We start from the raw sequence: 239,118 nt of genomic DNA, 5'->3' as shown, positions 1-239,118 counted from the left end.
CAATTACAGCAGCCATGAAGGTTGTAAATTATACCACTGAAGCCCTTGACAAAAAACAGCACTGTGTCTGTCTCACTTTTTATTGATCTCTCTAAGGCTTTTGATACAGTTGATCATGCTATACTAAGGCAGAGATTGTCGAGTGTAGGTCTTTCAGAGCATGCAGTTGCATGGTTTGCTAACTATCTGTCTGATAGAACTCAGTGCTCTCAATTTGATGGGCTTATGTCTGTTAAATTGTCCGTCTTTAATGGTGTGCCCCAAGGCTCTTTTCCTGGTCCTCTCTTATTCACTATTTATATAAATGATTTAGACAAAAATGTCCAAAATGCACAACTTCATTTTTATGCTGATGATACTGTTATTTACTGTTGTGCCTCATCTCTTACAAAAGCTTCCCAGAACTTGCAAACTGCTTTTTATACTGTTCAACATACCTTGTGTCAATTGAAGCTTATCCTCAATACTGACTAAACTAATGGTGTTTTCTAAAGCAAGAAATAGACCTCTGAACCTTTCAACTATTACTACCTGTCAGGGCAAGGAGATTGAGGTTGTAACCTCATACAAATAACTTGGAATTTTAATTGATGATGGCCTCTCTTTTAAAATAAGAATATTCAACAACTTACAAAAAAATTGAAGCTGAAATTGGAATTTTATTTTAGGAATAAGGCCTGTTTTTCTGTTGAAGCCAGGAGGAGGCTAGTAATCAGCTACATTTATGCCTTTACTAGACTATGGGGATATTTTATATATGAATGCTTCCGCTCAGTGTTTGAGATCAATTGACACCCTTTACCATGGCACTGTGAGACTTATTTTAAACTGCAAAACCCTTACCCACCACTGCACTTTGTATAACAGGATTGGCTGGCCTTCTCTAGTCACTCGTAGGCTCAGTCACTGGTATACTTTTATTTACATGGCCATTTTGGATTTACTACCTTTTTATTTGGGCATTTTTATTGTTCAGAAATGTGGTGGGTACTCTCTTCGTTCGCTGGACTTTATCCTGCTAACTGTTCCAAATGTCCAAACGGAATTTGGTAAAAGGGCTTTTATGTCCTCTGTGTCATCGTCTTGGAACGCCTTACAAAATACTTTTAAACTGGAAGAACCTGTTCCGATTGGTATTTTTAAATCACTGATGAATGATCTTGAGACTGATTCCCCGACCTGTCAATGTTTTTAATTTGCTGTTTTTGATTTTGTTATAATCTTGTGAATTATATGGTTTTTACTAGATTACTTGTAGTTTTTCATGTTGTTTGTCTGTAATTTTTGTAATGACTTGGTTGCTGCCTATCTTGGCCAGGACGCTCTTGAAAAAGAGATTTTAAATCTCAATGAGCCCTTCCTGGTTAAATAAAGGTTAAATAAAATAAATACTGCACAGACACACTAAAGCTGTACAGTGTAGTTTGATAAGTCAGTTTCAATTATTTGCAGATGTATTCCCTATTATTTACAAATTGAAAGATGTAACATTTTAAATGAATGTGGCAGAACAGTTTAGCATAGAGTTCAGTCTTTTTTCCTCCTTGGCCTCGTTTTTTATTACATGGGATTTCCCCAGTGCCAACTTCACATGAGATGGCTGCTGTCTACTGTCATGTGGTGCTGGATGACAGATATCGCTTTGCCAATATCGCTGCTGTCCATAGTCCTGAAATACACAATCTCGGCTTTTTGCATATGTACGACCTTCCAAACTTGACCCCACACACAAACACACACATTAATGCTAATCTCTCACACACTTTTGAACATTGCACAACCTGCAACAAGACACTGAAAGAGCATTTTATTCCAAGTGTGTTTGTGTTTGAATAAAGACCCGAAGAAGGAAATCAATGTGTGGATGTTGATTGGACAATGTATATGTGCTTTGCAGATGCCAGTTTTTTTTTGCATTCCCTGTAGCGTGTATTTTACTGGAGTATGATCAGATTGCTTTGTTTAAACCAGAATGAAGATTTGGTCTGAGAAACTATGCCGATTATAGCATGATTGCTATTTTTTATACTTTTTAAATAAGGCAATGTTTATATGACCCCCTTTCAAAGAGTCGCTCATTAATCACTTTCTTGCAGATATACAGTGCCTTCAGAAAGTATACCCCTTCACTTATTCCTCATTTTGTTATTTTACAGCCTGAATTCCAAATGGATTAAATTATAGTTTTTTTATCATCTCACCCAGCTGCAGACAATACCCCATAATGACAAAGTGAAAATATGTTTTAAATTTTTTCTCAATTGTATTAAATTAAATACAGAAATATCTCATTTACAATATTCACACAGTATTCACATTTAAGTATTCACAATACATGTTAAAATCACCTTTGGCAGCGATTAAAGCTCTGAGTCTTTCTGGGTAAGTCTCCAAAAGCTTTGCACCCTTGGATTGTACCATATTTGCAATATCACAATATATACAGTACCAGTCAAAAGTCTGGACACACCTACTCATTTAAGGGTTTTTCTTTCTTTTTACAATTTTTTACATTTTAGAATAATAGTGAAGACATCAAAACTATGAAATAGCACAATTGTAATCATGTAGTAAGAAAAAAGTGTTAAACTAATCAAAATATAGATTCTTCGAAGTAGCCATCCTTTTCCTTGACCACTTTGCACACTCTTGGCATTCTCTCAACCCTTTTCATGAGGTAGTCACCTGGAATGTTTTTCAATTAACAGGTGTACCTTCTTAAAAGTTAATTTGTGGAATTTCATTCCTTCTTAAAGCGTTTGAGCCAATAGGTTGTGTTGAGACAACCCTATTTGGTAAAAGACCAAGTCCATATTATGCCAAGAATAGCTCAAATAAGCAAAGAGAAACAACAGTCCAATGTTACTTAAGACATGAAGGTCAGTCATTATGGAAAATTTCAAGAACTTTGAAAGTTTCTTCTAGTGCAGTCGCAAAAACCATGAAGCGCTATGATGAAACTGGCTCTCATGAGGAAGACCCAGAGTAACCTCTGCTGCAGAGGATAAGTTCAGTAGAGTTAACTGCACCTCAGTTTGGAGTTCAAGAAACACACATCTCAACATGCACTGTTCAGAGGAGACTGCGTGAATCAGGCCTTCATGGTCGAATTGCTCCATTGAAACCACTACTAAAGGACGCACACCAATAATAAGAAGAGACTTGCTTGGGCGAAGAAACACGAGCAATGGACCTTAGACTGGTGGAAATCTGTACTTTGGTCTTATGAGTCCAAATTTTTGCCTTTCAATGTGTGTGTAAAGAATCCAGGGTGTTTAGTTGTGTCACGACTTGTGCTGCTCACCAAGGAACGATGGGAGAGAGGAGGTTTTCCCACACCTCCATCAACTTCACCCGAACCAACACCACGACCCACACCGCTGTCCACTCCTCCGTCACCTGGACTTCAGGACCCTGGCTGCCAGCGTGGGATGGAATGAGAGGGCCCTGCAGGGACACCACCCTTACCCTCGACCAGCTGGATAACCTGTTGGCCACCCGCGGACGTCCAGATCAGGGTCCGTCCATTCCATTCCCCAGCACCTCCAATCCTACACTGTACTTTTGGTAATACTTTGTGAGTAGGCAACAAATACAATCATCTTAAATTGACATGTTGAATTTCTTTGCCATAGTAAATTGTATATTGCGCAAATTTCCCTAATACGGACAGTGTGTGTTACTAACTTATACAAGCTTGCATTTTCAACCTATAAATCTTAGTGGAATTACACAAAATGTTAACCTCAAACAAAAGCATGGGATTTGTTCTCTACAGTGGCTACAGCAGAGAACTGGAAGGAAAGGCGGCCAAAGGAGGTGTTGGCTTTGGGGATGACCAGTGAGATATACCTGCTGGAGCGCGTACTACGGGAGATAAGGGGGAGCTTTACCTAGCATAGACTAAAAAGATGACCTGGAGCCAGTGGGTCTGGCGACGAATATGTAGCGAGAGCCAGCCGACTAGAGCATACAGGTCGTAGTGGCCATATCAATACAATTGACCCTTTCTTTACACTGTTCTAATGAAAGTAAATTTCCATAATATCATCTAGCTTCCATAAACGTCGAACAAGGATTGAACCCATGTGCTTCAGTTTACAAAAACAGATGACTTAGCACATCTATTTCCTTCTTAATATGTCAACATTCTGGAAAGTAGAGTTGTGCAAAAGCTAATTTCACAACTAAATATACTCATCAGAGAATTTGGGGATTAACTTCAGAGCGCATGCATTTCTAGTAGAAGCTCTACCGTAGAGGCACATCCCCTTACTATATAATAGCAGGATTGCCATTTTGAGAAAACTTTTTTTTCTTCAAAGTCCTCCAGTGAAAGAACCTTCCCATGGTACCAGCTATCTTTCAGTAAGGCACGGATGGGATTAGAACCCATGATCTTCTGTTTACAAGACCGACACCTTACCGCTTGGCCACCATGCCACTCTATGCTGCAAGATATTTATCAACATTCTGGAAAGTAGTAGTTGTGTAATGTGAATTTGGCACACAAATAACATCTCTGTTTCCTTTGAGAATTTTAACATTCTGAAAAGTAGGAGTTGTGTAATGTGAATTTGGCACACAAATACTCAGGGATTGAACCAAGGACCTCATACTAAAATAGCATGCACTCCCCCTCTGAGCTTCGATCCCATTTTATTTGCAGATAAAATGCAATATTAATACAATGTACTTTTTATATACACCACTCCATTGAAAATACAATGAAATGATAGCAGCAATTCTAAATACAAGCAAGTATGGACAGTCATCTAACCCATGAACTTCAGTTTTTGAAAATGATGCAATTGAAGTTGGCAACCATGCCACTTCTGTTCCATAAATGTACGAACAGGGATTGAACACATGTTCTTCAGATTACAAGAGCAAATCATTTAGCACATCTCTGTTTCCTGCTGAGAATTTCAACATTCTGGAAAGTAGGAGATGGGCCATTGCAAAAATGTTAATGGAGAAGCTGGGGATTGAACCCAGGACCTCATACATGCGAAGCATGCGCTCTACCACTGAGCTACATCCCCTTTCTGGGAAAGAAAAAATGTTTCTTTTTTTTAAATTTCACCTATAATTAACCAGGTAAGCTAGTTGAGAACAAGTTTTCATATTCAACTGCGACCTAGCCAAGATAAAGCAAAGCAGCGCAACACAAACAACAACACAGAGTTACAGATGGAATAAACAAGCGTACAGTCAATAACACAATAGAAGAAAAAAAAGAAAGTCTATATACAGTGCGTGCAAATGGAGGTAAGGCAATAAATAGGCCATAGTAGCGAAGTATTTACAATTTAGCAAATTAACACTGGAGTGATAGATGAGCAGATGATGATGTGCAAGTAGAAATACTGGTGTGCAAAGAGCAGAAAGTATATTAAAACAATATGGGGATGAGGTAGGTAGATTGGGTGGGCTATTTACAGATGGGCTTTGTACAGCTGCAGCGATCAGTTAGCTGCTCAGATAGCCGATGTTTAAAGTTAGCAGTGTTGCCAACACCTCAGTAAGGAAAGTAGCTATTGGCTGTCCTAAAAGTCGCTAGAAGTTGCTAAATGATGTCATTGCCTAATTTGCATAATTGTCAATGTGCATGTAATTGTGATGGACACTGTAGGAGTGAGGAATAACATTGTGGAAGAGACAAAAGGTGAGTAAAATGAAAATGTCTGCAAGTATTCAGAGGGGTCTGAATACTTGCTAAATACAGCGACTAAGTCTCTAAGTTGGCAACACTGAAAGTTAGTGAGGGAAATATGTCTCCAGCTTCAGCGATTTTTGCAATTCGTTCCAGTCATTGTCAGCAGAGAACTGGAAGGAAAGGCGGCCAAAGGAGGTGTTGGCTTTGGGGATGACCAGTGAGATATACCTGCTGGAGCGCGTGCTACAGGTGGGTGTTGTTATCGTGACCAGTGAGCTGAGATAAGGCGGAGCTTTACCTAGCATAGACTAAAAAGACGACCTGGAACCAGTGGGTCTGTCGACGAATATGTAGTGTTGATGATTAACTTACAGGAGAGTGAGACCAAATCATGGACGCTGGACAGAGTGGAATCAAGTATAGCAAAAAGGCAGTTTATTAAGGTCAAAGATATCTTGTCCTAGCAGTTTAACGTGCATGGACCTGATTCATATAGCTCAAAAGGAGTTAGCTGAAAAAGGGGCTTAGACAAAGGTTACAGCAGTTTTTATACATAGAATAATGTAGGTAGAGTCTTGTCGTGTCGCCTTCTGAATGGTCCCGAAGGGTTGGAGGCGGACCTGCTCTAGCCAGAGCAGGAGCCCCATTGGTGCACAGCAGAGTCTTCTGCTCTGGGCACCCGACCAGTAGAGGGGGGATGAAGTGTGTGTGTTTATGCAAGAAGGTATTTGTGTGTCAGGGGATCATGAGGTAGGGGGAACTGAGAGGGGCAGTTTTATGGCGGGGTGTGTGTGTTCGTGCGATGGAATGTCTGTGTGTGTCCTGGGGTCGTGAGATAAGAGAACTGAGAGGGGCAGTTTGTGGTTGGGTATATGTGTTCATTCCTGTTTGGGCAGGGATACGTGCAATGACTTGAGTCAAGCGGATAAATTTGGCGCTGTATAATATATGAGCTATGTGTATGAATATATGTGTATATGACAAATTCCCCTCTTCACATCTTTTAAGACGTGAAAACTATAGCAGAAACGAGAAGGAGGATATAACAAAAACAAGAAGCCCCTGTTATATAAATATTCATACACATAGCTCATATAAACAAAGACATTCCGTCGTAAGAACACATACACCCAGCCATAAGACTGACCCCCTCTTCCTTATATAAACACACATCTCATCTCCCTCTAACTGGCCGGTCCCAAGAGCAAAGAACTTTTGCTGTGCACCAATGGGGCCCGCTCTGGCTAGAGCAAGGCCCGCCTCCAACCCTCCGACCAGTCAAGAAGACCGAAACGACAAGACTCCACCTACTTTATTCTATGTATAAAAATGTATGTAACCATTGTATAGGCCTCTTTTTCACCTGGCTCCTTGCCGAGTTATGTGAACTAGGTCCGTGCACGTAAAACTGCGGGACAAGATATCTCTGACTCATTAAAACTGTCTTTTGTTACAACTGAAATCCACTCTGTCCAGCGTCCGTGATTTGGTCTCAACTCTCCAGTATTTGAACACTAACAAATTGGTAGCAGAGTTTGGTTGTTCTTGAATTCGATCTATTATAAGTTAGTGTGAGAGGACGAGACTGATCACGGCTAAAAAATCAGACGGAAGAGTGACTTCCCCAGCCATTCATCTTGCCTCAGGAAATCTGATCGGAGCGCTCTATATAAAGGTGAGCAGAGCCCGTTATATTGAAATCTGCATATTGTATTATAGCCTAAACCAAATTTTGATCAGAAAGTACTGGGCGTGAGTATGAATTGGTGCCCAAATTTTTACATAAGAACCTAAGACATTGATCGGGGAGATCTTGTTTTGCTCGTTTTTATTTTTTATTTGTATTTTTATTTTGTATCAATTGGCCTATTATTAGAAGTGTAGTATGCATGTAAAAGATCCTATTAAATGAGTGCTTACTGTTTAATTGGTTGTGGCTTAGAAGTGTAGTATGCACGTAAAAGTTCCTATTGAATAAGTTCTAAACTGTTTAATTGGTTGTGTTTAGAGATTTAGTTAATTAATAGATCGACTGAATCTGCATGTAAAAGATCCTATTGAATAAGTTGTAAACTGTTTAATTGGTTATGTTAGAGGTGTAGTCGAATAGATATAGGATATGTAAGTTTGGCCTTCCACAAGACAGAGATCGGGAATGATGTGGCTATTGCACATCAAACAATAAACATAATATGAACCAGAGTTGACATTCCATGATTTGGAGATGGGGGAAATTAAATTGAAAGAAACGTTTGTCGCGGAGTAGGTTGGGATACGTAACTGGGCTATTAGGCACACAAAGCCACCTTAGTATCGAATGGCCGTGCAATTTTGATTGACAGCAGCCGGGCTGGAATACTGATTTTCGTTTTTTTCATTCCTGTTGATATTGCCTAAAGTTTAAAATTATTCTGACAATTGCTATAGAATCGCTGGAATTTACTGATATAAGTTCATAAAGGAACTTACTGAATTGTTTCTAGAAAGTATTTAAATAAGCCGCCGAGCTTAGTACAGACTTTGTTTGACAGACGCTAAAAGCTACACACTGATTTTTGGGTTTTTCTATTCTATCCATATTTCCTAAAGATATAGAATTATTCTGACAATTGCTATAGAATCGCTCGAATTTACTGATATAAGTTCATAAAGGAATTTACTGAATTGTTTACAGAAAGTATTTAAATAATTCACTGAACAACTCTTAGTTGTCTAGAAATTCTATCTATATTTCCTAAAGAGCTAGAATTACTCTGAAAATTGTTATAGAACCGCATATATTCACTGATATATTGTTCCAAAAGGAAATCGCCAAATCATTTTTAGAAAATACCTAAACGAATCGCTGAACAAATTCAAATAAAATACGGGAGAAACAGACACGTGGCGGGCGTCGCATACTGATAACCCCCTTGGTATGCGAGGATGGGGGTAGAAGAGATAAGCCATTGCCAGTACAGCAGTATATCTAAGCATACAACGATAGAAATAAACACCACATAGTAAGGATTGAATATACCTAAATAACGCATTATACACATTATCAGACGAACTAGATAAAATGTCTGCAGCTACCACGCCCAAACTAAAATTCAATGAATATTTAGATCAGAGTATGATTGATAGAGCGGGAGGTAAAGAACAGTATGGGAAAGTGGAGAAAGTGTGGAAAGGATTACGGATAAGATGGACACAAGCAGGTTATTTTAGCGGAGGACCACCTACAGGGGGGAAACTCCAAGATATGCAGACAGAATTAGAGGACGCAGTAGAGCATGCAAAAGCGAGTGAGGCGGAGAGAAACAAGATACACAGGTTCAAAAAAGTAGGTACAAGAGAGAGAGAGAGAGCGGAGGGGGAGCTCAAGATAGGTACATGGGCCATACAGGAGAGTAGGAGGGTGCTACCCAAAAACACACCAGACATGATGTGCGTGGCTATTGTGGCGTCGGGGGATGTTAAAGCTCCGCCTGAGAACTTGCCCACGGCTCCCCCTGTGGCCGTTTCTCCCTCACTATATCCACAATTGACAATGGAGGCAGTTCAGCCCCAGCCATACTCAAAGGGACAAAATCACCGGAGCCCGTCACACAACCCATTCCTGCCCAGGGCACCTCCCACAATACAGGCTCCAGTTCTGAGAATAGACCAAGGGGAGTTAAAAGGGGAAATTACCCTGGGGATAACGGCTGGCCATATGGTATGTGAACAGTTCGAAACTGGGATTCCAGGAGCAGGAGACCTCCCCCAGGAACGGAGGCCGCAATGCTACTCTGTGAACTCTCTCACCTCTGAAACCAGAGGACACCTACAAACAAGATTAGATTCAAACCACTTCTATCAGACGGATAGGGAGGACTGTCATCAGAACATGGATATCGAAAACAAAGAAGAAATTGACATGGTGCTCACCCCAGCTCCGATGGGAGCTCCAAACGTGACTAAGATGCAGGAGCTGCTGAATTCATCAATAGCTCGAGCTAAGGAACTCAGGGAGCTAATAGCTAACCAAGATAACAACAGAGAGGGAGCCTACCGTGTGGAAGGCATAATGAGAGGAACAGTAACCAAAGTTACCGAATCAATGGGGTCCGAAACACTCCGTCGGTCCTCCAGAATTGCTGATAGAAGAGAGCGAGAGCAGGAGATGGCAGGACAGTACCCCCTGCGACCGACACCAGGTGATGCACACACTGTGGAGTACCAGCCCTGGAAAATGACTGATTTAACAACACTGATGGGACAGATGCCTAGCCTACATGGAGGAGCTTCAGCGTGGCTACTTCAACTGCAGACACTTACGTCAGGCCTGCAACTCTGCCTAGGAGACATGAAAGCACTTCTAGCAAGAGCCACCGACCACGGAACCATGGAGGCCCTCATGACAGCAGCTGACCTTGGATGGCGGGCCCCAACACTGCCCATAGACCACTTCCGTACCAGATTATGGGAAGTTCTACGGAGAGCATACCCTACAGAAAGAAACCATGCCACCTTATCCTCCTTTACAATCAACCCAGGTGAGCAACCTGCAGCATACCTGGACAGGGCTAAGACCACATGGAGATCGGTCCACGAAGAACCATTCGATCACACTGATACCACATTCAGCATGTGGAAGGAAATGGTGGTCAACGGGTGTCCCGGAGATGTTAAAACCAAACTCAGAGGAACGGCACTCATGTGCACCACCATGTGACCCAGCACAACAAGGAAAGAGGGGGTGCTGAGAGCCAGGTGCAGTCCCTCCAGGTACAACTCCTGAAACTCCAATTGAAGGAAGCACAACAAGGAGAAAAACCTAAGAAACAGATGGTGGCGGAAGAAACGAAGGAGACAGGCACCAAAACAGACATCTCTCAAATAGTGGCCCAGACTATCTCCCAGATGATTCAACAGCAGGCCGGTCCTCAACCAGCCAACCCGGGGCCTTGGTATCCCCCGCAACCACAATTTGCATACCAGCCGCAATGGATACCAGGCCATCCAAAAAGAGGGGTTTGTTTCAACTGTAGAACTCCAGGGCACTACTCACGAGAGTGTCCATACCCACTCACACCACAACAACGCCAGTGGAACTCTACGAGAGGTCCATATGGGAAGGAAAGGGGTGGAAATAGACCTCAACAGTACGAACATCAGCAACCAGGACCCACACCCATGCATCAGCAACCCGCATACAACCAACCGCAGTTCCAGGGAATGACTGGGAAAACCATCCCCTGGCCATAAAAATGCCCACCACCCACGGCAGAAGAAGGAAACAGCAACTCCCAGACGGTTCACATGTCACCCTTCAATCAGCCATCAACCCTCAACCAGCATCGGCCAAATTAGCTGAAATCATCGGATTGACGCAGGTCCTCATCAGAGGAAAAGGAAAGACTGAATATCTATACAGACTCAGCCCATGCCCATGAAGCAGGCCACACTGATGGACCCAGAACTTTTATGAGAAACACATGGCCCCACACACGAAGGCAAACTAAAGACCCTCCAAAAAGGCCTCGCACATCTGGTGGCACCCTCACATAAAAAATATGACTGACTTATTTTATGACGATGATTTATTTTGTGACGAATGCAATGGTTGTGACAGACACAACCCAAAGACACCATATCAAACACCAATGGGCTCATACGTAATACCTAATGCATGTTTTCAGGATATTAGTATAGACTACACCGACATGGGCCCCGAAAATTTATCTAAAGGCAAACTCTATCTCCTAGTCATAGTAGATAGGTTCTCCAAATGGGTAGAGGCAATAATAACAAAAGGGGAGGATGCTAGGTCAGTCTTTAAGTGGCTACAAACCGAACTAATACCCAGGTATGGCATCCCAAGACAAATCAAATTTGACAAATGGCTCACATTTAACAAACACCTGAGACAGTTGGAAGAAAGATTTGGCATAACCCACAGATTTGGATCTAAGTACAGGCCCCAATCCCAAAATCTGGTGGAACGTCAAACCAAAAGCAAAAGCTAAGATAGCTAAAGTATGTGCCTCATGGGATAATGACTGGTAGAGTCATGCATGGTCCACCAAGGGAGGGAGGTCATATGCCCGCCCTTGATGTACAACAAATTGTAATGTCTAATTATGTGAAAAAACTGACGGTTCTCTCTGCAGCACTCTCTACCCAGGTTCACAAGGTCCAGGAGGGGGAGCTGCCGGGGGACACGCCACTACTGAAGGTAAAGGTTGGTGACGGGGTGTGGGTTACAGTCCACAAGAGAAAGTGGCTGGAACCCAGGTGGACTGGACCGTACGAAGTGAAGGAGGTTACTTCACACTCAGTCCAGGTCAAAGGTAAATCAGGCACACCTTGGCACCGCCTTACACATTGCACCCCAGCCCCAATTCCTTCTAGAACACTGACTGAAGTCAGAGCTGATTTGAGCGGCCTAAATTCGATTCCAAATGAAGACACTCCTTCCTCAGGTGATGCGGCATCAATCTCCGCCTCCCCTGAGAAGGGAACCTCGCCCAGTTAGAGGGAAATTTCTCCCTCTCTGGGTGAGGCTGGGGATATCTGGTCCCTTATTTGTGATATTCCTACTGATATTTGGAGTAACCCTAGGACTTTCACATGGTTAATTGAACAACTATTTCACCCTGCCACATCACATACACCAACCCCTACACATGTCCCTAACTCCTTTCCTGATATCACTCCCTCCAATCACTCCCGTCCCAAACGTAGCACTACACCTACAGACCCACCATGCAAACCAGACAAGGTTAGGAGCACCACCTTATGTATACCCACGATTGCAACCGCCACCTTTCTGCTATAGTTTTCACGTCTAATAGATGTGAAGAGGGGGATTTGTTATATAAATATTCATACACATAGCTCATATAAACAAAGACATTCCGTCGTAAGAACACATACACCCAGCCATAAGACTGACCCCCTCTTCCTTATATAAACACACATCTCATCTCCCTCTAACTGGCCGGTCCCAAGAGCAAAGAACTTTTGCTGTGCACCAATGGGGCCCGCTCTGGCTAGAGCAAGGCCCGCCTCCAACCCTCCGACCAGTCAAGAAGACCGAAACGACAAGACTCCACCTACTTTATTCTATGTATAAAAATGTATGTAACCATTGTATAGGCCTCTTTTTCACCTGGCTCCTTGCCGAGTTATGTGAACTAGGTCCGTGCACGTAAAACTGCGGGACAAGATATCTCTGACTCATTAAAACTGTCTTTTGTTACAACTGAAATCCACTCTGTCCAGCGTCCGTGATTTGGTCTCAACTCTCCAGTATTTGAACACTAACACCCCCTCAAGTATGCAGCGAAGCGAGGTAAATAAGGTGGTGTTTCTAACCTTGTATGGAGTGCATTGTTGGTCTGTAGGTGTAATTCTGCGTTTGGGACGGGAGTGATTGGAGTGAGTGATGTTAGGGACGGTGTCAGGGATAGGGGACTGGGTAAGTGTACGTGATGTGGTAGGGTGTGATAGTTGTTCTATTAACCATGTGGAAGTGCCCAGGGACACCTCAAATATCAGTAGGAATATCACAAAGAAAGGCCCAGATATTCCTAGCCTTGCCCAGGGAGAGAGAAATATCCCTCTAACTGGTCGAGGTTCCTTTGTCAGGGGAGATGGAGTTTGATACTCCATCACCTGAGTCAGGAGTGTCTTAATTTGGTATCGAATTAGGCTGCTCAAATCAGCTCAGACTTCAGTCAGTGTTCTGGAAGGAGTTGGGGCTGGGGTGCAATGTGTAAGGTGGTGCCAAGGTGTGCCTGATTTACCTTTGACCTGGACTGAGTGTGAAGTAACCTCCTTCACTTCGTACGGTCCAGTCCACCTGGGTTCCAGCCACTTTCTCTTGTGGACTTTAACCCTCACCCAGTCTCCAACTTTTACCTTCAGTGGTGGCGTGTCTCCCGGCAGCTCCCCCTCTTGGACCTTGCGAACCTGGGTAGAGAGTGCTGCAGAGAGTAGCGTAAACTTTTCACATAATCAGACATTACAATTTGTTGTACATCAAGAGCGGGCATATGACCTCCCTCCCTTGGTGGACCAGGCATGACTCTTCCAGTCATTTTCTCATGAGGAGAGAGATGGGTGCCTGCTCCTGGTGAGGCTCTCACAGCCATCAGTGCCAGAGGCAGGACTTCAACCCATGTCAACTTCGAACCTGCACACACTTTAGCTATCTTAGCTTTCAACTTTTGGTTTGACGTTCCACCAGACCTTGAGATTGGGGCCTGTACACAGATCCAAATCTGTGTGTTATGCCAAATCTTTCTTCCACCTGTCTTAGGTGTTTGTTACTGAAATGTGAGCCACTGTCAATATACCTGGGTATTAGTTTGGTTTGTAGCCACTTAATGACTGGCTTGGCATCCTCCTTTGCTGTTGGTATTGCCTCTAACCATTTGGACACCTATCTACCATAACTAAGAGATAGCGTTCTATGCTACTGTCCTGAAAATATGCATTAGGTATGTTTGATATGGTTTCTTTGAGTTGTGTCTGCAACAGATGCTGCATTTGTCACAAAATAAGTCAGTCATTACGTCGCAAAATAAGTCAGTCATTACTTTAATTTGAGGGTGCCACCAGATGTGTGAGACCTTTTGAAGGGTCTTTAGTTTCACCAGTCCTTTGTTCTTTGTTCTTTGTTCTGCTTCGTTTCTGCTTCCTCCCCCTCTTGTTTCTGGAAAAGGACGGATGAGGTGAATTCGTCATTTACAGAAACATCCAACCGCAGATAGATCTGTTGTCAGTTGTGCAAAACCTGTTGATGATCCGGGTGCGAGGAGGTTCATTGTTATGGGGTAAAAAAAAAAAAAAAAAATTCTTTTTTTTCTTTTTTTTTCCAGTTTGTTGGCTCCCTACTCCTGCAGCGGTTGGGGGGCATCGTCATGGCCAGGGCATAGCGTTCCCTGCCATATCTTGGAACTGAGGTTGATTGTAGTCTTGCTGTTGCTGCTGCATGTGAGTAGGTCCTGGTTGATGGTGTTGCAGAGGTAGGTGTCCCCCACTTCCACTACCACGTCCCCTACCTCTCCATAGGCGTTGCTGAGTGGAAAGTGGCTGTCGACAATTCCGTGAATAATGGCCAGGAGTTCCAGTTGTAGCACACCCCTCTGGGTAGACCGGTGTAGGTGCCCCGTTGTTGCCAATATGGCTGCTGTTGTGGCGGGCCATACTGCTGTGGGGGAGGGTATTGTGCCACCATTGGTTGGGTCCCTGTTGGAACAGGGAGTGGCGCGGCCTGCTGTTGGATCATCTGAGCGACAGTCTGTGCCACTATTTGGGAGATGTCTGTTTTATGTTCAGGATCCTGGGTTTCCTCAGCTAGCATCTGCGTCTTAGGTTTCTCCCCTTTTTGTGCCTCTTTCAGCTGGAGCTTCAACAGCTGCACCTGTAGTGACTGGACCTGGCTGTCAGCTCCCGCTTTGTCCTTATTGTATTGAGACACGTGATGGTGTACATGTGTGTTGAATTGAGTCAGTGGGAGTGAGATTAACCCAACCGTTCCTCTCAGTTTTGTCTTCACATCTCCAGGACACCCGTTCACCACCATTTCCTTCCACATGCTGAGTGTTGTGTCTGTGTGATCGTAAGGTTCGTCGTGGACCGACCTCCATGTGGTCTTAGCTCTGTCCAGGTATGCTGCTGGTTGCTCACCTGGGTTGATTGTAAAGGAGGATAAGGTGGCGTGGTTCCTTTCTGTAGGGTACGTTCTCCGTAGAACTTCCCATAGTCTGGTACCGAAGTGGTCTATGGGCAGTGTTGGGGCCCGCCATCCAAGGTCAGCTGCTGTCATGAGGGCTTCCATAGTTCCGTGGTCGGTGGCTCTTGCTAGAAGTGCTTTCATGTCTCCTAGGCAGAGTTGCAGGCCTGACGTAAGTGTCTGCAGTTGAAGTAGCCACGCTGAGGCTCCTCCATGTAGGCTAGGCATCTGTTCCATCAGGGTTGTGGTTAGCCATAAGCTCCCTGAGTTCCTTAGCTCGAGCTATTGATGATTGCAGCAGCTCCTGCATCTTAGTCACGTTTGGACCTCCCCTTGGAGCTGGGGTGAGCACCATGTCCATTTCTTCTTCGTTTTCGGTATCCATGCTCTTATGACTGTCCTCCCTTTCCGTCTGATGGAAGTGGTTAGAATCCAATCCTGTGAGTAGGTGTTCAGTGGTTTCAGAGGTGAGAGAGTTCACAGAGGAGCATTGCGGTCTCTGTTCCTGGGGGAGGCCTCCTGCGCCTGGAGTCCCGGTTTCGAGCTGTTCACATACAATATGGCCACCCGTTATCCCCAGTGTCATTTCCCCTTTTAGCTCCCCTTGTCGTACTCTCAGAACTGGAGCCTGTCGTAAGACAAGGCGGCATGAAGAGTGAACTGGAGCTGTCTTGGATCCACAAAAACATAGTGTTTTTGGAGAATGCAGGTATCGATCCCACTACCTCTCGCATGCTAAGCAAGCACTCTACCATTTGAGTTAATTCCCCAGCCGGTAGGAATGGCTACAATTAGCAACCAAGAGTGTACAGTCTTGTCAGGCTATGCTGTTGGTGGACGTGTTAGTTTCCGCGCCAGCAATTGCAGAGGCTCGGTGCATCTCAATAATTGTGCTCCATAGACAGTGGCTGGTTAGCTCAGTTGGTTAGAGAGTGGTGCTAATAACTCCAAGATGATGTGTTTGATCCCCGTACTGGCCATGAGGTACAATTTAAGTGTCAAATTGTGACTCACATGCGTGTGTTTCGTCAAGAGTGCCACAGAAATAAGTTCAGCTTCTTGCAGAAATATCTCAGTTGGGACAGAGTAAGACGGAATGACTTAAGGTTCCTGGTTTGATCCCGGATGTCGGCATTAGTTGTTGTTCTTTCTTTTTGCTCTGCTTCGGCTTCAAAGAAACTGCCACAGCTTTGTTTGTGGGCCTCAATGGTGTGTGCTACGCTGCTCCTCTGAAAGTAAGTAATGTCTCCCTTTTTCATCTGACGTTGTGACATTAGTGTTACATGAAAGTTGCTTGTCATTGTTACATGACAGTAGGTTGTCGTAAGACAAGGCTGCATGAAGTGTGAACTGGAGCTTTCTTGGATCCACAAAAAAAATTGTTTTTGGGGAATGCGGGCATCAATCCCACTACCTATAGCATGCTAAGCAAACACAATACCAATTAATCAAATTCCCCAGCTGTTTGGAATTGCCACAAGGAGCAACCAAGAGTGTCCAGTCTTGTCAGGCTATGCTGTTGGTGGACTTGTTAGTTTGTGCTCCAGCACTTGCAGAGGCTCAGTGCATCTCAACAACTGTGCTCTGTAGCCAGCTGCCGGTTAGCTCAGTTGGTTAGAGTGTGTTATACGCTGCTCTCTGAAAGTAAGTAATGTCTTTCTTTTTCATCTGACATTGTGACATCAGTGTTACATGAGAGTTTCTTGTCATTGTTACATGACAGTTTCTTGTCATTGTTTACATGACAGTAGGTTGTCGTAAGACAAGGCTGCATGAAGTGTGAACTGGAGTTTTCTAGGATCCATGAAAGAATTTGCTTTTGGAGAATGCAGGCATCAATCCCACTACCTCACGCATGCAAAGCATTTGAGCAAATTCCCCAGCCGTTTGGAATTTCCGCAAGAAGCAACCTAGAGGGTCCTGTCTTGTCAGGCTATACGGTTGGTGGACTTGTTTGTTTACGTGCCAGCACTTGCAGAGGCTCGGTGCATTTCAACAATTGAGCAAAATAGCAAATGGCCGGTTAGCTCAGTTGGTTAGAGTGTGGTGCAAATAATGTCAAGGTCATGGGTTCGATCCCCGTACTGGCTATGATGTACATTTTGAGTGTCAAAATTGTGAGTCACATGCATGTGAATTGTCAAGGGTGCTACAGAATTAAATTTAGTGAATTGCCGAAATAGCTCAGTTGGGAGAGTGTTAGACTGAAGATGTAAAGGTCCCTGGTTCGATCCTGGGTTTTGGCATTTGTATTTGTTCTTTCTTCATGCTCTGGCTTCAAGGAAACTATCCACAGCTTTGTTTGTGGGCCTCAATGGTGTGTGCTACGCTGCTCCTCTGAAAGTAAGTAATGTCTTTCTTTTTCATCTGACATTGTGACATCAGTGTTACATGAGAGTTTCTTGTCATTGTTACATGACAGTTTCTTGTCATTGTTTACATGACAGTAGGTTGTCGTAAGACAAAGCTGCATGAAGTGTGAACTGGAGTTTTCTTGGATCCATGAAAGAATTTGCTTTTGGAGAATGCAGGCATCGATCCCACTACCTCTGGCATGCAAAGCATTTGAGCTAATTCCCCAGCCGTTTGGAATTTCCGCAAGAAGCCACCTAGAGGGTCCAGTCTTGTCAGGCTATGCTGTTGGTGGACTTGTTTGTTTACGTGCCAGCACTTGCAGAGGCTCGGTGCATTTCAACAATTGAGCAAAATAGCAAATGGCCGGTTAGTTCAGTTGGTTAGAGTGTGGTGCTAATAATGCCAAGGTCATGGGTTCGATCCCTGTACTGGCTATGATGTACATTCTGAGTTTCAAAATTGTGATTCACATGCATTGAATTGTTAAGGGTGCCACAGAATTAAAATGAGTGAATCGCTGAAATAGATCAGTTGGGAGAGCGTTAGACTGAAGATCTAAAGGTCCCTGGTTTGATCCCGGGTTTCGGCATTTGTTCTGGCTTCAAGAAAACTATCCACAGCTTTGTTTGTGGGCCTCAATGGTGTGTGCTACGCTGCTCCTCTGAAAGTAAGTAATTTCTTGCTTTTTCAACTGAATATTTTGACATCAGTGTTACAGGAAAGTTGCTTGTCATTGTTACATGACAGTAGGTTGTTGTAAGACAAGGCTGCATGAAGTGTGAACTGGAGCTTTCTTGGATCCACAAAAAAAATAGTTTTTGGGGAATGCGGGCATCGATCCCACTACCTATAGCATGCTAAGCAAACACAATACCAATTGATCAAATTCCCCAGCTGTTTGGAATTGCCACAAGGAGCAACCAAGAGTGTCCAGTCTTGTCAGGCTATGCTGTTGGTGGACTTGTTAGTTTGTGCTCCAGCACTTGCAGAGGCTCGGTGCATCTCAACAACTGTGCTCTGTAGCCAGCGGCCGGTTAGCTCAGTTGGTTAGAGTGTGTGATACGCTGCTCTCTGAAAGTAAGTAATGTCTTTCTTTTTCATCTGACATTGTGACATCAGTGTTACATGAGAGTTTCTTGTCATTGTTACATGACAGTTTATTGTCATTGTTTACATGACAGTAGGTTGTCGTAAGACAAGGCTGCATGAAGTGTGAACTGGAGTTTTCTTGGATCCATGAAAGAATTTGCTTTTGGAGAATACAGGCATCGATCCCACTACCTCACGCATGCAAAGCATTTTAGCTAATTCCCCAGCCGTTTGGAATTTCCGCAAGAAGCAACCTAGAGGGTCCTGTCTTGTCAGGCTATACGGTTGGTGGACTTGTTTGTTTACGTGCCAGCACTTGCAGAGGCTCGGTGCATTTCAACAATTGAGCAAAATAGCAAATGGCCGGTTAGCTCAGTTGGTTAGAGTGTGGTGCAAATAATGTCAAGGTCATGGGTTCGATCCCCATACTGGCTATGATGTACATTTTGAGTGTCAAAATTTTGAGTCACATGCATGTGAATTGTCAAGGGTGCCACAGAAATACAATTAGTGAATTGCAGAAATAGCTCAGTTGGGAGAGCGTTAGACTGAAGCTCTAAAGGTCCCTGGTTTGATCCCGGGTTTCGGCATTTGTTCTTTCTTCTGGCTTCAAGGAAACTATCCACAGCTTTGTTTGTGGGCCTCAATGGTGTGTGCTACGCTGCTCCTCTGAAAGTAAGTAATTTCTTGCTTTTTCAACTGAATATTTTGACATCAGTGTTACAGGAAAGTTGCTTGTCATTGTTACATGACAGTAGGTTGTTGTAAGACAAGGCTGCATGAAGTGTGAACTGGAGCTTTCTTGGATCCACAAAAAAAATAGTTTTTGGGGAATGCGGGCATCGATCCCACTACCTATAGCATGCTAAGCAAACACAATACCAATTGATCAAATTCCCCAGCTGTTTGGAATTGCCACAAGGAGCAACCAAGAGTGTCCAGTCTTGTCAGGCTATGCTGTTGGTGGACTTGTTAGTTTGTGCTCCAGCACTTGCAGAGGCTCGGTGCATCTCAACAACTGTGCTCTGTAGCCAGCGGCCGGTTAGCTCAGTTGGTTAGAGTGTGTGATACGCTGCTCTCTGAAAGTAAGTAATGTCTTTCTTTTTCATCTGACATTGTGACATCAGTGTTACATGAGAGTTTCTTGTCATTGTTACATGACAGTTTATTGTCATTGTTTACATGACAGTAGGTTGTCGTAAGACAAGGCTGTATGAAGTGTGAACTGGAGTTTTCTTGGATCCATGAAAGAATTTGCTTTTGGAGAATACAGGCATCGATCCCACTACCTCACGCATGCAAAGCATTTGAGCTAATTCCCCAGCCGTTTGGAATTTCCGCAAGAAGCAACCTAGAGGGTCCTGTCTTGTCAGGCTATACGGTTGGTGGACTTGTTTGTTTACGTGCCAGCACTTGCAGAGGCTCGGTGCATTTCAACAATTGAGCAAAATAGCAAATGGCCGGTTAGCTCAGTTGGTTAGAGTGTGGTGCAAATAATGTCAAGGTCATGGGTTCGATCCCCATACTGGCTATGATGTACATTTTGAGTGTCAAAATTTTGAGTCACATGCATGTGAATTGTCAAGGGTGCCACAGAAATACAATTAGTGAATTGCAGAAATAGCTCAGTTGGGAGAGCGTTAGACTGAAGCTCTAAAGGTCCCTGGTTTGATCCCGGGTTTCGGCATTTGTTCTTTCTTCTGGCTTCAAGGAAACTATCCACAGCTTTGTTTGTGGGCCTCAATGGTGTGTGCTACGCTGCTCCTCTGAAAGTAAGTAATTTCTTGCTTTTTCATCTGACATTTTGACATCAGTGTTACAGGAAAGTTGCTTGTCATTGTTACATGACAGTAGGTTGTCTTAAGACAAGGCTGCATGATGTGTGAACTGGAGCTTTCTTGGATCCACAAAAAAAATTGTTTTTGGGCAATGCGGGCATCGATCCCACTACCTATAGCATGCTAAGCAATTACAATACCAATTGATCAAATTCCCCAGCTGTTTGGAATTGCCACAAGGAGCAACCAAGAGTGTCCAGTCTTGTCAGGCTATGCTGTTGGTGGACTTGTTAGTTTGTGCTCCAGCACTTGCAGAGGCTCGGTGCATCTCAACAACTGTGCTCTGTAGCCAGCTGACGGTTAGCTCAGTTGGTTAGAGTGTGTGATACGCTGCTCTCTGAAAGTAGGTAATGTCTTTCTTTTTCATCTGACATTGTGACATCAGTGTTACATGAGAGTTTCTTGTCATTGTTACATGACAGTTTCTTGTCATTGTTTACATGACAGTAGGTTGTCGTAAGACAAGGCTGCATGAAGTGTGAACTGGAGTTTTCTTGGATCCATGAAAGAATTTGCTTTTGGAGAATGCAGGCATCGATCCCACTAACTCACGCATGCAAAGCATTTGAGCTAATTCAAATCAAATCAAATTTATATATATAGCCCTTCGTACATCAGCTGATATCTCAAAGTGCTGTACAGAAACCCAGCCCAAAACCCCAAACAGCAAGCAATGCAGGTGTAGAAGCACGGTGGCTAGGAAAAACTCCCTAGAAAGGCCAAAACCTAGGAAGAAACCTAGAGAGGAACCAGGCTATGTGGGGTGGCCAGTCCTCTTCTGGCTGTGCCGGGTGGAGATTATAACAAAACATGGTCAAGATGTTCAAATGTTCATAAATGACCAGCATGGTCGAATAATAATAAGGCAGAATAGTTGAAACTGGAGCAGCAGCACAGTCAGGTGGACTGGGGACAGCAAGGAGTCATCATGTCAGGTATTCCTGGGGCATGGTCCTATGGCTCAGGTCCTCTGAGAGAGAGAAAGAAAGAGAGAATTAGAGAGAGCATATGTGGGATGGCCAGTCCTCTTCTGGCTGTGCCGGGTGGAGATTATAACAGAACATGGCCAAGATGTTCAAATGTTCATAAATGACCAGCATGGTCGAATAATAATAAGGCAGAACAGTTGAAACTGGAGCAGCAGCACAGCCAGGTGGACTGGGGACAGCAAGGAGTCATCATGTCAGGTAGTCCTGGGGCATGGTCCTAGGGCTCAGGTCCTCCGAGAGAGAGAAAGAGAGAAGGAGAGAATTAGAGAACGCACACTTAGATTCACACAGGACACCGAATAGGACAGGAGAAGTACTCCAGATATAACAAACTGACCCTAGCCCCCCGACACATAAACTACTGCAGCATAAATACTGGAGGCTGAGACTGGGGCTAATTCCCCAGCCGTTTGGAATTTCCGCAAGAAGCAACCTAGAGGGTCCAGTCTTGTCAGGCTATGCTGTTGGTGGACTTGTTTGTTTATGTGCCAGCACTTGCAGAGGCTCGGTGCATTTCAACAATTGAGCAAAATAGCAAATGGCCGGTTAGCTCAGTTGTTTAGAGTGTGGTGCTAACAACGCCAAGGTCATGGGTTCGATCCCTGTACTGGCTATGATGTACATTTTGAGTGTCAAAATTGTGAGTCACATGCATGTGAATTGTCAAGGGGGCCACAGAAATAAAATCAGTGAATTGTCGAAATAGCTCAGTTGGGAGAGCGTTATACTGAAGATCTAAAGGTCCCTGGTTTGATCCCAGGTTTCGGCATTTGTGTTTGTTCTTTATTCATGCTCTGGCTTCAAGGAAACTATCCACAGCTTTGTTTGTGGGCCTCAATGGTGTGTGCTACGCTGCTCCTCTGAAAGTAAGTAATTTCTTGCTTTTTCAACTGACATTTTGACATCAGTGTTACAGGAAAGTTGCTTGTCATTGTTACATGACAGTAGGTTGTCGTAAGACAAGGCTGCATGAAGTGTGAACTGGAGCTTTCTTGGATCCACAAAAAAAATTGTTTTTGGGGAATACGGGAATCGATCCCACTACCTATAGCATGCTAAGCAAACACAATACCAATTGATCAAATTCCCCAGCTGTTTGGAATTGCCACAAGGAGCAACCAAGAGTGTCCAGTCTTGTCAGGCTATGCTGTTGGTGGACTTGTTAGTTTGTGCTCCAGCACTTGCAGAGGCTCGGTGCATCTCAACAATTGTGCTCTTTAGCCAGCGGCCGGTTAGCTCAGTTGGTTAGAGTGTGTGATACGCTGCTCTCTGAAAGTAGGTAATGTCTTTCTTTTCATCTGACATTGTGACATCAGTGTTACATGAGAGTTTCTTGTCATTGTTACATGACAGTTTCTTGTCATTGTTTACATGACAGTAGGTTGTCGTAAGACAAGGCTGCATGAAGTGTGAACTAGAGTTTTCTTGGATCCATGAAAGAATTTGCTTTTGGAGAATGCAGGCATCGATCCCACTACCTCACGCATGCAAAGCATTTGAGCTAATTCCCCAGCCGTTTGGAATTTCCGCAAGAAGCAACCTAGAGGGTCCAGTCTTGTCAGGCTATGCTGTTGGTGGACTTTTTTGTTTACGTGCCAGCACTTGCAGAGGCTCGGTGGATTTCAACAATTGAGCAAGATAGCAAATGGCCGGTTAGCTCAGTTGGTTAGAGTGTGGTGCTAATAACGCCAAGGTCATGGGTTCGATCCCCGTACTGGCTATGATGTACATTCTGAGTGTCAAAATTGTGAGTCACATGCATGTGAATTGTCAAGGGTACCACAGAAATAAAATAAGTATATTGCTGAAATAGCTCAGTTGGGAGAGCGTTAGACTGGAGATCTAAAGGTCCCTGGTTCGATCCCGGGTTTCGGTGTTTGTGTTTGTTCTTTCTTCATGCTCTGGCTTCAAGGAAACTATCCACAGCTTTGTTTGTGAGCCTCAATGGTGTGTGCTACGCTGCTCCTCTGAAAGTAAGTAATTTCTTGCTTTTTCAACTGACATTTTGACATCAGTGTTACAGGAAAGTTGCTTGTCATTGTTACATGACAGTAGGTTGTCGTAAGACAAGGCTGCATGAAGTGTGACCTGGAGCTTTCTTGGATCCACAAAAAAAATAGTTTTTGGGGAATGCGGGCATCGATCCCACTACCTATAGCATGCTAAGCATTTGAGCTAATTCCCCAGCCGTTTGGAATTTCCGCAAGAAGCAACCTAGAGGGTCCAGTCTTGTCAGGCTATGCTGTTGGTGGACTTGTTTGTTTACGTGCCAGCACTTGCAGAGGCTCGGTGCATTTCAACAATTGAGCAAAATAGCAAATGGCCGGTTAGCTCAGTTGTTTAGAGTGTGGTGCTAATAACGCCAAGGTCATGGGTTCGATTCCCGTACTGGCTATGATGTACATTTTGAGTGTCAAAATTGTGAGTCACATGCATGTGAATTGTTAAGGGTGCCACAGATTTAAAATGAGTGAATTGCTGAAATAGCTTAGTTGGGAGAGCGTTAGACGCAAGATCTAAAGGTCCCTGGTTTGATCCCGGGTTTCGGCGTTTGTATTTGTTCTTTCTTCATGCTCTGGCTTCAAGGAAACTATCCACAGCTTTGTTTGTGGGCCTCAATGGTGTGTGCTACGCTGCTCCTCTGAAAGTAAGTCATTTCTTGCTTTTTCATCTGACATTTTGACATCAGTGTTACAGGAAAGATGCTTGTCATTGTTACATGACAGTAGGTTGTCGTAAGACAAGGCTGAATGAAGTGTGAACTGGAGCTTTCTTGGATCCACAAAAAAAATAGTTTTTTGGGAATGCAGGCATCGATCCCACTACCTATAGCATGCTAAGCAAACACAATACCAATTGATCAAATTCCCCAGCTGTTTGGAATTGCCACAAGGAGCAACCAAGAGTGTCCAGTCTTGTCAGGCTATGCTGTTGGTGGACTTGTTAGTTTGTGCTCCAGCACTTGCAGAGGCTCGGTGCATCTCAACAACTGTGCTCTGTAGCCAGCGGCCGGTTAGCTCAGTTGTTTAGAGTGTGTGATACGCTGCTCTCTGAAAGTAAGTAATGTCTTTCTTTTTCATCTGACATTGTGACATCAGTGTTACATGAGAGTTTCTTGTCATTGTTACATTACAGTTTCTTGTCATTGTTTACATGACAGTATATTGTCGTAAGACAAGGCTGCATGAAGTGTGAACTGGAGCTTTCTTGGATCCACAAAAAAAAATAGTTTTTGGGGAATGCGGGCATCGATCCCACTACCTAAAGCATGCTAAGCATTTGAGCTAATTCCCCAGCCGTTTGGAATTTCCGCAAGAAGCAACCTAGAGGGTCCAGTCTTGTCAGGCTATGCTGTTGGTGGACTTGTTTGTTTACGTGCCAGCACTTGCAGAGGCTAGGTGTATTTCAACAATTGAGCAAAATAGCAAATGGCCGGTTAGCTCAGTTGGTTAGAGTGTGGTGCTAATAACGCCAAGGTCATGGGTTCGATCCCCGTACTGGCTTTGATGTACATTTTGAGTGTCAAAATTGTGAGTCACATGCATGTGAATTGACAAGGGTACCACAGAAATACAGTTAATGAATTGCCGAAATAGCTCAGTTGGGAGAGCGTTAGACTGAAGCTCTAAAGGTCCCTGGTTCGATCCTGGGTTTTGGCATTTGTATTTGTTCTTTCTTCATGCTCTGGCTTAAAGGAAACTCTCCACAGCTTTGTTTGTGGGCCTCAATGGTGTGTGCTAAGCTGCTCCTCTGAAAGTAAGTAATTTCTTGCTTTTTCATCTGACATTTTGACATCAGTGTTACAGGAAAGTTGCTTGTCATTGTTACATGACAGTAGGTTGTCTTAAGACAAGGCTGCATGAAGTGTGAACTGGAGCTTTCTTGGATCCACAAAAAAAAATGTTTTTGGGGAATGCGGGCATCGATCCCACTACCTATAGCATGCTAAGCAAACACAATACCAATTGATCAAATTCCCCAGCTGTTTGGAATTGCCACAAGGAGCAACCAAGAGTTTCCAGTCTTGTCAGGCTATGCTGTTGGTGGACTTGTTAGTTTGTGCTCCAGCACTTGCAGAGGCTCGGTGCATCTCAACAACTGTGCTCTGTAGCCAGCGGCCGGTTAGCTCAGTTGGTTAGAGTGTGTGATACGCTGCTCTCTGAAAGTAAGTAATGTCTTTCTTTTTCATCTGACATTGTGACATCAGTGTTCCATGAGAGTTTCTTGTCATTGTTACATGACAGTTTCTTGTCATTGTTTACATGACAGTAGGTTGTCGTAAGACAAGGCTGCATGAAGTGTGAACTGGAGTTTTCTAGGATCCATGAAAGAATTTGCTTTTGGAGAATGCAGGCATCGATCCCACTACCTCACGCATGCAAAGCATTTGAGCTAATTCCCCAGCCGTTTGGAATTTCCGCAAGAAGCAACCTAGAGGGTCCAGTCTTGTCAGGCTATGCTGTTGGTGGACTTGTTTGTTTACGTGCCAGCACTTGCAGAGGCTCGGTGCATTCCAACAATTGAGCAAAATAGCTCAGTTGGTTAGAGTGTGGTGCAAATAATGCCAAGGTCATGGGTTTGATCCCCGTACTGGCTGTGATGTACATTTTGAGTGTCAAAATTGTGAGTCACATGCATGTGAATTGTCAAGGGTGCCACAGAAATACAATTAGTGAATTGCCGAAATAGCTCAGTTGGGAGAGCGTTAGACTGAAGCTCTAAAGGTCCCTGGTTTGATCCTAGGTTTCGGCATTTGTATTTGTTCTTTCTTCATGCTCTGGCTTCAAGGAAACTATCCACAGCTTTGTTTGTGGGCCTCAATGGTGTGTGCTACGCTGCTCCTCTGAAAGTAAGTAATTTATTGTTTTTCATCTGACATTTTGACATCAGTGTTACAGGAAAGTTGCTTGTCATTGTTACATGACAGTAGGTTGTCGTAAGACAAGGCTGCATGAAGTGTGAACTGGAGCTTTCTTGGATCCACAAAAAAAAATGTTTTTTGTGAATGCGGGCATCGATCCCACTACCTATAGCATGCTAAGCATTTGAGCTAATTCCCCAGCCGTTTGGAATTTCCGCAAGAAGCAACCTAGAGGGTCCAGTCTTGTCAGGCTATGCTGTTGGTGGACGTGTTCGTTTACGTGCCAGCACTTGCAGAGGCTCGGTGCATTTCAACAATTGAGCAAAATCGGAAATGGCCGGTTAGCTCAGTTGGTTAGAGTGTGGTGCAAATAATGCCAAGGTCATGGGTTTGATCCCCGTACTGGCTATGATGTACATTTTGAGTGTCAAAATTGTGAGTCACATGCATGTGAATTGTCAACGGTGCCACAGAAATAAAATTAGTGAATTGCTGAAATAGCTCAGTTGGGAGAGCGTTTGACTGAAGATATTAAGGTACCTGGTTCGATCCCGGGTTTCGGCATTTGTATTTGTTCTTTCTTCATGCTCTGGCTTCAAGGAAACTATCCACAGCTTTGTTTGTGGGCCTCAATGGTGTGTGCTACGCTGCTCCTCTGAAAGTAAGTAATTTCTTGCTTTTTCATCTGACATTTTGACATCAGTGTTACAGGAAAGTTGCTTGTCATTGTTACATGACAGTAGGTTGTCGTAAGACAAGGCTGCATGAAGTGTGAACTGGAGCTTTCTTGGATCCACAAAAAAAATTGTTTTTGGGGAATGCGGGCATCGATCCCACTACCTATAGCGTGCTAAGCAAACACAATACCAATTGATCAAATTCCCCAGCTGTTTGGAATTGCCACAAGGAGCAACCAAGAGTGTCCAGTCTTGTCAGGCTATGCTGTTGGTGGACTTGTTAGTTTGTGCTCCAGCACTTGCAGAGGCTCGGTGCATCTCAACAACTGTGCTCTGTAGCCAGCGGCCGGTTAGCTCAGTTGGTTAGAGTGTGTGATACGCTGCTCTCTGAAAGTAAGTAATGTCTTTCTTTTTCATCTGACATTGTGACATCAGTGTTACATGAGAGTTTCTTGTCATTGTTACATGACAGTTTCTTGTCATTGTTTACATGACAGTAGGTTGTCGTAAGACAAGGCTGCATGAAGTGTGAACTGGAGCTTTCTTGGATCCACAAAAAAAAATGTTTTTGAGGAATGCGGGCATCGATCCCACTACCTATAGCATGCTAAGCAAACACAATACCAATTGATCAAATTCCCCAGCTGTTTGGAGTTGCCACAAGGAGAAACCACAGCTTTGTTTGTGGGCCTCAATGGTGTGTGCTACGCTGCTCCTCTGAAAGTAAGCAATTTATTGTTTTTCATCTGACATTTTGACATCAGTCTTACAGGAAAGTTGCTTGTCATTGTTACATGACAGTAGGTTGTCGTAAGACAAGGCTGCATGAAGTGTGAACTGGAGTTTTCTTGGATCCTTGAAAGAATTTGCTTTTGGAGAATGCAGGCATCGATCCCACTACCTCACGCATGCAAAGCATTTGAGCTAATTCCCCAGCCGTTTGGAATTTCCGCAAGAAGCAACCTAGAGGGTCCAGTCTTGTCAGGCTATGCTGTTGGTGGACGTGTTAGTTTACGTGCCAGCACTTGCAGAGGCTCGGTGCATTTCAACAATTGAGCAAAATCGGAAATGGCCGGTTAGCTCAGTTGGTTAGAGTGTGGTGCTAATAACGCCAAGGTCATGGATTCGATCCCCGTACTGGTTATGATGGTCATTTTGAGTGTCAAAATTGTGAGTCACATGCATGTGAATTGTCAAGGGTGCCACAGAAATACAATCAGTGAATTGCCGAAATAGCTCAGTTGGGAGAGCGTTAGACTGAAGCTCTAAAGGTCCCTGGTTTGATCCCGGGTTTCGGCATTTGTATTTGTTCTGGCTTCAAGGAAACTATCCACAGCTTTGTTTGTGGGCCTCAATGGTGTGTGCTACGCTGCTCCTCTGAAAGTAAGTAATTTCTTGCTTTTTCATCTGACATTTTGACATCAGTGTTACAGGAAAGTTGCTTGTCATTGTTACATGACAGTAGGTTGTCGTAAGACAAGGCTGCATGAAGTGTGAACTGGAGCTTTCTTGGATCCACAAAAAAAATAGTTTTTGGGGAATGCGTGCATCAATCCCACTACCTATAGCATGCTAAGCAAACACAATACCAATTGATCAAATTCCCCAGCTGTTTGGAATTGCCACAAGGAGCAACCAAGAGTGTCCAGTCTTGTCAGGCTATGCTGTTGGTGGACGTGTTCGTTTACATGCCAGCACTTGCAGAGGCTCGGTGCATTTCAACAATTGCGCAAAATTGGAAATGGCCGGTTAGCTCAGTTGGTTAGAGTGTGGTGCAAATAATGCCAAGGTCATGGGTTCGATCCCCTTACTGGCAATGATGTACATTTCGAGTGTCAAAATTGTGAGTCAGATGCATGTGAATTGTCAAGGGTGCCACAGAAATACAATTAGTGTATTGCGGAAATAGCTCAGTTGGGAGAGCGTTAGACTGAAGCTCTAAAGGTCCCTGGTTCGATCCCGGGTATTTGTATTTGTTCTTTCTTCATGCTCTTGTCAAGGAAACTATCCACAGCTTTGTTTGTGGGCCTCAATGGTGTGTGCTACGCTGCTCCTCTGAAAGTAAGTAATTTCTTGCTTTTTCATCTGACATTTTGACATCAGTGTTACAGGAAAGTTGCTTGTCATTGTTACATGACAGTAGGTTGTCGTAAGACAAGGCTGCATGAAGTGTGAACTGGAGCTTTCTTGGATCCACAAAAAAAATTGTTTTTGGTGAATGCGGGCATCGATCCCACTACCTATAGCATGCTAAGCATTTGAGCTAATTCCCCAGCCGTTTGGAATTTCCGCAAGAAGCAACTTAGAGGGTCCAGTCTTGTCAGGCTATGCTGTTGGTGGACGTGTTCGTTTACGTGCCAGCACTTGCAGAGGCTCGGTGCATTTCAACAATTGAGCAAAATAGCAAATGGCTGGTTAGCTCAGTTGGTTAGAGTGTGGTGCTAATAACGCAAAGGTCATGGGTTCGATCCCCGCACTGGTTATGATGGTCATTTTGAGTGTCAAAATTGTGAGTTACATGCATGTGAATTGTCAAGGGTGCTACAGAATTAAATTGAGTGAATTGCTGAAATAGCTCAGTTGGGAGAGAGTTAGACTGAAGATCTAAAGGTCCCTGGTTCGATCCCGGGTTTCGGCATTTGTATTTGTTCTGGCTTCAAGGAAACTATCCACAGCTTTGTTTGTGGGCCTCAATGGTGTGTGCTACGCTGCTCCTCTGAAAGTAAATAATTTCTTGCTTTTTCAACTGACATTTTGACATCAGTGTTACAGGAAAGTTGCTTGTCATTGTTACATGACAGTAGGTTGTCGTAAGACAAGGCTGCATGAAGTGTGAACTGGAGCTTTCTTGGATCCACAAAAAAAATTGTTTTTGGGGAATGCGGGCATCGATCCCACTACCTATAGCATGCTAAGCAAACACAATACCAATTGATCAAATTCCCCAGCTGTTTGGAGTTGCCACAAGGAGCAACCAAGAGTGTCCAGTCTTGTCAGGCTATGCTGTTGGTGGACTTGTTAGTTTGTGCTCCAGCACTTGCAGAGGCTCGGTGCATCTCAACAACTGTGCTCTGTAGCCAGCGGCCGGTTAGCTCAGTTGGTTAGAGTGTGTGATACGCTGCTCTCTGAAAGTAAGTAATGTCTTTCTTTTTCATCTGACATTGTGACATCAGTGTTACATGAGAGTTTCTTGTCATTGTTACATGACAGTTTCTTGTCATTGTTTACATGACAGTAGGTTGTCGTAAGACAAGGCTGCATGAAGTGTGAACTGGAGTTTTCTTGGATCCATGAAAGAATTTGCTTTTGGAGAATGCAGGCATCGATCCCACTAACTCACGCATGCAAAGCATTTGAGCTAATTCCCCAGCCGTTTGGAATTTCCACAAGAAGCAACCTAGAGGGTCCAGTCTTGTCAGGCTATGCTGTTGGTGGACGTGTTCGTTTACGTGCCAGCACTTGCAGAGGCTCGGTGCATTTCAACAATTGAGCAAAATCAGAAATGGCCGGTTAGCTCAGTTGGTTAGAGTGTGGTGCTAATAACGGCAAGGTCATGGGTTCGATCCCCGTACTGGTTATGATGTACATTTTCAGTGTCAAAATTGTGAGTCACATGCATGTGAATTGTCAAGGGTGCCACAGAATTAAAATGAGTGAATTGCCGAAATAGCTCAGTTGGGAGAGCGTTAGACTGAAGATCTAAAGGTCCCTGGTTTGATCCCGGGTTTCGGTGTTTGTATTTGTTCTTTCTTCATGCTCTGGCTTCAAGGAAACTATCCACAGCTTTGTTTGTGGGCCTCAATGGTGTGTGCTACGCTGCTCCTCTGAAAGTAAGTAATTTCTTGCTTTTTCAACTGACATTTTGACATCAGTGTTACAGGAAAGTTATTGTCATTGTTACATGACAGTAGGTTGTCGTAAGACAAGGCTGCATGAAGTGTGAACTGGAGTTTTCTTGGATCCATGAAAGAATTTGCTTTTGAAAAATGCAGGCATCGATCCCACTAACTCACGCATGCAAAGCATTTGAGCTAATTCCCCAGCCGTTTGGAATTTCCGCAAGAAGCAACCTAGAGGGTCCAGTCTTGTCAGGCTATGCTGTTGGTGGACTTGTTTGTTTACGTGCCAGCACTTGCAGAGGCTCGGTGCATTTCAACAATTGAGCAAAATAGCAAATGGCCGGTTGGCTCAGTTGGTTAGAGTGTGGTGCTAATAACGCCAAGGTCATGGGTTCGATCCCCGTACTGGCTATGATGTACATTTTGAGTGTCAAAATTGTGAGTCACATGCATGTGAATTGTCAAGGGTGCCACAGAATTAAAATAACTGAATTGCCGAAATAGCTCAGTTGGGAGAGCGTTAGACTGAAGATCTAAAGGTCCCTGGTTTGATCCTGGGTTTCGGCGTTTGTATTTGTTCTTTCTTCATGCTCTGGCTTCAAGGAAACTATCCACAGCTTTGTTTGTGGGCCTCAATGGTGTGTGCTACGCTGCTCCTCTGAAAGTAAGTAATTTCTTGCTTTTTCAACTGACATTTTGACATCAGTGTTACAGGAAAGTTGCTTGTCATTGTTACATGACAGTAGGTTGTCGTAAGACAAGGCTGCATGAAGTGTGAACTGGAGCTTTCTTGGATCCACAAAAAAAATAGTTTTTGGGGAATGCGTGCATCAATCCCACTACCTATAGCATGCTAAGCAAACACAATACCAATTGATCAAATTCCCCAGCTGTTTGGAATTGCCACAAGGAGCAACCAAGAGTGTCCAGTCTTGTCAGGCTATGCTGTTAGTGGACTTGTTAGTTTGTGCTCCAGCACTTGCAGAGGCTCGGTGCATCTCAACAACTGTGCTCTGTAGCCAGCGGCCGGTTAGCTCAGTTGGTTAGAGTGTGTGATACGCTGCTCTCTGAAAGTAAGTAATGTCTTTCTTTTTCATCTGACATTGTGACATCAGTGTTACATGAGAGTTTCTTGTCATTGTTTACATGACAGTAAGTTGTCGTAAGACAAGGCTGCATGAAGTGTGAACTGGAGTTTTCTAGGATCCATGAAAGAATTTGCTTTTGGAGAATGCAGGCATCGATCCCACTACCTCACGCATGCAAAGCATTTGAGCTAATTCCCCAGCCGTTTGGAATTTCCGCCAGAAGCAACCTAGAGGGTCCAGTCTTGTCAGGCTATGCTGTTGGTGGACTTGTTTGTTTACGTGCCAGCACTTGCAGAGGCTCGGTGCATTTCAAGAATTGAGCAAAATAGCAAATGGCCGGTTAGCTCAGTTGGTTAGAGTGTGGTGCTAATAATGCCAAGGTCATGGGTTCGATCCCCGTACTGGCTATGATGTACATTTTCAGTGTCAAAATTGTGAGTCACATGCATGTGAATTGTCAAGGGTACCACAGAAAAACAATTAATGAATTGCCGAGATAGCTCAGTTGGGAGCGCGTTAGACTAAAGCTCTAAAGGTCCCTAGTTCGATCCCGGGTTCGGCATTTGTATTTGTTCTTTCTTCATGCTCTGGCTTCAAGGAAACTATCCACAGCTTTGTTTGTGGGCCTCAATGGTGTGTGCTACGCTGCTCCTCTGAAAGTAAGTGATTTCTTGTTTTTCATCTGACATTTTGACATCAGTGTTACAGGAAAGTTGCTTGTCATTGTTACATGACAGTAGGTTGTCGTAAGACAAGGCTGCATGAAGTGTGAACTGGAGATTTCTTGGAACCACAAAAAAAATTGTTTTTGGGGAATGCGGTCATCGATCCCACTACCTATAGCATGCTAAGCATTTGAGCTAATTCCCCAGTCGTTTGGAATTTCCGCAAGAAGCAACCTAGAGGGTCGAGTCTTGTCAGGCTATGCTGTTGGTGGACTTGTTTGTTTACGTGCCAGCACTTGCAGAGGCTCGGTGCATTTCAACAATTGAGCAAAATACCAAATGGCCGGTTTGCTGTACATTTTGAGTGTCAAAATTGTGAGTCACATGCATGTGAATTGTCAAGGGTGCCACAGAATTAAAATGAGTGAATTGCCGAAATAGCTCAGTTGGGAGAGCGTTAGACTGAAGATCTAAAGGTCCCTGGTTTGATCCCGGGTTTCGGCGTTTGTATTTGTTCTTTCTTCATGCTCTGGCTTCAAGGAAACTATCCACAGCTTTGTTTGTGGGCCTCAATGGTGTGTGCTACGCTGCTCCTCTGAAAGTAAGTAATTTCTTGTTTTTTCAACTGACATTTTGACATCAGTGTTACAGGAAAGTTGCTTGTCATTGTTACATGACAGTAGGTTGTCATAAGACAAGGCTGCATGAAGTGTGAACTGGAGCTTTCTTGGATCCACAAAACAATAGTTTTTGGGGAATGCGGGCATCGATCCCACTACCTATAGCATGCTAAGCAAACACAATACCAATTGATCAAATTCCCCAGCTGTTTGGAATTGCCACAAGGAGCAACCAAGAGTGTCCAGTCTTGTCAGGCTATGCTGTTGGTGGACTTGTTAGTTTGTGCTCCAGCACTTGCAGAGGCTCGGTGCATTTCAACAATTGAGCAAAATACCAAATGGCCGGTTTGCTGTACATTTTGAGTGTCAAAATTGTGAGTCACATGCATGTGAATTGTCAAGGGTGCCACAGAATTAAAATGAGTGAATTGCCGAAATAGCTCAGTTGGGAGAGCGTTAGACTGAAGATCTAAAGGTCCCTGGTTTGATCCCGGGTTTCGGCGTTTGTATTTGTTCTTTCTTCATGCTCTGGCTTCAAGGAAACTATCCACAGCTTTGTTTGTGGGCCTCAATGGTGTGTGCTACGCTGCTCCTCTGAAAGTAAGTAATTTCTTGTTTTTTCAACTGACATTTTGACATCAGTGTTACAGGAAAGTTGCTTGTCATTGTTACATGACAGTAGGTTGTCATAAGACAAGGCTGCATGAAGTGTGAACTGGAGCTTTCTTGGATCCACAAAACAATAGTTTTTGGGGAATGCGGGCATCGATCCCACTACCTATAGCATGCTAAGCAAACACAATACCAATTGATCAAATTCCCCAGCTGTTTGGAATTGCCACAAGGAGCAACCAAGAGTGTCCAGTCTTGTCAGGCTATGCTGTTGGTGGACTTGTTAGTTTGTGCTCCAGCACTTGCAGAGGCTCGGTGCATCTCAACAACTGTGCTCTGTAGCCAGCGGCCGGTTAGCTCAGTTGGTTAGAGTGTGTGATACGCTGCTCTCTGAAAGTAAGTAATGTCTTTCTTTTTCATCTGACATTGTGACATCAGTGTTACATGAGAGTTTCTTGTCATTGTTACATGACAGTTTCTTGTCATTGTTTACATGACAGTAGGTTGTCGTAAGACAAGGCTGCATGAAGTGTGAACTGGAGTTTTCTTGGATCCATGAAAGAATTTGCTTTTGGAGAATGCAGGCATCGATCCCACTAACTCACGCATGCAAAGCATTTGAGCTAATTCCCCAGCCGTTTGGAATTTCCGCAAGAAGCAACCTAGAGGGTCCAGTCTTGTCAGGCTATGCTGTTGGTGGACGTGTTCGTTTACGTGCCAGCACTTGCAGAGGCTCGGTGCATTTCAACAATTGAGCAAAATCGGAAATGGCCGGTTAGCTTAGTTTGTTAGAGTGTGGTGCTAATAACGTCAAGGTCATGGGTTCGATCCCCGTACTGGTTATGATGGTCATTTTGAGTGTCAAAATTGTGAGTCACATGCATGTGAATTGTCAAGGGTGCCACAGAAATACAATTAGTGAATTGCTGAAATAGCTCAGTTGGGAGAGCGTTAGACTGAAGCTCTAAAGGTCCCTGGTTCGATCCCGGGTTTCGGCATTTGTATTTGTTCTTTCTTCATGCTCTGGCTTCAAGGACACTATCTACAGCTTTGTTTGTGGGCCTCAATGGTGTGTGCTACGCTGCTCCTCTGAAAGTTAGTAATTTCTTGCTTTTTCATCTGACATTTTGACATCAGTGTTACAGGAAAGTTGCTTGTCATTGTTACATGACAGTAGGTTGTCGTAAGACAAGGCTGCATGAAGTGTGAACTGGAGCTTTCTTGGATCCTTGAAAGAATTTGCTTTTGGAGAACGCAGGCATCGATCCCACTACCTCACGCATGCAAAGCATTTGAGCAAATTCCCCAGCCGTTTGGAATTTCCCACTAACTCACGCATGCTAAGCATTTGAGCTAATTCCCCAGCCGTTTGGAAATTCCGCAAGAAGCAACCTAGAGGGTCCAGTCTTGTCAGGCTATGCTGTTGGTGGACTTGTTAGTTTGTGCTCCAGCACTTGCAGAGGCTCGGTGCATCTCAACAATTGTGCTCTGTAGCCAGCGGCCGGTTAGCTCAGTTGGTTAGAGTGTGTGATACACTGCTCTCTGAAAATAGGTAATGTCTTTCTTTTTCAGCTGACATTGTGACATCAGTGTTACATGAGAGTTTCTTGTCATTGTTTACATGACAGTAGGTTGTCGTAAGACAAGGCTGCATGAAGTGTGAACTGGAGTTTTCTAGGATCCATGAAAGAATTTTCTTTTGGAGAATGCAGGCATCGATCCCACTACCTCACGCATGCAAAGCATTTGAGCTAATTCCCCAGCCGTTTGGAATTTCCGCAAGAAGCAACCTAGAGGGTCCAGTCTTGTCAGGCTATGCTGTTGGTGGACTTGTTTGTTTACGTGCCAGCACTTGCAGAGGCTCGGTGCATTTCAACAATTGAGCAAAATAGCAAATGGCCGTTTAGCTCAGTTGGTTAGAGTGTGGTGCTAATAAAGCCAAGGTCATGGGTTCGATCCCCGTACTGGCTATGATGTACTTTTTGAGTGTCAAAATTGTGAGTCACATGCATGTGAATTGTCAAGGGTGCCACAGAAATAAAATTTGTGAATTGCCGAAATAGCTCAGTTGGGAGAGCGTTAGACAGAAGTTATTAAGGTACCTGGTTCGATCCCCGGTTTCGTCATTTGTATTTGTTCTTTCTTCATGCTCTGGCTTCAAGGAAACTATCCACAGCTTTGTTTGTGGGCCTCAATGGTGTGTGCTACGCTGCTCCTCTGAAAGTAAGTAATTTCTTGCTTTTTCGTCTGACATTTTGACATCAGTGTTACATGAGAGTTTCTTGTCATTGTTACATGACAGTTTCTTGTCATTGTTTACATGACAGTAGGTTGTCGTAAGACAAGGCTGCATGAAGTGTGAACTGGAGCTTTCTTGGGTCCACAAAAAAAAATGTTTTTGGGGAATACGGGAATCGATCCCACTACCTATAGCATGCTAAGCAAACACAATACCAATTGATCAAATTCCCCAGCTGTTTGGAATTGCCACAAGGAGCAACCAAGAGTGTCCAGTCTTGTCAGGCTATGCTGTTGGTGGACTTGATAGTTTGTGCTCCAGCACTTGCAGAGGCTCGGTGCATTTCAACAATTGAGCAAAACCGGAAATGGCCGGTTAGCTCAGTTGGTTAGAGTGTGGTGCTAATAACGCCAAGGTCATGGGTTCGATCCCCGTACTGGTTATGATGTACATTTTGAGTGATTACATTTTGAACCTAGAGGGTCCAGTCTTGTCAGGCTATGCTGTTGGTGGACGTGTTCGTTTACGTGCCAGCACTTACAGAGGCTCGGTGCATTTCAACAATTGAGCAAAATCGGAAATGGCCGGTTAGCTCAGTTAGTTAGAGTGTGGTGCTAATAACGCCAAGGTCATGGGTTCGATCCCCGTACTGGTTATAATGTACATTTTGAGTGTCAAAATTGTGAGTCACATACATGTGAATTGTCAAGGGTGCTACATAATTAACTTTAGTGAATTGCCGAAATAGCTCAGTTGGGAGAGCGTTAGACTGAAGATCTAAAGGTCCCTGGTTCGATCCTGGGTTTCGGCATTTGTATTTGTTCTTTCTTCATGCTCTGGCTTGAAGGAAACTATCCACAGCTTTGTTTGTGGCCCTTTGTGTGCTACGCTGCTCCTCAGAAAGTAAGTAATTTCTTGCTTTTTCATCTGACATTTTGACATCAGTGTTACAGGAAAGTTGCTTGTCATTGTTACATGACAGTAGGTTGTCGTAAGACAAGGCTGCATGAAGTGTGAACTGGAGCTTTCTTGGATCCACAAAAAAAAATGTTTTTGGTGAATGCGGGCATCGATCCCACTACCTATAGCATGCTAAGCAAACACAATACCAATTGATCAAATTCCCCAGCTGTTTGGAATTGCCACAAGGAGCAACCAAGAGTGTCCAGTCTTGTCAGGCTATGCTGTTGGTGGACTTGTTAGTTTGTGCTCCAGCACTTGCAGAGGCTCGGTGCATCTCAACAATTGTGCTCTGTAGCCAGCGGCCGGTTAGCTCAGTTGGTTAGAGTGTGTGATACGCTGCTCTCTGAAAATAGGTAATGTCTTTCTTTTTCATCTGACATTGTGACATCAGTGTTACATGAGAGTTTCTTGTCATTGTTACATGACAGTTTCTTGTCATTGTTTACATGACAGTAGGTTGTCGTAAGACAAGGCTGCATGAAGTGTGAACTGGAGTTTTCTTGGATCCATGAAAGAATTTGCTTTTGGAGAATGCAGGCATCGATCCCACTAACTCACGCATGCAAAGCATTTGAGCTAATTCCCCAGCCGTTTGGAATTTCCGCAAGAAGCAACCTAGAGGGTCCAGTCTTGTCAGGCTATGCTGTTGGTGGACTTGTTTGTTTACGTGCCAGCACTTGCAGAGGCTCGGTGCATTTCAACAATTGAGCAAAATAGCAAATGGCCGTTTAGCTCAGTTGGTTAGAGTGTGGTGCTAATAAAGCCAAGGTCATGGGTTCGATCCCCGTACTGGCTATGATGTACTTTTTGAGTGTCAAAATTGTGAGTCACATGCATGTGAATTGTCAAGGGTGCCACAGAAATAAAATTTGTGAATTGCCGAAATAGCTCAGTTGGGAGAGCGTTAGACAGAAGTTATTAAGGTACCTGGTTCGATCCCCGGTTTCGTCATTTGTATTTGTTCTTTCTTCATGCTCTGGCTTCAAGGAAACTATCCACAGCTTTGTTTGTGGGCCTCAATGGTGTGTGCTACGCTGCTCCTCTGAAAGTAAGTAATTTCTTGCTTTTTCGTCTGACATTTTGACATCAGTGTTACATGAGAGTTTCTTGTCATTGTTACATGACAGTTTCTTGTCATTGTTTACATGACAGTAGGTTGTCGTAAGACAAGGCTGCATGAAGTGTGAACTGGAGCTTTCTTGGGTCCACAAAAAAAAATGTTTTTGGGGAATACGGGAATCGATCCCACTACCTATAGCATGCTAAGCAAACACAATACCAATTGATCAAATTCCCCAGCTGTTTGGAATTGCCACAAGGAGCAACCAAGAGTGTCCAGTCTTGTCAGGCTATGCTGTTGGTGGACTTGATAGTTTGTGCTCCAGCACTTGCAGAGGCTCGGTGCATTTCAACAATTGAGCAAAACCGGAAATGGCCGGTTAGCTCAGTTGGTTAGAGTGTGGTGCTAATAACGCCAAGGTCATGGGTTCGATCCCCGTACTGGTTATGATGTACATTTTGAGTGATTACATTTTGAACCTAGAGGGTCCAGTCTTGTCAGGCTATGCTGTTGGTGGACGTGTTCGTTTACGTGCCAGCACTTACAGAGGCTCGGTGCATTTCAACAATTGAGCAAAATCGGAAATGGCCGGTTAGCTCAGTTAGTTAGAGTGTGGTGCTAATAACGCCAAGGTCATGGGTTCGATCCCCGTACTGGTTATAATGTACATTTTGAGTGTCAAAATTGTGAGTCACATACATGTGAATTGTCAAGGGTGCTACATAATTAACTTTAGTGAATTGCCGAAATAGCTCAGTTGGGAGAGCGTTAGACTGAAGATCTAAAGGTCCCTGGTTCGATCCTGGGTTTCGGCATTTGTATTTGTTCTTTCTTCATGCTCTGGCTTGAAGGAAACTATCCACAGCTTTGTTTGTGGCCCTTTGTGTGCTACGCTGCTCCTCAGAAAGTAAGTAATTTCTTGCTTTTTCATCTGACATTTTGACATCAGTGTTACAGGAAAGTTGCTTGTCATTGTTACATGACAGTAGGTTGTCGTAAGACAAGGCTGCATGAAGTGTGAACTGGAGCTTTCTTGGATCCACAAAAAAAAATGTTTTTGGTGAATGCGGGCATCGATCCCACTACCTATAGCATGCTAAGCAAACACAATACCAATTGATCAAATTCCCCAGCTGTTTGGAATTGCCACAAGGAGCAACCAAGAGTGTCCAGTCTTGTCAGGCTATGCTGTTGGTGGACTTGTTAGTTTGTGCTCCAGCACTTGCAGAGGCTCGGTGCATCTCAACAATTGTGCTCTGTAGCCAGCGGCCGGTTAGCTCAGTTGGTTAGAGTGTGTGATACGCTGCTCTCTGAAAATAGGTAATGTCTTTCTTTTTCATCTGACATTGTGACATCAGTGTTACATGAGAGTTTCTTGTCATTGTTACATGACAGTTTCTTGTCATTGTTTACATGACAGTAGGTTGTCGTAAGACAAGGCTGCATGAAGTGTGAACTGGAGTTTTCTTGGATCCATGAAAGAATTTGCTTTTGGAGAATGCAGGCATCGATCCCACTAACTCACGCATGCAAAGCATTTGAGCTAATTCCCCAGCCGTTTGGAATTTCCGCAAGAAGCAACCTAGAGGGTCCAGTCTTGTCAGGCTATGCTGTTGGTGGACGTGTTCGTTTACGTGCCAGCACTTGCAGAGGCTCGGTGCATTTCAACAATTGAGCAAAATCGTAAATGGCCGGTTAGCTCAGTTGGTTAGAGTGTGGTGCTAATAACGCCAAGGTCATGGATTCGATCCCCGTACTGGTTATGATGTACATTTTGAGTGTCAAAATTGTGAGTCACATGCATGTGAATTGTCAAGGGTGCCACAGAAATACAATTAGTGAATTGCCGAAATAGCTCAGTTGGGAGAGCGTTAGACTGAAGCTCTAAAGGTCCCTGGTTTGATCTCAGGTTTCGGCATTTGTGTTTGTTCTTTATTCAAGGAAACTATCCACAGCTTTGTTTGTAGGCCTCAATGGTGTGTGTTACGCTGCTCCTCTGAAAGTAAGTAATTTCTTGATTTTTCATCTGACATTGTGACATCAGTGTTACAGGAAAGTTTCTTGTCATTGTTACATGACAGTTTCTTGTCATTGTTTACATGACAGTAGGTTGTCGTAAGACAAGGTTGCATGAAGTGTGAACTGGAGCTTTCTTGGGTCCACAAAAAAAAATGTTTTTGGGGAATACGGGAATCGATCCCACTACCTATAGCATGCTAAGCAAACACAATACCAATTGATCAAATTCCCCAGCTGTTTGGAATTGCCACAAGGAGCAACCAAGAGTGTCCAGTCTTGTCAGGCTATGCTGTTGGTGGACTTGTTAGTTTGTGCTCCAGCACTTGCAGAGGCTCGGTGCATCTCAACAATTGTGCTCTGTAGCCAGCGGCCGGTTAGCTCAGTTGGTTAGAGTGTGTGATACGCTGCTCTCTGAAAATAGGTAATGTCTTTCTTTTTCATCTGACATTGTGACATCAGTGTTACATGAGAGTTTCTTGTCATTGTTACATGACAGTTTCTTGTCATTGTTTACATGACAGTAGGTTGTCGTAAGACAAGGCTGCATGAAGTGTGAACTGGAGTTTTCTAGGATCCATGAAAGAATTTGCTTTTGGAGAATGCAGGCATCGATCCCACTACCTCACGCATGCAAAGCATTTGAGCTAATTCCCCAGCCGTTTGGAATTTCCTCAAGAAGCAACCTAGAGGGTCCAGTCTTGTCAGGCTATGCTGTTGGTGGACGTGTTTGTTTACGTGCCAGCACTTGCAGAGGCTCGGTGCATTTCAACAATTGAGCAAAATCGTAAATGGCCGGTTAGCTCAGTTGGTTAGAGTGTGGTGCTAATAACGCCAAGGTCATGGATTCGATCCCCGTACTGGTTATGATGTACATTTTGAGTGTCAAAATTGTGAGTCACATGCATGTGAATTGTCAAGGGTGCCACAGAAATACAATTAGTGAATTGCCGAAATAGCTCAGTTGGGAGAGCGTTAGACTGAAGCTCTAAAGGTGCCTGGTTTGATCTCAGGTTTTGGCATTTGTGTTTGTTCTTTATTCAAGGAAACTATCCACAGCTTTGTTTGTAGGCCTCAATGGTGTGTGCTACGCTGCTCCTCTGAAAGTAAGTAATTTCTTGATTTTTCATCTGACATTTTGACATCAGTGTTACAGGACAGTTTCTTGTCATTGTTTACATGACAGTAGGTTGTCGTAAGACAAGGCTGCATGAAGTGTGAACTGGAGTTTTCTTGGATCCATGAAAGAATTTGCTTTTGGAGAATGCAGGCATCGATCCCACTAACTCACGCATGCAAAGCATTTGAGCTAATTCCCCAGCCGTTTGGAATTTCCGCAAGAAGCAACCTAGAGGGTCCAGTCTTGTCAGGCTAGGCTGTTGGCGGACTTGTTTGTTTACGTGCCAGCACTTGCAGAGGCTCGGTGCATTTCAACAATTGAGCAAAATAGCAAATGGCCGGTTAGCTCAGTTGGTTAGAGTGTGGTGCTAATAACGCCAAGGTCATGGGTTCGATCCCCGTACTGGTTATGATGTACATTTTGAGTGTCAAAATTGTGAGTCATATGCATGTGAATTGTCAAGGGTGCTACAGAATTAAATTTAGTGAATTGCCGAAATAGCTCAGTTGGGAGAGTGTTAGACTGAAGATCTAAAGGTCCCTGGTTCGATCCAGGGTTTAGGCATTTGTATTTGTTCTTTCTTCATGCTCTGGCTTCAAGGAAACTATCCACAGCTTTGTTTGTGGGCCTCAATGGTGTGTGCTACGCTGCTCCTCTGAAAGTAAGTAATTTCATGTTTTTCATCTGACATTTTGACATCAGTGTTACAGGAAAGTTGCTTGTCATTGTTACATGACAGTAGGTTGTCGTAAGACAAGGCTGCATGAAGTGTGAACTGGAGCTTTCTTGGATCCACAAAAAAAAGTGTTTTTGGGGAATGCGGGCATCGATCCCACTACCTCACGCATGCAAAGCATTTGAGCTAATTCCCCAGCCGTTTGGAATTTCCGCAAGAAGCAACCTAGAGGGTCTAGTCTTGTCAGGCTATGCTGTTGGTGGACTTGTTAGTTTGTGCTCCAGCACTTGCAGAGGCTCGGTGCATCTCAACAATTGTGCTCTGTAGCCAGCGGCCGGTTAGCTCAGTTGGTTAGAGTGTGTGATACGCTGCTCTCTGAAAGTAAGTAATGTCTTTCTTTTTCATCTGACATTGTGACATCAGTGTTACATGAGAGTTTCTTGTCATTGTTTACATGACAGTTTCTTGTCATTGTTTACATGACAGTAGGTTGTCGTAAGACAAGGCTGCAAGTGTGAACTGGAGTTTTCTAGGATCCATGAAAGAATTTGCTTTTGGAGAATGCAGGCATCGATCCCACTACCTCACGCATGCAAAGCATTTGAGCTAATTCCCCAGCCGTTTGGAATTTCCGCAAGAAGCAACTTAGAGGGTCCAGTCTTGTCAGGCTATGCTGTTGGTGGACGTGTTCGTTTACGTGCCAGCACTTGCAGAGGCTCGGTGCATTTCAATAATTGAGCAATATCGGAAATGGCCGGTTAGCTCAGTTGGTTAGAGTGTGGTGCTAATAACGCCAAGGTCATGGGTTCGATCCCCGTACTGGTTATGATGTACATTTTGAGTGTCAAAATTGTGAGTCATATGCATGTGAATTGTCAAGGGTGCTACAGAATTAAATTTAGTGAATTGCCGAAATAGCTCAGTTGGGAGAGTGTTAGACTGAAGATCTAAAGGTCCCTGGTTCGATCCCGGGTTTAGGCATTTGTATTTGTTCTTTCTTCATGCTCTGGCTTCAAGGAAACTATCCACAGCTTTGTTTGTGGGCCTCAATGGTGTGTGCTACGCTGCTCCTCTGAAAGTAAGTAATTTCATGTTTTTCATCTGACATTTTGACATCAGTGTTACAGGAAAGTTGCTTGTCATTGTTACATGACAGTAGGTTGTCGTAAGACAAGGCTGCATGAAGTGTGAACTGGAGCTTTCTTGGATCCACAAAAAAAAGTGTTTTTGGGGAATGCGGGCATCGATCCCACTACCTCACGCATGCAAAGCATTTGAGCTAATTCCCCAGCCGTTTGGAATTTCCGCAAGAAGCAACCTAGAGGGTCCAGTCTTGTCAGGCTATGCTGTTGGTGGACTTGTTAGTTTGTGCTCCAGCACTTGCAGAGGCTCGGTGCATCTCAACAATTGTGCTCTGTAGCCAGCGGCCGGTTAGCTCAGTTGGTTAGAGTGTGTGATACGCTGCTCTCTGAAAGTAAGAAATGTCTTTCTTTTTCATCTGACATTGTGACATCAGTGTTACATGAGAGTTTCTTGTCATTGTTTACATGACAGTTTCTTGTCATTGTTTACATGACAGTAGGTTGTCGTAAGACAAGGCTGCAAGTGTGAACTGGAGTTTTCTAGGATCCATGAAAGAATTTGCTTTTGGAGAATGCAGGCATCGATCCCACTACCTCACGCATGCAAAGCATTTGAGCTAATTCCCCAGCCGTTTGGAATTTCCGCAAGAAGCAACTTAGAGGGTCCAGTCTTGTCAGGCTATGCTGTTGGTGGACGTGTTCGTTTACGTGCCAGCACTTGCAGAGGCTCGGTGCATTTCAATAATTGAGCAATATCGGAAATGGCCGGTTAGCTCAGTTGGTTAGAGTGTGGTGCTAATAACGCCAAGGTCATGGGTTCGATCCCCGTACTGGTTATGATGTACATTTTGAGTGTCAAAATTGTGAGTCATATGCATGTGAATTGTCAAGGGTGCTACAGAATTAAATTTAGTGAATTGCCGAAATAGCTCAGTTGGGAGAGTGTTAGACTGAAGATCTAAAGGTCCCTGGTTCGATCCCGGGTTTAGGCATTTGTATTTGTTCTTTCTTCATGCTCTGGCTTCAAGGAAACTATCCACAGCTTTGTTTGTGGGCCTCAATGGTGTGTGCCTCAATGGTGTGTGCTACGCTGCTCCTCTGAAAGTAAGTAATTTCATGTTTTTCATCTGACATTTTGACATCAGTGTTACAGGAAAGTTGCTTGTCATTGTTACATGACAGTAGGTTGTCGTAAGACAAGGCTACATGAAGTGTGAACTGGAGCTTTCTTGGATCCACAAAAAAAAGTGTTTTTGGGGAATGCGGGCATCGATCCCACTACCTCACGCATGCAAAGCATTTGAGCTAATTCCCCAGCCGTTTGGAATTTCCGCAAGAAGCAACCTAGAGGGTCCAGTCTTGTCAGGCTATGCTGTTGGTGGACTTGTTAGTTTGTGCTCCAGCACTTGCAGAGGCTCGGTGCATCTCAACAATTGTGCTCTGTAGCCAGCGGCCGGTTAGCTCAGTTGGTTAGAGTGTGTGATACGCTGCTCTCTGAAAATAGGTAATGTCTTTCTTTTTCATCTGACATTGTGACATCAGTGTTACATGAGAGTTTCTTTTCATTGTTACATGACAGTTTCTTGTCATTGTTTACATGACAGTAGGTTGTCGTAAGACAAGGCTGCATGAAGTGTGAACTGGAGTTTTCTAGGATCCATGAAAGAATTTGCTTTTGGAGAATGCAGGCATCGATCCCACTACCTCACGCATGCAAAGCATTTGAGCTAATTCCCCAGCCGTTTGGAATTTCCGCAAGAAGCAACCTAGAGGGTCCAGTCTTGTCAGGCTATGCTGTTGGTTTACATGACAGTAGGTTGTCGTAAGACAAGGCTGCAAGTGTGAACTGGAGTTTTCTAGGATCCATGAAAGAATTTGCTTTTGGAGAATGCAGGCATCGATCCCACTACCTCACGCATGCAAAGCATTTGAGCTAATTCCCCAGCCGTTTGGAATTTCCGCAAGAAGCAACTTAGAGGGTCCAGTCTTGTCAGGCTATGCTGTTGGTGGACGTGTTCGTTTACGTGCCAGCACTTGCAGAGGCTCGGTGCATTTCAACAATTGAGCAAAATAGCAAATGGCCGGTTAGCTCAGTTGGTTAGAGTGTGGTGCTAATAACGCCAAGGTCATGGGTTCGATCCCCGTACTGGTTATGATGTACATTTTGAGTGTCAAAATTGTGAGTCATATGCATGTGAATTGTCAAGGGTGCTACAGAATTAAATTTAGTGAATTGCCGAAATAGCTCAGTTGGGAGAGTGTTAGACTGAAGATCTAAAGGTCCCTGGTTCGATCCCGGGTTTAGGCATTTGTATTTGTTCTTTCTTCATGCTCTGGCTTCAAGGAAACTATCCACAGCTTTGTTTGTGGGCCTCAATGGTGTGTGCTACGCTGCTCCTCTGAAAGTAAGTAATTTCATGTTTTTCATCTGACATTTTGACATCAGTGTTACAGGAAAGTTGCTTGTCATTGTTACATGACAGTAGGTTGTCGTAAGACAAGGCTGCATGAAGTGTGAACTGGAGCTTTCTTGGATCCACAAAAAAAAGTGTTTTTGGGGAATGCGGGCATCGATCCCACTACCTCACGCATGCAAAGCATTTGAGCTAATTCCCCAGCCGTTTGGAATTTCCGCAAGAAGCAACCTAGAGGGTCCAGTCTTGTCAGGCTATGCTGTTGGTGGACTTGTTAGTTTGTGCTCCAGCACTTGCAGAGGCTCGGTGCATCTCAACAATTGTGCTCTGTAGCCAGCGGCCGGTTAGCTCAGTTGGTTAGAGTGTGTGATACGCTGCTCTCTGAAAATAGGTAATGTCTTTCTTTTTCATCTGACATTGTGACATCAGTGTTACATGAGAGTTTCTTGTCATTGTTACATGACAGTTTCTTGTCATTGTTTACATGACAGTAGGTTGTCGTAAGACAAGGCTGCATGAAGTGTGAACTGGAGTTTTCTAGGATCCATGAAAGAATTTGCTTTTGGAGAATGCAGGCATCGATCCCACTACCTCACGCATGCAAAGCATTTGAGCTAATTCCCCAGCCGTTTGGAATTTCCGCAAGAAGCAACCTAGAGGGTCCAGTCTTGTCAGGCTATGCTGTTGGTGGACTTGTTAGTTTGTGCTCCAGCACTTGCAGAGGCTCGGTGCATTTCAACAATTGAGCAAAATAGCAAATGGCCGGTTAGCTCAGTTGGTTAGAGTGTGGTGCTAATAACGCCAAGGTCATGGGTTCGATCACCGTACTGGCTATGATGTACATTTTGAGTGTCAAAATTGTGAGTCACATGCATGTGAATTGTCAAGGGTGCCACATAATTAAAATGAGTGAATTGCTGAAATAGCTCAGTTGGGAGAGCGTTAGACTGAAAATCTAAAGGTCCCTGGTTTGATCCCGGGTTTCGGCATTTGTATTTGTTCTTTCTTCATGCTCTGGCTTCAAGGAAACTATCCACAGCTTTGTTTGTGGGCCTCAATGGTGTGTGCTACGCTGCTCCTCTGAAACTAAGTCATTTCTTGCTTTTTCAACTGACATTTTGACATCAGTGTTACAGGAAAGTTGCTTGTCATTGTTACATGACAGTAGGTTGTCGTAAGACAAGGCTGCATGAAGTGTGAACTGGAGCTTTCCTGGATCCACAAAAAAAATAGTTTTTGGGGAATGCGTGCATCGATCCCACTACCTATAGCATGCTAAGCAAACACAATACCAATTGATCAAATTCCCCAACTGTTTGGAATTGCCACAAGGAGCAACCAAGAGTTTCCAGTCTTGTCAGGCTATGCTGTTGGTGGACTTGTTAGTTTGTGCTCCAGCACTTGCAGAGGCTCGGTGCATCTCAACAACTGTGCTCTGTAGCCAGCGGCCGGTTAGCTCAGTTGGTTAGAGTGTGTGATACGCTGCTCTCTGAAAGTAAGTAATGTCTTTCTTTTTCATCTGACATTGTGACATCAGTGTTACATGAGAGTTTCTTGTCATTGTTACATGACAGTTTCTTGTCATTGTTTACATGACAGTAGGTTGTCGTAAGACAAGGCTGCATGAAGTGTGAACTAGAGTTTTCTTGGATCCATGAAAGAATTTGCTTTTGGAGAATGCAGAAATCGATCCCACTAACTCACGCATGCAAAGCATTTGAGCTAATTCCCCAGCCGTTTGGAATTTCCGCAAGAAGCAACCTAGAGGGTCCAGTCTTGTCAGGCTATGCTGTTGGTGGACTTGTTTGTTTACGTGCCAGCACGTTCAGAGGCTCGGTGCATTTCAACAATTGAGCAAAATAGCAAATGGCCGATTAGCTCAGTTGGTTAGAGTGTGGTGCAATAATGCCAAGGTCATGGGTTCGATCCCCGTACTGGCTATGATGTACATTTTGAGTGTCAAAATTGTGAGTCACATGCATGTGAATTGTCAAGGGTGCCGCAGAAATAAAATTTGTTAATTGCCGAAATAGCCCAGTTGGGAGAGCGTTAGACTGAAGATATTAAGGTACCTGGTTCGATCCCGGGTTTCGGCATTTGTATTTGTTCTTTCTTCATGCTCTGGCTTCAAGGAAACTATCCAAAGCTTTGTTTGTGGGCCTCAATGGTGTGTGCTACGCTGCTCCTCTGAAAGTAAGTAATTTCTTGCTTTTTCATCTGACATTTTGACATCAGTGTTACAGGAAAGTTGCTTGTCATTGTTACATGACAGTAGGTTGTCGTAAGACAAGGCTGCATGAAGTGTGAACTGGAGCTTTCTTGGATCCACAAAAAAAAATGTTTTTGAGGAATGCGGGCATCGATCCCACTACCTATAGCATGCTAAGCAAACACAATACCAATTGATAAAATTCCCCAGCTGTTTGGAGTTGCCACAAGGAGCAACCAAGAGTGTCCAGTCTTGTCAGGCTATGCTGTTGGTGGACTTGTTAGTTTGTGCTCCAGCACTTGCAGAGGCTCGGTGCATCTCAACAATTGTGCTCTGTAGCCAGCGGCCGGTTAGCTCAGTTGGTTAGAGTGTGTGATACGCTGCTCTCTGAAAGTAGGTAATGTCTTTCTTTTTCATCTGACATTGTGACATCAGTGTTACATGAGAGTTTCTTGTCATTGTTTACATGACAGTAGGTTGTCGTAAGACAAGGCTGCATGAAGTGTGAACTGGAGTTTTTTTGGATCCAATAAAGAATTTGCTTTTGGAGAATGCAGGCATCGATCCCACTTCCTCACGCATGCAAAGCATCTGAGCTAATTCCCCAGCCGTTTGGAATTTCCGCAAGAAGCAACCTAGAGGGTCCAGTCTTGTCAGGCTATGCTGTTGGTGGACTTGTTTGTTTACGTGCCAGCACTTGCAGAGGCTCAGTGCATTTCAACAATTGAGCAAAATAGCAAATGGCCGGTTAGCTCAGTTGGTTAGAGTGTGGTGCTAATAACGCCAAGGTCATGGGTTCGATCCCCGTACTGGCTATGATGTACATTTTGAGTGTCAAAATTGTGAGTCACATGCATGTGAATTGTGAAGGGTGCCACAAAAATAAAAATAGTGAATTGCTGAAATAGCTCAGTTGGGAGAGCGTTATTCTGAAGATTTAAAGGTCCCTGGTTCGATCCCAGGTTTCGGCATTTGTATTTGTTCTTTCTTCATGCTCTGGCTTCAAGGAAACTATCCACAACTTTGTTTGTGGGCCTCAATGGTGCGTGCTACGCTGCTCCTCTGAAAGTAAGTAATTTCTTGCTTTTTCAACTGACATTTTGACATCAGTGTTACAGGAAAGTTGCTTGTCATTGTTACATGACAGTAGGTTGTCGTAAGACAAGGCTGCATGAAGTGTGAACTGGAGCTTTCTTGGATCCACAAAAAAAATAGTTTTTGGGGAATGTGGGCATCGATCCCACTACCTATAGCATGCTAAGCAAACACAATACCAATTGATCAAATTCCCCAACTGTTTGGAATTGCCACAAGGAGCAACCAAGAGTGTCCAGTCTTGTCAGGCTATGCTGTTGGTGGACTTGTTAGTTTGTGCTCCAGCACTTGCAGAGGCTCGGTGCATCTCAACAACTGTGCTCTGTAGCCAGCGGCCGGTTAGCTCAGTTGGTTAGAGTGTGTGATACGCTGCTCTCTGAAAGTAAGTAATGTCTTTCCTTTTCATCTGACATTGTGACATCAGTGTTACATGATAGTTTCTTGTCATTGTTACATGACAGTTTCTTGTCATTGTTTACATGACAGTAGGTTGTCGTAAGACAAGGCTGCATGAAGTGTGAACTGGAGTTTTCTAGGATCCATGAAAGAATTTGCTTTTGGAGAATGCAGGCATCGATCCCACTACCTCACGCATGCAAAGCATTTGAGCTAATTCCCCAGCCGTTTGGAATTTCCGCAAGAAGCAACCTAGAGGGTCCAGTCTTGTCAGGCTATGCTGTTGGTGGACTTGTTTGTTTACGTGCCAGAACTTGCAGAGGCTCGGTGCATTTCAACAATTGAGCAAAAGAGCAAATGGCCGGTTAGCTCAGTTGGTTAGAGTGTTGTGCAAATAATGCCAAGGTCATGGGTTTGATCCCCGTACTGGCTATGATGTACATTTTAAATGTCAAAATTGTGAGTCACATGCATGTGAATTGTCAAGGGTGCCACAGAAATACAATTAGTGAATTGCCGAAATAGCTCAGTTGGCAGAGCGTTAGACTGAAGCTCCCTGGTTCGTTCCCGGGTTTCGGCATTTGTATTTGTTCTTTCTTCATGCTCTGGCTTCAAGGAAACTATCCACAGCTTTGTTTGTGGGCCTCAATGGTGTGTGCTACGCTGCTCCTCTGAAAGTAAGTAATTTCTTGCTTTTTCAACTGACATTTTGACATCAGTGTTACAGGAAAGTTGCTTGTCATTGTTACATGACAGTAGGTTGTCGTAAGACAAGGCTGCATGAAGTGTGAACTGGAGCTTTCTTGGATCCACAAAAAAAATTGTTTTTGGGGAATGCGGGCATCAATCCCACTACCTATAGCATGCTAAGCAAACACAATACCAATTGATCAAATTCCCCAGCTGTTTGGAATTGCCACAAGGAGCAACCAAGAGTGTCCAGTCTTGTCAGGCTATACTGTTGGTGGACTTGTTTGTTTACGTGCCATCACTTGCAGAGGCTCGGTGCATTTCAACATTTGAGCAAAATAGCAAATGGCAGGTTAGCTCAGTTGGTTAGAGTGTGGTGCAAATAATGCCAAGGTCATGGGTTCGATCCCCGTACTGGCTATGATGTACATTTTGAGTGTCTAAATTGTGAGTCACATCAATGTGAATTGTCAAGGGTGCCACATAAATACAATTAGTGAATTGTCGAAATAGCTCAGTTGGGAGAGCGTTAGACTGAACCTCTAAAGGTCCCTGGTTTGATCCCAGGTTTCGGCATTTGTGCTTGTTCTTTATTCAAGGAAACTATCCACAGCTTTGTTTGTGGGCCTCAACGGTGTGTGCTACGCTGCTCCTCTGAAAGTAAATAATTTCTTGCTTTTTCATCTGACATTTTGACATCAGTGTTACAGGAAAGTTGCTTGTCATTGTTACATGACAGTAGGTTGTCGTAAGACAAGGCTGCATGAAGTGTGAACTGGAGTTTTCTTGGATCCATGAAAGAATTTGCTTTTGGAGAATGCAGGCATCGATCCCACTACCTATAGCATGCTAAGCATTTGAGCTAATTCCCCAGCCGTTTGGAATTTCCGCAAGAAGCAACATAGAGGGTCCAGTCTTGTCAGGCTATGCTGTTGGTGGACGTGTTCGTTTACATGCCAGCACTTGCAGAGGCTCGGTGCATTTCAACAATTGAGCAAAATTGGAAATGGCCGGTTAGCTCAGTTGGTTAGAGTGTGGTGCTAATAACGCAAAGGTCATGGGTTCGATCCCCGTACTGGTTATGATGGTCATTTTGAGTGTGAAAATTGTGAGTTACATGCATGTGAATTGTCAAGGGTGCTACAGTATTACAATTAGTGAATTGCCGAAATAGCTCAGTTGGGAGAGCGTTAGACTGAAGATCTAAAGGTCCCTGGTTTGATCCCGGGTTTCGGCATTTGAATTTGTTCTTTCTTCATGCTCTGGCTTCAAGGAAACTATCCACAGCTATGTTTGTGGGCCTCAATGGTGTGTGCTACGCTGCTCCTCTGAAAGTAAGTAATTTCTTGCTTTTTCAACTGACATTTTGACATCAGTGTTACAGGAAAGTTGCTTGTCATTGTTACATGACAGTAGGTTGTCTTAAGACAAGGCTGCATGAAGTGTGAACTGGAGCTTTCTTGGATCCACAAAAAAAATAGTTTTTCGGGAATGCGGGCATCGATCCCACTACCTATGCTAAGCTAAGCTAACTTATGCATGCTAAGCAAACACAATACCAATTGATCAAATTCCCCAGCTGTTTGGAATTGCCACAAGGAGCAACCAAGAGTGTCCAGTCTTGTCAGGCTATGCTGTTGGTGGACTTGTTTGTTTGTGCTCCAGCACTTGCAGAGGCTCGGTGCATCTCAACAACTGTGCTCTGTAGCCAGCGGCCGGTTAGCTCAGTTGGTTAGAGTGTGTGATACGCTGCTCTCTGAAAGTAAGTAATGTCTTTCTTTTTCATCTGACATTGTGACATCAGTGTTACATGAGAGTTTCTTGTCATTGTTACATGACAGTTTATTGTCATTGTTTACATGACAGTAGGTTGTCGTAAGACAAGGCTGCATGAAGTGTGAACTGGAGTTTTCTTGGATCCATGAAAGAATTTGCTTTTGGAGAATGCAGGCATCGATCCCACTAACTCACGCATGCAAAGCATTTGAGCTAATTCCCCAGCCGTTTGGAATTTCCGCAAGAAGCAACCCAGAGGGTCCAGTCTTGTCAGGCTATGCTGTTGGTGGACTTGTTTGTTTACGTGCCAGCACTTGCAGAGGCTCGGTGCATTTCAACAATTGAGCAAATTAGCAAATGGCCGGTTAGCTCAGTTGGTTAGAGTGTGGTGCTAATAACGCCAAGGTCATGGGTTCGATCCCCGTTCTGGCTGTGATGTACATTTTGAGTGTCAAAATTGTGAGTCACATGCATGTGAATTGTCAAGGGTACCACAGAAATCAAATTAGTGAATTGCCGAAATAGCTCAGTTGGGAGAGCGTTAGACTGAAGATATTAAGGTAACTGGTTCGATCCCGGGTTTCGACATTTGTATTTGTTCTTTCTTCATGCTCTGGCTTCAAGGAAACTATCCACAGCTTTTTTTGTGGGCCTCAATGTTGTGTGCTACGCTGCTCCTCTGAAACTAAGTAATTTCTTGCTTTTTCAACTGACATTTTGACATCAGTGTTACAGGAAAGTTGCTTGTCGTTGTTACATGACAGTAGGTTGTCGTAAGACAAGGCTGCATGAAGTGTGAACTGGAGTTTTCTTGGATCCACAAAAAAAATAGTTTTTGGGGAATGCGGGCATCGATCCCACTACCTATAGCATGCTAAGCAAACACAATACCAATTGATCAAATTCCCCAGCTGTTTGGAATTGCCACAAGGAGCAACCAAGAGTGTCCAGTCTTGTCAGGCTATGCTGTTGGTGGACTTGTTAGTTTGTGCTCCAGCACTTGCAGAGGCTCGGTGCATCTCAACAACTGTGCTCTGTAGCCGGCGGCCGGTTAGCTCAGTTGGCTAGAGTGTGTGATACGCTGCTCTCTGAAAGTAAGTAATGTCTTTCTTTTTCATCTGACATTGTGACATCAGTGTTACATGAGAGTTTCTTGTCATTGTTACATGACAGTTTCTTGTCATTGTTTACATGACAGTAGGTTGTCGTAAGACAAGGCTGCATGAAGTGTGAACTGGAGTTTTCTTGGATCCATGAAAGAATTTGCTTTTGGAGAATGCAGGCATCGATCCCACTAACTCACGCATGCAAAGCATTTGAGCTAATTCCCCAGCCGTTTGGAATTTCCGCAAGAAGCAACCTAGAGGGTCCAGTCTTGTCAGGCTATGCTGTTGGTGGACGTGTTCGTTTACGTGCCAGCACTTGCAGAGGCTCGGTGCATTTCAACAATTGAGCAAAATCGGAAATGGCATGTTAGCTCAGTTGGTTAGAGTGTGGTGCTAATAACGCCAAGGTCATGGGTTCGATCCCCGTAGTGGTTATGATGGTCATTTTGAGTGTCAAAATTGTGAGTCACCTGCATGTGAATTGTCAAGGGTGCCACAGAAATACGATTAGTGAATTGCCGAAAAAGCTCAGTTGGGAGAGCGTTAGACTGAAGCTCTAAAGGTCCCTGGTTCGATCCCGGGTTGCGGTATTTGTATTTGTTCTTTCTTCATGCTCTGGCTTCAAGGAAACTATCCACAGCTTAGTTTGTGGGCCTCAATGGTGTGTGCTACGCTGCTCCTCTGAAAGTAAGTAATTTCTTGCTTTTTCATCTGACATTTTGACATCAGTGTTACAGGAAAGTTGCTTGTCATTGTTACATGACAGTAGGTTGTCGTAAGACAAGGCTGCATGAAGTGTGAACTGGAGCTTTCTTGGATCCACAAAAAAAATAGTTTTTGGGGAATGCGGGAATCGATCCCACTACCTATAGCATGCTAAGCAAACACAATACCAATTGATCAAATTCCCCAGCTGTTTGGAATTGCCACAAGGAGCAACCAAGAGTGTCCAGTCTTGTCAGGCTATGCTGTTGGTGGACTTGTTAGTTTGTGCTCCAGCACTTGCAGAGGCTCGGTGCATCTCAACAACTGTGCTCTGTAGCCAGCGGCCGGTTAGCTCAGTTGGTTAGAATGTGTGATACGCTGCTCTCTGAAAGTAAGTAATGTCTTTCTTTTTCATCTGACATTGTGACATCAGTGTTACATGAGAGTTTCTTGTCATTGTTACATGACAGTTTCTTGTCATTGTTTACATGACAGTAGGTTGTCGTAAGACAAGGCTGCAAGTGTGAACTGGAGTTTTCTAGGATCCATGAAAGAATTTGCTTTTGGAGAATGCAGGCATCGATCCCACTACCTCACGCATGCAAAGCGTTTGAGCTAATTCCCCAGCCGTTTGGAATTTCCGCAAGAAGCAACTTAGAGGGTCCAGTCTTGTCAGGCTATGCTGTTGGTGGACGTGTTCGTTTACGTGCCGGCACTTGCAGAGGCTCGGTGCATTTCAATAATTGAGCAATATCGGAAATGGCCGGTTAGCTCAGTTGGTTAGAGTGTGGTGCTAATAACGCCAAGGTCATGGGTTCGATCCCCGTACTGGTTATGATGTACATTTTCAGTGTCAAAATTGTGAGTCACATGTATGTGAATTGTCAAGGGTGCTACAGAATTAAATTTAGTGAATTGCCGAAATAGCTCAGTAGGGAGAGTGTTAGACTGAAGATCTAAAGGTCCCTGGTTCGATCCCGGGTTTCGCCATTTGTATTTGTTCTTTCTTCATGCTCTGGCTTCAAGGAAACTATCCACAGCTAATTTGGAGCTATCCCCAGCCGTTTGGAATTTCCGCAAGATGCCACCTAGAGGGTCCAGTCTTGTCAGGCTATGCTGTTGGTGGACTTGTTTGTTTACGTGCCAGCACTTGCAGAGGCTCGGTGCATTTCAACAATTGAGCAAAATAGCAAATGGCCGGTTAGTTCAGTTGGTTAGAGTGTGGTGCTAATAATGCCAAGGTCATGGGTTCGATCACTGTACTGGCTATGATGTACATTTTGAGTGTCAAAATTGTGAGTCACATGTATGTGAATTGTCAAGGGTGCTACAGAATTAAATTTAGTTAATTGCCGAAATAGCTCAGTTGGGAGAGTGTTAGACTGAAGATCTAAAGGTTCCTGGTTCGATCCCGGGTTTCGGCATTTGTATTTGTTCTTTCTTCATGCTCTGGCTTCAAGGAAACTATCCACAGCTTTGTTTGTGGGCCTCAATGGTGTGTGCTACGCTGCTCCTCTGAAAGTAAGTAATGTCTTTCTTTTTCATCTGACATTGTGACATCAGTGTTACATGAGAGTTTCTTGTCATTGTTACATGACAGTTTCTTGTCATTGTTTACATAACAGTAGGTTGTCGTAAGACAAGGGTGCATGAAGTGTGAACTGGAGCTTTCTTGGATCCACAAAAAAAAATGTTTTTGGTGAATGCGGGCATCGATCCCACTACCTATAGCATGCTAAGCATTTGAGCTAATTCCCCAGCAGAAATACAATTAGTGAATTGCCGAAATAGCTCAGTTGGGAGAGCGTTAGACTGAAGCTCTAAAGGTCGCTGGTTCGATCCCGGGTTTCGGCATTTGTATTTGTTCTTTCTTCATGCTCTGGCTTCAAGGAAACTATCCACAGCTTTGTTTGTGGGCCTCAATGGTGTGTGCTACGCTGCTCCTCTGAAAGTAAGTAATTTCTTGCTTTTTCATCTGACATTTTGACATCAGTGTTACAGGAAAGTTGCTTGTCATTGTTACATGACAGTAGGTTGTCGTAAGACAAGGCTGCATGAAGTGTGAACTGGAGCTTTCTTGGATCCACAAAAAAAATAGTTTTTGGGGAATGCGGGCATCGATCCCACTACCTATAGCATGCTAAACAAACACAATACCAATTGATCAAATTCCCCAGCTGTTTGGAATTGCCACAAGGAGCAACCAAGAGTGTCCAGTCTTGTCAGGCTATGCTGTTGGTGGACTTGTTAGTTTGTGCTCCAGCACTTGCAGAGGCTCGGTGCTTCTCAACAACTGTGCTCTGTAGCCAGCGGCCGGTTAGCTCAGTTGGTTAGAGTGTGTGATACGCTGCTCTCTGAAAGTAAGTAATGTCTTTCTTTTTCATCTGACATTGTGACATCAGTGTTACATGAGAGTTTCTTGTCATTGTTACATGACAGTTTCTTGTCATTGTTTACATGACAGTAGGTTGCCGTAAGACAAGGCTGCATGAAGTGTGAACTGGAGTTTTCTTGGATCCATGAAATAATTTGCTTTTGGAGAATGCAGGCATCGATCCCACTAACTCACGCATGCAAAGCATTTGAGCTAATTCCCCAGCCGTTTGGAATTTCCGCAAGAAGCAACCTAGAGGGTCCAGTCTTGTCAGGCTATGCTGTTGGTGGACTTGTTTGTTTACGTGCCAGCACTTGCAGAGGCTCGGTGCTTTCGAACAATTAAGGAAAATAGCTCAGTTGGTTAGAGTGTGGTGCAAATAATGCCAAGGTCATGGGTTCGATCCCCGTACTGGCTATGATCTACATTTTGAGTGTCAAAATTGTGAGTTACATGCATGTGAATTGTCAAGGGTGCCACAGAAATACAGTTAGTGAATTGCCGAGATAGCTCAGTTGGGAGAGCGTTAGACTGAAGCTCTAAAGGTCCCTGGTTCGATCCCGGGTTTCGGCATTTGTATTTGTTCTTTATTCATGCTCTGGCTTCAAGGAAACTATCCACAGCTTTGTTTGTGGGCCTCAATGGTGTGTGCTACGCTGCTCCTCTGAAAGTAAGTATTTTCTTGTTTTTCATCTGACATTTTGACATCAGTGTTACATGACAGTTTCTTGTCATTGTTTACATGACAGTAGGTTGTCGTAAGACAAGGCTGCATGAAGTGTGAACTGGAGCTTTCTTGGGTCCACAAAAAAAATTGTTTTTGGGGAATACGGGAATCGATCCCACTACCTATAGCATGCTAAGCAAACACAATACCAATTGATCAAATTCCCCAGCTGTTTGGAATTGCCACAAGGAGCAACCAAGAGTGTCCAGTCTTGTCAGGCTATGCTGTTGGTGGACTTGTTAGTTTGTGCTCCAGCACTTGCAGAGGCTCGGTGCATCTCAACAATTGTGCTCTGTAGCCAGCGGCCGGTTAGCTCAGTTGGTTAGAGTGTGTGATACGCTGCTCTCTGAAAGTAAGTAATGTCTTTCTTTTTCATCTGACATTGTGACATCAGTGTTACATGAGAGTTTCTTGTCATTGTTACATGACAGTTTCTTGTCATTGTTTACATGACAGTAGGTTGTCGTAAGACAAGGCTGCATGAAGTGTGAACTGGAGTTTTCTTGGATCCATGAAATAACTTGCTTTTGGAGAATGCAGGCATCGATCCCACTAACTCACGCATGCAAAGCATTTGAGCTAATTCCCCAGCCGTTTGGAATTTCCGCAAGAAGCAACCTAGAGGGTCCAGTCTTGTCAGGCTATGCTGTTGGTGGACTTGTTTGTTTACGTGACAGCTCTTGCAGAGGCTCGGTGCATTTCAACAATTAAGGAAAATAGCTCAGTTGGTTAGAGTGTGGTGCAAATAATGTCAAGGTCATGGGTTCGATCCCCGTACTGGCTATGATGTACATTTTGAGTGTCAAAATTGTGAGTCACATGCATGTGAATTGTCAAGGGTGCTACAGTATTAAATTTAGTGAATTGCTGAAATAGCTCAGTTGGGAGAGCGTTAGACTGAAGATCTAAAGGTCCCTGGTTCGATCCCGGGTTTCGGCATTTGTATTTGTTCTTTCTTCATGCTCAGGCTTCAAGGAAACTATCCACAGCTTTGTTTGTGGGCCTCAATGGTGTGTGCTACGCTGCTCCTCTGAAAGTAAGTAATTTCTTGCTTTTTCAACTGACATTTTGACATCAGTGTTACAGGAAAGTTGCTTGTCATTGTTACATGACAGTAGGTTGTCGTAAGACAAGGCTGCATGAAGTGTGAACTGGAGCTTTCTTGGATCCACAAAAAAAATTGTTTTTGGGGAATGCAGGCATCGATCCCACTACCTATAGCATGCTAAGCAAACACAATACCAATTGATCAAATTCCCCAGCTGTTTGGAATTGCCACAAGGAGCAACCAAGAGTGTCCAGTCTTGTCAGGCTATGCTGTTGGTGGACTTGTTAGTTTGTGCTCCAGCACTTGCAGAGGCTCGGTGCATCTCAACAACTGTGCTCTGTAGCCAGCGGCCGGTTAGCTCAGTTGGTTAGAGTGTGTGATACGCTGCTCTCTGAAAGTAAGTAATGTCTTTCTTTTTCATCTGACATTGTGACATCAGTGTTACATGAGAGTTTCTTGTCATTGTTACATGACAGTTTCTTGTCATTGTTTACATGACAGTAGGTTGTCGTAAGACAAGGCTGCATGAAGTGTGAACTGGAGTTTTCTTGGATCCATGAAATAATTTGCTTTTGGAGAATGCAGGCATCGATCCCACTAACTCACGCATGCAAAGCATTTGAGCTAATTCCCCAGCCGTTTGGAATTTCCGCAAGAAGCAACCTAGAGGGTCCAGTCTTGTCAGGCTATGCTGTTGGTGGACTTGTTTGTTTACGTGACAGCTCTTGCAGAGGCTCGGTGCATTTCAACAATTAAGGAAAATAGCTCAGTTGGTTAGAGTGTGGTGCAAATAATGTCAAGGTCATGGGTTCGATCCCCGTACTGGCTATGATGTACATTTTGAGTGTCAAAATTGTGAGTCACATGCATGTGAATTGTCAAGGGTGCTACAGTATTAAATTTAGTGAATTGCTGAAATAGCTCAGTTGGGAGAGCGTTAGACTGAAGATCTAAAGGTCCCTGGTTCGATCCCGGGTTTCGGCATTTGTATTTGTTCTTTCTTCATGCTCAGGCTTCAAGGAAACTATCCACAGCTTTGTTTGTGGGCCTCAATGGTGTGTGCTACGCTGCTCCTCTGAAAGTAAGTAATTTCTTGCTTTTTCAACTGACATTTTGACATCAGTGTTACAGGAAAGTTGCTTGTCATTGTTACATGACAGTAGGTTGTCGTAAGACAAGGCTGCATGAAGTGTGAACTGGAGCTTTCTTGGATCCACAAAAAAAATTGTTTTTGGGGAATGCAGGCATCGATCCCACTACCTATAGCATGCTAAGCAAACACAATACCAATTGATCAAATTCCCCAGCTGTTTGGAATTGCCACAAGGAGCAACCAAGAGTGTCCAGTCTTGTCAGGCTATGCTGTTGGTGGACTTGTTAGTTTGTGCTCCAGCACTTGCAGAGGCTCGGTGCATCTCAACAACTGTGCTCTGTAGCCAGCGGCCGGTTAGCTCAGTTGGTTAGAGTGTGTGATACGCTGCTCTCTGAAAGTAAGTAATGTCTTTCTTTTTCATCTGACATTGTGACATCAGTGTTACATGAGAGTTTCTTGTCATTGTTACATGACAGTTTCTTGTCATTGTTTACATGACAGTAGGTTGTCGTAAGACAAGGCTGCATGAAGTGTGAACTGGAGTTTTCTTGGATCCGTGAAAGAATTTGCTTTTGGAGAATGCAGGCATCGATCCCACTACCTCACGCATGCAAAGCATTTGAGCTAATTCCCCAACCGTTTGGAATTTCCGCAAGAAGCAACCTAGAGGGTCCAGTCTTGTCAGGCTATGCTGTTGGTGGACTTGTTTGTTTACGTGCCAGCACTTGCAGAGGCTCGGTGCATTTCAACAATTGAGCAAAATAGAAAATGGCCGGTTAGCTCAGTTGGTTAGAGTGTGGTGCTAATAACGCCAAGGTCATGGGTTCGATCCCCGTACTGGCTATGATGTACATTTTGAATGTCAAAATTGTGAGTCACATGCATGTGAATTGTCAAGGGTAACACAGAAATATAATTAATGAATTGCCGAAATAGCTCAGTTGGGAGAGCGTTAGACTAAAGGTCCCTGGTTCGATCCCGGGTTTCGTCATTTGTATTTGTTCTTTCTTCATGCTCTGGCTTAAAGGAAACTATCCACAGCTTTGTTTGTGGGCCTCAATGGTGTGTGCTACGCTGCTCCTCTGAAAGTAAGTAATTTCTTGTTTTTCATCTGACATTTTGACATCAGTGTTACAGGAAAGTTGCTTGTCATTGTTACATGACAGTAGGTTGTCGTAAGACAAGGCTGCATGAAGTGTGAACTGGAGCTTTCTTGGATCCACAAAAAAAATAGTTTTTGGGGAATGCGGGCATCGATCCCACTACCTATAGCATGCTAAGCATTTGTGCTAATTCCCCAGCCGTTTGGAATTTCCGCAAGAAGCAACCTAGAGGGTCCAGTCTTGTCAGGCTATGCTGTTGGTGGACGTGTTCGTTTACGTGCCAGCACTTGCAGAGGCTCGGTGCATTTCAACAATTGAGCTAAAACGGAAATGGACGGTTAGCTCAGTTGGTTAGAGTGTGGTGCTAATAACGCCAAGGTCATGGATTCGATCCCCGTACTGGTTATGATGTACCTTTTGAGTGTCAAAATTGTGAGTCACATGCATGTGAATTGTCAAGGGTGCTACAGAATTCAATTTAGTGAATCGCCGAAATAGCTCAGTTGGGAGAGCGTTAGACTGAAGATCTAAAGGTCCCTGGTTCGATCCCGGGTTTCGGCATTTGTATTTGTTCTTTCTTCATGCTCTGGCTTCAAGGAAACTATCCACAGCTTTGTTTGTGGGCCTCAATGGTGTGTGCTACGCTGCTCCTCTGAAAGTAAGTAATTTTTTGCTTTTTCAACTGACATTTTGACATCAGTGTTACAGGAAAGTTGCTTGTCATTGTTACATGACAGTAGGTTGTCGTAAGACAAGGCTGCATGAAGTGTGAACTGGAGCTTTCTTGGATCCACAAAAAAAAATGTTTTTGGGGAATGCGGGCATCAATCCCACTACCTATAGCATGCTAAGCAAACACAATACCAATTGATCAAATTCCCCAGCTGTTTGGAATTGCCACAAGGAGCAACCAAGAGTGTCCAGTCTTGTCAGGCTATGCTGTTGGTGGACTTGTTAGTTTGTGCTCCAGCACTTGCAGAGGCTCGGTGCTTCTCAACAACTGTGCTCTGTAGCCAGCGGCCGGTTAGCTCAGTTGGTTAGAGTGTGTGATACGCTGCTCTCTGAAAGTAAGTAATGTCTTTCTTTTTCATCTGACATTGTGACATCAGTGTTACATGAGAGTTTCTTGTCATTGTTACATGACAGTTTCTTGTCATTGTTTACATGACAGTAGGTTGTCGTAAGACAAGGCTGCATGAAGTGTGAACTGGAGTTTTCTTGGATCCATGAAAGAATTTGCTTTTGGAGAATGCAGGCATCGATCCCAATACCTCACGCAAGCAAAGCATTTGAGCTAACTCCCCAGCCGTTTGGAATTTCCACAAGAAGCAACCTAGAGGGTCCAGTCTTGTCAGGCTATGCTGTTGGTGGACTTGTTTGTTTACGTGCCAGCACTTGCAGAGGCTCGGTGCATTTCAACAATTGAGCAAAATAGCAAATGGCCGGTTAGCTCAGTTGGTTAGAGTGTGGTGCTAATAACGCCAAGGTCATGGGTTCGATCCCCGTACTGGCTATGATGTACATTTTGAGTGTCAAAATTGTGAGTCACATGCATGTGAATTGTCAAGGGTGCAACAGAAATACAATTAGTGAATTGCCGAAATAGCTCAGTTGGGAGAGCGTTAGACTGAAGCTCTAAAGGTCCCCGGTTCGATCCTGGGTTTCGGCATTTGTATTTGTTCTTTCTTCATGCTCTGGCTTCAAGGAAACTATCCACAGCTTTGTTTGTGGGCCTCAATGGTGTGTGCTACGCTGCTCCTCTGAAAGTAAGTAATTTATTGTTTTTCATCTGACATTTTGACATCAGTGTTACAGGAAAGTTGCTTGTCATTGTTACATGACAGTAGGTTGTCGTAAGACAAGGCTGCATGAAGTGTGAACTGGAGCATTCTTGGATCCACAAAAAAAATTGTTTTTGGGGAATGCGGGCATCGATCCCACTACCTATAGCATGCTAAGCATTTGAGCTAATTCCCCAGCCGTTTGGAATTTCCGCAAGAAGCAACCTAGAGGGTCCAGTCTTGTCAGGCTATGCTGTTGGTGGACGTGTTCGTTTACGTGCCAGCACTTGCAGAGGCTCGGTGCATTTCAACAATTGAGCAAAATCGGAAATGGCCGGTTAGCTCAGTTGGTTAGAGTGTGGTGCTAATAACGCCAAGGTCATGGGTTTGATCCCCGTACTGGAGCTTTCTTGGATCCACAAAAAAAAATGTTTTTGGGGAATGCGGGCATCGATCCCACTACCTATAGCATGCTAAGCAAACACAATACCAATTGATCAAATTCCCCAGCTGTTTGGAATTGCCACAAGGAGCAACCAAGAGTGTCCAGTCTTGTCAGGCTATGCTGTTGGTGGACTTGTTAGTTTGTGCTCCAGCACTTGCAGAGGCTCGGTTGAAGAGCATGCATTTAGTTTTACTTGTATTTAAGAGCAATTGGAGGCCACGGAAGGAGAGTTGTATGGCATTGAAGCTTGCCTGGAGGGTTGTTAACACAGTGTCCAAAGAAGGGCCGGAAGTATACAGAATGGTGTCGTCTGCGTAGAGGTGGATCAGAGACTCAACAGCAGCAAGAGCGACCTCATTGATGTATACAGAGAAGAGAGTCTGTCCAAGAATTGAACCCTGTGGCACCCCCATAGAGACTGCCAGAGGTCCGGACAACAGACCCTCCGATTTGACACACTGAACTCTATCAGAGAAGTAGTTGGTGAACCAGGCGAGGCAATCATTTGAGATACCAAGGCTGTTGAGTCTGCCGATGAGGATGTGGTGATTGACAGAGTCGAAAGCCTTGGCCAGATCAATGAATACGGCTGCACAGTAATGTTTCTTATCGATGGCGGTTAAGATATCGTTTAGGACCTTGAGCGTGGCTGAGGTGCACCCATGACCAGCTCTGAAACCAGATTGCACAGCAGAGAAGGTATGGTGAGATTCAAAATGGTCGGTAATCTGTTTGTTGACTTGGCTTTCGAAGACCTTAGAAAGGCATGGTAGGATAGATATAGGTCTGTAGCAGTTTGGGTCAAGAGTGTCCCCCCCTTTGAAGAGGGGGATGACCGCAGCTGCTTTCCAATCTTTGGGAATCTCAGACGACACGAAAGAGAGGTTGAACAGGCTAGTAATAGGGGTGGCAACAATTTCGGCAGATAATTTTAGAAAGAAAGGGTCCAGATTGTCTAGCCCGGCTGATTTGTAGGGGTCCAGATTTTGCAGCTCTTTCAGAACATCAGCTGAATGGATTTGGGAGAAGGAGAAATGGGGAAGGCTTGGGCGAGTTGCTGTTGGGGGTGCAGTGCTGTTGACAGGGGTAGGAGTAGCCAGGTGGAAAGCATGGCCAGCAGTAGAAAAATGCTTATTGAAATTTTCAATTATGGTGGATTTATCAGTGGTGACAGTGTTTCCTATCTTCAGTGCAGTGGGCAGCTGGGAGGAGGTTTTCTTATTCTCCATGGACTTTACAGTGTCCCAGAACTTTTTTGAGTTAGTGTTGCAAGAAGCAAATTTCTGCTTGAAAAAGCTAGCCTTGGCTTTTCTAACTGCCTGTGTATAATGGTTTCTAGCTTCCCTGAACAGCTGCATATCACGGGGGCTGTTCGATGCTAATGCAGAACGGATGTTTTTGTGTTGGTTAAGGGCAGTCAGGTCTGGGGAGAACCAAGGGCTATATCTGTTCCTGGTTCTAAATTTCTTGAATGGGGCATGTTTATTTAAGATGGTTAGGAAGGCATTTAAAAAAAATATCCAGGCATCCTCTACTGACGGGATGAGGTCAATATCCTTCCAGGATACCCCGGCCAGGTCGATTAGAAAGGCCTGCTCGCTGAAGTGTTTCAGGGAGCGTTTTACAGTGATGAGAGGAGGTCGTTTGACCGCTGACCCATTACGGATGCAGGCAATGAGGCAGTGATCGCTGAGATCTTGGTTGAAGACAGCAGAGGTGTATTTAGAGGGGAAGTTGGTTAGGATGATATCTATGAGGGTGCCCGTGTTTAAGGCTTTGGGGAGGTACCTGGTAGGTTCATTGATAATTTGTGTGAGATTGAGGGCATCAAGTTTAGATTGTAGGATGGCTGGGGTGTTAAGCATGTTCCAGTTTAGGTCGCCTAGCAGCACGAGCTCTGAAGATAGATGGGGGGCAATCAGTTCACATATGGTGTCCAGAGCACAGCTGGGGGCAGAGGGTGGTCTATAGCAGGCGGCAACGGTGAGAGACTTGTTTTTAGAGAGGTGGATTTTTAAAAGTAGAAGTTCAAATTGTTTGGGTACAGACCTGGATAGTAGGACAGAACTCTGCAGGCTATCTTTGCAGTAGATTGCAACACCGCCCCCTTTGGCAGTTCTATCTTGTCTGAAAATGTTGTAGTTTGGAATTAAGATGTCTGAATTTTTGGTGGTCTTCCTAAGCCAGGATTCAGACACAGCTAGAACATCCGGGTTGGCAGAGTGTGCTAAAGCAGTGAATAGAACAAACTTAGGGAGGAGGCTTCTAATGTTAACATGCATGAAACCAAGGCTATTACGGTTACAGAAGTCGTCAAAAGAGAGCGCCTGGGGAATAGGAGTGGAGCTAGGCACTGCAGGGCCTGGATTCACCTCTACATCGCCAGAGGAACATAGGAGGAGTAGAATAAGGGTGCGGCTAAAAGCAATAAGAATTGGTCGTCTAGAACGTCTGGAACAGAGAGTAAAAGGAGGTTTCTGGGGGCGATAAAATAGCATCAAGGTATAATGTACAGACAAAGGTAAGGTAGGATGTGAATACAGTGGAGGTAAACCTAGGTATTGAGTGATGAAGAGAGAGATATTGTCTCTAGAAACATCATTGAAACCAGGAGATGTCATTGCATGTGTGGGTGGTGGAACTAATAGGTTGGATAAGGTATAGTGAGCAGGACTAGAGGCTCTACAGTGAAATAAGCCAATAAACACTAACCAGAACAGCAATGGACAAGACATATTGACATTAAGGAGAGGCATGCTTAGTCGAGTGATCAAAAGGGTCCAGTGAGTGGAGAGGTTGGTTGAGGGTCACGGCGATTTAGACAGCTAGCCAGGCCATCGGTAGCAAGCTAGCATAGGATGGAGTCTGTTGTTAGCCACCTCTTGCGTTCGGTCAGTAGATTAGTGGGGTTCCGTGTGGTAGAGGGGATTAATCCAAATCACACAACAACAACAAAAATAAGAACAATAGATATAGTTATAGAGGCCCGAGAAGAAAACATAATAATAATAAAAATAAATAAATTGTCCGATTGTCTATTCAGATAGCAGCCGGTAAGACAGCTAACGGTTAGCGGGCCGCAGATGGGCGTTCAGGTAACGTCGCGACGGAGGAGCCAGCCGGATCTCCTTCAGGTAGATAACGTCGGCAGTCCAGTTGTGAAGGCCCGGTGGGGCTCCGCGTAGGCAGTGAAACGGGTCCCGATAGGTGACTGCAGCCCAGGAGTGAATGATGGAACTCAGGAGTGATTGACGGAGCTGGCTAGCACCGGAACAATCGATGCTTGCTCCGGAATCGACGAAAGCCGACTGTCACACGGATAGCAGCTAGCTAGCTGTGAGATCCGGGTATGAATGTCCAGAGAGCAGTTGAAATCCAGGGACATGGAGAGAAAAATTGGTCCTGTATGTTCCGTTCCGAGCCGCGCTGCGCCGTACAAAACTGGCGATAGATTTTCGAGCTAAAGGATAGCTGATGACCACAAACCGTGGTTAGCTGAATACTAACGATTTGCCAGTAAAGAAGCTAACTAGCTTCTGATTAGCTTCTGGATTAGCTTCTGGGCTAGCTCCTGGCTAGCTTCTGGCTAGTTTCTGGCTAGCTTCTTGGAGTTTCTGGCTAGCTTATTGGAGGATTACAGATCTGAGGTAAATAATACTTTTTTATAAATATAAATTGGTGAGGCTGGTTGCAGGAGAGTGTTTAGAAGATGAGTTGATGGAAAATAAAAATAAAATGTATGTGAAAAAAGTTGTAAATATATATATATACAGGACACGACAAGACGAGGACAAAAGACGTCTGAACTGCTATGCGATCTTGGAGTAATCAGTGTTCCTAGAGGGTCCAGTCTTGTCAGGCTATGCTGTTGGTGGACTTGTTTGTTTACGTGCCAGCACTTGCAGAGGCTCGGTGCATTTCAACAATTGAGCAAAATAGCAAATGGGCGGTTAGCTCAGTTGGTTAGAGTGTGGTGCTAATAAAGCCAAGGTCATGGGTTCGATCCCCGTACTGGCTATGATGTACATTTTGAGTGTCAAAATTGTGAGTCACATGCATGTGAAATGTCAAGGGTGCCACAGAAATAAAATTAGTGAATTGCCGAAATAGCTCAGTTGGGAGAGCGTTAGACTGAAGATCTAAAGGTCCCTGGTTTGGTTTCGGCGTTTGTATTTGTTCTTTCTTCATGCTCTGGCTTCAAGGAAACTATCCACAGCTTTGTTTGTGGGCCTCAATGGTGTGTGCTACGCTGCTCCTCTGAAAGTAAGTAATTTCTTGCTTTTTCAACTGACATTTTGACATCAGTGTTACAGGAAAGTTGCTTGTCATTGTTACATGACAGTAGGTTGTCGTAAGACAAGGCTGCATGAAGTGTGAACTGGAGCTTTCTTGGATCCACAAAAAAAAATAGTTTTTCGGGAATGCGGGCATCGATCCCACTACCTATAGCATGCTAAGCAAACACAATACCAATTGATCAAATACCCCAGCTGTTTGGAATTGCAACAAGGAGCAACCAAGAGTGTCCAGTCTTGTCAGGCTATGCTGTTGGTGGACTTGTTAGTTTGTGCTCCAGCACTTGCAGAGGCTCGGTGCATCTCAACAACTGTGCTCTGTAGCCAGCGGCCGGATAGCTCAGTTGGTTAGAGTGTGTGATACGCTGCTCTCTGAAAGTAAGTAATGTCTTTCTTTTTCATCTGACATTGTGACATCAGTGTTACATGAGAGTTTCTTGTCATTGTTACATGACAGTTTATTGTCATTGTTTACATGACAGTAGGTTGTTGTAAGACAAGGCTGCATGAAGTGTGAACTGGAGTTTTCTAGGATCCATGAAAGAATTTGCTTTTGGAGAATGCAGGCATCGATCCCACTACCTCACGCATGCAAAGCATTTGAGCTAATTCCCCAGCCGTTTGGAATTTCCGCAAGAAGCAACCTAGAGGGTCCAGTCTTGTCAGGCTATGCTGTTGGTGGACTTGTTTGTTTACTTGCCAGCACTTGCAGAGGCTCGGTGCATTTCAACAATTGAGCAAGATAGCAAATGGCCGGTTAGCTCAGTTGGTTAGAGTGTGGTGCTAATATCGCCAAGGTCATGGGTTCGATCCCCGTACTGGATATGATGGACATTTTGAGTGTCAAAATTGTGAGTCACATGCATGTGAATTGACAAGGGTACCACAGAAATACAGTTAATGAATTGCCGAAATAGCTCAGTTGGGAGAGCGTTAGACTGAAGCTCTAAAGGTCCCTGGTTCGATCTTGGGTTTCGGCATTTGTATTTGTTCTTTCTTCATGCTCTGGCTTAAAGGAAACTATCCACAGCTTTGTTTGTGGCCCTCAATGGTGTGTGCTACGCTGCTCCTCTGAAAGTAAGTAATTTCTTGCTTTTTCATCTGACATTTTGACATCAGTGTTACAGGAAAGTTGCTTGTCATTGTTACATGACAGTAGGTTGTCGTAAGACAAGGCTGCATGAAGTGTGAACTGGAGCTTTCTTGGATCCACAAAAAAAAATGTTTTTGAGGAATGCGGGCATCGATCCCACTACCTATAGCATGCTAAGCAAACACAATACCAATTGATCAAATTCCCCAGCTGTTTGGAATTGCCACAAGGAGCAACCAAGAGTTTCCAGTCTTGTCAGGCTATGCTGTTGGTGGACTTGTTAGTTTGTGCTCCAGCACTTGCAGAGGCTCGGTGCATCTCAACAACTGTGCTCTGTAGCCAGCGGCCGGTTAGCTCAGTTGGTTAGAGTGTGTGATACGCTGCTCTCTGAAAGTAAGTAATGTCTTTCTTTTTCATCTGACATTGTGACATCGGTGTTCCATGAGAGTTTCTTGTCATTGTTACATGACAGTTTCTTGTCATTGTTTACATGACAGTAGGTTGTCGTAAGACAAGGCTGCATGAAGTTTGAACTGGAGTTTTCTTGGATCCATGAAAGAATTTGCTTTTGGAGAATGCAGGCATTGATCCCACTAACTCACGCATGCAAAGCATTTGAGCTAATTCCCCAGCCGTTTGGAATTTCCGCAAGAAGCAACCTAGAGGGTCCAGTCTTGTCAGGCTATGCTGTTGGTGGACTTGTTTGTTTACGTGCCAGCACTTGCAGAGGCTCGGTGCATTTCAACAATTGAGCAAAATAGCAAATGGCCGGTTAGCTCAGTTGATTAGAGTGTGGTGCTAATAAAGCCAAGGTCATGGGTTCGATCCCCGTACTGGCTATGATGTACATTTTGAGTGTCAAAATTGTGAGTCACATGCATGTGAATTGTCAAGGGTGCCACAGAAATAAAATTAGTGAATTGCCGAAATAGCTCAGTTGGGAGAGCGTTAGACTGAAGATATTAAGGTACCTGGTTCCATCCCGGGTTTCGGTATTTGTTCTTTCTTCATGCTCTGGCTTCAAGGAAACTATCCACAGCTTTGTTTGTGGCCCTCAATGGTGTGTGCTACGCTGCTCCTCTGAAAGTAAGTAATTTCTTGCTTTTTCATCTGACATTTTGACATCAGTGTTACAGGAAAGTTGCTTGTCATTGTTACATGAAAGTAGGTTGTCGTAAGACAAGGCTGCATGAAGTGTGAACTGGAGCTTTCTTGGATCCACAAAAAAAAATGTTTTTGGGGAATCGATCCCACTACCTATAGCATGCTAAGCAAACACAATACCAATTGATCAAATTCCCCAGCTGTTTGGTTTTACCACAAGGAGCAACCAAGAGCGTCCAGTCTTGTCAGGCTATGCTGTTGGTGGACTTGTTAGTTTGTGCTCCAGCACTTGCAGAGGCTCGGTGCATCTCAACAACTGTGCTCTGTAGCCAGCGGCCGGTTAGCTCAGTTGGTTAGAGTGTGTGATACGCTGCTCTCTGAAAGTAAGTAATGTCTTTCTTTTTCATCTGACATTGTGACATCAGTGTTACATGAGAGTTTCTTGTCATTGTTACATGACAGTTTCTTGTCATTGTTTACATGACAGTAGGTTGTCGTAAGACAAGGCTGCATGAAGTGTGAATTGGAGTTTTCTTGGATCCATGAAAGAATTTGCTTTTGGAGAATGCAGGCATCTATCCCACTAACTCACGCATGCAAAGCATTTGAGCTAATTCCCCAGCCGTTTGGAATTTCCGCAAGAAGCAACCTAGAGGGTCCAGTCTTGTCAGGCTATGCTGTTGGTGGACTTGTTTGTTTACGTGCCAGCACTTGCAGAGGCTCGGTGCAATTCAACAATTGAGCAAAATAGCAAATGGCCGGTTAGCTCAGTTGGTTAGAGTGTGGTGCTAATAACGCCAAGGTCATGGGTTCGATCCCCGTACTGGCTATGATGTACATTTTGAGTGTCAAAATTGTGAGTCACATGCATGTGAATTGTCAAGGGTGCTACAGAATTAACTTTAGTGGATTGATGAAATAGCTCAGTTGGGAGAGCGTTAGACTGAAGATCTAAAGGTTCCTAGTTCGATCCCGGGTTTCGGCATTTGTATTTGTTCATTCTTCCTGCTCTGGCTTCAAGGAAACTATCCACAGCTTTGTTTGTGGGCCTCAATGGTGTGTGCTACGCTGCTCCTCTGAAAGTAAGTAATTTCTTGCTTTTTCAACTGACATTTTGACATCAGTGTTACAGGAAAGTTGCTTGTCATTGTTACATGACAGTAGGTAAGTAAGACAAGGTTGCATGAAGTGTGAACTGGAGTTTTCTTGGATCCATGAAAGAATTTGCTTTTGGAGAATGCAGGCATCGATCCCACTAACTCACGCATGCAAAGCATTTGAGCTAATTCCCCAGCCGTTTGGAATTTCCGCAAGAAGCAACCTAGAGGGTCCAGTCTTGTCAGGCTATGCTGTTGGTGGACTTGTTTGTTTACGTGCCAGCACTTGCAGAGGCTCGGTGCATTTCAACAATTGAGCAAAATAGCAAATGGCCGGTTAGCTCAGTTGGTTAGAGTGTGGTGCTAATAACGCCAAGGTCATGGGTTCGATCCCCGTACTGGCTATGATGTACATTTTGAGTGTCAAAATTGTGAGTCAAATGCATGTGAATTGTCAAGGGTGCCACAGAAATTAAATTAGTGAATTGTTGAAATAGCTCAGTTGGGAGAGCGTTAGACTGAAGATATTAAGGTCCCTGGTTTGATCCCAGGTTACGGCATTTGTGTCTGTTCTTTATTCATGCTCTGGCTTCAAGGAAACTATCCACAGCTTTGTTTGTGGTCCTCAATGGTGTGTGCTACGCTGCTCCTCTGAAAGTAAGTAATTTCTTGCTTTTTCAACTGACATTTTGACATCAGTGTTACAGGAAAGTTGCTTGTCATTGTTACATGACAGTAGGTTGTCATAAGACAAGGCTGCATGAAGTGTGAACTGGAGCTTTCTTGGATCCACAAAAAAAATAGTTTTTGGGGAATGCGGGCATCCATCCCACTACCTATAGCATGCTAAGCAAACACAATACCAATTGATCAAATTCCCCAGCTGTTTGGAATTGCCACAAGGAGCAACCAAGAGTGTCCAGTCTTGTCAGGCTATGCTGTTGGTGGACTTGTTAGTTTGTGCTCCAGCACTTGCAGAGGCTCGGTGCATCTCAACAACTGTGCTCTGTAGCCAGCGGCCGGTTAGCTCAGTTGGTTAGAGTGTGTGATACGCTGCTCTCTGAAAGTAAGTAATGTCTTTCTTTTTCATCTGACATTGTGACATCAGTGTTACATGAGAGTTTCTTGTCATTGTTTACATGATAGTAAGTTGTCGTAAGACAAGGCTGCATGAAGTGTGAACTGGAGTTTTCTAGGATCCATGAAATAATTTGCTTTTGGAGAATGCAGGCATCGATCCCACTACCTCACGCATGCAAAGCATTTGAGCTAATTCCCCAGCCGTTTGGAATTTCCGCAAGAAGCAACCTAGAGGGTCCAGTCTTGTCAGGCTATGCTGTTGGTGGACTTGTTTGTTTACGTGCCAGCACTTGCAGAGGCTCGGTGCATTTCAACAATTGAGCAAAATAGCAAATGGCCGGTTAGCTCAGTTGGTTAGAGTGTGGTGCTAATAACGCCAAGGTCATGGGTTCGATCCCCGTACTGGCTATGATGTACATTTTCAGTGTCAAAATTGTGAGTCACATGCATGTGAATTGTCAAGGGTACCACAGAAATACAATTAATGAATTCCCGAAATAGCTCAGTTGGGAGCGCGTTAGACTAAAGCTCTAAAGATCCCGGGTTTCGGCATTAGTATTTGTTCTTTCTTCATGCTCTGGCTTAAAGGAAGCTATCCACAGCTTTGTTTGTGGGCCTCAATGGTGTGTGCTACGCTGCTCCTCTGAAAGTAAGTAAATTCTTGTTTTTCATCTGACATTTTGACATCAGTGTTACAGGAAAGTTGCTTGTCATTGTTACATGACAGTAGGTAAGTAAGACAAGGTTGCATGAAGTGTGAACTGGAGTTTTCTTGGATCCATGAAAGAATTAGCTTTTGGAGAATGCAGGCATCGATCCCACTAACTCACGCATGCAAAGCATTTGAGCTAATTCCCCAGCCGTTTGGAATTTCCGCAAGAAGCAACCTAGAGGGTCCAGTCTTGTCAGGCTATGCTGTTGGTGGACTTGTTTGTTTACGTGCCAGCACTTGCAGAGGCTCGGTGCATTTCAACAATTGAGCAAAATAGCAAATGGCCGGTTAGCTCAGTTGGTTAGAGTGTGGTGCTAATAACGCCAAGGTCATGGGTTCGATCCCCGTACTGGCTATGATGTACATTTTGAGTGTCAAAATTGTGAGTCAAATGCATGTGAATTGTCAAGGGTGCCACAGAAATTAAATTAGTGAATTGTTGAAATAGCTCAGTTGGGAGAGCGTTAGACTGAAGATATTAAGGTCCCTGGTTTGATCCCAGGTTACGGCATTTGTGTCTGTTCTTTATTTATGCTCTGGCTTCAAGGAAACTATCCACAGCTTTGTTTGTGGTCCTCAATGGTGTGTGCTACGCTGCTCCTCTGAAAGTAAGTAATTTCTTGCTTTTTCAACTGACATTTTGACATCAGTGTTACAGGAAAGTTGCTTGTCATTGTTACATGACAGTAGGTTGTCATAAGACAAGGCTGCATGAAGTGTGAACTGGAGCTTTCTTGGATCCACAAAAAAAATAGTTTTTGGGGAATGCGGGCATCCATCCCACTACCTATAGCATGCTAAGCAAACACAATACCAATTGATCAAATTCCCCAGCTGTTTGGAATTGCCACAAGGAGCAACCAAGAGTGTCCAGTCTTGTCAGGCTATGCTGTTGGTGGACTTGTTAGTTTGTGCTCCAGCACTTGCAGAGGCTCGGTGCATCTCAACAACTGTGCTCTGTAGCCAGCGGCGGTTAGCTCAGTTGGTTAGAGTGTGTGATACGCTGCTCTCTGAAAGTAAGTAATGTCTTTCTTTTTCATCTGACATTGTGACATCAGTGTTACATGAGAGTTTCTTGTCATTGTTTACATGATAGTAAGTTGTCGTAAGACAAGGCTGCATGAAGTGTGAACTGGAGTTTTCTAGGATCCATGAAATAATTTGCTTTTGGAGAATGCAGGCATCGATCCCACTACCTCACGCATGCAAAGCATTTGAGCTAATTCCCCAGCCGTTTGGAATTTCCGCAAGAAGCAACCTAGAGGGTCCAGTCTTGTCAGGCTATGCTGTTGGTGGACTTGTTTGTTTACGTGCCAGCACTTGCAGAGGCTCGGTGCATTTCAACAATTGAGCAAAATAGCAAATGGCCGGTTAGCTCAGTTGGTTAGAGTGTGGTGCTAATAACGCCAAGGTCATGGGTTCGATCCCCGTACTGGCTATGATGTACATTTTCAGTGTCAAAATTGTGAGTCACATGCATGTGAATTGTCAAGGGTACCACAGAAATACAATTAATGAATTGCCGAAATAGCTCAGTTGGGAGCGCGTTAGACTAAAGCTCTAAAGATCCCGGGTTTCGGCATTAGTATTTGTTCTTTCTTCATGCTCTGGCTTAAAGGAAGCTATCCACAGCTTTGTTTGTGGGCCTCAATGGTGTGTGCTACGCTGCTCCTCTGAAAGTAAGTAAATTCTTGTTTTTCATCTGACATTTTGACATCAGTGTTACAGGAAAGTTGCTTGTCATTGTTACATGACGGTAGGTTGTCGTAAGACAAGGCTGCATGAAGTGTGAACTGGAGATTTCTTGGATCCACAAAAAAAATAGTTTTTGGGGAATGCGGGCATCGATCCCACTACCTATAGCATGCTAAGCATTTGAGCTAATTCCCCAGCCGCTTGGAATTTCCGCAAGAAGCAACCTAGAGGGTCGAGTCTTGTCAGGCTATGCTGTTGGTGGACGTGTTCGTTTACGTGCCAGCACTTGCAGAGGCTCGGTGCATTTCAACAATTGAGCAAAATCAGAAATGGCCGGTTAGCTCAGTTGGTTAGAGTGTGGTGCTAATAACGGCAAGGTCATGGGTTCGATCCCCGTACTGGTTATGATGTACATTTTGAGTGTCAAAATTGTGAGTCACATGCATGTGAATTGTCAAGGTTGCTACAGAATTAACTTTAGTGAATTGCAGAAATAGCTCAGTTGGGAGAGCGTTAGACTGAAGATCTAAAGGTCCCTGGTTCGTTCCCGGGTTTCGGCATTTGTATTTGTTCTTTCTTCATGCTCTGGATTAAAGGAAACTATCCACAGCTTTGTTTGTGGCCCTCAATGGTGTGTGCTACGCTGCTCCTCTGAAAGTAAGTCATTTCTTGTTTTTCATCTGACATTTTGACATCAGTGTTACAGGAAAGTTGCTTGTCATTGTTACATGACAGTAGGTTGTCGTAAGACAAGGCTGCATGAAGTGTGAACTGGAGATTTCTTGGATCCACAAAAAAAATAGTTTTTGGGGAATGCGGGCATCGATCCCACTACCTATAGCATGCTAAGCATTTGAGCTAATTCCCCAGCCGCTTGGAATTTCCGCAAGAAGCAACCTAGAGGGTCGAGTCTTGTCAAGCTATGCTGTTGGTGGACTTGTTTGTTTACGTGCCAGCACTTGCAGAGGCTCGGTGCATTTCAACAATTGAGCAAAATACCAAATGGCCGGTTTGCTGTACATTTTGAGTGTCAAAATTGTGAGTCACATGCATGTGAATTGTCAAGGGTGCCACAGAATTAAAATGAGTGAATTGCCGAAATAGCTCAGTTGGGAGAGCGTTAGACTGAAAATCTAAAGGTCCCTGGTTTGATCCCGGGTTTCAGCGTTTGTATTTGTTCTTTCTTCATGCTCTGGCTTCAAGGAAACTATCCACAGCTTTGTTTGTGGGCCTCAATGGTGTGTGCTACGCTGCTCCTCTGAAAGTAAGTAATTTTTTGCTTTTTCAACTGACATTTTGACATCAGTGTTACAGGAAAGTTGCTTGTCATTGTTACATGACAGTAGGTTGTCGTAAGACAAGGCTGCATGAAGTGTGAACTGGAGCTTTCTTGGATCCACAAAAAAAAATGTTTTTGGGGAATGCGGGCATCAATCCCACTACCTATAGCATGCTAAGCAAACACAATACCAATTGATCAAATTCCCCAGCTGTTTGGAATTGCCACAAGGAGCAACCAAGAGTGTCCAGTCTTGTCAGGCTATGCTGTTAGTGGACTTGTTAGTTTGTGCTCCAGCACTTGCAGAGGCTCGGTGCATCTCAACAACTGTGCTCTGTAGCCAGCGGCCGGTTAGCTCAGTTGGTTAGAGTGTGTGATACGCTGCTCTCTGTAAGTAAGTAATGTCTTTCTTTTTCATCTGACATTGTGACATCAGTGTTACATGAGAGTTTCTTGTCATTGTTACATGACAGTTTCTTGTCATTGTTTACATGACAGTAGGTTGTCGTAAGACAAGGCTGCATGAAGTGTGAACTGGAGTTTTCTTGGATCCATGAAAGAATTTGCTTTTGGAGAATGCAGGCATCGATCCCACTAACTCACGCATGCAAAGCATTTGAGCTAATTCCCCAGCCGTTTGGAATTTCCGCAAGAAGCAACCTAGAGGGTCCAGTCTTGTCAGGCTATGCTGTTGGTGGACGTGTTCGTTTACGTGCCAGCACTTGCAGAGGCTCGGTGCATTTCAACAATTGAGCAAAATCAGAAATGGCCGGTTAGCTCAGTTGGTTAGAGTGTGGTGCTAATAACGGCAAGGTCATGGGTTCGATCCCCGTACTGGTTATGATGTACATTTTGAGTGTCAAAATTGTGAGTCACATGCATGTGAATTGTCAAGGTTGCTACAGAATTAACTTTAGTGAATTGCAGAAATAGCTCAGTTGGGAGAGCGTTAGACTGAAGATCTAAAGGTCCCTGGTTCGTTCCCGGGTTTCGGCATTTGTATTTGTTCTTTCTTCATGCTCTGGCTTAAAGGAAACTATCCACAGCTTTGTTTGTTGCCCTCAATGGTGTGTGCTACGCTGCTCCTCTGAAAGTAAGTAATTTCTTGCTTTTTCATCTGACATTTTGACATCAGTGTTACAGGAAAGTTGCTTGTCATTGTTACATGACAGTAGGTTGTCGTAAGACAAGGCTGCATGAAGTGTGAACTGGAGCTTTCTTGGATCCATGAAAGAATTTGCTTTGGGAGAATGCAGGCATCGATCCCACTAACTCACGCATGCAAAGCATTTGAGCTAATTCCCCAGCCGTTTGGAATTTCCTCAAGAAGCAACCTAGAGGGTCCAGTCTTGTCAGGCTATGCTGTTGGTGGACTTGTTTGTTTACGTGCCAGCACTTGCAGAGGCTCGGTGCATTTCAACAATTGAGGAAAATAGCAAATGGCCGGTTAGCTCAGTTGGTTAGAGTGTGGTGCTAATAACGGCAAGGTCATGGGTTCGATCCCCGTACTGGCTATGATGTACATTTTGAGTGTCAAAATTGTGAGTCACATGCATGTGAATTGTCAAGGGTGCCACAGAAATAAAATTAGTGAATTGTTGAAATAGCTCAGTTGGGAGAGCGTTAGACTGCAGATCTAAAGGTCACTGATTTGATCCCAGGTTTCGGCATTTGTATTTGTTCTTTCTTCATGCTCTGGCTTCAAGGAAACTATCCACAGCTTTGTTTGTGGCCCTCAACGGTGTGTGCTACGCTGCTCCTCTGAAAGTAAATAATTTCTTGCTTTTTCATCTGACATTTTGACATCAGTGTTACAGGAAAGTTGCTTGTCATTGTTACATGACAGTAGGTTGTCGTAAGACAAGGCTGCATGAAGTGTGAACTGGAGCTTTCTTGGATCCACAAAAAAAAATTGTTTTTGGGGAATGCGGGCATCGATCCCACTACCTATAGCATGCTAAGCATTTGAGCTAACTCCCCAGCCGTTTGGAATTTCCGCAAGAAGCAACCTAGAGGGTCCAGTCTTGTCAGGCTATGCTGTTGGTGGACTTGTTTGTTTACGTGCCAGCACTTGCAGAGGCTCGGTGCATTTCAACAATTGAGCAAAATAGCAAATGGCCGGTTAGCTCAGTTGGTTAGAGTGTGGTGCTAATAAAGCCAAGGTCATGGGTTCGATCCCCGTACTGGCTATGATGTACATTTTGAGTGTCAAAATTGTGAGTCACATGCATGTGAAATGTCAAGGGTGCCACAGAAATAAAATTAGTGAATTGCCGAAATAGCTCAGTCGGGAGAGCGTTGGACTGAAGATATTAAGGTACCTGGTTCGATCCCGGGTTTCTACATTTGTATTTGTTCTTTCTTCATGCTCTGGCTTCAAGGAAACTATCCACAGCTTTGTTTGTGGGCCTCAATGGTGTGTGCTACGCTGCTCCTCTGAAAGTAAGTAATTTCTTGCTTTTTCATCTGACATTTTGACATCAGTGTTACAGGAAAGTTGCTTGTCATTGTTACATGACAAATAGGTTGTCGTAAGACAAGGCTGCATGAAGTGTGAACTAGAGTTTTCTTGGATCCATGAAAGAATTTGATTTTGGAGAATGCAGGCATCGATCCCACTACCTCACGCATGCAAAGCATTTGAGCTAATTCCCCAGCCGTTTGGAATTTCCACAAGAAGCAACCTAGAGGGTCCAGTCTTGTCAGGCTATGCTGTTGGTGGACTTGTTTGTTTACGTGCCAGCACTTTCAGAGGCTCGGTGCATTTCAACAATTGAGCAAAATAGCAAATGGCCGGTTAGCTCAGTTGGTTAGAGTGTGGTGCTAATAACGCCACGGTCATGGGTTCGATTCCCGTACTGGCTATGATGTACATTTTGAGTGTCAAAATTGTGAGTCACATGCATGTGAATTGTCAAGGGTGCCACAGAATTAAAATGAGTGAATTGCCGAAATAGCTAAGTTGGGAGAGCGTTAGACTGTAGATCTAAAGGTCCCTGGTTTGGTTTCGGCGTTTGTATTTGTTCTTTCTTCATGCTCTGGCTTCAAGGAAACTATCCACAGCTTTGTTTGTGGGCCTCAATGGTGTGTGCTACGCTGCTCCTCTGAAAGTAAGTCATTTCTTGCTTTTTCAACTGACATTTTGACATCAGTGTTACAGGAAAGTTGCTTGTCATTGTTACATGACAGTAGGTTGTCGTAAGACAAGGCTGCATGAAGTGTGAACTGGAGCTTTCTTGGATCCACAAAAAAAATAGTTTTTGGGGAATGCGGGCATCGATCCCACTACCTATAGCATGCTAAGCATTTGAGCTAATTCCCCAGCCGTTTGGAATTTCCGCAAGAAGCAACCTAGAGGGTCCAGTCTTGTCAGGCTATGCTGTTGGTGGACTTGTTTGTTTACGTGCCAGCACTTGCAGAGGCTCGGTGCATTTCAACAATTGAGCAAAATAGCAAATAGCCGGTTAGCTCGGTTGGTTAGAGTGTGGTGCAAATAATGCCAAGGTCATGGGTTCGATCCCCGTACTGGCTATGATGTACATTTTGAGTGTCAAAATTGTGAGTCACATGCATGTGAATTGTCAAGGGTGCCACAGAAATAAAATTAGTGAATTGCAGAAATAGCTCAGTTGGGAGAGCGTTAGACTGAAGCTCTAAAGGTCCCTGGTTTGATCCCGGGTTTCGGCATTTGTATTTGCTCTGGCTTCAAGGAAACTATCCACAGCTTTGTTTGTGGGCCTCAATGGTGTGTGCTACGCTGCTCCTCTGAAAGTAAGTAATTTCTTGCTTTTTCATCTGACATTTTGACATCAGTGTTACAGGAAAGTTGCTTGTCATTGTTACATGACAGTAGGTTGTCGTAAGACAAGGCTGCATGAAGTGTGAACTGGAGCTTTCTTGGATCCACAAAAAAAAATTGTTTTTGGGGAATGCGGGCATCGATCCCACTACCTATAGCATGCTAAGCATTTGAGCTAATTCCCCAGCCGTTTGGAATTTCCGCAAGAAGCAACCTAGATGGTCCAGTCTTGTCAGGCTATGCTGTTGGTGGACTTGTTTGTTTACTTGCCAGCACTTGCAGAGGCTCGGTGCATTTCAACAATTGAGCAAAATAGCAAATGGCCGGTTAGCTCAGTTGGTTAGAGTGTGGTGCTAATATCGCCAAGGTCATGGGTTCGATCCCCGTACTGGCTATGATGTACATTTTGAGTGTCAAAATTGTGAGTCACATGCATGTGAATTGTCAAGGGTGCCACAGAATTAAAATGAGTGAATTGCCGAAATAGCTAAGTTGGGAGAGCGTTAGACTGAAGATCTAAAGGTCCCTGGTTTGGTTTCGGCGTTTGTATTTGTTCTTTCTTCATGCTCTGGCTTCAAGGAAACTATCCACAGCTTTGTTTGTGGGCCTCAATGGTGTGTGCTACGCTGCTCCTCTGAAAATAAGTAATTTCTTGCTTTTTCAACTGACATTTTGACATCAGTGTTACAGGAAAGTTGCTTGTCATTGTTACATGACAGTAGGTTGTCGTAAGACAAGGCTGCATGAAGTGTGAACTGGAGCTTTCTTGGATCCACAAAAATAATTGTTTTTGGGGAATGCGGGCATCGATCCCACTACCTATAGCATGCTAAGCAAACACAATACCAATTGATCAAATACCCCAGCTGTTTGGAATTGCCACAAGGAGCAACCAAGAGTGTCCAGTCTTGTCAGGCTATGCTGTTGGTGGACTTGTTAGTTTGTGCTCCAGCACTTGCAGAGGCTCGGTGCATCTCAACAACTGTGCTCTGCAACCAGCGGCCGGTTAGCTCAGTTGGTTAGAGTGTGTGATACGCTGCTCTCTGAAAGTAAGTAATGTCTTTCTTTTTCATCTGACATTGTGACATCAGTGTTACATGAGAGTTTCTTGTCATTGTTACATGACAGTTTATTGTCATTGTTTACATGACAGTAGGTTGTCGTAAGACAAGGCTGCATGAAGTGTGAACTGGAGTTTTCTAGGATCCATGAAAGAATTTGCTTTTGGAGAATGCAGGCATTGATCCCACTACCTCACGCATGCAAAGCATTTGAGCTAATTCCCCAGCCGTTTGGAATTTCCGCAAGAAGCAACCTAGAGGGTCCAGTCTTGTCAGGCTATGCTGTTGGTGGACTTGTTTGTTTACGTGCCAGCACTTGCAGAGGCTCGGTGCATTTCAACAATTGAGCAAAATAGCAAATGGCCGGTTAGCTCAGTTGGTTAGAGTGTGGTGCTAATAACGCCAAGGTCATGGGTTTGATCCCCGTACTGGCTATGATGTACATTTTGAGTGTCAAAATTGTGAGTCACATGCATGTGAATTGACAAGGGTACCACAGAAATACAGTTAATGAATTGCCGAAATAGCTCAGTTGGGAGAGCGTTAGACTGAAGCTCTAAAATTCCCTGGTTCGATCCTGGGTTTCGGCATTTGTATTTGTTCTTTCTTCATGCTCTGGCTTAAAGGAAACTATCCACAGCTTTGTTTGTGGGCCTCAATGGTGTGGGCCTCAATGGTGTGTGCTACGCTGCTCCTCTGAAAGTAATAATTTCTTGTTTTTCATCTGACATTTTGACATCAGTGTTACAGGAAAGTTGCTTGTCATTGTTACATGACAGTAGGTTGTCGTAAGACAAGGCTGCATGAAGTGTGAACTGGAGCTTTCTTGGATCCACAAAAAAAATAGTTTTTGGGGAATGCGGGCATCGATCCCACTACCTATAGCATGCTAAGCATTTGAGCTAATTCCCCAGCCGTTTGGAATTTCCGCAAGAAGCAACCTAGAGGGTCCAGTCTTGTCAGGCTATGCTGTTGGTGGACTTGTTTGTTTACGTGCCAGCACTTGCAGAGGCTCGGTGCATTTCAACAATTGAGCAAAATAGCAAATGGTTGGTTAGAGTGTGGTGCTAATTACGCCAAGGTCATGGGTTCGATCCCCGTACTGGCTATGATGTACATTTTGAGTGTCAAAATTGTGAGTCACATGCATGTGAATTGTCAAGGGTGCCACAGAATTAAAAATAGTGAATTGCCAAAATAGCTAAGTTGGGAGAGCGTTAGACTGTTAGACTGAAGATCTAAAGGTCCCTGGTTTGGTTTCGGCGTTTGTATTTGTTCTTTCTTCATGCTCTGGCTTCAAGGAAACTATCCACAGCTTTGTTTGTGGGCCTCAATGGTGTGTGCTACGCTGCTCCTCTGAAAGTAAGTAATTTCTTGCTTTTTCAACTGACATTTTGACATCAGTGTTACAGGAAAGTTGCTTGTCATTGTTACATGACAGTAGGTTGTCGTAAGACAAGGCTGCATGAAGTGTGAACTGGAGCTTTCTTGGATCCACAAAAAAAATTGTTTTTGGGGAATGCGGGCATCGATCCCACTACCTATAGCATGCTAAGCAAACACAATACCAATTGATCAAATACCCCAGCTGTTTGGAATTGCCACAAGGAGCAACCAAGAGTGTCCTGTCTTGTCAGGCTATGCTGTTGGTGGACTTGTTAGTTTGTGCTCCAGCACTTGCAGAGGCTCGGTGCATCTCAACAACTGTGCTCTGTAGCCAGCGGCCGGTTAGCTCAGTTGGTTAGAGTGTGTGATACGCTGCTCTCTGAAAGTAAGTAATGTCTTTCTTTTTCATCTGACATTGTGACATCAGTGTTACATGAGAGTTTCTTGTCATTGTTACATGACAGTTTATTGTCATTGTTTACATGACAGTAGGTTGTCGTAAGACAAGGCTGCATGAAGTGTGAACTGGAGTTTTCTAGGATGCCCGCATTCCCCAAAAACATTTTAGGCTATGCTGTTGGTGGACTTGTTTGTTTACGTGCCAGCACTTGCAGAGGCTCGGTGCATTTCAACAATTGAGCAAAATACCAAATGGCCGGTTAGCTCAGTTGGTTAGAGTGTGGTGCTAATAACGCCAAGGTCATGGGTTCGATCCCCATACTGGCTATGCTGTACATTTTGAGTGTCAAAATTGTGAGTCACATGCATGTGAATTGTCAAGGTTGCTACAGAATTAACTTTAGTGAATTGCCGAAATAGCTCAGTTGGGAGAGCGTTAGACTGAAGATCTAAAGGTCCCTGGTTCGATCCCGGGTTTCGGCATTTGTATTTGTTCTTTCTTCATGCTCTGGCTTAAAGGAAGCTATCCACAGCTTTGTTTGTGGGCCTCAATGGTGTGTGCTACGCTGCTCCTCTGAAAGTAAGTAATTTCTTGTTTTTCATCTGACATTTTGACTTCAGTGTTACAGGAAAGTTGCTTGTCATTCTTACATGACAGTAGGTTGTCGTAAGACAAGGCTGCATGAAGTGTGAACTGGAGATTTCTTGGATCCACAAAAAAAATTGTTTTTGGGGAATGCGGGCATCGATCCCACTACCTATAGCATGCAAAGCATTTGAGCTAATTCCCCAGCCGTTTGGAATTTCCGCAAGAAGCAACCTAGAGGGTCGAGTCTTGTCAGGCTATGCTGTTGGTGGACTTGTTTGTTTACGTGCCAGCACTTGCAGAGGCTCGGTGCATTTCAACAATTGAGCAAAATACCAAATGGCCGGTTAGCTCAGTTGGTTAGAGTGTGGTGCTAATAACGCCAAGGTCATGGGTTCGATCCCCATACTGGCTATGCTGTACATTTTGAGTGTCAAAATTGTGAGTCACATGCATGTGAATTGTCAAGGTTGCTACAGAATTAACTTTAGTGAATTGCCGAAATAGCTCAGTTGGGAGAGCGTTAGACTGAAGATCTAAAGGTCCCTGGTTCGATCCCGGGTTTCGGCATTTGTATTTGTTCTTTCTTCATGCTCTGGCTTAAAGGAAGCTATCCACAGCTTTGTTTGTGGGCCTCAATGGTGTGTGCTACGCTGCTCCTCTGAAAGTAAGTAATTTCTTGTTTTTTCAACTGACATTTTGACATCAGTGTTACAGGAAAGTTGCTTGTCATTGTTACATGACAGTAGGTTGTCATAAGACAAGGCTGCATGAAGTGTGAACTGGAGCTTTCTTGGATCCACAAAACAATAGTTTTTGGGGAATGCGGGCATCAATCCCACTACCTATAGCATGCTAAGCAAACACAATACCAATTGATCAAATTCCCCAGCTGTTTGGAATTGCCACAAGGAGCAACCAAGAGTGTCCAGTCTTGTCAGGCTATGCTGTTGGTGGACTTGTTAGTTTGTGCTCCAGCACTTGCAGAGGCTCGGTGCATCTCAACAACTGTGCTCTGTAGCCAGCGGCCGGTTAGCTCAGTTGGTTAGAGTGTGTGATACGCTGCTCTCTGAAAGTAAGTAATGTCTTTCTTTTTCATCTGACATTGTGACATCAGTGTTACATGAGAGTTTCTTGTCATTGTTACATGACAGTTTCTTGTCATTGTTTACATGACAGTAGGTTGTCGTAAGACAAGGCTGCATGAAGTGTGAACTGGAGTTTTCTTGGATCCATGAAAGAATTTGCTTTTGGAGAATGCAGGCATCGATCCCACTAACTCACGCATGCAAAGCATTTGAGCTAATTCCCCAGCCGTTTGGAATTTCCGCAAGAAGCAACCTAGAGGGTCCAGTCTTGTCAGGCTATGCTGTTGGTGGACGTGTTCGTTTACGTGCCAGCACTTGCAGAGGCTCGGTGCATTTCAACAATTGAGCAAAATCGGAAATGGCCGGTTAGCTTAGTTGGTTAGAGTGTGGTGCTAATAACGTCAAGGTCATGGGTTCGATCCCCGTACTGGTTATGATGGTCATTTTGAGTGTCAAAATTGTGAGTCACATGCATGTGAATTGTCAAGGGTGCCACAGAAATACAATTAGTGAATTGCTGAAATAGCTCAGTTGGGAGAGCGTTAGACTGAAGCTCTAAAGGTCCCTGGTTCGATCCCGGGTTTCGGCATTTGTATTTGTTCTTTCTTCATGCTCTGGCTTCAAGGACACTATCTACAGCTTTGTTTGTGGGCCTCAATGGTGTGTGCTACGCTGCTCCTCTGAAAGTTAGTAATTTCTTGCTTTTTCATCTGACATTTTGACATCAGTGTTACAGGAAAGTTGCTTGTCATTGTTACATGACAGTAGGTTGTCGTAAGACAAGGCTGCATGAAGTGTGAACTGGAGCTTTCTTGGATCCTTGAAAGAATTTGCTTTTGGAGAACGTAGGCATCGATCCCACTACCTCACGCATGCAAAGCATTTGAGCAAATTCCCCAGCCGTTTGGAATTTCCCACTAACTCACGCATGCTAAGCATTTGAGCTAATTCCCCAGCCACAGAAGGGTGCCACAGAAATAAAATTTGTGAATTGCCGAAATAGCTCAGTTGGGAGAGCGTTAGACAGAAGTTATTAAGGTACCTGGTTCGATCCCCGGTTTCGTCATTTGTATTTGTTCTTTCTTCATGCTCTGGCTTCAAGGAAACTATCCACAGCTTTGTTTGTGGGCCTCAATGGTGTGTGCTACGCTGCTCCTCTGAAAGTAAGTAATTTCTTGCTTTTTCGTCTGACATTTTGACATCAGTGTTACATGAGAGTTTCTTGTCATTGTTACATGACAGTTTCTTGTCATTGTTTACATGACAGTAGGTTGTCGTAAGACAAGGCTGCATGAAGTGTGAACTGGAGTTTTCTAGGATCCATGAAAGAATTTGCTTTTGGAGAATGCAGGCATCTATCCCACTACCTCACGCATGCAAAGCATTTAAACTAATTCCCCATCCGTTTGTAATTTCCGCAAGAAGCAACCTAGAGGGTCCAGTCTTGTCAGGCTAGGCTGTTGGCGGACTTGTTTGTTTACGTGCCAGCACTTGCAGAGGCTCGGTGCATTTCAACAATTGAGCAAAATAGCAAATGGCCGGTTAGCTCAGTTGGTTAGAGTGTGGTGCTAATAACGCCAAGGTCATGGGTTCGATCCCCGTACTGGTTATGATGTACATTTTGAGTGTCAAAATTGTGAGTCATATGCATGTGAATTGTCAAGGGTGCTACAGAATTAAATTTAGTGAATTGCCGAAATAGCTCAGTTGGGAGAGTGTTAGACTGAAGATCTAAAGGTCCCTGGTTCGATCCCGGGTTTAGGCATTTGTATTTGTTCTTTCTTCATGCTCTGGCTTCAAGGAAACTATCCACAGCTTTGTTTGTGGGCCTCAATGGTGTGTGCTACGCTGCTCCTCTGAAAGTTAGTAATTTCATGTTTTTCATCTGACATTTTGACATCAGTGTTACAGGGAAGTTGCTTGTCATTGTTACATGACAGTAGGTTGTCGTAAGACAAGGCTGCATGAAGTGTGAACTGGAGCTTTCTTGGATCCACAAAAAAAAGTGTTTTTGGGGAATGCGGGCATCGATCCCACTACCTCACGCATGCAAAGCATTTGAGCTAATTCCCCAGCCGTTTGGAATTTCCGCAAGAAGCAACCTAGAGGGTCTAGTCTTGTCAGGCTATGCTGTTGGTGGACTTGTTAGTTTGTGCTCCAGCACTTGCAGAGGCTCGGTGCATCTCAACAATTGTGCTCTGTAGCCAGCGGCCGGTTAGCTCAGTTGGTTAGAGTGTGTGATACGCTGCTCTCTGAAAGTAAGTAATGTCTTTCTTTTTCATCTGACATTGTGACATCAGTGTTACATGAGAGTTTCTTGTCATTGTTTACATGACAGTTTCTTGTCATTGTTTACATGACAGTAGGTTGTCGTAAGACAAGGCTGCAAGTGTGAACTGGAGTTTTCTAGGATCCATGAAAGAATTTGCTTTTGGAGAATGCAGGCATCGATCCCACTACCTCACGCATGCAAAGCATTTGAGCTAATTCCCCAGCCGTTTGGAATTTCCGCAAGAAGCAACTTAGAGGGTCCAGTCTTGTCAGGCTATGCTGTTGGTGGACGTGTTCGTTTACGTGCCAGCACTTGCAGAGGCTCGGTGCATTTCAATAATTGAGCAATATCGGAAATGGCCGGTTAGCTCAGTTGGTTAGAGTGTGGTGCTAATAACGCCAAGGTCATGGGTTCGATCCCCGTACTGGTTATGATGTACGTTTTGAGTGTCAAAATTGTGAGTCATATGCATGTGAATTGTCAAGGGTGCTACAGAATTAAATTTAGTGAATTGCCGAAATAGCTCAGTTGGGAGAGTGTTAGACTGAAGATCTAAAGGTCCCTGGTTCGATCCCGGGTTTAGGCATTTGTATTTGTTCTTTCTTCATGCTCTGGCTTCAAGGAAACTATCCACAGCTTTGTTTGTGGGCCTCAATGGTGTGTGCCTCAATGGTGTGTGCTACGCTGCTCCTCTGAAAGTAAGTAATTTCATGTTTTTCATCTGACATTTTGACATCAGTGTTACAGGAAAGTTGCTTGTCATTGTTACATGACAGTAGGTTGTCGTAAGACAAGGCTGCATGAAGTGTGAACTGGAGCTTTCTTGGATCCACAAAAAAAAGTGTTTTTGGGGAATGCGGGCATCGATCCCACTACCTCACGCATGCAAAGCATTTGAGCTAATTCCCCAGCCGTTTGGAATTTCCGCAAGAAGCAACCTAGAGGGTCCAGTCTTGTCAGGCTATGCTGTTGGTGGACTTGTTAGTTTGTGCTCCAGCACTTGCAGAGGCTCGGTGCATCTCAACAATTGTGCTCTGTAGCCAGCGGCCGGTTAGCTCAGTTGGTTAGAGTGTGTGATACGCTGCTCTCTGAAAATAGGTAATGTCTTTCTTTTTCATCTGACATTGTGACATCAGTGTTACATGAGAGTTTCTTTTCATTGTTACATGACAGTTTCTTGTCATTGTTTACATGACAGTAGGTTGTCGTAAGACAAGGCTGCATGAAGTGTGAACTGGAGTTTTCTAGGATCCATGAAAGAATTTGCTTTTGGAGAATGCAGGCATCGATCCCACTACCTCACGCATGCAAAGCATTTGAGCTAATTCCCCAGCCGTTTGGAATTTCCGCAAGAAGCAACCTAGAGGGTCCAGTCTTGTCAGGCTATGCTGTTGGTGGACTTGTTTGTTTACGTGCCAGCACTTGCAGAGGCTCGGTGCATTTCAACAATTGAGCAAAATAGCAACTGGCCGGTTAGCTCAGTTGGTTAGAGTGTGGTGCTAATAACGCCAAGGTCGTGGGTTCGATCCCCGTACTGGCTATGATGTACATTTTGAGTGTCAAAATTGTGAGTCACATGCATGTGAATTGTCAAGGGTGCCACATCATTAAAATGAGTGAATTGCTGAAATAGCTCAGTTGGGAGAGCGTTAGACTGAAAATCTAAAGGTCCCTGGTTTGATCCCGGGTTTCGGCATTTGTATTTGTTCTTTCTTCATGCTCTGGCTTCAAGGAAACTATCCACAGCTTTGTTTGTGGGCCTCAATGGTGTGTGCTACGCTGCTCCTCTGAAACTAAGTAATTTCTTGCTTTTTCAACTGACATTTTGACATCAGTGTTACAGGAAAGTTGCTTGTCATTGTTACATGACAGTAGGTTGTCGTAAGACAAGGCTGCATGAAGTGTGAACTGGAGCTTTCCTGGATCCACAAAAAAAATAGTTTTTGGGGAATGCGGGCATCGATCCCACTACCTATAGCATGCTAAGCAAACACAATACCAATTGATCAAATTCCCCAACTGTTTGGAATTGCCACAAGGAGCAACCAAGAGTTTCCAGTCTTGTCAGGCTATGCTGTTGGTGGACTTGTTAGTTTGTGCTCCAGCACTTGCAGAGGCTCGGTGCATCTCAACAACTGTGCTCTGTAGCCAGCGGCCGGTTAGCTCAGTTGGTTAGAGTGTGTGATACGCTGCTCTCTGAAAGTAAGTAATGTCTTTCTTTTTCATCTGACATTGTGACATCAGTGTTACATGAGAGTTTCTTGTCATTGTTACATGACAGTTTCTTGTCATTGTTTACATGACAGTAGGTTGTCGTAAGACAAGGCTGCATGAAGTGTGAACTAGAGTTTTCTTGGATCCATGAAAGAATTTGCTTTTGGAGAATGCAGGCATCGATCCCACTAACTCACGCATGCAAAGCATTTGAGCTAATTCCCCAGCCGTTTGGAATTTCCGCAAGAAGCAACCTAGAGGGTCCAGTCTTGTCAGGCTATGCTGTTGGTGGACTTGTTTGTTTACGTGCCAGCACGTTCAGAGGCTCGGTGCATTTCAACAATTGAGCAAAATAGCAAATGGCCGGTTAGCTCAGTTGGTTAGAGTGTGGTGCTAATAACGCCAAGGTCATGGGTTCGATCCCCGTACTGTTTATGATGTACATTTTGAGTGTCAAAATTGTGAGTCATATGCATGTGAATTGTCAAGGGTGCTACAGAATTAAATTTAGTGAATTGCCGAAATAGCTCAGTTGGGAGAGTGTTAGACTGAAGATCTAAAGGTCCGTGGTTCGATCCCGGGTTTAGGTATTTGTATTTGTTCTTTCTTCTGGCTTCAAGGAAACTATCCACAGCTTTGTTTGTGGGCCTCAATGGTGTGTGCTACGCTGCTCCTCTGAAAGTAAGTAATTTCATGTTTTTCATCTGACATTTTGACATCAGTGTTACAGGAAAGTTGCTTGTCATTGTTACATGACAGTAGGTTGTCGTAAGACAAGGCTGCATGAAGTGTGAACTGGAGCTTTCTTGGATCCACAAAAAAAAGTGTTTTTGGGGAATGCAGGCATCGATCCCACTACCTCACGCATGCAAAGCATTTGAGCTAATTCCCCAGCCGTTTGGAATTTCCGCAAGAAGCAACCTAGAGGGTCCAGTCTTGTCAGGCTATGCTGCTGGTGGACTTGTTAGTTTGTGCTCCAGCACTTGCAGAGGCTCGGTGCATCTCAACAATTGTGCTCTGTAGCCAGCGGCCGGTTAGCTCAGTTGGTTAGAGTGTGTGATACGCTGCTCTCTGAAAGTAAGTAATGTCTTTCTTTTTCATCTGACATTGTGACATCAGTGTTACATGAGAGTTTCTTGTCATTGTTTACATGACAGTTTCTTGTCATTGTTTACATGACAGTAGGTTGTCGTAAGACAAGGCTGCAAGTGTGAACTGGAGTTTTCTAGGATCCATGAAAGAATTTGCTTTTGGAGAATGCAGGCATCGATCCCACTACCTCACGCATGCAAAGCATTTGAGCTAATTCCCCAGCCGTTTGGAATTTCCGCAAGAAGCAACTTAGAGGGTCCAGTCTTGTCAGGCTATGCTGTTGGTGGACGTGTTCGTTTACGTGCCAGCACTTGCAGAGGCTCGGTGCATTTCAACAATTGAGCAAAATAGCAAATGGCCGGTTAGCTCAGTTGGTTAGAGTGTGGTGCTAATAACGCCGAGGTCATGGGTTCGATCCCCGTACTGGTTATGATGTACATTTTGAGTGTCAAAATTGTGAGTCATATGCATGTGAATTGTCAAGGGTGCTACAGAATTAAATTTAGTGAATTGCCGAAATAGCTCAGTTGGGAGAGTGTTAGACTGAAGATCTAAAGGTCCCTGGTTCGATCCCGGGTTTAGGCATTTGTATTTGTTCTTTCTTCATGCTCTGGCTTCAAGGAAACTATCCACAGCTTTGTTTGTGGGCCTCAATGGTGTGTGCTACGCTGCTCCTCTGAAAGTAAGTAATTTCATGTTTTTCATCTGACATTTTGACATCAGTGTTACAGGAAAGTTGCTTGTCATTGTTACATGACAGTAGGTTGTCGTAAGACAAGGCTGCATGAAGTGTGAACTGGAGCTTTCTTGGATCCACAAAAAAAAGTGTTTTTGGGGAATGCGGGCATCGATCCCACTACCTCACGCATGCAAAGCATTTGAGCTAATTCCCCAGCCGTTTGGAATTTCCGCAAGAAGCAACCTAGAGGGTCCAGTCTTGTCAGGCTATGCTGTTGGTGGACTTGTTAGTTTGTGCTCCAGCACTTGCAGAGGCTCGGTGCATCTCAACAATTGTGCTCTGTAGCCAGCGGCCGGTTAGCTCAGTTGGTTAGAGTGTGTGATACGCTGCTCTCTGAAAATAGGTAATGTCTTTCTTTTTCATCTGACATTGTGACATCAGTGTTACATGAGAGTTTCTTGTCATTGTTACATGACAGTTTCTTGTCATTGTTTACATGACAGTAGGTTGTCGTAAGACAAGGCTGCATGAAGTGTGAACTGGAGTTTTCTAGGATCCATGAAAGAATTTGCTTTTGGAGAATGCAGGCATCGATCCCACTACCTCACGCATGCAAAGCATTTGAGCTAATTCCCCAGCCGTTTGGAATTTCCGCAAGAAGCAACCTAGAGGGTTCAGTCTTGTCAGGCTATGCTGTTGGTGGACTTGTTTGTTTACGTGCCAGCACTTGCAGAGGCTCGGTGCATTTCAACAATTGAGCAAAATAGCAAATGGCCGGTTAGCTCAGTTGGTTAGAGTGTGGTGCTAATAACGCCAAGGTCATGGGTTCGATCCCCGTACTAGCTATGATGTACATTTTGAGTGTCAAAATTGTGAGTCACATGCATGTGAATTGTCAAGGGTGCCGCAGAAATAAATTTTGTGAATTGCCGAAATAGCCCAGTTGGGAGAGCGTTAGACTGAAGATATTAAGGTACCTGGTTCGATCCCGGGTTTCGGCATTTGTATTTGTTCTTTCTTCATGCTCTGGCTTCAAGGAAACTATCCAAAGCTTTGTTTGTGGGCCTCAATGGTGTGTGCTACGCTGCTCCTCTGAAAGTAAGTAATTTCTTGCTTTTTCATCTGACATTTTGACATCAGTGTTACAGGAAAGTTGCTTGTCATTGTTACATGACAGTAGGTTGTCGTAAGACAAGGCTGCATGAAGTGTGAACTGGAGCTTTCTTGGATCCACAAAAAAAAATGTTTTTGAGGAATGCGGGCATCGATCCCACTACCTATAGCATGCTAAGCAAACACAATACCAATTGATAAAATTCCCCAGCTGTTTGGAGTTGCCACAAGGAGCAACCAAGAGTGTCCAGTCTTGTCAGGCTATGCTGTTGGTGGACTTGTTAGTTTGTGCTCCAGCACTTGCAGAGGCTCGGTGCATCTCAACAATTGTGCTCTGTAGCCAGCGGCCGGTTAGCTCAGTTGGTTAGAGTGTGTGATACGCTGCTCTCTGAAAGTAGGTAATGTCTTTCTTTTTCATCTGACATTGTGACATCAGTGTTACATGAGAGTTTCTTGTCATTGTTACATGACAGTTTCTTGTCATTGTTTACATGACAGTAGGTTGTCGTAAGACAAGGCTGCATGAAGTGTGAACTGGAGTTTTTTTGGATCCAATAAAGAATTTGCTTTTGGAGAATGCAGGCATCGATCCCACTTCCTCACGCATGCAAAGCATCTGAGCTAATTCCCCAGCCGTTTGGAATTTCCGCAAGAAGCAACCTAGAGGGTCCAGTCTTGTCAGGCTATGCTGTTGGTGGACTTGTTTGTTTACGTGCCAGCACTTGCAGAGGCTCAGTGCATTTCAACAATTGAGCAAAATAGCAAATGGCCGGTTAGCTCAGTTGGTTAGAGTGTGGTGCTAATAACGCCAAGGTCATGGGTTCGATCCCCGTACTGGCTATGATGTACAATTTGAGTGTCAAAATTGTGAGTCACATGCATGTGAATTGTCAAGGGTGCCACAAAAATAAAAATAGTGAATTGCCGAAATAGCTCAGTTGGGAGAGCGTTATTCTGAAGATCTAAAGGTCCCTGGTTCGATCCCAGGTTTCGGCATTTGTATTTGTTCTTTCTTCATGCTCTGGCTTCAAGGAAACTATCCACAACTTTGTTTGTGGGCCTCAATGGTGCGTGCTACGCTGCTCCTCTGAAAGTAAGTAATTTCTTGCTTTTTCAACTAACATTTTGACATCAGTGTTACAGGAAAGTTGCTTGTCATTGTTACATGACAGTAGGTTGTCGTAAGACAAGGCTGCATGAAGTGTGAACTGGAGCTTTCTTGGATCCACAAAAAAAATAGTTTTTGGGGAATGTGGGCATCGATCCCACTACCTATAGCATGCTAAGCAAACACAATACCAATTGATCAAATTCCCCAACTGTTTGGAATTGCCACAAGGAGCAACCAAGAGTGTCCAGTCTTGTCAGGCTATGCTGTTGGTGGACTTGTTAGTTTGTGCTCCAGCACTTGCAGAGGCTCGGTGCATCTCAACAACTGTGCTCTGTAGCCAGCGGCCGGTTAGCTCAGTTGGTTAGAGTGTGTGATACGCTGCTCTCTGAAAGTAAGTAATGTCTTTCCTTTTCATCTGACATTGTGACATCAGTGTTACATGATAGTTTCTTGTCATTGTTACATGACAGTTTCTTGTCATTGTTTACATGACAGTAGGTTGTCGTAAGACAAGGCTGCATGAAGTGTGAACTGGAGTTTTCTAGGATCCATGAAAGAATTTGCTTTTGGAGAATGCAGGCATCGATCCCACTACCTCACGCATGCAAAGCATTTGAGCTAATTCCCCAGCCGTTTGGAATTTCCGCAAGAAGCAACCTAGAGGGTCCAGTCTTGTCAGGCTATGCTGTTGGTGGACTTGTTTGTTTACGTGCCAGAACTTGCAGAGGCTCGGTGCATTTCAACAATTGAGCAAAAGAGCAAATGGCCGGTTAGCTCAGTTGGTTAGAGTGTGGTGCAAATAATGCCAAGGTCATGGGTTTGATCCCCGTACTGGCTATGATGTACATTTTAAATGTCAAAATTGTGAGTCACATGCATGTGAATTGTCAAGGGTGCCACAGAAATACAATTAGTGAATTGCCGAAATAGCTCAGTTGGCAGAGCGTTAGACTGAAGCTCCCTGGTTCGTTCCCGGGTTTCGGCATTTGTATTTGTTCTTTCTTCATGCTCTGGCTTCAAGGAAACTATCCACAGCTTTGTTTGTGGGCCTCAATGGTGTGTGCTACGCTGCTCCTCTGTATGTAAGGGAATACCCCCCTGATTTGTACAAAAATGAATGTCAAAATATTGGCATTGGACAAACCATGTACACGATGTCCAATACCACCCAAAGCGGCGTTGATTCGTGCAAAGTATATGGCAAATGCCATATGGCAATTGCCAATTGTAACACCTCAAAAATCCAACAGGGGGCGAGTGCGCTCCACCTGGGTTTTTCATATTGGAAATGCAACCCAAGTCAACATCCAAAAGAAAAATTTTGAAAAAATGATATTTTTTTCAAAAACTTTTTACCCCTTAAAAAAGTGCTTTCTGGGCCTTTTTTCGAATTTCTTTCGCTTTTTTTGTCAATTACACATGTGTAAGAACTGTATGAATATACTTTTGTCCAATTTTGATATCAAATTTTTTTTTTTTTAATTACATGCGCATAAGGCATATGTTTTGTCCATTTGCAATATGATTTCATAGGAAGTCAAAAGTCAAAAGTCAAAAATGTCAAAATTTGGTAAAAAACTTCACACATCCTTAAAAAAGTGCTTTCTGGACCGTTTTTCAAAATTCTTTCAATTTTTATGTCAATTACACATGTATAAGAACTTTATCAACATACTTTAGTCATGCTTTATTATCTTTTTTTTTTTTTTTTTACTAGTGCATAAGGCATATGTTTTCTCCATTTGGAATATGATTTCATAGGAAGTCAAAAGTCAAAGTCAAAAGTAACGATTTTCCTCCGTGCAACTGGTGATCTGAAATGTGCAACTGGTGATCTGAAATGTGCAACTGGTGATCTGAAATGTGCAACTGGTAACCCAAAAAAAAATAATTTGATTCTATGTTTCCTTACTTTTTCAAAGTCACTGTGCATTTGCAATATGTTTTAATGGGCAGGTACCATCACGAATTTGTCATGCTATAAAAATCCTGCAGGAATGTGAAATTGACTGGCCCGATGAACTCGGGATGGCTTTGCAGTGATTCTGGGTCATCTCAATCGCTCGTTTGGGTTGATTTCAGAATGTCGCTTTTGGTGATGTTTTTTCACTATAGAATCATATTGCAAATGCACGTGCAACTGCTCACCCAAAAAAAAAATGTTTAGATTTTTTTTGTTTATGTTTCCTTACTTTTTCAAAGTCACTGTGCATTTGCAATATGTTTTTTCACTATAGAATCATATTGCAAATGCACATGCAACTGGTCATCCCCCCAAAAAAATTTTAGATTTTTTTTGTTTATGTTTCCTTACTTTTTCAAAGTCACTGTGCATTTGCAATATGTTTTTTCACTATAGAATCATATTGCAAATGCACGTGCAACTGGTCATCCCCCCCAAAAAAAATTAGATTTTTTTTGTTTATTTTTCCTTACTTTTTCAAAGTCACTGTGCATTTGCAATATGTTTTTTCACTATAGAATCATATTGCAAATGCACATGCAACTGGTCATCCCCCCCCAAAAAATTTAGATTTTTTTTATGTTTCCTTACTTTTTCAAAGTCACTGTGCATTTGCAATATGTTTTTTCACTATAGAATCATATTGCAAATGCACATGCAACTGGTCATCCCCCCCAAAAAATTTTAGATTTTTTTTGTTTATGTTTCCTTACTTTTTCAAAGTCACTGTGCATTTGCAATATGTTTTTTCACTATAGAATCATATTGCAAATGCACGTGCAACTGGTCACCCAAAAATAAAAATTTTGGATTTTTTTTGTTTATGTTTCCTTACTTTTTCAAAGTCACTGTGCATTTGCAATATGTTTTTTCACTATAGAATCATATTGCAAATGCACATGCAACTGGTCATCCCCCCCAAAAAATTTTTAGATTTTTTTTTTTTATTTTTCCTTACTTTTTCAAAGTCACTGTGCATTTGCAATATGTTTTTTCACTATAGAATCATATTGCAAATGCACATGCAACTGGTCATCCCCACAAAAAAAAATTAGATTTTTTTTGTTTATGTTTCCTTACTTTTTCAAAGTCACTGTGCATTTGCAATATGTTTTTTCACTATAGAATCATATTGCAAATGCACGTGCAACTGGTCATCCCCCCAAAAAAAATTTAGATTTTTTTTGTTTATTTTTCCTTACTTTTTCAAAGTCACTGTGCATTTGCAATATGTTTTTTCACTATAGAATCATATTGCAAATGCACATGCAACTGGTCATCCCCCCCAAAAAAATTTAGATTTTTTTTATGTTTCCTTACTTTTTCAAAGTCACTGTGCATTTGCAATATGTTTTTTCACTATAGAATCATATTGCAAATGCACATGCAACTGGTCATCCCCCCAAAAAAAATTTAGATTTTTTTTGTTTATGTTTCCTTACTTTTTCAAAGTCACTGTGCATTTGCAATATGTTTTTTCACTATAGAATCATATTGCAAATGCACGTGCAACTGGTCATCCCCCAAAAAAAATTTTCGATTTTTTTGGTTTATTTTTCCTTACTTTTTCAAAGTCACTGTGCATTTGCAATATGTTTTTTCACTATAGAATCATATTGCAAATGCACATGCAACTGGTCATCCCCCCCAAAAAAATTTAGATTTTTTTTATGTTTCCTTACTTTTTCAAAGTCACTGTGCATTTGCAATATGTTTTTTCACTATAGAATCATATTGCAAATGCACATGCAACTGGTCATCCCCTCCAAAAATTTTTAGATTTTTTTTGTTTATGTTTCCTTACTTTTTCAAAGTCACTGTGCATTTGCAATATGTTTTTTCACTATAGAATCATATTGCAAATGCACGTGCAACTGGTCACCCAAAAATAAAAATTTTGGATTTTTTTTGTTTATGTTTCCTTACTTTTTCAAAGTCACTGTGCATTTGCAATATGTTTTTTCACTATAGAATCATATTGCAAATGCACATGCAACTGGTCATCCCCCCAAAAATTTTTTAGATTTTTTTTGTTTATGTTTCCTTACTTTTTCAAAGTCACTGTGCATTTGCAATATGTTTTTTCACTATAGAATCATATTGCAAATGCACGTGCAACTGGTCATCCCCCCAAAAAAAATTTAGATTTTTTTTGTTTATTTTTCCTTACTTTTTCAAAGTCACTGTGCATTTGCAATATGTTTTTTCACTATAGAATCATATTGCAAATGCACATGCAACTGGTCATCCCCCCCAAAAAAATTTAGATTTTTTTTATGTTTCCTTACTTTTTCAAAGTCACTGTGCATTTGCAATATGTTTTTTCACTATAGAATCATATTGCAAATGCACATGCAACTGGTCATCCCCACAAAAAAAATTTAGATTTTTTTTGTTTATGTTTCCTTACTTTTTCAAAGTCACTGTGCATTTGCAATATGTTTTTTCACTATAGAATCATATTGCAAATGCACGTGCAACTGGTCATCCCCCCAAAAAAAATTTAGATTTTTTTTGTTTATTTTTCCTTACTTTTTCAAAGTCACTGTGCATTTGCAATATGTTTTTTCACTATAGAATCATATTGCAAATGCACATGCAACTGGTCATCCCCCCCAAAAAAATTTAGATTTTTTTTATGTTTCCTTACTTTTTCAAAGTCACTGTGCATTTGCAATATGTTTTTTCACTATAGAATCATATTGCAAATGCACATGCAACTGGTCATCCCCCCAAAAAAATTTTAGATTTTTTTTGTTTATGTTTCCTTACTTTTTCAAAGTCACTGTGCATTTGCAATATGTTTTTTCACTATAGAATCATATTGCAAATGCACGTGCAACTGGTCATCCCCCAAAAAAAATTTTAGATTTTTTTGGTTTATTTTTCCTTACTTTTTCAAAGTCACTGTGCATTTGCAATATGTTTTTTCACTATAGAATCATATTGCAAATGCACATGCAACTGGTCATCCCCCCAAAAAAAATTTAGATTTTTTTTATGTTTCCTTACTTTTTCAAAGTCACTGTGCATTTGCAATATGTTTTTTCACTATAGAATCATATTGCAAATGCACATGCAACTGGTCATCCCCCCCCAAAAAATTTAGATTTTTTTTGTTTATGTTTCCTTACTTTTTCAAAGTCACTGTGCATTTGCAATATGTTTTTTCACTATAGAATCATATTGCAAATGCACGTGCAACTGGTCATCCCCCCAAAAAAAATTTAGATTTTTTTTGTTTATTTTTCCTTACTTTTTCAAAGTCACTGTGCATTTGCAATATGTTTTTTCACTATAGAATCATATTGCAAATGCACATGCAACTGGTCACCCAAAAATAAAAATTTTGGATTTTTTTTGTTTATGTTTCCTTACTTTTTCAAAGTCACTGTGCATTTGCAATATGTTTTTTCACTATAGAATCATATTGCAAATGCACATGCAACTGGTCATCCCCCCAAAAAATTTTTAGATTTTTTTTGTTTATTTTTCCTTACTTTTTCAAAGTCACTGTGCATTTGCAATATGTTTTTTCACTATAGAATCATATTGCAAATGCACATGCAACTGGTCATCCCCCCCAAAAAAAATTAGATTTTTTTTATGTTTCCTTACTTTTTCAAAGTCACTGTGCATTTGCAATATGTTTTTTCACTATAGAATCATATTGCAAATGCACATGCAACTGGTCATCCCCCCAAAAAAAATTTAGATTTTTTTTGTTTATGTTTCCTTACTTTTTCAAAGTCACTGTGCATTTGCAATATGTTTTTTCACTATAGAATCATATTGCAAATGCACGTGCAACTGGTCATCCCCCCCCAAAAAAATTAGATTTTTTTTGTTTATTTTTCCTTACTTTTTCAAAGTCACTGTGCATTTGCAATATGTTTTTTCACTATAGAATCATATTGCAAATGCACATGCAACTGGTCATCCCCCCCAAAAAAATTTAGATTTTTTTTATGTTTCCTTACTTTTTCAAAGTCACTGTGCATTTGCAATATGTTTTTTCACTATAGAATCATATTGCAAATGCACATGCAACTGGTCATCCCCCCCAAAAATTTTTAGATTTTTTTTGTTTATGTTTCCTTACTTTTTCAAAGTCACTGTGCATTTGCAATATGTTTTTTCACTATAGAATCATATTGCAAATGCACGTGCAACTGGTCACCCAAAAATAAAAATTTGGGATTTTTTTTGTTTATGTTTCCTTACTTTTTCAAAGTCACTGTGCATTTGCAATATGTTTTTTCACTATAGAATCATATTGCAAATGCACATGCAACTGGTCACCCAAAAATAAAAATTTTGGATTTTTTTTGTTTATGTTTCCTTACTTTTTCAAAGTCACTGTGCATTTGCAATATGTTTTTTCACTATAGAATCATATTGCAAATGCACATGCAACTGGTCATCCCCCCAAAAAATTTTTAGATTTTTTTTGTTTATTTTTCCTTACTTTTTCAAAGTCACTGTGCATTTGCAATATGTTTTTTCACTATAGAATCATATTGCAAATGCACATGCAACTGGTCATCCCCCCCAAAAAAATTTAGATTTTTTTTATGTTTCCTTACTTTTTCAAAGTCACTGTGCATTTGCAATATGTTTTTTCACTATAGAATCATATTGCAAATGCACATGCAACTGGTCATCCCCCCAAAAAATTTTTAGATTTTTTTTGTTTATGTTTCCTTACTTTTTCAAAGTCACTGTGCATTTGCAATATGTTTTTTCACTATAGAATCATATTGCAAATGCACGTGCAACTGGTCATCCCCCCCCAAAAAAATTAGATTTTTTTTGTTTATTTTTCCTTACTTTTTCAAAGTCACTGTGCATTTGCAATATGTTTTTTCACTATAGAATCATATTGCAAATGCACATGCAACTGGTCATCCCCCCCAAAAAAATTTAGATTTTTTTTATGTTTCCTTACTTTTTCAAAGTCACTGTGCATTTGCAATATGTTTTTTCACTATAGAATCATATTGCAAATGCACATGCAACTGGTCATCCCCCCCAAAAATTTTTAGATTTTTTTTGTTTATGTTTCCTTACTTTTTCAAAGTCACTGTGCATTTGCAATATGTTTTTTCACTATAGAATCATATTGCAAATGCACGTGCAACTGGTCACCCAAAAATAAAAATTTGGGATTTTTTTTGTTTATGTTTCCTTACTTTTTCAAAGTCACTGTGCATTTGCAATATGTTTTTTCACTATAGAATCATATTGCAAATGCACATGCAACTGGTCATCCCCCCAAAAAATTTTTAGATTTTTTTTGTTTATGTTTCCTTACTTTTTCAAAGTCACTGTGCATTTGCAATATGTTTTTTCACTATAGAATCATATTGCAAATGCACGTGCAACTGGTCATCCCCCCCAAAAAAATTTAGATTTTTTTTGTTTATTTTTCCTTACTTTTTCAAAGTCACTGTGCATTTGCAATATGTTTTTTCACTATAGAATCATATTGCAAATGCACATGCAACTGGTCATCCCCCCCAAAAAAATTTAGATTTTTTTTATGTTTCCTTACTTTTTCAAAGTCACTGTGCATTTGCAATATGTTTTTTCACTATAGAATCATATTGCAAATGCACATGCAACTGGTCATCCCCACAAAAAAAAATTAGATTTTTTTTGTTTATGTTTCCTTACTTTTTCAAAGTCACTGTGCATTTGCAATATGTTTTTTCACTATAGAATCATATTGCAAATGCACGTGCAACTGGTCATCCCCCCAAAAAAAATTTAGATTTTTTTTGTTTATTTTTCCTTACTTTTTCAAAGTCACTGTGCATTTGCAATATGTTTTTTCACTATAGAATCATATTGCAAATGCACATGCAACTGGTCATCCCCCCCAAAAAAATTTAGATTTTTTTTATGTTTCCTTACTTTTTCAAAGTCACTGTGCATTTGCAATATGTTTTTTCACTATAGAATCATATTGCAAATGCACATGCAACTGGTCATCCCCCCAAAAAAATTTTAGATTTTTTTTGTTTATGTTTCCTTACTTTTTCAAAGTCACTGTGCATTTGCAATAAGTTTTTTCACTATAGAATCATATTGCAAATGCACGTGCAACTGGTCATCCCCCAAAAAAATTTTTAGATTTTTTTGGTTTATTTTTCCTTACTTTTTCAAAGTCACTGTGCATTTGCAATATGTTTTTCACTATAGAATCATATTGCAAATGCACATGCAACTGGTCATCCCCCCCAAAAAAATTTAGATTTTTTTTATGTTTCCTTACTTTTTCAAAGTCACTGTGCATTTGCAATATGTTTTTTCACTATAGAATCATATTGCAAATGCACATGCAACTGGTCATCCCCCCCAAAAATTTTTAGATTTTTTTTGTTTATGTTTCCTTACTTTTTCAAAGTCACTGTGCATTTGCAATATGTTTTTTCACTATAGAATCATATTACAAATGCACGTGCAACTGGTCACCCAAAAATAAAAATTTTGGATTTTTTTTGTTTATGTTTCCTTACTTTTTCAAAGTCACTGTGCATTTGCAATATGTTTTTTCACTATAGAATCATATTGCAAATGCACATGCAACTGGTCATCCCCCCAAAAAATTTTTAGATTTTTTTTGTTTATGTTTCCTTACTTTTTCAAAGTCACTGTGCATTTGCAATATGTTTTTTCACTATAGAATCATATTGCAAATGCACGTGCAACTGGTCATCCCCCCAAAAAAAATCTTTTTTTTGTTTATTTTTCCTTACTTTTTCAAAGTCACTGTGCATTTGCAATATGTTTTTTCACTATAGAATCATATTGCAAATGCACATGCAACTGGTCATCCCCCCCAAAAAAATTTAGATTTTTTTTATGTTTCCTTACTTTTTCAAAGTCACTGTGCATTTGCAATATGTTTTTTCACTATAGAATCATATTGCAAATGCACATGCAACTGGTCATCCCCACAAAAAAAATTTAGATTTTTTTGTTTATGTTTCCTTACTTTTTCAAAGTCACTGTGCATTTGCAATATGTTTTTTCACTATAGAATCATATTGCAAATGCACGTGCAACTGGTCATCCCCCCAAAAAAAATTTAGATTTTTTTTGTTTATTTTTCCTTACTTTTTCAAAGTCACTGTGCATTTGCAATATGTTTTTTCACTATAGAATCATATTGCAAATGCACATGCAACTGGTCATCCCCCCCAAAAAAATTTAGATTTTTTTTATGTTTCCTTACTTTTTCAAAGTCACTGTGCATTTGCAATATGTTTTTTCACTATAGAATCATATTGCAAATGCACATGCAACTGGTCATCCCCCCAAAAAAATTTTAGATTTTTTTTGTTTATGTTTCCTTACTTTTTCAAAGTCACTGTGCATTTGCAATATGTTTTTTCACTATAGAATCATATTGCAAATGCACGTGCAACTGGTCATCCCCCAAAAAAAATTTTAGATTTTTTTGGTTTATTTTTCCTTACTTTTTCAAAGTCACTGTGCATTTGCAATATGTTTTTTCACTATAGAATCATATTGCAAATGCACATGCAACTGGTCATCCCCCCAAAAAAAATTTAGATTTTTTTTATGTTTCCTTACTTTTTCAAAGTCACTGTGCATTTGCAATATGTTTTTTCACTATAGAATCATATTGCAAATGCACATGCAACTGGTCATCCCCCCCAAAAAAATTTAGATTTTTTTTGTTTATGTTTCCTTACTTTTTCAAAGTCACTGTGCATTTGCAATATGTTTTTTCACTATAGAATCATATTGCAAATGCACGTGCAACTGGTCATCCCCCCAAAAAAATTTTAGATTTTTTTTGTTTATTTTTCCTTACTTTTTCAAAGTCACTGTGCATTTGCAATATGTTTTTTCACTATAGAATCATATTGCAAATGCACATGCAACTGGTCATCCCCCCCCAAAAAATTTAGATTTTTTTTGTTTATGTTTCCTTACTTTTTCAAAGTCACTGTGCATTTGCAATATGTTTTTTCACTATAGAATCATATTGCAAATGCACGTGCAACTGGTCACCCAAAAATAAAAATTTTGGATTTTTTTTGTTTATGTTTCCTTACTTTTTCAAAGTCACTGTGCATTTGCAATATGTTTCAATGGGCAGGTACCATCACGAATTTGTCATGCTCAAAATTTTTTAGATGTATTTTTTTTTGTTTCTTACTTTTTCAAAGTCACTGTGCATTTGCAATATGTTTTAAAGGGCAGGTACCATCACGAATTTGTCATGCTATAAAAATCTTGCAGGAATGTGAAATTGACTGGCCCGATGAACTCGGGATGGCTTTGCAGTGATTCTGGGTCATCTCAATCGCTCGTTTGGGTTGATTTCAGAATGTCGCTTTTGGTGATGTTTTTTCACTATAGGATCATATTGCAAATGTACAAGAGTCAAGTGGACAAGAGTCCATCAGTCAATTAGATATCATTCTGACCACCAAACTGATACAAACTGACACCAAACCCACTTTTTCCAACTCGTTTAGTAGCCAACTATTACATACTTCAGAGCTGGCCCAAAATTCACAACCCCTTCGGTTCAAACCATAAAAAAACCATAAAACACGTAGTTACGTTCTAGCTGCGGGTCCATTTCTTATGTTATGTGTTGGCCTAGCTGAGGCGACCCCGAATCCCAAGTTTCGGCTCGATAGGTCATTTGGTGTCCGAGAAAAACCCTAATTGGTGCTGAAAATCCACTATTTTCCATGACTTGCTACGGGGTCCTTGAATGAGCTATTGGACAGAAACGTTGGGGTCTGTCTATATGGGCCGAGACGTTTGCAATGCACCTAGTCTTGCGACTCTGGGACATTTCTAAATGTCGTCATTTTCGTGATGCAAAAATGAATTGAAGTTATTTCAAATGTACGAGGCTGTTTCTCGGTCCGAGAACCTTCTAGAGCCACGTAACTCACCACGCACCATCTACGGGAGGTCTAGAACAGGTTTCTAAAGTTTCGTAACTCTAGGTCCGACGGTTCTTTTTTAGCTCCAACAAAGCTAACTATTGGAGCCACTGTCTGTCTCTACGCACCCCAATACGTCCCTCCTTCCAAGTTGTGTTTTAGTGTGATTTTTTTTTCCTTTGAATTTTTTTGGGAAAAATGACTGATTTACAGTTCATGGGGGTTGCCTAATCACACATATGAAGTTTTGGAAAGATCAGACTTTTTTAACCCTTCGAAACAGCCCCTAAGACACCAATTATGGCACTTCCGGTTGGCACAGGAAGTTATAAATCAACACATATCCTCATTGGGGTATGCTGTTACAGAATCCTGAGTTTTAAGTCCTTACGTTAAGAATTGACTGATCTACACAGGGTTGAATGCACTATGTCTATCAAACTGCATGCAGTGTATGGGTAAACACTTTTAGGGGCATTTTAACCACTTCCGGTTGGTCCAGGAAGCTTAGAATCAACACAGGTAGACCTCATAGTGGCCTGATGGACTGGTACCGAAGACAGGTTCATACGGCATTCATAACCCACATAGGCCTCAGGTTGAAATTAGGGGTGCAGGCAATGTATTCCTATGGGGAGAGATGACACTGTAATCTGTGAGATCAAAAAACCCTGTTTTACTGTGAAGGGTTAATGCCACACGGTCAAGGTTAGGCTTGTTCAGATCGGGAGGACCTTAGGAACATTCATGTGGTGCAATTTTTCTTCTCACTCTAACGGTTCTCTCACTGTCACCCAAAAGCAAATGACATTGTGGTGCAGGCTTCATTTTGGGCCTACTATTCTAATGCTCGCTGCGCCTAGACCGAGCGAGCTACGGTCAAGCGGGATATCTCGCTGAACTCGGTACGGCCTAGGGATTATGGTAATGCCATTTCCTGCTCTCTGTGTCTTTAAGCACCGCACTTTATCACTCCATCCTTCCTGTGTGTGTGTGAGGGAGCTTTTCTTTGACATCTGTTGGGATTAATGACTGATTTACAGTTCAGAAGGGTTACCTAGTCACACATATGAAGTTTTGGAGAGATGTGACTTTTTTAACCCTTCGAAACAGAGAGTGTGACCCAATTAAAGGCACTTCCGGTTGGCACAGGAAGCTATAAGTAAACACATGTCTTGATTTACATAGCCACTTACAGAATCCCGAGTTTTAAGTCTTTACGTTAAGAATTGACTGATCTACACAGGGTTGAATGCACTATGTCTATCAAACTGCAGGCAGTGTATGGGTAAACACTTTTAGGGGCATTTTAACCACTTCCGGTTGCTCCAGGAAGCTTAGATTCGACACAGGTAGATCTCATAGTGGCCTGATGGACTGGTACCGAAGACAGGTTCATACGGCATTCATAACCCATATAGGCTTCAGGTTGAATTTTGTGGTGCAGGCTATGTATTCCTATGGGGAGAGATGTCACTGTAATCTGTGAGATCAAAAAACCCTGTTTTACTGTGAAGGGTTAATGCCACACGGTCAAGGTTAGGCTTGTTCAGATCGGGAGGACCTTAGGAACATTCATGTGGTGGAATTGTGCTTCTCACCCTAACGGTTCTCTCACTGCCACCCAAAATCAAATGACATTGTGGTGCAGGCTTCATTTTGGGCCTTCTTTTTTTCAAGTTTGCTGCACTCAGAACGAGCTACGGTCAAGCGGGGCGTCTCCTTGAACTCGGCACAGTCTGGAGACTATGGTGATGCCATTTTTTGTGTTGATTTCAGAATGCCATTTTGGTGATGGTCCCTCTCCGTTTAAACATATTGCAAATGTACAAAAGTCAACTAGCAAGTCAGTGTCCATCAGTCAATTAGATGTCATTATGACACCAAATGGATATCAATTGACACCAAACCCACTTTTTCCTACTCATTTAGTAGCCAACTATCACATATGTCAGAGCAGTCCCATAATTCACAGCGCCTTCGGTTTAAAACATAATAAAAAGGTAAAACACATAGTTACGTTCTAGCTGCGGGTCCAGTTCGGACATTATGTGAAGGCCTATGTGAGGCGACCCCGAATCCCGAGTTTCGGCTCGATAGGTCATTTGGTGTCCGAGAAAAACCCTAATTGGTGCTGAAAATCCACTTTTTTCCATGCCTTGTTACGGGGTCCTTGAACGAGCTATCGGACAGGCACGTCGGGGTCCGTCTCTATGGGCCGAGCCGGTTTCAATGCACCTAGCCTTGCGTCTCTGAGACTTTTCTAAACGTCGTCATTTTCGTAATGGTCAAAATGAATTGAAGGTATTGCAAATGTACGAGGCTGTTTCTCGGTCCGAGAACCGTCTAGAGCCACGTAACTCACCACGCACCATCAACCGGAGGTCTAGAACAGGTTTCTAAAGTTTCGGAACTCTAGGTCTGACGGTTCTTTTTTAGCTCCAACAAAGCTAACTATTGCAGCCACTGTCTGTCTCTACGCACCCCAATACGTCCCTCCATCCAAGGTGTGTTTTAGTGTGATTTTTTTTTCCTTTGATTTTTTTGGGGAAAAATGACTGATTTACAGTTCATGGGGGTTGCCTAATCACATATATGAAGTTTTGGAAAGATCAGACTTTCTTAACCCCTCGAAACAGCCCCTGAGACACCAGTTATGGCACTTCCGGTTGGCACAGGAAGCTATAAATCAACACATATCCCCATTGGGGTATGCTGTTACAGAATCCTGAGTTTTAAGTCCTTACGTTAAGAACTGACTGATTTACACAGGGTTGAATGCACTATGTCTGTCAAACTGCAGGCAGGGTATGGGTAAACACTTTTAGGGGCATTTTAACCACTTCCGGTTGGTCCAGGAAGCTCAGAATCAACACAGGTAGACCTCATAGTGGCCTGATGGACCGGTACCGAAGACAGGTTCATACGGCATTCATAACCCATATAGACTTCAGGTTGAAATTAGGGGTGCAGGCAATGTATTCCTATGGGGAGAGATGACACTGTAATCTGTGAGATCAAAAAACACTGTTTTACTCTTAAGGGTTAATGCCACACGGTCAAGGTTAGGCTTGTACAGATCGGGAGGACCTTAGGAACATTCATGTGGTGGAATTTTTCTTCTCACCCTAACGGTTCTCTCACTGTCACTCAAAAGCAAATGACATTGTGGGGCAGGCTTCATTTTGGGCCTACTTTTCTAATGGTCGTTGCGCTTAGACCGAGCGAGCTACGGTCAAGCGGGATAGCTCGTTGAACTCAGCACAGTCTGGAGACTATGGTGATGCCATTTTTTATGTTGATTTCAGAATGCCATTTTGGTGATGGTCCCTCTCCGTTTAAACATATTGCAAATGCACAAAAGTCAACTAGCAAGTCAGTGTCCATCAGTCAATTAGATGTCATTATGACACCAAACCCACTTTTTACTACTCATTTAGAAGCCAACTATCACATATGTCAGAGCAGTCCCATAATTCACAGCGCCTTTAGTTTAAAACATAATAAAAAGGTAAAACACATAGTTACGTTCTAGCTGCGGGTCCAGTTCGGACATTATGTGAAGTCCTATGTGAGGCGACCCCGAATCCCGAGTTTCGGCTCGATAGGTCATTTGGTGTCCGAGAAAAACCCTAATTGGTGCTGAAAATCCACTTTTTTCCATGCCTTGCTACGGGGTCCTTGAACGAGCTATCGGACAGAAACGTTGGGGTCTGTCTCTATGGGCCGAGCCGGTTTCAATGCACCTAGCCTTGCGTCTCTGAGACTTTTCTAAACGTGGTCATTTTCGTAATGGTCAAAATGAATTGAAGGTATTGCAAATGTACGAGGCTGTTTCTCGGTCCGAGAACCGTCTAGAGCCACGTAACTCACCACGCACCATCGACCGGAGGTCTAGAACAGGTTTCTAAAGTTTCGGAACTCTAGGTCTGACGGTTCTTTTTTAGCTCCAACAAAGCTAACTATTGCAGCCACTGTCTGTCTCTACGCACCCCAATACGTCCCTCCATTCAAGTTGTGTTTTAGTGTGATTTTTTTTTCCTTTGAATTTTTTGGGGAAAAATGACTGATTTACAGTTCATGGGGGTTGCCTAATCACATATATGAAGTTTTGGACAGATCAGACTTTTTTAACCCTTTGAAACAGCCCCTGAGACACCAATTATGGCACTTCCGGTTGGCACAGGAAGCTATAAATCACCACATATCCTCATTGGGGTATGCTGTTACAGAATCCTGAGTTTTAAGTCTTTACGTTAACAACTGAGTTATTTACGGAGGGTTTAGTATGTGTGTGCTATTTCAGAAAATCATAGAAAATCACAGAAATCTCGCAGAGCTCCGCAGCACACTTTAAAAAGATTCGTATGAACACCCTGCAACTGGATCTGTAACCGTTGAAAAAAAAAAACGCCTATTTGTGACCATTGCCAAGTTGTCATTGTTCCGTTTCTCTTAAATGACGATAGATAAATGGCTGGTTCTTTTTTTATTGACACCGGAGGCTCCTTGACTTTGACCTGAAGTGGAAAAATAATTTCTCTATTTCCATTTAGGACCTTTAATCCCAGAAAAACGGCCATAACTCAAAAACCGTCGAGGCCTAGACGCCATCTTGTTCGGGGCCAACTGCCCATTATGCCAAACCTACGCTCACCAAGTTTCGGCTTCGAAATATTTTCCGTTTTCGAGATAAGGCCCCGTCGTGATTCGTGATGTTTTGCCAAATTGCCATATGATTCCGTATGCCCTCTTGTGGGAAATTCCGGGATAGCGGAAAAACGCTCAAAAACTTGTTTATTTTATAAAACGGAAACCGAATGTCCGACAAAGTTCATTTGATGACTTCCCGGTAGGTCTGGCCCTACCGCACGGCCCGACGCCGACCGCGAATTTTACAAACGATTTCGGACGTCTAGTAAGGGACCGTACATTTGCAATATGGACTTTCTCACTGATCATACACGAAATGCCGAAATGTTCCCTTATGAAAGTAAGTAATTTCTTGCTTTTTCAACTGACATTTTGACATCAGTGTTACAGGAAAGTTGCTTGTCATTGTTACATGACAGTAGGTTGTCGTAAGACAAGGCTGCATGAAGTGTGAACTGGAGCTTTCTTGGATCCACAAAAAAAATTGTTTTTGGGGAATGCGGGCATCAATCCCACTACCTATAGCATGCTAAGCAAACACAATACCAATTGATCAAATTCCCCAGCTGTTTGGAATTGCCACAAGGAGCAACCAAGAGTGTCCAGTCTTGTCAGGCTATACTGTTGGTGGACTTGTTTGTTTACGTGCCATCACTTGCAGAGGCTCGGTGCATTTCAACATTTGAGCAAAATAGCAAATGGCAGGTTAGCTCAGTTGGTTAGAGTGTGGTGCAAATAATGCCAAGGTCATGGGTTCGATCCCTGTACTGGCTATGATGTACATTTTGAATGTCTAAATTGTGAGTCACATCAATGTGAATTGTCAAGGGTGCCACATAAATACAATTAGTGAATTGTCGAAATAGCTCAGTTGGGAGAGCGTTAGACTGAACCTCTAAAGGTCCCTGGTTTGATCCCAGGTTTCGGCATTTGTGCTTGTTCTTTATTCAAGGAAACTATCCACAGCTTTGTTTGTGGGCCTCAACGGTGTGTGCTACGCTGCTCCTCTGAAAGTAAATAATTTCTTGCTTTTTCATCTGACATTTTGACATCAGTGTTACAGGAAAGTTGCTTGTCATTGTTACATGACAGTAGGTTGTCGTAAGACAAGGCTGCATGAAGTGTGAACTGGAGTTTTCTTGGATCCATGAAAGAATTTGCTTTTGGAGAATGCAGGCATCGATCCCACTACCTATAGCATGCTAAGCATTTGAGCTAATTCCCCAGCCGTTTGGAATTTCCGCAAGAAGCAACATAGAGGGTCCAGTCTTGTCAGGCTATGCTGTTGGTGGACGTGTTCGTTTACATGCCAGCACTTGCAGAGGCTCGGTGCATTTCAACAATTGAGCAAAATCGGAAATGGCCGGTTAGCTCAGTTGGTTAGAGTGTGGTGCTAATAACGCAAAGGTCATGGGTTCGATCCCCGTACTGGTTATGATGGTCATTTTGAGTGTGAAAATTGTGAGTTACATGCATGTGAATTGTCAAGGGTGCTACAGTATTAAAATTAGTGAATTGCCGAAATAGCTCAGTTGGGAGAGCGTTAGACTGAAGATCTAAAGGTCCCTGGTTTGATCCCGGGTTTCGGCATTTGAATTTGTTCTTTCTTCATGCTCTGGCTTCAAGGAAACTATCCACAGCTATGTTTGTGGGCCTCAATGGTGTGTGCTACGCTGCTCCTCTGAAAGTAAGTAATTTCTTGCTTTTTCAACTGACATTTTGACATCAGTGTTACAGGAAAGTTGCTTGTCATTGTTACATGACAGTAGGTTGTCTTAAGACAAGGCTGCATGAAGTGTGAACTGGAGCTTTCTTGGATCCACAAAAAAAATAGTTTTTCGGGAATGCGGGCATCGATCCCACTACCTATGCTAAGCTATGCTAACTTATGCATGCTAAGCAAACACAATACCAATTGATCAAATTCCCCAGCTGTTTGGAATTGCCACAAGGAGCAACCAAGAGTGTCCAGTCTTGTCAGGCTATGCTGTTGGTGGACTTGTTTGTTTGTGCTCCAGCACTTGCAGAGGCTCGGTGCATCTCAACAACTGTGCTCTGTAGCCAGCGGCCGGTTAGCTCAGTTGGTTAGAGTGTGTGATACGCTGCTCTCTGAAAGTAAGTAATGTCTTTCTTTTTCATCTGACATTGTGACATCAGTGTTACATGAGAGTTTCTTGTCATTGTTACATGACAGTTTATTGTCATTGTTTACATGACAGTAGGTTGTCGTAAGACAAGGCTGCATGAAGTGTGAACTGGAGTTTTCTTGGATCCATGAAAGAATTTGCTTTTGGAGAATGCAGGCATCGATCCCACTAACTCACGCATGCAAAGCATTTGAGCTAATTCCCCAGCCGTTTGGAATTTCCGCAAGAAGCAACCCAGAGGGTCCAGTCTTGTCAGGCTATGCTGTTGGTGGACTTGTTTGTTTACGTGCCAGCACTTGCAGAGGCTCGGTGCATTTCAACAATTGAGCAAAATAGCAAATGGCCGGTTAGCTCAGTTGGTTAGAGTGTGGTGCTAATAACGCCAAGGTCATGGGTTCGATCCCCGTACTGGCTGTGATGTACATTTTGAGTGTCAAAATTGTGAGTCACATGCATGTGAATTGTCAAGGGTACCACAGAAATCAAATTAGTGAATTGCCGAAATAGCTCAGTTGGGAGAGCGTTAGACTGAAGATATTAAGGTACCTGGTTCGATCCCGGGTTTCGACATTTGTATTTGTTCTTTCTTCATGCTCTGGCTTCAAGGAAACTATCCACAGCTTTGTTTGTGGGCCTCAATGGTGTGTGCTACGCTGCTCCTCTGAAAGTAAGTAATTTATTGCTTTTTCATCTGACATTTTGACATCAGTGTTACAGGAAAGTTGCTTGTCATTGTTACATGACAAATAGGTTGTCGTAAGACAAGGCTGCATGAAGTGTGAACTGGAGCTTTCTTGGGTCCACAAAAAAAATTGTTTTTGGGGAATGCGGGCATCAATCCCACTACCTATAGCATGCTAAGCATTTGAGCTAATTCCCCAGCCGTTTGGAATTTCCGCAAGAAGCAACCTAGAGGGTCCAGTCTTGTCTGGCTATGCTGTTGGTGGACTTGTTTGTTTACGTGCCAGCACTTGCAGAGGCTCGGTGCATTTCAACAATTGAGCAAAATCGGAAATGGCCGGTTAGCTCAGTTGGTTAGAGTGTGGTGCTAATAACGCCAAGGTCATGGGTTCGATCCCCGTACTGGCTATGATGTACATTTTGAGTGTCAAAATTGTGAGTCACATACATGTGAATTGTCAAGGGTGCTACAGAATTAATTTTATTGAATTGCTGAAATATCTCGGTTGGGAGAGCGTTAGACTGAAGATCTAAAGGTCCCTGGTTCAATCCCGGGTTTCGGCATTTGTATTTGTTCTTTCTTCATGCTCTGGCTTAAAGGAAACTATCCACAGCTTTGTTTGTGGCCCTCAATGGTGTGTGCTACGCTGCTCCTCTGAAAGTAAGTAATTTCTTGCTTTTTCATCTGACATTTTGACATCAGTGTTACAGGAAAGTTGCTTGTCATTGTTACATGACAAATAGGTTGTCGTAAGACAAGGCTGCATGAAGTGTGAACTGGAGCTTTCTTGGATCCACAAAAAAAATAGTTTTTCGGGAATGCGGGCATCGATCCCACTACCTATGCTAAGCTAAGCTAACACAATACCAATTGATCAAATTCCCCAGCTGTTTGGAATTGCCACAAGGAGCAACCAAGAGTGTCCAGTCTTGTCAGGCTATGCTGTTGGTGGACTTGTTAGTTTGTGCTCCAGCACTTGCAGAGGCTCGGTGCATCTCAACAACTGTGCTCTGTAGCCAGCTGCCGGTTAGCTCAGTTGGTTAGAGTGTGTGATACGCTGCTCTCTGAAAGTAGGTGATGTCTTTCTTTTTCATCTGACATTGTGACATCAGTGTTACATGAGAGTTTCTTGTCATTGTTACATGACAGTTTCTTGTCATTGTTTACATGACAGTAGGTTGTCGTAAGACAAGGCTGCATGAAGTGTGAACTGGAGTTTTCTTGGATCCATGAAAGAATTTGCTTTTGGAGAATGCAGGCATCGATCCCACTAACTCACGCATGCAAAGCATTTGAGCTAATTCCCCAGCCGTTTGGAATTTCCGCAAGAAGCAACCTAGAGGGTCCAGTCTTTTCAGGCTATGCTGTTGGTGGACTTGTTTGTTTACGTGCCAGCACTTGCAGAGGCTCGGTGCATTTCAACAATTGAGCAAAATCAGAAATGGCCAGTTAGCTCAGTTGGTTAGAGTGTGGTGCAAATAATGCCAAGATCCCCGTACTGGCTATGATGTACATTTTGAGTGTCAAAATTGTGAGTCACATGCATGTGAATTGTCAAGGGTGCAACAGAAATACAATTAGTGAATTGCCGAAATAGCTCAGTTGGGAGAGCGTTAGACTGAAGCTCTAAAGGTCCCCGGTTCGATCCTGGGTTTCGGCATTTGTATTTGTTCTTTCTTCATGCTCTGGCTTCAAGGAAACTATCCACAGCTTTGTTTGTGGGCCTCAATGGTGTGTGCTACGCTGCTCCTCTGAAAGTAAGTAATTTATTGTTTTTCATCTGACATTTTGACATCAGTGTTACAGGAAAGTTGCTTGTCATTGTTACATGACAGTAGGTTGTCGTAAGACAAGGCTGCATGAAGTGTGAACTGGAGCTTTCTTGGATCCACAAAAAAAATTGTTTTTGGGGAATGCGGGCATCGATCCCACTACCTATAGCATGCTAAGCATTTGAGCTAATTCCCCAGCCGTTTGGAATTTCCGCAAGAAGCAACCTAGAGGGTCCAGTCTTGTCAGGCTATGCTGTTGGTGGACGTGTTCGTTTACGTGCCAGCACTTGCAGAGGCTCGGTGCATTTCAACAATTGAGCAAAATCAGAAATGGCCGGTTAGCTCAGTTGGTTAGAGTGTGGTGCTAATAACGCCAAGGTCATGGGTTTGATCCCCGTACTGGAGCTTTCTTGGATCCACAAAAAAAAATGTTTTTGGGGAATGCGGGCATCGATCCCACTACCTATAGCATGCTAAGCAAACACAATACCAATTGATCAAATTCCCCAGCTGTTTGGAATTGCCACAAGGAGCAACCAAGAGTGTCCAGTCTTGTCAGGCTATGCTGTTGGTGGACTTGTTAGTTTGTGCTCCAGCACTTGCAGAGGCTCGGTTGAAGAGCATGCATTTAGTTTTACTTGTATTTAAGAGCAATTGGAGGCCACGGAAGGAGAGTTGTATGGCATTGAAGCTTGCCTGGAGGGTTGTTAACACAGTGTCCAAAGAAGGGCCGGAAGTATACAGAATGGTGTCGTCTGCGTAGAGGTGGATCAGAGACTCAACAGCAGCAAGAGCGACCTCATTGATGTATACAGAGAAGAGAGTCTGTCCAAGAATTGAACCCTGTGGCACCCCCATAGAGACTGCCAGAGGTCCGGACAACAGACCCTCCGATTTGACACACTGAACTCTATCAGAGAAGTAGTTGGTGAACCAGGCGAGGCAATCATTTGAGATACCAAGGCTGTTGAGTCTGCCGATGAGGATGTGGTGATTGACAGAGTCGAAAGCCTTGGCCAGATCAATGAATACGGCTGCACAGTAATGTTTCTTATCGATGGCGGTTAAGATATCGTTTAGGACCTTGAGCGTGGCTGAGGTGCACCCATGACCAGCTCTGAAACCAGATTGCACAGCAGAGAAGGTATGGTGAGATTCAAAATGGTCGGTAATCTGTTTGTTGACTTGGCTTTCGAAGACCTTAGAAAGGCATGGTAGGATAGATATAGGTCTGTAGCAGTTTGGGTCAAGAGTGTCCCCCCCTTTGAAGAGGGGGATGACCGCAGCTGCTTTCCAATCTTTGGGAATCTCAGACGACACGAAAGAGAGGTTGAACAGGCTAGTAATAGGGGTGGCAACAATTTCGGCAGATAATTTTAGAAAGAAAGGGTCCAGATTGTCTAGCCCGGCTGATTTGTAGGGGTCCAGATTTTGCAGCTCTTTCAGAACATCAGCTGAATGGATTTGGGAGAAGGAGAAATGGGGAAGGCTTGGGCGAGTTGCTGTTGGGGGTGCAGTGCTGTTGACAGGGGTAGGAGTAGCCAGGTGGAAAGCATGGCCAGCAGTAGAAAAATGCTTATTGAAATTTTCAATTATGGTGGATTTATCAGTGGTGACAGTGTTTCCTATCTTCAGTGCAGTGGGCAGCTGGGAGGAGGTTTTCTTATTCTCCATGGACTTTACAGTGTCCCAGAACTTTTTTGAGTTAGTGTTGCAAGAAGCAAATTTCTGCTTGAAAAAGCTAGCCTTGGCTTTTCTAACTGCCTGTGTATAATGGTTTCTAGCTTCCCTGAACAGCTGCATATCACGGGGGCTGTTCGATGCTAATGCAGAACGGATGTTTTTGTGTTGGTTAAGGGCAGTCAGGTCTGGGGAGAACCAAGGGCTATATCTGTTCCTGGTTCTAAATTTCTTGAATGGGGCATGTTTATTTAAGATGGTTAGGAAGGCATTTAAAAAAAATATCCAGGCATCCTCTACTGACGGGATGAGGTCAATATCCTTCCAGGATACCCCGGCCAGGTCGATTAGAAAGGCCTGCTCGCTGAAGTGTTTCAGGGAGCGTTTTACAGTGATGAGAGGAGGTCGTTTGACCGCTGACCCATTACGGATGCAGGCAATGAGGCAGTGATCGCTGAGATCTTGGTTGAAGACAGCAGAGGTGTATTTAGAGGGGAAGTTGGTTAGGATGATATCTATGAGGGTGCCCGTGTTTAAGGCTTTGGGGAGGTACCTGGTAGGTTCATTGATAATTTGTGTGAGATTGAGGGCATCAAGTTTAGATTGTAGGATGGCTGGGGTGTTAAGCATGTTCCAGTTTAGGTCGCCTAGCAGCACGAGCTCTGAAGATAGATGGGGGGCAATCAGTTCACATATGGTGTCCAGAGCACAGCTGGGGGCAGAGGGTGGTCTATAGCAGGCGGCAACGGTGAGAGACTTGTTTTTAGAGAGGTGGATTTTTAAAAGTAGAAGTTCAAATTGTTTGGGTACAGACCTGGATAGTAGGACAGAACTCTGCAGGCTATCTTTGCAGTAGATTGCAACACCGCCCCCTTTGGCAGTTCTATCTTGTCTGAAAATGTTGTAGTTTGGAATTAAGATGTCTGAATTTTTGGTGGTCTTCCTAAGCCAGGATTCAGACACAGCTAGAACATCCGGGTTGGCAGAGTGTGCTAAAGCAGTGAATAGAACAAACTTAGGGAGGAGGCTTCTAATGTTAACATGCATGAAACCAAGGCTATTACGGTTACAGAAGTCGTCAAAAGAGAGCGCCTGGGGAATAGGAGTGGAGCTAGGCACTGCAGGGCCTGGATTCACCTCTACATCGCCAGAGGAACATAGGAGGAGTAGAATAAGGGTGCGGCTAAAAGCAATAAGAATTGGTCGTCTAGAACGTCTGGAACAGAGAGTAAAAGGAGGTTTCTGGGGGCGATAAAATAGCATCAAGGTATAATGTACAGACAAAGGTAAGGTAGGATGTGAATACAGTGGAGGTAAACCTAGGTATTGAGTGATGAAGAGAGAGATATTGTCTCTAGAAACATCATTGAAACCAGGAGATGTCATTGCATGTGTGGGTGGTGGAACTAATAGTTTGGATAAGGTATAGTGAGCAGGACTAGAGGCTCTACAGTGAAATAAGCCAATAAACACTAACCAGAACAGCAATGGACAAGACATATTGACATTAAGGAGAGGCATGCTTAGTCGAGTGATCAAAAGGGTCCAGTGAGTGGAGAGGTTGGTTGAGGGTCACGGCGATTTAGACAGCTAGCCAGGCCATCGGTAGCAAGCTAGCATAGGATGGAGTCTGTTGTTAGCCACCTCTTGCGTTCGGTCAGTAGATTAGTGGGGTTCCGTGTGGTAGAGGGGATTAATCCAAATCACACAACAACAACAAAAATAAGAACAATAGATATAGTTATAGAGGCCCGAGAAGAAAACATAATAATAATAAAAATAAATAAATTGTCCGATTGTCTATTCAGATAGCAGCCGGTAAGACAGCTAACGGTTAGCGGGCCGCAGATGGGCGTTCAGGTAACGTCGCGACGGAGGAGCCAGCCGGATCTCCTTCAGGTAGATAACGTCGGCAGTCCAGTTGTGAAGGCCCGGTGGGGCTCCGCGTAGGCAGTGAAACGGGTCCCGATAGGTGACTGCAGCCCAGGAGTGAATGATGGAACTCAGGAGTGATTGACGGAGCTGGCTAGCACCGGAACAATCGATGCTTGCTCCGGAATCGACGAAAGCCGACTGTCACACGGATAGCAGCTAGCTAGCTGTGAGATCCGGGTATGAATGTCCAGAGAGCAGTTGAAATCCAGGGACATGGAGAGAAAAATTGGTCCTGTATGTTCCGTTCCGAGCCGCGCTGCGCCGTACAAAACTGGCGATAGATTTTCGAGCTAAAGGATAGCTGATGACCACAAACCGTGGTTAGCTGAATACTAACGATTTGCCAGTAAAGAAGCTAACTAGCTTCTGATTAGCTTCTGGATTAGCTTCTGGGCTAGCTCCTGGCTAGCTTCTGGCTAGTTTCTGGCTAGCTTCTTGGAGTTTCTGGCTAGCTTATTGGAGGATTACAGATCTGAGGTAAATAATACTTTTTTATAAATATAAATTGGTGAGGCTGGTTGCAGGAGAGTGTTTAGAAGATGAGTTGATGGAAAATAAAAATAAAATGTATGTGAAAAAAGTTGTAAATATATATATATACAGGACACGACAAGACGAGGACAAAAGACGTCTGAACTGCTATGCGATCTTGGAGTAATCAGTGTTCCTAGAGGGTCCAGTCTTGTCAGGCTATGCTGTTGGTGGACTTGTTTGTTTACGTGCCAGCACTTGCAGAGGCTCGGTGCATTTCAACAATTGAGCAAAATAGCAAATGGGCGGTTAGCTCAGTTGGTTAGAGTGTGGTGCTAATAAAGCCAAGGTCATGGGTTCGATCCCCGTACTGGCTATGATGTACATTTTGAGTGTCAAAATTGTGAGTCACATGCATGTGAAATGTCAAGGGTGCCACAGAAATAAAATTAGTGAATTGCCGAAATAGCTCAGTTGGGAGAGCGTTAGACTGAAGATCTAAAGGTCCCTGGTTTGGTTTCGGCGTTTGTATTTGTTCTTTCTTCATGCTCTGGCTTCAAGGAAACTATCCACAGCTTTGTTTGTGGGCCTCAATGGTGTGTGCTACGCTGCTCCTCTGAAAGTAAGTAATTTCTTGCTTTTTCAACTGACATTTTGACATCAGTGTTACAGGAAAGTTGCTTGTCATTGTTACATGACAGTAGGTTGTCGTAAGACAAGGCTGCATGAAGTGTGAACTGGAGCTTTCTTGGATCCACAAAAAAAATTGTTTTTGGGGAATGCGGGCATCGATCCCACTACCTATAGCATGCTAAGCAAACACAATACCAATTGATCAAATACCCCAGCTGTTTGGAATTGCAACAAGGAGCAACCAAGAGTGTCCAGTCTTGTCAGGCTATGCTGTTGGTGGACTTGTTAGTTTGTGCTCCAGCACTTGCAGAGGCTCGGTGCATCTCAACAACTGTGCTCTGTAGCCAGCGGCCGGTTAGCTCAGTTGGTTAGAGTGTGTGATACGCTGCTCTCTGAAAGTAAGTAATGTCTTTCTTTTTCATCTGACATTGTGACATCAGTGTTACATGAGAGTTTCTTGTCATTGTTACATGACAGTTTATTGTCATTGTTTACATGACAGTAGGTTGTCGTAAGACAAGGCTGCACGAAGTGTGAACTGGAGTTTTCTAGGATCCATGAAAGAATTTGCTTTTGGAGAATGCAGGCATCGATCCCACTACCTCACGCATGCAAAGCATTTGAGCTAATTCCCCAGCCGTTTGGAATTTCCGCAAGAAGCAACCTAGAGGGTCCAGTCTTGTCAGGCTATGCTGTTGGTGGACTTGTTTGTTTACTTGCCAGCACTTGCAGAGGCTCGGTGCATTTCAACAATTGAGCAAGATAGCAAATGGCCGGTTAGCTCAGTTGGTTAGAGTGTGGTGCTAATATCGCCAAGGTCATGGGTTCGATCCCCGTACTGGATATGATGTACATTTTGAGTGTCAAAATTGTGAGTCACATGCATGTGAATTGACAAGGGTACCACAGAAATACAGTTAATGAATTGCCGAAATAGCTCAGTTGGGAGAGCGTTAGACTGAAGCTCTAAAGGTCCCTGGTTCGATCTTGGGTTTCGGCATTTGTATTTGTTCTTTCTTCATGCTCTGGCTTAAAGGAAACTATCCACAGCTTTGTTTGTGGCCCTCAATGGTGTGTGCTACGCTGCTCCTCTGAAAGTAAGTAATTTCTTGCTTTTTCATCTGACATTTTGACATCAGTGTTACAGGAAAGTTGATTGTCATTGTTACATGACAGTAGGTTGTCGTAAGACAAGGCTGCATGAAGTGTGAACTGGAGCTTTCTTGGATCCACAAAAAAAAATGTTTTTGAGGAATGCGGGCATCGATCCCACTACCTATAGCATGCTAAGCAAACACAATACCAATTGATCAAATTCCCCAGCTGTTTGGAATTGCCACAAGGAGCAACCAAGAGTTTCCAGTCTTGTCAGGCTATGCTGTTGGTGGACTTGTTAGTTTGTGCTCCAGCACTTGCAGAGGCTCGGTGCATCTCAACAACTGTGCTCTGTAGCCAGCGGCCGGTTAGCTCAGTTGGTTAGAGTGTGTGATACGCTGCTCTCTGAAAGTAAGTAATGTCTTTCTTTTTCATCTGACATTGTGACATCGGTGTTCCATGAGAGTTTCTTGTCATTGTTACATGACAGTTTCTTGTCATTGTTTACATGACAGTAGGTTGTCGTAAGACAAGGCTGCATGAAGTTTGAACTGGAGTTTTCTTGGATCCATGAAAGAATTTGCTTTTGGAGAATGCAGGCATTGATCCCACTAACTCACGCATGCAAAGCATTTGAGCTAATTCCCCAGCCGTTTGGAATTTCCGCAAGAAGCAACCTAGAGGGTCCAGTCTTGTGCTGTTGTGCTATGCTGTTGGTGGACTTGTTTGTTTACGTGCCAGCACTTGCAGAGGCTCGGTGCATTTCAACAATTGAGCAAAATAGCAAATGGCCGGTTAGCTCAGTTGGTTAGAGTGTGGTGCTAATAAAGCCAAGGTCATGGGTTCGATCCCCGTACTGGCTATGATGTACATTTTGAGTGTCAAAATTGTGAGTCACATGCATGTGAATTGTCAAGGGTGCCACAGAAATAAAATTAGTGAATTGCCGAAATAGCTCAGTTGGGAGAGCGTTAGACTGAAGATCTAAAGGTTCCTAGTTCGATCCCGGGTTTCGGCATTTGTATTTGTTCATTCTTCCTGCTCTGGCTTCAAGGAAACTATCCACAGCTTTGTTTGTGGGCCTCAATGGTGTGTGCTACGCTGCTCCTCTGAAAGTAAGTAATTTCTTGCTTTTTCAACTGACATTTTGACATCAGTGTTACAGGAATGTTGCTTGTCATTGTTACATGACAGTAGGTAAGTAAGACAAGGTTTCATGAAGTGTGAACTGGAGTTTTCTTGGATCCATGAAAGAATTTGCTTTTGGAGAATGCAGGCATCGATCCCACTACCTCACGCATGCAAAGCATTTGAGCTAATTCCCCAGCCGTTTGGAATTTCCGCAAGAAGCAACCTAGAGGGTCCAGTCTTGTCAGGCTATGCTGTTGGTGGACTTGTTTGTTTACTTGCCAGCACTTGCAGAGGCTCGGTGCATTTCAACAATTGAGCAAGATAGCAAATGGCCGGTTAGCTCAGTTGGTTAGAGTGTGGTGCTAATATCGCCAAGGTCATGGGTTCGATCCCCGTACTGGATATGATGTACATTTTGAGTGTCAAAATTGTGAGTCACATGCATGTGAATTGACAAGGGTACCACAGAAATACAGTTAATGAATTGCCGAAATAGCTCAGTTGGGAGAGCGTTAGACTGAAGCTCTAAAGGTCCCTGGTTCGATCTTGGGTTTCGGCATTTGTATTTGTTCTTTCTTCATGCTCTGGCTTAAAGGAAACTATCCACAGCTTTGTTTGTGGCCCTCAATGGTGTGTGCTACGCTGCTCCTCTGAAAGTAAGTAATTTCTTGCTTTTTCATCTGACATTTTGACATCAGTGTTACAGGAAAGTTGATTGTCATTGTTACATGACAGTAGGTTGTCGTAAGACAAGGCTGCATGAAGTGTGAACTGGAGCTTTCTTGGATCCACAAAAAAAAATGTTTTTGAGGAATGCGGGCATCGATCCCACTACCTATAGCATGCTAAGCAAACACAATACCAATTGATCAAATTCCCCAGCTGTTTGGAATTGCCACAAGGAGCAACCAAGAGTTTCCAGTCTTGTCAGGCTATGCTGTTGGTGGACTTGTTAGTTTGTGCTCCAGCACTTGCAGAGGCTCGGTGCATCTCAACAACTGTGCTCTGTAGCCAGCGGCCGGTTAGCTCAGTTGGTTAGAGTGTGTGATACGCTGCTCTCTGAAAGTAAGTAATGTCTTTCTTTTTCATCTGACATTGTGACATCGGTGTTCCATGAGAGTTTCTTGTCATTGTTACATGACAGTTTCTTGTCATTGTTTACATGACAGTAGGTTGTCGTAAGACAAGGCTGCATGAAGTTTGAACTGGAGTTTTCTTGGATCCATGAAAGAATTTGCTTTTGGAGAATGCAGGCATTGATCCCACTAACTCACGCATGCAAAGCATTTGAGCTAATTCCCCAGCCGTTTGGAATTTCCGCAAGAAGCAACCTAGAGGGTCCAGTCTTGTGCTGTTGTGCTATGCTGTTGGTGGACTTGTTTGTTTACGTGCCAGCACTTGCAGAGGCTCGGTGCATTTCAACAATTGAGCAAAATAGCAAATGGCCGGTTAGCTCAGTTGGTTAGAGTGTGGTGCTAATAAAGCCAAGGTCATGGGTTCGATCCCCGTACTGGCTATGATGTACATTTTGAGTGTCAAAATTGTGAGTCACATGCATGTGAATTGTCAAGGGTGCCACAGAAATAAAATTAGTGAATTGCCGAAATAGCTCAGTTGGGAGAGCGTTAGACTGAAGATCTAAAGGTTCCTAGTTCGATCCCGGGTTTCGGCATTTGTATTTGTTCATTCTTCCTGCTCTGGCTTCAAGGAAACTATCCACAGCTTTGTTTGTGGGCCTCAATGGTGTGTGCTACGCTGCTCCTCTGAAAGTAAGTAATTTCTTGCTTTTTCAACTGACATTTTGACATCAGTGTTACAGGAATGTTGCTTGTCATTGTTACATGACAGTAGGTAAGTAAGACAAGGTTGCATGAAGTGTGAACTGGAGTTTTCTTGGATCCATGAAAGAATTTGCTTTTGGAGAATGCAGGCATCGATCCCACTAACTCACGCATGCAAAGCATTTGAGCTAATTCCCCAGCCGTTTGGAATTTCCGCAAGAAGCAACCTAGAGGGTCCAGTCTTGTCAGGCTATGCTGTTGGTGGACTTGTTTGTTTACGTGCCAGCACTTGCAGAGGCTCGGTGCATTTCAACAATTGAGCAAAATAGCAAATGGCCGGTTAGCTCAGTTGGTTAGAGTGTGGTGCTAATAACGCGAAGGTCATGGGTTCGATCCCCGTACTGGCTATGATGTACATTTTGAGTGTCAAAATTGTGAGTCAAATGCATGTGAATTGTCAAGGGTGCCACAGAAATTAAATTAGTGAATTGTTGAAATAGCTCAGTTGGGAGAGCGTTAGACTGAAGATATTAAGGTCCCTGGTTTGATCCCAGGTTACGGCATTTGTGTCTGTTCTTTATTCATGCTCTTGCTTCAAGGAAACTATCCACAGCTTTGTTTGTGGTCCTCAATGGTGTGTGCTACGCTGCTCCTCTGAAAGTAAGTAATTTCTTGCTTTTTCAACTGACATTTTGACATCAGTGTTACAGGAAAGTTGCTTGTCATTGTTACATGACAGTAGGTTGTCATAAGACAAGGCTGCATGAAGTGTGAACTGGAGCTTTCTTGGATCCACAAAAAAAATAGTTTTTGGGGAATGCGGGCATCCATCCCACTACCTATAGCATGCTAAGCAAACACAATACCAATTGATCAAATTCCCCAGCTGTTTGGAATTGCCACAAGGAGCAACCAAGAGTGTCCAGTCTTGTCAGGCTATGCTGTTGGTGGACTTGTTTGTTTGTGCTCCAGCACTTGCAGAGGCTCGGTGCATCTCAACAACTGTGCTCTGTAGCCAGCGGCCGGTTAGCTCAGTTGGTTAGAGTGTGTGATACGCTGCTCTCTGAAAGTAAGTAATGTCTTTCTTTTTCATCTGACATTGTGACATCAGTGTTACATGAGAGTTTCTTGTCATTGTTACATGACAGTTTCTTGTCATTGTTTACATGACAGTAGGTTGTCGTAAGACAAGGCTGCATGAAGTGTGAACTGGAGTTTTCTTGGATCCATGAAAGAATTTGCTTTTGGAGAATGCAGGCATCGATCCCACTAACTCACGCATGCAAAGCATTTGAGCTAATTCCCCAGCCGTTTGGAGTTTCCGCAAGAAGCAACCTAGAGGGTCCAGTCTTGTCAGGCTATGCTGTTGGTGGACGTGTTCGTTTACGTGCCAGCACTTGCAGAGGCTCGGTGCATTTCAACAATTGAGCAAAATCAGAAATGGCCGGTTAGCTCTGTTGGTTAGAGTGTGGTGCTAATAACGGCAAGGTCATGGGTTCGATCCCCGTACTGGTTATGATGTACATTTTGAGTGTCAAAATTGTGAGTCACATGCATGTGAATTGTCAAGGTTGCTACAGAATTAACTTTAGTGAATTGCAGAAATAGCTCAGTTGGGAGAGCGTTAGACTGAAGATCTAAAGGTCCCTGGTTCGTTCCCGGGTTTCGGCATTTGTATTTGTTCTTTCTTCATGCTCTGGCTTAAAGGAAACTATCCACAGCTTTGTTTGTTGCCCTCAATGGTGTGTGCTACGCTGCTCCTCTGAAAGTAAGTAATTTCTTGCTTTTTCATCTGACATTTTGACATCAGTGTTACAGGAAAGTTGCTTGTCATTGTTACATGACAGTAGGTTGTCGTAAGACAAGGCTGCATGAAGTGTGAACTGGAGCTTTCTTGGATCCATGAAAGAATTTGCTTTGGGAGAATGCAGGCATCGATCCCACTAACTCACGCATGCAAAGCATTTGAGCTAATTCCCCAGCCGTTTGGAATTTCCTCAAGAAGCAACCTAGAGGGTCCAGTCTTGTCAGGCTATGCTGTTGGTGGACTTGTTTGTTTACGTGCCAGCACTTGCAGAGGCTCGGTGCATTTCAACAATTGAGGAAAATAGCAAATGGCCGGTTAGCTCAGTTGGTTAGAGTGTGGTGCTAATAACGGCAACGTCATGGGTTCGATCCCCGTACTGGCTATGTTGTACATTTTGAGTGTCAAAATTGTGAGTCACATGCATGTGAATTGTCAAGGGTGCCACAGAAATAAAATTAGTGAATTGTTGAAATAGCTCAGTTGGGAGAGCGTTAGACTGCAGATCTAAAGGTCACTGATTTGATCCCAGGTTTCGGCATTTGTATTTGTTCTTTCTTCATGCTCTGGCTTCAAGGAAACTATCCACAGCTTTGTTTGTGGCCCTCAACGGTGTGTGCTACGCTGCTCCTCTGAAAGTAACTAATTTCTTGCTTTTTCATCTGACATTTTGACATCAGTGTTACAGGAAAGTTGCTTGTCATTGTTACATGACAGTAGGTTGTCGTAAGACAAGGCTGCATGAAGTGTGAACTGGAGCTTTCTTGGATCCACAAAAAAAATAGTTTTTGGGGAATGCGGGCATCAATCCCACTACCTATAGCATGCTAAGCAAACACAATACCAATTGATCAAATTCCCCAGCTGTTTGGAATTGCCACAAGGAGCAACCAAGAGTGTCCAGTCTTGTCAGGCTATGCTGTTGGTGGACTTGTTAGTTTGTGCTCCAGCACTTGCAGAGGCTCGGTGCATCTCAACAACTGTGCTCTGTAGCCAGCGGCCGGTTAGCTCAGTTGGTTAGAGTGTGTGATACGCTGCTCTCTGAAAGTAAGTAATGTCTTTCTTTTTCATCTGACATTGTGACATCAGTGTTACATGAGAGTTTCTTGTCATTGTTACATGACAGTTTCTTGTCATTGTTTACATGACAGTAGGTTGTCGTAAGACAAGGCTGCATGAAGTGTGAACTGGAGTTTTCTTGGATCCATGAAAGAATTTGCTTTTGGAGAATGCAGGCATCGATCCCACTAACTCACGCATGCAAAGCATTTGAGCTAATTCCCCAGCCGTTTGGAATTTCCGCAAGAAGCAACCTAGAGGGTCCAGTCTTGTCAGGCTATGCTGTTGGTGGACTTGTTTGTTTACGTGCCAGCACTTGCAGAGGCTCGGTGCATTTCAACAATTGAGCAAAATAGCAAATGGCCGGTTAGCTCAGTTGGTTAGAGTGTGGTGCTAATAAAGCCAAGGTCATGGGTTCGATCCCCGTACTGGCTATGATGTAAATTTTGAGTGTCAAAATTGTGAGTCACATGCATGTGAATTGTCAAGGGTGCCACAGAAAAAAAAAATGTGAATTGCCGAAATAGCTCAGTTGGGAGAGCGTTAGACTGAAGATATTAAGGTACCTGGTTCGATCCCCGGTTTCGTCATTTGTATTTGTTCTTTCGTCATGCTCTGGCTTCAAGGAAACTATCCACAGCTTTGTTTGTGGGCCTCAATGGTGTGTGCTACGCTGCTCCTCTGAAAGTAAGTAATTTCTTGCTTTTTCATCTGACATTTTGACATCAGTGTTACAGGAAAGTTGCTTGTCATTGTTACATGACAGTAGGTTGTCGTAAGACAAGGCTGCATGAAGTGTGAACTGGAGTTTTCTAGGATCCATGAAAGAATTTGCTTTTGAAGAATGCAGGCATCGATCCCACTAACTCACGCATGCAAAGCATTTGAGCTAATTCCCCAGCCGTTTGGAATTTCCGCAAGAAGCAACTTAGAGGGTCCAGTCTTGTCAGGCTATGCTGTTGGTGGACTTGTTTGTTTACGTGCCAGCACTTGCAGAGGCTCGGTGCATTTCAACAATTGAGCAAAATAGCAAATGGCCGGTTAGCTTAGTTGGTTAGAGTGTGGTGCTAATAACGCCAAGGTCGTGTGTTCGATCCCCGTACTGGCTATGATGTACTTTTTGAGTGTCAAAATTGTGAGTCACATGCATGTGAATTGTCAAGGGTGCTACAGAATTAACTTTACTGGATTGCCGAAATAGCTCAGTTTGGAGAGCATTAGACTGAAGATCTAAAGGTCCCTAGTTCGATCCCGGGTTTCGGCATTTGTATTTGTTCTTTCTTCCTGCTCTGGCTTCAAGGAAACTATCCACAGCTTTGTTTGTGGGCCTCAATGGTGTGTGCTACGCTGCTCCTCTGAAAGTAAGTATTTTCTTGCTTTTTCATCTGACATTTTGACATCAGTGTTACAGGAAAGTTGCTTGTCATTGTTACATGACAGTAGGTTGTCGTAAGACAAGGCTGCATGAAGTGTGAACTGGAGCTTTCTTGGATCCAGAAAAAAAATTTTTTTTGGGGAATGCGGGCATCGATCCCACTACCTATAGCATGCTAAGCAAACACAATACCAATTGATCAAATTCCCCAGCTGTTTGGAATTGCCACAAGGAGCAACCAAGAGCGTCCAGTCTTGTCAGGCTATGCTGTTGGTGGACTTGTTAGTTTGTGCTCCAGCACTTGCAGAGGCTCGGTGCATCTCAACAATTGTGCTCTGTAGCCAGCGGCCGGTTAGCTCAGTTGGTTAGAGTGTGTGATACGCTGCTCTCTGAAAGTAAGTAATGTCTTTCTTTTTCATCTGACATTGTGACATCAGTGTTACATGAGAGTTTCTTGTCATTGTTACATGACAGTTTCTTGTCATTGTTTACATGACAGTAGGTTGTCGTAAGACAAGGCTGCATGAAGTGTGAACTGGAGTTTTCTAGGATCCATGAAAGAATTTGCTTTTGGATAATGCAGGCATCGATCCCACTACCTCACGCATGCAAAGCATTTGAGCTAAATCCCCAGCCGTTTGGAATTTCCGCAAGAAGCGACCTAGAGGGTCCAGTCTTGTCAGGCTATGCTGTTGGTGGACTTGTTTGTTTACGTGCCAGCACTTGCAGCGGCTCGGTGCATTTCAACAATTGAGCAAAATAGCAAATGGCCGGTTAGCTCAGTTGGTTAGAGTGTGGTGCTAATAACGCCAAGGTCATGGGTTCGATCCCCGTATTGGCTATGATGTACATTTTGAGTGTCAAAATTGTGAGTCACATGCATGTGAATTGTCAAGGGTGCTACAGAATTAACTTTAGTGGATTGCCGAAATAGCTCAGTTTGGAGAGCATTAGACTGAAGATCTAACGGTCCCTAGTTTGATCCCGGGTTTCGGCATTTGTATTTGTTCTTTCTTCCTGCTCTGGCTTCAAGGAAACTATCCACAGCTTTGTTTGTGGGCCTCAATGGTGTGTGCTACGCTGCTCCTCTGAAAGTAAGTAATTTCTTGCTTTTTCATCTGACATTTTGACATCAGTGTTACAGGAAAGTTTCTTGTCATTGTTACATGACAGTAGGTTGTCGTAAGACAAGGCTGCATGAAGTGTGAACTGGAGTTTTCTTGGATCCACAAAAAAAAATAGTTTTTGGGGAATGCGGGCATCGATCCCACTACCTATAGCATGCTAAGCAAACACAATACCAATTGATCAAATTCCCCAGCTGTTTGGAATTGCCACAAGGAGCAACCAAGAGCGTCCAGTCTTGTCAGGCTATGCTGTTGGTGGACTTGTTAGTTTGTGCTCCAGCACTAGCAGAGGCTCGGTGCATCTCAACAATTGTGCTCTGTAGCCAGCGGCCGGTTAGCTCAGTTGGTTAGAGTGTGTGATACGCTGCTCTCTGAAAGTAAGTAATGTCTTTCTTTTTCATCTGACATTGTGACATCAGTGTTACATGAGAGTTTCTTGTCATTGTTACATGACAGTTTCTTGTCATTGTTTACATGACAGTAGGTTGTCGTAAGACAAGGCTGCATGAAGTGTGAACTGGAGCTTTCTTGGATCCATGAAAGAATTTGCTTTTGGAGAATGCAGGCATCGATCCCACTAACTCACGCATGCAAAGCATTTGAGCAAATTTCCCAGCCGTTTGGAATTTCCGCAAGAAGCAACCTAGAGGGTCCAGTCTTGTCAGGCTATGCTGTTGGTGGACTTGTTTGTTTACGTGCCAGCACTTGCAGAGGCTCGGTGCATTTCAACAATTGAGCAAAATAGCAAATGGCCGGTTAGCTCAGTTGTTTAGAGTGTGGTGCTAATAACGCCAAGGTCATGGGTTCGATCCCCGTACTGGCTATGATGTACATTTTTAGTGTCAAAATTGTCAGTCACATGCATGTGAACTGTCAAGGGTGCCACAGAAATAAATTTAGTGAATTGCTGAAATTGCTCAGTTGGGAGAGTGTTAGACTGAAGTTCTAAAGGTCCCTGGTTTGATCCCGGATTTCGGCATTTGTATTTGTTCTTTCTTCATGCTCTGGCTTCAAGGAAACTAGCCACAGCTTTGTTTGTGGGCCTCAATGATGTGTGCTACGCTGCTCCTCTGAAAGTAAGTAATTTCTTGCTTTTTCATCTGACATTTTGACATCAGTGTTACAGGAAAGTTGCTTGTCATTGTTACATGTTTTTGGGGATTGCGGGCATCGATCCCACTACCTATAGCATGCTAAGCAAACACAATACCAATTGATCAAATTCCCCAGCTGTTTGGAATTGCCACAAGGAGCAACCAAGAGTGTCCAGTCTTGTCAGGCTATGCTGTTGGTGGACTTGTTAGTTTGTGCTCCAGCACTTGCAGAGGCTCGGTGCTTCTCAACAACTGTGCTCTGTAGCCAGCGGCCGGTTAGCTCAGTTGGTTAGAGTGTGTGATACGCTGCTCTCTGAAAGTAAGTAATGTCTTTCTTTTTCATCTGACATTGTGAAATCAGTGTTTCTTGTCATTGTTACATGACAGTTTCTTGTCATTGTTTACATGACAGTAGGTTGTCGTAAGACAAGGCTGCATGAAGTGTGAACTGGAGTTTTCTAGGATCCATGAAAGAATTTGCTTTTGGAGAATGCAGGCATCGATCCCACTACCTCACGCATGCAAAGCATTTGAGCTAATTCCCCAGCCGTTTGGAATTTCCGCAAGAAGCAACCTAGAGGGTCCAGTCTTGTCAGGTTATGCTGTTGGTGGACTTGTTTGTTTACGTGCCAGCACTTGCAGAGGCTCGGTGCATTTCAACAATTGAGCAAAATAGCAAATGGCTGGTTAGCTCAGTTGGTTAGAGTGTGGTGCTAATAACGCCAAGGTCATGGGTTCGATCCCCGTACTGGCTATGATGTACATTTTGAGTGTCAAAATTGTGAGTCACATGCATGTGAATTGTCAAGGGTGCCACAGAAATAAAATTAGTGAATTGCCGAAATAGCTCAGTTGGGAGAGCGTTAAACTGAAGCTCTAAAGGTCCCTGGTTCGATCCCGGGTTTCGGCATTTGTATTTGTTCTTTCTTCATGCTCTGGCTTCAAGGAAACTCTCCACAGCTTTGTTTATGGGCCTCAATGGTGTGTGCTACGCTGCTCCTCTGAAAGTAAGTAATTTCTTGTTTTTCATCTGACATTTTGACATCAGTGTTACAGGAAAGTTGCTTGTCATTGTTACATGACAGTAGGTTGTCGTAAGACAAGGCTGCATGAAGTGTGAACTGGAGTTTTCTAGGATCCATGAAAGAATTTGCTTTTGGAGAATGCAGGGATCGATCCCACTACCTCACGCATGCAAAGCATTTGAGCTAATTCCCCAGCCGTTTGGAATTTCCACAAGAAGCAACCTAGAGGGTCCAGTCTTGTCAGGCTATGCTGTTGGTGGACTTGTTTGTTTACGTGCCAGCACTTGCAGAGACTCGGTGCATTTCAACAATTGAGCAAAATAGCAAATGGCCGGTTAGCTCAGTTGGTTAGAGTGTGGTGCTAATAACGCCAAGGTCATGGATTCGATCCCCGTACTGGTTATGATGTACATTTTGAGTGTCAAAATTGTGAGTCACATGCATGTGAATTGTCAAGGGTGCTACAGAATTAAATTTAGTGAATTGCCGAAATAGCTCAGTTGGGAGAGCGTTAGACTGAAGATCTAAAGGTCCCTAGTTCGATCCCGGGTTTCGGCATTTGTATTTGTTCTTTTTTCCTGCTCTGGCTTCAAGGAAACTATCCACAGCTTTGTTTGTGGGCCTCAATGGTGTGTGCTACGCTGCTCCTCTGAAAGTAAGTAATTTCTTGCTTTTTCATCTGACATTTTGACATCAGTGTTACAGGAAAGTTGCTTGTCATTGTTACATGACAGTAGGTTGTCGTAAGACAAGGCTGCATGAAGTGTGAACTGGAGCTTTCTTGGATCCACAAAAAAAATTGTTTTTGGGGAATGCGGGCATCGATCCCACTACCTATAGCATGCTAAGCAAACACAATACCAATTGATCAAATTCCCCAGCTGTTTGGAATTGCCACAAGGAGCAACCAAGAGTGTCCAGTCTTGTCAGGCTATGCTGTTGGTGGACTTGTTAGTTTGTGCTCCAGCACTTGCAGAGGCTCGGTGCATCTCAACAATTGTGCTCTGTAGCCAGCGGCCGGTTAGCTCAGTTGGTTAGAGTGTGTGATACGCTGCTCTCTGAAAGTAAGTAATGTCTTCTTTTTCATCTGACATTGTGAAATCAGTGTTACATGAGAGTTTCTTGTCATTGTTAAATGACAGTTTCTTGTCATTGTTTACATGACAGTAGGTTGTCGTAAGACAAGGCTGCATGAAGTGTGAACTGGAGTTTTCTTGTATCCATGAAAGAATTTGCTTTTGGAGAACGCAGGCATCGATCCCACTACCTAACGCATGCAAAGCATTTGAGCTAATTCCCCAGCCGTTTGGAATTTCCCACTACCTCACGCATGCAAAGCATTTGAGATAATTCCCCAGCCGTTTGGAATTTCCGCAAGAAGCAACCTAAAGGGTCCAGTCTTGTCAGGCTATGCTGTTGGTGGACTTGTTTGTTTACGTGCCAGCACTTGCAGAGGCTCGGTGCATTTCAACAATTGAGCAAAATACCGAATGGCCGGTTAGCTCAGTTGGTTAGAGTGTGGTGCTAATAATACCAAGGACATGGGTTTGATCCCCGTACTGGCTATGATTCACATTTTGAGTGTCAAAATTGTGAGTCACACGCATGTGAATTGTCAAGGGTGCCACAGAAATAAAATTAGTGAATTGCTGAAATAGCTCAGTTGGGAGAGCGTTAGACTTAAGGTCCCAGGTTCGATCCTGGGTTTCGGCATTTGTATTTGTTCTTTCTTCATGCTCTGGCTTCAAGGAAACTATCCACAGCTTTGTTTGTGGGCCTCAATGGTGTGTGCTACGCTGCTCCTCTGAAAGTAAGTAATTTCTTGCTTTTTCATCTGACATTTTGACATCAGTGTTAAAGGAAAGTTGCTTGTCATTGTTACATGACAGTAGGTTGTCGTAAGACAAGGCTGCATGAAGTGTGAACTGGAGCTTTCTTGGATCCATGAAAGAATTTGCTTTTGGAGAATGCAGGCATCGATCCCACTACCTCACGCATGCAAAGCATTTGAGCTAATTCCCCAGCCGTTTGGAATTTCCGCAATAAGCAACCTAGAGGGTCCAGTCTTGTCTGGCTATGCTGTTGGTGGACTTGTTGGTTTGTGCTCCAGCACTTGCAGAGGCTCGGTGCATCTCAACAGCTGTGCTCTGTAGCCAGCAGCCGGTTAGCTCAGTTGGTTAGAGTGTGTGATACGCTGCTCTCTGAAAGTAAGTAATGTCTTTCTTTTTCATCTGACATTGTGACATCAGTGTTACAAGAGAGTTTCTTCTCATTGTTACATGACAGTTTCTTGTCATTGTTTACATGACAGTAGGTTGTCGTAAGACAAGGCTGCATGAAGTGTGAACTGGAGTTTTCTAGGATCCATGAAAGAATTTGCTTTTGGAGAATGCAGGCATCTATCCCACTACCTCACGCATGCAAAGCATTTGAGCTAATTCCCCAGCCGTTTGGAATTTCCGCAAGAAGCAACCTAGAGGGTCCAGTCTTGTCAGGCTATGCTGTTGGTGGACTTGTTTGTTTACGTGCCAGCACTTGCAGAGGCTCGGTGCATTTCAACAATTGAGCAAAATAGCAAATGGCCGATTAGCTCAGTTGGTTAGAGTGTGGTGCTAATAATGCCAAGGTCATGGGTTCGATCCCCGTACTGGCTATGATGTACATTTTGAGTGTCAAAATTGTGACTCACATGCATGTGAATTGTCAAGGGTGCTACAGAAATAAGATTAGTGAATTGCCGAAATAGCTCAGTTGGGAGAGCGTTAGACTGAAGATCTAACGGTCCCTGGTTTGATCCCAGGTTTTGGCATTTGTGTTTGTTCTTTATTCATGCTCTGGCTTCAAGGAAACTATCCACAGCTTTGTTTGTGGGCCTCAATGGTGTGTGCTACGCTGCTACGCTGCTCCTCTGAGATTAAGTAATTTCTTGCTTTTTCAACTGACATTTTGACATCAGTGTTACAGGAAAGTTGCTTGTCATTGTTACATGACAGTAGGTTGTCGTAAGACAAGGCTGCATGAAGTGTGAACTGGAGCTTTCTTGGATCCACAAAAAAAATAGTTTTTGGGGAATGCGGGCATCGATCCCACAACCTATAGCATGCTAAGCATTTGCGCTAATTCCCCAGCCGTTTGGAATTTCCGCAAGAAGCAACCTAGAGGGTCCAGTCTTGTCAGGCTATGCTGTTGGTGGACTTGTTTGTTTACGTGCCAGCACTTGCAGAGGCTCGGTGCATTTCAACAATTGAGCAAAATAGCAAATGGCCGGTTAGCTCAGTTGGTTAGAGTGTGGTGCTAATAACGCCAAGGTCATGGGTTCGATCCCCGTACTGGCTATGATGTACATTTTGAGTGTCAAAATTGTGAGTCACATGCATGTGAATTGTCAAGGGTGCCACAGAATTAAAATGAGTGAATTGCCGAAATAGCTCAGTTGGGAGAGCGTTAGACTGAAGATCTGAAGGTCCCGGGTTTCGGCGTTTGTATTTGTTCTTTCTTCGTGCTCTGGCTTCAAGGAAACTATCCACAGCTTTGTTTGTGGGCCTCAATGGTGTGTGCTACGCTGCTCCTTTGAAAGTAAGTCATTTCTTGCTTTTTCAACTGACATTTTGACATCAGTGTTACAGGAAAGTTGCTTGTCATTGTTACATGACAGTAGGTTGTCGTAAGACAAGGCTGCATGAAGTGTGAACTGGAGCTTTCTTGGATCCACAAAAAAAAATGTTTTTGGGGAATGCGGGCATCGATCCCACTACCTATAGCATGCTAAGCAAACACAATACCAATTGATCAAATACCCCAGCTGTTTGGAATTGCCACAAGGAGCAACCAAGAGTGTCCAGTCTTGTCAGGCTACGCTGTTGGTGGACTTGTTAGTTTGTGCTCCAGCACTTGCAGGGGCTCGGTGCATCTCAACAACTGTGCTCTGTAGCCAGCGGCCGGTTAGCTCAGTTGGTTAGAGTGTGTGATACGCTGCTCTCTGAAAGTAAGTAATGTCTTTCTTTTTCATCTGACATTGTGACATCAGTGTTACATGAGAGTTTCTTGTCATTGTTACATGACAGTTTATTGTCATTGTTTACATGACAGTAGGTTGTCGTAAGACAAGGCTGCATGAAGTGTGAACTGGAGTTTTCTAGGATCCAAGAAAGAATTTGCTTTTGGAGAATGCAGGCATCGATCCCACTACCTCACGCATGCAAAGCATTTGAGCTAATTCCCCAGCCGTTTGGAATTTCCGCAAGAAGCAACCTAGAGGGTCCAGTCTTGTCAGGCTATGCTGTTGGTGGACTTGTTTGTTTACGTGCCAGCACTTGCAGAGGCTCGGTGCATTTCAACAATTGAGCAAAATAGCAAATGGCCGGTTAGCTCAGTTGGTTAGAGTGTGGTGCTAATAACGCCAAGGTCATGGGTTCGATCCCCGTACTGGCTATGATGTACATTTTGAGTGTCAAAATTGTGAGTCACATGCATGTGAATTGTCAGGGGTGCCACAGAAATAAATTTAGCGAATTGCCGAAATAGCTCAGTTGGGAGAGCGTTAGACTGAAGCTCTAAAGGTCCCTGGTTCGATCCAGGGTTTCGGCATTTGTATTTGTTCTTTCTTCATGCTCTGGCTTCAAGGAAACTATCCACAGCTTTGTTTGTGGGCCTCAATGGTGTGTGCTACGCTGCTCCTCTGAAAGTAAGTAATTTCATGTTTTTCATCTGACATTTTGACATCAGTGTTACAGGAAAGTTGCTTGTCATTGTTACATGACAGTAGGTTGTCGTAAGACAAGGCTGCATGAAGTGTGAACTGGAGTTTTTTAGGATCCATGAAAGAATTTGCTTTTGGAGAATGCAGGCATCGATCCCACTACCTCACGCATGCAAAGCATTTGAGCAAATTCCCCAGCCGTTTGTAATTTCCGCAAGAAGCAACCTAGAGGGTCCAGTCTTGTCAGGCTATGCTGTTGGTGGACTTGTTAGTTTGTGCTCCAGCACTTGCAGAGGCTCGGTGCATTTCAACAATTGAGCAAAGTAGCAAATGGCCGGTTAGCTCAGTTGGTTAGAGTGTGGTGCTAATAAAGCCAAGGTCATGGGTTCGATCCCCGTACTGGCTATGATGTACATTTTGAGTGTCAAAATTGTAAGTGCCACAGAAATAAAAGCAGTGAATTGCCGGGTTTTGGGGAATGCGGGCATCGATCCCACTACCTATAGCATGCTAAGCAAACACAATACCAATTGATAAAATTCCCCAGCTGTTTGGAGTTGCCACAAGGAGCAACCAAGAGTGTCCAGTCTTGTCAGGCTATGCTGTTGTTGGACTTGTTAGTTTGTGCTCCAGCACTTGCAGAGGCTCGTTGCATCTCAACAATTGTGCTCTGTAGCCAGCGGCCGGTTAGCTCAGTTGGTTAGAGTGTGTGATACGCTGCTCTCTGAAAGTAGGTAATGTCTTTCTTTTTCATCTGACATTGTGACATCAGTGTTACATGAGAGTTTCTTGTCATTGTTACATGACAGTTTCTTGTCATTGTTTACATGACAGTAGGTTGTCGTAAGACAAGGCTGCATGAAGTGTGAACTGGAGTTTTTTTGGATCCAATAAAGAATTTGCTTTTGGAGAATGCAGGCATCGATCCCACTTCCTCACGCATGCAAAGCATCTGAGCTAATTCCCCAGCCGTTTGGAATTTCCGCAAGGAGCAACCTAGAGGGTCCAGTCTTGTCAGGCTATGCTGTTGGTGGACTTGTTTGTTTACGTGCCAGCACTTGCAGAGGCTCGGTGCATTTCAACAATTGAGCAAAATAGCAAATGGCCGGTTAGCTCAGTTGGTTAGAGTGTGGTGCTAATAACGCCAAGGTCATGGGTTCGATCCCCGTACTGGCTATGATGTACATTTTGAGTGTCAAAATTGTGAGTCACATGCATGTGAATTGTCAAGGGTGCCATAAAAATAGTGAATTGCCGAAATAGCTCAGTTGGGAGAGCGTTATTCTGAAGATTTAAAGGTCCCTGGTTCGATCCCAGGTTTCGGCATTTGTATTTGTTCTTTCTTCATGCTCTGGCTTCAAGGAAACTATCCACAGCTTTGTTTGTGGGCCTCAATGGTGTGTGCTACGCTGCTCCTCTGAAAGTAAGTAATTTCTTGCTTTTTCATCTGACATTTTGACATCAGTGTTACAGGAAAGTTGCTTGTCATTGTTACATGACAGTAGGTTGTCGTAAGACAAGGCTGCATGAAGTGTGAACTGGAGCTTTCTTGGATCCACAAAAAAAAATGTTTTTGGGGAATGCGGGCATCGATCCCACTACCTATAGCATGCTAAGCAAACACAATACCAATTGATCAAATTCCCCAGCTGTTTGGAATTGCCACAAGGAGCAACCAAGAGTGTCCAGTCTTGTCAGGCTATGCTGTTGGTGGACTTGTTAGTTTGTGCTCCAGCACTTGCAGAGGCTCGGTGCATCTCAACAACTGTGCTCTGTAGCCAGCGGCCGGTTAGCTCAGTTGGTTAGAGTGTGTGATACGCTGCTCTCTGAAAGTAAGTAATGTCTTTCTTTTTCATCTGACATTGTGACATCAGTGTTACATGAGAGTTTCTTGTCATTGTTACATGACAGTTTCTTGTCATTGTTTACATGACAGTAGGTTGTCGTAAGACAAGGCTGCATGAAGTGTGAACTGGAGTTTTCTTGGATCCATGAAAGAATTTGCTTTTGGAGAATGCAGGCATCGATCCCACTACCTCACGCATGCAAAGCATTTGAGCTAATTCCCCAGCCGTTTGGAATTTCCGCAAGAAGCAACCTAGAGGGTCCAGTCTTGTCAGGCTATGCTGTTGGTGGACTTGTTTGTTTACGTGCCAGAACTTGCAGAGGCTCGGTGCATTTCAACAATTGAGCAAAATAGCAAATGGCCGGTTAGCTCAGTTGGTTAGAGTGTGGTGCAAATAATGCCAAGGTCATGGGTTTGATCCCCGTACTGGCTATGATGTACATTTTAAATGTCAAAATTGTGAGTCACATGCATGTGAATTGTCAAGGGTGCCACAGAAATACAATTAGTGAATTGCCGAAATAGCTCAGTTGGCAGAGCGTTAGACTGAAGCTCCCTGGTTCGTTCCCGGGTTTCGGCATTTGTATTTGTTCTTTCTTCATGCTCTGGCTTCAAGGAAACTATGCACAGCTTTGTTTGTGGGCCTCAATGGTGTGTGCTACGCTGCTCCTCTGAAAGTAAGTAATTTCTTGCTTTTTCAACTGACATTTTGACATCAGTGTTACAGGAAAGTTGCTTGTCATTGTTACATGACAGTAGGTTGTCGTAAGACAAGGCTGCATGAAGTGTGAACTGGAGCTTTCTTGGATCCACAAAAAAAAAAGTTTTTGGGGAATGCGGGCATCGATCCCACTACCTATAGCATGCTAAGCAAACACAATACCAATTGATCAAATTCCCCAGCTGTTTGGAATTGCCACAAGGAGCAACCAAGAGTGTCCAGTCTTGTCAGGCTATGCTGTTGGTGGACTTGTTAGTTTGTGCTCCAGCACTTGCAGAGGCTCGGTGCATCTCAACAACTGTGCTCTGTAGCCAGCGGCCGGTTAGCTCAGTTGGTTAGAGTGTGTGATACGCTGCTCTCTGAAAGTAAGTAATGTCTTTCTTTTTCATCTGACATTGTGACATCAGTGTTACATGAGAGTTTCTTGTCATTGTTACATGACAGTTTCTTGTCATTGTTTACATGACAGTAGGTTGTCGTAAGACAAGGCTGCATGAAGTGTGAACTGGAGTTTTCTTGGATCCATGAAAGAATTTGCTTTTGGAGAATGCAGGCATCGATCCCACTAACTCACGCATGCAAAGCATTTGAGCTAATTCCCCAGCCGTTTGGAATTTCCACAAGAAGCAACCTAGAGGGTCCAGTCTTGTCAGGCTATGCTGTTGGTGGACGTGTTCGTTTACGTGCCAGCACTTGCAGAGGCTCGGTGAATTTCAACAATTGAGCAAAATTGGAAATGGCCGGTTAGCTCAGTTGGTTAGAGTGTGGTGCTAATAACGTCAAGGTCATGGGTTTGATCCCCGTACTGGTTATGATGGTCATTTTGAGTGTCAAAATTGTGAGTCACATGCATGTGAATTGTCAAGGGTGCTACAGTATTAAATTGAGTGAATTGCCGAAATAGCTCAGTTGGGAGAGCGTTAAACTGAAGATCTAAAGGTCCCTGGTTCGATCCCGGGTTTCGGCATTTGTATTTGATCTTTCTTCATGCTCTGGCTTCAAGGAAACTATCCACAGCTTTGTTTGTGGGCCTCAATGGTGTGTGCTACGCTGCTCCTCTGAAAGTAAGTAATTTCTTTCTTTTTCATCTGACATTTTGACATCAGTGTTACAGGAAAGTTGCTTGTCATTGTTACATGACAGTAGGTTGTCGTAAGACAAGGCAGCATGAAGTGTGAACTGGAGCTTTCTTGGATCCACAAAAAAAATGTTTTTGGGGAATGCGGGCATCGATCCCACTACCTATAGCATGCTTAGCATTTGAGCTAATTCCCCAGCCGTTTGGAATTTCCGCAAGAAGCAACCTAGAGGGTCCAGTCTTGTCAGGCTATGCTGTTGGTGGACTTGTTTGTTTACGTGCCAGCACTTGCAGAGGCTCGGTGCATTTCAACAATTGAGCAAAATCGGAAATGGCCGGTTAGCTCAGTTGGTTAGAGTGTGGTGCTAATAACGCCAAGGTCATGGGCTCGATCCCCGTACTGCCTATGATGTACATTTTGAGTGTCAAAATTGTGAGTCACATACATGTGAATTGTCAAGGGTGCTACAGAATTAACTTTATTGAATTGCCGAAATAGCTCAGTTGGGAGAGCGTTAGACTGAAGATCTAAAGGTCCCTGGTTCAATCCCGGGTTGCGGCATTTGTATTTGTTCTTTCTTCATGCTCTGGCTTAAAGGAAACTATCCACAGCTTTGTTTGTGGCCCTCAATGGTGTGTGCTATGCTGCTCCTCTGAAAGTAAGTAATTTCTTGCTTTTTCATCTGACATTTTGACATCAGTGTTACAGGAAAGTTGCTTGTCATTGTTACATGACAAATAGGTTGTCGTAAGACAAGGCTGCATGAAGTGTGAACTGGAGCTTTCTTGGGTCCACAAAAAAATGTGTTTTTGGTGAATGCGGGCATCGATCCCACTACCTATAGCATGCTAAGCATTTGAGCTAATTCCCCAGCCGTTTGGAATTTCCGCAAGAAGCAACCTAGAGGGTCCAGTCTTGTCAGGCTATGCTGTTGGTGGACTTGTTTGTTTACGTGCCAGCACTTGCAGAGGCTCGGTGCATTTCAACAATTGAGCAAAATAGCAAATGGCCGGTTAGCTCAGTTGGTTAGAGTGTGGTGCTAATACTGCCAAGGTCATGGGTTTGATCACCGTACTGGTTATGATGGTCATTTTGAGTGTCAAAATTGTGAGTCACATGAATGTGAATTGTCAAGGGTGCTACAGTATTAAATTTAGTGAATTGCCGAAATAGATCAGTTGGGAGAGCGTTAGACTAAAGGTCCCTGGTTCGATCCCGGGTTTCGGCATTTGTATTTGTTCTTTCTTCATGCTCTGGCTTAAAGGAAACTATCCACAGCTTTGTTTGTGGGTCTCAATGGTGTGTGCTATGCTGCTCCTCTGAAAGTAAGTAATTTCTTGCTTTTTCATCTGACATTTTGACATCAGTGTTACAGGAAAGTTGCTTGTCATTGTTACATGACAAATAGGTTGTCGTAAGACAAGGCTGCATGAAGTGTGAACTGGAGCTTTCTTGGATCCACAAAAAAAATAGTTTTTCGGGAATGCGGGCATCGATCCCACTACCTATAGCATGCTAAGCAAACACAATACCAATTGATCAAATTCCCCAGCTGTTTGGAATTGCCACAAGGAGCAACCAAGAGTGTCCAGTCTTGTCAGGCTATGCTGTTGGTGGACTTGTTTGTTTGTGCTCCAGCACTTGCAGAGGCTCGGTGCATCTCAACAACTGTGCTCTGTAGCCAGCGGCCGGTTAGCTCAGTTGGTTAGAGTGTGTGATACGCTGCTCTCTGAAAGTAAGTAATGTCTTTCTTTTTCATCTGACATTGTGACATCAGTGTTACATGAGAGTTTCTTGTCATTGTTACATGACAGTTTATTGTCATTGTTTACATGACAGTAGGTTGTCGTAAGACAAGGCTGCATGAAGTGTGAACTGGAGTTTTCTTGGATCCATGAAAGAATTTGCTTTTGGAGAATGCAGGCATCGATCCCACTAACTCACGCATGCAAAGCATTTGAGCTAATTCCCCAGCCGTTTGGAATTTCCGCAAGAAGCAACCTAGAGGGTCCAGTCTTGTCAGGCTATGCTGTTGGTGGACGTGTTCGTTTACGTGCCAGCACTTGCAGAGGCTCGGTGCATTTCAACAATTGAGCAAAATCAGAAATGGCCGGTTAGCTCAGTTGGTTAGAGTGTGGTGCTAATAACGCCAAGGTCATGGGTTCGATCCCCCTAGTGTTTATGATGGTCATTTTGAGTGTCAAAATTGTGAGTCACATGCATGTGAATTGTCAAGGGTGCCACAGAAATACGATTAGTGAATTGCCGAAAAAGCTCAGTTGGGAGAGCGTTAGACTGAAGCTCTAAAGGTCCCTGGTTCGATCCCGGGTTTCGGCACTTGTATTTATTCTTTCTTCCTGCTCTGGCTTCAAGGAAACTATCCACAGCTTTGTTTGTGGGCCTCAATGGTGTGTGCTACGCTGCTCCTCTGAAAGTAAGCAATTTCTTGCTTTTTCATCTGACATTTTGACATCAGTGTTACAGGAAAGTTGCTTGTCATTGTTACATGACAGTAGGTTGTCGTAAGACAAGGCTGCATGAAGTGTGAAATGGAGCTTTCTTGGATCCACAAAAAAAATTGTTTTTGGGGAATGCGGGCATCAATCCCACGACCTATAGCATGCTAAGCATTTGAGCTAATTCCCCAGCCGTTTGGAATGTCCGCAAGAAGCAACCTAGAGGGTCCAGTCTTGTCTGGCTATGCTGTTGGTGGACTTGTTTGTTTACGTGCCAGCACTTGCAGAGGCTCGGTGCATTTCAACAATTGAGCAAAATAGCAAATGGCTGGTTAGCTCAGTTGGTTAGAGTGTGGTGCTAATATCGCCAAGGTCATAGGTTCGATCCCTGTACTGGCTATGATGTACATTTTGAGTGTCAAAATTGTGAGTCACATGCATGTGAATTGTCAAGGGTACCACAGAATTACAATTAATGAATTGCCGAAATAGCTCAGTTGGGAGAGTGTTAGACTGAAGCTCTAAAGGTCCCTGTTTCGATCCTGGGTTTCGGCATTTGTATTTGTTCTTTCTTCATGCTCTGGCTTAAAGGAAACTATCCACAGCTTTGTTTGTGGGCCTTAATGGTGTGTGCTACGCTGCTCCTCTGAAAGTAAGTAATTTCTTGTTTTTCATCTGACATTTTGACATCAGTGTTACAGGAAAGTTGCTTGTCATTGTTACATGACAGTAGGTTGTCGTAAGACAAGGCTGCAAGTGTGAACTGGAGTTTTCTAGGATCCATGAAAGAATTTGCTTTTGGAGAATGCAGGCATCGATCCCACTACCTCACGCATGCAAAGCATTTGAGCTAATTCCCCAGCCGTTTGGAATTTCCGCAAGAAGCAACTTAGAGGGTCCAGTCTTGTCAGGCTATGCTGTTGGTGGACGTGTTCGTTTAATTGCCAGCACTTGCAGAGGCTCGGTGCATTTCAATAATTGAGCAATATCGGAAATGGCCGGTTAGCTCAGTTGGTTAGAGTGTGGTGCTAATAATGCCAAGGTCATGGGTTCGATCCCCGTACTGGTTATGATGTACATTTTGAGTGTCAAAATTGTGAGTCACATGCATGTGAATTGTCAAGGGTACCACAGAAATACAATTAAAGAATTGCCGAAATAGCTCAGTTGGGAGAGTGTTAGACTGAAGATCTAAAGGTCCCTGGTTCGATCCCGGGTTTCGGCATTTGTATTTGTTCTTTCTTCATGCTCTGGCTTCAAGGAAACTATCCACAGCTTTGTTTGTGGGCCTCAATGGTGTGTGCTACGCTGCTCCTCTGAAAGTAAGTAATGTCTTTCTTTTTCATCTGACATTGTGACATCAGTGTTACATGAGAGTTTCTTGTCATTGTTACATGACAGTTTCTTGTCATTGTTTACATGACAGTAGGTTGTCGTAAGACAAGGCTGCATGAAGTGTGAACTGGAGCTTTCTTGGATCCATGAAAAAAATTGTTTTTGGTGAATGCGGGCATCGATCCCACTACCTATAGCATGCTAAGCATTTGAGCTAATTCCCCAGCCGTTTGGAATTTCCGCAAGAAGCAACCTAGAGGGTCCAGTCTTGTCAGGCTATGCTGTTGGTGGACGTGTTCGTTTACGTGCCAGCACTTGCAGAGGCTCGGTGCATTTCAACAATTGAGCAAAATCGGAAATGGCCGGTTAGCTCAGTTGGTTAGAGTGTGGTGCTAATAACGCCAAGGTCATGGGTTCAATCCCCGTACTGGTTATGATGTACATTTTGAGTGTCAAAATTGTGAGTCACATACATGTGAATTGTCAAGGGTGCTACAGAATTAACTTTAGTGAATTGCCGAAATAGCTCAGTTGGGAGAGCGTTAGACTGAAGATCTAAAGGTCCCTGGTTCGATCCCGGGATTTGGCATTTGTATTTGTTCTTTCTTCATGCTCTGGCTTAATAAAGGAAACTATCCACAGCTTTGTTTGTGGCCCTCAATGGTGTGTGCTACGCTGCTCCTCTGACAGTAAGTCATTTCTTGCTTTTTCATCTGACATTTTGACATCAGTGTTACAGGAAAGTTGCTTGTCATTGTTACATGACAGTAGGTTGTTGTAAGACAAGGCTGCATGAAGTGTGAACTGGAGCTCAGTTGGTTAGAGTGTGGTGCTAATAACGCCAAGGTCATGGGTCCGATCCCCGTACTGGCTATGATGTCCATTTTAAATGTCAAAATTGTGAGTCAAGGGTGCCACAGAAGCAACCTAGAGGGTCCAGTCTTGTCAGGCTATGCTGTTGGTGGACTTGTTTGTTTACGTGCCAGCACTTGCAGAGGCTCGGTGCATTTCAACAATTGAGCAAAATAGCAAATGGCCGGTTAGCTCAGTTGGTTAGAGTGTGGTGCTAATAACGCCAAGGTCATGGGTTCGATCCCCGTACTGGCTATGATGTACATTTTGAGTGTCAAAATTGTGAGTCACATGCATGTGAATTGTCAAGGGTGCCACAGAAATAAAATTAGTGAATTGCCGAAATAGCTCAGTTGGGAGAGCGTTATACTGAAGATCTAAAGGTCCCTGGTTCGATCCCAGGTTTCGGCATTTGTATTTGTTCTTTCTTCATGCTCTGGCTTCAAGGAAACTATCCACAGCTTTGTTTGTGGGCCTCAATGGTGTGTGCTACGCTGCTCCTCTGAAAGTAAGTAATTTCTTGCTTTTTCATCTGACATTTTGACATCAGTGTTACAGGAAAGTTGCTTGTCATTGTTACATGACAGTAGGTTGTCGTAAGACAAGGCTGCATGAAGTGTGAACTGGAGCTTTCTTGGATCCACAAAAAAAAATGTTTTTGGGGAATGCGGGCATCGATCCCACTACCTATAGCATGCTAAGCAAACACAATACCAATTGATCAAATTCCCCAGCTGTTTGGAATTGCCACAAGGAGCAACCAAGAGCTTCCAGTCTTGTCGGGCTATGCTGTTGGTGGACTTGTTAGTTTGTGCTCCAGCACTTGCAGAGGCTCGGTGCATCTCAACAATTGTGCTCTGTAGCCAGCGGCCGGTTAGCTCAGTTGGTTAGAGTGTGTGATACGCTGCTCTCTGAAAGTAAGTAATGTCTTTCTTTTTCATCTGACATTGTGACATCAGTGTTACATGAGAGTTTCTTGTCATTGTTACATGACAGTTTCTTGTCATTGTTTACATGACAGTAGGTTGTCGTAAGACAAGGCTGCATGAAGTGTGAACTGGAGCTTTCTTGGATCCACAAAAAAAATTTGCTTTTGGAGAATGCAGGCATCGATCCCACTACCTATAGCATGCTAAGCAAACACAATACCAATTGATCAAATTCCCCAACTGTTTGGAATTGCCACAAGGAGCAACCAAGAGTGTCCAGTCTTGTCAGGCTATGCTGTTGGTGGACTTGTTAGTTTGTGCTCCAGCACTTGCAGAGGCTCGGTGCATCTCAACAACTGTGCTCTGTAGCCAGCGGCCGGTTAGCTCAGTTGGTTAGAGTGTGTGATACGCTGCTCTCTGAAAGTAAGTAATGTCTTTCTTTTTCATCTGACATTGTGACATCAGTGTTACATGAGAGTTTCTTGTCATTGTTACATGACAGTTTCTTGTCATTGTTTACATGACAGTAGGTTGTCGTAAGACAAGGCTGCATGAAGTGTGAACTGGAGCTTTCTTGGATCCACAAAAAAAAATTGCTTTTGGAGAATGCAGGCATCGATCCCACTACCTATAGCATGCTAAGCATTTGAGCTAATTCCCCAGCCGTTTGGAATTTCCGCAAGAAGCAACCTAGAGGGTCCAGTCTTGTCAGGCTATGCTGTTGGCGGATTTGTTTGTTTACGTGCCAGCACTTGCAGAGGCTCGGTGCATTTCAACAATTGAGCAAAATAGCAAATGGCCGGTTAGCTCAGTTGATTAGAGTGTGGTGCTAATAACGCCAAGGTCATGGGTTCGATCCCCGTACTGGCTATGATGTATATTTTGAGTGTCAAAATTGTGAGTCACATGCATGTGAATTGTCAAGTGTAACACAGAAATACAATTAATGAATTGCCGAAATAGCTCAGTTGGGAGAGCGTTAGACTGAAGCTCTAAAGGTCCCTGGTTCGATCCCGGGTTTCGTCATTTGTATTTGTTCTGGCTTAAAGGAAACTATCCACAGCTTTGTTTGTGGGCCTCAATGGTGTGTGCTACGCTGCTCCTCTGAAAGTAACTTCTTGTTTTTCATCTGACATTTTGACATCAGTGTTACAGGAAAGTTGCTTGTCGTTGTTACATGACAGTAGGTTGTCGTAAGACAAGGCTGCATGAAGTGTGAACTGGAGCTTTCTTGGATCCACAAAAAAAATAGTTTTTGGGGAATGCGGGCATTGATCCCACTACCTATAGCATGCTAAGCATTTGTGCTAATTCCCCAGCCGTTTGGAATTGCAGGAAGAAGCAACCTAGAGGGTCCAGTCTTGTCAGGCTATGCTGTTGGTGGACGTGTTTGTTTACGTGCCAGCACTTGCAGAGGCTCGGTGCATTTCAACAATTGAGCAAAATAGGAAATGGCCGGTTAGCTCAGTTGGTTAGAGTGTGGTGCTAATAATGCCAAGGTCATGGGTTCGATCCCCGTACTGGCTATGATGTACATTTTGAGTGTCAAAATTGTGAGTCATATGCATGTGAATTGTCAAGGGTGCCACAGAATTAAAATGAGTGAATTGCCGAAATAGCTCAGTTGGGAGCGCGTTACCCTGAAGCTCTGAAGGTCCCTGGTTCGATTCCGGGTTTCGTCATTTGTATTTGTTCTTTCTTCATGCTCTGGCTTAAAGGAAACTATCCACAGCTTTGTTTGTGGGCCTCAATGGTGTGTGCTACGCTGCTCCTCTGAAAGTAAGTAATTTCTTGTTTTTCATCTGACATTTTGACATCAGTGTTACAGGAAAGTTGCTTGTCATTGTTACATGACAGTAGGTTGTCGTAAGACAAGGCTGCATGAAGTGTGAACTGGAGTTTTCTTGGATCCATGAAAGAATTTGCTTTTGGAGAATGCAGGCATCGATCCCACTACCTCACGCATGCAAAGCATTTGAGCTAATTCCCCAGCCGTTTGGAATTTCCGCAACAAGCAACCTAGAGGGTCCAGTCTTGTCAGGCTATGCTGTTGGTGGACTTGTTTGTTTACGTGCCAGCACTTGCAGAGGCTCGGTGCATTCCAACAATTTAGCAAAATAGCTCAGTTGGTTAGAGTGTGGTGCAAATAATGCAAAGGTCATGGGTTCGATCCCCGTACTGGCTATGATGTACATTTTGAGTGTCAAAATTGTGAGTCACATACATGTGAATTGTCAAGGGTGCTACAGAATTAACTTTAGTGAATTGCCGAAATAGCTCAGTTGGGAGAGCGTTAGACAGAAGATCTAAAGGTCCCTGGTTCGATCCCGGGTTTCGGCATTTGTATTTGTTCTTTCGGCATGCTCTGGCTTAAAGGAAACTATCCACAGCTTTGTTTGTGGCCCTCAATGGTGTGTGCTACGCTGCTCCTCTGAAAGTAAGTAATTTCTTGCTTTTTCATCTGACATTTTGACATCAGTGTTACAGGAAAGTTGCTTGTCATTGTTACATGACAAATAGGTTGTCGTAAGACAAGGCTGCATGAAGTGTGAACTGGAGCTTTCTTGGATCCACAAAAAAAAATGTTTTTGGGGAATGCGGGCATCGATCCCACTACCTATAGCATGCTAAGCAAACACAATACCAATTGATCAAATTCCCCAGCTGTTTGGAATTGCCACAAGGAGCAACCAAGAGCGTCCAGTCTTGTCAGGCTATGCTGTTGGTGGACTTGTTAGTTTGTGCTCCAGCACTTGCAGAGGCTCGGTGCATCTCAACAACTGTGCTCTGTAGCCAGCGGCCGGTTAGCTCAGTTGGTTAGAGTGTGTGATACGCTGCTCTCTGAAAGTAAGTAATGTCTTTCTTTTTCATCTGACATTGTGACATCAGTGTTACATGAGAGTTTCTTGTCATTGTTACATGACAGTTTCTTGTCATTGTTTACATGACAAATAGGTTGTCGTAAGACAAGGCTGCATGAAGTGTGAACTGGAGCTTTCTTGGATCCACCAAAAAAAATTGCTTTTGGAGAATGCAGGCATCGATCCCACTACCTATAGCATGCTAAGCATTTGAGCTAATTCCCCAGCCGTTTGGAATTTCCGCAAGAAGCAACCTAGAGGGTCCAGTCTTGTCAGGCTATGCTGTTGGCGGATTTGTTTGTTTACGTGCCAGCACTTGCAGAGGCTCGGTGCATTTCAACAATTGAGCAAAATAGCAAATGGCCGGTTAGCTCAGTTGATTAGAGTGTGGTGCTAATAACGCCAAGGTCATGGGTTCGATCCCCGTACTGGCTATGATGTACATTTTGAGTGTCAAAATTGTGAGTCACATGCATGTGAATTGTCAAGTGTAACACAGAAATACAATTAATGAATTGCCGAAATAGCTCAGTTGGGAGAGCGTTAGACTGAAGCTCTAAAGGTCCCTGGTTCGATCCCGGGTTTCGTCATTTGTATTTGTTCTGGCTTAAAGGAAACTATCCACAGCTTTGTTTGTGGGCCTCAATGGTGTGTGCTACGCTGCTCATCTGAAAGTAAGTAATTTATTGTTTTTCAACTGACATTTTGACATCAGTGTTACAGGAAAGTTGCTTGTCATTGTTACATGACAGTAGGTTGTCGTAAGACAAGGCTGCATGAAGTGTGAACTGGAGCTTTCTTGGATCCAGAAAAAAAAATGTTTTTGGTGAATGCGGGCATCGATCCCACTACCTATAGCATGCTAAGCATTTGAGCTAATTCCCCAGCCGTTTGGAATTTCCGCAAGAAGCAACCTAGAGGGTCCAGTCTTGTCAGGCTATGCTGTTGGTGGACGTGTTCGTTTACGTGCCAGCACTTGCAGAGGCTCGGTGCATTTCAACAATTGAGCAAAATAGGAAATTGCCGGTTAGCTCAGTTGGTTAGAGTGTGGTGCTAATAACGCCAAGGTCATGGGTTCGATCCCCGTACTGGTTATGATGGTCATTTTGAGTGTCAAAATTGTGAGTCACATGCATGTGAATTGTCAAGGGTGCTACAGTATTAAATTGAGTGAATTGCCGAAATAGCTCAGTTGGGAGAGCGTTAGACTGAAGATCTAAAGGTCCCTGGTTCGATCCCGGGTTTCGGCATTTGTATTTGTTCTTTCTTCATGCTCTGGCTTCAAGGAAACTATCCACAGCTTTGTTTGTGGGCCTCAATGGTGTGTGCTACGCTGCTCCTCTGAAAGTAAGTAATTTCTTGTTTTTCATCTGACATTTTGACATCAGTGTTACAGGAAAGTTGCTTGTCATTGTTACATGACAGTAGGTTGTCGTAAGACAAGGCTGCATGAAGTGTGAACTGGAGTTTTCTTGGATCCATGAAAGAATTTGCTATTGGAGAATGCAGGCATCGATCCCACTAACTCACGCATGCAAAGCATTTGAGCTAATTCCCCAGCCGTTTGGAATTTCCGCAAGAAGCAACCTAGAGGGTCCAGTCTTGTCAGGCTATGCTGTTGGTGGACGTGTTCGTTTACCTGCCAGCACTTGCAGAGGATCGGTAAATTTCAACAATTGAGCAAAATTGGAAATGGCCGGTTAGCTCAGTTGGTTAGAGTGTGGTGCTAATAAAGCAAAGGTCATGAGTTCGATCCCCGTACTGGTTATGATGTACATTTTGAGTGTCAAAATTGTGAGTCACATACATGTGAATTGTCTTGGGTGCTACAGTATTAAATTTAGTGAATTGCCGAAATAGCTCAGTTGGGAGAGCGTTAGACTGAAGATATTAAGGTACCTGGTTCGATCCCCGGTTTCGGCATTTGCATTTGTTCTTTCTTCATGCTCTGGCTTCAAGGAAACTATCCACAGCTTTGTTTGTGGGCCTCAATGGTGTGTGCTACGCTGCTCCTCTGAAAGTAAGTAATTTCTTGCTTTTTCATCTGACATTTTGACATCAGTGTTACAGGAAAGTTGCTTATCATTGTTACATGACAAATAGGTTGTCGTAAGACAAGGCTGCATGAAGTGTGAACTGGAGCTTTCTTGGGTCCACAAAAAAAATAGTTTTTGGGGAATACGGGAATCGATCCCACTACCTATAGCATGCTAAGCAAACACAATACCAATTGATCAAATTCCCCAGCTGTTTGGAATTGCCACAAGGAGCAACCAAGAGTGTCCAGTTTTGTCAGGCTATACTGTTGGTGGACTTGTTAGTTTGTGCTCCAGCACTTGCAGAGGCTCGGTGCATCTCAACAATTGTGCTCTGTAGCCAGCGGCCGGTTAGCTCAGTTGGTTAGAGTGTGTGATACGCTGCTCTCTGAAAGTAGGTAATGTCTTTCTTTTTCATCTGACATTGTGACATCAGTGTTACATGAGAGTTTCTTGTCATTGTTACATGACAGTTTCTTGTCATTGTTTACATGACAGTAGGTTGTCGTAAGACAAGGCTGCATGAAGTGTGAACTAGATTTTTCTTGGATCCATGAAAGAATTTGCTTTTGGAGAATGCAGGCATCGATCCCACTACCTCACGCATGCAAAGCATTTGAGCTAATTCCCCAGCCGTTTGGAATTTCCGCAAGAAGCAACCTTTTTTTAAATTTATTTTACCTTTATTTAACCAGGTAGGCAAGTTGAGAACAAGTTCTCATTTACAATTGCGACCTGGCCAAGATAAAGCAAAGCAGTTCGACAGATACAACAACACAGAGTTACTCATGGAGTAAAACAAACATACAGTCAGTAATAAAGTATAAACAAGTCTATATACAATGTGAGCAAATGAGGTGAGAAGGGAGGTAAAGGCAAAAAGGCCATGGTGGCAAGGTAAATACAATATAGCAAGTAAAACACTGGAATGGTAGTTTTGCAATGGAAGAATGTGCAAAGTAGAAATAAAAATAATGGGGTGCAAAGGAGCAAAATAAATAAATAAATAAAATACAGTTGGGAAAGAGGTAGTTGATAGGGCTAAATTATAGGTGGGCTATGTACAGGTGCAGTAATCTGTGAGCTGCTCTGACAGTTGGTGCTTAAAGCTAGTGAGGGAGATAAGTGTTTCCAGTTTCAGAGATTTTTGTAGTTTGTTCCAGTCATTGGCAGCAGAGAACTGGAAAGAGAGGCGGCCAAAGAAAGAATTGGTTTTGGGGGTGACTAGAGAGATATACCTGCTGGAGCGTGTGCTACAGGTGGGAGATGCTATGGTGACCAGCGAGCTGAGATAAGGGGGGACTTTACCTAGCAGGGTCTTGTAGATGACATGGAGCCAGTGGGTTTGGCGACGAGTATGAAGCGAGGGCCAGCCAACGAGAGCGTACAGGTCGCAATGGTGGGTAGTATATGGGGCTTTGGTGACAAAACGGATTGCACTGTGATAGACTGCATCCAATTTGTTGAGTAGGGTATTGGAGGCTATTTTGTAAATTACATCGCCAAAGTCGAGGATTGGTAGGATGGTCAGTTTTACAAGGGTATGTTTGGCAGCATGAGTGAAGGATGCTTTGTTGCGAAATAGGAAGCCAATTCTAGATTTAACTTTGGATTGGAGATGTTTGATATGGGTCTGGAAGGAGAGTTTACAGTCTAACCAGACACCTAAGTATTTGTAGTTGTCCACGTATTCTAAGTCAGAGCCGTCCAGAGTAGTGATGTTGGACAGGCGGGTAGGTGCAGGTAGCGATCGGTTGAAGAGCATGCATTTAGTTTTACTTGTATTTAAGAGCAATTGGAGGCCACGGAAGGAGAGTTGTATGGCATTGAAGCTTGCCTGGAGGGTTGTTAATTAACACAGTGTCCAAAGAAGGGCCGGAAGTATACAGAATGGTGTCGTCTGCGTAGAGGTGGATCAGAGACTCACCAGCAGCAAGATCGACCTCATTGATGTATACAGAGAAGAGAGTCGGTCCAAGAATTGAACCCTGTGGCACCCCCATAGAGACTGCCAGAGGTCCGGACAACAGACCCTCCGATTTGACACACTGAACTCTATCAGAGAAGTAGTTGGTGAACCAGGCGAGGCAATCATTTGAGAAACCAAGGCTGTTGAGTCTGCCGATGAGGATGTGGTGATTGACAGAGTCGAAAGCCTTGGCCAGATCAATGAATACGGCTGCACAGTAATGTTTCTTATCGATGGCGGTTAAGATATCGTTTAGGACCTTGAGCGTGGCTGAGGTGCACCCATGACCAGCTCTGAAACCAGATTGCACAGCAGAGAAGGTATGGTGAGATTCAAAATGGTCGGTAATCTGTTTGTTGACTTGGCTTTCGAAGACCTTAGAAAGGCATGGTAGGATAGATATAGGTCTGTAGCAGTTTGGGTCAAGAGTGTCCCCCCCTTTGAAGAGGGGGATGACCGCAGCTGCTTTCCAATCTTTGGGAATCTCAGACGACACGAAAGAGAGGTTGAACAGGCTAGTAATAGGGGTGGCAAAAATTTCGGCAGATAATTTTAGAAAGAAAGGGTCCAGATTGTCTAGCCCGGCTGATTTGTAGGGGTCCAGATTTTGCAGCTCTTTCAGAACATCAGCTGAATGGATTTGGGAGAAGGAGAAATGGGGAAGGCTTGGGCGAGTTGCTGTTGGGGGTGCAGTGCTGTTGACAGGGGTAGGAGTAGCCAGGTGGAAAGCATGGCCAGCAGTAGAAAAATGCTTATTGAAATTTTCAATTATGGTGGATTTATCAGTGGTGACAGTGTTTCCTATCTTCAGCGCAGTGGGCAGCTGGGAGGAGGTGTTCTTATTCTCCATGGACTTTACAGTGTCCCAGAACTTTTTTGAGTTAGTGTTGCAAGAAGCAAATTTCTGCTTGAAAAAGCTAGCCTTGGCTTTTCTAACTGCCTGTGTATAATGGTTTCTAGCTTCCCTGAACAGCTGCATATCACGGGGGCTGTTCGATGCTAATGCAGAACGCCATAGGATGTTTTTGTGTTGGTTAAGGGCAGTCAGGTCTGGGGAGAACCAAGGGCTATATCTGTTCCTGGTTCTAAATTTCTTGAATGGGGCATGTTTATTTAAGATGGTTAGGAAGGCATTTAAAAAAAATATCCAGGCATCCTCTACTGACGGGATGAGGTCAATATCCTTCCAGGATACCCCGGCCAGGTCGATTAGAAAGGCCTGCTCGCTGAAGTGTTTCAGGGAGCGTTTTACAGTGATGAGAGGAGGTCGTTTGACCGCTGACCCATTACGGATGCAGGCAATGAGGCAGTGATCGCTGAGATCTTGGTTGAAGACAGCAGAGGTGTATTTAGAGGGGAAGTTGGTTAGGATGATATCTATGAGGGTGCCCGTGTTTAAGGCTTTGGGGAGGTACCTGGTAGGTTCATTGATAATTTGTGTGAGATTGAGGGCATCAAGTTTAGATTGTAGGATGGCTGGGGTGTTAAGCATGTTCCAGTTTAGGTCGCCTAGCAGCACGAGCTCTGAAGATAGATGGGGGGCAATCAGTTCACATATGGTGTCCAGAGCACAGCTGGGGGCAGAGGGTGGTCTATAGCAGGCGGCAACGGTGAGAGACTTGTTTTTAGAGAGGTGGATTTTTAAAAGTAGAAGTTCAAATTGTTTGGGTACAGACCTGGATAGTAGGACAGAACTCTGCAGGCTATCTTTGCAGTAGATTGCAACACCGCCCCCTTTGGCAGTTCTATCTTGTCTGAAAATGTTGTAGTTTGGAATTAAGATGTCTGAATTTTTGGTGGTCTTCCTAAGCCAGGATTCAGACACAGCTAGAACATCCGGGTTGGCAGAGTGTGCTAAAGCAGTGAATAGAACAAACTTAGGGAGGAGGCTTCTAATGTTAACATGCATGAAACCAAGGCTATTACGGTTACAGAAGTCGTCAAAAGAGAGCGCCTGGGGAATAGGAGTGGAGCTAGGCACTGCAGGGCCTGGATTCACCTCTACATCGCCAGAGGAACATAGGAGGAGTAGAATAAGGGTGCGGCTAAAAGCAATAAGAATTGGTCGTCTAGAACGTCTGGAACAGAGAGTAAAAGGAGGTTTCTGGGGGCGATAAAATAGCATCAAGGTATAATGTACAGACAAAGGTAAGGTAGGATGTGAATACAGTGGAGGTAAACCTAGGTATTGAGTGATGAAGAGAGAGATATTGTCTCTAGAAACATCATTGAAACCAGGAGATGTCATTGCATGTGTAGGTGGTGGAACTAATAGGTTGGATGAGGTATAGTGAGCAGGACTAGAGGCTCTACAGTGAAATAAGCCAATAAACACTAACCAGAACAGCAATGGACAAGACATATTGACATTAAGGAGAGGCATGCTTAGTCGAGTGATCAAAAGGGTCCAGTGAGTGGAGAGGTTGGTTGAGGGTCACGGCGATTTAGACAGCTAGCCAGGCCATCGGTAGCAAGCTAGCATAGGATGGAGTCTGTTGTTAGCCACCTCTTGCGTTCGGTCAGTAGATTAGTGGGGTTCCGTGTGGTAGAGGGGATTAATCCAAATCACACAACAACAACAAAAATAAGAACAATAGATATAGTTATAGAGGCCCGAGAAGAAAACATAATAATAATAAAAATAAATAAATTGTCCGATTGTCTATTCAGATAGCAGCCGGTAAGACAGCTAACGGTTAGCGGGCCGCAGATGGGCGTTCAGGTAACGTCGCGACGGAGGAGCCAGCCGGATCTCCTTCAGGTAGATAACGTCGGCAGTCCAGTTGTGAATGCCCGGTGGGGCTCCGCGTAGGCAGTGAAACGGGTCCGGATAGGTGACTGCAGCCCAGGAGTGAATGATGGAACTCAGGAGTGATTGACGGAGCTGGCTAGCACCGGAACAATCGATGCTTGCTCCGGAATCGACAAAAGCCGACTGTCACACGGATAGCAGCTAGCTAGCTGTGAGATCCGGGTATGAATGTCCAGAGAGCAGTTGAAATCCAGGGACATGGAGAGAAAAATTGGTCCTGTATGTTCCGTTCCGAGCCGCGCTGCGCCGTACAAAACTGGCGATAGATTTTCGAGCTAAAGGATAGCTGATGACCACAAACCGTGGTTAGCTGAATACTAACGATTTTCCAGTAAAGAAGCTAACTAGCTTCTGATTAGCTTCTGGATTAGCTTCTGGGCTAGCTCCTGGCTAGCTTCTGGCTAGTTTCTGGCTAGCTTCTTGGAGTTTCTGGCTAGCTTCTTGGAGGATTACAGATCTGAGGTAAATAATACTTTTTTATAAATATAAATTGGTGAGGCTGGTTGCAGTAGAATGTTTAGAAGATGAGTTGATGGAAAATAAAAATAAAATGTATGTGAAAAAAGTTGTAAATATATATATATACAGGACACGACAAGACGAGGACAAAAGACGTCTGAACTGCTATGCGATCTTGGAGTAATCAGTGTTCCTAGAGGGTCCAGTCTTGTCAGGCTATGCTGTTGGTGGACTTGTTTGTTTACGTGCCAGCACTTGCAGAGGCTCGGTGCATTTCAACAATTGAGCAAAATAGCAAATGGCCGGTTAGCTCAGTTGGTTAGAGTGTGGTGCTAATAAATCCAAGGTCATGGGTTCGATCCCCGTACTGGCTATGATGTACATTTTGAGTGTCAAAGTTGTGAGTCACATGCATGTGAAATGTCAAGGGTGCCACAGAAATAAAATTAGTGAATTGCCGAAATAGCTCAGTTGGGAGAGCGTTAGACTGAAGATATTACGGTACCTGGTTCGATCCCGGGTTTCGACATTTGTATTTGTTCTTTCTTCATGCTCTGGCTTCAAGGAAACTATCCACAGCTTTGTTTGTGGGCCTCAATGGTGTGTGCTACGCTGCTCCTCTGAAAGTAAGTAATTTCTTGCTTTTTCATCTGACATTTTGACATCAGTGTCACAGGAAAGTTGCTTGTCATTGTTACATGACAAATAGGTTGTCGTAAGACAAGGCTGCATGAAGTGTGAACTGGAGCTTTCTTGGGTCCACAAAAAAAAATGTTTTTGGGGAATACGGGAATCGATCCCACTACCTATAGCATGCTAAGCAAACACAATACCAACTGATCAAATTCCCCAGCTGTTTGGAGTTGCCACAAGGAGCAACCAAGAGTGTCCAGTCTTGTCAGGCTATGCTGTTGGTGGACTTGTTAGCTTGTGCTCCAGCACTTGCAGAGGCTCGGTGCATCTCAACAATTGTGCTCTGTAGCCAGCGGCCGGTTAGCTCAGTTGGTTAGAGTGTGTGATACGCTGCTCTCTGAAAGTAGGTCATGTCTTTCTTTTTCATCTGACATTGTGACATCAGTGTTACATGAGAGTTTCTTGTCATTGTTACATGACAGTTTCTTGTCATTGTTTACATGACAGTAGGTTGTCGTAAGACAAGGCTGCATGAAGTGTGAACTGGAGTTTTCTTGGATCCATAAGAGAATTTGCTTTTGGAGAATGCAGGCATCGATCCCACTACCTCACGCATGCAAAGCATTTGAGCTAATTCCCCAGCCGTTTGGAATTTCCGCAAGAAGCAACCTAGAGGGTCCAGTCTTGTCAGGCTATGCTGTTGGTGGACTTGTTTGTTTACGTGCCAGCACTTGCAGAGGCTCGGTGCATTTCAACAATTGAGCAAAATAGCAAATGGCAGGTTAGCTCAGTTGGTTAGAGTGTGGTGCAAATAATGCCAAGGTCATGGGTTCGATCCCCATACTGGCTATGATGTACATTTTGAGTGTCAAAATTGTGAGTCACATGCATGTGAATTGTCAAGGGTACCACAGAAATACAATTAATGAATTGCAGAAATAGCTCAGTTGGGAGAGCGTTAGACTGAAGCTCTAAAGGTCCCTGTTTCGATCCCGGGTTTCGGCACTAGTATTTGCTCTGGCTTCAAGGAAACTATCCACAGCTTTGTTTGTTGGCCTCAATGGTGTGTGCTACGCTGCTCCTCTGAAAGTAAGTAATTTATTGTTTTTCATCTGACATTTTGACATCAGTGTTACAGGAAAGTTGCTTGTCATTGTTACATGACAGTAGGTTGTCGTAAGACAAGGCTGCATGAAGTGTGAACTGGAGCTTTCTTGGATCCACAAAAAAAAATGTTTTTGGTGAATACGGGCATCGATCCCACTACCTATAGCATGCTAAGCATTTGAGCTAATTCCCCAGCCGTTTGGAATTTCCGCAAGAAGCAACCTAGAGGTTCCAGTCTTGTCAGGCTATGCTGTTGGTGGACGTGTTTGTTTACGTGCCAGCACTTGCAGAGGCTCGGTGCATTTCAACAATTGAGCAAAATAGGAAATGGCCGGTTAGCTCAGTTGGTTAGAGTGTGGTGCTAATAATGCCAAGGTCATGGGTTCGATCCCCGTACTGGCTATGATGTACATTTTGAGTGTCAAAATTGTGAGTCACATGAGTCGCATGTGAATTGTCAGGGGTACCACAGAAATAAATTTAGTGAATTGCCGAAATAGCTCAGTTGGGAGAGCGTTAGACTGAAGATCTAAAGGTCCCTGGTTTGATCCCGGGTTTCGCCATATGTGTTTGTTCTTTGTTCATGCTCTGGCATAAAGGAAACTATCCACAGCTTTGTTTGTGGGCCTCAATGGTGTGTCCTACGCTGCTCCTATGAAAGTAAGTAATTTCTTGCTTTTTCATCTGACCTTTTGACATCAGTGTTACAGGAAAGTTGCTTGTCATTGTTACATGACAGTAGGTTGTCGTAAGACAAGGCTGCATGAAGTGTGAACTGGAGCTTTCTTGGATCCACAAAAAAAATTGTTTTTGGTGAATGCGGGCATCGATCCCACTACCTATAGCATGCTAAGCAAACACAATACCAATTGATCAAATTCCCCAGCTGTTTGGAATTGCCACAAGGAGCAACCAAGAGTGTCCAGTCTTGTCAGGCTATGCTGTTGGTGGACTTGTTTGTTTACGTGCCAGCACTTGCAGAGGCTCGGTGCATTTCAACAATTGAGCAAAATAGCAAATGGCCGGTTAGCTCAGTTGGTTAGAGTGTGGTGCTAATAACTCCAAGGTCATGGATTCGATCCCCGTACTGGTTATGATGTACATTTTGAGTGTCAAAATTGTGAGTCACATGCATGTGAATTGTCAAGGGTGCTACAGAATTAAATTTAGTGAATTGCCGAAATAGCTCAGCTGGGAGAGCTGAAGATCTAAAGGTCTCTAGTTCGATCCCGGGTTTCGGCATTTGTATTTGTATTTGTATTTGTTCTTTCTTCCTGCTCTGGCTTCAAGGAAACTATCCACAGCTTTGTTTGTGGGCCTCAATGGTGTGTGCTACGCTGCTCCTCTGAAAGTAAGTAATTTCTTGCTTTTTCATCTGACATTTTGACATCAGTGTTACAGGAAAGTTGCTTGTCATTGTTACATGACAGTAGGTTGTCGTAAGACAAGGCTGCATGAAGTGTGAACTGGAGTTTTCTTGTATCCATGAAAGAATTTGCTTTTGGAGAACGCAGGCATCGATCCCACTACCTAACGCATGCAAAGCATTTGAGCTAATTCCCCAGCCGTTTGGAATTTCCCACTACCTCACGCATGCAAAGCATTTGAGCTAATTCCCCAGCCGTTTGGAATTTCCGCAAGAAGCAACCTAAAGGGTCCAGTCTTGTCAGGCTATGCTGTTGGTGGACTTGTTTGTTTACGTGCCAGCACTTGCAGAGGCTCGGTGCATTTCAACAATTGAGCAAAATACCAAATGGCCGGTTAGCTCAGTTGGTTAGAGTGTGGTGCTAATAATACCAAGGACATGGGTTTGATCCCCGTACTGGCTATGATGTACATTTTGAGTGTCAAAATTGTGAGTCACACGCATGTGAATTGTCAAGGGTGCCACAGAAATAAAATTAGTTAATTGCCGAAATAGCTCAGTTGGCAGAGCGTTAGACTGAAGATCTAAAGGTCCCTGGTTCGATCTCGAGTTTCTGCATTTGTATTTGTTCTTTCTTCATGCTCTGGCTTCAAGGAAACTATCCACAGCTTTGTTTGTGGGCCTCAATGGTGTGTGCTACGCTGCTCCTCTGAAAGTAAGTAATGTCTTCTTTTTCATCTGACATTGTTACATGAGAGTTTCTTGTCATTGTTACATGACAGTTTCTTGTCATTGTTTACATGACAGTAGGTTGTCGTAAGACAAGGCTGCATGAAGTGTGAACTGGAGCTTTCTTGGATCCACAAAAAAAAATGTTTTTGGTGAATGCGGGCATCGATCCCACTACCTATAGCATGCTAAGCAAACACAATACCAATTAATCAAATTCCCCAGCTGTTTGGAATTGCCACAAGGAGCAACCAAGAGTGTCCAGTCTTGTCAGGCTATGCTGTTGGTGGACTTGTTAGTTTGTGCTCCAGCACTTGCAGAGGCTCGGTGCATCTCAACAACTGTGCTCTGTAGCCAGCGGCCGGTTAGCTCAGTTGGTTAGAGTGTGTGATACGCTGCTCTCTGAAAGTAAGTAATGTCTTTCTTTTTCATCTGACATTGTGACATCAGTGTTACATGAGAGTTTCTTGTCATTGTTACATGACAGTTTCTTGTCATTGTTTACATGACAGTAGGTTGTCGTAAGACAAGGCTGCATGAAGTGTGAACTGGAGTTTTCTAGGATCCATGAAAGAATTTGCTTTTGGAGAATGCAGGCATCGATCCCACTACCTCACGCATGCAAAGCATTTGAGCTAATTCCCCAGCCGTTTGGAATTTCCGCAAGACGCAACCTAGAGGGTCCAGTCTTGTCAGGCTATGCTGTTGGTGGACTTGTTCGTTTACGTGCCAGCACTTGCAGAGGCTCGGTGCATTTCAACAATTGAGCAAAATAGCAAATGGCAGGTTAGATCAGTTGGTTAGAGTGTGGTGCTAATAACGCCAAGGTCATGGGTTCGATCCCCGTACTGGCTATGATGTACATTTTGAGTGTCAAAATTGTCAGTCACATGCATGTGAATTGTCAAGGGTGCCACAGAAATAAAATTAGTGAATTGCCGAAATAGCTCAGTTGGGAGAGCGTTAGACTGAAGATCTAAAGGTCCCTGGTTCGATCTCGAGTTTCGTTATTTGTATTTGTTCTTTCTTCATGCTCTGGCTTCAAGGAAACTATCCACAGCTTTGTTTGTGGGCCTCAATGGTGTGTGCTACGCTGCTCCTCTGAAAGTAAGTAATGTCTTCTTTTTCATCTGACATTGTGACATCAGTGTTACATGAGAGTTTCTTGTCATTGTTACATGACAGTTTCTTGTCATTGTTTACATGACAGTAGGTTGTCGTAAGACAAGGCTGCATGAAGTGTGAACTGGAGCTTTCTTGGATCCACAAAAAAAAGTGTTTTTGGGGAATGCGGGCATCGATCCCACTACCTCACGCATGCAAAGCATTTGAGCTAATTCCCCAGCCGTTTGGAATTTCCGCAAGAAGCAACCTAGAGGGTCCAGTCTTGTCAGGCTATGCTGTTGGTGGACTTGTTTGTTTACGTGCCAGCACTTGCAGAGGCTCGGTGCCTTTCAACAATTGAGCAAAATAGCAAATGGCCGGTTAGCTCAGTTGGTTAGAGTGTGGTGCTAATAACGCCAAGGTCATGGGTTCGATCCCCGTACTGGCTATGATGTACATTTTGAGTGTCAAAATTGTGAGTCACATGCATGTGAATTGTCAAGGGTGCCAAAGAAATAAAAGTAGTGAATTGCCGAAATAGCTCAGTTGGGAGAGCGTTATACTGAAGATCAAAAGGTCCCTGATTCGATCCCGGGTTTTGGCAATTGTATTTGTTCTTTCTTCCTGCTCTGGCTTCAAGGAAACTATCCACAGCTTTGTTTGTGGACCTCAATTTTGTGTGCTACGCTGCTCCTCTGAAAGTAAGTAATTTCTTGCTTTTTCATCTGACATTTTGACATCAGTGTTACAGGAAAGTTGCTTGTCATTGTTACATGACAGTAGGTTGTCGTAAGACAAGGATGCATGAAGTGTGAACTGGAGCTTTCTTGGATCCACAAAAAAAATAGTTTTGGGGGAATGCGGGCATCGATCCCACTACCTATAGCATGCTAAGCAAACACAATACCAATTAATCAAATTCCCCAGCTGTTTGGAATTGCCACAAGGAGCAACCAAGAGTGTCCAGTCTTGTCAGGCTATGCTGTTGGTGGACTTGTTAGTTTGTGCTCCAGCACTTGCAGAGGCTCGGTGCATCTCAACAACTGTGCTCTGTAGCCAGCGGCCGGTTAGCTCAGTTGGTTAGAGTGTGTGATACGCTGCTCTCTGAAAGTAAGTAATGTCTTTCTTTTTCATCTGACATTGTGACATCAGTGTTACATGAGAGTTTCTTGTCATTGTTTACATGACAGTTTCTTGTCATTGTTTACATGAGAGTAGGTTGTCGTAAGACAAGGCTGCAAGTGTGAACTGGAGTTTTCTAGGATCCATGAAAGAATTTGCTTTTGGAGAATGCAGGCATCGATCCCACTACCTCACGCATGCAAAGCATTTGAGCTAATTCCCCAGCCGTTTGGAATTTCCGCAAGAAGCAACTTAGAGGGTCCAGTCTTGTCAGGCTATGCTGTTGGTGGACGTGTTCGTTTACGTGCCAGCACTTGCAGAGGCTCGGTGCATTTCAATAATTGAGCAATACCGGAAATGGCCGGTTAGCTCAGTTGGTTAGAGTGTGGTGCTAATAACGCCAAGGTCATGGGTTCGATCCCCGTACTGGTTATGATGTACATTTTGAGTGTCAAAATTGTGAGGCACATGCATGTGAATTGTCAAGGGTGCTACAGAATTACATTTATTGAATTGCCGAAATAGCTCAGTTGGGAGAGTGTTAGACTGAAGATCTAAAGGTCCCTGGTTCGATCCCGGGTTTCGGCATTTGTATTTGTTCTTTCTTCATGCTCTGGCTTCAAGGAAACTATCCACAGCTTTGTTTGTGGGCCTCAATGGTGTGTGCTACGCTGCTCCTCTGAAAGTAAGTAATGTCTTTCTTTTTCATCAGACATTGTGACATCAGTGTTACATGAGAGTTTCTTGTCATTGTTTACATGACAGTTTCTTGTCATTGTTTACATGACAGTAGGTTGTCGTAAGACAAGGCTGCATGAAGTGTGAACTGGAGCTTTCTTGGATCCACAAAAAAAAATGTTTTTGGTGAATGCGGGCATCGATCCCACTACCTATAGCATGCTAAGCAAACACAATACCAATTGATCAAATTCTCAATAAGTGTGAACTGGAGTTTTCTAGGATCCATGAAAGAATTTGCTTTTGGAGAATGCAGGCATCGATCCCACTACCTATAGCATGCTAAGCATTTGAGCTAATTCCCCAGCCGTTTGGAATTTCCGCAAGAAGCAACCAAGAGGGTCCAGTCTTGTCAGGCTATGCTGTTGGTGGACTTGTTAGTTTGTGCTCCAGCACTTGCAGAGGCTCGGTGCATCTCAACAACTGTGCTCTGTAGCCAGCGGCCGGTTAGCTCAGTTGGTTAGAGTGTGTGATACGCTGCTCTCTGAAAGTAAGTAATGTCTTTCTTTTTCATCTGACATTGTGACATCAGTGTTACATGAGAGTTTCTTGTCATTGTTACATGACAGTTTCTTGTCATTGTTTACATGACAGTAGGTTGTCGTAAGACAAGGCTGCATGAAGTGTGAACTGGAGTTTTCTTGGATCCATAAGAGAATTTGCTTTTGGAGAATGCAGGCATCGATCCCACTACCTCACGCATGCAAAGCATTTGAGCTAATTCCCCAGCCGTTTGGAATTTCCGCAAGAAGCAACCTAGATGGTCCAGTCTTGTCAGGCTATACTGTTGGTGGACTTGTTTGTTTACGTGCCAGCACTTGCAGAGGCTCGTGCATTTCAACAATTGAGCAAAATAGCAAATGGCCGGTTAGCTCAGTTGGTTAGAGTGTGGTGCTAATAACGCCAAAGTCATGGGTTCGATCCCCGTACTGGCTATGATGTACATTTTGAGTGTCAAAATTGTGAGTCACATGCATGTGAATTGTCAAGGGTGCCACAGAAATACACTTAGTGAATTGTCGAAATAGCTCAGTTGGGAGAGCGTTAGACTGAAGATCTAAAGGTCCCGGGTTTCGGCACTTGTATTTGTTCTTTCTTCATGCTCTGGCTTCAAGGAAACTATCCACAGCTTTGTTTGTGGGCCTCAATGGTGTGTGCTACGCTGCTCCTCTGAAAGTAAGTAATTTCTTGCTTTTTCATCTGACATTTTGACATCAGTGTTACAGGAAAGTTGCTTGTCATTGTTACATGACAGTAGGTTGTCGTAAGACAAGGCTGCATGAAGTGTGAACTGGAGCTTTCTTGGATCCACAAAAAAAATGTTTTTGGGGAATGCGGGCATCGATCCCACTACCTATAGCATGCTAAGCAAACACAATACCAATTGATCAAATTCCCCAGCTGTTTGGAATTGCCACAAGGAGCAACCAAGAGTGTCCAGTCTTGTCAGGCTATGCTGTTGGTGGACTTGTTAGTTTGTGCTCCAGCACTTGCAGAGGCTCGGTGCATCTCAACAACTGTGCTCTGTAGCCGGCGGCCGGTTAGCTCAGTTGGTTAGAGTGTGTGATACGCTGCTCTCTGAAAGTAAGTAATGTCTTTCTTTTTCATCTGACATTGTGACATCAGTGTTACATGAGAGTTTCTTGTCATTGTTACATGACAGTTTCTTGTCATTGTTTAAATGACAGTAGGTTGTCGTAAGACAAGGCTGCATGAAGTGTGAACTGGAGTTTTCTAGGATCCATGAAAGAATTTGCTTTTGGAGAATGCAGGCATCGATCCCACTACCTCACGCATGCAAAGCATTTGAGCTAATTCCCCAGCCGTTTGGAATTTCCGCAAGAAGCAACCTAGAGGGTCCAGTCTTGTCAGGCTATGCTGTTGGTGGACTTCATAGTTTATGCGCCAGCACTTACAGTGGCTCGGACTATCTCAACAATTGCGCTCCATAGCCATTGGCCTATTAGCTCAGTTGGTTAGCGCGTAGTGCTAATAAGGCCAAGGTTGGGGTGCGATCCCTGTACTGGCCATGAGGTACATTTTAAGTGTCAAAATTGTGACTCACATGCGTGTATATCGTCAAGAGTGCCACAGAAATACAGTTCAGAATTGCCGAAATATCTCAGTTGGGACAGCGTAAGACGGAATGACTCTAAAGGTCCCTGGTTTGATCCCGGGTGTCGGCATTAGTTTTGTTCTTTCTTTTTGCTCTGCTTCGGCTTCAAGGAAACTGCCACAGCTTTGTTTGTGGGCCTCAATGGTGTGTGCTACGCTGCTCCTCTGAAAGTAAGTAATTTCTTGTTTTTCATCTGACATTTTGACATCAGTGTTACAGGAAAAGTTGCTTGTCATTGTTACATGACAGTAGGTTGTCGTAAGACAAGGCTGCATGAAGAGTGAACTGGAGCTTTCTTGGATCCACAAAAAAAATGTTTTTGGAGAATGCGGGCATCGATCCCACTACCTCTCGCCTATAGCACTCTACCATTGTTAGTTTCCGCGCCAGCACTTGCAGAGGCTCGGTGCATCTCAACAATTGTGCTCCATAGCCAGTGGCTGGTTAGCTCAGTTGGTTAGAGAGTGGTGCTAATAACTTCAAGGTGATGTGTTTCATCCCAGTACTGGCCATGAGGTACAATTTAAGTGTCAAATTGTGACTCACATGCGTGTGTTTCGTCAAGAGTGCCACAGAAATAAGTTCAGCTTCTTGCAGAAATATCTCAGTTGGGACAGAGTAAGACGGAATGACTTAAGGTCCCTGGTTTGATCCCTGGTGTCGGCATTAGTTGTTCTTTCTTTTTGCTCTGCTTCGGCTTCAAGGAAACTGCCACAGCTTTGTTTGTGGGCCTCAATCGTGTGTGCTTCATTGCTCCTCTGAAAGTAAGTTATGTCTTTCTTTTTCATCTGACATTGTGACATCAGTGTTACCTGAAAAGTTGCTTGTCATTGTAACATGACAGTAGGTTGTCGTAAGACAAGGCTGCATGAAGAGTGAACTGGAGCTTTCTTGGATCCACAAAAATAACGTGTTTTTGGAGAATGCAGGTATCGATCCTACTACCTCTCGCAAGCACTCTACCATTTGAGCTAATTCCCCAGCCGATATAATTTACCACAAGGAGCAACCAAGAGTTTTCAATCTTGTCAGGCTATGCTGTTGGTGGACTTGTTAGTTTCCGCGCCAGCACTTGCAGAGGCTCGGTGCATCTCAACAATTGTACTCCACAGCCAGCGGACGGTTAGCTCAGTTGGTTAGAGCGTTGTGCTAATTACGCCAATGGTGTGAGTTTCGATCCCCGTACTGGCCATGAGGTACATTTTGAGTGTCAAAATTGAAAGTCACATGCGTGTGCATCGTCAAGGGTGCCACTAAGTTTATTTTAGTGGCTTCCCGAAATGATTAAGTTGGGAGAGCGTTAGACTGAAGATCTAAAGGTCGGTGTTCCGATCCTAGGTTTCGGCATTAGTTGTTCTTTCTTCATGCTTTGCTTTGGCTTCCAGGAAACTGCCCACAGCTTTGTTTGTGGGCCTCAGTCGTGTGTGCTTCATTGCGCCTCTGAAAGTAAGTTATGTCTTTCTTTTTCATCTGACATTGTGACATCAGTGTTACCTGAAAAGTTGCTTGTCATTGTTACATGACAGTAGGTTGTCGTAAGACAAGGCTGCATGAAGAGTGAACTGGAGCTTTCTTGGATCCACAAAAATAAAGTGTTTTTGGAGAATGCAGGTATCGATACAACTACCTCTCGCATGCTAAGCAAGCACTCTACCATTTGAGCTAATACCCCAGCCGGTATGAATGGCTACAAGGAGCAACCAAGAGTGTACAGTCTTGTCAGGCTATGCTGTTGGTGGACTTGTTAGTTTCCGCGCCAGCACTTGCAGAGGCTCGGTGCATCTCAACAATTGTGCTCCATAGCCAGTGGCTGGTTAGCTCAGTTGGTTAGAGAGTGGTGCTATTAACTCCAAGGTCATGTGTTTGATCCCCGTACTGCCCATGAGGTACATTATAAGTGTCACATTGTGACTCACATGCGTGTGTTTTGTCAAGAGTGCCACAGAAATAAGTTCAGCTTCTTGCAGAAATATCTCAGTTGGGACAGAGTAAGACGGAATGATTTAAGGTCCCTGGTTTGATCCCGGGTGTCGGCATTAGTTGTTGTTCTTTCTTTTTGCTCTGCTTCGGCTTCAAGGAAACTGCCACAGCTTTGTTTGTGGGCCTCAATGATGTGTGCTACGCTGCTCCTCTGAAAGTAAGTAATGTCTTTCTTTTTCATCTGACATTGTGACATCAGTGTTACATGAAAAGTTGCTTGTCATTGTTACATGACAGTAGGTTGTCGTAAGAGAAGGCTGCATGAAGAGTGAACTGAAGCTTTCTTGGATCCACAAAAACAAAGTGTTCTTGGAGAATGCGGGCATCGATCCCACTACCTCTCGCATGCTAAGCAAGCACTCTACCATTTGAGCTAATTCCCCAGCCGGTAGGAATGGCTACAAGGAGCAACCAAGAGTGTACAGTCTTGTCAGGCTATGCTGTTGGTGGACTTGTTAGTTTCCACGCCAGCACTTGCAGAGGCTCGGTGCATCTCAACAATTGTGCTCCATAGCCAGTGGCTGGTTAGCTCAGTTGGTTAGAGAGTGGTGCTAATAACTTCAAGGTGATGTGTTTGATCCCAGTACTGGCCATGAGGTACAATTTAAGTGTCAAATTGTGACTCACATGCGTGTGTTTCGCCAAGAGTGCCACAGAAATAAGTTCAGCTTCTTGCAGAAATATCTCAGTTGGGACAGAGTAAGACGGAATGACTTAAGGTCCCTGGTTTGATCCCGGGTGTCGGCATTAGTTGTTGTTCTTTCTTTTTGCTCTGCTTCGGCTTCAAGGAAACTGCCACAACTTTGTTTGTGGGCCTCAATGATGTGTGCTACGCTGCTCCTCTGAAAGTAAGTAATGTCTCCCTTTTTCATCTGAAATTGTGACATTAGTGTTACATGAAAGTTGCTTGTCATTGTTACATGACAGTAGGTTGTCGTAAGACAAGGCTGCATGAAGTGTGAACTGGAGCTTTCTTGGATCCACAAAAACAAAGTGTTTTTTTGGAGAATGCGGGCATCGATCCCACTACCTCTTGCATGCTAAGCAAGCACTCTACCATTTGAGCTAATTCCCCAGCTGATATAATTTACCACAAGGAGCAACCAAGAGTGTTCAGTCTTGTCAGGCTATGCTGTTGGTGGACTTGTTAGTTTCCGCGCCAGCACTTGCAGAGGCTCGGTGCATCTCAACAATTGTACTCCACAGCCAGCGGACGGTTAGCTCAGTTGGTTAGAGCGTTGTGCTAATTACGCCAATGGTGTGAGTTTCGATCCCCGTACTGGCTATGAGGTACATTTTGAGTGTCAAAATTGAAAGTCACATGCGTGTGCATCGTCAAGGGTGCCACTAAGTTTATTTTAGTGGCTTCCCGAAATGATTAAGTTGGGAGAGCGTTAGACTGAAGATCTAAAGGTCCGTGTTCCGATCCTAGGTTTCGGCATTGGTTGTTCTTTCTTCATGCTTTGCTTTGGCTTCAAGGAAACTGCCCACAGCTTTGTTTGTGGTCCTCAATCGTGTGTGCTTCATTGCTCCTCTGAAAGTAAGTTATGTCTTTCTTTTTCATCTGACATTGTGACATCAGTGTTACCTGAAAAGTTGCTTGTCATTGTTACATGACAGTAGGTTGTCGTAAGACAAGGCTGCATGAAGAGTGAACTGGAGCTTTCTTGGATCCACAAAAAGAAAGTGTTTTTGGAGAATGCAGGTATCGATACCACTACCTCTCGCATGCTAAGCAAGCACTCTACCATTTGAGCTAAAACCCCAGCCGGTATGAATGGCTACAAGGAGCAACCAAGAGTGTACAGTCTTGTCAGGCTATGCTGTTGGTGGACTTGTTAGTTTACGCGCCAGCACTTGCAGAGGCTCGGTGCATTTCAACAATTGTGCCCAATAGCAAGTGGCCGTTTAGCTCAGGTGGTTAGAGTGTGGTGCTAATAACGCCAAGGTCATGGTTTCGATCCCAGTACTGGCCATGAAGTACATTTTGAGTGTCAAAATTGTGAGTCACATGCATGTGAATTGTCAAGAGTGCCACAGAATTAAGTTTAGCGAATTCTCGAAACAGCTCGGTTTGGAGAGCATTAGACTGAAGATCTAAAGGTCCCTGTTTCAATCCTGGGTTTTGACATTTGTATTTGTTCTTTCTTTATGCTCTGGCTTCAAGGAAACTATCCACAGCTTAATTTGTGGGCCTCAATTATGTGTGCTACGCTGCTCCTCTGAAAGTAAGTAATGTCTTGCTTTTTCATTTGACATTTTGACATCAGTGTTACATGAAAGTTGCTTGTCATTGTTACATGACAGTAGGTTGTCGTAAGACAAGGCTGCATAAAGTGTGAACTGGAGCTTTCTCGGATCCACAAAAAAATGTGTTTTAGGGGAATGCGGGCATCGATCCCACTACCTATAGCATGCTAAGCAAACACCATACCAATTGATCAAATTCCCCAGCTGTTTGGAAAAAGAAAAAAAACAACTACTAATGCCGAAACCCGGGATCGAATCAGGGACCTTTAGATCTTCAGTCTAACGCGCTCCCAAATGAGTTATTTCTGAAAGTCACTAAACTTTATTCTCTGCCACCCTTGACGATACACACGCATGTGACTCACAATTTTGACAGTCATAATGTACCTCATGGCCAGTACGGGGACCAAACCCAATGTCCTTGAAGTTATTTGCATCACTCTCTAACCAACTGAGCTAACCATCCACTTTCTACAGCACACAATTGTTGACATGCACCCAGCCTCCGCAAGTGCTGGCGCGCAAACTAACAAGGCAACCAACAGATTAGCCTGACAAGACTGGACCCTATTGGTTGCTTCTTGTGCCAATTCCAATCTTACTGTGGAATTTGATCAAATGGTAGGGTGCTTGCTTTGCAAGCGAGAGGTAGTGCAATCGATGCCCGCATTCTCCAAAAAGCTAATTTTTTTGAGGATCCAAGAAAGCTCCAGTTCACTCTTCATGCAGCCTTATCTTACGACAACCTACTGTCATGTAACAATGACAAGCAACTTTTCATGTAACACTGATGTCACAATGTCAGATGAAAAAGAAAGACATTACTTACTTTCAGATGAGCAGCGTAGCACACACCATTGAGGCCCACAAACAAAGCTGTTGGCAGTTTCCTTGAATGCCCCGCTAAACCGTAGCTTGCTCGGTCTGAGCTCAGAGACTATGAAAAAAGTAGGCCCATAGTGAAGCCTGGCCCTAAATTGCAGGGCTTTTGGGTGACAATGTGAGAACAGTTAGGGTTAGAAGCACAATTCTACCTCAGGAATGTTCAGGAATGTTCCCGATCTGTGCAAGCATTATGACCGTGTGGCATTAACCCTTAACAGTTAAAATAAGGTGTTTACATCAAACTGTTTTCAATGACTTCTCTCCCCATAGGAATACATTGCCTGCTCCCCTAAATTCAACCTGAAGCCGATGTGGGTTATGAATGTCTTATGAACCTGTCTTCGATGACAATCCATCAGGCCACTATGAGGTCTACCTGGTCTACCCAACCATCAGTTTGTGATAAATAGTGCATTCAACCCTGTGTAAATCGGTCAGTTCTTAACGTAAACACTTAAAACTGAGGATTCTGTAAAAGCATACCCCAATCAGGATATGTGGTTACTTACAGCTTCCTGTGCCAACCGGAAGTGCCTTAAAATGGTGTCAGAGGGGCTGTTTCCACTTGGTTAAAAAGGTCAGATCTTTTCAAAACGTCATGTGTGATTAGGTAACCCCATGAACTGTAAATAAGTCATTTCTCCCATAAAATGTCCAAGAAAAACTCAGACACACACAACTAGGACGGAGGGACATGGTGTGGTGCGTAGAGACAGACAGAGCCTGCAATAGTTACCTTTGTTCGAACTAAAAAAGAACTGCCAGACCTCGAGTTCTGAAACGTTAAAAACCTGTTCTAGAGCTCAAGTCGATAGTGTACGGTGAGTTATGTGGCTCTAGAAGGTTCTCGAACCTAGAAACAGCCTCGTACATTTGTAATAACTTAAATTCATTTAGACGATTATGAAAATGACGACATTTAGAAAAGTCCCAGAGTTAAAAGACTAGGTCCATTGAAACCGGCTCGGCCCATAGAGATGGACCCCAAAGTTTCTGTCCGATAGCTCATTCAAGGACCCCGTAGCAAGGCATGGAAAAAAGTGAATTATCAGCACCAATTAAGGTCGTTGCTCGGGCACCGAATGACCTATCGAGCTTAAACTCGGGATTCGGGGTCGCCTCACATAGGCCTACACATAATGTCAGAACTGGACCCGCTGCTAGAACGTAACTACGTGTTTTGCATTTTTACTATGTTTTAAACTGAAGGCGCTGTGAATTATGGGCCTGCTCTGAAATATGTGATAGTTGGCTTCTAAACGAATTGGAAAAAGTGGGTTTGGTGTCACATGGTATCAGTTTGGTGTCAGAATGACATCTAATTAACTGATTGACACTGACTTGCTAGTTGACTTTTGTACATTTTCAATATGTTTAAACAGTGAGGGACCATCACCAAAATGACATTCTGAAATCAACACTAAAAATGACATCACCATAGTCTCCAGACCGTGCTGAGTTCAACGAGATGCCCCGCTTGACCGTAGCTCGCTCTGAGTAAAGCAACCTTGAAAAAAGCAGGCTCAAAATTAAGCCTGGCCCTAAATTTCAGGGGCTTTTGGAGGACAGTGGCAGAACCGTTAGGTTTAGAAGGACAATTGAACCACAGGAATGTTGCTATGGTCCTCCCAATCTGTGCAAGCCTAACCTTGACCCTGTGACATTAACCCTTAACAGTAAAAACGTTTTTTTTTTTTTTTTTTTATCTCACAGAGAGCAATGACATCTCTCCCCATAGGATTACATTGCCTGCTCCCCTAAATTCAACCTGAAGCCTATGTGGGTTAATAATGCCTTATGAACCTGTCTTCGATGACAATCCATCAAGCCACAATGAGGTCTACCTGTGTCGATTCTATCAAGGATAGGGGGCAGCATTTCCACTTTTGGATAAATAGCATGCACAATTTCAACTTCCTGCTACTAATGCCAGGAATATATTATATGCATATGATTAGTAGGTGTGGATAGAAAACACTCTGAAGTTTCTAAAACTGGTTCAATCATGTCTGTGACTATAACAGAACTTATGTAGCAGGCAAAACCCAGAGGAAAAACTGTTCAGATGTTTTATTTTTTTGCCTCTGACCGTTCCCTAAGTTGTCTTTGCCAAGGAATATTTGATAGCGACCATTTTACAGTTCCTACGACTTCCACAGGATGTCACCAGTCTTTGTAATTGGGTTGGAGTTAATCATTGGTGCAACGAAGAAGAGGCACATCCTGGAACAACGTTATACTGTTGAGAGTTACGCAAGAGGAAAAAAGGGGCATGTTTTGTTTTGCTTTGTTTTGCTCTATTGAATACAGATTGCACCGTCTACAATTTGATCGATTATTAACGTTTAAAAATATCTAAAGTTGGATTACAAAAGTAGTTTGAAATATTTTGCCAAAGTTTATAGGCATCTTTTTAAATGTTTTGTTTCGACGTTGTGTTTTGGCAAGCTGTTTTTTCCCGGATCAAACCTGCATTATAAATGGACATTTTGGGTATACATGGACGGAATTAATCGAAAAAAAGGACCAATTGTGATGTTTATGGGACATATTGGAGTGCCAACAAAGAAGCTCGTCAAAGGTTATGCATGTTTTATATTTTATTTCAGCGTTTTGTGTAGCGCCTGCTACGCTAGTTATTTTGTTTACAACTGGTTCAGGTGGGTGCATGCTATCAGATAATAGCTTCTCATGCTTTCGCCGAAAAGCATTTTTAAAATCTGACATGTTGGCTGGATTCACAACGAGTGTAGCTTTAATTGAGTATCCTGCATGTGTGATTTAATGAAAGTTTGAGTTTTAAAGCGTTTTATTTGAATTTGGCGCTCTGCATTTCCCGAGGCTATTGGCCACTTGAGACGCTAGCGTCTCACTATCCCCAAGAGGCTAAGCTTCCTGGAGCAACCGGAAGTGGTTAAAATCACCCTAAAAGTGTTTTGCCATACCCAACCTGCAATTGTGAAAATCACTACATTCAACCCTGTGTAGACCAGTAAATTCTTAACATAAAGACTTAAAACTCAGGATTCTGTAAGAGCGCTCCCCAATCAAGATATGTGTTTACTTATAGCTTCCTGTGTCAACCGGAAGTGCCTTAAAATGGTGTCATAGTTGCTGTTTCGAAGGGTTAAAAAGGTCAGATCTTTTCAAAACTTAATGTGTGATTAGGCAATGTTCATGAACTGTAAATCAGGCATTTCTCCCAACAGATGTCAAAGAAAAGCTCTCTCACACACACACACACAGCAAGGATGGAGTGAAAAAGTGCAGTGCTTAAAGACACACAGAGCCTAAAATGGCATTACCATAATCTCGAGGATGTGCTGAGTTCAACGAGATGCCCCGCTTTACCGTAACTCGCTCGGTCTGAGTTTAGCGACCGTGTAAAAAAGAAGGCCCAAACTGAAGCCTGGACCTAAATTTCAAGTGCTTTTGGGAGACAGAGAGAGAACCGTTAAGGTTAGAAGCAGAATTGAGGTCTTCCCGATCTGTGCAAGCCTAATCTTGACAGTGTGGAATTAACCCTTAACAATGAAAACAGTTTTTTTTCATCTCACAGTTTACAATGTCTTCTTTCCCCATAGGAATACATTGCCTGCTCCTCTAAAGTCAATGTGGGTTATGAATGCCTTATGAACCTGTCTTCGATGACAGTCCATCAGGCCACTATGAGGTCTATCTGTGTCGATTCTAAGCTTCCTGTAGCAACCGGAAGTGGTTAAAATCACCCTAAAAGTGTTTTGACATATCCAACCTGATGTTTGATAGAAATAGTGCATTCAACCCTGTGTAAATCAGTCAGTTCTTAACGTAAAGACTTAAAACTCGGGATTCTGTAAAAGCATACACCAATGAGGATATGTGTTTTCTTTTAGCTTCCTGTGCCAACCGGAAGTGCCATAATTGGTGTCATAGGGGCTGTTTCGAAAGGTTAAAAAAGTCAGATATTTCCAAAACTTCACATGTGCGATTAGGCAACCCTCATGAACTGTAAATCAGTCATGTCTTCCATAAAATTTCCAAGAAAAACTCACACACACACAGCTTGTAAGGAGGGACACAGTGTGGTGCGTAGGGACAGACAGAGACTGCAATAGTTACCTTTGTTCAAACTATTAAAGAACCGTCAGACCTAGAGTTCTGAAACTTTAGAAACCTGTTCTAGAGCTAAGGTCGATAGTTCGATGTGAGTTATGTGCTTCTAGAAGGTTCTCGGACCGAGAAACAGCCTCGTACATTTGCAATAACTTCAATTCATTTTGACATCACGAAAATGACAACATTTAGAAATGTCCCAGAGTCGCAAGACTAGGTACATTGCAACCGCCTCGGCCCATATAGACTGACCTTTCTGTCCGATAGCTCATTCAAGGACCCCGTAGCAACGCCCGGAAAATGTGGATTTTCAACACCAATTAAGGTCGCTACTCGGGCTCCAAATGACCTATCGAGACAAAACTTGGTATTCGGGGTATCAACAGCTAGGCCTACACATAATGTCAGAACTGGATCCGCAGCTAGAACATTACGTGTTTTATGTTTTTATTATGGTTTGAACAGAAGGCGCTATGAATTTTGGGCCAGCTCTGAAATATGTGATAGTTGGCTTCTAAATGAGTTGGAAAAAGTGGGTGTGGTGTCAGTTTGTATCAGTTTGGTGTCAGAATGATATCTAATTGACTTGCTGGCTGACTTGTCCATTTGCAATATGTTTAAACAGTGAGGTACCATCACCAAAGTGACATTCTGAAATCAACCCCAGTGGAGAGAAACCAGAATTACTGCCCTGCCATCCCGAGTTCATCGGGCCAGTCAATTTCGTATTCCTGCAGTATTTTTGAGCATGTCAAATTCGTGATGGTAAATGCTCATTGAAACATATTGCAAATGCACAGTGCGTTTGCAATATGATTCAACAGTGAAAAAACATCACCAAATGGACATGATGAAATCAACACAACGAGCGATGGAGAGGAACCACTATCACTGCCCGGCCATCCCGAGTTCATAAGGCCAGTCAATTTTGCATTTCTGCAGAATTTTTGATCATGTCAAATTCGTGATGGTAAATGCACATTGAAACATATTGCAAATGCACAGCCGTGCACCTGGTGATTGGAACGGTTTACCAGGAGCACATTTTTCAAATGGTTATTAATGCCATTACGGGGTAGCAAGGTGTCCACGGTTGGGTGGGGAGCACCCCCCACCCGTGCCCATCAAATAGGGGGCTTCCCTTGTGATTTTGGACGTTTTTAAAAAAACTCCCACTTCTCCCTCATCATGCATAACAAATAGACCATCTAGGTTGATTCATGGCTATATATAATTTTGGCAGTACAAATTCCTTTTGGACATGGTTCACTGACCTTTGGGTTTGTAAACCGACTTCCATTGATCGTACATGGCAAATGGACATAAAATCCTGATTAGGCACTTTCAAATCTTTCATATTGCATTTGGACATTTCTTATGGCATTTGGCAACAAAAGAAAAGTGACTTTTGACTTCCGATGAAATCATATTGCAAATGAACAAAACATATGCCTTATGGACAAGTAAAAAAAAAAAAAAAAAAAATATATATATATATATATATATATATATGATATTAACATTTGACAAAAGTATGTTCATACAGTTCTTATAAATGTGTAATTGACAAAAAAAATCGAAAGAATTTCGAAAAACGGTCCAGAAAGCACTTTTTTTAAGGGGGTGATAAGTTTTGACAAAATGTTCAAATTTTCAACATTTTACTCTTGGGTCTTGACATTTGCAAAATTTGCAATATGAAAAATTACGGTGGAGCGCACTTGCAGTCTATTGGATTTTTGCACTGTAAACACTTGACATTTGCCATAAGGCATTTGCAATCAACTTTGAATGAAACAACGTACAATTGAGTGGTATTGGACACCGTGTATATGTTTTGTACGGTGCCAATATGTTCCCATTCATTTTTGTCCATTTCAGGGGGGTGTTCCCTTACAATAATTCTGTGGCACCCTTGACGTTACACACACATGTGACTCGCAATTTTGACACTCAAAATGTACCTCATGGCCAGTTAGGGAATCTAACACAAGACCTTAGCTTTATTAGCAACACGCTCTAACCAACTGAGCTAAGCAGTTGCTGGCTACTGAGCACAATTGTTGAGATGCACCGAGCCTCGTAAACTAACAAGTCCACCAACAGCATAGCCTGACAAGACTGGACCCTCTTGGTTGCGCCTTGTGGCAATTCCAACCGGCTGGGGAAGTAGATCAAATGGTAGAGTGCTTGCTTAGCATGTGAGAGGTAGAGGCATCGATGCCGGCATTCTCCAAAAACACTTTGTTTTTGTGGATGCAAGAAATCTCCAGTTCACACTTGTCTTACGACAACCTACTGTCATGTAACAATGACGAGCAACTTTCATGTAACACTGATGTCACAATGTCAGATGAAAAAGAAAGACATTACTTACTTTCAGAGGAGCAACGAAGCACACAAGATTGAGGCCCACAAACAAAGCTGTGGGCAGTTCCTGGAAGCCAAAGCAAAGCATGAAGAAAGAACAACTAATGCCGAAAACCAGGATCGAACACGGAACTTTAGATCTTCAGTCTAACGCTCTCCCAACTTAATCATTTCGGCAAGCCACTAAAATGAACTTAGTGGCACCCTTGACAATGCACACGCATGTGCCTCATGGCCAGTAAGGGGATCGAAACCCACAACATTGGCGTAATTAGCGCTACCCTCTAACCAACTGAGCTAACCGGCCGCTGGGTATGGAGCACAATTGTTGAGATGCACCGAGCCTCTGCAAGTACTGGCGAAAGACTGGACACTCTTGGTTGCTCCTTGTTCAAATTCTCCAGTCTGAGGAATTAGCTCAAATGGTAGAGAACCAGGGACCTTTAGATCTTCAGTTTAACACTCTCCCACCTGAGCTATTTCAGCAATTCACTAAACTTAATTCTGTGGCACCGTTGACAATTCACATGCAGGTGACCCACAATTTTGACACTTAAAATGTACATAATAGCCAGTACGGGGATCGAACCCATGACCTTAGCATTATTAGCACCACACTCTAACCAACTGAGCTATCCGGCTGCTGACTACAGAGCACAATTGTTGAGATGCACCGAGCCTCTGCAAGTGCTGGCGCGTAAACTAACAAGTCAACCAACAGCATAGCCTGACAAGACAGGACCCTCTTGGTTGCTTCTTGCGGAATTTCCAAACGGCAGGGGAAATAGCTCAAATGCTTTGCATGCGTGAGGTAGCGGAATCGATGCCCGCATTCTCCAAAAGCACATTGTTTTATGGATCCAAGAAAACTCCAGTTCACACTTCATGCAGCCTTGTCTTACAACAACCTACTGTCATGTAACAATGACAAGCAACTTTCCTGTCACACTGATGTCATAATGTCAGATGAAAAAGAAGACATTACTTACTTTCAGAGAGCAGCGTATCACACACTCTAACCAACTGAGCTAACCGGCCGCTGGCTACAGACCACAATTGTTGAGATGCGCTGAGCCTCTGCAAGTGCTGGTGCGCAAACTAACAAGTCCGCCAACAGCATAGCCTGACAAGACTGGACACTCTTGGTTGCTCCTTGTGGCAATTCCAAACAGCTGGGGAATTTGATGAATTGGTATTGTGTTTGCTTAGCATGCTATAGGTATTGGGATCGATGCCCGCATTCCCCAAAAACAGTTTTTTTTGTGGATCCAAGAAAGCTCCAGTTCACACTTCATGCAGCCTTGTCTTACGACAACCTACTGTCATGTAACAATGACAAGCAACTGACATGTAACAATGACAAGCAACTCTCATGTAACACTGATGTCACAATGTCAGATGAAAACATAAGGCATTACTTACTTTCAGAGGAGCAGCGTAGCACACACCATTGAGGCCCACAAACAAAGCTGTGGGCAGTTTCCTTGAAGCCAAAGGAGAGCATAAAGATAGAACAACTCCTAATTCCGAAAGCCTGGATCGAATTAGGGATCTTTAGATCTTCACTACACCTAATTCTGTGGCACCCTTGACGATACACACGCATGTGAATTTTGACACAAAATGTACCTCATGGCCAGTACCGGAACAAAACGGCGACCTTTGAGTTATTTGCATCACGCTCTAACCGACTGAGCTACCCAGCCAGCCACGGGCGAGGCGGATGCCGTTGAGTGTTGAGAGTCTGCAAGTTTGGCGAGGTTGTGCGTGTCTCCCCGCTCTGTGCCCTGTTCTCGTGGGTCAGAGCGACACAGGCCCTGTGTTTCCAGGGCTCGCTCTCTGTGCTCTGCGCTCTGCGCTCTGTGCTCGTGGGTCAGAGCGACCCACGAGGGGCTCTGTGCCCTGTGCTCGTGGGTCAGAGCGACCCAGGCCCTGTGTTTCCAGGGCTCCCACTCTGTGCTCTGTTCTCGTGGGTCAGAGCAACCCTGCCAGCCAATGGCGAGGCGTATGCCATTGAGTGTAGAGAGTCTGAGAGTGTGGCGAGGTTGTGCCTGGCTCCCTGCTCTGTGCTCTGCGCTCGTGGGTCAGAGCGACCCAGCCAGCCACTACGCAGGTCCAGACATGCTCTGCTGTGTGCTAGAGAGCATCCAAGTGTTATAGTTGTGCTCTGTGCTCTGTGCTCACGGGTCAGAGCGCATGCCCTGTGTTTCCAGGGCTCCCGCTCTGTGCTCGTGGGCCAGAGCGACCCTGCCAGCCACTGGCGAGGCGTATGCCGTTGAGTGTAGAGAGTCTGCGAGTGTGGCGAGGTTGTGCGTGGTTCCCCGCTCTGAGCTCGTGGGTCAGAGCGATTCTGCCAGCCACTACACAGGTCCAGACATGCCCCGCTGTGTGCTAGAGAGCAGCCAAGTGTTATTGTTGTGCTCTGTGCTCTGCGCTCGTGGGTCAGAGCGACACTGCCAGCCGCTGGCGAGGCGTATGCCGTTGAGTGTAGAGAGTCTGCGAGTGTGGCGAGGTTGTGCGTGGCTCTCCGCTCTGTGCTGTCTGCTCCTGGGTCAGAGCGATCCAGCCAGCCACTACCTGTGTTTCCAGGGCTCCCGCTCTGTGCTCTGTGCTCTGCGCTCGGTGGGTCAGAGCGACCCAGCCAGCCACTCCACAGGTCCACACATCCTCAGCTGTGTGCTAGAGAGCCTCGTGCATTTTCAGGTCTTGGTCTCCCGTGTAAGCCGGCCGGCCGGCCGTAGGGAGGGTACTAATATTGTCGGCGGCACACACACCCACACCCACACACACACTGGCGCCCCGCTCTTCCCCGCCGCTCAGTGGACCCGATCAGTAGACCCGAGCGGCCCTGGCCGTGCGTTTTACAGCATCGCAGGTTCTAGAACAGATCTTGTCCAGCGTGGACCAAGAAGACTACTCAGATTCCCAGGAGGAGGAAGAGGAAGAGGTTTCGGAAGACGAAGACGGGGAGGAATACATCCCGAGCGCCGCAAGGTCGACGATGCTTCTTCTCCCGCTTCTGAGGATGAGCCAGAGGAAGCCCCCGAGGACGAGCACGAGCATCAACAGGAGGAGATCTGACTCCGGACCAAAGGGAGACGCTGTTGCTGTCGAAAAACGGCAAAATCGAATGTTCCACCGTGGCTTATGGCCGCCACCGCAGGGCCCTTGCGATCTGCCACGCCGGGCTGGACGAGACTCCGGGCCCCTCGGCCTATACCGTGACCCAGGCCCGTGATATCGCGTCGGCCTTCCACCTGTTTGTCACACCGGCGATAGAAAGGATAATTGTGGAATAGGCGACCCATGGACGCCACAGACCTGCGCACCTACGTAGGGCTGCTGATCCTAGTGGGCGTCTACAGGTCCCGAGGCGAGGCCACGGCAAGCCTGTGGGACGCTGAGAGTGGCAGGACTGTGTTCCGAGCCACCATGCCGCTCTAGGTCTGGTCGCTGCTGCGATTCGACGACCGCCAGTCAAGACCCGCCAGACTCGCCATGGACAAACTCGCAGCCATACGAGAGGTCTGGGACCTGTGGGAGGCGCGGCTGCTGGCCCTCTACAACCCGGGGCCTGACGTTTTAAAACCGATACCCAAACCCACACGGGGCCCAAGGGCACACTGGGGGCAGACTGCTGGAAATCAAACAGTGGCCTGCCCGTGAAATGTGACACTGAATCTGACACTGCTTCGAGAAAGTATGGGGGAGATGTAATTATCCTAACAGTTGAATTGTTATATTGTATTAATTTGGTAAGATGGTGTTGCGGACCTCGTTGTCAATAATATACATTGGTAGCACTTGACATTTGCTTGTGTGACCATAATAAAAATGTTGCCTGTTGTGACTAGGGGGTAGTATTTTCATTTTTGGAAAAATAACGTTCCCAAAGTAAACGGGATATTTTGGCAGGACAAGATGCTAGAATATGCATATAATTGACAGCTTAGGATAGAAAACACTCTAAAGTTTCCAAAACTAAAGTTTCCAAAATATTGTCTGTGAGTAAAACAGAACTGATATTGCAGGTGAAAGCCTGAGAAAAATCCAATCCGGAAGTGACTCATGTTTTGAATGCTCTGCGTTCAATTGAGCAGTGAATGGGCTATCAACCAGCTTCATTATGGGCGTACTTTTGTCACGCTGTGCTCAGACCGAGCAAGCTAGGGTCTAGCTCAAGGAAACTATCCACAGCTTTGTTTGTGGGCCTCAATGACGTGTGCTACGCTGCTCCTCTGAAAGTAAGTAATGTCTCCCTTTTTCATCTGACATTGTGACATCAGTGTTACATGAAAAGTTGCTTGTCATTGTTACATGGCAGTAGGTTGTCGTAAGAGAAGGCTGCATGAAGAGTGAACTGGAGATTTCTTGGATCCACAAAAACAAAGTGTTTTTGGAGAATGCGGGCATCGATCCCACTACCTCTCGCATGCTAAGCAAGCACTCTACCATTTGAGCTAATTCCCCAGCCGGTAGGAATGGCTACAAGGAGCAACCAAGAGTGTACAGTCTTGTCAGGCTATGCTGTTGGTGGACTTGTTAGTTTGTGCTCCAGCACTTGCAGAGGCTCGGTGCATCTCAACAACTGTGCTCTGTATCCAGCGGTCGGTTAGCTCAGTTGGTTAGAGTGTGTGATACGCTGCTCTCTGAAAGTAAGTAATGTCTTCTTTTTCATCTGACATTGTGACATCAGTGTTACATGAGAGTTTCTTGTCATTCTTTACATGACAGTAAGTTGTCGTAAGACAAGGCTGCATGAAGTATGAACAGGAGTTTTCTTGGATCCATGAAAGAATTTGCTTTTGGAGAATGCAGGCATCGATCCCACTACCTCACGCATGCAAAGCATTTGAGCTAATTCCCCAGCCGTTTGGAATTTCCGCAATAAGCAACCTAGAAGGTCCAGTCTTGTCTGGCTATGCTGTTGGTGGACTTGTTGGTTTGTGCTCCAGCACTTGCAGAGGCTCGGTGCATCTCAACAACTGTGCTCTGTATCCAGCGGTCGGTTAGCTCAGTTGGTTAGAGTGTGTGATACGCTGCTCTCTGACAGTAAGTAATGTCTTCTTTTTCATCTGACATTGTGACATCAGTGTTACATGACAGTTTCTTGTCATTCTTTACATGACAGTAAGTTGTCGTAAGACAAGGCTGCATGAAGTATGAACAGGAGTTTTCTTGGATCCATGAAAGAATTTGCTTTTGGAGAATGCAGGCATCGATCCCACTACCTCACGCATGCAAAGCATTTGAGCTAAAGGGTCCAGTCTTGTCAGGCTATGCTGTTGGTGGACTTGTTTGTTTACGTGCCAGCACTTGCAGAGGCTCGGTGCATTTCAACAATTGAGCAAAATAGCAAATGGCCGGTTAGTGTGTGGTGCTAATAATGCCAAGGTCATGGGTTCGATCCCCGTACTGGCTATGATGTACATTCTGAGTTTCAAAATTGTGATTCACATGCATGTGAATTGTCAAGGGTGCCACAGAATTAAAATGAGTGAATTGCCGAAATAGCTCAGTTGGGAGAGCGTTAGACTGAAGATCTAAAGGTCCCTAGTTCGATCCCGGGTTACGGCATTTGTATTTGTTCTTTCTTCATGCTCTGGCTTCAAGGAAACTATCCACAGCTTTGTTTGTGGTCCTCAATAGTGTGTGCTACGCTGCTCCTCTGAAAGTAAGTAATTTCTTGCTTTTTCATCTGAAATTTTGACATCAGTGTTACAGGAAAGTTGCTTGTCATTGTTACATGACAGTAGGTTGTCGTAAGACAAGACTGCATGAAGTGTGAACTGGAGCTTTCTTGGATCCACAAAAAAAATGTTTTTGGGGAATGCGGGTATCGATCCCACTACCTATAGCATGCTAAGCATTTGAGCTAATTCCCCAGCCGTTTGGAATTTCCGCAATAAGCAACCTAGAAGGTCCAGTCTTGTCTGGCTATGCTGTTGGTGGACTTGTTGGTTTGTGCTCCAGCACTTGCAGAGGCTCGGTGCATCTCAACAACTGTGCTCTGTATCCAGCGGTCGGTTAGCTCAGTTGGTTAGAGTGTGTGATACGCTGCTCTCTGAAAGTAAGTAATGTCTTCTTTTTCATCTGACATTGTGACATCAGTGTTACATGAGAGTTTCTTGTCATTGTTACATGACAGTTTCTTGTCATTGTTTACATGACAGTAGGTTGTCGTAAGACAAAGCTGCATGAAGTGTGAACTGGAGTTTTCTTGGATCCATGAAAGAATTTGCTTTTGGAGAATGCAGGCATCGATCCCACTACCTCACGCATGCAAAGCATTTGAGCTAATTCCCCAGCCGTTTGGAATTTCCGCAATAAGCAACCTAGAAGGTCCAGTCTTGTCTGGCTATGCTGTTGGTGGACTTGTTGGTTTGTGCTCCAGCACTTGCAGAGGCTCGGTGCATCTCAACAACTGTGCTCTGTATCCAGCGGTCGGTTAGCTCAGTTGGTTAGAGTGTGTGATACGCTGCTCTCTGAAAGTAAGTAATGTCTTCTTTTTCATCTGACATTGTGACATCAGTGTTACATGAGAGTTTCTTGTCGTAAGACAAGGCTGCATGAAGTATGAACAGGAGTTTTCTTGGATCCATGAAAGAATTTGCTTTTGGAGAATGCAGGCATCGATCCCACTACCTCACGCATGCAAAGCATTTGAGCTAATTCCCCAGCCGTTTGGAATTTCCGCAAGAAGCAACCTAGAGGGTCCAGTCTTGTCAGGTTATGCTGCTGGTGGACTTGTTTGTTTACGTGCCAGCACTTGCAGAGGCTCGGTGCATTTCAACAATTGAGCAAAATAGCAAATGGCCGGTTAGTTCAGTTGGTTAGAGTGTGGTGCTAATAACGCCAAGGTCATGGGTTTGATCCCCGTACTGGCTATGATGTACATTTTGAGTGTCAAAATTGTGAGTCACATGCATGTGAATTGTCAAGGGTGCCACAGAAATAAAATTAGTGAGTTGTCGAAATAGCTCATTTGGGAGAGCGTTAGACTGAAGATCTAAAGGTCACTGGTTTGATCCCAGGTTTTGGCATTTGTGTTTGTTCTTTATTCATGCTCTGGCTTCAAGGTAACTATCCACAGCTTTGTTTGTGGTCCTCAATAGTGTGTGCTACGCTGCTCCTCTGAAAGTAAGTAATTTCTTGCTTTTTCATCTGAAATTTTGACATCAGTGTTACAGGAAAGTTGCTTGTCATTGTTACATGACAGTAGGTTGTCGTAAGACAAGACTGCATGATGTGTGAACTGGAGCTTTCTTGGATCCACAAAAAAAATGTTTTTGGGGAATGCGGGCATCGATCCCACTACCTATAGCATGCTAAGCATTTGAGCTAATTCCCCAGCCGTTTGGAATTTCCGCAAGAAGCAACCTAGAGGGTCCAGAGAGAGATTAAAGTAGACGGCACGCGTCAAAATGATTGATTGATGACCTTACGTCATGCTGACCTGTGCGTGTTCGAATATGTGCCCCCTCCCCGTCCCCCCTGTTCCTGTGGTCACGTGTTAGTTTGTGTTATTTCAGATCTATATGTCATCCTTTGAAGTAGTCCAGTTGATGGATGTCTAGGGGCCTGGTTGAACTGGGGTTGTTGTGTTTGAACTTTTGGACCGGGTATGACCCCCCCAGATTTATCGCCCATATGTTTATCTGATGAAGCCGTAATGTCCTGGGCATATGCCTTATAAATGTCCAGAACAAGCAATTTTTAAAATAAAGACTTGAATATTAAACATCTAAAATATGTCTACAAGGGAAATTATCGGAGAGCTTTGCAGCTCATGTCAAGAATCCAACGACAAAAGCCTGGAGGATGTTTTGCGTGAAGCTCCCGAATGTTTTAAGGGCTTTTTGTGTACAAGCGACGGGCATATGTCTTACATCTTTAGCCCGGAGGAATCTACGGTTAAGATATTCACAGACAGCGTGTCCCAACCCTTTTATCGGGCAGAACCCGAGAGTTTTTCTCCAGCGCTAAGGATGAGAGAATGGCTTAAAATAAGACTAGCGCTGTGTCAAATGGAGCGCGCCCTGAGTGCTTCAAGGCTGCCCGGATATGCGTTGGAAGAACAGGTCTGTGGCCGAAGTGATCTAATGGCCCTAAGAATCGCTTCAATGGCGTATACCCCGGACTCCAGAGTGACAATTTTAGCATGTGAACAATTTGATAGTGCAAATGCTTCGAAAACGGTCAGTTCATATGTATCTTCCAAAGCATGCACATTTTTTTCAAATAATGTTCAGTTTTAAATGGCGCGATTACCATATTTTCAGAACACTGATGAATAAGCTGGACAGTCTTTTCGAAAATCGGGAACAATTACGGCGATGGCCTCGGTTATCGTTGAGACATTCCCAAGACCCACAAGGCAGAAGGCGGATCTATCCCTGGAGTGAAAACGGCCAGAGCTTCGATGGAGCGGGCAAAAGACTTTGCGACGGGGAATTGGAAACGGATAATGGTCAGGGCTAACCGGACCCTATATCTGTAAGAAATAGTAAAAAATGTTGAATTATAAAGTGTGTTAAAATGTATGTGTTAAATATTTAGAATTAAATCATGGGTTTTGAAAATGTATCTCACCCATTTAACTAAAGGGGGATCGGTCTTTTCTCTCACGCTAGGGTCTGGCGCAGACAACTGTAATATCTGAAAAAAACATGTATTAGTTTATAGTCTTTGCCTACAATGATGTGTTATGAACATTACGTTTTATTAAAGTACAACGGCAGGCCTTCAATGTTTTTACATAAAACACGCGTGATGCATGTTTAAATATTATTCAAATGTTGTTACTTAATTCAAACATGTCTTAAAGGTTGTACGAAATATTTTGGAATTCAATAAAAGGAGTTTTAAAAACTGTATCTCACATCTTCAGCCAACTCTGTCGCGAAGAAAAAGACATTGAAAATCAGGGTGTGTGCATGAGTGTGCGTGTGACGGAGCAGCAGGAGTGTGTGTGTGTGTGTGCGTTTCAAAAAACAAAGGGTTTGTTTGTGTGGGTTCAACATGGGGTCCCATCTGTAGAGAATCGTTTGAACTATCCAGCATATGACATGTCAAGGTATCGGCCCGGGGTTAAACATGGATATCTAATCAACGCACCAGGACCCCCCCAACAAACCGCTTGACAGAACGGCTCTTTGAATTCACAGCCTTTTGGTCTAAAGCAAACATACAGTTGGTTGCATACAGGATATCTCTCAACTCATTCCGTACTTTAACAAGTTAGGGACAGAACGTCTATTTTTAACACGGTTAGCACGGCTTTAGCGCAAACCCAAAGGCCCGAATATTTAACTGCCCGGACAGATAACATAGTCTGTAAAGCCCTCCTAATGGATATTTCTGGAGGTGAGTAAATGAGAAATATATTTTAAGATTTGTTTGAATATTATTGTAATATTAAACCCCGAGTTATTTGGGTATTTCAGGCCAAAGGCCAATATGCGTTAAAAAAGTGTATATATAGCGTATAACGGTTAATATTGTCTAACGGTGGCTAGGTTCCCAAACCTTTACGCAGCTTTTACACGGTTTACCTGATCTGGAACAACATGAGGGGGATGCACACTCTCAAAAATCAGGCAGTCAGTCGCCATCAGACTTTTTTCGTTGTAAGTCCTTATAATTAAACACATACCCAATAATATTTATATATAAAAAAATAGTGTGTACTATTTTAAAAACGATTTTATGTATTTACAGCCGACATACCGCCAAGAATGATAAAGGATTCGTTATGGACAGCGGACACGAGTGACATGGATGCAATTCTACCGTTCTGTACGCGCGTTTTTTCAAACTCACCGGGAACGTCCACCCCCTCACGACATATTCCAGACCCCAACAGGCAACGCACAACTGTGGCCCAAGTACATTGCTCAGATTCAACCCCACCCGAAAAGTACGGCTGGGCCGGGAACTTGAGGCTTCGTGAGCAGGCGCTCCAAGGACACAGTATGAGACCATTATACGTTTATGTTATGAGTTATACGTCTTTTTATTAGTTATACCTCTTTTGATAGAATATGTTAAAACAAGGACAAATAATGTTTTTTCAGACTGCCCGGAGACAGACCCTGCAGAATCGGGAACGCTAGCTGAAAAAAGCCCAGAGCCCTCGGTATCAGCAATTCGTCAGAACAAGCGCCAAAAAAGCCTATGTATTGTTAATATATATTATTAGACCTGAAATGTATTTGACATTTTATGTATCTAACATATTTTATATTTAATAACGTAATTTTGTATGTATTATTTTCATTCAGACTCAGCCCCGGCGAAAAACGGCACAGACGGACACATACATCTAGAGCTGGGGGATTCCGGCGCCCCGAACATTCCCGATGAAACAACCGATAGACCTGTTTTTAATGACATTTCAGATGTTGACGACCAGCTTTTCTGTGATGCGGCCAACCTTATCGACCCCGTCAATTCTACGGCATCAGTACCTGCAGTAGAACAAGAAAGGTTTTTCACATTATTTTCCAGTGCTTTGAAATCGAGGAATGTTTTGCTATACAAACGACTGGGGGGTTTAATTGAGAGACAGTACAGAGACGATATGTTATTCTGGCATAGAACAATTCCCCGCATGTTAAACAGCAAACCCATTAAAAAACGCAAATACAGACGCTAAAATCATACATGTAACCACCAATCATTCCTGAAAGACCCAAAAAACGCACATCCTTAATTATCCAAATGGCCGAACTACAGAAACAAGGTGAGACAGTTGAAAGCCTCTTAGCGCAGATCCCGCCAGAACTCTTAGAAGTTATTAAACGTATGAACGAGTCTGGGGTGTGCGATGAAAGCATATTATCCCAGATTCCAGCCGAACTCCTAGAAATGATTAATCGCATGAACGAGTCAGGGGGGCCAGATGAAAACCTGTTATCACAGATTCCCGAAGCCCTCATAACCTTAATTAATCGGCTGAACGAGAGTCAGACATTTTCGGCCCCGGCAACCCCAACAGAGATAGACCAACCAATATCGCCCAGGTCCGTAGAGTCTGAAACGCCACAAGATGTTTTTGGGGAATTGGAAAATACATCTGGCGGGAGATGGTCTTGATAGACGTGTCCGGGTTGTGTACCGGAATAAATTCAACAATACAGAGATTCGACAGTTTTTCAATTTCCTATGGGTGAATCAGAATCTTGACTATGCGTTGTTTTACATGATGATAATGGACACTCTGAACAATCTGTTAGAGACGGCTAGAGATTATGGCGAACCACGGGATGTTCTACAGTTGGAAATTTGTGGAGATAGTCTGCATAACACAGTATCTCTTATTTTACCCAATGGCGAAGCAGATCTTGAACAATTTACCGCGCTGCTAGAACGACTTGTTCAGTCAAATTTAGCCATCATAGCCGATCGAACCCTCGAGCTTGTAGTGCAAATAATACGTCAACCCCAGGGTGGGGGTGGTCAGAGAAGGAAGCTTGAAATCCTAAGCAATAAAAGGGCCTACCTCATAAACGTTCACAATCCCGATAATAAGCTATGTTTTGCAATAGGCCTAGCGCATTTACTTAACCCTGGATGTACTGATCTGACGGCATTGCAAAAGGCTAGAGAGATCCAAACGGGGGTGGGTCTCGGTATACATGATGCGGTGGCTTTCTCGGACATAGTCAAATTTGAAAACCTTCTGAATATCAAGATTGTGGTTTTGTACCACAGTAGAGCTAATGCATCTCTCTTGAAGTTCCAAAACACCCCCCAACCGCACCCGCAGATTCTGTATTTTTATGTGCAAAACGAACATTACTACGCCATTACCAACATCACGGCGTTCATCGGGGCCCCCTATGTGTGTCCATCATGCCATACCGGCTACACCCGAAAGGGGGGGCACTCGTGCCGTTATAACTGTTCAGTATGTCAGGATGCAGAGTGCCCAATGCAACCCTTAAACTTGACACCCTGTGATGATTGCCACCGCACATGTCGTAAGACCTACTGTTACGATAAACACAAAATTGAAACATGGCACCCTAAGGCCTGTAAATCTGTAAGCATTTGTGCCATTAACAAGAAATGCCCAAAATGTCATTGCAATTACAACCTTAAAATAGATAGCCCTAAACCACATGTGTGTGGAATCATTCATTGTCCAATCTGTAAAGGGCCTTTGAAAAGCAGAGACGCTGAAGTGGTTCAAGAAGTGCCACACGAGTGTTATATTCAACCCTTGGCTGAAGATGAACATTCAGAGAAATATGTGTTCTATGATTTTGAGACAAATCAGCAATCGGGGGATCATTTGCCTATTTTTGTATCTACCACGACCTTCAAGGGGGAAAAGTGGTCTGCAGAAGGATCCAATTGTGCACTACTCTTTCTAAAACATTTTAGAAAGCCACAGTACAGAAACTTCACGTTTATAGCCCACAATGCTAGAGCCTACGATTCTTACCTGCTTCTGAATCCGTTGATACAGCAAGGCGTATCTTGTGTTTTGTAGACCCAGCCTTCAACCAGAGATACATTGACAGTCTAAGCTTCTTACCCATGCGATTGGCTCAAATGCCAGAGGCCTTGGGTTTTGAAAACTCTGTGAAAGGCTGGTTCCCCCACTTCTTCACATCTGATGAGAATCTACATTATGTCGGATCATATCCCAGCCCTGAAATGTACGGGTGTGATCAAATGTCTCCCAAAGAGCGTGAGAGATTCATGACGTGGTACGAGACAGTAAGACATGGCACCTTTGATTTCCATAAAGAGATGGAATCATGCTGTGACAATGATGTGGTTATACTTCGTGAAGGATGCCTCAGATTCAGAGAAGAGGTAATCAAAGATGCAGGTATTGACCCCTGGAGTTGTACAACTATTGCATCGGCATGCATGAAAACCTATCGTACACACTATCTGCCTACATGTTCTATAGCCATTCCCTCGCCTGACAACTACCGACGCCAATTCAAGTCATACTCTAGTGGGTCCATTCAATGGTTTGAGTATATGGCCCAGGATAAAGACATTTTTATTCAACATGCTTTGAATCGAGGGGAGAAGGCATTTGGCTCTTACCATGTAGATGGCTACACACAGATTGACGGGGTTGAGACCGCGTATGAGTACAACGGTTGTTTCTTCCATGGTTGCAAATCTTGCTTTGTGCCCCAGACCATGTGTGTCCTAACCCAAAATACTTTTGGGGAAATGTACCAAGAGTTTCAAGACAAAGTTGATTCTTTACAGGCTACTTACGGTCTAAAAGTGGTTGTTTTGTGGGAGCACGAATGGACAGCCCTCAAAAAGTCTGATCCTAATGTTCAAGCCTTCCTTTCCAGCTTTGACACCCCCGAGCCCCTGGAACCGCGCCAGGCCTTGTATGGCGGCCGTACCAATGCTTTGACATTGCGGTATGTAGCGCAACCCGACGAGACAATAGGCTATGTAGATTTTACATCCCTTTATCCTCATGTAATGAGTTCCTCATGCTATCCTATAGGGCATCCAGAAATTATTCATCGTGATTTTGACTTACCTCAAAACTATTTTGGTCTGATCAAAGCAACAGTCTACCCTCCTAGGGGTTTGTTTATACCTGTGTTGCCTTACAGGGGCCCTCAAGGAAAACTTTTCTTTCCCCTTTGTCGCACCTGCAATGAAAACATACAGCAAACCCCATGTGATCACTCAGATCAAGAAAGAGCCCTGACAGGGGTGTGGGTCACAGTTGAATTCTCTAAGGCTTTAGAGATGGGGTATCGTGTGGCCAAAATCTTTGAAGTATGGAACTTTACCAAGAAATCAGACACTCTTTTTAAAGAGTACATCAAAACCTTCTTGAGATGTAAGCAAATGGCTTCAGGCTATCCTGCATCGGTCACAGATCAAGAGAGTAAAGACAGGTACATTCAAGACTATCACGACAGAGAAGGCATCCTTCTTGACCCTGACAGAATAGAGGTCAACAAAACCAAACGAAATGTGTCGAAATTGTACTTAAACTCGCTTTGGGGCAAATTAGCGCAGAGGTGTAATATGCTAACAACGTCGATTATTAAAGACCCGGAAGAATTTTGGGAATTTGTTTTTTCGGACCAATGCGAAATTTCACATTTTTCATTCTTGAGTCAAGATATTGCCTTGGTGCAATGGCGACGTAACAAGAAGTGGGTTCTACCTCCGGGTAATGTAAATGTGTTTCTTGCAGCATTTACCACGGCCTATGGCCGACTTGAACTGTACAAGCTCATGGAGCAGCTTCAGAGGCGGGTTCTTTACCACGACACAGACTCTGTGGTCTATGTAAGCAAACCGGGGGATTGGATCCCCCCACTCAGCAACTATCTGGGTGGCTTAACGAGTGAACTCGCAGAGGGTGACCATATCACCGAATGGTCCTCCTGTGGTCCTAAAAGCTATGCTAGGACAATCACGTGGTTTTGAAAGCCAAAGGCGTGACTCAAAACTATGAAAATGCCCCGCGTGTAAACTTGGAATCAATCACACGCTTGGTCGAGGGGTTCCTAAATGACAGGAATAGTGACTTGGAGATTTTGAGCTCCTACAAAAAGATTGTTAGAGATAAAAAGGGCTTCCGTCTGAGGAATGCCCCACTCACTAAAAGATTCAGGGTTGTCTATGACAAGAGACTGCTTTTGCCTGACGGGACCACATTGCCCTATGGCTACTGACTTAAGCTACATGCAGCAGTGTGTCAGGCGTGACTCAAAACTATGAAAATGCCCCGCGTGTAAAACTTTGAATCAATCACACGCTTGGTCTAGGGGTTCCTAAATGACAGGAATAGTGACTTGGAGATTTTGAGCTCCTACAAAAAAAAAAAGATTGTTAGGTCTAAAAAAGGGCTTCCATCTGAGGAAGGCCCCACTTACTAAAAGCATCAGGGTTGTCTATGACGAGAGACTGCTTTTTGCCTGACTGGACCACATTGTCCCTTTGGCTACTGACTTATGCTACAAGCTACAGGGTGTCTTAAAGCTTAAGATATAATGACTGCTGTAGAAGGTTTTGACCCCCGGTTGCAACTACCATTTTCGGCCTTAATCGCAGGGCCTTCGAATAGTGGTAAAACTTGTTTTGTAAAAAGTATTTTAGAGAATTCTGAACATGTGTTATCTCAAAAGCCTGATAATGTTGTGTGGTGTTATTCTTGTTATCAACCTCTGTATGATGAATTGTTGAAGACAATAAAAATCAAGTTTGTTGAAGGAAAACCTGATTCCCTGTCTGATGATGAACTTTTACCTCCTCATAAAAACAATCTGCTGGTTTTGGACGATATGCTATTTGCAGGTAGCGAACATCCCGAAATTGCCCGAGCGTTTACCCAATATACTCATCATAGAAACCTGTCTGTGCTTTACTTGGTGCAGAATGTGTTTCACCAAGGTAAAAATAGCCGCACCATCAGTTTGAACGCCAATTACATGGTTTTGTTCAAAAATCCTAGAGACAAACTACAAATTAACACTCTAGCTCAGCAGATGTACCCGGGAAGGAAATCCTACTTTATGGAGAGCTACGAGGACGCTACCAAAGCGCCATTTTCTTATTTAATCGTGGATTTAAAAGCAAATACTCCAGAACACCTGAGGCTACGAACAGGTCTGTTTCCGTGGGAGTGTCCGGCTGCGTACATTCCTAAAAAGTAACCGCTATGTCTCTGCGTTTAAAAAGAAACTTGCCCCTCTTGAGAAGCCTAGTTGGGGCTACATCTAATGAACGGAAGGCCATCTTGGGTCACTGTTCTTCAGATCTCATATTATCCCTATGTGAGATTGCTTTGAATCTTCTCAAAGGACGCATTCCACTCACCCTGACACAATTGAAAAAATTAAAGAGACAAAAGACCGCGATCAAGCTCTTTGCCAATAAAAGGGCCAGTCTTCAAAAGAAACGACATAGCATACAACAGTCTGGCGGTTTTCTTCTACCTTTACTAAGTATAGCCGTGCCCTTCATCACCAGCCTTATTGCAGCCCGACGTGGGGGTTGAACACAGAGGGTGATGGCCAATAAAATGTATCTGGTGCCACAACAAGAGTTGGATAGACTTAAAAAACAAGTGCAGGGTCCCGAAAATATCAGACAAACAGCGGAAAATGATTTGGATACGGCCATGAAGGATATTTTGAATCAAAAAGGATTGAACCCCTATGATAAGGTCCAAAAATACACAAACCTCTTGCAAAGGTATTTATCCTTGGTGAAACAAGGGGAGAGAGAGACAGGCCATTTAACTATTTCCCTACAGGACCCTTTAAAAGATGACGAGCCTAGCGAGAGCCACGCCCCTGTAATGCCTGTACCTGTGAGCTTACCGTCTGAAGATCAAATGCCTGTTGAAGATAAAGTTATGCATGATATGTTTACCCATGTTCCGGCACGTAACAGGAAAAATGTTAGCTACATTATGAACAAGCTAAAAGACTCAAATGGGGCAGCTACTTGGAACGACAAAGGAGAGTTTATCCTTCAGGGCTCGGTTGTCAAGGGTTCCCATATGCTGGACTTGCTTAAAAGTACCACATCTGCCCACAAGGTTGCTGATGACAGAAGACCTCCAGGGTGGCTTCAGTTTCTTTAGGCCCTGGCCATCCTCAACATACCCCTCTCGGGTGTACCCAACCATAAGATTCGTCAACAGATTCACTCTTTAAAACACACACCTTCAACGAAATACAGCACCCCTATAGACGCCCCAAAACCCTCGCATCCTTATGAAATGAATGACGATAACCCATTTACCCCCCTGAACGCCTCCGGACCTTTCCCTAATCCCGATCTCTCTGGGTGGTTAGACTTTTGAATGACTTTTGAATGACTATGATTAAATTCAATAAATTTTATTTGAAAAAATAAGCAATTTAACATTTGTGGCATTCTTGAAACATTTGGCGTGAGCATACGCCTTGATTACACGTTCTTAAATGATACACATTTGAACACTTTTGATATTTTCTAACAAAACAAGCTACAACTTTATCATTACTTCTTAAATCATCCTTATAAAGAGACATAACATCTTCAAAAGAAACTCCCCGGGCTCTTTGGCATAGGTAGAATACACAGTGTTGACCGCATGTTGTGGAAAGGTTATCTTGCACCTGTTTGGTGTTGTAGTATATCTTTGAGCAGTTTTTGGTCAAAAATTCTTTAATAGATTTAGGGAAATGTGAAAAACCGGGGGGAAAGCCATAGGAATCAAAAAAAGTTGAGATTTTTCTTCCTCCTTCCGCTTCTAATGTCACAGCTAGTCAATGTTCACCCGGCATGTGTTTAGGATGGGTATTGACAATAAACATGGCAGGCCGCACCATCCATTTCTCCATAGGTAATTAATCACAAGCCAACACTCCGCAAAATTGTTTTCCAATCAGTCGGCTCATGAGCCCTTCCAACTCTTGGGTATTCATGTCTTTGCTCAACGATCCTTAATAATAATCTACTAAAACCTGTCTTCGGCTATTCACCTCCAAGATTGAATCAGAGCAGGCATAAACAATCATGCTAACGGTACAGGCTAAAGGTGTACGGAAACGCATCTCCAGCCTGAGGTTACCTTGGGACACCACCGAAAGATTTCCCGAGGTGTCATCATCAGGGGATAAATTGAAAGCATACATTGTGTAACCCTCTGCAAAATCATTTCTGTCAATAGGTAAAGAGAGATCTTTTAGATGCCTCCCGGTAGCCAGGAATAGATTGTAAAATTCTCGCACAGATATGTTGTTATTAAATTGCGGTTGGAAAGCCTTAGCAGGGACCTGACGTCCATCCTGACACAGAGCTACATACTCTGCATTGAAGTGTTGAAAATTAAATGGGTTTTTATTTAAGCTGCCCGTATTGGAGGCGTGATCAACCAAACCTATAACCACATATCGCGGTAAAGGCCCTAGAAATAGGTTTTCTTGACTGCAGATTCTGCTGCCCACAGGTATGCTAAAGGTTTTCATGGTAATTCTTTGGAGAGGGTAAAGGGCATTTCCTTTCATCAAAGCCTGTGAGTGACCCAGACGAACGGCCGGAGATACAGACACTTTTTTAATAAAAAGCGTGGCCCCCAACACTTTTAAGCTAAAGTCCCCGTCCGTTGCAGACATTAGGCAAAACTCATCCTTGGCCCTGGTTAATTTTAGTCTTAAATCAACCGCATTTAAGAGTAAACGTTCTTGAAAGAAAATGTCAGAGTGTATAGGGCCTAGCAAATGAAACTCTCGAGATTCTGCACAGTAGCGAGCCCGTGCCTCCAGTCCTTTATTTGCACCGGTGGATGGGTCTGTCGATTCCATAGAGGCTCCTGCAGTATCCTTGCTAAACAGCCCTGCGCTGAATTGGGTCTTCAGAGTAGTTGAGTAAGCATTCCATGATGGCCCGGTATGGGTATGTGGCACTGCTTTGACTGATTAGACACATCCACATCAAAGTCACATCCACTTGGGAGAAGATGGTGGCCACGGGGTAATTAATGAGACTCACTTTGGCATCGTTTGCAATATCAGTACCGTCTCTTTTGGCCACTTTTAGACGCAAATGCACCAAGGTGTTGTTGAGGTCCAGATAGTTGTCACCGTAGCCTGGTATAAAAAACTCTATGGGCCCGTTGTCTGTAATGGCAGAGAGTGGGGCTATCTGCACATAACTGGACCTCTCTACTGAATGTTGGGTTAAGGAGGCCGTGAAAAGATCGAGCTCTGTCTTTATAGCTTCAGAGGACATGCGGTGTAAAAGAGCCATGGTGCTTGTTCTTTTAGAAAATACTTCCGAGTATTCTTTTTACCGTTTTTGGTCCAGACCTCCTCACTTTACCCCGTCTTTGACTAACTGAGTTTCTTTTAACCGTTAACCTCCGTTTATTAGGCGCAGGCCTGCGCCTTATACCCGGAGGTCTCTTTTTTGTTCTTCGAGACAACATCATCAACCCTGAGCCTTCTTGACTCTCGACATCTGGTGACGCCCTTCGGGTCATAGCATTGGCTACAACCTCACTTACTATATTTTTTGCTGCTGATTTTAAATGCGGTTTGGCTATGCTGAGGCCTCTCTTCATAAACGGTAAAACCATCCTAAAGAGGTTACAAAATATACCTCCTATCCCCGAACCATACATGGTGGGGGAACCATAATAGCCGGGTAACCCATTACCCACCTGATCAACATAGTATGAGACATACCGGTTAGGGTCGAGATGTCGGTGTTCCATAATTTTAATTTAAATGTCTTATATAAAATATATAATACTTCTATTATATATGTAGAGAGGTTTTGGTGGGTCTAAAGTGGATTTTTACAATCGTTTTACCATAAGTAAATTCAATGTTTTCGTTCTGATCCGTTTTAAGCTCAACAAGAATGTTTTCAATATATTTCTTGCTTTCAGGTACGTAGTGTGGCTTGTCGTAGGTGACAGTGACTATGTCCCCATCCTTTCCGTCTATATGAACCGTTCTCAGGAGTGGCACACAGCTGTCTCCGACCCTTTGATAGGATATGATGTCGGTATACACAAATATGTTGTAAAATCCTGCATGTATATCCGTGGGGAATGGGAATAATTTATCTGTCACATACGTCCATTTATCGGGACCCATCCCCAAAATGTATGCTAAATTACCGCCGGTCTTTATCCCCCCGGAAGCATCTCCTGAGATTTGTACACGTTTATGTATAGGGTTGTACAACAGGAATATTTCCATCCTGTTCTGCGATAGGCGTTCATTCAACGGTTCTATAGAACCCTTTTTTAACCTTAATAAGTTTTGCAGGTTCCGATAACTTTTTGAAATAAAAATCACGGTCCTTATCTTTGATATTATACCAACTATGGGGGTATGTAATCTCGCTGAGACCTACTTCCCAGGCCTCGGATAACTCTATAGGCTTTGGAAAATTGGTTGTATAATTCGAACTCTGATTATTACGATATATATGTGCGGACGCATTACTGGGGAGAGTCAGGTAGAAGCCGCTGTGTTCCATTATGCACTCCGGTGTACACACGAATGAGGCTGTATTTTATCATGCCTGGGGGTTTAAATTAACCCCGATGCCTCCACCACATCCTGCTCTAATACCCAGCTGTTGAATTTTTGGGGCCAGTTTTTCCAGCGGACCAACACCCATTTTTGACCCTTTTCTCTCTTTTGAGCTAGAATCTCCTCCACGTGGAACACTTTGTCTTTACCCACCTGTACCTTCTGTAATTCCTTCTCATAAAAAAGATCCCTCTATAATTTCCCCGTCATAATCTTTTAATGTGTAGACCGGGGGTATGCGCGGCAGACATTCTGTAATCGTGAAAAGCTCGGCACTGTATCCTTGCATGTATCTTTTATCGAAAACACCCCTCAACTTGGATATACGAACCAAGTCCCCCACAGCGAATTTAAAATTAATTTTTCTCTTACGGCGAAGGGGGAGCAAACCATACAGATTTTTAAAGACTTGAAATGAGTTTTCCGAAGAGACCTCTGAGGGTTTCATCCTTATACTCTTATGATAACTATTGTTATACCCTATTACTAAATCTTGAACTATATCGATATATCTATGCGTGTTGTGCGCTGTAAAATAGCGCCACATGCGCTCCTTCAGAGTTCTGTTAAAGCGTTCAACAACTGAAGCTTTCAAATCTGAGCCAGTAGCAAAATGTACTATATTGTGCTTCTTCATGAGTTTCTGAAAAGTCTTATTAAAAAAATATTTTCCGCCATCAGTCTGCACTTTCTTCGGGGCGCCTCCTTCCTTCAAGATAGATTCAAAGGCCCTGGTCATTTCTGCACCACCCTTATTTTTTAAGACCCTGACAAAAGCTATTTTAGAGAAAATATCTATAACCGTTAGCATGTAGCGATTTCCCTCATTTTTATCTGCAAGGGCCTGCATGTCACATAGATCCGCCTGAAATTGGGACATTGGTTGGGTAGAAAAAACTCTATTTCTGGGAAAATGTTTTCTTACCGGCTTATGCAGAGTGTGCGCATCCTGCTCTGATAGCCACTCATTTACTTTAGCATCGCTTAACCGGCTACCTGTTTCTTCGGCTATAGCTCTCTGTAAACGTTCCTTACCACCATAAGACCCCGGGTTAGAGGGATTATAATAAATGTTTTTCAACATCTGCTCTGCCATCCTTCTTGCCTCTCTGAGGTACAATAACGTTAATGAGCCACTTTCAAATAACGACAACAGTTCAATTTCATTTTGGGTGTTTTTATTTTCAAGAAAACATGTCTTACGCATACAGACAATTCAGAATTCGTTGCAGGATACATGTCCCCGCTTTCTCAATGACCGCATCATGCAAAACCCTGTATATTTGGTTGAGATTAACCGGTTTGTTTCGCTGAATTTTTACAACACACACATCAGCTATAAAAGTATATAAACAACAAATATGATACATGTTACAATTAAATGGTGTTTCAAACAAATAAAGTAAAATCTTAGACAAGGTTGTTTCTAGTTCTTCAGAATCACCACCAAGCCGGGTTACCATTTGTGTCCATTGTAGATACTCGCCCGCATGTCGTACATGATTCATGATTTGTTCCATTTTCAACACCCGCTCTACATTAGTCCCGGAATTGTGGGTTGTGTAGAACGATACATTGTTCACTTTATTTTCAATAATTTGATGCATAACAATTGTAAGTTCTCTCAAAAGAAAAAATGTGTTTAATCTATCTAACCTCGTATACACATAGTTACCCATTGCTCTACATCTAAATAACAAAAATGTCACTCGGTCTCTTGGGGTTTATTGAGCCAGAAATTCATCACGTCAGCCACCACAGCCTCCCGGTATTTGTTATCGTCCACCAGGGTGTGTCGGATTTCTTTGAGTTTCTCGTGGATGTGAATCGCCTCCTTCAGTTTGTGTAGGAATGCCTCGGTTACCCCGTAAACTCTGGGGATAGACGGCACAAGCCCCATAGCCTCCAGGGCTCTGACCAGCGATGGTATTAACCGGCAGGACCAAAGTCTTTTCACCAGCGCCTCAAAATTGTTGAAGAAGTAGTATCTTGGGGGGTCGTATAGGCAGAGATGCCGGCGCTGGCTGGGGTGATTAATCTCACAACCGATGCATTTTTCTCGTATATATTCTCCAATCACCACGTCTAAAAGCGTGGCTACAGAGGCCTTGATGGTGTCCACAAAAATAGTACTGACCACCCCATCAAACACGTCCTCAGGCTGTGTACATGTAGGGGGTGTCGAGGGTCTTGCCAGGGGGGAGTAGAATGTAGGGCTGCGCGGTATACAGTCCTTAGTGTCGGCCTCCCATGACGTTTCGGAGTTCTGGTATGCGTTAGGAATATCCATGGTTAATGCGTAGGTTAAGAACTGTAGGTTTTAAAGGAACCTCCTTTTATTGTTGAACCAGCCCTCGGGGGTATCTGGGCGTGGTTAACTACGCAGCTTACCTAGTTTTCTTCGGGGACTGCCCATTCTGACGATGTACCTTCTTGGGGCTGCTTTGAGTCGTAATCCTCCGGATTCGTATAGATTATGCACTTCTTTAGCCGAACAATGCTCTGTCGCTGTTGGCTCTGTACAAACAGAGCGTCCAACACATCCAACATTTTCAATTCCAATAAAGGCCAACTTTTAAAGGGAATAAGCATTCGAAGCCTAAAATCACCGACCAAACCGCCATCCCTGATGTTTTGTTTGCGGATATCCTCGGTGCTGATATAGAACACGCAGCCACAGGGAAGGCCATTCTTTCTCTATTTTCACCCGGTGAAATACTCTTCCAGAGGTGTCCGGGGTACCTCCCCAACGGGTCTCGTAGCCTGTGAACACGCTGTAACCCTTGGTGATACGGCTCAGTTCGGGACACAAAACCTGGCGAAAAACAGTCCAGTCTTCAACCCCATAGGCCACTCCTAATGTCTGGGCGGTATATTCTTCTCCTTCGGCTACCGTATAGAGCTTCACACTACAGGCCAAGTAATCAAACAGATACCCCCATTGCTGGCCGTTAGACATCGGCACTTCATCTTTCAACGCAGTTGCGGGCGGTATCTGGGTTCTATACACATTTAGAAACCGCTTTTTTGGAGCATCGTATATTGCGGCTGTATACTTTGCCCTTTCTCTATGTTTCAGACGCGGTCCTGCTTCAGTTGCTACAGTCATCACAGCTTTGCCACTGATCACAAAATCCATGTTTAAAAAAATAGCGTTTACGGTTCTGGGTTCACAAACCTTGTTCTGGACATTTATAAGGCATATGCCCAGGACATTCCGGCTTCATCAGATAAACATATGGGCGATAAATCTGGGGGGTAATACCCGGTCCAAAAGTTCAAACACAACAACCCCAGTTCAACCAGGCCCCTAGACATCCATCAACTGGACAACTTCAAAGGATGACATATAGATCTGAAATAACACAAACTAACACGTGACCACAGGAACAGGGGGGACGGGGAGGGGGCACATATTCGGACACGCACAGGTCAGCATGACGTAAGGTCATCAATCAATCATTTTGACGCGTGCCGTCTACTTTAATCTCTCTCTGTCCAGTCTTGTCAGGCTATGCTGTTTGTTTACGTGCCAGCACTGTAAGTAATGTCTACTTTTTCATCTGACATTGTGACATCAGTGTTACATGAGAGTTTCTTGTCATTGTTACATGACAGTAGGTTGTCGTAAGACAAGGCTGCATGAAGTGTGAACTGGAGCTTTCTTGGATCCACAAAAACAAATTTGTGGGGGAATGCGGGCATCGATCCCACTACCTATAGCATGCTAAGCAAACACAATACCAATTGATCAAATTCCCCAGCTGTTTGGAATTGCCACAAGGAGCAACCAAGAGTGTCCAGTCTTGTCAGGCTATGCTGTTGGTGGACTTGTTAGTTTGTGCTCCAGCACTTGCAGAGGCTCGGTGCATCTCAACAGCTGTGCTCTGTAGCCAGCGGCCGGTTAGCTCAGTTGGTTAGAGTGTGTGATACGCTGCTCTCTGAAAGTAAGTAATGTCTTTCTTTTTCATCTGACATTGTGACATCAGTGTTACATGAGAGTTTCTTGTCATTGTTACATGACAGTTTCTTGTCATTGTTTACATGACAGTAGGTTGTCGTAAGACAAGGCTGCATGAAGTGTGAACTGGAGTTTTCTAGGATCCATGAAAGAATTTGCTTTTGGAGAATGCAGGCATCGATCCCACTACCTCACGCATGCAAAGCATTTGAGCTAATTCCCCAGCCGTTTGGAATTTCCGCAAGAAGCAACCTAGAGGGTCCAGTCTTGTCAGGCTATGCTGTTGGTGGACTTGTTTGTTTACGTGCCAGCACTTGCAGAGGCTCGGTGCATTTCAACAATTGAGCAAAATAGCCGGTTAGCTCAGTTGTTTAGAGTGTGGTGCTAATAAAGCCAAGGTCATGTGTTCGATCCCCGTACTGGCTATGATGTACATTTTGAGTGTCAAAATTGTGAGTCACATGCATGTGAATTGTCAAGGGTGCCACAGAAATAAAATTATGGAATTGCCGAAATAGCTCAGTTGGGAGTGCGTTAGCCTGAAGATATTAAGGTACCTGGTTCGATCCCGGGTTTCGGCATTTGTATTTGTTCTTTCTTCATGCTCTGGCTTCAAGGAAACTATCCACAGCTTTGTTTGTGGGCCTCAATGGTGTGCGCTACGCTGCTCCTCTGAAAGTAAGTAATTTCTTGCTTTTTCATCTGACATTTTGACATCAGTGTTACAGGAAAGTTGCTTGTCATTGTTACATGACAGTAGGTTGTCGTAAGACAAGGCTGCATGAAGTGTGAACTGGAGCTTTCTTGGATCCACAAAAAAAATTGTTTTTGGGGAATGCGGGCATCGATCCCACTACCTATAGCATGCTAAGCATTTGAGCTAATTCCCCAGCCGTTTGGAATTTCCGCAAGAAGCAACCTAGAGGGTCCAGTCTTGTCAGGCTATGCTGTTGGTGGACTTGTTAGTTTGCGCTCCAGCACTTGCAGAGGCTCGGTGCATCTCAAAAATTGCGCCCAATAGCTAGCGGCCGGTTAGCTCAGTTGGTTAGAGTGTGTGATACGCTGCTCTCTGAAAGTAAGTAATGTCTTTCTTTTTCATCTGACATTGTGACATCAGTGTTACATGACAGTTTCTTGTCATGGTGCTAATAACTCCAAGGTCATGGGTTTGATCCCCGTACTAGCTATGAAGTACATTTTGAGTCTCAATGACAATGTGAGTTACATGCTTGTGAATTGTCAAGGGTGACGACCATACCGGCCTGAGTATGCCCCTTTTTGGAAGTTTCAGGAAGTGAGTGAGCAGCAGGTGTTTGATTGTTTGGAGAGAGAAAATCATTTTTGTTTTTGGTGGTTTATATAATTTTAGTTTGGAAGTTTGTGTGGGGAGTGTAGTTTATTTTCTTTGTAAATATTTGCGTTTTTATGCCCCAACGGCGTGAGCGGTTTGAGGGATTCTACGTAAAATAACCAGACGAATTCAATGGCTTCGCCATCAAGAATAACGACAACAATGAGAATGGACAACCAAGAAAAAAGAGTGTTGAATGAAGAGTTGAGGAAAATAAAATATGAGAAAGAACTGACGGTGAACGTGAAAGTTATTGTTGAAGAAAAAATAACAACGATGGAATTGCTGAGAGGAATAAAATAAGTATGTGGAACGATTTCGGGATGTAGAACGAAAGAATGAAATAAGTACGAAATAACCTTGTCGCATGCGAAGGGAAAAGAAAGACTAATAAGACGGGCTAAAAATAAAGAGCTGTCAAGTCATGGCGAAAGAACTGGGGAACGATGAACTTGTGGTGTCCTTTTTGAACTTGCCGGCATATATTACGGATGATGAAATATATGAGAAATTACAAGGATGGAAAGTGAACGTGACAACACCAATCAAGAGGAGGATGTGGCCAGTAACGGACATTGTGGACGGGACGAGATTTTGTAAGGTGAAGTTTACGGAGAGTGTGCAATCATTGCCTTACTCAACAAAGTTCAATACAGTCGAAGGATTTTAATATTTCCGAGTGATCCACGATAACCAAGTTAAGGTATGTAGACTATGTATTCAACCGGGACACATACTTAAAGAATGTCCAGAATTTATATGTCATAAATGTGGTGAACAAGGGCATTATGCCAGGGAATGTTCGAACATCGGTGATATGTGTAGAAGGTGTGACAGACCTAAGGACAGATGTAAACGTAAGAAGGGAGTGATGTCTTATTTCTGCAAACAATGGACCTCATTACTGAAGAAGATGGGGGGAGTGTGGCTTTGGAGAGAGAGGAAGAGAGTGATATGGAAAGTGTGTCGCAGGTGATTCCAGAGACAGCTATAGATGTGCTTGGAGAGTATGCAATTCCTTCTGGCAGTACTCGAGACGCAGTCTTGGTCTCTGCTGCTGACAAGGTGGAGCAGCAGCACAGGATTGGTGAATTAGACACACAGGTAGAGATGGTGCAAGGTACTTCTCAGGTGCCTGAACCAGCTTTAAGCCTGTGTGAAAATGACACCAAGGAGAGGGCTGGGTCCACTGGAGTTGATGGCACGGTTAAAGCGCATTTTACAAAAGGCTTGAATGTTGCTCCCCTCATAAGTACAAGTCATGAGTCGGACGAAGAAATAGAGAGTGAGGATTTTCAGCTGTTTGCTAGAAATAAGAGATCATTGACGAAAGCTTGGGAGGTGATGGGATCTGGTAAAAAGAAAAAGTCTATTTTGAAATGACATGTTTGTCTTTGACTATATTTCTGCATACATTAACAATGATTAAAGTTGCATCACTAAATGGGAACAGTCTGAGAAATATGAACAAATTGGAGCAGGTTTTGGTGTCTGTGAAAGCTGACATGTGGTGTTTTCAAGAGACTAATTGGACAGACTACAAAATGTTGGAGATTAAGAGCAAATGGTCTGAGCTAATGTTTTGTAGTCACGGAAGTGAAACAACATGTGGAGTAGCTATTTTGGTAAAAAATGATGTGGTTCAAAATGTCAAGCAGGTATATGCAGATAATCAGGGCAGACTTATTGTTATTGAGTTTGAAGTGCAAAATGTCATTTTTCGTCTAATTAATGTTTATGCTTCGAATATTGAATCAGAAAGGAGAGATATGTTTAATAACCTAAGATCACTGTGTTCAGAAAATTGTATACTGGTAGGAGATTTTAACGTGAAGTGTACTAGAATGGATGTCTCGAGATGTGATAGTTTCAAACATGATTCGTCTAGAAATGCTTTATGGGAATTAGTGAAAAATGGGAATCTTGTAGATACAGTGCCTTGCGAAAGTATTCGGCCCCCTTGAACTTTGCGACCTTTTGCCACATTTCAGGCTTCAAACATAAAGATATAAAACTGTATTTTTTTGTGAAGAATCAACAACAAGTGGGACACAATCATGACGTGGAACGACATTTATTGGATATTTCAAACTTTTTTAACAAATCAAAAACTGAAAAATTGGGCGTGCAAAATTATTCAGCCCCTTTACTTTCAGTGCAGCAAACTCTCTCCAGAAGTTCAGCGAGGATCTCTGAATTATCCAATGTTGACCTAAATGACTAATGATGATAAATACAATCCACCTGTGTGTAATCAAGTCTCCGTATAAATGCACCTGCACTGTGATAGTCTCAGAGGTCCGTTAAAAGCGCAGAGAGGAACAAGGAACACACCAGGCAGGTCCGAGATACTGTTGTGAAGAAGTTTAAAGCCGGATTTGGATACAAAAATATTTCCCAAGCTTTAAACATCCCAAGAAGCACTGTGCAAGCGATAATATTGAAATGGAAGGAGTATCAGACCACTGCAAATCTACCAAGACCTGGCCGTCCCTCTAAACTTTCAGCTCATACAAGGAGATGACTGATCAGAGATGCAGCCAAGAGGCCCATGATCACTCTGGATGAACTGCAGAGATCTACAGCTGAGGTGGGAGACTCTGTCCATAGGACAACAATCAGTCATATATTGCACAAATCTGGCCTTTATGGAAGAGTGGCAAGAAGAAAGCCATTTCTTAAAGATATCCACAAAAAGTTTTGTTTAAAGTTTGCCACAAGCCACCTGGGAGACACACCAAACATGTGGAAGAAGGTGCTCTGGTCAGATGAAACCAAAATTGAACATTTTGGCAACAATGCAAAACGTTATGTTTGGCGTAAAAGCAACACAGCTCATCACCCTGAACACACCATACCCACTGTCAAACATGGTGGTGGCATCATCATGGTTTGGGCCTGCTTTTCTTCAACAGGGACAGGGAAGATGGTTAAAATTGATGGGAAGATGGATGAAGCCAAATACAGGACCATTCTGGAAGAAAACTTGTCTGCAAAAAGTCTGCAAAAGACCTGAGACTGGGACGGAGATTTGTCTTCCAACAAGACAATGATCCAAAACATAAAGCAAAATCTACAATGGAATGGTTCAAAAATAAACATATCCAGGTGTTAGAATGGCCAAGTCAAAGTCCAGACCTGAATCCAATCGAGAATCTGTGGAAAGAACTGAAAACTGCTGTTCACAAATGCTCTCCATCCAACCTCACTGAGCTCGAGCTGTTTTGCAAGGAGGAATGGGAAAAAATGTCAGTCTCTCGATGTGCAAAACTGATAGAGACATACCCCAAGCGACTTACAGCTGTAATCGCAGCAAAAGGTGGCGCTACAAAGTATTAACTTAAGGGGGCTGAATAATTTTGCACGCCCAATTTTTCAGTTTTTGATTTGTTAAAAAAGTTTGAAATATCCAATAAATGTCGTTCCACTTGTTGTTGATTCTTCACAAATAAATACAGTTTTATATCTTCATGTTTGAAGCCTGAAATGTGGCAAAAGGTCGCAAAGTTCAAGGGGGCCGAATACTTTCGCAAGGCACTGTATGTCTTGCCTTCAATGTAATGGCATGGGGAAAAATGGCTGAATATTATACAATGACTTAAAGTGTACTCATTCCAATTACAGGGCCTCGAAAGAGTCCTGTATTGTTATTTTTCGTCACTACCTCACCGAGTCAGGAGTGGGTAATTTGCGCGCCTGCTGCCTTCCTTGGATGTGGTAGCCGTTTTTCCACGCTCCCTCTCCGGAATCGAACCCTGATTCCCCGTTACCCGTGGTCACCATGGTAGGCACAGAAAGTACCATCGAAAGTTGATAGGGCAGACATTCGAATGGGACGTCACAGCCAAAAAGGGCGCGCGATCGGCTCGAAGTTATCTAGAGTCACCAAAGCAGCCGGGGCTACCAAGATTGGCCCGCATGGGTTTTGGGTCTGATAAATGCACGCATCCCTGGAGGTCAGCGCTCGTTGGCATGTATTAGCTCTAGAATTGCCACAGTTATCCAATTAAGGTTGAGCGATCAAAAGAACCATAACTGATTTAATGAGCCATTCTCAGTTTCACTGTACCGGCCGTGTGTACTTCGACTTGAATGGCTTAATCTTTGAGACAAGCATATGCTACTGGCATCAACCAGGTAGCCACTCACAACATAGAGGTTGTACCTGAGCACTCTAAGCAAAGAACAACCAGGGACCAGTCCTATCCCGTTAAGGGAGGAGGCCCTGGTGCAATCCACCGTGAACTGCCCATGGCCAAAGCCACAGGTTCCGGGGCACCGCTCGAGAGGTCTCTTGTCTAGCTGGAGGGTCCATTCGGGACACCATCAACCGGGAAACAAGAACCACAACCTTGGCCAGACCACTTGGGTCAGCAGGGTAGGTCCACTTTAAAGACAGGGTTTGAGAATATGTGTCTCTGGCACCGATGCATTACGGGATGACCATCACCGCATGTGTCACTCCCTGCACCGGAACACCAATGTAGGGCCACTAGGTCAGACGGGTCGGCTGGATCTTGCACGAACGGTGCACGAACGGTGCACGGCTGGAGCGTATCGAAATAGGGGGTCAACCGTCTCCGAAAGGGGCTCCCCCGATAGGGGCCAATCCACATGGGGCGGGAGGAACCGTCCATCAGAACACCAGCCAAAGGCCAACCGATAGGGGCCCTCCCAGGTGGAAAACGAATGCAAATCGGTCAGAGGAAATTAAACTGTCTGGACAACAGAGGATAACCATGGAGACGCACCGTGAACCAAGCGGGGGCTCAATATCCTCCTACCACCAAGCTGGGAAACATGGATCATAAGTTAAAACAAATCAGGCGCCGAAGGGGCTTGTCAAACCACCAAATCGGTCGCCGGTGGAAAAGGTCCAAAGTACCATGGTTCGGAGGGACTCACATCCCTCAAAAGTGTCCGTTTCTCATTTTCTATCCGGGCTGAGCAATTTGGCACCGCTCTTGTTGTCAAAAAGTGTAGGTTACAGGGCGCATAGGTTCCTGTGAATGCAAACTTTTTTAAACATGGTGTAATTGTTGCCCATCACGAGAGAGGGTATGAGCCGAAATTTGGGACCTTTTAATAATTTTTGGAAAATTACAGAAATTGGTCGAAAAAATAACAGAGTTCCCACTTTTCACTGGTGTGCACCGGGTGATTGGATTTCGGCACCTGGTAACCTAAATTGAAAAACGGTTCTCAATGCATTTACCGGTGTTCCTAATCTTCATGCCCACTATGGGAGCACCCTACTACGGCCCTTTATCAATGGGGGCCGGCCTGAGTGTTGTATGGAAGGTTTAAAAAAAAGTTGTGAAAAACGGCGAAGTCCACACATCTCAGAAATTGCACTATGTTTTCATAGGGGGGCCTCACACCCCCCACCAAGGTCACCTGGTAACCCAATGTAATTTAATGACAGAGTCATACTTCTCTCTCATTGCACTAAGTGCAGCATGTGTACCTGGTGATTGAACTGGTTACCAAGGGAGCTCCATTTCTCCATGCCTCTGGGCTTACTCTCTCTACCCTGCCTGCCTGCCCTCTATCTCGGCCTGTCACTTCAGCTCTGTTCCCCGGTCTGTAACCGACCCTTGGTTAAAGTTCAATGTGGCAACGCTTCGACGAATTGTACCGAAGGTCACTTTACTTCCAATGCCGAACTCTGCAAATATCTGGCCCACATACTCACAGAGATTACCGTACGGTTGACCGCGGGATGTGAAAAATAAGAGTTCTGTGTCTGAGGTCATTGCACTCAGATGAGGCCTGATCTGATGGAATCGTTTAACAAGCGAAAGGTCCTCGTTTCGAAAAAGGGCGGAAACAGTGCTCTTTGTCACATGCAATAATTACTGTGGATATTATAGAGAATTAATTTTCATAAATGCCTTATTTTAGAAATTTGCATTCATGCAATGAAAATCTGTAAAATTCAGTTGACTCCTTGGTGACAATTCAAGCAGCAGTTTCTGTAGTACAGTGGTTATCATGTACGCTTAACAAGCGAACGTTCCCCGGTTTCATCCTGTGTGGAAACAGCGCTCATTGACCCATGCAATAATTTCCATAATTGTAACAGAGAATTATTTTTGTCATAAATGCCTTACTTATGATATTCGAAATTATGCAATGAATATCTGTAAATTTCGATTTACTCCTTGCTGATTGTGCTCGCAGCAGTTTCTGTATTGTAGTGGTTATCAGGTTAGCTTAACACGCGAAAGGTCCCCGGTTCAAAACCGGGCAGAAACAGTGCTATTACTCACAAGAATAAATTACCATAGTTGTCATAGATATTTTTTTTCTCATAAATGCCTTATTTTAGAAATTTGAAATCATGCAATGAAAATCTGTAAAATTCAATGTCCTCCATGCTGACAATTCTAGCAGCAGTTTCTGTAGTACAGTGCTTATCATGTACGCGTGACACGCAAAAGTTCCCCGGTTTCATTCTGTGTGGAAACAGCGCTCATTGACACATGCAATAATTTCCATAATTTTAAAGGATCATTATTTTTGTCATAAATGACTTACTTTGGAAATTCGAATTTATGCAATGAATATCTGTAAAATTCGGTTTACTCCTTGTTGATAGTTCTTGCAGCAGTTTCTGTAGTACAGTGGTTATAACGTTCGCTTAACACGTGAAAGGTCCCCTGTTCAAAACTGTGCAGAAACAGTGCTATTACTCACAAGCAAAAATTACTATTGTTGTAATAGAGATATTTTTTTCATGAATGCCTTATTTTAGAAATTTGAATTCATGCAATGAATATCAGTAAAATTCGGTTTACTCCTTGCTGATAGTGCTTGCAGCAGTTTCTGTAGTGTAGTGGGTATAACGTTCGCTTAACACGTGAAAGGTCCCCTGTTCAAAACTGTGCAGAAACAGTGCTATTACTCACAAGCAAAAATGACTATTGTTGTAATAGAGATATTTTTCTCATGAATGCCTTATTTTAGAAATTTGTATTCATGCAATGAAAATCTGTAAAATTCATTGTACTCCTTGCTGACAATTCAAGCAGCAGTTTCTGTAGTTTAGTGGTTATCACGTTCGCGTAACACGCGAAAGGTCCCCGGTTTCATTCTGTGTGGAAACAGCGCACATTGACACATGCAATAATTTCCATAATTGTAACAGGCCAGCGGCTTGCTCCCGGGCTGGCGGACGAGCCTCGGCGGTGGCACTCTGTAGGACTTTGACAAGTGCGGACGCGGCTTGGGTGCGGGGGAGACGCTGCCTTCTTTGTATCAAGGGCTTCGCGAGTGCCTTTCCGAGCTGCTCCAGGAACACCCTCCTCTTGTTCCGCTTCCCAGGCATCCAGTTGGGCTTGATCTCTCGCCATATGACAAAGGCGTTGTAGGAGGACACGTCGAGGATGTTGTGGAAGATGACCAGGGGCCAGCGGTCGGTCATCCGTCTGCAGCTGTAGGTCCCGACCACCTTGTCTAGGTTGTCCACGCCGCCCTTGTTGCAGTTGTAGTCTAGGATGAGGGCCGGCTTCCGGTCGCGGCGATCGCTAACGTCGGGCTCCGCGTGCAGCGTGCTCAGAAGTAGCACGTTCTTATTTCTCTTTGCCAGGTAGGACACTAGAGTGGCGGTGGGCGTGAATGCGAACCTGGAGGACAGGACCTGTCTGCCCTTTGACTCAAGCAGCGTGGGCGGGAGCTCGGCCTTGTTCTTTCTCACCGTGCCCACCATGGTGAGGTTCCTCTCGAGGAGCCGCTGGCCCAGTTTGTAGGAGGTAAAGAAATTGTCACACGTGACGTTGTGACCGCCCGGCAGTCCCTCGGTCAGATCGAGGACGACGCGGGCGCCCTGGTTCTTCTCGGGGCCTCCGCCGGCCGCCTTGCCGGTGTAGACTTGCATCTTCCAAGCGTAGCTGGACTTGGCGTCGCAGGCCACCCACGACTTGATGCCGTATTTGGCCGGCTTGCTGGGAATGTACTGTCGGAAAGGACAGCGTCCTTTCGGTGGGGAGAAGGGAGGGGAGAGGAGATTAGCAGCGTCATCGTTAAAGCGGGGGCACTGCGTTTATGTTACACGCAGCCGCCGCCGATTGCTACTACTTCCCACGCTACCTCTCTATGCTACACGCACATACACAGATACAAAGACGGTACCTCTGAACGGGACCATTTGTTCGTCCACCGTCACGTCGGTCCCCGGGTTGCAGAGGGCCGGCAGCCGCTCCTCCCACAGGTCCCATAACTCTCTTATGGCCGCCAGTCTGTCGGTAGCGAGTCTCGCAGCAGCCTCGAGTACTTGTGAAACACCTTGAGCGGCATGGTGGCGCGGAACACGGTCCTGCCGCTCTCGGCGTCCCACAGGCTGGCCGCGGCCTCGCCTCGGGACCTGTAGACTCCGGCTAGGATCAGCAGCCCTACGTATGCGCAGGTCGGTGGAGTCCATGGGTCGCCAGCCGTCGCCGTATTTTCTCACCCCCTGCAGATTTGTCATGTCCACAATGATCCTTTCTATCGCCAGTGTGACAAACAGCCGGAAGGTGGACTCGATGTCGAGCGCTCGCGACGCGACGTAGGCCGTGGGGCCCGGCGTCACGACGGAGCCGGGGCGGCGGATGGCGCGGGGCCGGTCCGGGCCGCGATAGGGCACGGAGGACCATTTGATTTTGCCGTTCTTTGACAGCAACGTCTCCCTTTGGGCTCGTGCGGCTGCCGCCGCGTCCTCTCTGTCTGGCTCTGTGTCTCGCGCTCGGCGGGGTCGTATTCCTCCTCGTCGTCGTCATCGTCCTCATCATCGTCCTCATCTTCTTCTCCTTCTTCTTCTTCCTGACAATATTAGTAGCCTCTGTACGGCCGGCTTACAGTCGTAGGCGGAGGGCTCACGCTCGGCGGGGTCGTATTCCTCCTCGTCGTTGTCCTCGTCTTCTTCTTCTTCTTCTCCTTCTTCCTTCTTCTTCTTCTTCCTGACAATATTAGTAGCCTCTCTACGGCGGGCTTACAGTGGCCACGTGAATGGGACGAGGCACGCGACCGGACGAGGCGCGTGGTCGGCCCTGTCTGCTCCTTCGGACCCTTCGGCCCATCCGGTACGCTTGGCTGGCCTCCCCGTGTGATTGCAACGAGGTCTTGCACTGAGTTCTTGTGGACAAGGGGTGCCAGGGTCACTCTGACCCGGCCCAGACACAGGGGAACAACTCGTAACACAGGGCCAGGGTCACTCTGACCCAGACCAGACAGTGGTAGGAGGGTTACAACATAAACCTTGCTAACGCTGCCAGGGTCACTCTGACCCACACAGACACGGGGAATCAACTCGTAACCCTACCCGGGGTCACTCTGACCCACACAGACACGGGGGATAAACTCGTAACCATGCCCGGGGTCACTGACCCGCCGAGACAACAGGAGGGTTAAGAATGAATGAGAATTATGATTTTGTAATAGTATGAATGTTATTGAGTGTAAATAAATTATTTTTTCTACAAAAAAAAAAACCTGTTTTTATCAGTTTAATATCTGATACGTCCCCCATCGGGGGACTACATATTAAATTGATTTTTCGAACAGGGAGTCGGAAATGGGGCTTGCTCCGTCCGCTCCACGCATCGACCCGGTATTGCAGTACCTCCGTGAACGGTGCAACACTTTTCTCCCGTTGTCAAGGAAAAATATAAATTCACAAAGCTATGTAAACAGCTAGCTAGCTAGCAGAAGAAGAGAAGGAAAGAAACATTCAAACTGAAAGAAAGGCGAAGCGCCCTTCAATGGGGTCCCCCGTTTCCCGCCATTTTACTTAAAAAATAAAATTGGGCCAGGATTGTGTGTGTGTGTCTCTCTCTCTCTCTCTCTGTCTGTCGCTGTGCCTCTGTGTGTCTGTGACCTTCTTTTTATCCACAGCCCTCAAAAACTTGGAAGGGTGGGTTCCGCGGGAACCCGGCCTAGAGTGCACAGTGTGTCTCGGGCCCCGACCACTTGACTTCCATACGACTCTGGTTTCACTTCATTACGCACAAGCCTTTCGCCTTTTACTAAAGACTTCCGTGAAGAGGAACACTTACAAGTTCAACGTATTTTGGGAGCGGCTTTGCTTCTTGCAGAGCCCGGTATCTTGTTTCAAGAAAAATTGACAGAGATGGGCCAGGATAGTGACTTAAAGATGCATTAGCGACTTTTTCCAAAAAACACCTGCCTGTCGCCAGGGAAACGGTGGTTGGGTGGGGGTGGGTGGAGGGAGAGAGGAGCTGGCTTTTGCCAACCCGCTGAGGTATGTCGAGACCCCCGGGGGTCCGGCGGTTGCAGGGTTCCATTTGTGGGTTATCGCCTCTCGGCCTTTTGGCTAAGTTTCAAGTTGGGCACTGAGGTGCCATAACCGCTTAGTCAAAGCCGAAGGCCGGAGGGCGATAAAAAGGCAAAGTTGTGCGGGAAATACAGTGCCTTGCGAAAGTATTCGGCCCCCTTGAACTTTGCGACCTTTTGCCACATTTCAGGCTTCAAACATAAAGATATAAAACTGTATTTTTTTGTGAAGAATCAACAACAAGTGGGACACAATCATGAAGTGGAACGACATTTATTGGATATTTCAAACTTTTTTAACAAATCAAAAACTGAAAAATTGGGCGTGCAAAATTATTCAGCCCCCTTAAGTTAATACTTTGTAGCGCCACCTTTTGCTGCGATTACAGCTGTAAGTCGCTTGGGGTATGTCTCTATCAGTTTTGCACAGTTTCAGTTTTCGAGAGACTGACATTTTTTCCCATTCCTCCTTGCAAAACAGCTCGAGCTCAGTGAGGTTGGATGGAGAGCATTTGTGAACAACAGTTTTCAGTTCTTTCCACAGATTCTCGATTGGATTCAGGTCTGGACTTTGACTTGGCCATTCTAACACCTGGATATGTTTATTTTTGAACCATTCCATTGTAGATTTTGCTTTATGTTTTGGATCATTGTCTTGTTGGAAGACAAATCTCCGTCCCAGTCTCAGGTCTTTTGCAGACTCCATCAGGTTTTCTTCCAGAATGGTCCTGTATTTGGCTCCATCCATCTTCCCATCAATTTTAACCATCTTCCCTGTCCCTGCTGAAGAAAAGCAGGCCCAAACCATGATGCTTCCACCACCATGTTTGACAGTGGGGATGGTGTGTTCAGCTGTGTTGCTTTTACGCCAAACATAACGTTTTGCATTGTTGCCAAAAAGTTAAATTTTGGTTTCATCTGACCAGAGCACCTTCTTCCACATGTTTGGTGTGGCAAACTTTAAACACTTTTTATGGATATCTTTAAGAAATGGCTTTCTTCTTGCCACTCTTTCATAAAGGCCAGATTTGTGCAATATACGACTGATTGTTGTCCTATGGACAGAGTCTCCCACCTCAGCTGTAGATCTCTGCAGTTCATCCAGAGTGATCATGGGCCTCTTGGCTGCATCTCTGATCAGTCTTCTCCTTGTATGAGCTGAAAGTTTAGAGGGACGGCCAGGTCTTGGTAGATTTGCAGTGGTCTGATACTCCTTCCATTTCAATATTATCGCTTGCACAGTGCTCATTGGGATGTTTAAAGCTTGGGAAATATTTTTGTATCCAAATCCGGCTTTAAACTTCTTCACAACAGTATCTCGGACCTGCCTGGTGTGTTCCTTGTTCTTCATGATGCTCTCTGCGCTTTTAACGGACCTCTGAGACTATCAGAAGTGCAGGTGCATTTATACGGAGACTTGATTACACACAGGTGGATTGTATTTATCATCATTAGTCATTTAGGTCAACATTGGATCATTCAGAGATCCTCACTGAACTTCTGGAGAGAGTTTGCTGCACTGAAAGTAAAGGGGCTGAATAATTTTGCACGCCCAATTTTTCAGTTTTTGATTTGTTAAAAAAGTTTGAAATATCCATTAAATGTCGTTCCACTTCATGATTGTGTCCCACTTGTTGTTGATTCTTCACAAAAAAATACAGTTTTATATCTTTATGTTTGAAGCCTGAAATGTGGCAAAAGGTCGCAAAGTTCAAGGGGGCCGAATACTTTCTCAAGGCACTGTATATCAAACATTTTTCTCTTTCCAACATTCAGAAAATGGCGAAGTTTTCTTCACCCAGGATGCCCGGGATCGGGGTTGCGAACACGGTGAGGTTTGCCTGGAGGAACAAGGATTTGAACCTTTCGGGAGGGAAACTTTCGGTTAGTTCTGATGGGAACCTTTGAAGTTGGAGGTAGGAGATGTTATGTGCCTCCAGGCGAACCAAGCGGAGGCATCCTTTGATGTAACGCTACACAAGGAACAGAAGTTTGAGGAGACGTTAAAGAAGGCGAGAGAGGTGGGGAAGGATAGGCCCATGAGTTATTACGAGGTGACCAGCCTGGGCAAAAGTAATTTTAGGCTGGTCACAGTTAACATGTATAACCCCCACGTGACTGATGAGGAAGTGAGATCTTTCTTGGGACGCTATATGGACAATGTTTCGTCAGCAAGACTCATCAGGGACTCCCTGGGCTTCTGGACTGGGAGGAGGGCTTTCCAGACGTTGCTCAGGGAGGACCCAAAGGGGCATGATGGATTCCTCCATCCCCCGGCGATGTTCTCCCTGGGGGCTGACAGGGGCACCTTGTATTATGCCCGTCAGCCTCCGTTTTGCAGGAGTTTTATGGCCTACGGTCATATCCTCGCCTCGTGCGACACAAGGAAGTGTAGATATTGTGGATCTGGGGAGCACGAGGTGAGGGACTGCAAAGTGCCTAAGGCGTGCCACGGGTGTGGCTCATCTGCACACCTGTGGCGGGAGTGCCCGGCTAGGCAGAGGTCATACGCGTCTGCAGATGGGGGGAGGGCAGGAGAGGGGGATGGGGGAAGAAGAGGAGGAGAAGAAAGGCTGGCACAAGAACTGAGCAAGGTACCAAAAGGGATGGTCGAAAGGAAGGAAGAGGAGCAAGCGGCGGAAAAAGAAGACATGGGAGTGGAAGAACTGGAAGGAGAAGAAGAAAAGGAGAAGGACGGGAGGAGGGAGGGGGGGTGTCAGTGGCAGGGCCTGAGGGGGGGGGGGAAGGGGTAAAAGAATGGGGGGACAGCAGTATGTCGAGTGCCCTCGTGGAAGAGATGGTGAGGGAAATGGTGGAAGAGCTAGCGGGGAAGGGGGGTGGTGTCTCCCAGTTAACCCCAAAGAAACACAAGAAGAAAGGAAAGAGGAAGGTGGGTGAGGAAGGGGAGGGGATAGCCAAGAAAGGGATGGGGGAGGGGAAGGTTTGTTTAGCCTCACTATTCTCCTCAGTTCCTCAGGTCTTGGTGGAGGGTAACTCCCGGGAGGTGGATCAGGGCGGTTTGTCGGAGGGGGGATCCCAGCTCCTGTTTGGGGAGCTGGGGTCTCCTACCCTAGACCCGGAGGCCTACAGGGAGGGAGAGATGGAGAGTGATGGTGGGGAACCCAGGATGCAGGGCACTCAGAGGCCAAACACACTGCCGGCATCCTGGGTTGGTGAGATGGAGGAGGAGTGGGGGGCTAGGACGTCCCTGCCGGATGAGGTGGAGCAGGTGAGCATCGGGTGAGTCTCCTGTTTTTTTGTTGAGGATTTGTTTTTGATTGTTAATGAATATCTCTGTTAATTTGTTTAGTTTAAATGTAAGGGGTTTGAGGGATTATGTTAAGAGGAGGGCGGTTTTTAGTTTCTTAGAAGGGGTGGGTTTTGATGTTTGTTTTTTACAGGAGGTTCACCTGAGGGATGGAGGGGATGTAAATCGATTTAGAAGGGAGTGGGACACGGGTGAGTCATTTTGGAGTATAGGAGGGGTGCACTCGACAGGAGTAGGGATTTTGATTGGAAATAGGGAGGTAAAGGTAGAGGGCACTTTTGTTGTGATACAGGGAAGGGTTTTAGGGGTGGATATCACTTTTAGGGATATTAGATAAAGATTAGTGGTGGTATACGGGCCACAGGTGGCGGCAGACAGGAGGGAGATGGTGGACTGTGACGCCCCTGTGTGTCACAAATAGGCACTTGGTGATAGGAGGTGACTTTAATATAGATTTAGGGATAGGGGGGATAGTAGTGCAGGAGCCATCACCGGGCTAATGGCTTGTCATGGTCTGGTTGATGGTGGCCTGCACACTACTCCGGCAATGGTCGGTCCTACATGGCGCAACTCCAGGGGGGTTGCGCGGAGGCTCGACTATATTTTTGTATCCAGGTCTTTGGGTCGGTTGTCTGGGCGGCTTGTGCCTGTTTTCTTTTCGGACCATGACGGGGTGCTCCTGCAGGTGGGGTCGCCAGTCTGCCTCTTCGGTAGGGGGTACTGGAAATTAGATCGGGATGTACTGGATGAGCAAGTTTTTGTCAATGCCGTTACAGGGTTGTTTCGGAGGCTTGAAGGCCTCCGGCCCTTGTGTGAGGGGGTGTTAGAGTGGTGGGATATAGTAAAGGTAAGGATTAGGGCCTTTATTATAGGATATGGTAAGAGGAAAAAAAGGGAGGAAAGGAGGGAGGTGGATCATATCCAAAGGTTGCTCGAACTCGAGTACGAGGCAGGCAACCTCGGCGGGTCGATTGACTGGGAGAGATCCACAGCCCTGAAGGTGCGGCTCAGGGAGCTGCAGGAGCAGAAGGCTCAAGCTTTCCTGGAGCGTGCACATAGTGGCTTTTTAGAACACAACGAGACTTGTTCCGCCATGTTCTTTAAGTCGGTTAGGAGCAGACAGAGTAGGAAGGTAATGTACGGGGTTAGGGAAGAGAATGGGAGTGTAGTGAGTGAACCAGAGGAAATGGTCAGGGTGACAACTGACCATTTCTGAGGGTTATTTAAAGAAAGGGATGTAGATGTAGAGCAGGGAAATGTGTATTTAGAACACCTGTCCCGGCGAGTGCCGGAGGACGTTAGAGAAGCGATGGAGGCCCAGATCTCCCTCGAAGAGGTTGAGAGCGCCCTCAGGAGGATGGGAAAAGGGAAGGTGCCTGGGATGGATGGAATACCGGCCGAGTATTACCTCAAGTTTTGGGGGATACTTGGACCGGTGGTACTCGAAGTCTTGAAGGCCATCCTCGAGACGGGGGTCCCGGGGGGTTCAATGGCTGTTGGTGTGCTGTCACTTCTGTACAAGAAGGGGGACGCAACAGACCTTGGCAACTGGCGGCCATTGACCATGCTGTGTGTAGATTACAAGTTGCTTGCGAAGGTCTTAGCGGACCGGTTGCGCACAGCCCTTCCCTACGTCGTCCACGAGGATCAGACGTGTGGGGTAGAGGGACGCTCTATTAGATGGAACCTTCAGTTGATCAGGAACTCCATCGCTGAACCCGTTGAAGATAGAGGTCTGACTTTAATGGTAGCAGCGCTTGATCAGGCGAAAGCCTTTGATCGCGTGAATAGATCTTTTCTATTCAGGGTGTTAGGTAGATTAGGATTTGGGGAGAAGTATATAGGATGGATCCGTACTTTATATGTCGGAGCGGGGTGTCGAGTTAGCGTAAACGGTCACTAGGGTGACGTTTTTGACCTCTCGTCTGGGGTCAGGCAGGGGTGCCCGCTCTCGGCACTCCTCTTTGTTCTGTACATGGAGCCTCTGGGGGCTGCTATTAGGGCGGACACAGGGGTGGAGGGCTTGATGATCCCTGGAAGCGATGGGCTGCGCGTTAAGATGACGCAGTACCCCGACGACACTTCCTTGCTGCTATGCAAGGACTCGTGCCTGACAAGGTCCCTTGCCATCATTGGGGATTTCACCCGAGCGTCGGGCGCAGTTCTGAATCATGCAAAGTCTTCCGTTAAGTTTTTCGGAAGATGGCGCAGTAGGACGGATGTGCCCGGGGGGTTATCTCTCTGTGAAGGGGCGCTGAGGATTCTCGGGGTCCATTTTGAGACCTCTGGCTCAGCGACGCTGAACTGGAACATGAGTATCGCAGTGGTACAGAAGAAGCTAGCAATGTGGAAGGCTAGGTCTTTGTCTTTTATAGGTAAGGTCCTGGTCCTAAAGGTGGATGTATTGCCATCTCTTTTGTATTTGGCGTACATCTACCCATTGCCGGCTTGTCTGAGAAGGCCTCTAGTGAGGCTTGTGTTTCAGTTCATGTGGGGTGGCAGGTACGAGTGGGTCGCCAGGGTGCGCATGCTCTGTCCCATCGGGGAGGGAGATAGGGGGGTACCACATCTCCCCCTCAAGCTGGACGCAATTTGTTTCTTTCTTGTTGACAGAGCTTGCTCATCCAGTTATACACCCGTCCGGTTATCTCCTGCGGGTGTTCTTCTCGTATCAAGCGAGAAGCGTAATGGTGTGGTCTAACGCGGGTCCTCGGGCGGAACAGCTGCCGTGGCACTTTGGTCATGCGGCCAAGTGGCTGCGTGCGCACCCCGAGGTTGAAGTTGCCCGAGTAGGTTTAGACCACAGGCACCTGTACGAGGAGGTCAGGCAGGCAGGGAGTCCTGCGCCTGTAGCGGGAATCTCGTCAGTGGTCTGGGAGGAAGTGCAGGCGCGGGGCCTGGACAACAGGCTCAAGGACCTGAATTGGTTGAGCCTCCACAAGTGCTTGCCGGTACGTTCCATCATGTACTGGCATAGTTTGTCGCGATCCCCCACCTGTCCAAGATCTGCTGTGCGCCATGCCTTCTGGGACTGTGCCTTTGCCGGACTAGTATGGGCTAGGGCACGGGTGTTGCTAGGTGTGGTTAGGAGCGATTTTGTTTTGACATGTGCTAGGTTAGAGAGAGGCGTAGGGAGAGCGAGGGGAACGGACAGGTTTCTGCTCTGGCTTCTCATGAGTCTCTTTAAACGGGGGCTGTGGGAAGCCAGGCAGAGATTAGGGGGTGGAAGGGATAGTGAGGAGGGTGGAAGGTGATGTGAGGGGGAGGATGAAGAGGGAGGAGAGGAAGTGGGGGAAGCATGCGGCACGGGAGAGGTGGAAGGGGGGTTTAGGGCTGGGAGTGTTAGAGTTAGATGTGTAAGGGGATAGATTAGGGACGGGGAGAAAGGGAAAGGGTTAGGTATTGGTTAGGTATGACGGGGAGGGACGATGCTCCCCTGAGGTTTGTTTTTGTAAATAGAATAATTAAGAATGAATGAGAATTATGATTTTGTGAAGTATGAATGGTATTGATTGTAAAAAAAAAAAAAAATCTGTTCTTATCAGTTTAATATCTGATACGTCCCACATCGGGGGACTACATGAAAATGGGGCTTGCTCTGTCCGCTCCACGCATCGACCCGATATTGCAGTTCCTCCGGGAACGGTGCAACACTTTTCTCCCGTTGTCAAGGAAAAATACAAATTCACAAAGCTATGTAAACAGCTAGCTAGCTAGCGAGCTGGCTAGCTAGCGAGCTAGCAGAAGAAGAGAAGGAAAGAAACATTCAAACTGAAAGAAAGGCGAAGCGCCCTTCAATGGGGTCCCCTGTTTCCCGCCATTTTACTTTAAAAAAAAAATAATAATAGTAATTGGGCCAGGATTGTGTGTGTGTGTGTTTGTTTGTGTGTGTTTGTGTGTGTGTCTCTCTCTCTCTCTGTGCCTCTGTGTCTGTGACCTTTTTATCCACAGCCCTCGAAAACTTGGAAGAGTGGGTTCCGGGAGCACCCGCGGGAACCCGGCCTAGAGTGCACAGAGTGTGTCTCGGGCCCCGACCTCTTGACTTCCATACGACTCTGGTTTATCTTCATTACGCACAAGCCTTTCGCCTTTTACTAAAGACTTCCGTGGAGAGGAACACTTACGAGTTCAACGTATTTTTGGAGCGGCTTTGCTTCTTGCAGAGCCCGGTATCTTGTTTCAAGAGAAATTGACAGAGATGGGCCAGGATAGTGACTTAAAGACGCATTAGCGACTTTTTCCAAAAAACACCTGCCTGTCGCCAGGGAAACGGTGGTTGGGTGGGGGTGGAGGGAGAGAGGAGCTGGCTTTTGCCAACCCGCTGAGGTCTGTCGAGACCCCCGGGGGTCCGGCGGTTGCAGGGTTCCATTTGTGGGTTATCGCTTCTCGGCCTTTTGGCTAAGTTCAAGTTGGGTACTGAGGTGCCGTAACCCCTTAGCCAAAAGCCGGTGGCCGGAGGGCGCTAAAAAGGGAAAAAAAATTTGCTTGCGGAATTTATGTATACTTTTTTTCCTCCTACATTAGAAAATGGCAAAGATTTCTACACCCAGGATGCCTGGGATTGGGATAGCGAACACGGTGAGGTTTGCCTGGAGGAACAAGAAGATGGAGCCGTTTGGGAGGGAGACTTTTGGAAGGACTATTCTGATCGGGATCCTAAAGTTCGAGGTGGGAGAGGTATTGTGCCTCCAGGCGAATCCAGTGGAGGCATCTTTTGATGTGACGCTCAAGAAAGAAGAGACATTTGAAGAGGTATTGAAGAAGGCGAGAGAGGTGGGAAAGGACAGACCAATGAGCAACTACGAGGTGACCAGCCTGGGAAAAACTAATTTCAGGCTGGTCACAGTGAATATGTACAACCCACATGTGACGGACGAAGAGGTGAGGTCTTTTTTGGGACGGTTTTTGGACAATGTTTCATCGGCAAGGCTCATCAGGGACTCCCTGTGCTTCTGGAATGGGAGGAGAGTTTTTCAGACGTTGCTCAGGGAGGACCCAGAGGGGCACGGTGGATTCCTCCATCCTCCGGCGATGTTCTCCCTGGGGGCTGACAGGGGAACTTTGCATTATGCTCGTCAGCCTCCGTTTTGCAGGCGTTGCATGGCCTACGGTCATATCCTCGCCTCGTGCAACACAAATAAGTGTAGATATTGTGGTTCTGGGGAGCACGAGGCGAGGGACTGCAAAACGCCTAAGGCGTGCCACGGGTGTGGCTCGTCAGCACACCTGTGGCGGGAGTGCCCGGCTAGGCAGAGGTCGTACGCGGCTGCAGCTGGAGGGGGAGTAGGAGGCGGAGGAAGAGGAGGCCCAGCTACAAAAACAGGCCCAGAAGAGAGACCAGTACAGGAGGAGAGAAAGGGGGCAACGGGAGGAGAGGTGCAAAGGGTTGAGAAGGACGGAGCTGAAGAAGAGGGAGTAGAGAGGCAGGAGACGTTGACGGCGGAGAGAAAGGAGGCGGAGGACGGAACGGTGAAGGAAAAGAAGAGAGAAGAGAAGAAGGGAGCAGATAGGGAAGATGGAAGGAAGGAGTGGGGGAGTGATCTGGTGGAACAATTGAGGGAGATGGTGGAGGGACTGGCGGGGATGGGGGACATGGTCACCCCTTTGCCGCCATCTCAGAGGAGGAGAGGGAAGAAGAGGATGGAACTGGAGGACGGGAAGAGGGGAGGGAATGAGGGGGGAGGGGGTAGCAAAGAGAGGGATGGGGGAGGGAAAAGTTTCCTTAAATTCATTGTTTTCTTCTGCCCCTGGTGGAGAGTGAATCCCTGGAAGGGGGTCGGGACTGTCTGGCCGGGGGTTCTCAACTCCTCTTTGAGGAGATGGGGTCCCCTAGCCTCGACCCGGAAGCTTTCAGGGAGGGAGAAATGGAGGGTGCTGGTGGAGAACCCAGGATGCAGGACACTTCAAGGCCTAACACCATACCTGCATCCTGGGTTGGAGGAATGGAGGAGGACGGGGGGGGTGTCAGGAGAGGAACATGGGTATCGCAGTGGTAAAGAGGAAGCTAGCGATGTGGAGGGCTAGGTCTTTGTCCTTTATAGGCAAAGTTCTGGTCCTCAAGGTGGATGTATTGCCATCTCTTTTGTATTTGGCGTACATCTACCCATTGCCGGCTTGTCTGAGGAGGCCTCTAGTGAGGCTTGTGTTTCAGTTCATGTGGGGTGGCAGGTACGAGTGGGTCGCCAGGGCACGCATGCTTTGCCACATTGGGGAGGGATAGTGCCATAATTGGTGTCTCAGGGGCTGTTTCGAAGGGTTAAAAAAGTCAGATCTGTCCAAAACTTCATATGTGTGATTAGGCAACCCCCATGAACTGTAAATCAGTCATTTTTTCCATAAAATTTCAAAGGAAAACTAAATCACACTAACACACAACTTGGAAGGAGGGACGTATTGGGGTGCGTAGAGACAGACAGTGCCTGCAATAGTTAGCTTTGTTCAAGATAAAAAAGAACAGTCAGACCTAGAGTTTTGAAACTTTAGAAACCTGTTCTAGACCTCCGGTCGATAGTGCGTGGTGAGTTAGGGGGCTCTAAAAGGTTCTCGGAGCGAGAAACAGCCTCATACATTTGCAATGACTTCAATTCATTTTGACCATTACGAAAATGACAACATTTAGAAAAGTCTCAGAGACACAAGACTAGGTGCATTGAAACCGGCTCGGCTCATAGAGATGGACCCCAACGTTTCTGTCCGATAGCTCATTCAAGGACCCCATAGCAAGGCATGGAAAAAAGTGGATTTTCAGCACCAATTAGGGTTTTACTCGGGCACCGAAGGACCTATCGAGCCGAAACTTGGGATTCGGAGTCGCCTCACATAGGCCTACACATAATGTCCGAACTGCACCCGTAGCTAGAACGTAACTATGTGTTTTACCTTTTTATTATGTTTTAAACTGAAGGCGCTGTGAATTATGGGCCTGCTCTGACATATGTGATAGTTGGCTTCTAAATGAGTTGGAAAAAGTGGGTTTGGTGTCAATTGATATCAGTTTGGTGTCAGAATGACATCTAATTGACTGATGGACACTGACTTGCTAGTTGACTTTTGTACATTTGCAATGTGTTTAAACGGAGAGGGACCATCACCAAAATGGCATTCTGAAATCAACCCAAAAAAGGGCATCACCATAGTCTCCAGACTGTGCCGAGTACCAACCGGAAGTGCCTTTAATTGGGTCACACTGTCTGTTTTGAAGGGTTAAAAAAGTCAAATTTTTAAAACTTTCATATGTGTGACTAGGTAACCCTCCTGAACTGTAAATCATTCATTTCTCCCAACAGATGTCAAAGAAAAGCTCTCTCACACACACACAGACACACACACACAGCAAGGATGGAGTGATAAAGTGCGGTGCTTAAAGACACAGAGAGCAGTCAATGGCATTACCATAATCCCTAGGCCGTGCAGAGTTCAACAAGACTCTACTTGACTGTAGCTCGCTTGGTCTGAGCACAGTGACCATGCAAAAAAGTAGTCTAATGTAGCAGGCTTTGTCTGCGTAAAAAGTAGTCTCATGTAGCTCACTCGGTCTGACCGGTGACCGCAGGGACCGTGCAAAAAAGTAATCTCATGTAGCTCACTTGGTCTGAGCATAGGGGCCATTTAAAAAAAGTAGTCTCATCAATGTGATTGTTTTTAATGGGAAAATAGAGAATTTGACTATAAGATGACAATATAGTAGTTTGGGGAGTATTTTCTATAATAGAATGTATTTGACTACAAGCAGAGTAGGGGCCTCATCCTGAGCATTCTCAAATGGAAAAACACAGAGTTTGATCATGTGCTGACAGAGAGAGAGGGAGGAGTTTGGGGAGTGTTTAAAATGAGAAGAGTGATTTTTTTCTAATAGTCTGCATTTCACTTTGAGCTGACAAGGAGATTCGCATTCTAGAGTGGTGAGGAGTGGTTTCATGTATATTTATGAGTATCAATTAAGCAGCCAGAAGCACTGTACTTTCTTTATTGCTTAAGGGATTGTGTTAAGTTTTTTTATTTACTATTATTTCCCTTTTCAATAGAATAGTATAGAACTGTATAGATGGCTCCAGTGCACTCATGTCCAATATGCTATAAGGTTGTGATTGGCTTCAGTCAGCACCTTAGGTATGTACACCATGTGAGGAACAGTGAGGAGAGGGTACTCCTCTGTAAGTGGCAGTCAGGCAGCGTCAATGTCAGGCAGGAGCAGTGTCCAGGGTCAGGATGCTCCACACATCTTAGCAGACTAGACCGGCATATAGACTCCCACTCAGAGCTCAACAGAGCACAGAGGAGACAGGTTTTAGAGGACCTTAGGAGACGGATGACGATGGAGAGGCTGGCGGTGTTGAGGGCATCGACTCCTGACATCCCTATGGCGACAGATTTAGATATTGTGGAGACTAAGGAAAGAAGAGGAGGAGGAGGAAATGTTATGTTCACCTACAGAAGCAGAGGAGGAAGTGGACTGCAAAGAGGATTCCTGCCACTGCCATGCACCAATCCTGAGACTGAAAAAAGCTGTGCAAGAGAGGGATGAGGCACTGCATACAAGAAGTGAGACCAACAAATCCATTAAAAAGGACAACCTGAAGTTGATCTCTGATCTGCAAAGGGTGAGGAAGAAGTACCAGCTGCTGAAAAGGCAGATGGGGATTGGCATGGTGAAGGCCCTCAACTTTCAGGCAGAGTCAGACACAGACACAAAGCAAGAGGAGCAGGACCAAGCTACAGGTTCAGGGGACCAGAGAGAGGAGCCTACAGTGTCCGGATCTAGCTGCAAACTCATCTTCCCGGGCTCTGCTATGAGTAAGTACTGTTTCTTCAAATAGTGACAAGAGTTTGTGTTTGAAAATAATATGATAAACCACCTGGCTGATTCATGTAGCCTCATGAGATTGTAATTCTAGTCTAAAATGTTATGTTTTTTTGATTAGGTGTGTTTATCGAGGGATTCAGGAAGACCTGTGAGGGCCCTAATCCAAATTATAAGCTGAGTGAAAATTGTGCCTCAAAAGGTCAAGAGGTTGACGCAATTTTTAAACTACATGGCGAAGAATGAGACCTACCAGTCCTCTCTCATTTTCCTGACAGACCATGACAAAATAAGGAAGTAAGCAGAATTATTTTTTCTCTCTAGCCTCACAAGCATTAACCAACAATACAGTATTTGATTGTATGATTTGTGTGTGTGTGTGTGTGTGTGTGTGTGTGTGTGTGTGTGTGTTTTTAGATGGGTTCAATTCCTCCAGAAGAACAAGGCTATCACCACAGTCAACCACTACACCTTGACTATTGGTGCATTTCTTAAATATTCTGAGGAGACCCCTCCACCTGGCTGCCGGCTGACCGTGAACCAATGGAGGGGGATCAACCGGTTGATGAAGGGCATTAGCAAGTCCATGAGACGACCAGTTTCCCTTCACCAGGTAAAGGTGAAGGACAACAAGGAAGGCAAGGTGGTGTCGAAAAAGAGCCTGCTGGAGTGCCAGTCTCTTTCCAAGGCAAAAATCCCTCAAGTGCTGAGTAAATTTTTCTCAATCTGTGATGTCACTGTTTTTACACACTTATAGATGTCAGAGATGTATAGAATGCATTATGGAGTGGGATTATGAAGCTGCCTTTTTTATTTTCATGTTCACAGAAACATTGGAAGAAACAAGGACATAGAGGAATCAGTACCGGTTTTATGGGTACCTGTGTGCCTACTTTACATCCATATACGGCCACAGACCAGGCCTATATAAAAACATGTTGGTGAAAGAGGTGGAGGAGGCAAAATGTGACCAGTCTGGGGTGTATCTGATCAATGTAAGTCTATAAAATACAGCTGGCTGTGTTTATTTGTTTGTTTGCTTGGTTGGTTATCTTTGGAAACAATTGCAGTCGCAAGAGCGTAATGTGTTTTTTTTGTGTTTTTTCTCTGTTCAATTTAGGTGGGGGAACACAAAACAAATCGGGAGTACGGTATGGTCCAGATGTCGCTGACAAAGGAGGAGTACAGTTGGTTTTCCGACTTCCTCAAATTCAAGCACTGTCTCTTAGGGGGAAAGAAGGCCCAGCACTTCTTTTTCAATTCCACAAACACTCAGATGAAGAACCTGCCTGCCTACCTGAGGGAGGTGTGGAAGGAGATGGGTCTGCTCGAATGTCCTTCGTTCACTGACCTGAGGACCTCCATTGTCACTCATGTAGGTCAGATTAGATAGGAATCTAATTATTGTAAGATCCTATTCTATTGTTGTCTGAAGTAATATCAATAATATCATATATTTGTGTGTGTGTGTGTGTGCGTGTGTGTGTGTGTGTGTTTTACAGGTAAAAAACATGCTCCCAAAGGTTGACAGGGAAAGGGTGGCCAACTTCATGTGCCACAACATCCAGACGGCAGACAAATATTATGCCATGAATTTAAATCCAAACCAAGCAAATGAAACCAGGGCATTCTTTGAGGCTGCACTGAAGTGGGAAGATAACACAGTCGCCGCAGAGAACCAGCCCTCCACCTCAGGAGAAAGAAAGCAGAAGGTGAGAGAGGATGCCTCCCTCTCCGACGGGAGCACCACCCCTGAAGAGACCAAGGTGATGTACCAGGAGTCTGGCACGTCCGCCGGGGACTCGAGGAACAGATGGCCAGACAACCTCCAGTAAGATCAGCTATTCTGACAGGACACATTCGATTATCAAAATGTACTTGTAAACTATGTAACAGTCAAGTGTGAATTCTGAGATATATCTAATTTCTTGTGTTTGCTCTGTCAGGAGACACCTTCCAAGGTGACCAATCCTCAGGTGGAGATGGAACTTACCCCAAAGAGGAAGCGGAGCATCTGCACACGCCGCATGGTGGTCGCCATCAGCCCCATGCTAGTCTCACCCCTCAAAGTGAGGCTCAAGTCGCCCCACCACTGCCCCATTGTCACATTAAAAGGGATGCAACAACTAAACTCAAATAAAGTCAGACTAAAAAATGCCATTGACTCAAGGAGGTTAAAGCTGCAGGAGAAGGTGCAAAAGAGAGGAGGGGACCCCTGATGCAGCTCGAAGGAAGGGGAGCCGACCAACAACAAGACTTCCTCTTCCAAATAGTCATGTAGATTGTTATAGACTCTCACATTTACACTGTTCTGATTTTGTTTGGTTTGATTTTCAATTTGTGTGTGCTTGTTTAAATTTTAGAAGTGTAAAATGTGTGTAATTTAGTCTAACTGTCTGTTCAATTTTCTATTTTGGTGTGATTCTTTATAATGTAAAGGTTTGTTCTGTTTTATTAAATAATTAGTTGAGTAATTCTTTGTGTTGTGCTTTTTTTAAGGTTTATATTTAGTTTGTCACTTAATTTGTAAGTGTTAAACATTCACTGTCTTGTGTTGTTGTCTGTGAAGGTAGGAACAAATATTTAGGCATTATTGGCATGGGAATCATATGTTTACATTGGCAAAGCAAATTAAGTAGATAATAAACAAAAGTGAAATAAACAATAAAGTCCTGCTGTAGACTGTACTACTGCTGTTTAGGAAGCAATATTTGAACTAGAAACTTACACAGACAGGCTGAAATAAACACAAAAAAATAACAAATGGCATCACCGTAATCTCTAGGCCGTGCCGAGTTCAACGACATATCCCGCTTGACCGTAGCTCGCTCGGTCTGAGCGCAGCGACCATGAGAAAAGTAGGCCAAAAATGAATCCTGCCCCACAACGTCATTTGCTTTTGGGTGACAGTGAGAGAACCGTTAGGGTGAGAAGAAAAATTCCACCACAGGAATGTTCCTGAGGTCCTTCCGATCCATGCAAGCCTAACCTTGACCGTGTGGCATTAACCCTTAAAAATAAAACAGGGTTTTTTGATCTCACAGATTACAATGACATCTCTCCCCATAGGAATACATTGCCTGCTCCCCTAAATTCAACCTGGAGCCTATGTGGTTTAATAATGCCTTATGAACCTGTCTTCAATGCCAATCCATCAGGCCACTATGAGGTCTACCTGTGTCGATTCTAAGCTTCCTGGAGCAACCGGAAGTGGTTAAATTCACCCAAAAAGTATTTTGATGTACATAACCTGCAAATGTGAAAATGACTTCATTCAACCCTGTATAGATCAGTCAATTCTTAACTTAAAGACTTAAAACTCAGGATTCTGTAGGAGGCTACCTCAGTCAAGACATGTGTTTACCTATAGCTTCCTGTGCCAACCGGAAGTGCCTTTAATTGGGTCACACTGTCTGTTTCGAAGGGTTAAAAAAGTCACATCTCTCCAAAACTTCATATGTGTGACTAGGTGACCCTTCTGAACTGTAAATCAGTCATTTCTCCCAACAGATCTAAAAAAAAAAGCTCCCTCACACACACACAGGAAGGATGGGTTGACAAAGTGTGGTGCTTAAAGACACAGAGAGCAGGCAATGGCATTACCATAATCCCTAGGCCGTGCCGAGTTCAACGAGATATCCCGCTTGACCGTAGCTCGCTTGGTCTAAGCGCAGCGACCATTAGAATAGTAGGCCCAAAATGAAGCCTGCCCCACAACGTCATTTGATTTTGGGTGAAAGTGAGAGAACCGTTAGGGTGAGAAGCACAATTCAACCACAGGAATGTTCCTAAGGTCCTCCCGATCCGTGCAAGCCTAACCTTGACCGTGTGGCATTGACCCTTAATAGTTAAAAGAAGGTGTTTACATCAAACAGTTTGCATTGACTTCTCTCCCCATAGGAATACATTGCCTGCACTCCTAAATTCAACCTAAAGCCTATATGGGTTATGAATGCCGTATTAACCTGTCTTCGGTACCAGTCCATCAGGCCACTATGAGGTCTACCTGTGTTGATTCTAAGCTTCCTGGACCAACCGGAAGTGGTTAAAATCACCCTAAAAGTGTATACCAATAGCCTGCCTGCAGTTTGACAGACATAGTGCATTCAACCCTGTGTAAATCAGTCAGTTCTTAACGTAAAGACTTAAAACTCAGGATTCTGTAAAAGCATACTCCATTGAGGATGTGTGTTGACTTATAGCTTCCTGTGCCAACCGGAAGTGCCATAATTGGTGTCTCAGGGGCTATTTCGAAGGGTTAAAAAAGTCAGATCTGTCCAAAACTTCATATATGTGATTAGGCAACCCCCATGAACTGTAAATCAGTCATTTTTCCCATAAAATTTCAAAGGAAAACTAAATCACTCACACACACATCTTGGAAGGAGGGACCCATTGGGGTGCGTAGAGACATACACTGCCTGCGTTAGTTAACCTTGTTGAAACTTTTAAAGAACCGTCAGACCTAGAGTTCCGAAACTTTAGAAACCTGTTCTAGACCTCAGGTTGATAGTGCGTGGTGAGTTAGGTGGCTCTAGAAGGTTCTCGGACCGAGAAACAGCCTCGTACATTTGCAATGACTTCAATTCATTTTGACCATTACAAAAATGACGACATTTAGAAAAGTCTCAGAGACGCAAGACTAGGTGCATTGAAACCGGCTCGGCCCATAGAGACGGACCCCAATGTTTCTGTCCGATAGCTCATTCAAGGACCCCGTAGCAAGTCATGGAAAAAAAGTGAATTTTCAGCACCAATTAGGGTTTTGCTCGGACACCAAAAGACCTATCGAGCCGAAACTTGGGATTCGGGGTCGCCTCAGCTAGGCCTACACATAACATAAGAAATGGACCCGCAGCTAGAACGTAACTACGAGTTATGTTTTTTTTTATGGTTTGAACGAAGGCGTTGTGAATTTTGGGCCAGCTCTGAAGTATGTGATAGTTGGCTACTAAACGAGTTGGAAAAAGTGGGTTTGGTGTCAGTTTGTATCAGTTTGGTGTCAGAATGATATCTAATTGACTGATGGACGGTGACTTGCTGGTGACTCTTGTCCATTTGCAATATGTTTAAACAGAGAGGTACCATCACCAAAGTGACATTCTGAAATCAACCCTAACGAGCGATTGAGATGAACCAGCATCACTGCCCAGCCATCCCGAGTTCATCGGGCCAGTCAATTTCACATTCCTGCAGGATTTTTATAGCATGACAAATTTGTGATGGTACCTGCCCATTGAACCATATTGCAAAAGTGAGAAAACATAAACAAATGGACATAATGAAATCAACACAACGAGCGATGGAGAAGACCCACTATCAATGCCCGGCCATCCTGTGTTCATCAGGCCAGTCAATTTTGCATTTTTGCAGGATTTTTATAGCATGACAAATTCGTGATGGTACATGCCCATTGAACCATATTGCAAATGCACAGTGACTTAGCAAAAGTGAGAAAACATAAACAAATGGACATAATGAAATCAACACAACGAGTGATGGAAAGGAACAACTATCACTGCCCGGCCATCCTGTGTTCCCATAGCGGGCATTAATATCAGAATGACCGGTAAATGCATTTACAACCATATTTTTATTTTTGGGTTACCAGGTGCCTATTTTCAATCACCAGTTGCACAACAATGCGTATCCATCAGAATATTTTAAACAGTCCATAAAGCACTCAGGACGGCCCCCACGGATAGAGGGCCATAGTAGGGTGCTCACATAGCGGGCATTAATATCATTTTACAGTTCCTACGACTGCCACAGGATGTCACCAGTCTTTGGAATTGGGTTGAAGTTAATCATTGGTGAAATGAAGAAGAGGCACATCCTGGAAGAACTTTACACTGTTGAGAGTTATGCAAGAGGGAAAAAGGGGCATGTCAGAATACTTTCTCTATCGAATACAGTTTGCCCCGTCTACAATTTGATCGATTATTAACTTCTTGGATATAGGGGCGCTATTTTAATTTTTGGATGAAAAACGTTCCCATTTTAAACAAGATATTTTGTCACGAAAAGATGCTCGACTATGCATATAATTGGCAGCTTTGGAAAGAAAACACTGACGTTTCCAAAACTGCAAAGATATTGTCTGTGAGTGTCACAGAACTGATGTTACAGAAAAAAAACAGATAAAAATACAATCAGGAAGTGCCGCATTTTTTGAAACCGCCTCATGGCAATGACTCCTTATATGGCTGTGGAGGAGCTAGGAGTCAGCTTACCTTTTCCACGTTTTCCCCAAGGTGTCTGCAGCATTGTGACGTATTTGTAGGCATATCATTGGAAGATTGACCATAAGACACTACATTTACCAGGTGGTCGCTTGGTGTCCTCCGTCGCAATTATTGCGTAATCTCCAGCTGCAGTATTTTTCCGTTTGCCTCGGATGAGAAACCGACTGCCAGGAATGATTTTTCATCGAATAGAATTGTGAAAAACACCTTGAGAATTGATTCTAAACGTTTGCCATGTTTCTGTCGATATTATGGAGCTAATTTGGAAAAAAGTTTGGCGTTATGTTGACTGCGTTTTCGTTTTTTTTCCTTAGCCAAACGTGAACAAAACGGAGCTATATCTCTTACACAAATAATGAACATTTGCTATCTAACTGAGAGTCTCGTCATTGAAAACATCCGAAGTTCTTCAAAGGTAAATTATTTTATTTGATTGCTTTTCTTGTTTTTGTGAAAATGTTGCCTGCTGAATGCTAGGCTTAATGCTATGCTAGGCTATCAATACTCTTACACAAATGCTTGTGTAGCTTTGGTTAAAGCATATTTTGAAAATCTGAGATATTGGAGTGCCAACAAAGAAGCTCGTCAAAGGTAATGCATGTTTTATATTTTATTTCAGCGTTTTGTGTAGCGCCGGCTACGCTAATTATTTGGTTTACAACTCGTTCAGGTGGTTCAGGGGGGGTGCATGCTATCAGATAATAGCTTCTCATGCTTTTGCCGAAAAGCATTTTTAAAATCTGACATGTTGGCTGGATTGAGTACCCTGCATGTGTGATTTAATGAAAGTTTGAGTTTTATCACGTTTTATTTGAATTTGGCGCTATGCATTTCCCGAGGCTATTGGCCACTATCCCTAATTAAAAGTTGAATGCACTATTTATCACAAACTGCTGGTTGGGTATGGAAAAACACATTTAGGGTGATTTTAACCACTTCCGGTTGCTTCAGGAAGCTTAGAATCGACACAGGTAGACCTCATAGTGTCCTGATGGACTGTCATTGAAGACAGGTTCATAAGGCATTCATAACCCACATAGGCTTCAGGTTGACTTTAGAGGAGCAGGCAATGTATTCCTATGGGGAGAGATTGTAATCTGTAAAATCAAAAAACCCTGTTTTATTGTTAAGGGTTGCACAGATTGGGAGGACCTCAGGAACATACATGAGGTCGAATTGTGCTTCTCACCCTAACGATTCTCTCACTGTCACCCAAAAGCAAATGACATTTAGGTCCAGGCTTTATTTTGGGCCTACTTTTTTCACGGTCGCTGCACTCAGAGCGAGCTACGGCATCTCGTTGAACTCGGCACGGCCTAGAGAATATGGAAATGCCATTGCAGAGTCTGTGTGTCTTTAAGCACCGCACTTTGTCACTCCATCCTTGCTGTGTGTGTGTGTGTGTGAGAGAGCTTTCTTTGACATCTGTTGGGAGAAATGACTGACTTACAGTTCATGGGGGTTGCCTAATCATACATATGAAGTTTTGACTTTAACCCTTCGAAACAGCCCCTGTGACACCAATTATGGCACTTCCGGTTGGCACAGGAAGCTATAAGTAAACTCATATCCTGATTGGGGTATGCCATTACAGAATCCTGAGTTTTAAGTCTTTACAGTTATTACAGTTATTACAGTTATTTTTACAGTTATTTACGGAGGGTTTAGTGAGTGTGTGTTATTTCAGAAAATCACAGAAATCTCACAGAGCTCCGCAGCACACTTTAAAAAGATTCGTATGAACACCCTGTAACTGGATCTGTAACTGTTTAAAAAAAACAAAACTATTTTTTAACACCACCAATTTGACATTGTACAATTTCTCTTAAACGACGATAGATAAATGTCTGTTTCTTTTTTTATTGACACCGTAGGTTCCTTTACTTTGACGTGAAGCGGTAAAATTATTGCTCTATTTTCATTTTGGACCTTTAATCCCAGAAAAATGGCCATAACTCAAAAACCGTTGAGGCCTAGACGCCATCTTGTTCGGGGCCAACTGCCCATAATGCCAAACCTACGCTCACCAAGTTTCGTCTCCGAAGTCTTTTCAGTTTTGGAGATAAGGCCACGTCGTGATTTGTGATGTTTTGTACATTTGCAATATGATTCCATTCGCCCTCTTGTGGGATTTACCGGGACAGCGGAAAAATGACCAAAATTTGATTATTTTATAAAACGGAAACCGAATGTCCGAGAGAGTTCGTTTGATGACTTCCCGGTAGATCCGGCCCTGCCGCACGGCCCGACGCTGTCCACGAATTTTACAAACGTTTTCGGACATCTGGTAAGGGACCATACATTTGCAATATGGACTTTCTCACTAACCATATGGCGAATGTCAAAATGTTCCCTTAAGGTATGGCAGAGCCCGGTATCTTGTTTCAAGAGAAATCGACAGAAATTACGCCGAGACTTTTTGCTCAGGCGTTTGACTTCAATCCGGCTGACCGGTTTATTTTTCCACTCAAAGTAGTCGCTCGGGCAATTGAGTTCAAGCTCGACGACGGACAACTGGCTTATTTGCCGGGTTTTGAACAAATAGTGGCACTAGGCGTGAAGAGCTAGTGACTTAGACGCATTGGCAACTTAAAAAAAAACGCCTGCCTGCCTGTCACCAGGGAAACGTTGGGTGGGGAGGAGACAGCTTTTGCCAAACCTCTGAGGTCTGTCGAGACCCCGGGTGCCCGGCGGGTGCAGGGTTCCATTTGTGGGTTATCGCTTCTCGGCCTTTTGGCTCAGATCAAGCTCGGTACTGAGGTGCCCCAAAGCTTGCTGAGTCAAAGGCCGGAGGACGTAAGAGAGAAATCCAGGTCTTTTTTTTTTTACAGTAAGAACGTGTATTACGAGTTTTTCCGTGAGGAGATGGCCAACAACAGCAGCGCTGGGTCGGTCCCCAGGACTGGACTAAAGAACACAATTCATTTTGCTTGGAAGAAGGAAGAAGATACACGCTTGCCAAGAGATTCCTTTGGAAGAACAGTTTTGATGGAGGCCCTGAAAGTCAAAGTCCCAGAGGTTATGTGTCTGCAGGGAAATGCTATGGAGGAAGCATATGAGACTTTTCATACAGAAGGTATGTGCGACGTTATAATGGACAGAGCCAAAGCGGCTGCTGGAGAGAGGCCCTTGTCTTTTTTCAATGTAACGTGTCTGTCTAAGGCTAATTTCAGGACCATTAATGTACATATGTACAATCCTCATGTAACGGATATCGCCATAAGGGCATTCCTGGGCCGTTTTTGTGACGTCACATCGGGGGCAAGATATGTGAAGGACTCTTTGGGGTTCTGGAATGGCCGCCGTCAGTTCCAGGTGCTCCTTAGGCCAGATCAGGGAGGTTTTGATGGTTTCCTCCATCCCCCGGCGGTCTTTTCACTGGGCTCAGACAGGGGGATGCTTTTCTACACCCGTCAACCCCCTTTCTGTAAGAAATGTAGGGAGTATGGGCACGTCATGGCAGCCTGCAGTACAGGGAGATGCCGGTTTTGCAAATCGGGGGAGCATGAGGCATGAGACTGTAGGGAGCCGAAGGAGTGCCACAGGTGTGGTAATAGGCTGCACCTGTTCCGAGACTGCCCGTCCCGTCGACAGTCTTATGCCGAGGCGGCGGCAGGGAGAAAGGACCCTGGGTCTAGGGAGGATTGCCCAGAGAGGAAAGATCAGGAGAGACCATCCCGAACAACACACATTCCAAGTGCCAAGATCAGGAAGGAGTTGGCGTCAGGACCGCCAGCAGAAGAGAGGAAGGAGTCCGATATTCAGCAGCCGGAGGTGGTAGGGGGCAGAACGGAAGAACTGGGGTCCTCACTGGATGAGGTGGAAGGGCTAGGGGCCCTAGTAGAGATGGTGGAGAATCTACCAGTCCTGAGATCAAGGGAGGCCTCTGCCTCCATTATGAAACCGCAAGCCGGTGTCCCAAACCCAATCCCGGCGTCATGGGCAGAGGACCTGGGGGAAGGGGAAAACATGGAGAGCCTAGTCAGTGGCGAGCAGGGGGCTTTTTCTGAAGAGGACCTGTTTTCGTCGAACGAGGGGAGCATCTTTGCATCCCTGTCAGAGGAGATGGAGCAGGGGAGCATCGGGTGAGCCTCCTGTTTTGTTTTTGTGGAGTTAGGAGAATAATATTTTTGTTTCCTTATGGATTCAATCACTTTTGTTAGTGTAAACGTAAGGGGTTGAGGGATAGGGTACGAAGAAGGGCGGTTTTTAGTTATTTAGAGGGTGTGAGGTTTGACTTTTGTTTTTTACAGGAGGTTCACCTAAGGGATAGAGGGGATGTTGTGAGGTTTAAAAGGGAGTGGGATAAGGGGGAATCAGTTTGGGGTATAGTGGGGGTTCACTCTTCGGGGGTAGGGATTTTGTGTGGGAATAGGGAGGTTAAGGTAGAGGATACTTTTGTTGTTATGCAAGGGAGGGTTTTGGGGGTGGATTAATTAAGGGATTGTAGGTATAGATTAGTTGGGGTGTACGGGCCACAGGTGGTGGCAGACAGGAGGGAGATGGTGGACTGTCTGACGTGCAACAAATAGGCAGTTGGTGATAGGGGGAGATTTTAATATAGATTTAGGGGTAGGGGGATAGCTAGATGGGATAGCTAGATAGATGGAGGCCTGCACTCTACTCCGACAATGGCGGGTCCCACTTGGCGCAACTCCCGGGGGATTGCGTGGAGGCTTGACTATATTTTTCTATCTAGGCCTTTGGGTCAGTTGTCTGGTTGGCTGTCGCCTGTATTCTTTTCAGAACACGACGGGTTGCTCCTGCAGGTGAGATCTCCAGTCTGCCTCTTCGGTAGGGGGTACTGGAAATTAGATCGGGATGTGCTGGATTAGCAATCGTTTGTTAATGCCTTTATTGGTGTGTTTCGGGGGCTTGAAGGCCTCCGGTCCATGTGCGAGGGGGTGTTAGAGTGGTGGGACTTAGTCAAGGTAAGGATTAGGGTCTTTATTATAGGATATTGTAAGAGGACAAAAAGGGAGGAAAGGAGGGAGGTGGATCACATCCAAAGGTTGCTAGAGCTCGGGTACGAGGCGGGTCGGTCGCCTGGGAGAGATCCACTGCTCTGAAGGCGAAACTCAGGGAGCTGCAGGAGCAGAAGGCTTGAGCTTTCCTGGAGCGTGCACATAGTGGCTTTTTAGAACATAAAGAACATAGCGGAACAAGTCTCTAAGTCGGTTAGGGATAGACAGAGTAGGAAAGTAATGTACGGGGTGAGGGGAGAAAATGGTAGTGTAGCTAGAGAGCTGGGGGAGATGGTCAGAGGGACCACTAACCATTTCCGAGGTTTCGTTAAGGAGAGGGAAGTAGATGTAGAGCAGGGAAGATGTTTTTAGAGGACATTAGAGAAGCGATGGAGGCTCAGATCTCCCTTGAAGAGGTTGAGAGCGCCCTCAGGAGGATGGGAAAAGTGAAGGTACCTGGGATGGATGGGCTGCCGGCCGAGTTACCTCAAGTTTTGGGGGATACTCGGACCGGTGGTCCTCACAGTCTTGAAGGCCATCCTTGAGACGGGGGTCCCGGGGCGATCAATGGTAGTTGGTGTGCTGTCACTTCTTTACAAGAAGGGGGACGCCACAGACCTTGGCAACTTACGGCCTTTGACCATGCTGTGTGTAGTCTACAAGCTGCTTGCAAAGGTCCTAGCGGATCGGTTGAGCACAGCCCTTCCCTACATCGTTAATGAGGATCAGACGTGCGGGGTAGAGGGCCGCTCTATCAGGTGGAACCTGCAGTTGGTCAGGGACTCCATTGCTTGGGTAGAAGATAGAGGGCTGCCTTTAATGGTAGCAGCGCTAGATCAGGCAAAAGCCTTTGATCGCGTGAATATATATTTTCTTTACAGGGTGTTAGGTAGATTAGGATTTGGGGAGAAGTTTATAGGATGGATCGGTACTTTATATGTCGGAGCGGGGTGCCGGGTTAGCGTAAACGGTCACATAGGAGACGTTTTTGACCTCTCGTCAGGGGTCAGGCAGGGGTGCCCGCTCTCGGCTCTCCTCTTCGTTCTGTACATGGAGCCTCTGGGGGCTGCCATTAGGGCAGACATAGGGGTGGAGTGCTTGCTAACCCCTGGAAGTGGTGGTCTACGCGTCAAGTTGACGCAGTACGCCGACAACACTTCTTGCTTCTTTGCAAGGACTCGTGTCTGACAAGGTCCCATGCCATTATTGGGGACTTCACCAAAGCATCAGGAGCGGTTCTTAACCATAACGGGGCCCTGAGGAGTCTCAGGGTCCATTTTGAGACCTCCGGTTCAGCGACGCTGAACTGGAACATGGGTATCGCAGTGGTACAGAGGAAGCTAGCGATGTGGAGGGCTCGGTCGTTGTCTTTTATAGGCAAGGTCGGGTTCTCGTCTCTTTTGTATTTGGCGTACATCTATCCGTTGCCGGCTTGTCTGTGGAGGCCTCTAGTGAGGCTAATGTTTCAGTTCATGTGGGGTGGCAGGTACGAGTGGGTCATCAGGGCAAAGCAAGTACGACAACACCCCCTCAAGCTGGACACAATTTTTGTTTAATTTCTGTTACGGAGCTTGCTCATCCGGTGATACACCCGTCCGGTTACCTCCTGCGGGTGTTCTTCTCATACCAGGCGAGAAGCGTAATGGTGTGGTCTAACACGGGTCCTCGGGCGGAACAGCTGCCGTGGCACTTTGGCCATGCGGCCAAGTGGCTGCGTGCCCAACCCGAGGTTGAAGTTGCCCGAGTAGGTTTAGATCACAGGCACCTGTATGAGGAGGTCAGATAGGCAGGGAGTCCCGGCAGTAGTCTGGGAGGGAGTGCAGGCGCGGGGCCTGGACAACAGGCTCAAGGAGCTGAATTGGTTGAGCCTCCACAAATGCTTGCCGGTACATTCTATCGGCATAGTTTGGCGCGACCGCCCACCTGTCCAACATCCTCTTGTGGCAGGGAGGAGACTGTGCGCCATGCCTTTTGGGACTGTGCCTTTGCCGGAAGAGTATGGAATAGTGCACGGGTGCTGTTAGGAATGGTAAGAGGGGATTTTGTATTGATGTGGGCAAAGTTAGAGAGGTCGAGGAAGAGCGACAGGGACGGATAGGGACAGGTTTCTGCTCTGGCTTCTTATGAGTCTCTTTAAATGGGGACTGTGGGAAGCCAGTCAGAACATGGTTAAGACAGGGAGACATTGGGGGTGGAAGGAATAGTGAGGAGGGTGGAAGGAGATTTGAGGTGGAGGATGAAGAGGGAGGAGAGGAAGTGGGGGCAGCATGGAACGGTGCAACACTTTTCTCCCATTGTCAAGGGGAAAAATACACAAAGCTATGTGAAAAGCTAGCAGAAGAAGAAGGAAAGAGAAAAAAATAAGAAACATTCAAACTGAAAGAAGGGCGAAGCGCCCTTCATGGGGACCCCCGTTTCCAGCCATTTCACCTGCAAAGAGAAGGCAGCCATTCTCAAACATTCAGGTTTTTCCCTTGTGCCGGTTGGATTTAAAGATCATCACCGTGCATCACCCTATGTGGGAGATGACAGATTCGGGGCTTTCCTATGCCGGTTTGGGAAAGTGAGTCCTGGGGTACGGTACCTACGGGATCTGGTCAGGGAGGAGACAGTTCCGTGTCGGACTGAACAGGGATCCGGAAGGTGTCCATAAGTTGGTTCACCCACCAGCCTATTTCTCCATTGGAGCGGACCGGGGTTACCTGTTTAATTCAGACACTGCCGTAGCTTTGGTCATTTGGCCACGGGGTGCAACCTGCTGAAGTGCAGAAACTGTGGGAAACCAGGTCAAGGCGCAAGTCTGCAATGGCTGTGGGAAGCAGGGCCACTTGTTTAAAAGACTGCCCAAATAGACAATGGACCTATGCAGAGGCAGCCGGTGATGGCCTCGAGGAAGGTGCTGCGGGCTCTCCTCTCCGGCCAATAGAGGAAGTTCTTAAGGAAATTTGAGTGGCAGCAGCGGAGGTGGCGAAAGCCCCAGGGGAAGCTGCAGTAAAGGAGGTCCGAAGGGGACTTGAGGAGATGGAGCTGCTGACTGGAGCCTGGGAGGATAGTCTGCTGAGTGAAATGTCAGACGACTCGGCTACCTGAACCATTGTGAAAGATGAGGTCGTCTTCGGCTAGCGGGTCGACTGGATAGACATCTTAGGACAATAGAGAGTCCGGGATGGTGTACAAGGGGAAAAGGAAGAAGAGGAGGGTCACTGACCGGGTGGTGGTGGAAAGCACAGGAGGCCATTGGTGGCCATCTCCAACCGGTTTACAGTGCTGAACCCTGATACCGGGGATGAAGGGTCAGATGTGGGGGCTGAGACCCAGGATCTAGTTGTTTTTAAGTGTCTTGCACTGGTGGTCTATGAAGCCTTGATGGGGGGGTCTGGGGATCAGGTCCAGGGGTTCTGTTTGTTTCCTGCGCTTCCTGGGACAGGCACCTCGGAGATGGACACCAATCCTAAGGAGGCTTCAATGGACTGTGCACAGGTACTGTCCGGGGGAGACCACTCTTCCAGTCCTGTGCAAGCATCGCAGGTCTGTGGACAGGTACCAACCTGTGTGGACTCCTTTTCCAGCCCTGCCGAACAGTTACCTGGAAGGGGTGAATGGCTTTGGGATGGGGGTGGCTCCTGTCTGACAGACTGCATTGAGACCCTGGGTGATCTTGTTTAGTTCCTTCCTTTGTATGGCCCTTTTTACAGTAGTAACAGTGAATGTAAGGGATTAACCTTTGTGTTAGGGTAGTATTTATTTTTGAAAAAAAAAACGTTCCCGTTTTAAAATGGGATATTTTGTCAGGAAAATATGCATATAATTGACAGCTTTGGATGGAAAACACTAACGTTTCCAAAACTGTAAAGATATTGTCTGTGAGTATAACAGAACTGATGTTGCAGGCGAAAGCCTGAGAAAAATCCAATCCGGAAGTGCCCCAGGTTTTGAAAGTGCTGCGTTCCAATGACTCCCTATTCAGCTGTGAATGTACCATCAACAAGCTTACGCTTTCTACGTATTCCTCAAGGTGTCTTCAGCATTGTGACGTAGTTTTACGCATTTCTGTTGAAGAATAGCTGTAGGCAGCCACATTGCGTAAGTGGTCACATAGTGGCTCCGAGAGAGATTCTCGCGTAAAATACAGAGGTAGCCATTACTCCAATCGGTCAGAGTGAAAAACGAATTGTCCCGACTGATATATTATCGAATAGATATTAGAAAAACACCTTGAGGATGGATTCTAAACAACGTTTGCCATGTTCCTGTCGATATTATGTAGCTAATTTGGAATATTTTTTGGCGTTGTGGAGCCAAACGTGAAGAACAAACGGAGCTATTTCGCCTACAAATTTTTGGGAAAAAATGAACTTTGGCTGTCTACCTGGGAGTCTCGTGAGTGAAAACATCCGAAGTTCATCAAAGGTAAACGATTTAATTTCATTGCTTTTCTAATTTCCGTGACAAGTTTGCCTGCTGCTAGCAAGGCATAATGCTATGTTAAGCTATGATAAACTTACACAAATGCTTGTCTAGCGTTGGCTGTAAAGCATATTTTGAAAATCTGAGCTGACAGGGTGATTAACAAAAAGGCTAAGCTGTGTTCCAATATATTTCACTTGTGATTTTCATGAATTGGAATATTTTCTAGGAAGATGTGTGTCCGTTGCGTTATGCTAATTAGTGTCAGATGATGATAACGGTCCCGTTCACGGGCTGGGCTTCACTACAGGTTAAGGGATATGGGGAAGAAAGGGGTGTTTCAGTACCTTTCCTGTGTCTCCTTCCAGGTTCTCTTTTTACAAGAGGTTTATTTAAAGTGTCTCGTACACTTCTCCCCTTCTAATTCCCTCTCCTTACTTCTTAAAATAACCCACTACTTTTCTGTTTAGCTAAAAATGCCATTTCCTTCTTTAATTTCATGGTTAAAATTTAAAATCAAAGACATCAGATGATTTAAAAGGTTCTATTAAAACTCTCAGCAAAAAAAACAAACCACCACAAATACTCAAAACAAGGCATTTAAATCACAAAACAAACGGAAACCTAAAATTATAACCCAGGGGAGCACCGTCCCTTCCTTAGGCGGCCCGCTAGGACATGGGCTGCCACCTTGTAGTCTGCGCACAATAGCGTAATGGGCCTGTAGTTCCCTAGGTTATACTTTCCCCTTTCTTGAAAAGCAGTGTCAAGACCCCAGATACATACACTCCTTTTTTTCCCGAAAGAAAATCTCTGCCCAAAATTTTCCAAAAGGTAACATAAAACTCCAGAGGATGCCTATCGTAACCTGGAACCTTGTCGGTTGGTAAAACCCACAAAGCAGCCTCAACCTCTGCAAGCTCGAAAGGGCGGTCAAGATCAGAGGCTGCCTCCGGGGGAACCTTTTCCCTCAAAAACCCTAAGAAGACATGTTCTGTTGAACAATCTATGTCCTCCCTAAAAGATTGGTAGGAGGACGCTGCTTCTACCATGCCCTTGGGGTCAGAAACCATTCCCCCTTTCTGTTTGCAGCTGAGCAATACCTGCTTTGGCACGGTCAACTTTAACCTGTTTTTAAAAATATGAGCTGCTAGCCTCCCCAAACTCGAACTTGTCTGTTTGACACCTAAAGAGAAAGTCCCTGGCCTTCCCCTGAAAATACAGCCCCAACTAACTTTTTAAAACCTCCATCCTCTCCACATCACTCCCCTCACCCTTGTTCTCAACTGACACCAAGGCAACCAGCTCCCCCTGAAGCCGTTGAAAAACCTCCCTATCTGTACGGGCCGTAGCGAGACAATGCGAAATGGCCAGGGTGCGCACATTGCACTTTACACACCCCCACCATTCGACTAGGGAACCAAATGGCTTGAGGTCACCCAATATCTCATAATGGGATTTAAAAGCCTCCCTAAAAGAAAGATATGCCAAAATGTGTCAGTTTAATTCCCAAAAACCTCTGCCAAAAATTGCCAATTCTACCGAGAACACTACCTGGGCTGTAAAAACGGTGACTTGCGAGACTGGCACAGATAGTTTACAAAAATAAATAAAATCTATAAGACTACGGGAACCCCTTGAGATTTCCCATGTCATACCCTCCTCCCCATTGGGGTCACTGACTCTGAAATAGTCCCTAAAAGAAAAAAATGTAACCACAGAAACCAAATAGGGTAGGCTAAAGTCTCCAGTGCTTTCGAAGGAGTCAATGAAATCCCCGCCCAAAACCACAGTTCTGTTAGTAACGCCAACATCTGGCAGGAACAAAAAAATATATATTCTACCTCGAGGTTCAGCATGTGCCCACTCCAGTCTGCATCAACTACTAAAACACTCCCCTGTATGACAGAAAAATAACCCACCAAACAAAATCCCACCCCAGAGGAGTGCACCCTCCCAACCCCCATCTGGACTCTCCCTTCATCCACTCCCTTGAAAAAACAAACATCCCCCATGTCCCTTAAGCATGTATTGTTTTAGGCCAATTCTGACCTTTGAAGCTACCGTCCTCTCATCGATGGAAACGTTCTGGGCAGGCTGAAAATAGGTTTTGCAGGCCTCAATGATGCTAGGGTAGAGGTTTTATTTTGCAGAGCCTATCAAACCTTGCTGTGCCTCTCTTCTTCTCGGTCACTGATATGAAGCGCCCGTGAGATTGTCAGAAACCTTTTGCATGATATGACATGACAGTGGAGGGGAAAGGCAGTTGATAGAGGGGTACGGTTTTCCTGTAGTCGTTCAGGGTTTTTAGCTTCACAAGATCCATGTAAATGACCATTGACAAACATCTGACATGGAAATGGGCTTCCATCCCTCTTTCTTGCCTGCCTGCTTCTTAGCACCATACTTATTTGTGTTCGACACCAGGGGAAAAACAGCTGAAAAAGTTGCATGGGACTGTACTTGGAGGTTATATCCAGCTGAGGTCCCGATGGCCTTTTCGGTCTGAATACTGGAGGTGTAGGCAACACATCCTCCTCCAGCACAGAGTGCCAATGACCCTTCTCCTCTCTGATTGCAGGTTTAGCTCTTCTTCTTCTCAATCAGAATCGGAGGGACTGTGAAATAAAGACACATAAACACAGATTATATACAGAGTAGGGAACATAAATAATTAAGGTGAGGTTCTGTTCCGTTCCATATTTAGATAAAATACATCTAATATTTACAGACACACACCCACAATGTAGAGCCATGTGGAGCCACTTCAAACATTTCATTACTGAATATATAAAAATATGTAAAATAAAATAAAATATCTCCAACTCAAATGAATAATATTTGATATTATTAATTTCAAACAATGGCATGAGAATTACTTATCAATTGAGAAGTGCATCTCCATACAGAAATATCTCCTGAAATTGGGAGTCCAAACTTGTCTCACAATCTGATACATCTTCTTATAACTCTGGGTCACTTTCTATCAATCTCGTAAATAATATCATGTAGATCTGTATACCTAGATTTTGCCTTTGATTTTCCAGATTTACTCACCATAATTCTTTCAATAAAATAGCAGAAAATGTTCTCGACTCAATACTGCTTCGACAAGGTGTCTCCTTCGGGTAGAAATTTCCATGGCGAATGGCTGTGTTACGCTCGACTTTCGTTCAAGAGCTGGTCTTGCCGGATATAAACATTAGATATTGCCGTTTACCTTAGCTCATTGGCGATCTACCAAGCTAGATTTCAAGACGTTCAGTGGTGATTGGGCAGAAATACAGTCATTCAAAGAAGCACTGGTGATATCATTGGTGCGCAGGAGGTCATTGTTTGGTGTGTTCAAATCAGTTCCTTTCGGTCAATACGCCCCGTAAAAAGAACCATCATGTATGGTTATGTTACTAACAAACAGAGGATTACAATGAAACCAACCCTGACTAGATAAACGTAAATGTAGTGTGAGTAATTGCATCGAATGTTTCGTTGAAAGGTGAAGGATACAGAATTCATGACTCAAGCCGTTTACAAAATGTATCGTGTTATGCTGTAAAAATGGATTTAATCGAACCATTTATTGTGAAGATTGGACCTTTTGTATTGC

At 44.1% G+C, this 239,118-nt stretch overlaps 131 non-coding genes and 2 pseudogenes across 131 annotated transcripts; 131 read left to right on the top strand and 2 right to left on the bottom strand.

The window, feature by feature from the left end:
* Positions 1 to 4,371: 4,371 nt before the first annotated feature.
* Positions 4,372 to 4,443, bottom strand: trnat-ugu (transfer RNA threonine (anticodon UGU)). The gene has a single exon. It is a non-coding gene; the product is annotated as a tRNA-Thr (tRNA).
* A 530-nt stretch (positions 4,444 to 4,973) lies between these two features.
* On the bottom strand, positions 4,974 to 5,045 carry trnaa-cgc (transfer RNA alanine (anticodon CGC)). The gene has a single exon. It is a non-coding gene; the product is annotated as a tRNA-Ala (tRNA).
* A 15,381-nt stretch (positions 5,046 to 20,426) lies between these two features.
* Positions 20,427 to 20,499, top strand: trnaf-gaa (transfer RNA phenylalanine (anticodon GAA)). Its single transcript has one exon. It is a non-coding gene; the product is annotated as a tRNA-Phe (tRNA).
* A 1,680-nt stretch (positions 20,500 to 22,179) lies between these two features.
* trnav-aac (transfer RNA valine (anticodon AAC)) lies at positions 22,180 to 22,253 on the top strand. The gene has a single exon. It is a non-coding gene; the product is annotated as a tRNA-Val (tRNA).
* Positions 22,254 to 23,286: 1,033 nt separating this feature from the next.
* trnai-aau (transfer RNA isoleucine (anticodon AAU)) lies at positions 23,287 to 23,360 on the top strand. Its single transcript has one exon. It is a non-coding gene; the product is annotated as a tRNA-Ile (tRNA).
* An 82-nt stretch (positions 23,361 to 23,442) lies between these two features.
* On the top strand, positions 23,443 to 23,515 carry trnas-gga (transfer RNA serine (anticodon GGA)). The gene has a single exon. It is a non-coding gene; the product is annotated as a tRNA-Ser (tRNA).
* A 445-nt stretch (positions 23,516 to 23,960) lies between these two features.
* On the top strand, positions 23,961 to 24,034 carry trnai-aau (transfer RNA isoleucine (anticodon AAU)). Its single transcript has one exon. It is a non-coding gene; the product is annotated as a tRNA-Ile (tRNA).
* Positions 24,035 to 24,116: 82 nt separating this feature from the next.
* On the top strand, positions 24,117 to 24,189 carry trnal-caa (transfer RNA leucine (anticodon CAA)). The gene has a single exon. It is a non-coding gene; the product is annotated as a tRNA-Leu (tRNA).
* Positions 24,190 to 25,069: 880 nt separating this feature from the next.
* trnai-aau (transfer RNA isoleucine (anticodon AAU)) lies at positions 25,070 to 25,143 on the top strand. The gene has a single exon. It is a non-coding gene; the product is annotated as a tRNA-Ile (tRNA).
* An 82-nt stretch (positions 25,144 to 25,225) lies between these two features.
* trnaf-gaa (transfer RNA phenylalanine (anticodon GAA)) lies at positions 25,226 to 25,298 on the top strand. Its single transcript has one exon. It is a non-coding gene; the product is annotated as a tRNA-Phe (tRNA).
* A 1,020-nt stretch (positions 25,299 to 26,318) lies between these two features.
* On the top strand, positions 26,319 to 26,391 carry trnaf-gaa (transfer RNA phenylalanine (anticodon GAA)). Its single transcript has one exon. It is a non-coding gene; the product is annotated as a tRNA-Phe (tRNA).
* Positions 26,392 to 28,403: 2,012 nt separating this feature from the next.
* trnaf-gaa (transfer RNA phenylalanine (anticodon GAA)) lies at positions 28,404 to 28,476 on the top strand. Its single transcript has one exon. It is a non-coding gene; the product is annotated as a tRNA-Phe (tRNA).
* Positions 28,477 to 29,742: 1,266 nt separating this feature from the next.
* On the top strand, positions 29,743 to 29,815 carry trnaf-gaa (transfer RNA phenylalanine (anticodon GAA)). Its single transcript has one exon. It is a non-coding gene; the product is annotated as a tRNA-Phe (tRNA).
* An 866-nt stretch (positions 29,816 to 30,681) lies between these two features.
* On the top strand, positions 30,682 to 30,755 carry trnai-aau (transfer RNA isoleucine (anticodon AAU)). Its single transcript has one exon. It is a non-coding gene; the product is annotated as a tRNA-Ile (tRNA).
* Positions 30,756 to 30,837: 82 nt separating this feature from the next.
* On the top strand, positions 30,838 to 30,910 carry trnaf-gaa (transfer RNA phenylalanine (anticodon GAA)). The gene has a single exon. It is a non-coding gene; the product is annotated as a tRNA-Phe (tRNA).
* A 444-nt stretch (positions 30,911 to 31,354) lies between these two features.
* trnai-aau (transfer RNA isoleucine (anticodon AAU)) lies at positions 31,355 to 31,428 on the top strand. Its single transcript has one exon. It is a non-coding gene; the product is annotated as a tRNA-Ile (tRNA).
* An 82-nt stretch (positions 31,429 to 31,510) lies between these two features.
* On the top strand, positions 31,511 to 31,583 carry trnaf-gaa (transfer RNA phenylalanine (anticodon GAA)). The gene has a single exon. It is a non-coding gene; the product is annotated as a tRNA-Phe (tRNA).
* An 855-nt stretch (positions 31,584 to 32,438) lies between these two features.
* trnai-aau (transfer RNA isoleucine (anticodon AAU)) lies at positions 32,439 to 32,512 on the top strand. Its single transcript has one exon. It is a non-coding gene; the product is annotated as a tRNA-Ile (tRNA).
* Positions 32,513 to 32,593: 81 nt separating this feature from the next.
* trnaf-aaa (transfer RNA phenylalanine (anticodon AAA)) lies at positions 32,594 to 32,667 on the top strand. Its single transcript has one exon. It is a non-coding gene; the product is annotated as a tRNA-Phe (tRNA).
* Positions 32,668 to 33,200: 533 nt separating this feature from the next.
* On the top strand, positions 33,201 to 33,273 carry trnaf-gaa (transfer RNA phenylalanine (anticodon GAA)). Its single transcript has one exon. It is a non-coding gene; the product is annotated as a tRNA-Phe (tRNA).
* Positions 33,274 to 33,819: 546 nt separating this feature from the next.
* Positions 33,820 to 33,892, top strand: trnaf-gaa (transfer RNA phenylalanine (anticodon GAA)). The gene has a single exon. It is a non-coding gene; the product is annotated as a tRNA-Phe (tRNA).
* A 1,034-nt stretch (positions 33,893 to 34,926) lies between these two features.
* trnaf-gaa (transfer RNA phenylalanine (anticodon GAA)) lies at positions 34,927 to 34,999 on the top strand. The gene has a single exon. It is a non-coding gene; the product is annotated as a tRNA-Phe (tRNA).
* A 1,610-nt stretch (positions 35,000 to 36,609) lies between these two features.
* On the top strand, positions 36,610 to 36,683 carry trnai-aau (transfer RNA isoleucine (anticodon AAU)). The gene has a single exon. It is a non-coding gene; the product is annotated as a tRNA-Ile (tRNA).
* Positions 36,684 to 36,822: 139 nt separating this feature from the next.
* On the top strand, positions 36,823 to 36,896 carry trnai-aau (transfer RNA isoleucine (anticodon AAU)). The gene has a single exon. It is a non-coding gene; the product is annotated as a tRNA-Ile (tRNA).
* An 82-nt stretch (positions 36,897 to 36,978) lies between these two features.
* trnaf-gaa (transfer RNA phenylalanine (anticodon GAA)) lies at positions 36,979 to 37,051 on the top strand. The gene has a single exon. It is a non-coding gene; the product is annotated as a tRNA-Phe (tRNA).
* Positions 37,052 to 38,636: 1,585 nt separating this feature from the next.
* On the top strand, positions 38,637 to 38,710 carry trnai-aau (transfer RNA isoleucine (anticodon AAU)). Its single transcript has one exon. It is a non-coding gene; the product is annotated as a tRNA-Ile (tRNA).
* Positions 38,711 to 38,849: 139 nt separating this feature from the next.
* trnai-aau (transfer RNA isoleucine (anticodon AAU)) lies at positions 38,850 to 38,923 on the top strand. The gene has a single exon. It is a non-coding gene; the product is annotated as a tRNA-Ile (tRNA).
* An 82-nt stretch (positions 38,924 to 39,005) lies between these two features.
* Positions 39,006 to 39,078, top strand: trnaf-gaa (transfer RNA phenylalanine (anticodon GAA)). Its single transcript has one exon. It is a non-coding gene; the product is annotated as a tRNA-Phe (tRNA).
* Positions 39,079 to 40,108: 1,030 nt separating this feature from the next.
* trnaf-gaa (transfer RNA phenylalanine (anticodon GAA)) lies at positions 40,109 to 40,181 on the top strand. The gene has a single exon. It is a non-coding gene; the product is annotated as a tRNA-Phe (tRNA).
* Positions 40,182 to 41,734: 1,553 nt separating this feature from the next.
* trnai-aau (transfer RNA isoleucine (anticodon AAU)) lies at positions 41,735 to 41,808 on the top strand. The gene has a single exon. It is a non-coding gene; the product is annotated as a tRNA-Ile (tRNA).
* A 1,019-nt stretch (positions 41,809 to 42,827) lies between these two features.
* trnai-aau (transfer RNA isoleucine (anticodon AAU)) lies at positions 42,828 to 42,901 on the top strand. Its single transcript has one exon. It is a non-coding gene; the product is annotated as a tRNA-Ile (tRNA).
* Positions 42,902 to 42,983: 82 nt separating this feature from the next.
* trnaf-gaa (transfer RNA phenylalanine (anticodon GAA)) lies at positions 42,984 to 43,056 on the top strand. Its single transcript has one exon. It is a non-coding gene; the product is annotated as a tRNA-Phe (tRNA).
* Positions 43,057 to 43,920: 864 nt separating this feature from the next.
* Positions 43,921 to 43,994, top strand: trnai-aau (transfer RNA isoleucine (anticodon AAU)). The gene has a single exon. It is a non-coding gene; the product is annotated as a tRNA-Ile (tRNA).
* An 82-nt stretch (positions 43,995 to 44,076) lies between these two features.
* Positions 44,077 to 44,149, top strand: trnaf-gaa (transfer RNA phenylalanine (anticodon GAA)). The gene has a single exon. It is a non-coding gene; the product is annotated as a tRNA-Phe (tRNA).
* A 1,087-nt stretch (positions 44,150 to 45,236) lies between these two features.
* trnai-aau (transfer RNA isoleucine (anticodon AAU)) lies at positions 45,237 to 45,310 on the top strand. The gene has a single exon. It is a non-coding gene; the product is annotated as a tRNA-Ile (tRNA).
* An 82-nt stretch (positions 45,311 to 45,392) lies between these two features.
* On the top strand, positions 45,393 to 45,465 carry trnaf-gaa (transfer RNA phenylalanine (anticodon GAA)). The gene has a single exon. It is a non-coding gene; the product is annotated as a tRNA-Phe (tRNA).
* An 866-nt stretch (positions 45,466 to 46,331) lies between these two features.
* Positions 46,332 to 46,405, top strand: trnai-aau (transfer RNA isoleucine (anticodon AAU)). Its single transcript has one exon. It is a non-coding gene; the product is annotated as a tRNA-Ile (tRNA).
* An 82-nt stretch (positions 46,406 to 46,487) lies between these two features.
* On the top strand, positions 46,488 to 46,560 carry trnaf-gaa (transfer RNA phenylalanine (anticodon GAA)). The gene has a single exon. It is a non-coding gene; the product is annotated as a tRNA-Phe (tRNA).
* Positions 46,561 to 48,522: 1,962 nt separating this feature from the next.
* Positions 48,523 to 48,596, top strand: trnai-aau (transfer RNA isoleucine (anticodon AAU)). The gene has a single exon. It is a non-coding gene; the product is annotated as a tRNA-Ile (tRNA).
* Positions 48,597 to 51,125: 2,529 nt separating this feature from the next.
* trnaf-gaa (transfer RNA phenylalanine (anticodon GAA)) lies at positions 51,126 to 51,198 on the top strand. The gene has a single exon. It is a non-coding gene; the product is annotated as a tRNA-Phe (tRNA).
* Positions 51,199 to 52,096: 898 nt separating this feature from the next.
* On the top strand, positions 52,097 to 52,170 carry trnai-aau (transfer RNA isoleucine (anticodon AAU)). Its single transcript has one exon. It is a non-coding gene; the product is annotated as a tRNA-Ile (tRNA).
* A 2,139-nt stretch (positions 52,171 to 54,309) lies between these two features.
* Positions 54,310 to 54,383, top strand: trnai-aau (transfer RNA isoleucine (anticodon AAU)). The gene has a single exon. It is a non-coding gene; the product is annotated as a tRNA-Ile (tRNA).
* A 516-nt stretch (positions 54,384 to 54,899) lies between these two features.
* On the top strand, positions 54,900 to 54,972 carry trnaf-gaa (transfer RNA phenylalanine (anticodon GAA)). The gene has a single exon. It is a non-coding gene; the product is annotated as a tRNA-Phe (tRNA).
* A 357-nt stretch (positions 54,973 to 55,329) lies between these two features.
* trnaf-gaa (transfer RNA phenylalanine (anticodon GAA)) lies at positions 55,330 to 55,402 on the top strand. The gene has a single exon. It is a non-coding gene; the product is annotated as a tRNA-Phe (tRNA).
* A 1,020-nt stretch (positions 55,403 to 56,422) lies between these two features.
* On the top strand, positions 56,423 to 56,495 carry trnaf-gaa (transfer RNA phenylalanine (anticodon GAA)). Its single transcript has one exon. It is a non-coding gene; the product is annotated as a tRNA-Phe (tRNA).
* A 1,020-nt stretch (positions 56,496 to 57,515) lies between these two features.
* On the top strand, positions 57,516 to 57,588 carry trnaf-gaa (transfer RNA phenylalanine (anticodon GAA)). Its single transcript has one exon. It is a non-coding gene; the product is annotated as a tRNA-Phe (tRNA).
* A 1,020-nt stretch (positions 57,589 to 58,608) lies between these two features.
* trnaf-gaa (transfer RNA phenylalanine (anticodon GAA)) lies at positions 58,609 to 58,681 on the top strand. Its single transcript has one exon. It is a non-coding gene; the product is annotated as a tRNA-Phe (tRNA).
* Positions 58,682 to 59,560: 879 nt separating this feature from the next.
* trnai-aau (transfer RNA isoleucine (anticodon AAU)) lies at positions 59,561 to 59,634 on the top strand. Its single transcript has one exon. It is a non-coding gene; the product is annotated as a tRNA-Ile (tRNA).
* Positions 59,635 to 60,381: 747 nt separating this feature from the next.
* Positions 60,382 to 60,454, top strand: trnaf-gaa (transfer RNA phenylalanine (anticodon GAA)). Its single transcript has one exon. It is a non-coding gene; the product is annotated as a tRNA-Phe (tRNA).
* An 879-nt stretch (positions 60,455 to 61,333) lies between these two features.
* On the top strand, positions 61,334 to 61,407 carry trnai-aau (transfer RNA isoleucine (anticodon AAU)). Its single transcript has one exon. It is a non-coding gene; the product is annotated as a tRNA-Ile (tRNA).
* Positions 61,408 to 61,489: 82 nt separating this feature from the next.
* On the top strand, positions 61,490 to 61,562 carry trnaf-gaa (transfer RNA phenylalanine (anticodon GAA)). The gene has a single exon. It is a non-coding gene; the product is annotated as a tRNA-Phe (tRNA).
* A 5,603-nt stretch (positions 61,563 to 67,165) lies between these two features.
* On the top strand, positions 67,166 to 67,239 carry trnai-aau (transfer RNA isoleucine (anticodon AAU)). The gene has a single exon. It is a non-coding gene; the product is annotated as a tRNA-Ile (tRNA).
* Positions 67,240 to 69,367: 2,128 nt separating this feature from the next.
* On the top strand, positions 69,368 to 69,441 carry trnai-aau (transfer RNA isoleucine (anticodon AAU)). Its single transcript has one exon. It is a non-coding gene; the product is annotated as a tRNA-Ile (tRNA).
* Positions 69,442 to 70,039: 598 nt separating this feature from the next.
* Positions 70,040 to 70,113, top strand: trnai-aau (transfer RNA isoleucine (anticodon AAU)). The gene has a single exon. It is a non-coding gene; the product is annotated as a tRNA-Ile (tRNA).
* Positions 70,114 to 71,123: 1,010 nt separating this feature from the next.
* Positions 71,124 to 71,197, top strand: trnai-aau (transfer RNA isoleucine (anticodon AAU)). The gene has a single exon. It is a non-coding gene; the product is annotated as a tRNA-Ile (tRNA).
* Positions 71,198 to 71,782: 585 nt separating this feature from the next.
* Positions 71,783 to 71,856, top strand: trnai-aau (transfer RNA isoleucine (anticodon AAU)). Its single transcript has one exon. It is a non-coding gene; the product is annotated as a tRNA-Ile (tRNA).
* A 1,009-nt stretch (positions 71,857 to 72,865) lies between these two features.
* trnai-aau (transfer RNA isoleucine (anticodon AAU)) lies at positions 72,866 to 72,939 on the top strand. The gene has a single exon. It is a non-coding gene; the product is annotated as a tRNA-Ile (tRNA).
* Positions 72,940 to 73,526: 587 nt separating this feature from the next.
* trnai-aau (transfer RNA isoleucine (anticodon AAU)) lies at positions 73,527 to 73,600 on the top strand. Its single transcript has one exon. It is a non-coding gene; the product is annotated as a tRNA-Ile (tRNA).
* Positions 73,601 to 74,289: 689 nt separating this feature from the next.
* trnaf-gaa (transfer RNA phenylalanine (anticodon GAA)) lies at positions 74,290 to 74,362 on the top strand. The gene has a single exon. It is a non-coding gene; the product is annotated as a tRNA-Phe (tRNA).
* An 879-nt stretch (positions 74,363 to 75,241) lies between these two features.
* Positions 75,242 to 75,315, top strand: trnai-aau (transfer RNA isoleucine (anticodon AAU)). The gene has a single exon. It is a non-coding gene; the product is annotated as a tRNA-Ile (tRNA).
* Positions 75,316 to 75,915: 600 nt separating this feature from the next.
* On the top strand, positions 75,916 to 75,989 carry trnai-aau (transfer RNA isoleucine (anticodon AAU)). Its single transcript has one exon. It is a non-coding gene; the product is annotated as a tRNA-Ile (tRNA).
* Positions 75,990 to 76,071: 82 nt separating this feature from the next.
* trnac-gca (transfer RNA cysteine (anticodon GCA)) lies at positions 76,072 to 76,144 on the top strand. Its single transcript has one exon. It is a non-coding gene; the product is annotated as a tRNA-Cys (tRNA).
* Positions 76,145 to 77,265: 1,121 nt separating this feature from the next.
* On the top strand, positions 77,266 to 77,339 carry trnai-aau (transfer RNA isoleucine (anticodon AAU)). Its single transcript has one exon. It is a non-coding gene; the product is annotated as a tRNA-Ile (tRNA).
* Positions 77,340 to 78,088: 749 nt separating this feature from the next.
* trnaf-gaa (transfer RNA phenylalanine (anticodon GAA)) lies at positions 78,089 to 78,161 on the top strand. Its single transcript has one exon. It is a non-coding gene; the product is annotated as a tRNA-Phe (tRNA).
* Positions 78,162 to 78,594: 433 nt separating this feature from the next.
* Positions 78,595 to 78,668, top strand: trnai-aau (transfer RNA isoleucine (anticodon AAU)). Its single transcript has one exon. It is a non-coding gene; the product is annotated as a tRNA-Ile (tRNA).
* Positions 78,669 to 79,695: 1,027 nt separating this feature from the next.
* Positions 79,696 to 79,769, top strand: trnai-aau (transfer RNA isoleucine (anticodon AAU)). The gene has a single exon. It is a non-coding gene; the product is annotated as a tRNA-Ile (tRNA).
* A 1,604-nt stretch (positions 79,770 to 81,373) lies between these two features.
* On the top strand, positions 81,374 to 81,447 carry trnai-aau (transfer RNA isoleucine (anticodon AAU)). Its single transcript has one exon. It is a non-coding gene; the product is annotated as a tRNA-Ile (tRNA).
* An 82-nt stretch (positions 81,448 to 81,529) lies between these two features.
* On the top strand, positions 81,530 to 81,602 carry trnaf-gaa (transfer RNA phenylalanine (anticodon GAA)). The gene has a single exon. It is a non-coding gene; the product is annotated as a tRNA-Phe (tRNA).
* A 444-nt stretch (positions 81,603 to 82,046) lies between these two features.
* trnai-aau (transfer RNA isoleucine (anticodon AAU)) lies at positions 82,047 to 82,120 on the top strand. Its single transcript has one exon. It is a non-coding gene; the product is annotated as a tRNA-Ile (tRNA).
* An 82-nt stretch (positions 82,121 to 82,202) lies between these two features.
* Positions 82,203 to 82,275, top strand: trnaf-gaa (transfer RNA phenylalanine (anticodon GAA)). The gene has a single exon. It is a non-coding gene; the product is annotated as a tRNA-Phe (tRNA).
* A 1,034-nt stretch (positions 82,276 to 83,309) lies between these two features.
* Positions 83,310 to 83,382, top strand: trnaf-gaa (transfer RNA phenylalanine (anticodon GAA)). The gene has a single exon. It is a non-coding gene; the product is annotated as a tRNA-Phe (tRNA).
* A 947-nt stretch (positions 83,383 to 84,329) lies between these two features.
* trnai-aau (transfer RNA isoleucine (anticodon AAU)) lies at positions 84,330 to 84,403 on the top strand. The gene has a single exon. It is a non-coding gene; the product is annotated as a tRNA-Ile (tRNA).
* An 82-nt stretch (positions 84,404 to 84,485) lies between these two features.
* trnaf-gaa (transfer RNA phenylalanine (anticodon GAA)) lies at positions 84,486 to 84,558 on the top strand. Its single transcript has one exon. It is a non-coding gene; the product is annotated as a tRNA-Phe (tRNA).
* An 864-nt stretch (positions 84,559 to 85,422) lies between these two features.
* Positions 85,423 to 85,496, top strand: trnai-aau (transfer RNA isoleucine (anticodon AAU)). Its single transcript has one exon. It is a non-coding gene; the product is annotated as a tRNA-Ile (tRNA).
* An 82-nt stretch (positions 85,497 to 85,578) lies between these two features.
* Positions 85,579 to 85,651, top strand: trnaf-gaa (transfer RNA phenylalanine (anticodon GAA)). Its single transcript has one exon. It is a non-coding gene; the product is annotated as a tRNA-Phe (tRNA).
* Positions 85,652 to 86,532: 881 nt separating this feature from the next.
* Positions 86,533 to 86,606, top strand: trnai-aau (transfer RNA isoleucine (anticodon AAU)). The gene has a single exon. It is a non-coding gene; the product is annotated as a tRNA-Ile (tRNA).
* Positions 86,607 to 86,688: 82 nt separating this feature from the next.
* trnaf-gaa (transfer RNA phenylalanine (anticodon GAA)) lies at positions 86,689 to 86,761 on the top strand. The gene has a single exon. It is a non-coding gene; the product is annotated as a tRNA-Phe (tRNA).
* A 1,966-nt stretch (positions 86,762 to 88,727) lies between these two features.
* Positions 88,728 to 88,801, top strand: trnai-aau (transfer RNA isoleucine (anticodon AAU)). Its single transcript has one exon. It is a non-coding gene; the product is annotated as a tRNA-Ile (tRNA).
* An 82-nt stretch (positions 88,802 to 88,883) lies between these two features.
* trnaf-gaa (transfer RNA phenylalanine (anticodon GAA)) lies at positions 88,884 to 88,956 on the top strand. The gene has a single exon. It is a non-coding gene; the product is annotated as a tRNA-Phe (tRNA).
* Positions 88,957 to 89,822: 866 nt separating this feature from the next.
* On the top strand, positions 89,823 to 89,896 carry trnai-aau (transfer RNA isoleucine (anticodon AAU)). The gene has a single exon. It is a non-coding gene; the product is annotated as a tRNA-Ile (tRNA).
* Positions 89,897 to 90,930: 1,034 nt separating this feature from the next.
* On the top strand, positions 90,931 to 91,004 carry trnai-aau (transfer RNA isoleucine (anticodon AAU)). Its single transcript has one exon. It is a non-coding gene; the product is annotated as a tRNA-Ile (tRNA).
* Positions 91,005 to 91,086: 82 nt separating this feature from the next.
* On the top strand, positions 91,087 to 91,159 carry trnaf-gaa (transfer RNA phenylalanine (anticodon GAA)). Its single transcript has one exon. It is a non-coding gene; the product is annotated as a tRNA-Phe (tRNA).
* A 17,187-nt stretch (positions 91,160 to 108,346) lies between these two features.
* On the top strand, positions 108,347 to 108,419 carry trnaf-gaa (transfer RNA phenylalanine (anticodon GAA)). The gene has a single exon. It is a non-coding gene; the product is annotated as a tRNA-Phe (tRNA).
* Positions 108,420 to 109,317: 898 nt separating this feature from the next.
* On the top strand, positions 109,318 to 109,391 carry trnai-aau (transfer RNA isoleucine (anticodon AAU)). The gene has a single exon. It is a non-coding gene; the product is annotated as a tRNA-Ile (tRNA).
* A 601-nt stretch (positions 109,392 to 109,992) lies between these two features.
* On the top strand, positions 109,993 to 110,066 carry trnai-aau (transfer RNA isoleucine (anticodon AAU)). The gene has a single exon. It is a non-coding gene; the product is annotated as a tRNA-Ile (tRNA).
* A 1,179-nt stretch (positions 110,067 to 111,245) lies between these two features.
* On the top strand, positions 111,246 to 111,318 carry trnaf-gaa (transfer RNA phenylalanine (anticodon GAA)). The gene has a single exon. It is a non-coding gene; the product is annotated as a tRNA-Phe (tRNA).
* Positions 111,319 to 116,920: 5,602 nt separating this feature from the next.
* On the top strand, positions 116,921 to 116,994 carry trnai-aau (transfer RNA isoleucine (anticodon AAU)). Its single transcript has one exon. It is a non-coding gene; the product is annotated as a tRNA-Ile (tRNA).
* A 1,195-nt stretch (positions 116,995 to 118,189) lies between these two features.
* Positions 118,190 to 118,262, top strand: trnaf-gaa (transfer RNA phenylalanine (anticodon GAA)). Its single transcript has one exon. It is a non-coding gene; the product is annotated as a tRNA-Phe (tRNA).
* A 443-nt stretch (positions 118,263 to 118,705) lies between these two features.
* Positions 118,706 to 118,779, top strand: trnai-aau (transfer RNA isoleucine (anticodon AAU)). Its single transcript has one exon. It is a non-coding gene; the product is annotated as a tRNA-Ile (tRNA).
* Positions 118,780 to 119,974: 1,195 nt separating this feature from the next.
* trnaf-gaa (transfer RNA phenylalanine (anticodon GAA)) lies at positions 119,975 to 120,047 on the top strand. Its single transcript has one exon. It is a non-coding gene; the product is annotated as a tRNA-Phe (tRNA).
* Positions 120,048 to 120,490: 443 nt separating this feature from the next.
* Positions 120,491 to 120,564, top strand: trnai-aau (transfer RNA isoleucine (anticodon AAU)). Its single transcript has one exon. It is a non-coding gene; the product is annotated as a tRNA-Ile (tRNA).
* Positions 120,565 to 122,272: 1,708 nt separating this feature from the next.
* trnai-aau (transfer RNA isoleucine (anticodon AAU)) lies at positions 122,273 to 122,346 on the top strand. Its single transcript has one exon. It is a non-coding gene; the product is annotated as a tRNA-Ile (tRNA).
* Positions 122,347 to 122,428: 82 nt separating this feature from the next.
* trnac-gca (transfer RNA cysteine (anticodon GCA)) lies at positions 122,429 to 122,501 on the top strand. The gene has a single exon. It is a non-coding gene; the product is annotated as a tRNA-Cys (tRNA).
* Positions 122,502 to 125,162: 2,661 nt separating this feature from the next.
* Positions 125,163 to 125,236, top strand: trnai-aau (transfer RNA isoleucine (anticodon AAU)). Its single transcript has one exon. It is a non-coding gene; the product is annotated as a tRNA-Ile (tRNA).
* Positions 125,237 to 126,271: 1,035 nt separating this feature from the next.
* On the top strand, positions 126,272 to 126,345 carry trnai-aau (transfer RNA isoleucine (anticodon AAU)). The gene has a single exon. It is a non-coding gene; the product is annotated as a tRNA-Ile (tRNA).
* Positions 126,346 to 127,296: 951 nt separating this feature from the next.
* On the top strand, positions 127,297 to 127,370 carry trnai-aau (transfer RNA isoleucine (anticodon AAU)). The gene has a single exon. It is a non-coding gene; the product is annotated as a tRNA-Ile (tRNA).
* An 82-nt stretch (positions 127,371 to 127,452) lies between these two features.
* trnaf-gaa (transfer RNA phenylalanine (anticodon GAA)) lies at positions 127,453 to 127,525 on the top strand. Its single transcript has one exon. It is a non-coding gene; the product is annotated as a tRNA-Phe (tRNA).
* A 600-nt stretch (positions 127,526 to 128,125) lies between these two features.
* On the top strand, positions 128,126 to 128,198 carry trnaf-gaa (transfer RNA phenylalanine (anticodon GAA)). The gene has a single exon. It is a non-coding gene; the product is annotated as a tRNA-Phe (tRNA).
* A 2,178-nt stretch (positions 128,199 to 130,376) lies between these two features.
* Positions 130,377 to 130,449, top strand: trnaf-gaa (transfer RNA phenylalanine (anticodon GAA)). Its single transcript has one exon. It is a non-coding gene; the product is annotated as a tRNA-Phe (tRNA).
* Positions 130,450 to 130,902: 453 nt separating this feature from the next.
* trnai-aau (transfer RNA isoleucine (anticodon AAU)) lies at positions 130,903 to 130,976 on the top strand. Its single transcript has one exon. It is a non-coding gene; the product is annotated as a tRNA-Ile (tRNA).
* A 1,022-nt stretch (positions 130,977 to 131,998) lies between these two features.
* Positions 131,999 to 132,072, top strand: trnai-aau (transfer RNA isoleucine (anticodon AAU)). The gene has a single exon. It is a non-coding gene; the product is annotated as a tRNA-Ile (tRNA).
* Positions 132,073 to 132,154: 82 nt separating this feature from the next.
* trnaf-gaa (transfer RNA phenylalanine (anticodon GAA)) lies at positions 132,155 to 132,227 on the top strand. The gene has a single exon. It is a non-coding gene; the product is annotated as a tRNA-Phe (tRNA).
* A 1,215-nt stretch (positions 132,228 to 133,442) lies between these two features.
* Positions 133,443 to 133,516, top strand: trnai-aau (transfer RNA isoleucine (anticodon AAU)). The gene has a single exon. It is a non-coding gene; the product is annotated as a tRNA-Ile (tRNA).
* A 76-nt stretch (positions 133,517 to 133,592) lies between these two features.
* Positions 133,593 to 133,665, top strand: trnaf-gaa (transfer RNA phenylalanine (anticodon GAA)). The gene has a single exon. It is a non-coding gene; the product is annotated as a tRNA-Phe (tRNA).
* A 2,135-nt stretch (positions 133,666 to 135,800) lies between these two features.
* On the top strand, positions 135,801 to 135,873 carry trnaf-gaa (transfer RNA phenylalanine (anticodon GAA)). The gene has a single exon. It is a non-coding gene; the product is annotated as a tRNA-Phe (tRNA).
* A 600-nt stretch (positions 135,874 to 136,473) lies between these two features.
* On the top strand, positions 136,474 to 136,546 carry trnaf-gaa (transfer RNA phenylalanine (anticodon GAA)). The gene has a single exon. It is a non-coding gene; the product is annotated as a tRNA-Phe (tRNA).
* Positions 136,547 to 138,249: 1,703 nt separating this feature from the next.
* Positions 138,250 to 138,322, top strand: trnaf-gaa (transfer RNA phenylalanine (anticodon GAA)). Its single transcript has one exon. It is a non-coding gene; the product is annotated as a tRNA-Phe (tRNA).
* Positions 138,323 to 138,767: 445 nt separating this feature from the next.
* Positions 138,768 to 138,841, top strand: trnai-aau (transfer RNA isoleucine (anticodon AAU)). Its single transcript has one exon. It is a non-coding gene; the product is annotated as a tRNA-Ile (tRNA).
* Positions 138,842 to 139,437: 596 nt separating this feature from the next.
* On the top strand, positions 139,438 to 139,511 carry trnai-aau (transfer RNA isoleucine (anticodon AAU)). The gene has a single exon. It is a non-coding gene; the product is annotated as a tRNA-Ile (tRNA).
* An 82-nt stretch (positions 139,512 to 139,593) lies between these two features.
* trnaf-gaa (transfer RNA phenylalanine (anticodon GAA)) lies at positions 139,594 to 139,666 on the top strand. Its single transcript has one exon. It is a non-coding gene; the product is annotated as a tRNA-Phe (tRNA).
* A 470-nt stretch (positions 139,667 to 140,136) lies between these two features.
* trnai-aau (transfer RNA isoleucine (anticodon AAU)) lies at positions 140,137 to 140,210 on the top strand. The gene has a single exon. It is a non-coding gene; the product is annotated as a tRNA-Ile (tRNA).
* Positions 140,211 to 140,292: 82 nt separating this feature from the next.
* Positions 140,293 to 140,365, top strand: trnaf-gaa (transfer RNA phenylalanine (anticodon GAA)). The gene has a single exon. It is a non-coding gene; the product is annotated as a tRNA-Phe (tRNA).
* A 445-nt stretch (positions 140,366 to 140,810) lies between these two features.
* Positions 140,811 to 140,884, top strand: trnai-aau (transfer RNA isoleucine (anticodon AAU)). Its single transcript has one exon. It is a non-coding gene; the product is annotated as a tRNA-Ile (tRNA).
* An 82-nt stretch (positions 140,885 to 140,966) lies between these two features.
* On the top strand, positions 140,967 to 141,039 carry trnaf-gaa (transfer RNA phenylalanine (anticodon GAA)). The gene has a single exon. It is a non-coding gene; the product is annotated as a tRNA-Phe (tRNA).
* Positions 141,040 to 142,354: 1,315 nt separating this feature from the next.
* trnai-aau (transfer RNA isoleucine (anticodon AAU)) lies at positions 142,355 to 142,428 on the top strand. Its single transcript has one exon. It is a non-coding gene; the product is annotated as a tRNA-Ile (tRNA).
* Positions 142,429 to 142,510: 82 nt separating this feature from the next.
* On the top strand, positions 142,511 to 142,583 carry trnaf-gaa (transfer RNA phenylalanine (anticodon GAA)). The gene has a single exon. It is a non-coding gene; the product is annotated as a tRNA-Phe (tRNA).
* Positions 142,584 to 143,010: 427 nt separating this feature from the next.
* On the top strand, positions 143,011 to 143,084 carry trnai-aau (transfer RNA isoleucine (anticodon AAU)). Its single transcript has one exon. It is a non-coding gene; the product is annotated as a tRNA-Ile (tRNA).
* A 740-nt stretch (positions 143,085 to 143,824) lies between these two features.
* trnaf-gaa (transfer RNA phenylalanine (anticodon GAA)) lies at positions 143,825 to 143,897 on the top strand. Its single transcript has one exon. It is a non-coding gene; the product is annotated as a tRNA-Phe (tRNA).
* Positions 143,898 to 144,779: 882 nt separating this feature from the next.
* Positions 144,780 to 144,853, top strand: trnai-aau (transfer RNA isoleucine (anticodon AAU)). Its single transcript has one exon. It is a non-coding gene; the product is annotated as a tRNA-Ile (tRNA).
* An 82-nt stretch (positions 144,854 to 144,935) lies between these two features.
* Positions 144,936 to 145,008, top strand: trnaf-gaa (transfer RNA phenylalanine (anticodon GAA)). Its single transcript has one exon. It is a non-coding gene; the product is annotated as a tRNA-Phe (tRNA).
* A 431-nt stretch (positions 145,009 to 145,439) lies between these two features.
* On the top strand, positions 145,440 to 145,513 carry trnai-aau (transfer RNA isoleucine (anticodon AAU)). Its single transcript has one exon. It is a non-coding gene; the product is annotated as a tRNA-Ile (tRNA).
* An 82-nt stretch (positions 145,514 to 145,595) lies between these two features.
* Positions 145,596 to 145,668, top strand: trnaf-gaa (transfer RNA phenylalanine (anticodon GAA)). The gene has a single exon. It is a non-coding gene; the product is annotated as a tRNA-Phe (tRNA).
* Positions 145,669 to 153,763: 8,095 nt separating this feature from the next.
* On the top strand, positions 153,764 to 153,837 carry trnai-aau (transfer RNA isoleucine (anticodon AAU)). The gene has a single exon. It is a non-coding gene; the product is annotated as a tRNA-Ile (tRNA).
* An 87-nt stretch (positions 153,838 to 153,924) lies between these two features.
* trnaf-gaa (transfer RNA phenylalanine (anticodon GAA)) lies at positions 153,925 to 153,997 on the top strand. The gene has a single exon. It is a non-coding gene; the product is annotated as a tRNA-Phe (tRNA).
* A 3,011-nt stretch (positions 153,998 to 157,008) lies between these two features.
* On the top strand, positions 157,009 to 157,082 carry trnai-aau (transfer RNA isoleucine (anticodon AAU)). The gene has a single exon. It is a non-coding gene; the product is annotated as a tRNA-Ile (tRNA).
* Positions 157,083 to 158,114: 1,032 nt separating this feature from the next.
* Positions 158,115 to 158,188, top strand: trnai-aau (transfer RNA isoleucine (anticodon AAU)). The gene has a single exon. It is a non-coding gene; the product is annotated as a tRNA-Ile (tRNA).
* Positions 158,189 to 158,270: 82 nt separating this feature from the next.
* trnaf-gaa (transfer RNA phenylalanine (anticodon GAA)) lies at positions 158,271 to 158,343 on the top strand. Its single transcript has one exon. It is a non-coding gene; the product is annotated as a tRNA-Phe (tRNA).
* A 1,012-nt stretch (positions 158,344 to 159,355) lies between these two features.
* On the top strand, positions 159,356 to 159,429 carry trnai-aau (transfer RNA isoleucine (anticodon AAU)). The gene has a single exon. It is a non-coding gene; the product is annotated as a tRNA-Ile (tRNA).
* An 18,264-nt stretch (positions 159,430 to 177,693) lies between these two features.
* On the top strand, positions 177,694 to 177,766 carry trnaf-gaa (transfer RNA phenylalanine (anticodon GAA)). Its single transcript has one exon. It is a non-coding gene; the product is annotated as a tRNA-Phe (tRNA).
* Positions 177,767 to 207,000: 29,234 nt separating this feature from the next.
* On the top strand, positions 207,001 to 207,178 carry LOC139388835 (U2 spliceosomal RNA; annotated as a pseudogene).
* A 337-nt stretch (positions 207,179 to 207,515) lies between these two features.
* Positions 207,516 to 207,632, top strand: LOC139388841 (U5 spliceosomal RNA). The gene has a single exon (XR_011629364.1). It is a non-coding gene; the product is annotated as a U5 spliceosomal RNA (small nuclear RNA).
* A 6,970-nt stretch (positions 207,633 to 214,602) lies between these two features.
* On the top strand, positions 214,603 to 214,751 carry LOC139388837 (U2 spliceosomal RNA; annotated as a pseudogene).
* Positions 214,752 to 215,145: 394 nt separating this feature from the next.
* LOC139388840 (U5 spliceosomal RNA) lies at positions 215,146 to 215,262 on the top strand. Its single transcript, XR_011629363.1, has one exon. It is a non-coding gene; the product is annotated as a U5 spliceosomal RNA (small nuclear RNA).
* Positions 215,263 to 239,118: the final 23,856 nt, after the last annotated feature.

This window comes from Oncorhynchus clarkii, chromosome 29 (assembly GCF_045791955.1).
Source record: "Oncorhynchus clarkii lewisi isolate Uvic-CL-2024 chromosome 29, UVic_Ocla_1.0, whole genome shotgun sequence".
Lineage (NCBI taxonomy): Eukaryota > Metazoa > Chordata > Actinopteri > Salmoniformes > Salmonidae > Oncorhynchus > Oncorhynchus clarkii.
Note: the sequence above shows the minus strand (reverse complement) of the source record. Positions and strands in the feature narration are given on the sequence as shown.